At 36.5% G+C, this 259346-nt stretch overlaps 66 protein-coding genes and 5 non-coding genes across 102 annotated transcripts; 37 read left to right on the top strand and 34 right to left on the bottom strand.

The window, feature by feature from the left end:
- The first annotated feature begins 8612 nt into the window (after positions 1-8612).
- On the top strand, positions 8613-12347 carry LOC18027936 (BEL1-like homeodomain protein 1). Of its 3 annotated transcripts, XM_006410702.2 has the most exons (7): positions 8613-8724; positions 8846-8920; positions 9030-9078; positions 9371-10260; positions 10664-11052; positions 11135-11195; positions 11294-12046. In XM_006410702.2, the coding sequence occupies exons 4-7, from the start codon at positions 9430-9432 to the stop codon at positions 12044-12046; spliced, it is 2034 nt and encodes a 677-aa protein (XP_006410765.1). In that variant the 5' UTR covers positions 8613-8724; positions 8846-8920; positions 9030-9078; positions 9371-9429. The 3 variants fall into 3 exon arrangements, with proteins under 3 accessions (XP_006410765.1, XP_024004303.1, XP_006410766.1); XM_024148535.1 differs by lacking the exon at positions 8613-8724 and having other exon boundaries at positions 8763-8920; XM_006410703.2 differs by lacking the exons at positions 8613-8724; positions 8846-8920; positions 9030-9078 and having other exon boundaries at positions 9430-10260; positions 11294-12347.
- Positions 12348-20467: 8120 nt separating this feature from the next.
- LOC18027935 (E3 ubiquitin-protein ligase PUB23) lies at positions 20468-22170 on the top strand. Its single transcript, XM_006410700.2, has one exon. It carries the CDS (start codon positions 20685-20687, stop codon positions 21921-21923), a length of 1239 nt encoding a protein of 412 aa, XP_006410763.1. The 5' UTR covers positions 20468-20684; the 3' UTR covers positions 21924-22170.
- Positions 22171-25305: 3135 nt separating this feature from the next.
- Positions 25306-30812, bottom strand: LOC18027934 (DExH-box ATP-dependent RNA helicase DExH1). Of its 2 annotated transcripts, XM_006410699.2 has the most exons (16): positions 30516-30812; positions 29906-30051; positions 29696-29795; positions 29402-29620; positions 29229-29324; positions 28821-29096; positions 28500-28703; positions 28267-28425; positions 27728-27820; positions 27420-27634; positions 27178-27337; positions 26778-27051; positions 26497-26689; positions 26203-26389; positions 25732-26100; positions 25306-25646 (listed from the first exon to the last, which is right to left on the bottom strand). In XM_006410699.2, exons 1-16 carry the CDS (start codon positions 30810-30812, stop codon positions 25515-25517), a joined length of 3120 nt encoding a protein of 1039 aa, XP_006410762.2. In that variant the 3' UTR covers positions 25306-25514. The 2 variants fall into 2 exon arrangements, with proteins under 2 accessions (XP_006410762.2, XP_024016692.1); XM_024160924.1 differs by lacking the exon at positions 30516-30812 and having other exon boundaries at positions 29696-29799.
- A 2834-nt stretch (positions 30813-33646) lies between these two features.
- LOC18027933 (RING-H2 finger protein ATL70) lies at positions 33647-34427 on the top strand. The gene has a single exon (XM_006410698.2). The coding sequence runs from the start codon at positions 33675-33677 to the stop codon at positions 34227-34229; it is 555 nt and encodes a 184-aa protein (XP_006410761.2). The 5' UTR covers positions 33647-33674; the 3' UTR covers positions 34230-34427.
- A 1370-nt stretch (positions 34428-35797) lies between these two features.
- Positions 35798-37532, top strand: LOC18027412. Its single transcript, XM_006410697.2, has 2 exons — positions 35798-36182; positions 37013-37532. Exons 1-2 carry the CDS (start codon positions 35977-35979, stop codon positions 37374-37376), a joined length of 570 nt encoding a protein of 189 aa, XP_006410760.1. The 5' UTR covers positions 35798-35976; the 3' UTR covers positions 37377-37532.
- A 2618-nt stretch (positions 37533-40150) lies between these two features.
- On the top strand, positions 40151-42511 carry LOC18027411 (calcium-dependent protein kinase 25). The gene is made up of 8 exons (XM_024160925.1): positions 40151-40381; positions 40412-41054; positions 41134-41277; positions 41378-41530; positions 41613-41728; positions 41803-41973; positions 42083-42275; positions 42434-42511. The coding sequence occupies exons 1-7, from the start codon at positions 40151-40153 to the stop codon at positions 42200-42202; spliced, it is 1578 nt and encodes a 525-aa protein (XP_024016693.1). The 3' UTR covers positions 42203-42275; positions 42434-42511.
- Positions 42512-43732: 1221 nt separating this feature from the next.
- Positions 43733-46815, top strand: LOC18027410 (protein WVD2-like 4). 3 transcript variants are annotated; one of them, XM_024148116.1, is made up of 10 exons: positions 43733-43869; positions 44327-44644; positions 44732-45028; positions 45123-45169; positions 45278-45358; positions 45469-45549; positions 45630-45720; positions 45835-45906; positions 46000-46107; positions 46191-46815. In XM_024148116.1, the coding sequence occupies exons 2-10, from the start codon at positions 44474-44476 to the stop codon at positions 46602-46604; spliced, it is 1362 nt and encodes a 453-aa protein (XP_024003884.1). In that variant the 5' UTR covers positions 43733-43869; positions 44327-44473; the 3' UTR covers positions 46605-46815. The 3 variants fall into 3 exon arrangements, with proteins under 3 accessions (XP_024003884.1, XP_024003883.1, XP_006410758.1); XM_024148115.1 differs by having other exon boundaries at positions 45275-45358; XM_006410695.2 differs by having other exon boundaries at positions 45266-45358.
- Positions 46816-48059: 1244 nt separating this feature from the next.
- On the bottom strand, positions 48060-50158 carry LOC18027409 (fasciclin-like arabinogalactan protein 16). Its single transcript, XM_006410693.2, has 2 exons — positions 48804-50158; positions 48060-48224 (listed from the first exon to the last, which is right to left on the bottom strand). Exons 1-2 carry the CDS (start codon positions 50083-50085, stop codon positions 48166-48168), a joined length of 1341 nt encoding a protein of 446 aa, XP_006410756.1. The 5' UTR covers positions 50086-50158; the 3' UTR covers positions 48060-48165.
- A 2417-nt stretch (positions 50159-52575) lies between these two features.
- Positions 52576-53459, bottom strand: LOC18027408. Its single transcript, XM_006410692.2, has 2 exons — positions 53180-53459; positions 52576-53102 (listed from the first exon to the last, which is right to left on the bottom strand). Exons 1-2 carry the CDS (start codon positions 53298-53300, stop codon positions 52942-52944), a joined length of 282 nt encoding a protein of 93 aa, XP_006410755.2. The 5' UTR covers positions 53301-53459; the 3' UTR covers positions 52576-52941.
- A 915-nt stretch (positions 53460-54374) lies between these two features.
- LOC18027407 (probable sucrose-phosphatase 2) lies at positions 54375-56908 on the bottom strand. Of its 2 annotated transcripts, XM_006410691.2 has the most exons (9): positions 56809-56908; positions 56366-56445; positions 55962-56261; positions 55774-55875; positions 55482-55676; positions 55107-55397; positions 54831-55017; positions 54696-54742; positions 54375-54626 (listed from the first exon to the last, which is right to left on the bottom strand). In XM_006410691.2, the coding sequence occupies exons 2-9, from the start codon at positions 56423-56425 to the stop codon at positions 54540-54542; spliced, it is 1269 nt and encodes a 422-aa protein (XP_006410754.1). In that variant the 5' UTR covers positions 56426-56445; positions 56809-56908; the 3' UTR covers positions 54375-54539. The 2 variants fall into 2 exon arrangements, with proteins under 2 accessions (XP_006410754.1, XP_024003863.1); XM_024148095.1 differs by having other exon boundaries at positions 54396-54626; positions 54696-55017.
- Positions 56909-57153: 245 nt separating this feature from the next.
- On the bottom strand, positions 57154-58425 carry LOC18027406. Its single transcript, XM_006410690.2, has 3 exons — positions 58204-58425; positions 57474-57810; positions 57154-57394 (listed from the first exon to the last, which is right to left on the bottom strand). The coding sequence occupies exons 1-3, from the start codon at positions 58353-58355 to the stop codon at positions 57308-57310; spliced, it is 576 nt and encodes a 191-aa protein (XP_006410753.1). The 5' UTR covers positions 58356-58425; the 3' UTR covers positions 57154-57307.
- A 94-nt stretch (positions 58426-58519) lies between these two features.
- Positions 58520-60283, top strand: LOC18027405 (ATP synthase subunit d, mitochondrial). Its single transcript, XM_006410689.2, has 5 exons — positions 58520-58772; positions 59222-59303; positions 59648-59712; positions 59808-59894; positions 59989-60283. The coding sequence occupies exons 1-5, from the start codon at positions 58602-58604 to the stop codon at positions 60088-60090; spliced, it is 507 nt and encodes a 168-aa protein (XP_006410752.1). The 5' UTR covers positions 58520-58601; the 3' UTR covers positions 60091-60283.
- Positions 60284-60547: 264 nt separating this feature from the next.
- LOC18027404 (G-type lectin S-receptor-like serine/threonine-protein kinase At1g11300) lies at positions 60548-63705 on the bottom strand. Of its 5 annotated transcripts, none has more exons than XM_006410688.2 (7): positions 62375-63705; positions 62172-62279; positions 61911-62089; positions 61621-61831; positions 61299-61536; positions 61092-61221; positions 60548-61020 (listed from the first exon to the last, which is right to left on the bottom strand). In XM_006410688.2, the coding sequence occupies exons 1-7, from the start codon at positions 63666-63668 to the stop codon at positions 60712-60714; spliced, it is 2469 nt and encodes an 822-aa protein (XP_006410751.2). In that variant the 5' UTR covers positions 63669-63705; the 3' UTR covers positions 60548-60711. The 5 variants fall into 5 exon arrangements, 3 of the variants coding, with proteins under 3 accessions (XP_006410751.2, XP_024016765.1, XP_024016766.1); XM_024160997.1 differs by having other exon boundaries at positions 61092-61158; XR_002901555.1 differs by having other exon boundaries at positions 60707-61020; positions 61092-61204.
- A 569-nt stretch (positions 63706-64274) lies between these two features.
- Positions 64275-68819, bottom strand: LOC18027403 (mitochondrial substrate carrier family protein C). The gene is made up of 7 exons (XM_006410687.2): positions 67288-68819; positions 66467-66884; positions 66119-66263; positions 65792-65907; positions 65630-65708; positions 64915-65148; positions 64275-64828 (listed from the first exon to the last, which is right to left on the bottom strand). Exons 1-7 carry the CDS (start codon positions 68399-68401, stop codon positions 64484-64486), a joined length of 2451 nt encoding a protein of 816 aa, XP_006410750.1. The 5' UTR covers positions 68402-68819; the 3' UTR covers positions 64275-64483.
- Positions 68820-69309: 490 nt separating this feature from the next.
- On the bottom strand, positions 69310-70779 carry LOC18027402 (mitochondrial import inner membrane translocase subunit TIM14-1). The gene is made up of 3 exons (XM_006410686.2): positions 70617-70779; positions 69708-69886; positions 69310-69618 (listed from the first exon to the last, which is right to left on the bottom strand). The coding sequence occupies exons 1-3, from the start codon at positions 70617-70619 to the stop codon at positions 69462-69464; spliced, it is 339 nt and encodes a 112-aa protein (XP_006410749.1). The 5' UTR covers positions 70620-70779; the 3' UTR covers positions 69310-69461.
- Positions 70780-70992: 213 nt separating this feature from the next.
- Positions 70993-72502, bottom strand: LOC18027401. Its single transcript, XM_006410685.2, has 2 exons — positions 72376-72502; positions 70993-71774 (listed from the first exon to the last, which is right to left on the bottom strand). The coding sequence occupies exons 1-2, from the start codon at positions 72446-72448 to the stop codon at positions 71116-71118; spliced, it is 732 nt and encodes a 243-aa protein (XP_006410748.1). The 5' UTR covers positions 72449-72502; the 3' UTR covers positions 70993-71115.
- A 425-nt stretch (positions 72503-72927) lies between these two features.
- LOC18027400 (serine carboxypeptidase-like 26) lies at positions 72928-75511 on the top strand. The gene is made up of 9 exons (XM_006410684.2): positions 72928-73296; positions 73387-73482; positions 73570-73662; positions 73752-73825; positions 73912-74178; positions 74607-74734; positions 74818-74913; positions 75004-75109; positions 75211-75511. Exons 1-9 carry the CDS (start codon positions 72942-72944, stop codon positions 75343-75345), a joined length of 1350 nt encoding a protein of 449 aa, XP_006410747.1. The 5' UTR covers positions 72928-72941; the 3' UTR covers positions 75346-75511.
- Positions 75512-76629: 1118 nt separating this feature from the next.
- LOC18027399 (serine carboxypeptidase-like 28) lies at positions 76630-79019 on the top strand. The gene is made up of 6 exons (XM_006410683.2): positions 76630-77023; positions 77122-77217; positions 77336-77428; positions 77926-78011; positions 78109-78578; positions 78761-79019. Exons 1-6 carry the CDS (start codon positions 76630-76632, stop codon positions 79017-79019), a joined length of 1398 nt encoding a protein of 465 aa, XP_006410746.1.
- Positions 79020-79290: 271 nt separating this feature from the next.
- Positions 79291-79885, bottom strand: LOC18027398. Its single transcript, XM_006410682.2, has 2 exons — positions 79652-79885; positions 79291-79437 (listed from the first exon to the last, which is right to left on the bottom strand). Exons 1-2 carry the CDS (start codon positions 79855-79857, stop codon positions 79422-79424), a joined length of 222 nt encoding a protein of 73 aa, XP_006410745.1. The 5' UTR covers positions 79858-79885; the 3' UTR covers positions 79291-79421.
- Positions 79886-80494: 609 nt separating this feature from the next.
- On the bottom strand, positions 80495-81891 carry LOC18027397 (CASP-like protein 2B1). Its single transcript, XM_006410681.2, has 3 exons — positions 81548-81891; positions 81316-81448; positions 80495-80896 (listed from the first exon to the last, which is right to left on the bottom strand). Exons 1-3 carry the CDS (start codon positions 81760-81762, stop codon positions 80645-80647), a joined length of 600 nt encoding a protein of 199 aa, XP_006410744.1. The 5' UTR covers positions 81763-81891; the 3' UTR covers positions 80495-80644.
- Positions 81892-84062: 2171 nt separating this feature from the next.
- LOC112081661 lies at positions 84063-84148 on the top strand. Its single transcript, XR_002896583.1, has one exon. It is a non-coding gene; the product is annotated as a small nucleolar RNA SNORD96 family (small nucleolar RNA).
- A 40-nt stretch (positions 84149-84188) lies between these two features.
- Positions 84189-84268, top strand: LOC112081755. The gene has a single exon (XR_002896676.1). It is a non-coding gene; the product is annotated as a small nucleolar RNA Z221/R21b (small nucleolar RNA).
- A 995-nt stretch (positions 84269-85263) lies between these two features.
- On the top strand, positions 85264-87223 carry LOC18027396 (probable inositol transporter 3). The gene is given in 3 exon segments (XM_006410680.2): positions 85264-85851; positions 85944-86669; positions 86747-87223. Coding segments are annotated over 3 exon segments (1779 nt in total). The 5' UTR covers positions 85264-85275.
- A 927-nt stretch (positions 87224-88150) lies between these two features.
- Positions 88151-89027, top strand: LOC112081476. Of its 2 annotated transcripts, none has more exons than XM_024148196.1 (2): positions 88151-88364; positions 88731-89027. In XM_024148196.1, the coding sequence occupies exon 1, from the start codon at positions 88190-88192 to the stop codon at positions 88358-88360; it is 171 nt and encodes a 56-aa protein (XP_024003964.1). In that variant the 5' UTR covers positions 88151-88189; the 3' UTR covers positions 88361-88364; positions 88731-89027. The 2 variants fall into 2 exon arrangements, with proteins under 2 accessions (XP_024003964.1, XP_024003965.1); XM_024148197.1 differs by having other exon boundaries at positions 88705-89027.
- A 722-nt stretch (positions 89028-89749) lies between these two features.
- Positions 89750-91325, top strand: LOC18027395. The gene is made up of 3 exons (XM_006410679.2): positions 89750-90012; positions 90637-90718; positions 91039-91325. The coding sequence occupies exons 1-3, from the start codon at positions 89950-89952 to the stop codon at positions 91239-91241; spliced, it is 348 nt and encodes a 115-aa protein (XP_006410742.1). The 5' UTR covers positions 89750-89949; the 3' UTR covers positions 91242-91325.
- Positions 91326-92035: 710 nt separating this feature from the next.
- Positions 92036-95109, bottom strand: LOC18027394 (chaperone protein dnaJ 13). Its single transcript, XM_006410678.2, has 11 exons — positions 94957-95109; positions 94513-94799; positions 94056-94253; positions 93856-93970; positions 93681-93767; positions 93507-93595; positions 93284-93368; positions 93145-93198; positions 92813-92893; positions 92647-92724; positions 92036-92556 (listed from the first exon to the last, which is right to left on the bottom strand). Exons 1-11 carry the CDS (start codon positions 95107-95109, stop codon positions 92161-92163), a joined length of 1623 nt encoding a protein of 540 aa, XP_006410741.1. The 3' UTR covers positions 92036-92160.
- Positions 95110-98153: 3044 nt separating this feature from the next.
- Positions 98154-101391, top strand: LOC18027393 (putative glucuronosyltransferase PGSIP8). Its single transcript, XM_006410677.2, has 3 exons — positions 98154-98724; positions 100060-100520; positions 100603-101391. The coding sequence occupies exons 1-3, from the start codon at positions 98393-98395 to the stop codon at positions 101289-101291; spliced, it is 1482 nt and encodes a 493-aa protein (XP_006410740.1). The 5' UTR covers positions 98154-98392; the 3' UTR covers positions 101292-101391.
- Positions 101392-111885: 10494 nt separating this feature from the next.
- Positions 111886-112941, bottom strand: LOC18027392 (ethylene-responsive transcription factor ERF038). Its single transcript, XM_006410676.2, has one exon. The coding sequence runs from the start codon at positions 112775-112777 to the stop codon at positions 112178-112180; it is 600 nt and encodes a 199-aa protein (XP_006410739.1). The 5' UTR covers positions 112778-112941; the 3' UTR covers positions 111886-112177.
- Positions 112942-115404: 2463 nt separating this feature from the next.
- On the bottom strand, positions 115405-118865 carry LOC18027391 (putative peroxisomal acyl-coenzyme A oxidase 1.2). The gene is made up of 11 exons (XM_006410675.2): positions 118639-118865; positions 118372-118542; positions 118072-118281; positions 117792-117879; positions 117534-117696; positions 117231-117429; positions 116940-117137; positions 116719-116850; positions 116409-116529; positions 116141-116321; positions 115405-115939 (listed from the first exon to the last, which is right to left on the bottom strand). Exons 1-11 carry the CDS (start codon positions 118774-118776, stop codon positions 115546-115548), a joined length of 1995 nt encoding a protein of 664 aa, XP_006410738.1. The 5' UTR covers positions 118777-118865; the 3' UTR covers positions 115405-115545.
- Positions 118866-121861: 2996 nt separating this feature from the next.
- On the top strand, positions 121862-124264 carry LOC18027390 (putative dual specificity protein phosphatase DSP8). Its single transcript, XM_006410674.2, has 6 exons — positions 121862-122604; positions 122838-122960; positions 123079-123172; positions 123284-123366; positions 123448-123537; positions 123613-124264. Exons 1-6 carry the CDS (start codon positions 122368-122370, stop codon positions 123988-123990), a joined length of 1005 nt encoding a protein of 334 aa, XP_006410737.1. The 5' UTR covers positions 121862-122367; the 3' UTR covers positions 123991-124264.
- Positions 124265-129063: 4799 nt separating this feature from the next.
- Positions 129064-129685, top strand: LOC18027119. Of its 3 annotated transcripts, none has more exons than XM_024160919.1 (2): positions 129064-129336; positions 129474-129676. In XM_024160919.1, the coding sequence occupies exons 1-2, from the start codon at positions 129081-129083 to the stop codon at positions 129515-129517; spliced, it is 300 nt and encodes a 99-aa protein (XP_024016687.1). In that variant the 5' UTR covers positions 129064-129080; the 3' UTR covers positions 129518-129676. The 3 variants fall into 3 exon arrangements, 2 of the variants coding, with proteins under 2 accessions (XP_024016687.1, XP_006410735.1); XR_002901552.1 differs by having other exon boundaries at positions 129068-129540; positions 129648-129685; XM_006410672.2 differs by having other exon boundaries at positions 129068-129336; positions 129448-129510.
- On the bottom strand, positions 129609-131804 carry LOC18027118 (monooxygenase 2). Of its 2 annotated transcripts, none has more exons than XM_006410670.2 (6): positions 131516-131804; positions 131282-131428; positions 131035-131100; positions 130779-130941; positions 130388-130616; positions 129609-130300 (listed from the first exon to the last, which is right to left on the bottom strand). In XM_006410670.2, the coding sequence occupies exons 1-6, from the start codon at positions 131728-131730 to the stop codon at positions 129780-129782; spliced, it is 1341 nt and encodes a 446-aa protein (XP_006410733.1). In that variant the 5' UTR covers positions 131731-131804; the 3' UTR covers positions 129609-129779. The 2 variants fall into 2 exon arrangements, with proteins under 2 accessions (XP_006410733.1, XP_006410734.1); XM_006410671.2 differs by having other exon boundaries at positions 131035-131108; positions 131516-131653.
- Positions 131805-132003: 199 nt separating this feature from the next.
- Positions 132004-135007, bottom strand: LOC18027117 (probable mannan synthase 7). 4 transcript variants are annotated; one of them, XM_024160915.1, is made up of 9 exons: positions 134843-135007; positions 134036-134365; positions 133847-133945; positions 133458-133710; positions 133247-133357; positions 133027-133163; positions 132639-132952; positions 132355-132549; positions 132004-132280 (listed from the first exon to the last, which is right to left on the bottom strand). In XM_024160915.1, the coding sequence occupies exons 1-9, from the start codon at positions 134906-134908 to the stop codon at positions 132115-132117; spliced, it is 1671 nt and encodes a 556-aa protein (XP_024016683.1). In that variant the 5' UTR covers positions 134909-135007; the 3' UTR covers positions 132004-132114. The 4 variants fall into 4 exon arrangements, with proteins under 4 accessions (XP_024016683.1, XP_024016684.1, XP_024016685.1 ...); XM_024160916.1 differs by lacking the exon at positions 134843-135007 and adding an exon at positions 134649-134831; XM_024160917.1 differs by lacking the exon at positions 134843-135007 and adding an exon at positions 134649-134830 and having other exon boundaries at positions 133458-133717.
- Positions 135008-136545: 1538 nt separating this feature from the next.
- On the bottom strand, positions 136546-138236 carry LOC18027116. Its single transcript, XM_006410667.2, has 3 exons — positions 138226-138236; positions 137384-138057; positions 136546-136998 (listed from the first exon to the last, which is right to left on the bottom strand). The coding sequence occupies exons 1-3, from the start codon at positions 138234-138236 to the stop codon at positions 136655-136657; spliced, it is 1029 nt and encodes a 342-aa protein (XP_006410730.2). The 3' UTR covers positions 136546-136654.
- Positions 138237-138386: 150 nt separating this feature from the next.
- On the bottom strand, positions 138387-139759 carry LOC18027115 (ubiquitin-NEDD8-like protein RUB1). Its single transcript, XM_006410666.2, has 3 exons — positions 139556-139759; positions 138935-139194; positions 138387-138675 (listed from the first exon to the last, which is right to left on the bottom strand). The coding sequence occupies exons 1-3, from the start codon at positions 139646-139648 to the stop codon at positions 138549-138551; spliced, it is 480 nt and encodes a 159-aa protein (XP_006410729.1). The 5' UTR covers positions 139649-139759; the 3' UTR covers positions 138387-138548.
- A 640-nt stretch (positions 139760-140399) lies between these two features.
- On the bottom strand, positions 140400-140708 carry LOC18027114. Its single transcript, XM_006410665.1, has one exon. The coding sequence runs from the start codon at positions 140706-140708 to the stop codon at positions 140400-140402; it is 309 nt and encodes a 102-aa protein (XP_006410728.1).
- A 2057-nt stretch (positions 140709-142765) lies between these two features.
- LOC18027113 (protein MOR1) lies at positions 142766-157183 on the bottom strand. 2 transcript variants are annotated; one of them, XM_006410664.2, is made up of 52 exons: positions 156858-157183; positions 156569-156674; positions 156350-156473; positions 155581-155660; positions 155315-155492; positions 154954-155018; positions 154559-154641; positions 154378-154463; positions 154122-154235; positions 153701-153820; positions 153455-153557; positions 153157-153293; positions 152828-152893; positions 152567-152684; positions 152422-152459; positions 152065-152136; positions 151783-151887; positions 151582-151687; positions 151193-151305; positions 151008-151095; positions 150782-150882; positions 150595-150702; positions 150359-150464; positions 150180-150259; positions 149964-150107; positions 149813-149888; positions 149578-149702; positions 149376-149486; positions 149133-149282; positions 148957-149031; positions 148579-148657; positions 148391-148494; positions 148212-148313; positions 148047-148121; positions 147878-147973; positions 147663-147764; positions 147468-147569; positions 147156-147338; positions 146976-147087; positions 146768-146844; positions 146610-146689; positions 146329-146391; positions 146102-146228; positions 145646-145768; positions 145456-145533; positions 145210-145368; positions 144940-145098; positions 144437-144534; positions 144151-144307; positions 143671-143883; positions 143491-143562; positions 142766-143397 (listed from the first exon to the last, which is right to left on the bottom strand). In XM_006410664.2, the coding sequence occupies exons 1-52, from the start codon at positions 157015-157017 to the stop codon at positions 142957-142959; spliced, it is 5940 nt and encodes a 1979-aa protein (XP_006410727.1). In that variant the 5' UTR covers positions 157018-157183; the 3' UTR covers positions 142766-142956. The 2 variants fall into 2 exon arrangements, with proteins under 2 accessions (XP_006410727.1, XP_024016718.1); XM_024160950.1 differs by having other exon boundaries at positions 152422-152453.
- A 1555-nt stretch (positions 157184-158738) lies between these two features.
- On the top strand, positions 158739-161045 carry LOC112081597. Its single transcript, XM_024148374.1, has one exon. The coding sequence runs from the start codon at positions 158739-158741 to the stop codon at positions 161043-161045; it is 2307 nt and encodes a 768-aa protein (XP_024004142.1).
- Positions 161046-165859: 4814 nt separating this feature from the next.
- Positions 165860-170519, top strand: LOC18027112 (LRR receptor-like serine/threonine-protein kinase FEI 2). Of its 6 annotated transcripts, none has more exons than XM_006410662.2 (14): positions 165860-166002; positions 166672-166900; positions 167010-167145; positions 167234-167305; positions 167390-167461; positions 167697-167768; positions 168195-168266; positions 168363-168434; positions 168634-168725; positions 168844-168996; positions 169108-169440; positions 169524-169769; positions 169850-169983; positions 170065-170519. In XM_006410662.2, exons 2-14 carry the CDS (start codon positions 166804-166806, stop codon positions 170281-170283), a joined length of 1770 nt encoding a protein of 589 aa, XP_006410725.1. In that variant the 5' UTR covers positions 165860-166002; positions 166672-166803; the 3' UTR covers positions 170284-170519. The 6 variants fall into 6 exon arrangements, with proteins under 6 accessions (XP_006410725.1, XP_024003767.1, XP_006410726.1 ...); XM_006410663.2 differs by having other exon boundaries at positions 165868-166002; positions 166695-166900; XM_024147995.1 differs by lacking the exon at positions 165860-166002 and adding an exon at positions 166058-166333.
- A 198-nt stretch (positions 170520-170717) lies between these two features.
- Positions 170718-172067, bottom strand: LOC18027111 (probable aspartic protease At2g35615). The gene has a single exon (XM_006410660.1). The coding sequence runs from the start codon at positions 172065-172067 to the stop codon at positions 170718-170720; it is 1350 nt and encodes a 449-aa protein (XP_006410723.1).
- Positions 172068-172388: 321 nt separating this feature from the next.
- On the bottom strand, positions 172389-176011 carry LOC18027110 (rop guanine nucleotide exchange factor 14). Of its 2 annotated transcripts, XM_024160893.1 has the most exons (7): positions 175700-176011; positions 174169-174534; positions 173927-174081; positions 173765-173839; positions 173413-173682; positions 172956-173306; positions 172389-172842 (listed from the first exon to the last, which is right to left on the bottom strand). In XM_024160893.1, exons 1-7 carry the CDS (start codon positions 175776-175778, stop codon positions 172561-172563), a joined length of 1578 nt encoding a protein of 525 aa, XP_024016661.1. In that variant the 5' UTR covers positions 175779-176011; the 3' UTR covers positions 172389-172560. The 2 variants fall into 2 exon arrangements, with proteins under 2 accessions (XP_024016661.1, XP_024016660.1); XM_024160892.1 differs by lacking the exon at positions 175700-176011 and having other exon boundaries at positions 174169-174656.
- Positions 176012-180691: 4680 nt separating this feature from the next.
- On the top strand, positions 180692-180943 carry LOC18027108 (precursor of CEP4). The gene has a single exon (XM_006410658.2). It carries the CDS (start codon positions 180692-180694, stop codon positions 180941-180943), a length of 252 nt encoding a protein of 83 aa, XP_006410721.1.
- A 2858-nt stretch (positions 180944-183801) lies between these two features.
- LOC18027109 (arabinosyltransferase XEG113) lies at positions 183802-187761 on the top strand. The gene is made up of 13 exons (XM_006410656.2): positions 183802-184145; positions 184773-185093; positions 185183-185388; positions 185474-185579; positions 185659-185915; positions 186006-186141; positions 186235-186329; positions 186423-186476; positions 186571-186684; positions 186769-186867; positions 186954-187073; positions 187172-187258; positions 187344-187761. Exons 1-13 carry the CDS (start codon positions 183971-183973, stop codon positions 187509-187511), a joined length of 1938 nt encoding a protein of 645 aa, XP_006410719.1. The 5' UTR covers positions 183802-183970; the 3' UTR covers positions 187512-187761.
- A 27-nt stretch (positions 187762-187788) lies between these two features.
- LOC18027107 (upstream activation factor subunit UAF30) lies at positions 187789-188909 on the bottom strand. Its single transcript, XM_006410657.2, has 2 exons — positions 188571-188909; positions 187789-188117 (listed from the first exon to the last, which is right to left on the bottom strand). Exons 1-2 carry the CDS (start codon positions 188781-188783, stop codon positions 187992-187994), a joined length of 339 nt encoding a protein of 112 aa, XP_006410720.1. The 5' UTR covers positions 188784-188909; the 3' UTR covers positions 187789-187991.
- Positions 188910-190267: 1358 nt separating this feature from the next.
- Positions 190268-194268, top strand: LOC18027106 (protein Brevis radix-like 1). The gene is made up of 6 exons (XM_006410655.2): positions 190268-190339; positions 191663-191816; positions 192844-193238; positions 193498-193627; positions 193785-194068; positions 194190-194268. Exons 2-6 carry the CDS (start codon positions 191700-191702, stop codon positions 194266-194268), a joined length of 1005 nt encoding a protein of 334 aa, XP_006410718.1. The 5' UTR covers positions 190268-190339; positions 191663-191699.
- Positions 194269-194908: 640 nt separating this feature from the next.
- Positions 194909-196457, bottom strand: LOC18027105. Its single transcript, XM_006410654.2, has 3 exons — positions 196004-196457; positions 195318-195494; positions 194909-195241 (listed from the first exon to the last, which is right to left on the bottom strand). Exons 1-3 carry the CDS (start codon positions 196067-196069, stop codon positions 195017-195019), a joined length of 468 nt encoding a protein of 155 aa, XP_006410717.1. The 5' UTR covers positions 196070-196457; the 3' UTR covers positions 194909-195016.
- A 3679-nt stretch (positions 196458-200136) lies between these two features.
- On the top strand, positions 200137-201679 carry LOC18027104 (serpin-ZX). The gene is given in 3 exon segments (XM_006410653.2): positions 200137-200174; positions 200176-200527; positions 200883-201679. Coding segments are annotated over 3 exon segments (1137 nt in total). The 3' UTR covers positions 201630-201679.
- A 482-nt stretch (positions 201680-202161) lies between these two features.
- On the top strand, positions 202162-204969 carry LOC18027103 (secretory carrier-associated membrane protein 4). Its single transcript, XM_006410652.2, has 12 exons — positions 202162-202322; positions 202917-203018; positions 203097-203159; positions 203297-203330; positions 203431-203553; positions 203651-203713; positions 203821-203914; positions 204001-204046; positions 204151-204218; positions 204380-204428; positions 204546-204611; positions 204713-204969. Exons 1-12 carry the CDS (start codon positions 202257-202259, stop codon positions 204743-204745), a joined length of 807 nt encoding a protein of 268 aa, XP_006410715.1. The 5' UTR covers positions 202162-202256; the 3' UTR covers positions 204746-204969.
- Positions 204970-205187: 218 nt separating this feature from the next.
- Positions 205188-206844, bottom strand: LOC18027102 (protein BASIC PENTACYSTEINE7). Its single transcript, XM_006410651.2, has 2 exons — positions 206641-206844; positions 205188-206090 (listed from the first exon to the last, which is right to left on the bottom strand). The coding sequence occupies exon 2, from the start codon at positions 206039-206041 to the stop codon at positions 205346-205348; it is 696 nt and encodes a 231-aa protein (XP_006410714.1). The 5' UTR covers positions 206042-206090; positions 206641-206844; the 3' UTR covers positions 205188-205345.
- Positions 206845-212540: 5696 nt separating this feature from the next.
- On the top strand, positions 212541-215133 carry LOC18027101. Its single transcript, XM_006410650.2, has 2 exons — positions 212541-214472; positions 214563-215133. Exons 1-2 carry the CDS (start codon positions 212648-212650, stop codon positions 215072-215074), a joined length of 2337 nt encoding a protein of 778 aa, XP_006410713.2. The 5' UTR covers positions 212541-212647; the 3' UTR covers positions 215075-215133.
- Positions 215134-215481: 348 nt separating this feature from the next.
- On the bottom strand, positions 215482-217391 carry LOC18027100. The gene has a single exon (XM_006410649.2). The coding sequence runs from the start codon at positions 217358-217360 to the stop codon at positions 215597-215599; it is 1764 nt and encodes a 587-aa protein (XP_006410712.1). The 5' UTR covers positions 217361-217391; the 3' UTR covers positions 215482-215596.
- A 733-nt stretch (positions 217392-218124) lies between these two features.
- LOC18027099 (bZIP transcription factor 16) lies at positions 218125-222071 on the top strand. Of its 3 annotated transcripts, none has more exons than XM_024148502.1 (13): positions 218125-218274; positions 218620-218747; positions 218944-219000; positions 219107-219181; positions 219472-219561; positions 219654-219713; positions 219814-219983; positions 220162-220216; positions 220650-220680; positions 220801-221066; positions 221151-221228; positions 221312-221437; positions 221581-222071. In XM_024148502.1, the coding sequence occupies exons 2-13, from the start codon at positions 218661-218663 to the stop codon at positions 221701-221703; spliced, it is 1218 nt and encodes a 405-aa protein (XP_024004270.1). In that variant the 5' UTR covers positions 218125-218274; positions 218620-218660; the 3' UTR covers positions 221704-222071. The 3 variants fall into 3 exon arrangements, with proteins under 3 accessions (XP_024004270.1, XP_006410711.1, XP_024004269.1); XM_006410648.2 differs by having other exon boundaries at positions 220798-221066; XM_024148501.1 differs by lacking the exon at positions 218125-218274 and adding an exon at positions 218275-218384 and having other exon boundaries at positions 220798-221066.
- Positions 222072-222143: 72 nt separating this feature from the next.
- Positions 222144-223642, bottom strand: LOC18027098 (dolichyl-diphosphooligosaccharide--protein glycosyltransferase subunit DAD2). Its single transcript, XM_006410647.2, has 5 exons — positions 223437-223642; positions 223265-223312; positions 222727-222814; positions 222566-222609; positions 222144-222431 (listed from the first exon to the last, which is right to left on the bottom strand). Exons 1-5 carry the CDS (start codon positions 223518-223520, stop codon positions 222348-222350), a joined length of 348 nt encoding a protein of 115 aa, XP_006410710.1. The 5' UTR covers positions 223521-223642; the 3' UTR covers positions 222144-222347.
- A 178-nt stretch (positions 223643-223820) lies between these two features.
- LOC18027097 (probable inactive poly [ADP-ribose] polymerase SRO1) lies at positions 223821-227754 on the top strand. 4 transcript variants are annotated; one of them, XM_024161033.1, is made up of 7 exons: positions 223821-223971; positions 224410-224511; positions 225130-226318; positions 226449-226693; positions 226968-227014; positions 227117-227305; positions 227378-227754. In XM_024161033.1, the coding sequence occupies exons 3-7, from the start codon at positions 225243-225245 to the stop codon at positions 227537-227539; spliced, it is 1719 nt and encodes a 572-aa protein (XP_024016801.1). In that variant the 5' UTR covers positions 223821-223971; positions 224410-224511; positions 225130-225242; the 3' UTR covers positions 227540-227754. The 4 variants fall into 4 exon arrangements, with proteins under 4 accessions (XP_024016801.1, XP_006410709.1, XP_024016800.1 ...); XM_006410646.2 differs by having other exon boundaries at positions 223827-223976; positions 227120-227305; XM_024161032.1 differs by having other exon boundaries at positions 223827-223976.
- Positions 227755-227882: 128 nt separating this feature from the next.
- Positions 227883-229964, bottom strand: LOC18027096 (probable inactive shikimate kinase like 2, chloroplastic). Of its 2 annotated transcripts, XM_006410645.2 has the most exons (8): positions 229700-229964; positions 229229-229419; positions 228943-229137; positions 228811-228872; positions 228658-228724; positions 228458-228576; positions 228185-228361; positions 227883-228102 (listed from the first exon to the last, which is right to left on the bottom strand). In XM_006410645.2, exons 1-8 carry the CDS (start codon positions 229955-229957, stop codon positions 227993-227995), a joined length of 1179 nt encoding a protein of 392 aa, XP_006410708.1. In that variant the 5' UTR covers positions 229958-229964; the 3' UTR covers positions 227883-227992. The 2 variants fall into 2 exon arrangements, with proteins under 2 accessions (XP_006410708.1, XP_024016803.1); XM_024161035.1 differs by having other exon boundaries at positions 228185-228576.
- Positions 229965-230763: 799 nt separating this feature from the next.
- Positions 230764-232510, top strand: LOC18027095 (probable plastid-lipid-associated protein 3, chloroplastic). The gene is made up of 3 exons (XM_006410644.2): positions 230764-231496; positions 231713-231908; positions 232071-232510. Exons 1-3 carry the CDS (start codon positions 230862-230864, stop codon positions 232380-232382), a joined length of 1143 nt encoding a protein of 380 aa, XP_006410707.1. The 5' UTR covers positions 230764-230861; the 3' UTR covers positions 232383-232510.
- Positions 232511-232602: 92 nt separating this feature from the next.
- LOC18027094 lies at positions 232603-234351 on the bottom strand. The gene is made up of 2 exons (XM_006410643.2): positions 234047-234351; positions 232603-233365 (listed from the first exon to the last, which is right to left on the bottom strand). The coding sequence occupies exons 1-2, from the start codon at positions 234175-234177 to the stop codon at positions 232912-232914; spliced, it is 585 nt and encodes a 194-aa protein (XP_006410706.1). The 5' UTR covers positions 234178-234351; the 3' UTR covers positions 232603-232911.
- Positions 234352-234936: 585 nt separating this feature from the next.
- On the top strand, positions 234937-236091 carry LOC18027093. Its single transcript, XM_006410642.2, has 3 exons — positions 234937-235338; positions 235441-235485; positions 235609-236091. Exons 1-3 carry the CDS (start codon positions 235032-235034, stop codon positions 235758-235760), a joined length of 504 nt encoding a protein of 167 aa, XP_006410705.1. The 5' UTR covers positions 234937-235031; the 3' UTR covers positions 235761-236091.
- Positions 236092-238480: 2389 nt separating this feature from the next.
- Positions 238481-239065, top strand: LOC18027092 (dirigent protein 15). The gene has a single exon (XM_006410641.2). It carries the CDS (start codon positions 238481-238483, stop codon positions 239063-239065), a length of 585 nt encoding a protein of 194 aa, XP_006410704.2.
- A 605-nt stretch (positions 239066-239670) lies between these two features.
- LOC18027091 (NDR1/HIN1-like protein 3) lies at positions 239671-240424 on the bottom strand. Its single transcript, XM_006410640.2, has one exon. It carries the CDS (start codon positions 240385-240387, stop codon positions 239671-239673), a length of 717 nt encoding a protein of 238 aa, XP_006410703.1. The 5' UTR covers positions 240388-240424.
- A 178-nt stretch (positions 240425-240602) lies between these two features.
- LOC18027090 (4-sulfomuconolactone hydrolase) lies at positions 240603-243134 on the top strand. Of its 2 annotated transcripts, XM_024147911.1 has the most exons (11): positions 240603-240633; positions 240825-240964; positions 241141-241209; positions 241347-241426; positions 241760-241859; positions 241932-241985; positions 242066-242143; positions 242246-242343; positions 242438-242495; positions 242588-242709; positions 242828-243134. In XM_024147911.1, the coding sequence occupies exons 1-11, from the start codon at positions 240618-240620 to the stop codon at positions 242982-242984; spliced, it is 972 nt and encodes a 323-aa protein (XP_024003679.1). In that variant the 5' UTR covers positions 240603-240617; the 3' UTR covers positions 242985-243134. The 2 variants fall into 2 exon arrangements, with proteins under 2 accessions (XP_024003679.1, XP_006410702.2); XM_006410639.2 differs by lacking the exon at positions 240603-240633 and having other exon boundaries at positions 240742-240964.
- Positions 243135-243293: 159 nt separating this feature from the next.
- Positions 243294-245223, bottom strand: LOC18027089 (aminoacylase-1). The gene is made up of 5 exons (XM_006410638.2): positions 244635-245223; positions 244263-244525; positions 244016-244153; positions 243704-243937; positions 243294-243573 (listed from the first exon to the last, which is right to left on the bottom strand). Exons 1-5 carry the CDS (start codon positions 245221-245223, stop codon positions 243487-243489), a joined length of 1311 nt encoding a protein of 436 aa, XP_006410701.2. The 3' UTR covers positions 243294-243486.
- A 533-nt stretch (positions 245224-245756) lies between these two features.
- Positions 245757-247638, top strand: LOC18027087 (zinc finger CCCH domain-containing protein 12). The gene is made up of 2 exons (XM_006410637.2): positions 245757-246612; positions 247186-247638. The coding sequence occupies exons 1-2, from the start codon at positions 245946-245948 to the stop codon at positions 247428-247430; spliced, it is 912 nt and encodes a 303-aa protein (XP_006410700.1). The 5' UTR covers positions 245757-245945; the 3' UTR covers positions 247431-247638.
- Positions 247639-247874: 236 nt separating this feature from the next.
- On the top strand, positions 247875-248890 carry LOC18027088 (RING-H2 finger protein ATL28). Its single transcript, XM_024147965.1, has one exon. The coding sequence runs from the start codon at positions 248018-248020 to the stop codon at positions 248876-248878; it is 861 nt and encodes a 286-aa protein (XP_024003733.1). The 5' UTR covers positions 247875-248017; the 3' UTR covers positions 248879-248890.
- Positions 248891-248931: 41 nt separating this feature from the next.
- Positions 248932-250400, bottom strand: LOC18027086 (28 kDa ribonucleoprotein, chloroplastic). The gene is made up of 4 exons (XM_006410636.2): positions 250023-250400; positions 249842-249940; positions 249295-249597; positions 248932-249216 (listed from the first exon to the last, which is right to left on the bottom strand). The coding sequence occupies exons 1-4, from the start codon at positions 250377-250379 to the stop codon at positions 249055-249057; spliced, it is 921 nt and encodes a 306-aa protein (XP_006410699.1). The 5' UTR covers positions 250380-250400; the 3' UTR covers positions 248932-249054.
- Positions 250401-251050: 650 nt separating this feature from the next.
- LOC18027085 (ribose-phosphate pyrophosphokinase 1, chloroplastic) lies at positions 251051-253726 on the top strand. The gene is made up of 7 exons (XM_006410634.2): positions 251051-251389; positions 251852-252274; positions 252391-252534; positions 252637-252804; positions 252900-252969; positions 253147-253228; positions 253320-253726. Exons 1-7 carry the CDS (start codon positions 251243-251245, stop codon positions 253498-253500), a joined length of 1215 nt encoding a protein of 404 aa, XP_006410697.1. The 5' UTR covers positions 251051-251242; the 3' UTR covers positions 253501-253726.
- A 407-nt stretch (positions 253727-254133) lies between these two features.
- On the top strand, positions 254134-254221 carry LOC112081765. Its single transcript, XR_002896686.1, has one exon. It is a non-coding gene; the product is annotated as a small nucleolar RNA snoR14 (small nucleolar RNA).
- Positions 254222-254290: 69 nt separating this feature from the next.
- On the top strand, positions 254291-254383 carry LOC112081761. The gene has a single exon (XR_002896682.1). It is a non-coding gene; the product is annotated as a small nucleolar RNA Z101 (small nucleolar RNA).
- A 95-nt stretch (positions 254384-254478) lies between these two features.
- LOC112081762 lies at positions 254479-254564 on the top strand. Its single transcript, XR_002896683.1, has one exon. It is a non-coding gene; the product is annotated as a small nucleolar RNA Z101 (small nucleolar RNA).
- A 229-nt stretch (positions 254565-254793) lies between these two features.
- LOC18027084 (peroxidase 20) lies at positions 254794-256169 on the bottom strand. Its single transcript, XM_006410633.2, has 3 exons — positions 255922-256169; positions 255606-255797; positions 254794-255523 (listed from the first exon to the last, which is right to left on the bottom strand). The coding sequence occupies exons 1-3, from the start codon at positions 256144-256146 to the stop codon at positions 254930-254932; spliced, it is 1011 nt and encodes a 336-aa protein (XP_006410696.1). The 5' UTR covers positions 256147-256169; the 3' UTR covers positions 254794-254929.
- Positions 256170-257913: 1744 nt separating this feature from the next.
- Positions 257914-259033, bottom strand: LOC18027083 (glycine cleavage system H protein 3, mitochondrial). The gene is made up of 4 exons (XM_006410632.2): positions 258814-259033; positions 258629-258717; positions 258229-258399; positions 257914-258125 (listed from the first exon to the last, which is right to left on the bottom strand). The coding sequence occupies exons 1-4, from the start codon at positions 258923-258925 to the stop codon at positions 257997-257999; spliced, it is 501 nt and encodes a 166-aa protein (XP_006410695.1). The 5' UTR covers positions 258926-259033; the 3' UTR covers positions 257914-257996.
- Positions 259034-259346: the final 313 nt, after the last annotated feature.

Raw genomic sequence — 259346 nt, 5'->3', positions numbered from 1 at the left:
GTGTAGCCTTTTTTGAGGTCTTCAGTCTTGACCTATTTATTAAAGGACCATTGGTAGCCTTGTCTTTCACCCAAATTTCTGCTTCTTGAAATTCAATGCTGTCCCTATGAAACTATGATCTTAAAAAAAAAAAAAAAACTACGAACAAGCATTTCTTCAATGATAATATACGAAAGTTAACTTTATTTTTACAAAGTTAAACGTATTACTAATTCAATATGAAATAATATGCCTGAAAACGCAGATATAGAGTTATAATAAATACTGTTGATGTTAACTGATCAGTTATATGTTTAGATATAAAATGTATAGTAATTAGGGAGATCGATAAAATATGTAAACACATTCATATTTTTTTCTTAATGTTCTGAGTATATATGGTGTTTATGGTAGACCTCGGTTTTCCTAAGGAATTTTGGTGGTCATGGGTTTGAGTGGAAGGGTTCTTTGCTAGAGACTTGAATACATGATAAAGTGGTACGCTACAACCCTTTTTCCTACGATATGTTTCTTCGTTCAAATTTAATTTGACAACAACAAGTGATGGGGGCATTTCTTTTTTCGTTCATAAACTTTGAATTGTAGTTATTATCCTTCGTGATATTTGCTAATTTGGAGATTATGATGTTTGACCGTGATACATTAATATTCATATCATATGTCAAAAGGACATATATATAAGGGAAATGGAAGGGCGGTTCTAAAAAATGATATATAAGTATTATACCATTCATCGCCGATATATGCAATTTTTTATATATGAAAAAACGTTTATTTGTGATTTTCATTTTCATTTTCATATAGAATAGAATTCTAATTTCCATGGGGTTTCACAACATTGTTTGATATCCGAGCGCTAATTTTGTCTTTTTTTCCTAACACAAAATAAAAAAAAATCATTATTTACAGTCACTTTCAAATAATGAACAACCTAGTGCAGTTCCTTTTTCTTTAAACTTCTTACATTGCCCCGATGCGGGTAGGCCTTGAAAAATCGATTGGATTGCGTTAAAATGGAAGTCAATAATCAAAAGTCAGGCTTTGCCTACCCTTTGACCGCACAATTATACAAATGTGATCATATCTCTTTTTCTTTTAAAATCAAAGCTTCGTTTGCCATATACAGCCGCCGAAATAATGACTGATTCTTCAGAACTCTTTTCCACTTTGTGACAACGTATAAGTTCATAGACTGATGTAGGTGGTATTGCTTTTTTAATGCTATAATTCTCACATCAGAATACTCCTCTTTTACTTTTTTGTAAGCATGCAAATTTCCAATCTCGTAGAACTACTCTTATATTATGAAAAGCTCTACCAAAACAAAAACAAAAAAGGAAGATCTCACGAGCTAAAATATCCAACCACTCCTTTTGGGTTTATATTTCTTAATAACTATATTAGATATGATATATATTTTTATAATATATGGTTTGCGGATAGACCTACCAGTATATTTAATCTTTAATGCTAAATATAATAAATCTAGAGAGGTTGCCACTTGCTCGTACACCCTCCAAGCTCCTCCTTCTCTATGATTGGGGTTTTCACAACATTATCTCAGCATGGTTCATGTGACTGTGAACGTGTCGTATTTTTATTGGTTACCTGATGACAGCAAATTTGGACTGTTCCTGTAATGTTTGAATAGTGTACTGGCTCTTTGGTCGGGTTATGGGCTTGTTCTAATTTTGCATGTTTTTGGAATACACACTTATTATGATGTTAGGCACACTTTTGTGAAAAGTCTTTCTAGTCTTTAAAAAAACTTAATCCTCATCACAACTAATGCAGATCATTAATTTTTTTTGGTTCGTTTGTCGTGATACACACGCGCGAGAGAAGAACGCGTGAGATAAGCCAACATATTGGGACTTTTTTTGTCATTGCCCTGTGATGTCACAGTGATCACTCTAATGTTTTTTGTCCTCTATGAAACTGCGTAGGACTTACGTCACGCGCCACTTCCCTCTCCGAACACGCAACTTCGAAAATAATATTCCACGCGCGAGTGTCGGGACGAATCTCGGCCTTCCGATCAAAACCAACCAACGGTCTACAGAAGAAAGGGTGCAAGCGTAATTTAACAGGATGGGTCCAGGTGATCTTCGACCATTGGTTTATAAAATGCGGGACAGCGTCGAGTGGTACTAAGAATTGACACGTGTATATATAAAACCAAACCGACAAAGACAAAAGTCGGAGATACACGCATATCTCTGGCATTAAAGGACCAAACCCGATCGCCTAATCAATGTTACTTATTATTAAACTATCGTGATTAATTAATTATTTTGACAAACTCTGCTTAATTAATTGATCATTTTTATTCATTTAAAATTGATAGTATGTTTTTTCCTTTGTTGCGAAACAGAAGATTTTTTTTATCTAAAATTACATAGTATCATCAGTACAGTTTTTCACTCAAAAATCTTTATTTTATCAATTATCAATACACTAGATAAAATATCTTTATTATTAATAGAATTTCAGTCTGTAGATTTAAGTTTTGATTGAATTCTACGATATAATTTTTTAGTCACTATGATAATTTTATTTATATAAAAAAAAAATCTAAAGATTAGTCCAGATTTCTGTTAAACATCTACTAAAAAATGTAATACTTCTAAACGATAAAGACTCAAAAATCTTTATTTTATTACATTTAACATCATTTTTTTAGAGGGAGAAAAAACGATATTCCCTCTGGTTCATTATAGTTGATTTTTTAGGTTTTTTTTGTTTCAAAATATTTAATTTCTTACATCTAATTAATGCATGTCTTTTCTTTAAATTGAATGAATAATATTAATGTATGTTGTTTTATTCCATTAATGCACAGTTAAAAAAGAAAAAATAATAATAAAAATAATGAAATTAGTTGAAAAAGTAATTTAATTAACAAAAATAAACAGTAAATAGTTGAGCATTTATAGTTTTCTTGTAAATATTTAGAAAATCAAGCATAATGAAACAAAGAGAGTATTACAGTGAAAAACGGAGTTGATGGAATAAATGGAGAAAATAAATGTATAAAGGTGTGAGGAGAGAAAGAGCCGTGGAAAATTGTAACAAGAGTAGGATTGGCTGCTTTCTTGACTTAAAGGGGACACGTGGGACCCTGCTATTTGTGGAACTACACGGCCCCTATAAAAGGATTTTTTGAAAAAGCGGGAAGAGTTTTTGATTGGGATGCAGGGCCCACTCTCGAGGACGAATCTTCTTCTTCGCGGAAAGTATTTTAATATATATGTATGAAAAAAAAAAGTTTTTTGGAAATATAGGAGGAGAAAGAGCCAGCGAGTGTGGGGTCCATGTAAACACTGTACACGCGTCAACGCCACAGCTTCCATCTTTTCTTTCTTTCATTAAGAGAGGAGGAGGTTTTCGTGCGGGTTTGGCACGTGGGAACAAAAACGTATGGGTCGGAGTCTAGGAGGAGTAAATAAAATCGATAAGAATAAAAAAGTGTATTCGTCTGTTTTTTTAGCGTGTAAACATGTTGGGTTTTTACTAGATACTTTTCGTTGGCTGCATATTCTGTAATCAAATTTTGATTATTCTCCAAAGAAAATGTTGAGAGTGTTAACAAACTAAATAAAATGTTGAGAGTCTTGTCTCAATTTGTTTATAATTAAAAGAAATTGATTAGGGGTGTCTCAATGGTTTCCATGAATCATGAATTCTAATCCAAATCTAATTTAATTAAAGATAATTATATTCACTGTTTAAGAACTGGATAAACCACACCGAGATATGAATTTTTCAATTTTAGTGATGTTTTTCTTTATAACCAAAAGTGTATATCTGTCGAAATCGAGACTATCCATAATTTTTGGTTCATATGTTGTTATTAGTAAAAAAAAAAGGACAATTTGAAACCTAGTAAAAAGTAGAATGGTGGTGACTCCTACATAAATCCTATATAATTCTTTTTTTTTTATTAATTGGAGTTAGTTCGAATATAAAGTTTCAAGCTAATATCACAATTTGATGAATTAAATTTTGCTACTTCAATGGTCGTCGGAACAATAATTTCGCATAAATTTGGGTTGCATATTTATTCTTAACTATTAGTAACATAAAATTTGGGTTGCTCAATTATTGCTTATTAAGGAATCATTAAAAGGTAATTACGTGATTGATATAACACCTTATCTATTTTACAGCCCCCATCAACCCAGAGGCTAAAGTGTCGATTAGGTTAAACTGACTCGTCTAATTAAAACTCACTATCAAATCAACTTTATTGGTCACTTAATTAATATTTGCTTCTATTAAGAAAAATCGAAATGATTAAATTAAATCGTGGCTTAGTTTAAATAATTAGGATGGTATCACATGATCTCCTATTTATTTCCTCCATGGATCTTCGAATTTTTAATTATATTTTTTTGATAGTCTCCTCATATTTGAAAAAGTTACTTTTAATATTACTAACATCGTACGTACACATCTGGATGTGACTACAGTTTTGCAGTCCTTTGAGAGACACCCCTATATAATATAGTGACAAGTACATAAACTGAATAATTTTCAATAATTTATTAGAGAATCGCCGGAGCCAGATCTCTTCCTAGAATCGCCGGAGCCTAAACCCTAACCAATTAAATTTATTGCAAAAAGTTAGCTAAACGATCAAACGAATGGTTTTAATCACAAAAAAACGAATGGTTTATACTTTATATATATATATATATATATATATATGTGTGTGTCAGTGTGTGTTTGAGAGAGAGAGAATAGTGAATATTTTTTTATTAAATTACTTACTCACAATAAAAAATACATCTTAATTGTAAGTTAACATTAATAATAATTTTTCATTCGTGATGGTAATTATGTGACTATAGCAAATGGATGGTTGAGATATATTCGTGATAATTCGAGACAACTTTTTACATATATTATATTTGACCAAAAAATTCTGTTAAAAATTTGTTAAAATTTGCAACTAAGTTCTTTTAGAGATAGTCGCATTTGGTGATGTCTTCAATCTATTTACAATACTAACATAGTTATGGTTTATTTTTCATTACAATTCTAACGCGGAAAACAGTTTTGCTAGATAAATTTTGTTATAGCAATGAAAAATCTTAGGGCTTCACATCGAATATTAGAAAACACTTAAAGTTATGTATAAGACTTAAATCAATTTATTTATTCAACTGATTTTAAGTTGAAATTTTTTTGGAGTAATTAGTGTGTTAGAATACTACATAAAAGTTAAAGGATATCCAAAATAAAATATAATTTTTTATGAATTGAAATTCATTGTCAATTAATTTTGAGTTGAAAAAAACTTTGTGTAGTGAAAGGATCTATTTTGTCATCAAAGAAAGACAAAAAAAAACTAATTATGTGGTTGACAAAAACGTTAAATATGTTTTAATTTTTAATGTTAAATATGTTACTAACTATGAGTCATATAGTTTTTTTTTTTTTTTTGCTAAAAAGAGTCAGATAGTTAGTAGGCATTATATTACAATACTATAGTTGTTGATTATTGGTATATAAATGTGGAACACTTTGCTCGTGTGTTTTATTTTGTCAATAGTTACAACATTGCCCCAATAAAAGTAATTATTTATATGCGACATGGTCACATTTCACATCATTAGACCGAAACTTAAAAGGCCAGACAAAGTCATCTCTATATAAATAATTTTACTGATTGTAAATTTAATTTGTGATGTTATGTAATATGGTTTCTGAACTTTATTTTTACTGGAAAATTTTCGCGATAAGAGGAGTTTAAAATTTAGCTTTCATATAATCAGTTTGGTCATTTCATTGTTTCATATGAAGTGCCCCAAGGACAGAACGCAAAATCTTCCAAAAAAAAAGTTTCCTTAATAATCTGCATTACAATCCATTTTCTTTAGTATCAAAATTCAACAGTAGGTGTATCAACACAACATTTTTGTCAACCACACAATTGGTTTTTCGTGGCAAAAATGGCAAATACTTCTTCCTTTTTTGTTAAATGGCAAATACAGTATTCTTTGGCAAATTTTCTTACAATCAATTATTTACACGGCTGTGACATTACAGTTACATTGTTATTCACAATGGATTAAATTATTTATTTTCTATTTTGAAGTGGTTTATTAGATAATAGTTACATTCAAAACATTTACGTATAATTAGTATATATAATTAAATTTTAAAATACTGTTTCATAGCAAACGAGGTTTGTGGACGATAGATGAATTTACAGATAACATACCGTTTTTGTGGACATGAGTAGACTCTTGGTGCGGACAGTGGCCAAATTTTAGTGGACGTTTAAATTTATTTACATACAAATGTTACGTAATCACTGCTTAAGTAAAATCTTGACTATCTTTTTTTTGACGTTGTAAATTATTTCTACCATTAATCAACATCTCAACGAAATGGTCAAAATGATGAGTTAACTTTCTCATGAACCCAAATAGTACTTAAAACATAAATTTATCACTTGAAAGTTGAAACTACGATATTCCTATATATTTAAGATTCAATACTATGCTAATATTTTATTAAAATAAAAAGAAATACGTGGTAACCCACAAAAATACATATACATATATATATTTATATATGTGTGTGTAAAAAAAGAAGTCATCAAAATTAAATCTCCTCTTATAACGGGACCCATTCTTTCCCATCATGCTTCATTATCATTATCGTTATCATCTTCTTTCTTCCCCTCTTTCTCAGTTATTTAGATTTTTGTGTAATTTAATATTTTAGGTTTTCCGCAGAAGGAGACGTTTCCTCGTTTTTGTGCTGTTTGGATCCTCTGACACACTTCACTTTTTCGTATAATTTTTCATTTCTCTAATATATATTTAAACTACTAATACATTCCTGATGTATATATATATTCTTAGGGTATGGCGGGTAACTCTCAGAATAGTTTAAATAGATCAAGACAGAGAGAAAAAAGATGGAATAGAAGAAAAAGTATAAGGAAAAGGAAAAACCAGGTTAATTTTTACACCTCATCCAAAAAATCCATTTAAAAGAAAAAAACATTATCCTTTCTCATGCACGTTAAAGAACAAAATTTCGTTCGTTGGTTTTCCTCGCTATTAGACATACCCTTAAACTATTTGTTTCTATAAAAGCATATAAATTGCGTTTTTTTTTTGTTCTATAGGTACTACTACGCACCAAAGTAAAACGGTGGGACTTTTGAAAACAAATCTATTCAAGCACTAGAATAGCAAAGTGTTGACGCGTTTTTATACTTAGCATCAATAAACAAATAGTTTTATGTATATATGCTTTAAAATATACTTTGGTAAACCGAATTATATTAGTTGATTTGCCAAGAAAATTATGATATGATTTTAGTAACATAAAAAATACATTAAAACATAAGCATTACTAGTTTTGGTCTTCTTCTCAAAAAAATCCTTATCACTTCAAATTCTTTGCCGTCTTCAGTGTACAGTCTGAACTTAAATAGATGATAAAATTCAGCAAGTATAGTAATCTCAAGAATACTTTATGTTCAGGATTGTAGTTCTATCAATAAAGAAAGATTTGGATTGAGATGCGTGTGGGAATTCTTTTTATTAAAATAAACATAAATTAATCTTAAAATAAGAAAATGATGTGATTCTAAATTGGACACGACATACATATCACTATGTCTTGATGTGATAACATTTATTTCCTCTATAAAATCATAAAGTGTAAATAACTAAATAAGAGTGTTTGGTTGTTAGGATATGTGGGTTCATAACCTGGTCAATACATAAAAAGGCCAAAGTCATATCATACAAGTTCCTCTGTTTTTCGATCCGTTCGCAAGTACACGAACTCTAAAATCCTTATAAGACACACACAGACACACACACACACATACATATATATATATATAAATTTTAAATATTTGAATTCACATATTATTATCTTAGTATGCTATATATACCAAGTAGTTATTATGAATTCCTTTTATTTATCAATGTGCTAATCATAATACATAGTAATTAATCTTTATTGTTACTAAAACATAGATTAGGCCAGGGTACATCCAGATTTTTGAAATAAATCAAGTAAAGGTTTTTTAAAAATATATATGATGGAAGAATGAAGAATGCTATGTAATTTATCAATTATTTTATTATCTACTTTGAAACGAGGAAACCAATGTTTTCTCGTCTTTTAGAGTATAATAGTTTGAAATTAAGCATAAGGCATTTTCATATTCAAATATTTTAAATTAATAATATTTAGCATATTTGAGTTTATAAATTCTGAAATATTTCTAACAGTCAATATATTCTGTATAAGTGTAAGGAAACTCGTATATTATACTTATAAATTACTTTTGATTTCTAAAAGAAATTCCAACATGGTTGGAATGTCCATGTAGTATACTAAATAAAAACATAATAGAATATTAGCTAATGGTAAGCCATAATTCAAAATATATTAGCTGGTGGTGAACGTAAACACACAAATAAAGAGAGTTAATTTTTCGGATATACAAGTAACAATATAAAACGGAGTTCAAGTTTCGACTAGACTACAGTGTAAACTAAGACATAGTGAGTTCATGTCTTAAACAAAGTAGTTATTGTCAAGAAATGGAAGAAAAAAATAAAATTCCGCTTTGGTTATAAGATATACCGACCTAAACACAAAAGAAGAAAAATAGAGAGAAAGTGAGGGAAAATGGTGGCGTACTAAGACTGTGGGAAGATTAATGAGTGAAGGAAAAGACGGGTATCTTTTTATCTCTCCTTTTTTCTCTAAATATAATATATTATATTCATCTCTTTTTGTTATATATATTTATCTCAGCTTTTTAAATGTATTTTTATATTTCCCCTTTGAGCGAGAAAAGAGTTGCAGAGATCTTTGAGTCTGACACAGAGACCAAACTCACATAGCAATCACACACACATCTCCACAAACATAGGTATGTATATATATATATATATACAAGTGTATATTCGTGTGTGAGAGTCTGTCTCTCTCTCCCTCTTTCTCTTTGATAGAAATTCTCTAATGTAACTTTCCTTTTGCAGCTTGAGATGATCATGATACACGTGCATCCTCAGATCTCTATCAATCCAGGTTCTTCATCTTTCTTTTCTTTTATAATATTCATTTTTCTTTCAATTTCTTCTTAACTCTAATATTTTATTATTTTATTTTCAATCATGATTATTGTCTTAATTTCCATACCCTTCGATCTCTCTTTCTCATAATCCATAATTCGTCTCTTCTTCTTCTTGATGTGATCACAATTCTTTCTTTCTTTCTTTCTTTCTTTTAATCAACTGTATAGATATATGCATACAGATCTATATGCGCTTATACTTCTTTTTGTTTTTCCTCTTTTTGTTTATTTTATTTGATCAATCAGCTCGGTGAAAAGACGATCAAGAATCAAAGATAGCGACACCATTTCATATACTAATTTAAATGGCTGCTTACTTCCACGGAAACCCACCGGAGATCTCCGCCGGATCCGACGGTGGTTTACAGACGTTAATCCTCATGAATCCAACGACCTACGTTCAATACACTCAACAAGACAACGACTCAAACAACAACATCAACAACAACAGCAACAACAACACAAACAACAACAACAGTTTCGTTTTTCTCGACTCTCACGCGCCGCCGCAAAACACGAGCCAACAGTTCGTCGGGATACCACTCTCCGGCCACGAAGCAGCTTCCATTACAGCCGCCGACAACATCTCCGTACTTCACGGATACCCTCCGCGCGTGCAGTACAGTCTCTACAATAGTCATCAAGTGGATCCTACTCACCAGCAAGCCGCGTGTGAGACGCCACGCGCGCAACAAGGCCTATCTTTGACCCTCTCGTCTCAACAACAGCAGCAGCAGCAGCATCACAACCAAAACCGGCCTCTCCATCACGTCGGGTTCGGGTCAGGACCCGGAGAGGATATACGGGTCGGGTCAGGGTCTACAGGATCGGGAGTAACAAACGGGATAGCGAATCTCGTGAGCTCCAAGTACTTGAAGGCAGCACAAGAGCTTCTAGACGAAGTAGTCAACGCTGATTCTAATGACATCAACACTACTAAATCCCAACTATTCTCGTCGAAGAAAGGGAGTAGCGGAAACGATAAAGCCGTCGGAGAATCCTCGGCCGGTGGAGCGACCGGAGAAGGTTCCGGTGGCGGAGGAGAAGCATCCGGGAAACGTACGGTGGAGCTAGGAACGGCGGAGAGGCAGGAAATACAGATGAAGAAAGCAAAGCTTAGTAGTATGCTTCACGAGGTAACAACAACGACAACACTCCATATATATACGTATTATATACTATCTACCTATATACTGAGTGCTTTCTTATATCACACATGAAGTGGACTTCAAAAAAAAAAAAAAAGCTATCGTTAAGATTTTCAGTCATTTTCACTTCATCCTAGCTATATTTATACTATTTCGTTTCTCTTTTTTTTTTTTTTATGTTTGCTCTTCTGATTTCTCAAGTCACTAATCTTATAGAGTTTCTCTCGTCTAATAAATTTCGTCACATAGGTAATGAATATAATTAAAGACTCACAAATTCTTATAGATAACATATATATAGACCGTCAGTTATATATACAAGGAGCATAAGCCCTCTTCGTTTCCAACTCATAAGCCTCATCTTACGTTGTTGCTTGGTAAATGAAAAAAGGTGGAGCAGAGATACAGACAGTACCACCAGCAGATGCAAATGGTGATCTCATCCTTCGAGCAAGCGGCAGGGATAGGTTCTGCCAAGTCATACACGTCGCTTGCACTGAAGACCATATCGAGACAGTTCAGGTGCTTGAAAGAGGCGATTGCTGGTCAGATAAAAGCGGCCAACAAGAGTCTTGGGGAGGAAGATTCTGTCTCCGGTGTTGGGAGGTTTGAAGGGTCGAGGCTCAAGTTCGTAGATCATCACTTGAGACAACAAAGAGCTCTTCAGCAGCTTGGAATGATTCAACATCCTTCCAATAATGCTTGGAGACCTCAACGTGGTCTCCCCGAAAGAGCCGTCTCAGTCCTCCGTGCTTGGCTCTTCGAACACTTTCTTCACCCGTACGTAACCCCCACAAACATCTATCCACATCCATTACTTTTCACTTGATCACAAACTAAGCCTTGTATTTGTTTTCATTAGATACCCTAAGGATTCGGACAAGCACATGCTAGCCAAGCAAACAGGTCTAACTCGGAGCCAGGTACGTTTCAAATGATTCTTTGTATTATAATGGGTTTAATTAAGGGAGCGTATGTATAATTTTTATATATGTGTGGATTATTTATTATCTTTATTTAGGTGTCGAACTGGTTTATAAACGCGAGAGTTCGACTATGGAAACCAATGGTGGAAGAGATGTACATGGAGGAGATGAAGGAGCAGGGGAAAAACATGGGATCCATGGAGAAGACACCTTTGGATCAAAACAATGAAGATTCTGCTTCTAAATCAACGAGTAATCAAGAGAAGAGCCCCATGGGAGGCGGCGCAGACAATTACCATCTGAATCCCAATCATGAAGGTGATCTAGAAGGCGTCACGGGAATGCAAGGAAGTCCAAAGAGGCTAAGAACTAGCGAAGACACGATGATGCAGCCTATAAATGCGGATTTCAGCTCGAACGAGAAGCTCACGATGAAGATTCTAGAAGAACGGCAAGGGATAAGATCAGACGGTGGATACCCTTTCATGGGGAATTTCGGACAATACCAAATGGATGAGATGTCAAGATTTGATGTAGCTGTCTCGGATCAGGAGCTCTTAGCACAGAGGTACTCAGGAAATAACAATGGCGTATCGCTCACGTTAGGGTTACCTCATTGCGATAGCTTGTCGTCTACGCACCATCAGGGCTTCATGCAGACCCACCATGGGATTCCGATAGGGAGAAGAGTGAAAATAGGAGAAACAGAGGAATATGGAGCTGCCGCCTTAAATGGTGGTGGCGGCTCGGCCGCAACCGCGCATTCATCAGCCGCGGTTTACAATGGGATGAACATACAAAACCAGAAGAGATACGTGGCTCAGTTATTGCCTGACTTCGTTGCTTAAACCCATAGCAACCAAAAAAAAGGTTATTATACAGTTTTAGTATTTAAATTAGTATATAGTTTTCCTTATACCATTGAACCAAAACAAAGAACAAAATTTAATTTTAGTCTTTGGTTATATATATGGCCGACGGTTGTATATCGATTTTTGTAATTTTTCTTTTTCGTTTTTATTGGGGGATGGATAGGATAATATGTATATGGATTAGTTACGTGTAATAGATTGCTTTTGGGTGTATACCAAGATATATTTTTACTTTTTATTTCATTGTAATAATAAGATAGTGATCTGAGTTATATCCATTATGCTATGGACCTATGGTGAATACAGAATTTGTCTTCTTCTTTTTGTCAGAGATATACATAGAATAGATCTAAGATGCATATATAAATTCAGAAAATGTATGCAGAAGCTCGGTTGGAAACTTGATATTTTTAGAAGTGGATATGTACTTACTGTTGGAGGCTTTAAATAAAATTCATACACATTCACAATTCAAATTAAAAATACTTATCAAAATCAAATGTTTAAATTATAGATAATTCAATTAATTTTTTACTAAAAATAACCTAAAACTTAACTTTGAATACAAAAGTAGACCCCTGAAAAAACATTTAGCAGAAATAACCTAAAGGAGTAGTGAAAAGACCATTTAAACCTGTATGAGTAAACAAAAAACGGATGTCCTAATTACCGTTTACACCCTAACGAAGTCTACTAAAGTGAAAAAGAAGTCTAATAGTAGACTTCATTTTATCGAAATGAAGTCTACTAAATAACTAAATCTGTAAATTTAATTTTAAAATTTTTAAAAAATTATTTTGGTATCAAATTTACATTCATAAATTCCGTAACCGTAACTCAAATGTACATAAATTATTTTTTCATATTGCTAAATGGAAATGTATGTTTTTAAATTAAGTAGAAGTAAATTTATTATTTAGGTTTTAAAAGTTGTAAACTTCTATATTGAAGTCTGCTAAACCGAATAAAATAACCTAACCAAAATTTAAACCGAAATTAAACCCATATTAAACCAAAAATATCTATTTTAACCAGAAATTTTATCCTACTATATAAACCAACGAATCCTCGTAAAACCCTAATTTTTTCAAAGAGACTCTCTAATTCGGCGCTTTCCTCTGGCCTCTATCGCCTCTCTCACGATTTTTTTCGAAGCTCAGAGATCTGGTGTCCTCCCTTGTAACCAGAGGGTAACTTAGCGCTTTCAATCCGGTCTCAACAACTCAACAACGGCAAATCAAGCAGCTTCTGTGGGTTCAGATTCAACGAGAACATCGATTTTTTTAGATCTGCTTGCGAACGAGCTGTACACGAGGTCTTTTTCTATGCTGTTTCAGGTTAGAAATCTCTCTTTAGATTATACTCTGCTTTTTGTTTTTAGGAAAACGTTTGTTTGATCTTCACTGTAGGTGACCTCAACATAGTGAGCAACAAAAGAGGTCCGACTTCCTCACCGCCGTGCAGCTTTGTCTGGGTATGGCTTTGATGTCTGGTTCAAATTGTTAGCTTTTTCAAGTTTCTTCTTTTTACTTATTAGCTGATGTTTTGTCCAGAAATTTTGGTTTTATTTAATTGGGATCCACTTTGAATTTTTTTTTTAATTCATAATTTGATTTAGTTTAGTAATCAGATCTGTGATTATGTGTTTCTCGGAAACCTCCTCTTCCTCTTCTTTATTAGATTTGTTACTTGGGTTGATGTTTAATTTTTACTCCTTTCATTTGCAGTATCTCACAAATCTCAACAATTCATCACTGTCATCTCCGAAAGCAGACTTCTTGAGTTGATTTCGAAAGCAGACTTCTTAAGTTGACTTCTTTCATTTGCAGTATCTCACAAATCTCAAAAATTCGTCACCGTCATCTCCATTTTCTCCACCATCCACATCGAGACGGGTAGGGAGTTTTGTCCTAACAGGCCCAAGTGCCCAACACAACAATTAAGCTCATTTACAAAACAGAACCCAATAAGTAAATAATTGATCTTCTGTTTGCTCATGATCTTTTTTTGTGTAATGATTATCAATTTTGTCTGTAATGGTCATTAATTGTAATAATCATCAACTGTAGTAGTCTTTTAATTGTCATCAACCATTATTTTTATGTATCTTTATCAAATATGTAACATAATCAAATTATTCTATATAGACAAAATATAATGGTTCAGAGTATGGTGCAAAGAAAAGTTCCATAAACTAATTCTAAATAAAAATTTTAAGTGACTGATTTTGCACCAGTTTTAAAACCACAAAATAGAAGAAGAATGGATTGGTGTTACATGTTTATTCAATGTCACAATTTTTTTGAAGTAACCGAATGTTGCATCAGTTTTAAAATCACAAAGTATGTCAAATCCAAAAAAAAGAAAAAAAAAACAGAAGAATGAGGTTAATGTTAATAACAAGAGAACTTAAAAATGACTCTACAATCTTTTAGAATTTTTGAAGATTTATTTTTATGGAGTTGATCATTATCTGTAATAAAACACAAAAAACCATATTAGCAAATGAAATTACAAACTACAATATTGCAAAAATGTAAGTAACAAATTTTCTATATAGGAGACTTCGTCTGCAGACTTCATCTGTAGACTGGAGATGAAGTCTATTCTTCCAAGCTAACTAGCTATCAAATCAACAAATTCGATTCTATAATAAATATCGACATAAAACAAATGAAACTCATTGAGTAATTAGACCAGTTGGTAACACACATTCCAAAACCTAAAAATACAAAAAATAATTTATATATATTCTGTAATTTTGTTTTTAAAATAATGATACCGAGCAGACTTCGTGTGCAGACTTCATCCGTAGACTGCTGGAGAAGTCTACTTTAATAAGCTAACTAGCTTAAAAATCAAAACTTCTGATTCAACAATAAATATCGAATGAAATGAAATGAAATTCACTGGGTAGTTCAATCACTTCATAAAAAGCATTTCTAATCCAAAAAATAAAAAAAAAATACTTTATAAATTTGCCTAAAACGCGTTTTAAAAAAAACTACAATAAGTAGACTTCTAAAGTAGACTTCAAACGTAGACTGGCCAAAAAGTCTACTTTTTCATAGTGAAGTCTACTAAAAAAGTCTACTAAAAAACAGGTTATTTTTGCAATTGACCATTTCGTTGACTTTTCTTTCAGTAGACTTCAGAAGTAGACTTCCGGCCAAAAAGGTTACTTTAGCATTTGACCGATGCATTGACTAACAAAGTAGACTTCTATTGTAGACTTCGTGTACGAGTAGACTTCTCTGACAGTCTATTTTTGAAGTCTACTTTTTCTATAGAAGTCTACGGAAAAAAATAGGTTATTTTTGCAATTGAATTTTTGAGTAGACTTCACTGTGAAGTCTACTTAAAAAAAGATTCCTTCTAAGTTTGACCAAAAAATATAAGTAGACTTCCCAAAGAAGTCTACAGTTTTAGACTTCTTTCTGAAGTCTACTGCAGCTTTCCGAAGTTTTATGAATTTTTTAATTTTTAAAAAACTTTAGTCAAACACTAAAATGACCTATACGTTTTTGGTCAAACTACAAAAGTAACTCAAAAGTAGACTTCTTGTGCAGACGTAAACAGTAGACTTTAGAAAGAAGTCTACATTAAAAAGTCAAAATACGGTCAACTACAAAAATAACCTCTTTTCTTTCGTAGACTTCTTAAGCCTTCAAATGAAGTCTACTATGCTTTTTTTTGTTTTCAAAGGATATCGAGTAGACTTCTCGTGAGGTTTAATGAAGTCTACTTTTAAAAGTCAATTGCAAAAATAAATTATGTTGACTAATAGACTTCAGTATACTTCACGAGAAGTCTACTTTCGCAATATGAAAACTGAAATATGGAGAAATTGAAGTGCGATGATTACCTTTAACAAAATTGAGCTCGGCTACAGTTTTTTTTAAGCACCCAGAACTCAGGATTTTACCAAAAATAAGCAACCCAGATGTTAAGTAACCAGAAATCACCAAAAATGCATGACTTTTGGCATTGTAACTTAGCCCAGATGTTTTTGAGAAGAAATTATGAAAGAATGAGGAAGGTTATGAGTGAATGAGCTCAAATCTTTACTTATTACAGCTTTAAAATTGGTTGAGAAGCATTTATTTCATTTTCATGGTTGTTCATGGTGGTTGAAGAAATTGAAGAAGATGACATTCTCGTAATAAAAAGATTTTTAGAAGGTCCAAGGAGACTTTAGCCAAATTAAAGAAAAATCGAAATAATAGATGTATAATGGCATTTTCGTTAATAGTTTAAGTGGGAAGGATAAAATTGTGAGGAAATGGCAAAAGTTAGAAAGAGAAAAAAAAGAGGTTAGTTTAGTGTTTGACTCTGAAATATGGGTTAAATCTCAAATTCTCCCTAAAAATAAATGACAATATGAGTAAAATCCAAAGTATTGCTCCCCTATCGATAACAAATAAAACAATGTCGAAAAGCTCTGAGAAATAAGACTTTTACGAACTGTTACTTTTAATGCAGATGATAAACCTCATGTATATAGTAAGAAAATTATCAATTTCAGAAAAAATGTTTCTAAACTTGTTATAAATGATCGATGTTGATGGACGAGATATGGATGAGTGTAATATTTAGTTTATTTCCTTCCATACATGGAGTAAATAAAACATGAATTCGTTCAAATAATCTGATAAATGTCAAAAATATTTCCGTTGTTCCTCCAACTAATCTACATAACCATACTTTCAAATCAGAGCAACACGGTCATGTTCAGAGGCGAATTCAGTTAATTTAATATGGGGCACATATTTTTTTTAGTAACTGATTTTCAGACTTCATGAATTTTACATAGATTTCACATACCTCCACCACGATCTTGAGCGTTTTTTATTTTCTCAGCTTTGGTGCTAATATCTTTTTTTTGGGTGTTAATATCTTTGCAGAGGCTTCTTCCTGACTTCTCAGAAGAATTTGTTGTCTCTTGCTTTCGATGTGCGCTGAATACTCGATCATTCTGTAACTCTCGTTTTCTTGTTTCTGATTGCATTCAGATCCTTATCATCATTGGATTGAAGATAGACATGTTGTTTACCATCAGCCCCACGCAGGCCTCGAACTCAACCAAGAAACTGATGGCTGGAAAGGATTTTACATCGAGAGAATCATGAAGCTCTAGCCTATCGAGACTTGTAAAAACTCTTTAAAATGATTCTTGATTGAGTTACGAGTAATGCACATGAAGCCATGAAATGGGTTACGAGTTACGACTAGTGAGCCCAATTCATCATGTCAGATGCATACAAAATTACAAATACAAAGAATATGTCAGACGACCCATTACGAAAAAAACACAACGGCGTATAGTCTATAGATTGAGTCAGCACAATCATTACTCCTTTGAGTTTCCCATTACCATTTTGATTAGGCCCAACTCAATAATTTCTACAACATTATCTCAAACAGCGACTTTCCTTTTTTAAATGAGATTTTTCTTTTTACCTTTTGGGCCCTTCGGCTACCCTACGATGTTGCATCCTACAATCATTTCAGTTTTACCATATAGTTTTCACATCTACATATTAATATATTATTTATTTGATTCAGATCTCATAAATAGTACATATATATACGGCATGAAATACTGGTGACGTTTACTGGAAATCTTGAAACATTTTTTAACAAAAAAATGAAACTTCTAAACTATTAAAACTATAAAAATCTCGACGAAGATCTTCAAATGCATTGTACCTAGCAATTGCGGTGTTTAGTCGTAAAGTAAGATTATATTATTTAATTTGCTGAAAGAGTGTGGTCAAATCAATTAGTGAGCTAATTTGCATGAATATAGAATATGCTATTTGTATATTAAGAAAGTTTCATACACACATGCACATTTTTTTCTTTCTTTTAAACTTTATTTCTCCTATATTCTTCCTCCCAAATGGGATACGATTTTGAGTTACAACGAGAAGCAAAGAGAATACAACAAGAAAATTACATCAAAACAAGGGTAGAATAATAGCGAGAGCAAATGAAGCAGATGAGAAGTGGAGCCAACCGACATCACGGTCCAATTTCATACACGCATGCACATTCATGCAGTAGTGGTATCTTTTAAACCGTGTTATATTCTTGCGAGGGTGGCATAATTAAGTTGTTGAAGCTCCACACTCCTGACTTGAATCCAGCCCTAATAATATACGTTTTGAGCCACCTTACCTATAGGATTTGATTGAACTTCTACTTAACCGATTATTACTTTATACAATTTTATCCCAATATTTATCATCTCATGATCCTTTCTAATTATAAAAAAAAAAAACGATTTCCTACTAAGAGAAATCCATTTTGCAAAGTTTTATTTTATGATGATCTATTTTTAGTTTTTTTTTTTACAAATATATTCTATTAAGATGTAGACATTGTAATTTTGAAATTTGGATTCGAAATTTTGAGTGGGAGGATTAATTGTTTTATATGATTTATCATTTAATCATACCATTAATTTTACTAAAGCATGTGTAAATTCCTGTCAAAAGCTCAATAGTACGGCACACTTTAACATGATCGATGCCCACAGCCCCATATTTTTTTTTTAACTCACATATTTAAAGTGGTTGTTTCTCATTACAATCAAATATTGTCTATTTATCAGACTTTGACTTCTAGATAGACAGCCAGTATCACGATCTACGTCACAAAATTGTCAAAGTAATTAAGTATGAAATATTACGAAAACGAAATATTGTAGAAGATCGTAGAAAAAGGTAGAACATAACTTTGTATGGGTCCAACTTATTGGCACTTATTTAGGTTTTGTCGGTAACAAAAAAGAAACAATCAAATGAAAACAACTTTTTTTTTATTAGAAGTAAAAGGGTTACCCATAACATATAACTGCAAGTCTGCAATCGTGGAACATGTTAACCACGATGACGAAATTAATTGGATCACCGAAAAATAATTTTACAATTACTTTCGTTTTGTAGTAATTAATGCATACTTTCTATTTTAGTATTTCCACATTTTCCAACTTTTCCCTATTAATATTTTTTTCAAAAAAAAATTACGTAAACAATATTTTACGACTAAACACCACTAATTCTTTACTCGATTAGTAAGGGGACAGAGAGATACTCTCGAGTCTCGAACAACGATTTTAAACCTCAAGTCGTTTCTAACAAATAACTTTCAATTGTATGGTCACTGGCCAATTTTTAAAATTATGTCTTGAAGCTCTGATAAGATACTAAGGAATGGTCCTAGCTATAAGCACGCAAGTGGCCATGTTGGATATGTTTGTGGTTAGAGTCGTCAAAATGTACATATAGAACACTTTCTAGCTTTTGTTCGTGTTCATAAATAAACCATACTTGAATATAATATTCTTTGTTAAATGGCTTGCTACTTGAATATAATGTAGTCTAAATAATGCAATCGTGCTGTTTTTCTTCCTCTGACTCCGCAGACTATTATAAGAATTCAAATAAAAACAAATTCTCAATAAACAACAAATGTACAGTTTTGGAATACATATAGATCATATGTTAGAGTTTTGACACATATATGAGGATATTCCAAAGAGTTTGCACATATTAGCTTGATCATACTCGCCACTTTCTAGCTTTAGTTCATGTTCATAAAACTATATCATCTTTTAAAATAGTTGAAAATTCAAGAATTTTTTTTCCTCTTTTGATTCATCAAGTTCGCATATTTGATGCTTAAATCGTACAATGAGGTATTTTTCATTATGTCGGGAGATTGACCAAAAGTACAAGACAAGATCAAAATTCAGTTATGAAAAAGTCATAATATTTATCAAAATTATAGTTTATGAATCTTACATGTATTTATGAATGTATCATTTTCTATGTGCTACAAATAAAAGTGATATATTTGACTAACTAACTCAAACGAAAAGAGTAGTAGTAAATTTGTATAGTTGCTATTTCTTTTCTAAGACCAAAAACAAATATCAAAAGTCAAAAGGGATGGCAAAAGAACTGCGTAAAAAAAAAAAAATTGGAGGAAGAAGGAATCAATCAATTATGGCATGTGAGTGAAAAAGCAGTCACTATTCTCTCCTTTTTTACCACAAAGTAGATACTATTCTCTTCACCACCGCCACGACCGAATGACTCTATTTAATTATTTATCACCATTTTCTTATCCGTTTAGTTACAATTTCCTTTTGAAAAGTCCAACATCTTAATACGTCTCACGTGTTTTTTTAGCTATTTATTTTCGTACACCACCCAACTCAAAAGAAAAAAACAAAAGTCAAATCTATGTTCCTCGCTCGTTCCATAAGAAAATAATACTAATAAAACACTTAAATAGGGGCAGGTTTTTTTTTTGCCATATATATGGACAGCTTTACAAAGAGTATACAATAGTATTTGTATTGTCCGTGTTTTGAATTTTTAATAACTGTGAATTTCTGGCATTTCCTTTATATTTAAAGCCCCAACGCCTCCTCTCTCTTCTTCCTAACTTATTCAAACCAATTCACATCTTCCCAAACCCAACTACTACACCTTGTAGCTACGAATATACAATTTCTTTTGTTTCCTCAGCTTCTTTGATCAATATATTCATTTGGGTTCTCGTCAAATTCACAACCTCTTCATTCTTTTTTTCCGGAGGATTTATGGACGAAGAGATCCAGATTCCACCATTCTTCCTTTGCCCAATATCTCTAGAGATCATGAAAGATCCGGTGATAGTCTCTACCGGAATCACTTACGACAGAGACAGCATCGAGAAATGGCTCTTTTCCGGCAAGAAGAACTCGTGTCCGGTCACCAAACAAGACATATCCGACGCAGATCTCACCCCTAACCACACTCTTCGCCGTCTCATCCAATCTTGGTGCACATTAAACGCCTCTTACGGCGTCGAGAGGATCCCAACACCGAGACCTCCGATCTGTAAGTCTGAGATCGAAAAGCTCATTAAAGAATCAGCATCTTCTCATCAAAACCAGGTCAAATGTCTCAAACGACTTCGTCAGATTGTGTCGGAGAACGCGACCAACAAGCGGTGTTTGGAGGCGGCAGGAGTACCGGAGTTCTTGGCCACCATCGTAAGCAACAACGACTTGGAAAATGGGTTTGACTCTTCGAATAGTTTGACCGACGAAGCCCTCAGCTTACTCTACCATCTTGAGACCTCAGAAACAGTCCTCAAGAATCTTTTTAACAACAACAAAGAAAACGATATCGTAAATTCTTTAATCAAGATCATGGAGCGAGGGATCTACGAGTCCAGAGCCTATGCAACTTTGCTTCTCAAGAACATTCTTGAAGTAGCGGATCCAATGCAGATTATGACGCTGAAGCCAACGGTTTTCACTGAGGTCGTCCAGATCTTGGACGACCAGATCTCTCACAAGGCGACGAAAGCCGCGATGCATATATTGGTGAACATATGTCCATGGGGAAGAAACAGACACAAGGCTGTGGAAGCTGGAGCGATCTCTGTGATAATCGAGCTTCTCATGGACGATAGCTTCTCATCAGATAGGAGAGGTCCAGAGATGGCGATGGTGGTTCTTGATCTGTTGTGTCAGTGTGCGGAGGGACGAGCCGAGTTCTTGAACCACGGAGCCGCTATAGCGGTGGTTTGCAAGAAAATATTGAGGGTTTCGCAGACGGCAAGCGATAGAGCTGTTAGGGTTTTGTTATCGGTGGGAAAGTTCTGCGCGACGCCGGCTTTGCTAAACGAGATGTTACAGTTGGGGGTTGTAACGAAGTTGTGTCTTGTGCTTCAGGTTAGTTGTGGAAGCAAGACTAAAGAGAAGGCAAAGGAGTTGCTTAAGTTGCACGCTAGGGTTTGGAGGGACTCTCCTTGTCTCTCAAGAAACATGATTCTTGCATATCCCTCCTGATGAAACCAAGAAAACAACGTACAGACATACAAAGGAGTTCAATTTTCAATGAGTGCAAACACTTTTTAGAATTATTCTTCGCAAATTGTTAAAAAGACTAGTGGTTTACTCCAGTGTAATGATTCAATTTTTTTAGTTTACTTTTTATACTTTTGATGTTCACAATATTAATGTAGATAATAGGGGAAACTGTTCATGAAATTATTTTTCATAAGAAATAAAAACTGGAAAGAAATCAATGAAATCACATGTTACATGGCTATTCTCACTTGAATGTTCATTATTGTGAAAGCGATGTTATATTATCCTTTTCTATAATTTTCCAGAAACAAAGGAGCATGTCATTTTCATCCTTTCCTTTTTTTCTTGAACGAGTAAGTGATTTGTATGTATAAGTTTTTTCAATCAGTTTCTTATGAGTGATAAGTACAATACATATATCAGTTTTAGCATTCAAATTTAGATCAGATTGTTGTAATGTTGTATTTTATAAACCAATCCAACGTACGTTACCGTGTTTTCAATTACAAAGATATCTATGTTTGGTTTTTCACAATCAGAGCACATGGTGTTGGTACATGAATACAAAGGAAAAACAATATATAATATGGTACCAAAAGATAACATAAGAATAATAAAATTATAATAAAAAATTCTTTTTCAGATCGCATCTGGTTGAAATTTTGATTCTTACAGTCATATTAATGTATTTCTTAGAAGAAAAAAGATCGAGATCAGTGTGCTATACTTTTGAGTCGATCGAATCTAATGACTATAATTCTCATTGACCAACGAAATTAAATATAAGAAACGGCTAATTACCACAGGACGGAGTCGAGATCAAGACAAAAATGTATACGTGAAATATATAGAATACTACAGAAAGAGCCACCCAAAACGAAATAGAAACAAAGAAATTGACACCTAAAAATCTGAGTAGCAGGCCAATATTGAACCATACCACCCACCCATATCACATAAAATATAGTTAAAAACAAGTAAAAAATATGCCCGTTATTTTTAAATGGGTGTATCATGTATATAATGAAAAGGAAATAGTGGTCACTTTTTATTTTGAACAAAACATAAAAGTAGTCATATATTGCGAGCAGGTCACAAAATCTAGATGAGTTTAAAAGTACAAAAGTGGGTCCAGACTGGACCACAACTTGTAGCTGTATTTGAACAGTACACAGACAGAATTAAAACTCATAAAAATTCTTCGAGTTGATATATAAATAAAACAGTTGTAATTGTGCTGTCTCTCAACCGTCTCAATTACCTTCTCAACAGTTTTATTTTTTCATAACCGGGATGATCCAATTTCTACCATCCAATAAATTTCTCAAAATGAGTATCATATATATATATATATATTTAGTAGATTGTAAACATAACACCATTACGATTGACCAAATTAAAATGAATAGATAATTTACGCTTAAAAAAATTGATATCTGACCTAATTCTACATGAAAACTTCTTGAGATAAGAATTATTAGCCACTGCCACTTAGTTTACCTTAAGTTCTTCTCCTTCATTCTTATCATTGTTGTTGTCAACTTGTTATTACTAGTAATAAATTGGTGGTAGTTTTTTATTGGTTAGAATTACTCGACGTATTATATTTTTAAATCGAAAGAGCGGTTAAAGTTGTGTAGGAAGAAATTGATAAAAGTAAATGAGTTTGTCCAATAATAAATTCAAAGATAGATATGGTGGGTTCGAACTTCCCCCTCTTGTCTTTGATGAATTTAATTGCGCCATAAAAAATTCACTCAACTCATATTTTTAAATGTATATATTTTTTTTTTTTCAACAATTTTTAAATGTATATATATGTATGGAGTATATTGCTAATTCGTTATTCCCTTTCCATGGGACTTGAGTAATTGTGAATACCGAATTTATTGGTATTTTACCGTCTAGTCTCGTGAACAATACTTTTCGACTTTTCGTATGTATACATTTTGGTGGATGAGGAGAATCAACATATTTGTATTTATTTTCTTATCTAGCTTATAACTGTATATCCATGCCTTAATGTTTTGATCCACATACTCTTTGACGGCATATTTTTATCCATATAAACACTCCAATGACCAATATTGAGGGTTCTTCTATTGTTTGTTTGTGCATGCGTTATATACGCATACATATATCATAAATGTGTGGACCGGACGTGAAGGACCAAACAATTTTGACGCCGCAATTGAAGACTTGTTTCTATTCGATCGTTGTTACGTATTTAACGAGAGATAGAGAGACTTAATTTCACTGCAACGTATGGTTTAAACTTAACACGAAATAAATTCCATGCGATTTTAAAATTAGGTAAATATACAAGGACGTAACAGAGACACGTAAAACCCCCACTCTACGAATATGGTTTAACCTCTGACCCGCTCATGATCCTCGACTATTCATAATAATTTTCTTAAATTCAACTTGTGAGTTTGACAAATCACCAAACTATCGTACGTAGTTTCTAAACCAATCAATAAATTTGCAGATAAAACTGAAATCATTTCTGTCAACCTGTGTCCATATAAATTTACGGACACTGGAAACATTTATTGAAAAACCTAAACTTGGCAGTTTTTGACAATAATAGACAATTGGACATTTTGGCTAGAAATTGGAACGACGGGATCGTCTTGAAAATGAAATCCCAGTGTCATTGGCTCATGCATTTCAGTTGAGCTAAACTTAAGGACTTTTGATATTCACCTTTCAATAGAAATCTGTGCAGGTAATTAAAAATAATTCCGTAAATACAATCCTAGTAAGATATCTCATATCCATCAAACTTAAGTTTGTATACAAAATGACTCTATCACATACATCACCTCCTCTTAACATCGTATAAATTAACCTAACCCTGCTTTTCTATTTTTTCATTTAGTAGGGTTTGTAACGAGTTAAGTCCTATAAATATAACCTGATTGCTTGTTCAGAGAATCTCCAGGGCTTGGCAGATCTTTATTCTTGTAGATGTAGCTCACTTTCATGTGAGTCTGATATATAAATTATTAATCTCGAATCAGTTCTCAAATGTAACTTGTTGTTGTTACCCACCATTTCAGCGGTTGCTAAGATAAATTCATGGGCAAAGAAGAGTCTTGTCCGATTGAAGAGAGTAAGGATGGTATTTGTAGTCAGAGCTGTCTAGACGATGAATAGAAGCAGCTTGAAGAGTTAGATGACATGAGTATATCACTGTTTACTTTACAGCTCTGGCTATGAAGACGGAGCTGTTTACCTTTTTCACTATTACTAATGTCACGTTTGAAATTATAAGCTAACAATGGCTCAGTCGAAAAATCGACCTCTGTACACGATTTCATGAGACCAGAAGAAATCACTAGGCAGCAACAAGGTAAATGGGAAATGAGATGACACTACAAAACTCGTCCTAATAGGAAACAAGTAACGCATAACTCTCAGCTATAACTTTTATTGTAAATCCACACTAATCAACAGCGTAAAATTACAAGTTTAGAGTTCCAACTAATGAATTCGTTTTTGATAAAACAAGGATTTTACAATCCCTCCTACACACAAAAAAAAGTAAGACTCATTGGTCCCTTCTTAATACCTGATGTTTCGGCTACGCAGCAACTCCACCACAGCTGAAACCACTCCTTTCCCCTCCACAGTTATGTCCAAACTTGGATCTTCTATCTTCCTATTCAGCAATTTGTCCACCTCTCCCCGCAATCTCTGCACAATCAATTTATCATCCTCTTCACATCACAAAAACAAATGAAGAACATGAAAGATTTGACAGAGATAATCCAATTTTTACCTGTATCAGTTCCAATACGTTCTTCGAGGCTGAGAAATGGAGATACCCTCCCAACATCTCTATACCATCCCCTGCTTGGCTTGGGGTAAGACTGCCACCAAACATAAGCAGTGCGTAATCTGATATGTTTGTTGAGTCCCGGATATAAACACTTGTCGTCTTCACCTTTTCGCTGTACACCAAGTACGGCAACGAGAAGAGATGCACTCTTGCGTTGACAGATCCAGGGTGAATATCAACTTTACCCAACTCTTTAGTGTAGAACGCAGTGCGCTTCCCTCTTCTTTTGCATTGCACAACATTTGGGTACAGCCCCGCACACAGCACCGCGCTTATCATCTCCATATCGTGGCTGTATTGGTTGTATGGCTGTTTAGCACCATGTGCATGTTAAAAAAAGTCATTAGTTTTATATTATATCACCGTTCCAAAATATCATAGGCTTTATTAGGAATGGTTCTTGACGCTTACATTTGGCCCCCTTGATTTGTCTACGAATCCTATATCTGAAAGAAGATCAAGAAACTGGTTTCTCATATCCTCCATCATCTTTAGGGTTACAGGGGAAAGGAAGTTGTGCCAACAAAAATCTCTTTCGTTTCCACCACGCTTTGCATCCCGATATCCCTCAAATGCCTTAACAAGAGCAATGTGATCACTGCACAACACAGAAATGAAAATCTTTTCTGTAAGAAACAGAACTCAGTGACCTGATTGATTGAGAATGGGTGAAAAGTAAAGTAGTAATTCGCCTCTAGGTCATACCTGCAGGAATCACCAGCAAAAGATCTTTTGGCTTCATCAGCTTCCTCTTTTCTGTTTAACGGTAAGACAAATGGGCTCCGATATGCAAGAGCCGCGGCGATTGTCAGGGCAGGATTGACGCACTGGAAGATAGCTCCAATCAAAAGCATCTTTCCTATATTTGGATCTACGGGTAAAGTGCAAAGATGGCGACCTGTAACATGATGGTTTCACGTATGGCATATATTAGAAACTATAACATAAAATTGCAAAATGATAAAGACCAACGAGGTTATGCTCACCAAGGGGTGTAAGCGTTTCCATGTCATCTAAAGCCCCAATTGTTTTGAGAAGTTCAATAGCATTCTCAACAGCAAGAGCATCTGGCGGCTGAAGTGCCTTGGCCAAGAATGATCCTATGGATCCAACCTGCAAACTTTTGATGTGCAGGCATAACTCTTGCAATGGAGTCCGTATGATTTCTGGTAACTGATACTGTGGGAAAGCATCATAGATAACTTTTGGATACAACCTATAACAAACTCCAGCTTGGACACGTCCTGCACGACCTCGTCTCTACATTTGTACCAAAGCCCCAGAAAAAAAGCGCGGGGTTTAGAATCTTACAAGTATAACTATGATTTGGGCACGGTACTTAGTCGTTGATTGCTGATTAGAAATGTGGGTGTTAGTTGGGAATACCTGGTGAGCTGAAGCCTTTGAAATCCATGATGGCAATAGACATGCCACCTTGTTCAAAGCATCATAGCTAGTTTCCTTCGCTTTACCGCAATCCACAACATACACAACATCATCAATTGTAATACTACTCTCAGCAATGTTTGTAGCCAAAACTATTTTCCTACAAAAGCAAATCATTTGCTTAGAAAACATGCTACAAAAGCACTATGATAAAAGGAGAATCAACAGCTTATAAGGCTAACCGCTTGCTAGGAGGTGGACGGTCAAAAATTTCACGTTGGTTAACCGTCGGCATTGAACCATGTAGAGGAAGAACTAAGAACTTGCTAGAATCTCCAAGCAAGCTGTTCCCTTTAATTTTTTCAAGCAGATTCGAAATCTCATCCCAGCCAGTGAGAAAGACAAGAATCGCCCCACCACCTTCACGACGGCATATATGTTCGATTGTTGCCTCAACCTACGACCAAGTTTCAACAATAAATTCATAATGAGATTCTCCACTAACAGATTATATGAACTAAATATTAGCTGGATAGAACAACACTCATACCAGATCCAAATCAATCTGTGCACCAGACCATGCTTCAAGAGAAACTCTTGTGGCCGAGCTATAACTTTTATAGTGAGCATTGACGTCAACATCCTAAACATATAAGATCAGAATTGGTAAGGCAGATTTCAAGCTTTCAAGGTAAAACATATTCAAGCCTTTGAAGATTAAAAAAAAAGCTAAAAGATCACTCCTGCTGCGTTTTCTTTAATATCTTCTATAAGAGTATAGAGACAGCTTTAGTCACTGAACCCATAAACTTTAATTACTTCATGGATTTAGCATAATAGCATAAATCTCACGATTTAACTATAATATTTTAGTCTTGAGGATTAATCTTTCCACGTACATGGACATCTAATGTCTGTATCAGCGTGATATAAAAGAAAAATAAAATTCTTCAGGCTAGTAAATTCAGACGGATGAACCAAACTTGAATGCCCTACTTGAGTTTAAGAACTAGAATTATAACGCAATTCGGTATACACATCGTTCTTGGAGGTACCTACAACATTGGATTCCATGGGATATAGTCATACCTCAAACAGTGTAGTTAGGTCGTCTTTCTTGGATTCTGAGTCTCTTCTTCTACCTCTCGAATTACCTTGATAATTCCCTGAGTCAGACGACTTAATGCTATAGCGACTTTTCTCCAGTACATCTTCTAGGAATAGCTCTGCAACAGGGAATGTGAACCCCTGGCAATAAGTTGAAAAGATGAGTCACAAATATCAGATGATAAACAAGACAATGGATATATGACTAATCATACCGGAATATGCATGGTTGGAGCGTTCCCAAAATATGTTGAGAACATGTCAGCATTAATCGTAGCACTCATGAGAATAAGGCGTAAATCTGGGCGCCGAGGAAGAAGATCCCGTAGTATGATTAGTAGGAAATCCTCATTCATGCCTCTCTCGTGTATTTCATCCACAAGCAAATGGCTTATGCTAGTTAGATTAGGATCCTCAATCTGCATTTCAACAATTGATTCGACACCGCAGCATTTCGAATTTACTTTTTTTTTTAAATATCATAGTTCAGCGAAAATGTTGATGAGTGAATAAGTAGTAGAATAGCTATATCTTACCAGCCGCCGGAGTAAAACACCAGTAGTGCAAAATAGCAATCTTGTTTGATCAGAACGCTTTGATTCTAGACGAATCTGATAACCCACAGATTCACCAAGGGATTCACCCCTTTCAGCAGATATACGAGAAGCAACAGATATGGCAGATATACGTCGAGGTTGTGTGCAGATTATGTTGCAATCAGCACCTCTTAGGGATGATATCTCTTCTTCCAAAATAAATTGAGGAAGTTGTGTTGTTTTGCCACACCCGGTCTCTCCTGAAACTACCAATACCTGAAAAATAAATACAGGACACAACTATCAGTGCAAGATCAACACTGCTCAAAGAAATAGCTTGAGAATATTTAAGGAGAGGGGAGAAGATAGCTGATGGACATAAAGAAGAGAAACATACTAAAAGATTACCTGATTTTCTGAAACAGAGTTAAGAAACCCCTTTTTCATTTTGAAAGCAGGTAGCTTTTCTCTGAAAGCTTGAAGTGCCTTTACACTGTCAGTTGCCTGAGTTAAAACAGTTCATGTTATATCCAGACTCTACAGACCCTCTAATGCATACAGTTTGATAGAGCCATATATACCTTTAGTTTTTCCTGCCTTTCCTTGAGTGCAACACTAAATTTTTCTTTCTCATGAGAATCCAAAGATTTGGAAGCAGAATCAGGTCTTTTAAGGCCAAGAGTCGCTGTGCGATCCTGTTGGTCATTAAATGCTGAAGTAGAGACACTTGAAGACCCTGACTCTTGTGTTGTTTTCAAAAGAGTTCCAAGCTTTTTCTCTGTCTCTGTAGACATTTGAATCTACAAGAAAAGAGTTTAAGCTTTTAATCATCCAACTCTGAATATAAATTTGCTTACGAGTGTCATTCCTGTTACCTCTTTCTGAGTGGATCCATGCCGTTCATCAAGATCCGCCCGATAATCTGGCAACGGAACTTTGCTAACTACAAGAGCCTTCCCTTTACAGTACGCATGGCTTCCTTTCCAAAAAGGAGAAAAGAAAAATTCATGACATAGTCTAACCATGAAAACTAAAGAAGTACAAAAGCATGGTTTATGAAGAAGTTATCGATAAGATAGACTAACAAGTAAAGTCCCATCTGATAAGCCATATCAGAGAGTGTTTGCTGATCTGCCCGGCTAAAGTTACGCTTTATTACCAACTCTTGTTCTCCTCCTGCTTTCATTTGCTCAATCTTGTTCCACCATTCATTCTCATCAAGAACTTCCATCTGAAATGAACTGATTCCCATTAGCCTTCTTAAATTCACCCACACAACTCCTAATTAACATCTCCAACTAAATCTAATAACTTTCATGGACTTTTACTAATACTTTTTTTATCCGTTCCTTATCCAGGACTGCCACACAGCCAAAAAATCAATCTTACAGACTTTACCGCAGAGCTGAATTGCACAGAGAATGCAAGGGAACTCTAAAACTAAGCTTATGCTGGAGCTAAAATTTCACCGACACAATCAAATCCACTATAGTAAACCTAAGTACCGATGCTTAAGCTTCCCAGGATTGCGAGAGCAGAGCTCCGGAATTCAATTTGATTTGTTCAACTCCGGATTCTAAAACTAATAGGCCTTCATCTTCCTAATAGAATCTTATTGTCGATTTCTAACAAGCGAGGAGCTAAAACAAAATGGAGAAAGTGAGTGAGTAAAGTAGAACAATGCAACCAATATACCTCAGCCTGTTGCTGGCGCAAACGCTCAGCTCTCCACACCGGATCCCACCATCGCTGTTCCCCACGTCCGCCTCCGCCGCGTCCACCACCACCACCACCTCCGCCGCGTCCGCCACGGCGACCTCCACCGCGACCGGAGGAAAAACCTCCGCCTCGACGACCACCCTGAGAATTAGGACCGTGAGGGGGCATGGAAGCGATCTGGAAGAGAGGACGAAGCGGAATGAGTTTGGAAGAAAATGGAAGAAGGGAGCCAAGTGTGGAGAAAGGAGAGTGGCGGAGAGATGACAATTGCATTCGAGTAAGTTTCTCAAAGTAAATTTTTAAAAGTTGCAATGGCACTGACTTTTTTTTATTTTTTGTATTGTGTGTCACACTGTACAAGATACACAATTGAAACTAAACCTAATTTGTTTCAACTTTCAACCAAACAAATGATTAGAATCAACACAAGAACAAAAACAAATCTACAAAAAATCATCACCCGAAGATGCCACTTATTTCCACTGATCTTTTCTTTGGCTAAATTACTAAAAGTCAATATTGATTACTTTGATAGCATATTAGTAATGATGGAATTGAAAAATTAATAGAGTGATTGAGCCATCTCAAGCTCTCAACTATATGACAACTTCTTCTAACCGTGACATAACAATCAAACAAATATGTAAATCTAACAATGTTTCAAAAGAGTGCCAGATACATGGCCAAATTTTTGTTTCTTGTTACCTTCTCAATCTTTTCACACCATCCTAGTAAATACTTTATGTTGTATCCGACATATATCATTCAAAGAAAAACTATATTTCAACATCTCGAATTGCAGTCTCGGCTCTTGGACCCGAAAAAAAAAGTAGATTAGCTTACCCTAACGTACTTGACAGGTTTGTAGTTCACTAATTTGTTGATGTTATGGTTAAATTGTATTCGTGATTGTCTGTTGCTGAGCAACTAGCTAGCTTACAAGCTCCGAATGATCTTCAGACAAATTATAAAGCATATATAATTTATATGTACGTACAAGTATGATATACTCGTTTATGTACGTTTTGTCTCTGTACTTATTATATAGCTCTTACATGTATTCAAATAGACCTGTCTATATATTGTCATATCATAGTGTGCATTAAAATAAAGATCATGCAGGCATACAATGACGCATTAGGTTCATTATAACAACTGTCCAACAGATTCTTTTCCACTATCAAAGATTCCTTGTGAAGTAACTAACTTTGGCCGTGAAGTGAAAAAGAAAAAAAAAAGATGATATATTATGATTTTAGCTAGTTTTCTTATCTATTTAGGCATCTCCAATTCTACCCTATTTCTTCTTCCAAATGTTATTTTGGAGGAAATTATTTTCCAATCCTACTCTATCTTCACCTGCAAAATTGAGAAATGCCATTTTTTCCTCCAAATATGGAATAATCCCATTTTCAACTCTATTTTGCAGGTAAAATTTTTTATTTACAAAATAATCATTTACTTTTCATTAATTCTTAAAACTATATTTTTTATTTATAATTCAATCCTTTATATTATATATATTCAATTTAAAACTAAAGATAAATAGATTTAAAATTTGAGAATAGAAATTAAAAAATAAAAGAAAATTAACTGAAACTGGAAATAACATAAAATTAAAAATACATAAGAAATACATAAACTTAAAATGTATTTTGTTTTATTATTTTAAATGGTGTATAGTATTATTTGTATATTATAATAATTGAATTTAAAATAATATTAGAATTTTTAACTGAAAAAACTAAATGGATTTATTTATAATTTTTATAAATAAAATGCATTATTAGTAATTAACAATAAAATAAAAATGAAGAATAGACTTAAAATATTCTTTTTGGAGTTATAAGTACTTTTTTCTTATCAATATCTAATTTTATATTATTTCTAACAAGATAAATATTGTGTTTACGGTGTATTGGCATCTTTAGCCATATATTAGAAAAAAATCTATATAGATGATGAAAAGTTTACAATGTTTCAAGATTGTGGATAGATTTCAAAATTTTGGATCCGGAGAAACTATAAGATAATATTGCGACCTTGCTTAGGTGACAAAATTAGTGAATGGACTTAAATAATCCTACATAAAGGATAATTAACGTATGTAAACAACAAGATTAATTTGCGTAGCGACGAAGACGTTGACTTCAAACTAAATCCGCGTCAAACTTTTGTGATCTTACCCACTGGCACCTCCCTACATTCCTTAATCAAATCTAATTACTTGGCTTGTCAATATTGTAAAGACGTTCACCATACTTTACCATATAATTTCTGACAAATATAAACGGATATAGTGTAGATTTATGACCAATTATGGTATATTGGCCACAAACAAATGAAAAAGGTTGATATTTATCATATTGTATATGGGATTATGGGAAATCTTTTCTTTGTTTAAAATATGAAAAATCATACTTTGATATGCCAAATTATGTTCTATATCTACAACATCTGAGTTTTTTTTTTTTAATTTACATTTAAGTTATAATAGATAGATTTGAAAAATATCTCATTTGGGTCAAAATCTTATCGATCGTGACGTAAAATAACGATTCTATACATACTTATACAATTACTATTACAACATTAGCAGTGTCATATACTCCCTCTGTTCAGAATTATTTGATGTTTAAGGTTTTTCCACACAGTTTAAGGATTCATTTAATTTTTATTTTCCCTATACTAAAAATATTATTTATAATTCATTTAAATATCATTCAGCCAATAAGAAGACAATCTGCAGAATATAAAAGGTCAAAAACTATAAAAATTTATTAAATTTTGCATTGAAAAGTGAGAACATCAAATAATTCTGAACAAAAAAAACCTTCTAAAACATTAAATAATACATCAAATAATTCTAAACAGAAAGAGTATGAATTAATTACTAAAAATAAAATGTCACACCATGCTTGCTTTGACAAGCTTTCTTATCCTCATTCACATGCATCTCCTCCCTCCTCTTCCCTCTCTCTCAGCGTTGACTTTTTGATAATCCCAACATGCTTCAATTTCCATGCCTTATAATCAAATAAGTAACCAAAACTCTCCATTATTTCCTCCTCTTCTTCCTCCTCCTCCTCCTCTAAAACCCACTAAACAAAACCATCAAATTAAACCGTAGCCGCCATGAACACCTTCCAACCGCCGCCACCGCCGCCACCGCCACCACTGCCGGAATACAACGGCCTCCTCGGCACGGACGACATAGGAGGATTCAGGTACGGTGTCGGAGTCTCCATCGGAGTGCTCCTCCTCATCACAACCATCACCCTCACCTCCTACTACTGCACACGTAACCAGCTCTCTTCTTCTTCACCTTCACAGACCAATCTTGATTCCACACGTGTGCATCACCATCACCACCACGTCATCATCGACGTCGTCCCCGGTCTTGACGAGGACACTATTCAGAGCTACCCGAAGATCCTCTACTCGGAAGCCAAGGGAGACTCAACGGCGTCGTGTTGTCCCATTTGCTTAGGAGACTACAAGAGGAATCATCTCCTGCGGCAACTACCAGATTGTAACCACCTCTTTCACCTCAAATGTATCGACACGTGGCTTAGACTCAATCCTACGTGTCCTGTCTGCCGGACTTCGCCGCTTCCTACTCCCCTCCCTACTCCCCTCGCCGAGGTTGTCCCCTTAGCCTCCTCCGTTGCCGCCACCAGGATGTCCTAATTATTTGCTTATCTAATTAAGCGGAGAATCCTGAATCAAAGTCAAGACTAATCTTTGTTGGGACATTTCTCTTCTTGAATTCTTCTTTATTTCCTTGTAAAGTTTTCATTTTTTGGTCACTGACTGATCACTGTATATATTCTTGAAGCCGAAGATTTGTAAAAGAAAAGGAAAGAAAGGGTAGATTTCACAATTTTGTTGGATAAGTTGCTTTGATTCTTGTTTTTTTCATAGTCAAATGTTAGCAAGTTGAATCCTACATATGTATAAACGTACCAAGAAAGAATAATTAAAGTCGTTTTGAATATCGCCGAGAGGGACTTGAAATACATTTCCTGGCTTGTATTGAACTGGTGGGCTTTGACAGATCATTTAAATATAAATAGATATTCTAGACGTCAAAACCAAATAAAGAAGAAGGCGAGAAAAAGTTGGAACTTCGTTTAATTAGGTGTTTGATCAAAACTAGCAACCTTATTCTCAAACCATTAAAAGTAATTTTGTAGCAAGCACTTATTTAAGAGCGTCTTTGTCTTAGTTGGTTAACCATCAGCAAACATGTATGATATATGATCATAAAACTCTCAGAGGACGTAAAACACAGATATAAAAAACGTTGACCAAGAGAAAAACAAAATTCCAAAACCATTTTTGTATCTAATTCCAACTGGCTGAAGCCAAGTAGGTGAGATGTGTAAAATGAGTTGACCACCAAACTGCCCTTTATATATTAAGTATTCGACAAATAAAAATATCACACCAAATTCATTTTATATACATTATGTATCTTTATTTATCAATTTGAATTGTGTATTTTATCTATGAACATAAATAGAGTTCAAAACACTTTGTAAGAGTTATAGTTTACATTTCACACCTAATCACACACCTCAGCAATTCAGCATTCGGAAAATGCATGTAGAGTCTCCCATTATATCGTTCTAAAAGTTAATAGAATTTTTCCATTTGCAACAACAAATAGGATTTAATATATATTTGTTTTTACTTTTCAGTATTTATTGGTTTTGGAACGGAATGAATCTGTCTATCCATTTCTCTCTAACCTTTATCGAACTGTTCCACATTCAGATTTTGATTTTTCCCAAAGTTTTTTGGGCTTTAAATCCGTAGTCTCTTCGAAACAGAAAACAGAAGGTTAATGAGCCTCTCCTTTCCAACAATAGAACTCGATCTTGAGGTGCCATATGTATTTATAACTTCCCAAACTCCCCAATCGGTTGAAAAATATAATAATGAGAATTGCCTATAATAATTTGATACAAAGACAAATATTGGACGAATGGGATAAGGTCGGACTTAGTCGTTGCTACTCTATGGTCTCGAAAATATACATAGTTTATAAGTACCAAAAAAAAAACAGGAAGAGATATTACACTATGGGGGAAGAAAGTATATTAAAGCACCCACAAGAAGTCCAATATTATGCTTATGACAAGTTCAAAAACTCATGTAATTAAAGGATCTGTGTTTTAGCTGGGCCTACAAATCCAGTATGGATCATGTAATTTGACGGGCTTAAAAGAAGAAATTTGTCATAATATTATACTATTTTAGTCATGAATTAATTGGATGTCCAAAGAAAAGAAAAATCCGTACGTCTGGTTCGGTATGTCGGTTTCATGAACAGAAAGGCATTAAGAGTATAAAAACGATAAAAGCACACCCCGGAGTTTTTGCTTGAGGAAGGATCCACACACACACAGAAGAATCTCATCAACAATTAGTCATGGGTTGGGTTTGGAGAGACGATTCTTCCGCTTCCGACGCCGGTTACGATGTCACCGATCAGCCACTCGGAAATTCCGCCGCCGACGGCAATTGCTCCACCTCCACGGTGGTAAGATCCAAGTGCAAGACGGAGGAGGTCGAGCCTGGAAAATTCGTAAGGAAGTGCGACAAAACCGAGGAGATCCTCCGCCACTGTTTTGGGAAGTGAGTGATTTCGGAATTTCTCTCGCCTTGAATTTAATCGAAAAGGATAGCATTGAGTGATGATATTGAAACTACGATTCGCGGAATTGAAATTTCTAGGGTATAGAGTCATATGCTATGGTGTTAATTTTGGATGTGGAAATCTGATTATATTGGATTAAGTAATTAACCCTACGTACTAGAATCTAAAGATCAAATAGATTTTAGATTTCTTCACGAGAGTGTGTTGTTTCTTTTGGCTCTTAAGGTAAATTGAAGTTGAGCTGGTTTTCTAAATCAAGATTGAATCTCTATTTACAGAGAACTAAGAATAGATGTGTCTTTGTGATATTTGGATTACTAATATGAGTTTCATTTGTAGAATAGATGCAAAGGAATGGTGATATTGCTTAGTGATGGTTTCCCCTTGTGGTTGATGTTGTTTTTCCTTATCTGAGAGGACTTGGTATCACAAGTAATAATATGGTACAACAGTTTTCTTATCAGAGCCCCGTGTAGCTCGGGAAATGAATCCAGCTATAGTTTAACCACCAAAATGTTATGATATCTGTAAAATTTTGTTGTCATCTTTGTAGTCTTCTCTAGATAAGTAAGTGGAGTAACTTCTGATTGGTCTTTTGTTTTCTTCTTAAGAAACCTGTATGGTCTATGAGTAGTTTAATTAGATGATCAAGTCTGTTAGTTCATTACAGTATCACATCACAAGCCAGATCTTTGAGTTCCTACCATTTAGATCTCTTGTTTTCTGTCTCTCTTTTTGTCATTGTCCCCATCCAACTGCTCAAGCCTTGTCTTATTTCCGCTGCGTTCTTCTTCTATGTTTGTGTCAGGCCCTCTGAAGTTGTTCAATCCACAACAGAGCACACAGAAGAGGATGTGACTGACCAGATGGTGAGAAGATCCGCTCTCCCGAATCAGTTTGAGGAAAATCCGCTAAACTTCCCGGGACTCCGCAGCGATGTAGACGCCATAGAACGCCATTTCTTTAGCGGAATGAAGAGTTTCTTCGAAGCAGCGGAAGAGATGAAAAGCAGCTTGTTCGATATCATGGGAGACCATCACTCAAGCACCAGGAGAGGGATACCCTTTGAAGACCGTCCCAAGTTAGAGGACCATCGCAATGACGAGAAAGCCCCTAGACAGTCCTATTCCTCGGGAGAAATTGATCTCTCGGGCTTGGCCAAGGACGTTTGAGAAAGCGCTTTTGTCATTTTCTTTTTGTTTGTTTCGTTAACATGTCTAATCTTATTAACAGGTCTTATGTTATGGATTGGAAAACATTGGCTTAGAGCCTAATTTTAATAAAGTACTTATAAAAACTTATAAAATCTAATCAATATTGCTTGTAAATTGATATTTTGTTATACAATTTTTTTAGCCATTTAGTGGTCATTTTGTACTAATACTGATTGTATAAAATGTTTATGGAGAATTTGTATGTTGTTATTTGTTAATAATCATAATCATATTTTTCATCCTTTAGTTTTAATTAAATATTATATAACTTTTTCGTTTTAAAATATATGTCATTTTAAAATTAGTTTTTTCATTTCAAAATATAAGTTTTTCAGGTTTTTTTTACACAGATTAAGAAAACTATTCAATTTTTAATTTTATCCTTTTAATCTATTATTTATAAAATTAGCTTTTCAAAAAAAAAAACTAACAAGCTGAAAAAAACAAACGAAACAAAAATTACATCGTCTAAAATTTACTACTAAATCGTAAAAAAAAAATCTATTACCAAATTTATTCAAAATAAAAGAAAAACTGATATATTCTAAATTACAATTTGAAATCACATATATATATATATATATATATTGACTAGTTCATATTCAAATCTTAAAACAAACCTAGTTTTGGTGGTTTAATACAATAAAAAATTATATTTAGGCAAAATGAATTTGACCGATTTTTGATATTTGTTACTTTATTAATAATTAATATTCAGTAAATTTTGATAAGCATAGGACAAAAAATAAAAAGTGGTTTATAAAATATATATTTGTGAAACTTTCAAAAGTTATTAAGTTTTTCATCCAACAACGCATATTAAAATTTAATTTACTACAAAGATTTATTAGAGTTTATTTATAGATGAATTTTTTTACATACCTAAACTAAAAACTAGATAAACCAAATTAAAAATCACACATTAGACTATATTGTGTGTTGATTTGGATATAAACTTATTTAGCATATGTTTGAGTATTTGAGTTTATATATTTTGGAAGGTCAATATTTTCATATATTTATTGTTTTATATTTTTGTTTCCACATTGTAAAAATTATAAAAGTTTTTTGTTTTTTTTTTTAAGCAGAATCAGTAAGAAGGAACTTAATATACATATGTTTTGTTACATACAAACAACGTCAAACAAACACAATAAAAACTAAAGCTTTTCTATCTTTATTCTTTTTCTTTCCCGCGTTAATTTCCTCAATTAGGGGGCAGTAGAACCTCAAGGGTAGCCAGCCGCATAATGTTGCATGAGTCTCATGAGGACACTTGCTTTCCCAGTGACATCTGTCTTCACCATCAAATATTTCCATGAAAGAATGCTGAGGAAGATAATCCAATGTGGCTGATGGAGAAGTAATATGTATGTACCGTGGATCGTAATCTATAAGAAACCCCTCTCATGTTCTTCCATTCGCGACTTCAAAACCTCGAGTACGCACTATGTTCATCAGTCATAGTATCTTGTCTATATCCCATGCGGTGAGAACGGCCTCAATAACAATCTTGACAGAATCTCACGGCGGTTCTCTGAATTTTTAGTGGTTCCTGGATTGAGCTATTAGTTTAGTAAAATTGGACAAATGATCAAAATTTCATGACCAATACTTACACAACTACTTTGTTTTATTTCTAATCTTTTAAAACTTACGGTTGCTCCTGCTTAGTTTTTGTATTAGTCTATGCACAGCTCTGCTTATTAACTATGTAAATATGACTTTAGTAGAAGCGTGGGGATTGTCGTCTAATGTTAGCGGCATGCACGTTTTGCCTTAGCCGTTATCTTTATCCTCATACTATATTACTATGTTTGTCTTTTTTAAATCATAACGACCAAACATATATCACATTCACTTTGTCTGAAAAGTTTTTTTTTTTTTTTAAGTTTGTCTGAAAAGTTATCTTCATTGTTTATTTGTCTTGACTATATTTTGTAATTTTCATTAAATGGTAATATAATAAAATTGGTCAAAGTATGGGTTATGGAGTAGAATTAAAGATTTGAAATCTAACCTTACGTTTTCTGAAAGATTAGTTACCATTTTGTGGCATGGAGTAATTTAGAAAAAAACAATAAATAATATTTATCGTTCTTCGATTGAATCGACGACCTGTTTAACAATTTCGGAATGTGAAAGGACCGAACTTGTTAATCGATGTATGCACACAGACACTAAATAAATCTTTTAACACAGGCAGACAGAGTCATATGTTAGATTTTTGTTGGGAAAGAGAGAATCAATTAAGTAAATTAATTGAGGAAAATCCAAAAACCCTAATAAATCCCTCCCAAAAGAAATTCAGTCACGACGTGAGTCCCAATCCCTTTTTGTAAAATCACCTTCCTTCTCAACGCTCATTTCTTCATCTTTTTCGTCTTCTTCGTTTTTCATTTTGTGTATTGTGTGTGTATCTTATGAAATGAGATGATTCATAGAATTTTTTGATAATCTGATCTCGAATTCTCTGTCTCTCTCTCTCTCTCTCTCTCTTAGGATCAGAATTAATTGGGAGATTTCTCTGTGTTTGCTTCATGGAAGTGGTTATGGTGTTAGAAAGGAGAGATCTATGTCTCCAGAATATCAAATTAAGATTGTTTTCTCTTGCGTGAAACGGAAGGAAATTAAAAGTAAAGAAAAGGGACTCTCTTCTCTATCATTTCGCGTTTCCTTTTAGATTATTTGTATACCGTAACGTTGATCAGGAAACAGAGATTTTGTAGAAAATGGGGAATGTATGTGTTCATATGGTCAACAATTGTGTGGATTCGAAATCGAATTCATGGGTTCGTCCCACAGATCTCATCATGGATCATCCATTGAAGCCGCAGCTTGCAGACAAGCCTCCTCAGCAAATGTTGATGCTCAAAGATGATGATAAACCCAAGCTTGACACTCACGGAGACCCTAAATTACCTGAGGAGAAGGCAAAAGCTGAGGCACAGAAGCAAACGAGTGTTACAAACTCATATCACAATTCTCTTCAGGAAAAAGAAGGAATCAAGAGTGAAATGAGGAAGTGCAGTGAAGAAGAAGAGAAGAGGAAGCGAGCGATCGCGTGTGGGAACAGCAAAAGAAAAGCTCACAACGTGAGGAGACTGATGAGCGCAGGGTTACAGGCAGAGTCAGTGTTGAAGACGAAGACAGGGCATTTGAAGGAATATTATAACTTGGGAAGCAAGTTAGGTCACGGGCAGTTTGGGACGACGTTTGTGTGCACAGAGAAAGGAACAGGGGTGGAATACGCGTGCAAGTCTATCCCGAAGAGGAAGCTAGAGAACGAAGAAGACGTGGAAGATGTGAGAAGAGAGATTGAGATAATGAAACATCTGTTGGGACAACCAAATGTGATTTCGATCAAAGGAGCTTATGAGGATGCAGTGGCTGTTCACATGGTGATGGAGCTGTGCAGAGGAGGTGAGCTATTCGATAGGATAGTGGAGAGAGGGCATTACTCTGAGAGAAAAGCTGCTAATTTGGCTAAGGTCATACTTGGTGTGGTCCAGACTTGTCATTCTTTAGGTGTGATGCATAGAGATCTTAAACCTGAGAACTTTCTCTTCGTCAATGATGACGAGGATTCGCCTCTTAAAGCTATTGATTTCGGGTTATCTATGTTTCTCAAGCCTGGTATGTGTTCATTACAAAAACATATATGTTTTGTTTTGCTTTGCTCTGTTTTCCTGAGATAGAAAATGTTTGTTTATAGGAGAAAACTTTACTGATGTCGTTGGAAGTCCGTATTACATTGCGCCTGAAGTTCTGAACAAGGATTACGGTCCAGAAGCAGATATTTGGAGCGCTGGTGTGATGATTTACGTGCTACTCTCTGGTTCAGCTCCGTTTTGGGGAGGTGAGATTGTTACTTTGATCACAAGCTTATTGTTACTTTGATTACAAGCTCTTATATGTTATTGGAGGTGTGTTCTCATGCGTGTTATTAATTTAAACAGAAACGGAAGAAGAAATCTTCAATGAGGTTCTTGAGGGTGAGCTTGATTTGTCATCAGATCCTTGGCCACATGTCTCTGAAAGCGCAAAAGATTTAATCAGGAAGATGCTTGAAAGAAATCCCAACAAAAGACTGACTGCTCAACAAGTATTGTGTAAGTCTCAAGAATCATGAAACTTCATAATTTAAGCAGAAATAGAATTTAATCTTAGTTGTTTTTTTTTTTCTTTTTTCAGGCCATCCATGGATTAGGGATGAAGGAAATGCACCAGATACACCGCTTGACACAACAGTGTTGAGTCGCTTGAAGAGGTTTTCAGCAACAGACAAGCTTAAGAAAATGGCTTTAAGGGTACCAAGATATAATAGAAGCTTTTGATATTGTTTTGATGATAAAATCTCTGACAAGTACTGTTTAATTGGCAGGTGATTGCAGAAAGGCTTTCTGATGAAGAGATTCACGGGCTTAGAGAAACCATCAAGATTATAGACAGTGAGAAGAGCGGGAGAGTAACTTATAAAGAACTCAAAAGCGTTCTTGAAAAATTCAACGCAAATCTTGACAACTCTGATATCAATGGTCTTATGCAAACGCCAGTAAGCAGACAACCAACGTCTCAATATATAAATTTAGTGATTAGGAAATTAAGTTTGCTTCATAGTCTTTCTAACACATGTATGGATTTTTTTTTGTGATCACTTATAGACAGAAGTGCATTCGGAAGACACAGTAGACTATGAGGAATTCATAGGCGCGATTATAAAACTGAAACAACTACAAGACGAGGAAGCAAATGATAGTTTAGACTCATCAGCAAAAGTGTAATGAAGTTGGCGTATATGATGTTGTTGTCTGAAGTGTAATGAGTACTCAGAAGTCTGAACTGATGATGAAGAATGTAAGTAAATGTGAATGCATTGACTCATTATCATATTCTTAACCTGTAATATCTTAAATCTGTTGCGAATTTTGTGACAATTACCTCCCTAAAAATAAGATCTCTAGTCTTTTCAATATTTCAAATATATAGTATATAATCTTTGCTTTTTAATATAGATTATATGATGCAACAAAAGGGCTGTAACAAAATGAAATAGGAGAGGCAGAACAAGGAGAAGAGGGACACAAAGAGGCCACAAGAAAGAACGTAAGTAAATGGATGGAACGACAAATAATTTGGATATGTAGGCTCTTTTTTGTTTGTTTACTATATGTTCAACCAAAAAAATAGAGCAAAAAATGAAAGCTGTGTGTTGTATATAGACAAGTTGTAGTAGAAGGATAAGGAGACACCAATTAAATTCAGGTGATGTTGATGCTTTGAATACCACATATTAGACTTTTGCCTTTGTGACTTGAGAGGGTCATATTAGGAATATACAAGGATGAAACTGTACCCAAAGAAAATCCAATTTTGAAGTATTAACCCATACTTTTAAGATGTTATTTGAAACACCCCTCTATTTCAATGAGCTAATAATGTCTTTAGGCTATTTTAAAAAAAATCGAAGTTTCTACGTATGTTAAAAAGTATACCTTTTTTTTTTGTGATCAAAGTTAAAAAGTATATTATCAGTCAAAAAAGTAGGAAAGAAAGTGTTCCACCGTAAAACGTTTGGACAAATCCTGAATGATTGCAACGTGTAGTAATAGTGTAATACACATGAAAACACTGTGGGACCCGTATTGTAGAGAAAGAAAATCTTGAAAGATTGGCCCCACAAGATCTGACGGTGGAAATCACACAGCTCACAATCCTACGTGGAATCAGTCTTTTTTGGTAGTAAGAGAAAACTCGTCGAGAGACAGCTCACGTCGTGGCTGGATGGGGCCCAAACTTGAGAAACCAATCATGTGAAACGGTCGTGACACGTCAGCTATAACGGACGAAGAAGTGGGGTCCACACGCGGCGGGTATGTCGTGGGGGCTCTAAATTGTAGTTATGGTTCGCTGTAACGGAGACCTCCTTCTTCCTCTCCCCACGTTCTCCAAACACTGTGCTCTTTGATTAATCTCAATCATTTGCTCACTTTCTATCTTCTATTTACTATTATACCCCTCACTCACTCTTTGACCATTTTGTTGACCTTGTTTTCTTTCTTCTTAATATTGTTCATTGCAAAAGATATTGAGCACCTAACTACATTGTTCAAATCTCTGATGCATCATACAAACAACACTACTAATTAGCTGTCTTATAATAAATTTTAATTACTACTAAGTACTTTGTGAGTCTTAAAAAGGTCAAAGACCTAACAAAAGACGAGGGGCGTTTCCGTCATTTAGTCATCGATTTGTCTACATCCTCTCTCCTTTGACGTTGAAAAAGCCATCTTTTCTCTCTCTCTCTTTTGCTCATTCCACACAGATACAATACAAGCAAGACTCGATCTTTCTTCTCTCTTTCTTTTGGCCAGTGTCTTTCAACCATACGAAGCTTTTAGAAGAAAAGCATATACGCTTTGTATTTCATTCTTAATCGATTAACGAGGTATATATGGCCTCGACTTTTGCTCTTTTATTCATTCATTCACTGTGTTTCACCTTTTTTTTCTTCTTAGGAACTTGTATGACTGATTCTTCATACTTTTGTTGGGTAATTGTAAGTTTCAGATTTAGATTTCGATTTCGACTAGTGAGAATATTTAGTTGTCCAAATCTCTTGGAAAATGTTTTTTTTTTGTTGAATCTCTTCTGAAAATCAGTGCCTTCGAATTTGATTGAATTAACGTTGACAAAGATTCGTCTTTTCCTGAATTTGAAGGATAGTTGATGATCATAGTTAAGCGTTTCGGTGCAAATAATGTAGATGAATTTTGTGACAGGCTTTAGAGTCGGTGTGGTACTTATGTGTTGCAAGGATTAAAGGAAAAACAGTTTTTGAGTGTTGCAAAGATTTTTCTTTTTATTGATTGTTGACAATTGCATTGCTATGTACCAATGTTTAGTTCTTAGGATCAGATGGAAGAACAATGGGTGGCTCCTTTTGAGAGAAAGATCCGTCTTTAGCCGGGATTTGGATCTGAGCTGAGTTCTCTTTCATCATCTTTGTGGAATACACATTTTCTTTGTGTGGATTCGGAAGTTGTTGCTGAATGGCGTCCGAGGATGTGAGTGTTGTTGCGGAATCAAAGAAAGAGGAAGAGAAGGTCGATGTTGAGAATTTCAGGGACAAGAACAGACCCGAGACTCTTGACTTAGTTACCGAGAAAACTGACAATGTCAATGAAAATGCTCCAAAAGATGAAGCCTTGAAACCTGTAAAGGTATAATGATTCTTACAAGACTCATATCTTGAACCATTTTGTTTTGCTAGTCTAACATCTATCTCTCTTCTGTGTCATTCTCTGCAGGAAGCAGAACTCCCTGAGTCTGGTACTTCAGTGAAGAGCAAAACCGCCAAGGATAATAGAACTGTTAAGAGAAAGTCAGGGACCTTTTCTCGGAGCCCGAGGTTCCTCTCTCAGAGCTCTTCATTTCCAACTAGAGGAGCTCAAACCCAAAGCAAGAGCATTGATGCAACACCAAAGGCTAGTCCTAAACCCGTCGTTGCAAGTGGATCCAAACCAAGAGCAACTCCATCTCCAAGCAGCGGTGTTTCCACCAAGCGTACCAGTTTAGTATCTGCTCCCCTCAAAAAGCAAACTATGGTAACTACTGATTCTCTTCAAGAAGCCATCTGCTTTGTTACTTGTTTAACGCTTTACTGTTCTCAACTTATCGACTTTTTCTCTGTTGTATCAGCCTGTGAAACCCATTTCTAAGGATGCAGCTTCAGTCCCTACTTCCAAGTGAGTCTAAATGTTTTCTCCTTCAAAATAAGTATACATAAGCCAGCTAAGTAAATATGCGAAATTGAAACAGTCAACTAAACTGTTCTCCCGCAGCAATGGCAGCAGATTGGTGGATGAAGGTTCTAAATCCATTAAAGATGAAATGGCAGGCAAGGACAATGAGGATGCCCCATCAACCAACGTTGTGTAAGTCCTCTTTCTTTACATTGTTGCGCCATATATGTTTCCGTAGTTTCGAATGTGGAAACATTAAAGAAGACAGTAAAATATGTATAATTGCATCTGTAATTTTACAGGGTGGCAGATAAAGTAGCTAAACCGATGAAAGGTGAAATGGCAAGCAAGGAAGATGAGGACACTCGTTCAACTACCACTTCGTATGCCATTTCTTCATCTTCTTCCTATGTTTTCATTAATGACATTTGTATCTCTTTATGTAATGTTTTATGTTCAACAGAACTTCTACACCTCGTGGCCGGAGAAGCAGCGTTGGTTCTGCGTCTGGATTTTCATTCAGGTTGGAGGAACGGGCTGAAAAACGGAAGGAGGTTGGTGCTGCTAAATGCACTTTCTCTAAGCTTACAAGCTTTTCATTTTAACTTTTCTAGAGAAGGTTTTAGTTTCTCTTAACTTGTGTCTCCTTTTTTGTGTTGACCTTTCAGTTCTATATGAAACTAGAAGAGAAGATCCATGCTAAGGAAGTGGAGAAGACAACTTTGCAGGCGAAATCAAAGGTCAACATTTTTGCAGACTCTTCTATAACGGAAGAAGAAGTTTATTGATCTGACAATTCTCTTTTTTTTGTCAAATGGAATGTGTTTGTTTAGGAGAGTCAGGAGGAAGAGATCAAAAGGTTGAGAAAAAGCTTGACTTTCAAGGCTGGTCCCATGCCCAGTTTCTACAAAGAGCCCCCACCTAAGGTTGAATTGAAGAAGGTTTGCTTCTTTACTCTGTGTGACCACACTTGTCCTAAATCGTAGTTGCTATATCTGATGTGTGGTCCATGTAAATGTTGCAGATACCAACTACTCGTCCTAAATCTCCAAAGCTAGGACGCAGAAAGAGTAGCAGCGATGCAACAGGAGGTGAAGCTGGTCCACGTGTGACAAAACCAAAAGACTCATCATTATCTACATTGAAGAAACCCATAACAAAGTCTCAGCCAAAGCTTGAAACTCAAGAGAAGTCAGGGAAGGCCAAAGAAAAGAAAAGAGAAGGGAAGAAAGAAGAAGCAGAGAAAAGAGGAGAGGAACAGAAAGCTTCTTCTGTGACTGCTTCTAAACCCGAAGAGAAGAAAGAAGAAGCAGAGAAAAGAGGAGAGGAAGAGAAGGCTTCTTCCATGGCTGCTAAATCCGAAGATAAGAAACCGAACTCAAGCAACATCCAAGTGAAGGCTGAGATTATGGCAAGTGAAGTTGCAGTGGGAGGCTGATCAAAGCAGAGAAAGCGTTTGGCAACGATCTCTTATGTCTTCTTCTTCTTCTTTTTCAAAAGCATTAATGTGAATAGAGTTGTTGCATTGCGTCTACTTTGAGAGTTACTCTCCATTTCTTCAGTCTTTTTTTTATTTATTTAAATTAAGCCTCAGATTGTTTCTTATGATATGGTCTCTAATATTTGTTGAATTCAAAATTGTAAACCTATATGTATTATGAGGACAAGATATGTGTGAATTTGAAGAGTAGAAAAAAGAAAAATAACAATGGTGAGTTGTGCAAATGTGTAACGTCAAAGGAGGCTGGTGGGGTCTTTAATCTTTAGTTGCTGAGCTTATTAAGGTCAGATACAAATTTATATCCTCGTGGGGTATTCCTATTTTAATTATGAGTATTCATAATTCTTAAAATGTTTTATATGAACTTTGTGGATCAATGAATATAAAACGAGATGAAGTTACCAAACAAAAGTTATCGAAATGTTCGTATGTGTTTACAGTAATATTGCATTATAATGTATATATTAAAAACCTTGATAACGTTTGACTTTGACTCTAGAAGCCTATTGCAAATTTTGTGAATTTTCAACTTTCAAGTGAAAAAAATAAGAAGTTAGTGATATTAATTTGCTAAAGACCAGAAAGAATCAGGCTTTCATTGCATGAGGACAAAATCCCCACACAGCTCACCTGCTCTCGTGGCCAGTGCCCACTTTCTCCTAATATCTTCACCGTTTTAATAGTATCATTAAAGATTCGTGTCCCAAGCTGTCAAAAACTAAAATTTTGTTGTAAACAATGCAAGTAAAACCCTTTTGGCAAAAAAAAAAGAACAAGGCAAGTTTTTTTTTTTTTTAATTTCTGGTTAGCATTTTTGTTAAGCTTTATAAAAGCAAATTTATTCCTAATTAATCATGTGATATTTAGAGCGAGATAGCTGTAAAACGTAATATGTCCAATAAATTACTCTATATATGGATACTCGATTCTTCTTTTCTAAATTTCTTTTTCTGTGACGACAGAAAAAGAGTTCTTGTTATTGCAATAAACCATAAACAAAGAAGCTGACTTTAGGACCAGGTGAATGCAGTATAATATTAGAGATATGTTTATTGATGTATTACATTATGTACATTGCAACAACCATGTCCAATCACACATTTTAATTTTTAAAAATTGACAGACATTTTATGTTTTATTCCATACAAATGATAACAATGTTTTAACTGATAGGAGAGATTGGAAGAATAGACATACTCACACACAAATGGATTCTCCCTTTTATTATTCCATATAGTTGTATAACTTGTATTACATTGATTTCTCTAACTCCTACTACTCTTTTACGCACCCCAAATAACAAACTTCATCAAAACCTACTGTCCACGTATTTATATATATAAAAAAATTACAAATAGAACATGAAAACCGCAATGAACCAAAAATCACAGCATTTACATATTCAACTCTTTCTTCTTTTTTTTTTTCTTTTTCTTTTCCAGATGTTTACAGAATCAAGAATTTGGAAGTTCGTGTTTTATTTTGATAACGTATAAAATCATTGACACGGGATAAACCGTGACCCCATCAGTTTACAAGCTACCTCCATCAATTTACCTGCACATATTATCATATCATCAGTAACTTTTTAAAAATGATTAAGTGCAATGAATATATGATTAGAAAACAAATCCAAAATACCGAAAGACAAAATGGTTTGATTTGGGTTTTTAGTAAAAATAAAGACAAGCTGTCGCTAACGACCAATGCCTCACAGCTTGTCTTTAAGAAATAAAGGAAAAAAAAAACATTTTTCTTCAATTAATGATTAATTGATTATACGGGATTATTCGTCGGTGGGCTATTAAAAAAAAAAAGCTACTATATGGAATTAAAAAACAAAAAATTTTTAAGAGAGTTTTGTCTCCATTGTTTTACACGTCTCTACTTTATTCCAAATCCCACATGTTTACTAACTTCTACTATCATTTAGCGACCAAACTCATGGCTGCTTATCTATTTGATTAATGTTTCATTCTAAAAGTGTTAGAATAAGATTTTTTTGACAGTCGATGACACAAAACAAAATGATGAATTTTGGGTTTAGATGTCACAATCCAAATATTTAAGGACCGAAAAGTCAGATTCCAAAACATAACTGTTAAGAGAAGAGTAAAGATTGAAAAATAACTTTACCTCTTCTTGATTTAGCAACTTTCTTAACGACCGGAGCAGCGGGTTTAATCTCCTTCGCCGGAGTCTCCTCCACCGGAAACAAGACACCGTCAATACCCTGAACTGAAATCCGACCGTCGGTGTAGATATCAGGGTCGAACAAATAAGCCGAGCCTTCACCGTGTCCGAATTTAACAGAGCCATCAGCTTCTTGAGCCAAGACTTTGTGTGGGAATCTAAGCGAATCATATTTCACTTTCCCGAATCTCCGTACGGCGTTGTACATACTCTCCTCTGTCTGATATTCCGGTATGATATGGTAATACACAATCTGCTCAGGAGCACCTGGCTCGCTTAGCTGATCCGTCGTGAGCTTAGCCATAGCTTCATCATTAGGAGCCAAGACCGTCAAAACGTAGCCTTCAGAGACAAGTCGACCCATCTCGGTGGCTAAAGATGTCAAATTTACGAGAATATCAGCCATCTCGTTGTAACCACCGTAATGCAGGAGAGTGTGGATGAAATCTTTGACCTGAGCCTCGCCGTTGAAGTGGTGACGTGGACCTCCGGGTCCTGGAGCTGGAGCCGGAGCTAGAGAAGGACCTGGTGACATAGCGTCGTAAACCGGGAGAACCGGAGGCGAACCGGCGGGGACTGGAGGAGCTGGTTTCTTTAATCGGTGGGTTCTTGGGTCAACCTCCGGAGCTCCTTCTGGTAAGACGGCTGAGATTGAACGGAGACTCCGGCGACGGTTGAAATCTTCTTGAACGGAGCGAGGGATGAGAAGACGTTCGATTCCGTGGATGATTCCGTCGGGTCTGATGACGTCATCAGGACGGATTATTTCGGCGGAATCGACTTTTAACCGGAGAGTTGGAGAATCGACGGTGAGGTGGAGATGGTCGTTGGAGAGAGTACGGTGGTGATGGGAGAGAGAAGGCCATTGAGGAGAAGTGATTCGACGAGGGAGAATGTGAAAGAGCAAGAGAGATTGCAGAGATTTGAGGTTTCTTGGTTCGAGCAAGAACGATTTGAAGAGAGGGTCGAGGTTTCGTTCAAGTGCGTCGTTGCGTGGTGCGAAGATTGTGATGTTGTGACGACCAACTGCTTCTTCGAGGGTTTGGAGGAGGAGGGCTTTCTCGACCAGCTCGGCTAGCTCTGTGTAGTGAGAGTCGAGGAGAGCTACGAGGACTGAATTGGAGTTTATTTGACCCGACCCGGGTTTAGTTTCGGGTAATGCGGTGGCAATGGAGGCGGCTAGGAGGAGGAGAAGGAGCTTTGAGACGCCGTAGGAGGAATCCATGGCGGTGGAGAGAGAGAGAGAGAGGAGAGAGGAAGGGAAGTGTCGGCAAAGTGAAGAATGGTGTTGGAGTTTTTTTTTTGCTTGTGAAGAAGGAGAGAGATAGAGAGAGAGATTCTGATGCTGATGTGAAGTTTCTTCTTTTTTTTCTTTTTTTTTGTGGGTGGGTGGGTTTTTTTGCTTTTTTTAATTTTTGTAGTATTTTTTTGGTGAGGGTTAAAAGTGGGGTCTACACGTGTCCCATGGTTTCAGATTTATGCTTAACTTGGAGCCTCTCCTTCGGACAGAGGCTTCAACTTGCTTCTGTTCAACAACTCAGCTTTGTGTTTCTGTCTTGGAGGCTTTCGTGTCGGTTTCTGACTCGGTCCGATATCTGAACTTCACTTCAAAATAAAAACTTTCCATCTTTGTATTATTTTAATATAAAGAAATCTATTGTTTTGGCTTGCAAATCATTACGTAGTACTCAAACCATTGTAAATCCAATAACTAGCTGACAGTCACTTTTGATTTATGATTAAATATGATCACCGATGTGTGCTTTAGCCTTTAGCCTTTCGATTATGGCTAATTAACTATTGGCAACATATGTTGTCGATTTTCATTTTGATGATTTGACCTGCATCTCGAATATTATAATATGATACTACTAATTAAGCTTCATCGATACCCAAATTACATGCTTCTCGACACTGTATTTGTCTTACAACGTCCATTAGGTCTAATTGTTGATATAGATCGTTTAATTAAATTGTTCAAATTATTCACACCAGACTAATAAATATTGTTATTTCTCCAACATTGTGAGTTCATAAAGCTCTACACTCGTATATGCTAGGCTCTACCATTTGTAGTTCATTGCCATTCGTGGGCTTCCATGATTTGTCTTTGCTTATTTCTCTATAGAGGTGAAGTTCTCTTCCGATTCATTATGAGAATGTTAAGTGTACACTTTAGTGATATGCATAAGCAGATGTATTATATAGCTGACTGTCCGTGAACATATATGTCACTATGTCAAGAATTAAAGATATCATACTTTTCTCTTAATTCATTGAATGAATTTAGCATGACAAATACATCACCAAATGAATTAGTATATTAATTACTGACTGAAAGGGTTTATGAAGTTCGATTGTAAATGTAATCCATTTTGAGCTACTGGCTAATTTTTATAGGACGGAATTATAGAAGAAAAATAATCTATCCAAATGATTTTTGATCTCGAGGATAATTAGTCACATATAGCAAGAAAAATATGTTATTAGTATATAAATCGTAAAACGAAAAAATCAGTGAAGGAAGGTAAGATGTCTTTCGTCCAAATGTATCGATTTAAACTTTTGATTATAATAAGAATCTTTGCTTATAAGATATTAAGACTTCAGACCAATGCATGCAACATTAATATAATTTAATATTGTTAAAGATTTACTGCATAAATATGTCGTGATTGTGAAATAACATCTCGAGAGAAGGATCTACTTGATTAAAAAAAACAAATATGGAGATCATTTGTGAGAGATATAAAAGAAGGGGGGCTCAAGGAAATGTGGAGACTATATAGTGAAAGTCAAAGGGTTTAGGGTTTGGTTATCGAACGTGCGGTGGAAAAGCGCGTGAAGAGTCTTAAACGTCTGAATTATGATTTGATATAATATCGCTTTCGCCGTTAATAATGAACTGAAACGGCGACGTTTCTCCTGCCGTTAGATTTTCCGTCGCCTTCGAACCGACACTGTCTTGGTAGTTGGCTTTTCTCCTTTGATTGGAAGCTCCGTTCCCAGTCCCACATAACATTATACAAAAGGAGAAAACATTATAAGAAAGTTAATAAAGGAAACAACTTTCGAATTCATTTTCTGGTTATCATATTTCGCCAAGGAGCTCCGACTTGTTAACTTTTGAGTTTTATATATATATATCATTTTACCAAGTGCCAATGTACCCGGGAAAACACATGTTTATGAATATTTTTGTGTATATAAAAGACTATTGGAGTGAAAAAAGAACAAGATTGAGATTAATATTTCAAAACGAAAAGTCAATGATTTTTTAAGGATTTTTATATTATAGACAACATAACATTTATTAGACAATAATTGAAAAAAAAAAATGCATTGTACATATAAACTTTTCGGCCTTTCGGTTAGATGCGAGATGTATGGCCATAAAATATATTCTGAAGATCTTATAGTATGGCATTATAAATAATATTAAGATTAAATCATTGATTTGGTTCTTACAAGATTAAGATTGATAAGACAATTATTTGATTCTCTTGTCTTTTACGAAATCACTCTTTTTTTTGTTGTTGTTTTTTTTTTTTTTTTTTTGCTAAAGACGAAATAATCTTGTCTCTCTTAGAAAAACAATCTTACTAAAATTCGTTACAAAACGTATATAAATCATAAGAAAATTGACATAAGGATTAAAGGGCGAGAAAACGATGAACAAATAAGCACTAAGCAAACAGTATAGTGATAGGCTTATAAAAGTCTTGGGCTTATCCTGAAAGCCCAATTATTTTGTTCAACAATCATATCCTTCTTTTTTTGTTCAACAACAATCATAGCTGATCCTAATCTTGAATATTTGGTTGGATCTAATTAATAGGTTAATCTTATTCTTATTTGGCTGGTCCTAATAAATAGGGTAGTTGATACGACTCAGAACATTAACAACAGACATTCTGTATCCACTGACATTAATAACAACATGGAATTGGGTATGTAGTCCGGTTTAGCTCCTATTTTTGGAAAGAGCGGTGTATAAATTAATATTACCAAATTAAGAAGAGAACAACTTATGATAGTAACTAACATTAAAGGTCTGCTAATACCGTTGAGTGTTGACTTGTTATAAAAGTTGACTCTTTTGTGGTTGTGGACTTCTTCTTCTTCTTCTTCCTTCATCCTCTTTCCGATTTTTCCGGCGATACTCTTCGTTGTTCCTTGACGGCTCCATCACATCATCTGCAAAACTCACCTTTTTCTTCTTCTTCTTCTTACTCTTCATATCTACAAAGAAGTATAATTCAATAAGAAAAAATTAAAACTTTGATGGAATTCGAAAAATCGCGGAGAAGATTAAGTACCAAAGTGAGGTTGGAGCTTATCCATGTAATCGGAGAGGAGACGTTTGTGTAACTGAGCTGCAAGGAGCACCACGCTTCCGGAGACGGCGAAGACTGTCATGAACCCAATTGAGCTCTCCATCTTCTTCTTATTTATATATTCGGTTTGTGTTAGTTTGCATGAGAGATTAAAGCAAATATAAGATAATATGGTGGAGACATGATCCGAGTTTTTAGGATGGGAAGCATTGTAATGAAGATAAGTATATGGTATTCTTCTTCATTAATACCACTCTTCTTTTCCAACTACTAATTAACTTTTTTTTTTTCTCTTTTTTTTTTTGTTATAGAGGAGAGTTGAAATTTGAAAAACAACAAAATAATAAAGGCGTGGAAGTGGAAGAATGTTTGGAAAAATAAAGGGTAGGTGAACTTTGTAGACACAAACGTGTAAAGATATCAAAAATTGTTTGGATTAATAAAAAAAAAACACTATGAACCCTTCTAATTAATTGGATGAAAACTTCAATTAAATTTTAATTGTTGGACCTGTAACATACCTAATATTCTGAAGTGAAACTGAAACGATTTGAGGTTTTCAAGTGTTGTGCTTTCACATAAATTGGATCGGATGCAGATTGCTAGTGCTCGCCGAAGATTCCTTCCAAATACTTGCACAAATTTCTTTCTTTTAGAGTTTGGGATTTCTTATCACACAAGCAATCTTGCGATCTTAGGGATTTGCAGTTTTTGTTCTTCTTATCAGACCCACACGCTGACTTTTTTTTTTGTTTTGTTCTGGCTACATCTCTTTTATCACGTGAATAACTTGATTACCATGATTCCTAGCCCAGTTAGGAATCAACCTTTCTTAATTCCAAGTCGATTAGGAGGACCCTTTCAATTTTTCAAACTTGATATTTCTACGTAAAAAGAAAACAAATATTTAAATACCAACATATAAATATTAGGTCTAATTCTGTTATCATAAAATTATTTTCAAAACGTGTGGTTACTAATGGTAAGTGGAAAGAAAATATTGCTTTTTTTTTATGGGAAAAAAAATTGTTGTGTCAAGAAGGAAAAAGACCAACTCAACACAACAAATAATCACAAACCATATATTCCAAGAGACCCGTTCAAAACCTCATCATGTAAACCAATACTAATGAAGTGACTTTATATATTCAACAATTAGTCCCAAAGGAGATGTAGATGTAAAAGACTCAGTAAGATGAGTTTTGAGATCCAAGTTTTATAAAATCAATGGTGTGTTTATACCGAAGTTCCAATGATTTATTGCAGAGATTATAATATGAGAAAGAGAAGAATTCTTAATATGCAGAGAGAGAGAGAGAGAGAGAAAGAGAGATAAGGTGATTCAGATGATCCAGCTGCTATCATCCTTCACCTTTGAATCCACGGACCAAGTTTGCTGTACATGTTCCCACACCAACCCTTCCCCTTCCTGCATATTCCACAATATACAATCATCAACAAAACTCCAGGAGCTACTCGTATTAAACCAATCTCATACCTTTGAGGTGAATTTGACAGTCGTTGTGCAGCCACTGCATTCGTCCCCTGCAAAGAGAAATTGGTATTAGTATTGCATTAGATTCTGATGGATATAGAGCTATAGATGATGCAGTTTTAGGCAGTAAGGCTTTACCAGTCTGCTCCCATTTATCAAGCTTTACTATCCAAGTCCCAGGAGTTGTGTCTGTTGCCAAGACTTGATCTGCCCAAACCCGAAACTTCTTCCCTTGTTTGTCTCCATGGTACTTGCGCAGCTCATCAATGGTATCTATCAGAGATTTTTCAGTACCAGATGGATGTACAAATACACCACTGGGATGCTGAAAGCAGTCGACACAAGAAGGCATTTATATAGTCAGATATACTATCCCACTGCAATACATCATCTAAATTAAGTGTACATACTCACACATGAAGATTTGAGGCTCGCTGTGTACGCCTCACAGTTTTCAACCTCACCCCGTCTCCATCTCTCGTAGAACAAGAAAAACTTTACAACCTCGTGACCGGGGTTCACATTCTCAGCCTTGCATTCTAAGAAGTCAGAGACATCTCTTGGAGAAAGGTTTGGACCAAGCTTGAACTCACCAATGGCTTGTATGATCCCACCCGCACACCTCTCCTTTGCATGGATTACCTTTGGGTTGTCCTTCGCATTTTCAGCATGCCACTTCAACAGCTCTTCTTGAGCATTGCTTACCTGGAAACGAAACAACAGATTCCAACATCGTCATGAAATGAAACTCAGAGAGATGGTGTGAAGCATGATTGAACAGAAACCAACCATGACACCATAAACATCGGGAATGCTAAACAGTTCAGCATCGTTCCCAGAGTCTCCACAAGCAAGAGTATTAACAGGTAGTTTTCCTTCAGTCTTCAGCTTCTTTAGCAGATACGCAAGCGCTTGTCCCTTCCCGGCACCTTGTGGTAAGATATCCAAGTCCATGCCTCCACTGTAAATTATTTTGACATCCAACTGAAACAACCACCATACACAATCTCTTAAGTAATAAAATCTCAACAAAAACTCTAAATTTCAGTTGCTACAACAACATTATGAAAGCAAATCTTACTCCACGTTTCTCCAACCGCTGTGATAACTCCTTGGTCACTTCTTGAGCCTTACTCTTGTCAACGTAAAAGCTAACCTTGTGCGGCCTCTGCTCAGTTTCTGCCTGCATGCAGTGATGACACTCTTGTCATTGTACCAATTGAAGAGTAGATTGCTGAGATAAAGACTTTTTGTTGAAGCAGTGAGTACCTGAAGAGTTAACTCAGAGAACTTGCTGGTTTCTTCTTTGACGATTCCCAAGTCCCATTTATTGTTCAAAGTTTCAACCCAACCATGATCAGGAACCATGGAATTACCATAAGTAATCTCGGTTCCTACAGACATAATGGTAATATCAGGGGTCAACAAAGGTTTCTCTTTTCTGAGTTCTTTGTACAGCGTTGGTGATCTTCCCGTTGAGAAAACAAGGAGTGAGTCATGGCGATAAGCGTGTTCCCACAATGAATTGAATCTCAACAGAGAGAGGTTCTCAGGATCATGATGATCAACCTGTACTAAAACGTGTTACACATCAATCAAACAAACCTTCACTTTTTAATTATCAAAAGCAAAAAACTGGAAAAGATAAAAGCCGTAAATGACGAAGGCTTTACCATAGTATGATCAAGATCCGAGACTATCATCAGACGAGGAGGAGAAGTTAGCCGCTCCATGATTACTAACTATCGCCGTCCTGAAGTGTCAATCATGAGATTTCGTAAATTCAATCCAAGAAAAGTGGATCACCACTAACTACGACAGATTATACAATCGAGAGATTTTGATATCACTAGCTTATCAAATCCTGTAAATGACCCGAAATTCTCAGGTTTTTTTCTCTCTGATAAAGCTATTATACATAATGATTCAACACATGAGTTCGAAAACATTAACCAGGCATAAATACGTCGATTTAGAATCAGACGCAAAGACAAATCACAATCACAGGAGAGGATGCTTAAACAAAATTTCGCGTGCGATTCATGGGAAGAGCAGAAAGGTAAAATGAAGAGGAAGAAGAAGATGAATGCGAATAACAGAGGAAGAGAGAGTGTACCCAGGAGATTCAGATTTCACCACAAAATTGGGATCGACCTCCTCTGTCCTTTCGATTGCTTTTTTTACGATAAAAATCGGATGACGATGCTACTAAAAACAAACAGAATCAAATTTTATTAAGAAATCGAATCGAAAAGATGCTTGCACGTGTAAGCATATCGAACGGCTATCATTACACGAATATTCTTTCTTGTACTGGCAACAGAGCATTCAAGATTTCTTGTTTTCTTAAAAAAAAAAACAAATCAAGAGAGTTTTAGACTCTGAAATGTAAAGTTCAAGAATTTTTAAGATGGCTTTTCGGATAGAGATGCAAAAAAGGAGCAGTGGAAAAAATGGTTGGTTAACTTAAAGGCCAGTATTTTTTTTTTGCATATAAAATATACAAATTTATACATACACACTATTTTTGGCACTTGAATACAACAAAAGGTTTTAACTTCTATTTGCTTACAAGACAATGGAAACTGAACCACACTGATATAAGGATTTTTGACCTAGGACGATGTGTTGTCCTCTTTGGGTTCAAACTGGAAGATGACCCCATTACTCTTCACGAAATCATGTGTCGTGTGATCCACCTCCTGACCATCATCAATCAAGACCAACAATGTCAATAACACAAGTCACTAACTACATATTTCTCACAAAAACCTCACTCACGTTTGTGTTGCTGAGCTCTAAGTTGTAGAAGTCCATGGAGCTGTCTCTGAACAACGGTCCAGCATGCCACGTACCACGGTTCAGTTTAACAAACTTCGGTCCCGAGACCTTGAAGACGCGCACTTCTTCAACCGCAGGAGGAGCGTACAAGTGACCACCTGACCCTGATTCTACATTATCACCTCTTCTTCCTCCATCGTCTTCAATAAGAGATGGCTTAGCCACTCCAAGATACCAGACATGGCCTCCTATTGATCCCAGACACTGTGTCACGTTTGCGTGATGAGTTATCTTGGAGAAGCCAAAGGATCGATCTTGGAGCCGCATTATATAGAAACTACGAGTAACAAGGAACTCTCATTATAAAACAAGAACACAAAATTTCTGAAACTAGAGCATGTAGTTGTACTAATCTCAGGACTTGTGATTACGCTCCCACAAAATGTTTTAAACCTAGTCTTATTTGGAACTGATCAACACAACCACTTGGTACTAACATCGCATAATAATCAAAACATAGATTGATACATTACCAAGCATCAAAGATGAGAGCTTTAAACAAATTAGAAAGCATCAAAGATGAGAACTTTAAACACATTAGCAAGCATCAAAGATGAGAACTTTAAACAAAAAGTAAGGAGATTAACAACGAATCGGATTAGTAGAAGAATATATTTGATCAATAATCTTAGGAATTAGCGAATTTTCAAGGAAAAATCGGAAAAGGTACCGAGGGGTTCCTCTGGAGAGATCCAATTGAGCGTCGTTGGGACCGAAATGATCACCATCACCAGAAGCTTCTATGACTTGACCATAATTAGCGAAACTCTCACTTGTAGCTTCGATCGGGATCAGATTCACTTTCACCGGAGATTCCGCCATTTTTGTTCCCACCACAAGAAAATGGAAGTGAAGATAAACGTATAGGGGGAAATTCCATTCGCTATCAGAAACACACAATTTTTAAGTTTGGGTTTTTTCATTAATTTGAAAAGTATAGGATTAATACGAAAATGAATGAGAAAATAAGGGGTCCTTATGCCTGTTCGGGATTTTCAGGGCTTCATCGGACAACGTCTCCTTGTCTCCTTCGTCTTCATCATTACAGCATTTGAGAGAAGAGAGAAAATGAGCGGAGCCGGGAAGAAAATCGCGGATGTAGCATTCAAAGCATCGAGGACAATAGACTGGGATGGTATGGCTAAGGTCCTTGTCTCCGATGAGGCTCGCAAAGAGTTCTCCAGTCTCCGTCGTGCATTCGATGAGGTTAATACACAGCTCCAGACCAAATTCAGCCAGGTCTCTTCTTCGCATCTCATTTTACCTATTTTCGTGAAATTTTACTCATTTCGATACGACAATAAGGTTCACGATTAGTGATGGAAACAGGAATCTCGTTTTTATTTTCTTCAATAGTGGGTTGCTGTTCTTGTGCTCACTCTCACCTCAATCTAGCCAAAAAAATGAGACTTTTAGAATATTCGATCGAGAGAAAGATGAACCTTTTTGAGGATCGATTTTGATATGTTGTGAAGAAAATTTTAGTCAAGGAAAGCACCAATGCCTGACGATGCTCGACTGATGTTGAATCTTGATCCTAGTTCTGCTTGTTCACTGATACTTAGTATTCCATCTTATTGCAGTGATTTGCAAATACTAAATTATCCCTTCATGAGTCATTCCCCACATAGCTTTTGTTTTGATGCCTGTGTCATGAAATGATTTATAGATGTTTTTTATCTGTTCAGGAACCTGAACCCATTGACTGGGAGTTGTATAGAAAAAATATTGGGTCTGGCATAGTGGACATGTACAAGGAAGCTTATGACAGTAAGTAAAGTTATTCTGCTTCTCTTGCACATCTAATTATATTCCCTTACGCTAATTTGTGTTTGATTGTTAGGTAGAAGTATTCTGTGTGGTTTGTATTCTCTTAAACCTGATTATTCAGTACTTTAGAGAGATCTGCTTGACCCGGCAATGAAAATCTGAATTTCCTGCAGTCATGTGTCTCCTTTTTGATTCTTAGACATTGTGAGTATAGACAGACGTATAAGCCAGTAAGCCTTTTTTTTTTCACAGTCTCCGATTGTTTTTTTGATTGCTGAAGCTGTGAGGATAGAGAGAAAGAAACCTATAAGAACCCAAGTTAAAAATCTCTTATTGCTCTGCAGGCATTGAAATCCCCAAGTTTGTGGACACTGTAACTCCTGAATACAAGCCCAAGTTTGATGCTTTGGTGAGGAACACCATAGAAACTAGATTGCTATAACAAGTGAAATCTTTAAGTTTCTCATGTTATGTTTACAGTGGCTTGTCTCATTGTATGATTAGTTGGTGGAACTGAAAGAAGCAGAGGCGAAATCCCTAAAGGAATCTGAGCGGCTGGAGAAAGAAATCGTTGATGTCCAAGAGATCAGCGTAAGTAATTTGGAACAAATTTATGAGATACAATTAAAGATCAACAAGGAGGTAATCTGATTAATGTTATATGGTTGTGTTTTGGGGGTTACAGAAAAAGCTAAGCACAATGACGGCAGATGAGTACTTTGAGAAGCATCCAGAACTGAAAAAGAAGTTTGATGATGAAATCCGCAACGACTACTGGGGATACTGACCATTACTTCCAAAACACATTCTTGCTTTTAAGCTGCAGCTATGAAGTTTTTTTTTTGGGGGCAGCTTAAGCTGGAGACTCTACTCTGTTGTTAAATGCTACTTTGCCCTCTTTGTTTTCTCTTTCTAAATAGCCATGGTTTTGGAATACAATCAACGCCTCACAATAAAAGCTCTTGCATGTTTTTCTCGCGCATGAACGTTTTATGAGTTGATATGCAATTGAAATTATACAAAAGGTTCACGAAGGCTCATGATTCTAAGTTTTGACCTACCTACAACTACTTAATTGTATACACAAAACAAGCGAACAAGCTATACACCAAGAAGCTGGATCATTTTAGCAAAAGCTCGGAAAAGAAGCCTATTCTTGCATCTGAGGAACTTCCTTCCTCCTACATGGACTAGCAAAAGCTTAAGAGATTTTACGTTGTTAAGACATGATGATTCTTCGTTTTACGTATTTTGATTTCTTACAGTGGGAGTTTGTTACATGAAAAGAAGTACTTGTACATTACTACATGTATGAGACCTAAACCATCTATCAGGATAGATAAAATATTCTCTGGCCACGCTTTTAAGAGCTTCAGAAATTACACATACATTTTTGATTCTGCAGGTTCTAACGTCCGGAGACATCGGTGATGGTGACATCGTTGATAGAGGCATTAAAGTCAATGTTCTCAGAGGACTCAGCTTCTGAAACACCGTCTCTTAATGTAAATGCAGGGTGTTTCGGTTTTGGAAGAACTGCAATCTCGCTGCTCAGCATGGAACATACTGTAGCAACACTTGGCCTTCTATTAGCAGCTTCTTGCACGCACAGAAGTCCGATGTGAACGCATTTGCATATTTCTTTTTCAAAGAGTGGGTCAAATATCTCAGGATCTACTAGACCACTAATCTCCCCTTCGTTCCAGATTGACCATGCCTATAAAACAGAGAAACTTTTTGAGCTTGACAATTAAGTTAAGTCACTTAGTAGAGTGAGGAGACACTCACATAAGCTAAAAGAGTCGAGTTTGAGTTTCTTCTTCCACTGACAAACTCTAACAGTATCACACCCAAGCTGAAAACATCAGATTTCTCTGAAAACTGTCCTCGCATTGCATATTCTGGTGACATATAGCCACTAGAAAATAAAATATATGTTTCCTCAGTTTATGGGAAAAGAAGGTGTAACATATGGTTAGAATGGAGCTTACTTACTATGTTCCAACGACCCGTCTGGTGTTTGCTTCATCTTCATTCCCTGGGAAAATCTTGGCCAACCCGAAATCAGATATTTTCGGAATCAGATTCTCATCTAACAAGATGTTGCTAGCTTTTAGATCTCTGTGAATGATTCTCAGCCTAGAATCTCTGTGAAGGTACAGAAGTCCTCTACATATTCCATTGATAATGTTAAACCGTGTCTTCCAATCAAGAAGTCTTGCCTTCACTGGGTCTGAACATTTGAACAATACATTAGCTTCTGTTAATAGACATTGGAGCAGAGTGTTGAAAACAAAAAATAGGAGTGATAAGTTACCAAATAGATAATAGTCTAAGCTTTTATTGGGCATGAACTCATAGACTAACATCCTTTCTTCTCCTTCAATGCAGCAGCCGAGTAATTTCACCAGATTTCTGTGTTGCAACTTAGAGATCACAACCACTTCATTAACAAGTTCCTCAAGCCCTTGTCCAGATGCTCTTGACAGTCTCTTCACTGCAATCTCTTGCCCTTCTTGCAACTTCCCCTGCAACAAAAAAAAAAAAATATCAAGAGTTATTGGAGTCGACATAAATTCTTGTGCCATAACTAAGAGTCATACTTACTTTGTAAACAGGACCAAACCCGCCTTGTCCGAGCTTATTGCTCAGAGAGAAATTATCAGTCGCTGCAGCTAACACTTGAAACTCAAACAGTGGTAGCTCTTTCAACTTTCCTTTACTACCACCAGCTAAAGCTTCTACTCTCTCAAAAATTTGCTCTGTATCTGTACCTTTCTTTCTCGCTGAGAACGAATCCAAAACATTATCAAAACAAAACTGTCGAATGCTTATAAGATGAAAACAGAGTTTAGTCAAAACTCTGACCTCTTCTCTTCTTGACAATATGTCGTGCCAAAAGACCAAAAGCTGCCACAACAAAAATACCGCCTGCCAATGATGTACCGATGATAACCGGTCGTCTGTCCGGCATTTCTAATAGAGAGTTGGCAAGAAATAACAAAATTGGTAATGCTGTAATCAGTAAAGTAATATATAGGAGAGAAGTTTAAGGAATAATAATACTTAACTGATTTCTGAATGTGCAAGACGGATATAAAGATCCATTCCACTAGCAGACATCTCCTGCGAATCAACTAAACTTCCATTCCAAACCATGCAGCCATAACCTAAGCCATGAGCACAAGCTACACAAGAACATGTCTGCAAACAAGTCCTTAAGCATTCTTGTTCACTAGCTTCGGATCTTCTTGCCAAGTCAGGCAATTTCATTCGCTTAAGCCTTAGAAATCCATCAGCAATCCCATTATTGTTCTGTCTTTCACACTGCAAAGGAACCTTTCTTATGCATCCACCACTATAGTTTCCATTGTTCCACTCTATGAGGTCCCTTGGCCTAAACCCTCTAATGCAAGAACAAGGCGGGGTTTTCAGGGAATTGCAGGTAGCGAACTGGCCACATCTTCTGTAAATATCACACTCGGTTGCTGGAACCTGGTCACCGACCGTCCAGCCTCTCCTAGCCTCACTCCAATCTCTCCGGATCACAGATCCTCTGTAATCCATGTAGAAGTATCTTAAAGTCGAATCATTAGCATAGGACATGGTGACTGATCTATTGGTATCATCATTAACCATGAATCTGTAGAGAAAGACGCCTGTATACTTATCTGGTAAACCGTTAAACATCTGGCCATTCCAAGGGCCAGTGCGCCACACTGTAGCATTATTATTATCATTGCTCAAAATGTGGATCTCTGGATATGCAGCAAGAACGAGTGCAGCAGTGTAGCTCCCAGGGGAAGGATCTGAAGGGTTTTTCCAAGAAGTTATTGTGATGTTCCCTCCTCCGGTTCTTGCGTTTGTTCCAGCCAACATATTTGGCAACCAAGAATCAGTAGGATACTTGAAACTCTCCCAAAGATATGCATTGGTGTTAGCATCTTTTAACACGAGGTTCCCCGAATCCAAAAGCTCAGCGACAGTGGAATTGGCGCTAACTTGAGCAGAGACGTTAGTTGACCATAGAATACGCCTCTGGCCATCTGTGACTACGAGGTTTCCATCTTCAGATACTGAAATAACTCCAGAGGAGTCATTGATGGGCTTATCTTTGTTAGCAACCCATATCACAGTTTGTACAGGAATGCTGTTATACCATATACCTGCATACCGACTTGTGGAATTCACAGGGCTGAAGAAACCGAACCTGAACGTGCGAAAGCTGGAGACTATCGACTCAGAATCACTGAGGTTGCCAGAAAAGAAAGCTCTGTCCTGAGCCAGACAGACATTTAGTAAGAAGCAAGGAAGTGAAAGAAGAAGAACAAGAACAAATGGACTCATGCTCTTATGAAGTCCCATAGATTCTGTCCCAGCCTTTCAAGAACTGACAGAAACTTCCCAACTTTGGATATAGCTTTGTTTTCTTGATATTTTTTCCTAAAAAGAAACCAAACACAATGATCTAAATATAGCAATGTAGCATTTAAGAATCGTAGGGTCTGGAGTTAGGTGATGCTGTGATGGTGTGGTGACTGGTGAGGATTAAATTCTCTAGAGAAAAGTCCAAATATTGTTACTGTCCAGGGTCAAGTCAAGTGTCTCTGTTTAAAGAAAATGCAAGATGCATCATTTTTCTATCAATGGCGGTCTCTGTAATATTGATTGACCAAATTGGCCCATCTAATTTTTACACTTTTTTTTTATCTTATACGACTTGGTTTTATTCACCTGTGAGTCACTTCATCTTCTTCTACGGAATCAACTCACGTCACCGTCCATCAATAAATCCAGACATTGACGTTAATGTCTACTCTGTTGTTATAACAGATGTTCGTTCGTTTGTTTGCTATACTAAGAAAAGTGTCCGCCATTCCTCAACGTTTAAATCAAGAATCTGTGCATAATGGTTAGGCTCAAAGAGCATCCTCAAATTTTTGCGTATTATGAGTCGTTGTAACAGTCGAAGCACCACCAAAAATCAACTTTCTTTTTGGAACCAGAGTTTTATAATGAGTAGATGAAATTGTCTTGGATACACAACAAAACAATTAACCCTTCTTTTCTTTTTTTTTTTGTCAAAATTTGCAAATGTAGCATTTAACAAAAGAGGAGTCTCTCCGGCTTAAGCTGCCCCCAAAAAAACTTCATCGCAGCAAAGCAAAGTAAATAGCCCATTAGCAAAGTTTCTTCTGACCAAGCTGATCAGCCACCACGACTTCCTCGTTCTTCTGCATAGCTTTTTTGGCTAGTTCATAGCCAGCAAAGTTCATGGCACCAAGAGGAGCCACCCAGAAGAACCTCGGGACTGCTCCTTTGAATAAACCAAGCGGTCCCTCGTGACGCAGAATCGAGAAAGCAACCATTGACATTGAGATCGGTCTCCCTGGTGTTGCAGTCATCATTCTCGTCTTCATCACATCAAATGGCGTTGTTACAACTGCTGCTATACCTCCTGACACTGCCCCAACTGCTATTGTCTCCCATGCCTCAAGTTCTCTTCCCAGCGCTTGCGCCACCATCTACAATAACCCACACAAACCGCAACCAATATATCACATTACAGTCCTGACCCTTTTTGATTATCTCATCATTTCGGTTTTGTTACCTTTTTGGACTCTGCGTACAGTCCCATGCCAACAACGTATAGTGGAACTTCACGGCAAAGAGTTGCTCCTGTCCCACGGAAAAATCCCCGTGGACCATCTTGCTTCCACGTCCCTACAATGGCTTCCCCTACATTGTTAAACATGCCCGCCTGCAACCGTTGCTTCAGCACCTCACATGGAATCCGCACAGCTGTGCCTAATAGCGTGCTGCAGAATGATGCAATCGATTGAACCTGCATCAAATGCTCAACATTGGTTACTGAGTACAAAAACACGAAGATCAAAAAGAACAAATGCGGATGATGCAACTGTTAACCGAAAGTTGTTGGGTTAATCTTCATACCAAGCAACTACGAGACCCCATAGTTCCGACAGCAGCAAGTATATAGTACTGTAGCCATAAACTTTAGATAACTACTAGTACTTTATCATAACATAGGGAGATACCACTAATAGTGAGTATACAGTGTCTACCATGTGACAAAAAGCATTAAGAAAACTACGTACTGCAATGAAATAACCTTGATAGTGGATTTTGCAGAATAAAACTGTGGAGGACAAAAACAGTGCTGAGGTTTCTAGGAAAATAATGTGACGATGGGGTGTCCAGAGGACAAGTGCGGTTTAAAATTCTTTATCACTAATTTCGTCAGTAACGCGACATCAAAGAAACTCATACTGAGACAAACACTTGAGGCACAAAATCATAATCACCTGAATTTCTGGGAGATTGGGAGCAAAATTGATCAACACAAGTTTGCTTGCTTCAAATATTCCTGTCCGCAGGCCATGGCTACAACGATGAAAGAGATTAAGCCACATTGGAAATGAAATTCACAAGTAAAAACATTTTTGATTTGAAACAACTGAAAAGACCTTGAAAATTGTCCAAGAATTGCCGGAATAGAACCCCTATATACTCCCCGGACACCAATCTCCGGAAGCTTTGCTATTACTTCAGGAAATGATAAGGTTGATGCTTGCACACGTGTCTGGCAATGAAAGTGATAATGAATCCGTCAAACCAACAGTACGCCACACGAAACCATGAGGAGTTATTTGCATAATACATCTATCTAATATGCGGACATTGTAGAAGCATATATCAAATATGTCCCTGATGTATGGTATTAGTTCTTACCTAAACTAGTCCAAATCGAGCATGTACTTATATTCATCTGCAAAAGCAACAAGAGGACTCACCTTAATTGTGTCAATCGGATGCATTAGAGAAGTGGAGAGAGCGGAGGCAAGCCCTCCCGCTAATGCAGACTTTAGAACATCTCCAGCAGGTAAGGCAACAGGAGGTGCAACAGCAACAACAGTCGCAGCTTCAAACCAGATGTTACTACACGAGCAAAAATAACACCAGTCACCATAGGTAGGACAACAACAATTACAGGTTTAAAGTGCTCTAAGGAAATCATCATGAAATAGTAAAATTGGCATTTTACTCAAACTAATGGGGAACTGGTCTGGTTCACTCCAAACAGTTCTACTATTCAAATTGGCATTTTACTCAGACTTCTTAGCGCAAAGAATTATACTTACCGAGGATCATCTTGTAACCGTTCATATGGCAGCAAAACCATGAAATTACGAAAATGTCCATATGAGATAGACTCCTCCGTATCAGCCTTCAAAAATCTCATCATCGCTATAGCATTCTCTTCATTAGCAGGAAGTCCTGCGTTATTTAGTGATGCCAATATCTGACTCTTCTGAAGAGTACCAGACTTGGACAAACAGAGAGAGGTATATGCACGGAGGATGGTCGGCTCCTTCTGTTCCATCAAGGACAAAAATTGCTTCCAACCAAACGATTTCGAGAAAAGGTGACTCCTAGCTCGCCGCATAAATTCCTTGGCATATCTTCTGGGCAGTTTCCTTCTCCTCATTGCAATTTCCAAATCTTCCAAAGTTACCTTACCATCACCATCTCTATCTAATTCTTCGAAGAACCTCCTGCCTGGAAGCCACAGAGAGTTATATTGGAAGAAATGGAGTAAATTATAATACAAGGACGTAAAACACCCAATGTCGGCCCAATGTCCATCCATTTTCAAAAGCAAATAAAAAATGTGTTCCTTATAGCAGCATACAATCTAGTCTTGAGAAACTACAACACCCATTACTTAGTTTATAATAGTTGAGACATTAGTTTAGGGTGATGGCTAGAGATATGATATAATAGTTCTGTAGCCATAGCAACAAGAGGCATTCCTATTCAATGATTTCAAACACACAAGATTTTCCCAACAGTCAACTCCAGGTTTTGGCAAGATGAGAAATAGATATGCAAGGCTAACCAAGTAGTCAAGAATAGGCATTAGGCAAGGTTCTTATCTTAAGATAAACTGGAGGATTCATACCTTCAGACTCGGTGTATCTGAAAAAGTCCTGAACAGATATTAGTTTTTTCTTGTCTGGATGGTCTCCTGAAGGTCGTCCTAATTGCGGTAAGAGCTCAATAAGTTCAGTCAACGAAATCGTGGACAATGTGGATTTCAAGCGCTCTACATTTGACAAAGGTATACTCAGCAGACCACTTGCCAGGTTCTGTGGAGAATCAACGGCATTTTCCTCCTTAGTACTAACATTACTTTCATCACCATCTTCACTCATGGGAGATGTCAGGCCAACTATACCTGACGCCACATCTCCAACTCTGGCAAACATCAGGTTCCCGAGGAATCCATTAACGTCGAGTTTTCTAGCCTCCCATATGTTGAAGATAAGTGGAATATCATTTGGACTAGCTTCCTTGGAACAACAAGATTCAGTCTGTGAACTGTCCTGCATGAATTGGTCCAGCTTCTGGAGATTCTGAGTCAACATTTCAATAACAAAACCCATGGCACATTCAATCGAAAAATGGTTCCCTTCCTTTTCTGTAGATTTAGCTGACTGATTCTTCATTTCTTTCCGATTTGCAAATGAAGCCTTTGATTTAAGGTTCTGTTTACGTGAATGAGAAAGACTGTTCTCATCATCCCCCGTTTTGTGAATCCTCTTCTTGCCTATCTTAAAGGGAATGGGAAAAGCATGGACAAAGCCACCAACCAACAAAGACCAAGTCATCGCAAACTTGAAGCAATTCGTACAAGAATCATCCTCTTTCTCAAAACACTTGTCTTTCTTCACCACCTCATTTCTACGACTCAACTTCTCGCTCGCTAGATTCGGAGAGAACATCCCAAAGAGTGACTTCACAGGGATTTTGATTGACAAGCCTTTCTTTCTCTCTTCACTCACAATACACTGAACATCAACATTTTCCTCCGAGTCGGGACTAGCACAAATCCGCTTCTTCCTGTTTCTTCCATGTGATCTCAAAGCAAGAGCCAGATCCTTTTCTTTGCTTATCCAACAACTCTCGATGTCTCTTGCCGCCTTTTTCACTCCCAGCTCGATCGGGAGAAGAACATCCTTAACTACTTGAATTGAATTGAATATAGTCTCGATAGGATCATTCGCGGACACCATTGCGTCACTGAACCATTCAATGGATACTAAACAAAGCACAAGATCGAACCTTTTAGTCGACTGGTTAACCCTAAAACACAAAACGGACGAATCGAAGTTCTCAAAGAAACACACAAAGTCCCAACGAAAATAAACCCTGAAAAACAGCAAGAAAGTGATATCGAGCGAGGGCTTCTCGGAAATGGAACAAGATGAAATCAGAAGAAAAGGAATGGGAGCAAAAGGCGATTCAAAATATCAATCTGGCCATTAAGCGAAAGCTGAGAGAGAATCCGAGGAAAATGAAATGGAGAAAAATGAGAAGCTGAGCTTTTATGGATTGAAACTGAGAGAGCAGATGTGGTGGGAGTGGGAAGAAGAAGAGGAGGCAACCATGAAAGGATGATGACCCCGCTTTGTGTTTAGCATTTTGTTTCCTTCTTTCTTTCTTCTTCTTTGTTTTTTCAATTTTTTTATGAAAAAAAAAACTAAAATAAAAATCGGAAGAAGATAAAGACATGGATAATTTAATATATAATATCTTCGAATTTTTTTATGTAGATGGATAAATGATAAATCATGACCGGGTCTCCATAATCCAGTTTTAGGCTTTTTACCAAATTAATAACAAAATTTTATGTAAATGATGTATTTTTTTTTTAACCAGAGCTTATGTTATATTATTGAAGAAAAAAACCAGCTAATAGTTTATTCTATGTTTTTTTAAAGAAAAAAATTAGGCTATAGAAAATTTACAAAATGGATAAATAATAGTTTTGTGGAGGGAAGGAAATGAATGGATAGAGGCTGACATAAGACGTTGCTGGACCTCATGACACGCGGGAGTGGATTCCATTAATGGATATTTTATATATAAAATAATAAAACGCTCTGTTGTTTTGCGTTTTATCATCTGTTGCTTTCACAAGTGAAGAAAAGATTCGAGTCTTTAATGTCAGTATGTCACAAAGAGACCACAAAGCTTATTAAATTTTCACTATAACAATGCAATTCTATAACAACAATTAAAAAAGACAGAGATGATAGATGATTCTAACGGAGTCTTTGATATAAATATGCATCAAAATACGGATCCGCTGCCTTTAGTTTTGCCGAGCATCACGTCTTTAGCTTCATTGATCTTAGAGGCAAGGAAATGGCTACCACCAGCATCTGGATGGTTTGCAACCATCACTTTCCTGTGTGCTTCCTTCACCTTCTCAGGAGGAACGTTCTCCCTGTGTTTCCAATCCCAAACACAAATTTTTAAACACTGTACAGTTTTGGTCTTTAGCAAACTGATCACAAATTAGTATGTAAACTTCACCTGATGCCAAGAATGAGAGCAGCTTCTCTTTTTGTCATCGTAGGCTGGAAACCACCGTCGTAGAATTTCTTAATCTTGGGCCTTGGTGGTCTTGCCTTGAATGCTTGCCACGCTTGGATTCCATATCTACCCGCAAGTGCAGTCGCAGCTACTGCAAGTCCAGTCAAAAATGGGGTCGCCTGATGCACCAAAACACATTACCACATTATACATTTTTTGTATGCTTAATTCTTCTTTACGTCATCGTCCATTGTTCTTTCAGTTTTCAAGATCCATAAGAGCCAGAGATAAGCAAAGAAGGGAAACTAAATGGAACTAGGACACACGCATATGCATTCATGAAACAAGTTTTAACAGCAGACTTTTAACAGGGATAGATCTTAAATCGTAGCTTGACTCAAACCAAACACAGACTCTTCAAGAAGGACTCTCATTACCTTATTATTTTTTAACATGTTTTGAGATTCCAAACTCAGACTCTTCAAAGATCTAATGACAAGAGCCAGGGTGGGTATTAATAGAATTATCGATTTAGCTTAAGAATATCCTGCAAAATCATGATCTCTCTTGACTAATTAAAATGTAACGCCGATTGATTTCACAAATCTAGTGTAAACATGATTTGAGATTCCAAACGTAGGCATATAAAGAAATCCAAAAAAAAAAAAAAAAAACCAAGACTTGAGCAGACCCATAAGCAGCAACTAGATTGGCTCAATTGTAAACAAGGGTGGATTTTGAAAAATGCAGATGACTCATGACTTCTATAGTTCTCCAACATCGAATCGCAGGATAAGTTTGAAACAAACGGTTGACCTGTACTAAACAGAGCCTAATTCATGAAACGAAAGCAGATGGCGAATCTGAATTTAAACCTAATTTCTGGAAGAGAGTATTGCTCCAAATTACCATTCAGAAATCTGTGATTATTCGTTTCATCCACAGATTTGTTTGGAGTCGATTCCTCCAAAATTGGATCTGCGAAGGCTTCAGTGGTGGTGAGTCACCGGTGCCGTCAGAGCTCTCCGATCGCCGTAACCAATATGGAACTAGACTGTAATCGATCAAAAGCCTTAGAGTTGGAGGATAACCGGTTTTTAACGCCAGCCGGTTAACCTCTGACCGGTTATGTAATTTTTCTTTTTTTTAATAACACTCATGTTATTCTCATCTTTCAAAGCAAACATCTTCACCAAATAAGGTAAACTTGCTGATTTTTCAGGATACATATGTAATAAAGCCCTGAGAATTAACATCTTTTCTACATCAAAAGAGCTTACTAAGCATTTTAAAACTCTTTTCTTATTTGGCAATTTCGGGTACTAGCGACGAGTAAGAGAGGTCCAAGGATCCAAAAGAGCTACAAACCCAGTAAAGTATGATAAAGAACAGGAAAATGGAAGTTAAATCACAAGTTCTTGAAAGCAGAGTCATGTGCATCCTTTGGAGGAGTAAGCCTGGCCAACAATGCCTTGTTGGGACAATGATCTGCATCCACAAAGTAGTAATTCCCATCAGCCTTGAAGCTCACATAAGGCCTTTGCGTGTCTGGATAACGTATGTCAGAGAATTTCAGTGTCTTTGGTGTGAATGTGGCAAGCCAAGTCATCATCTCGACCTCAAAGGTGTCTGAACCAGGCTGCCACCTCAGCTTGTGCACGTAGGGGCTAACGAACCAGTGGAGAGCAGCGGTTGTGAATGCGCTGAGGAAGATCACCGTGGAGGCAACAGCACCTTTCATGATCACGTTCAAACCCGGTGAAGTCATGAAAGTGATGACTGGGCCAAGGGAAACAGAGAGACAGCAAGTGGAGAGTGAGAGGAGTTTCACATTCTTTATGGTTGATGAGATTGGGCCATAGTAAACCACACCTCCTCCTTCTCCTCCTTCTTCTTTCTTCTCTTGGGGACCGATGCTGATCTTGTGCTCATCATCATCTTCTCTAGTCTTTGCTCCAGATGATGCCCAGCTTCTCTGGTTAAGGGATGGAAACTTAGGGAAACTGGCCTTAGGGATCACTGATGATGATGATGATGACCATGTCCCTGCTATCGACCGATGATATCCTGAAAAAAGATGTAAGAATTCTGATGCTTGATGAGTCTCAGTCATTCATCTAAATACTTTAATTGTAAGACACTAACAAACATGGAATTCGACCAAATAGTTAGACTCAATATCGGTAAAGTAGATAGCTTTGGAGACTGATAGAATAAAAGATCTGATCTTGTGACCATTTTTGACCTTTTAAGAATAATACAACAGCAAGCTCGCAAAAACAATATCAATGAGATCTAGATATATTGCCTTAACGACTGCTAAGACTCAAAGATACTTTAACGGAGCTGAAAAAAAATCCTAGCTTTCTATTTCTCATCCAAATGAAGCTATGGTGGATCATGCTCAAGTCAATTTCAAATCCATTGCAGTTTACTGAATCAGGTCAGATCAAGCAAATTACTTTGACCATATAATCGGAAAAGGGGAGAACAGAATCAAGAGAGAGGTTTTTTGCATTTGAACAGAAAACCCATAAAGCCAATAGCTGCCATTTCTACTCTAGAACCGTACGAACGGGTGCTTCCCGTAAAAATATCTAACAAAACCATGATCGAGCTTTCTTCCGGCGAAGAAAACAAATCTTGTTTACTGGAGAGATAAAGAAACCTGTATTGAAGGTCGAGGAAGAGAGACGCCGAGATTGGGAGCGAATCAAGTGAATCAAAGCTGATCTTCCCATCGCCGTTCTGTTGCTCGTCTGCAGAAGTCAAATTCCCCTCCAAATGAATGTTTTAGGGTTTTAGAGGTTTATGAGTAATCTTTCATATATTTTGGAAAATTAGGATAATTTTCAGTGGTCCAGTGGCGAGAGAGTTGCTCGTCTTAAAGCTAATGTATCGAGTTCGAATCTTTGTTTTACTACATTTCCTTCACATCTGTCATTTTCTGTTGTACTGTGAATATAAAAGTATACAGTAAAAAAACACTCTTCTTTTTTTGGTCATTTCATCATAGTAAAAGTATCAACTATACAACTAATTTAGAATGGAAAGAAGAAAATGCAATTTTGTAACAAACATGCAAGTTTCATGAAGATAGGAATCGGTTGATGATACGTATATTGGCACTGGCATGGTTAAAAAAAAAAAGAAGTCAATGCTGTTATTATCACTCAGTTATTAAATAATAAATACTCTATGATTTTGTTGTAATCAGACGTTGAGATCTTCACCATGTCTGGACGATTCCTTGTCGTCTTCTTCCTTGTTCTACTCCCTTTCGCGTCTTGTTGCAGAGACGAACAAGAAAAGGATCGAATCTCGCACCTTCCAGGCGAACCCAACGATGTCTCCTTCTCTCACTTCTCTGGTTACATTACGGTCAACGAGTCAGCAGGAAGAGCGCTCTTTTATTGGCTCACCGAGTCACCACCGAGTCAACACCCCGAGTCGAAGCCACTTGTCCTCTGGCTCAACGGTGGCCCTGGCTGCTCCTCCATCGCTTTTGGCGCTGCTGAGGAAATCGGTCCCTTTAGGATCAATCCTGATGGCAAAACCCTTTACCACAATCCCTACGCTTGGAACCAATGTATCTCTCTCTCTCTCTATCTCTCCATTTCTATTCATTTTCTCACTCTGAAATTTTCTAATTTAGCTCTCTCTGTTTCTTCTTCCTCAGTGGCGAATTTGCTATTCCTTGAATCTCCAGCTGGTGTTGGTTTCTCGTATTCGAATACCACCTCCGATTTGTACACTGCCGGAGATCAGAGAACCGGTAAAAAAGCTCTTGACTTTGACCTCTATCTCTTCTCTTGATTCGAATTCATCATTCATCTCACTGTGTTTCTGGTTAATTTCGCAGCTGAAGATGCGTATGTGTTTCTTGTGAAATGGTTTGAGAGGTTTCCGCAATACAAGCATAGAGAATTCTACATAGCTGGAGAAAGCTATGCAGGTCGTTATGATCGAAATTTATTCAATTAGAAACCTTTTTTTTCTTTCATCAAGCTAGCTTGACAATGGAATTCTTGATTTCCTCTCTAGGTCATTATGTTCCTCAGTTGTCACAAATTGTTTATCAGAAACGCAATCCGGCTATCAACTTCAAAGGCTTCATTGTAAGCAAAGAAAAAAAAATAGCACAAAAATCTAATCAAACAAAAAAAAAACATGATTTTTTAGTGTGAGTTTCTTCATATTTTAGGTGGGGAATGCTGTGATTGATGATTACCATGATTTCGTGGGTTTATTTGAATATTGGTGGACTCATGGTTTGATATCTGATCTCACTTACCACAACTTACGGATCACATGTGAATTTGTATCATCCGAACACCCATCCCCTGAATGCAGCAAGGCCATGGAAGCTGCAGACAAGGAGCAAGGTGGTATTGATCCCTATAGCATTTACACTATCACTTGTAAGAAGGAGGCTGCAGCTCTTAGGTCCCGCTTCTTGAGAGTTCGTCATGTGAGTTTTCTCATCATTGCCCATCATTTTAACCCCTTCAGCTACTATTCCCATCATTTTAGCTTTTTTTTTATGTCCAAACAGCTCTGAGTGGTGTAGCTTTTACAGGGACATGACATGCAGAATTGGCTTTGTAGCCTGATTATAGCCTCCCTTATGTGATTCCAGATACAAAATGACCAATATATGAGCCTCACATGAAACCTTGTTTCTCATTTCAACAAATAGATAATGATACATACATAGATTAGTCCAATCAGGTAGATATTTGGACTGCAAACAGATTCTCTTTCTCTGTCACTTAAATCTAGTTCATTGTCCGAGCATGCTAAATGCCCTGTTTCATTGCCGACCATGTTCAAGGCACAGTCCATATGTAACGGATTTGACAAATTTCTAATCTTGCTAGCTTTGTTTTCTCAACTCAGCCATGGATGTGGAGAGCATATGACCCTTGCACAGAGAGATACTCCAGCACGTATTTCAATTCTCCGGAGGTTCAAAAGGCTATGCATGCTAATACAACCGGACTTGCTTATCAATGGAAAACGTGCAGGTAACAACACATTAATGGCTTATCAAATTTACAAGAGATTTTCTCTTGTTTCCATGTGCAGTAACATAGTTGTGTTGTTTTAGTGACATAGTAGGAGAAAAATGGTCAGACTCTCCTCTATCTATGCTTCCAATCTACAAAGAACTCATTGCCGCAGGTATCAGAATATGGGTTTTCAGGTATATCTAATTCTCTTTCTTATCAAACTGTCTTGTATCTTTCCCGGTTTGGTATTATGATGATATATTGGTCCATAAATTTGGATGCAGTGGAGACACTGATTCAGTGGTTCCCGTGACTGGAACTCGATATTCCATTAGAGCCCTCAAGTTACCACCAGTCTCCAAATGGTACCCTTGGTACGACAATGGACAGGTATAGAAGAAGCAACAATACCAAATAAAAAATAAGAGTTTTAATTCTCTGTTTCTTTTCCTTCTTCTGCGAGATCAACTAATGTATGACTGAAACAACAGGTTGGTGGGTGGAGCCAAGTTTACAAAGGGCTGACTCTGGTGACAATACATGGAGCAGGGCACGAGGTACCTCTTCACCGTCCTCGTCGAGGTTTCCTTCTTTTTAAATCGTTTCTAGCCAATAAGCCAATGTAAGTTCAAGACACTGCATGGGTGTGATAGGACCAGAGTTTCTGTTCATTGGCACTGCTAGCACAGAAACCTTCAGGTTCTGAGAGTCTTTGTCCTATGCAAATGCTAAGAAATTCGCACTCTCATGTGTTCTTCTTCTCTTATTCATTGTTTAATTTAAAAGCTTTGAGTAAATATTAATTTAATTTGATCTGATATTATAAGTAGAGAGATAATAATAATGAGTGTTGTCTGTCGGTGTGTGTATTGCTTAACTGCTACCATTAAACCAAGGCTTTCCGTTGCTTTTCTTGGTACACAAGAAAACGAGTAAGACACACGGTTTTGTATTCTACTTAATACATAATCGGATGTCTAATTTTAGGGAATGCATTTAATCAGGCACATGATCATCTTTGGGATTAATGAACACCTCTTTATGTTTTTTTTGTTTTTTTTTAAACTAACTAATATCCAAAACTAGATAATAGAATTGTTAAGAAAATAAAAAAAAATAGAAAACAGAAACAAAAGGGTAGGACAAAGGGAACACAAAATAAAGGTTATGGTCCAACAAGATCGGCCGTTAGGTGAAACTAAAGTGAAAATTATGATCGGACAAACCATTAAATGTCAAACAAAATCGGCTTACCAATTAAACCAACTCAATTAACTAATTCTTGTGATATACGCATTTTAAATGGTTATCGTTGTTTATAGATTAAGGACTGGAAAAATCCTACTTTATATTAAAAAGTTCATCCCTGCAGAGACGATATACATCTCTCCATGTGAAATACATGACTAAATTACGGTGTAAGCAAGCAATGCCTAGCTTTTAAGTCAAAGTCAAGCAATATAATGATATTAGCAAATTACGAAACTTCTAAAATTGAACAGAGCAGTTTACTATTATGACAATGACTATGCAACGATAAAAATGAATAAGATTCACATAATTTTATTATCAAGATGAGATAGGCATACAAGATACCAAAGAATAACAATCACAATAATGTGTAGAAACTAGAGATATATACAAGTGGTCAAAATACTCAATCTACAAGTAAGCTAATTTGACTGTATGCATTATATTATCAACAGTTTACTGATAAATCATATTAAAATACACCACATGATCCCTAAAAATGGCATAAGTTGACAACGACCCTCACTTTTAAAAAATTGACAAATTATTCTATAAAAATCATCGAGGTGGAGAAATGACAGACTCCCAAGAAACTAACAACCGAAGATACTATACACACAAAAGAAAAAGGAAAACAAAAAAATCACTTTCTTTGTTTGATGTTGATGCTGATGATGAGCAGAAAGTGGAAACTATATCAATGTATGTGTTTGTTATGCATGGTCATTGCATTATTAGACGTAGTGACTAGTAGTGATGATGCTAAGGAGCAAAAGATGAAGGACAAGATCATCTCTTTGCCAGGCCAACCTCCTCAACTCAATTTCTCTCAATTCTCTGGCTACGTCACTGTTGATTCCGCTGCTGGACGTGCTCTCTTTTATTGGCTAACCGAAGCCCCTAGGCCCAGCGGCACCAAACCGCTAGTCCTATGGCTCAATGGTGGTCCTGGATGCTCCTCCATCGCCTACGGTGCATCTGAGGAGGTTGGTCCCTTTAGAGTTAATCCAGACGGAAAGACTCTTCGTCTAAATATCTATGCTTGGAACAAAGGTACTTTTTAATTTTATTTGTAGTTATATATGAATACACATCAACTATCTGATTAGTGATCATAGTTAGTTAATTCAATCAATAATAATGGTTTGCAGTGGCAAATGTATTGTTTCTGGATTCACCTGCGGGAGTTGGTTTCTCTTACACAAACACTTCGTCAGACGAACTAACAGTGGGAGACAAGAGGACAGGTCTTGTAATATATATAACAGACTTTTTACGTAGTTTCATAATTATAAGAAAGTGCTAATTAATTATTGTACATTATTAACTAATATATGTGATATGAACAATGAAATGTGAGCACAGGGGAGGATACTTACAAATTCTTGGTGAGATGGATTGAGAGGTTCCCTGAGTATAAAGAAAGGCCTTTTTACATCGCCGGCGAGAGCTACGCCGGTACTCTCTTTCTTCCTTCATTTAATTATTACATTTTTTATTCTTTGTTTATTTAATTTATTTAGATAAAATATTTGTTAAAACTACTCAAAATATTTGTCATGTGAGATATACATATGCAATCCAACCAATTATAAGCAGTTGAACCAAATGATGGTGATATTTAGTACCATGGAACGTTTATGTACAAAAATTAAGAAAAATACTAATTCAGAGGAATAGTGGTTTTTTGTAAAACATGGTTCCAAAAGAAAAGAAGGCAGATCAATCAACAACAACCTAGTTGACTTTTCTTTTATGACCAAATTAAGTCTTTACTACTGACACCATATTCATATGAATGAATACGAAGATTCTAGTGTTAATTATGACGTTGCTGCTGGAACTACCATATACTTACCACTTGCCCATAGGAACTAGGAAGGATAAGCTTGATGGTCAATAATGGCAATGTGATCTTATTACATTGGGTTTTGTTGTATTTGGTGATTAATTAGGACATTATATTCCGGAGTTAGCTCAATTAATCGTCAGCCGTAACAAGGGTGCCAAAAAACCCATTATCAATCTAAAAGGGATCCTGGTATGAATCAATAAGTATACTCATTAATCAACTAATATAATACTATTTTGAATACTAAAGTGAATGTTTACATAAATATGAAAAAAAAAAATGAAAGATGGGAAATCCTCTAGTGGATGATCACAACGACAACAAAGGGATGCGTGAGTATTGGTGGAACCATGGGCTCATATCAGACGAAAGCTACAAGGAACTGACCAAATGGTGCCTCAACGACTCCATCCTCTTCCCTAAACCCAACTGCGACGCTGCATTAAACCAAGCCTACTCTGATTTTGGTGACATCGATCCTTACAACATAAACCGCCCTGCCTGCACTAAAGGTTCATCGTCAAATGAATGGAGGCAAGCATGGAGATATAGAGGGAATGATGAGTGTGTTGTGGGATATACACGCAAGTATATGAACGATCCCAATGTTCACAAAGCCTTCCATGCCCGCCTTAACCGCACTTCTTGGACTCCTTGTAGTCGCGTGATAAGAAAGAACTGGAAAGACTCACCCAAGTCCATGCTTCCCATCCTCAAGGATCTTCTTCAATCTCATCTCCCCATTTGGATCTTCAGGTATAATACTTTAATTATGTATACGTTAATACGTGTTGTGGTTTAGTATAGGACAAAAATATTAAATTTCATGAGCTTCTAACTCAAAATCAATTGATTCATGTGTCTTATACATTACTATAGGTCTTATCTTTAAAAAAAAAAAATTTTAAATTTGTGTGGATTGGTATGTATATATATAGCGGAGACTCGGACGCAGTGTTGCCGCTAAGTGGGACGAGGCATTCGATAAATGCAATGAAATTGAGGACAAGCAAAAGATGGTATCCATGGTACCATTCACAAGGCCTAGTGGGAGGGTGGAGCCAGGTTTACGAGGGTGGCTTGCTAACTTATGCCACGGTTAGAGCCGCCGGGCATGAGGTGCCATTGTCACAGCCTCGTCTCGCTTTTTTCCTCTTCTCTCATTTCCTCGCTAACCACTCACTTCCCTCTTCTTGATTACTTTTTTTCTCCCTCTACTTTTCACTGTCTTCTTTTTTTTTTCCTTACCTTTCACTTTGAATTTTGTAAACATCATTTGTTCTACTCATTATATTGTACCTAAAGAGATATATAAATGGGTATTGTTATAGTAATTGGCCTCATCGCTATTGTTGGACCTTGTGTTTTAGTGTTCCCACGTTGATCCATCTTTCATTAGATGGTATTTCAACAAATTAGCAAATGAATCTGTTTGTATGCATGAGTTGTAATAACTTAGAAGACAAACATAGAATTTTGACTCTCTTTCTTATAATTTTAATTTAAAATAAAGTAATATATAGAGATCAAATTCTTATTCAATTAAGAAAAATGTTTCCAATCCCAAGTCCCCAACTCCTTCGCTCATAAACAGATATTTTAGAGGCCCCATTCCCTACAAAAGAAACCAAAAATGAATTATTCATATATACATAGATAAAGGAGTAAGTAGTTATGGAAATGTTATTTTCGTTCTAATGCTTATAGTTTCATAATCATGAGCTTGTTAAAAACGTAACAACGATCACAAAATGTTCTATGTATTACAGAATCTTGAATCATGATTAGAAGGTAGTTTAGAGAGCTAAAACCGAATTGAAAAAACATACTTGGCTTTACCACCGAACCAGTTGTAGACGGATTTGGCGGTGGAGGAGACGGAATCGACGGCAGGACCAGCATGTTTATTGAAGAAGTTGGTAACGTCGTTGGTGGCTGTGTCTAGCCTTTGTCCGATCGTTGGTGTTTCCTCAGCGGAAGACAACACCGACACAAGCAGCATCATCGACAACACCAAAGCCACCTTCTTCTCCATCCGGTCCGATTGAAAACGTAGATTCTTTCTTATTCTTTTTTTATTAAAAGGAAAAAATGATTCTTAAATAACTTTACTTGATGGATTTTTTTTTTCCTTTTTAGAAAAAAAACTACATGCCCTTATTGTGTCTATATATAACTTGCTTTTTCTGGTCACGTCTTACGTCTATATATAACTATTAGTTTTTGGGAGTTTTGTTGAGTTTTGGCGAGGTAATTATTTTGATGAGAAGGAGATGAATGAAGTTAAGTTAAAACTTAAAAAGTTGGATGGTTATTAAGTAAATGAACCTAAATTAGATGAAACAAATCAATTTTTCCTTTTTGTTTTGGGTGGTTGGAAACCACAGTTATTTTGTTTGGTTTCAATTTCATACGAAACCTAAAAAAAAATTGTCAACGGATTCTTTCGAGCAATATACACACTGGAAACTAAACCAGCACATAACGTAAAGAGACGAGTGGAATGTCCCAAGACACATGGGTATGTGTGATCTTCATAATCCTCTTGATTGACTAAGTCCTGCAATCTTTGCTTTGCAAAAGCTCTGTTTTAACTGAAAGATTATGGTTTTGAACAATCTATCTCCAACTTTTCTCTTTTCACATTAGCATATATATAGAGACTCGTTATCAAACTACAATTCTGATGATTATAGTGCAAATGAGATCATGACAGTAGAGTAATGGACGGTATACACATTGAGAAAGGGTACACAAGACCACAATATTTAACACAAGTTCCACTAACAAGATTAGTCCAAGACCAGTATTGGCCTTGATCTTCACCACCGTGAGCCTTGCTGAGCTTTGTTACCGCCATACAAACGAAAGAGAGCAAAAGCAGAAATGGAAGAGATCAAAACCATTCCGATGCTAGCAAGCAAGGCGGTCGCAATTCCTTCACCAACTTGGTTACAGAACTTCCCATAGATTGTGCATATCTTCATCCATTGGAGCTCTGGCTCACCCAGCTTCGCAAATGCCGCAGACTGCGCCGCTGCTGCAACTCCCGCTACGGTCAAGTATGCTATAGCCTGCTTATACGTACATAACAAAAGTTCATTGGCAAAGCCGCTTATACAAGCTACATTTTTTTGTCTCAAAAAGGGGTTATTTGTTTGTCTTCAAAAACAAAGACCAATTCAATTTTCTTGCTTTGATTTAGAATTAGAAGGACCATCTGAGATCATCAACATTCTATGCAGGGAGCTTAAATACATTGTTTGCTCCCTTAAATGGACCCTCTTTGTATCTTTAGTTATTTAAGACCAAATCTGGAAGATTGAAACCTAAATTCTGTAAAACTCTTGTGCCCTACTAAACATATGAAACTCATGATACACCAAGGTAGACTTCTAAATAGCTCAAGCAACGAACTTTTCAAATCGTCCTGAGCATAACAAGCAAGAACAGAGCAACATATTGATTGAGCAAAAAAAAACAAGAGACTCACCTGATCTCCAGAGAAAATGGCCCAAGCCAGAGGCTTACTGAACAAAACGCTTCCTTTCATCATACCCACCACGCAACGAACCATGTGCAACAAAGAATAAGCCGCGGCTATACCATTGACCACCACCAAAAACCTGAGCTCGTCGGAGAAAGAAAGAAAGATCGTCGCTTTAAAAAAAAAAAAAAACGCAAGCTTTATGCAAATTTTGGAATCGATTGATTGAGGAGCTTACACAAGGGCCTTCATGTCGGTGTATTTGGCCTTCTTCTGGATGGTGAAAATCTCCTTAACTTGGGTGTCTGTAGCAATGAGAATCGCAGCGACGAGAGCAAGGGCACAAACGGAACACCTCAGGATCAGCTCCGTGAGTCTCACTTTTCGATCCATCAGCTTCATTTTGGTTCCGGCGACGTTTACGGGACTGAGTCCGACTCCTAAATAACTCATCTTTATCACTAATCTTGATTACTTATATAGAGAAAGATGGAGATTTAGTGAGAAGAGGCACTGTAGATACATTGATTTGTTGTTGGCTCCTTTGTTGCTTTTAAAAGCACTGTTTCAGTACAGAGCACCGTGTGGCTCACAAATAAAATACTAAAATTACATTAATTGCAAATTAGAGACTATGATATAAAGGTAGTAGAGTTGACAATTTATTTAGAGATTAATGAAATCCGTGACTATCTCCTACCCCTAAAACTAAGGGTGCTAATCATTCCAGTTTTTTCCTTTTTGGGGTCAGTTTCAACTTCACACTCATCCAATAGTGATCATCACACAATAGGTTTATCACCTCAAACTAATTTGTTTTCACCCATTTTGGCACAATAATATAAAGCCTATATGTACATAATTCATATAAATGAAAGATATACTTCTAGCAACTCTATCGGCCATTCCGTCTCTTGAATATCTTGAATCGTTTGCATTATTTATTCGATGGTTTCCTTTTCACTAATTTTATTTGATTGCTTTTTCAAAAGTTAAATAAACAGAATCACAAGTAACTCTATAAACAAATATGAATGATTTTGGAATTTGATTATGGATGAAACGGAGGTCCCAAAAGGTGCCAAGTGGCGTGGAAGAGAGATGTTCGTGGAACCAAAACCATGTGCCCATCCCTAGTCACTACACGTTTTTTCTAAGTTTTTAAAATTACTAGAAAGATTTGGGATATTATTATATGATGAAAACGAAACGAAAAGAAAATAAAATAGGAAGAGTGAAAACGAAATATTGGGAGGTTAGCAGTTAGAGCATTTAAGGGCACATAATTTATAGATGGAGACGGAGTTATGAAAGTGAAATATGAGAGTGAGGTGCTTTGTTTTTTTCTAGGAACGTCGAACGTGGAAAAGAGTTATGTCCAATGAATTTAGTACTATTATTTATGAAGATTCCTCCACCGGCTAGCTCTTTTGATGTAACAACACCATTTGAATTTTGCGTATTTATAGAGATCTCATGCAGAATATTAGGATATTTTGGAATGAACAACTACGATTATATTATTCAGCGGATAAAGAGAAAGAAAGAGACAAACGATCTCGGATCTCGACCCACAAAATGATGATCATTATTTGAGGAAAATAGTTATTTCGAAAACTGTTCAAAACCACGGAAAAAAATAATTTTAGAAAAAAAAAATATACAAAAAATAGGTGTGAAATGAGTACTGAGACAAATGCATCGAATTGTGGGGTTGGTGGACTATGGAAGTGCTTGGGGTTGGTTAAAAGTTAATTCTTGTGTAATCATGGTTTTCTCCTTCACCACCATAGTCCATATGACCCTAATTACTAATGGTGGCAAACACGACTTATAAGATGGTTATCTCCTTCACCACCAACATTAATTATTTGTTATTACCATGAACATCATTTGTCATCTTTCAATCAGTTCAAGGCGCAGAGGAAGAAAAAATCAATTATCTTATGAGATGCGAGATAAAGAGTCTCATTCGCATATATAATCCCGTTACTTTTCATAAAATATCTTCTTTTCAGATTTCTGGTGAACGTGGAATTGATTATAAACGCCAAAGTTGCCAAGAAAAATAAAGTTTGATTAAATTCCTCAAAATTTATAAAGTCAAGGCCACCTTCCTCCTCCAAAAATACAACTTATCCCATGCAATCCCCTCGTGTAATTTGAATGGCTCTCTCTAAAAAAACAAATAAATAAGAAAAATATTGGGCTACAATTGGGCTTTTTTAGCAAGATAAACATGGGCCAACTAACATAAGGCGTGTAATATATTGGCGGTGTGAATCTCTCTCTAGGGCTTCCGATGCCCTAACATGTCTGGTATATATACGCGTCACGAAACTTCTTTCCCCTCATCTCCTCTTCTTTCTCCTAAATCAGTAGTTCATTGTCTTGTTAGCTTCTTTTTTCTTTTCTGTCTTTCGTTTGATCTTTTTATGCAGTTTATTAATATGATCTTGCTTGCTAGTGACGTGATTTCTCTCCAAGAAATCTTTTACTTGAAAAAGTTTGGGGCAATCTGAAACTGTGGTTGCATAACCCAAAAGTAAACGTCAAAAAGAAAAAAGTGTAAGCCGAGGACGTAGAAGGAGCCTTATGGCTTCTCCGTCTAAAGTATCAACACTGGCTCTCATATTCCATTGCTTTGCGGAGCGGCGTCGCTGCGTTTACCGTTTGGGCCGGCCATGAGAGCTACATTCCCTTTTCTCTTCTTTTTTTCTTTTTTTGAAATTATGTTTTTTGAATTTGTGTTTAAGCCTATGAGGACATCAGATTTTAAAAGAACACCATCTTTCGGGACTGATCAACTTTTGATGATATTTCTGCAATTCTGAGGCTAATTTTGATTTTTAGATTTGTTTTGTTTCATTAGAATAAGAAGGCAGTGATGATTGAGTTTGTCATGCACCACTCTGATTCGTGCTGATAACCATCTCTAACCCATATTTTATCTGAGCCTTTTATGTTAGTTAGATTTTTGATTTTGATAGATGGAATGGGAAACATAACCAAATGATGGTCAATTTATTGACTTGACCTTGATGCGGACTGTATAGCTTTATTGCTTTTTGATGAAACTATTTGGTTCCTGATGGTTTTTACCCATTTCCTGATCTTGTTTTTATATAATTCTGGTTTTTATATGATATGATTAATTGGATTGTGAATGTGCGGTGTTGCGATTATTGGTCGTTGCAGGCGTTTTGGTGGTTACGAAGTACCCGCGGAGGAGTCATCAATTCGCAGCATATAGATTAGATTGTTTTTATAATTTTGTATCTTTGGATTAGTATAGCAGCATATATATATATAGATATATATGTTGTATGAATTGTATGAAGATAATAAAGACTTGCAGTTTATCACTTTCGTATGATCTTACGAGTGAGTCCAATAATCGGTGACTTTTGTACTATAATATACGATGACAACTCATTAAACTGAGACTGTTGAAATTTCAAATTTGAAAACTTTGTTTTCAGTATTATGCTACTGAATTGGCCAAATTTATTCTCTGAGATCGTTAATTTCTGAATTACTTCATTTTAAGTGTTCTCAAATCAAAATTTCTCACATTAGCATCAATTTGTCCGAAAAGGGTGCAAATGTTTTGACTATATATGTTCCAAAAATAGTACTAAAGAGATAAAGTTTTGACCTGTTGAATTCAGAAGATACATCTAAACAAAAATTTTACTCTACCAGTCAGCAAACGGTTTTCAGTTAAACTGGTGATAGAACCTGATGTGTTGTCTTCAAACTGTCCCATTGTTCTATAAATAATTAATTATACCTTTTTCGATGCCAATCACTTTCTCTTCCTAACCTCATTCTTTAGGAATCTTGACATCTTTTCTGAACTAAACATTCACGATCGTTGCAAGGTTTAGAGAAAACTTAATTTGAGTTTTTATCAACCAGGTAATGCTTTCTTATTTGCCTATGTGAGCAAGTTTATTAGTAAAAATGAATAATGTGCGTTCTACTAAGTTGATGATTGTGGACAGACAGAGAATGGCGAAGACAGAGGAGATACATTTCATGGAAATGTGGAGGACGACATGGGAGACACCTTACATTATGCGGCTAGCTCTCTCGGCCGGTATTGGAGGTCTTCTCTTCGGTTACGACACTGGAGTCATCTCGGGAGCTCTTCTCTACATCAAAGAGGAGTTTAATGAGGTAGACAACAAGAGATGGCTCCAGGAGTTGATTGTGAGCATGACCGTGGCTGGAGCCATTGTTGGAGCGGCTATAGGAGGATGGTACAACGACATGTTTGGAAGAAAGATGTCCATTCTCATCGCAGACGTGCTCTTCTTGGTCGGTGCAGCTGTGATGGCGTCTGCTCCTACGCCTTGGTTCATCATCCTAGGCAGACTCTTGGTTGGTTTTGGGGTTGGTATGGCTTCAATGACCTCACCGCTTTACATATCAGAGATGTCTCCAGCGAGAATCAGAGGTGCGTTGGTCAGCACCAATGGACTTCTCATCACCGGAGGACAGTTTCTTTCTTATCTCATCAACCTCGCCTTCGTCCATGTAACCAATCCAAACTCCAAAACCAAAACTAACTCATTGAAAAATGCCATTTTTCAAGATTTACTGATCAGTCTTGGAATTTTGAAACGCAGACACCAGGGACATGGAGGTGGATGTTGAGAGTCTCGGCTATTCCTGCAATCATTCAGTTCTGCTTGATGCTGACTCTGCCTGAGTCTCCTCGGTGGCTTTACAGAAACGAGAGGAAAAGTGAGTCTAGAGACATCCTCGAGCGGATATACCCTGCGGAGGAAGTTGAAGCGGAGATTTCTGCACTCAAAGAGTCTGTCATGGCAGAGACGGCTGATGAAGATATCATTGGCTACACCTTCTCCGCTAAACTCAGAGGAGCTCTCTCCAACCCTGTCGTCCGTCAAGGTCTAGCAGCAGGTATCACCGTCCAGGTCGCACAGCAGTTTGTGGGAATCAACACAGTCATGTACTACAGTCCTACAATTCTGCAGTTTGCAGGTTACGCCTCGAACAAGACAGCCATGGCTTTGTCACTCATAACTTCAGGTCTCAATGCGGTAGGCTCGGTAGTGAGCATGATGTTCGTTGACCGTTACGGTCGGCGCAAGCTTATGATCATTTCCATGTTCGGTATCATATCTTGTCTTGTCATTTTGGCTGCCGTCTTCTCTGATACCTCAACCCACTCTCCCAAGATCGATAGCAGAGACTCTAGAATGTTCGCTTTAAACGCTACTTGTCCTGCGTTTGCTCCTTACACAGCCTCCAACGCTCCTCCCTCTAACTGGAACTGTATGAAGTGTCTTAGATCCCATTGTGGATTCTGCTCAAACAGAGCACAAGAGGTAAAACATTAGCCTCTTTAATCAAAACACACATAAAGAGATAGTAGTAGCTAAGATTCATGAGTTTGTTGTAACAGTACGCACCTGGAGCATGCGTTGTTCTGTCAGCTGAGATGAAGGCATTATGCCACACTAAAGGCCGAACATACTTCAAAGACGGATGTCCCAGCAAGAACGGGTACTTGGCCATCGTCTTCCTCGGTCTCTACATCATTGTGTATGCGCCTGGTATGGGGACAGTCCCATGGATTGTCAACTCTGAGATCTATCCTCTTCGCTACAGAGGGCTCGCGGGAGGGATCGCTGCAGTCTCAAACTGGTCGTCAAATCTCGTCGTGAGTGAGACGTTCCTGACACTGACACACGCGGTCGGGTCATCAGGAACATTCCTTCTCTTTGCAGTGTCATCGGCAATAGGGCTGTTCTTCATCTGGCTTCTTGTGCCTGAGACCAAAGGGCTTTAGTTTGAGGAGGTGGAGAAGTTGCTAGAAGACGGGATAAGGCCTAGTTTGTTTCGAGCCAGGACTATGGCTATGCAAGTGGATACGCCTTAGCCGCTTCGTCTGGCTGCAAAGGCAAACAACAACACTTATAGATGTGCTCATTACAGCTGAGAATCGAAATGACCTAACACCAAAGATAGACCAGCATAGAGTTGAAAGATCCGACGATGGCTGCAAATCAAAAACAAATCCAATTCTGCAAAAGAGTGAAAAACACTTAAGCTTCAGTTGAGCCACATTTGATATGAAGCTAATGGAGCAAACAAGAAAACGTAGCAAGCCGTTGATTCTGTTTATGATTTGTGTAATGCAGGTTTATCTCGTTTAGTACCAATAGCCTGTTCAATTGGCCTCAAGCGATGAATGAGACTCATCATGTGAACAATAAAGCCTATTGACACAAGTAGACATATGCATTTTTTACTTACCTATGTTGCCAGCAAAGAAGTTAAAAGCTCACACTTTTGCAACTCAAGGACATTTCTTAGCTGGAAAAACGTGCACAGAAGAGCAGAACCCAAGTCACTAGAACAGAAGTAGCCGTTTCTTGATGTCATAAATACAGATCAACAGATCATCTTCCACGCTAACCTAGGCTAATCAGAGAAATAAAATTAAAAAAATCTTCACTTGAATTGGAGTGATAGAAAGTTTAAAGTGTAACCTTTATGTTGGTTCATGTCGAGGGAATTATCAATTCTAATTAGGAAAAAACAAACCCAGGAAATTAAATTAAAGAAGAGAGGGAGGCATATGAATCTTCACCAAAGAAACCAAAAATGAGGAAGAGCCAGAGACCGGTGTGTTTGAGGGTGTAAGAGAGATATATTTATGTTGGGGGGCAATTCTGAGAAGAAAATAAAAGTCCGGCTTCTTTAGTTATTTAAATTTTAGTGCAAATCCAAGAAGAAAAACGGCGTCGTACGATAAACCCTGCGAATTCGTCTCTTTTTTTTTTTTTTTTTTTTGTTGACCTGAAACTTGCGGAGAAGAAGAAGTTGCAGAGAGAGAGATCGGATGGGAATAATCAAGAGCTGCTTCTCCCTCCTTGTGGGTACAGCTTTCGGCGTTTACTTGGCCCAGAACTACAACGTCCCCAATATCAGAAAGCTCACCAACACCAGTCTCGTCGTCGCCAAGCACATCGAGGAGAACTATCGCAAGCCCAAAAAGGACGACGCCGAATGATTCGGTACATACCAATCTCTTGTAGAATCTTCATTTCTCCTTTTAAACTTCTTAAAAATTTGAACTTTTAGGGTTTCTCAGATCACTTGGTTTGGGAATTGAGAAAATTGGATCGTGATCATTCATTTTGCATATTGAATTTAGTGTTTCTCTGTTGATTTAGGAGTGAATTAGAGTGAGACTAATAATGTTAATGTTGCGGGATTTCAAGGTTTGCTCATTATGCTCTCTGATCAGGAATCTCGTTGTAGGCTAAAAATTAGAAATGCAAGAGCTTTGGTTTAACAATGTTCTCTCTCTCTCTGTAACCCAATCAGTTTCATTTTTTTATTTGGAAGTGTCAGTGTTTTAATGTGTTGTAGTTCTCCAGTGTGAAGGTGATCTGTAGAGAGGGAAGAATGGAGGTGGTGCAAGGCATAGTTGGCTTTCTCTCTCAACACATATTACAGAGATTTGATTTCACTAGGAAGTTAATTGATTAACTAAGAAGGTTTTGATGTATTTTGACATGTTCTGGATCCAATGAAGTAAATCAGTTTGGCCTGGTGGATTTTTGCTTGTATTTCTGTAATCACTGACACTAAACTGACTAAACAGAGCTCTGTAATAAGCATTACTCATTGTTTCTTTGTCAAGATATGTATAATAAGAGTATCTACACTTGATATACCGAAAAAGCATTCGTATCTCCTTGTGAAGCTCTTCTTCTTCTGCTGAGAGAATCAAGAATTTTGATTTCGTAGTCCGTTTATAGACAAGAATTTCCGATGGCCATGGTGGATCAGAAGAGGACTTTGCAAAGGATGTCAAATTTCTATAGAGAGATGTACCTCCTCTACGCTTGCTATGTTCATTACAATCTCTCATGATACAGTGCCATGTCTTTCTTAGAGAAAAGAATACTACTTGTTCATTTGTAGGGTTTGTTGTCAATAGATAATATTGAAGTAATTAGTATACCAAAAAAAGTAAGGTATACAATGCAACCCGCATGATCATTTCAATGGTGGCCTGAACATGTTTTGACCTTTTCTCTTCTCGTTCAAATTGAAATTAATACTATCATTACCAACTAATGGTGGCTTTAACATGTTATAATACTCACATCTGACTCGGTCCATCTGCTCATTGGCAACTGCTATTTCTTATCTCAATTTTCTTCTTTAAATTATTATTTTTTAAAAACAAAAATTAAAGTCGTTTCACCTCGACGTGAATGTTTGTTATGTAAGCAAATAGTTATTTACCCACTACTTGTTACTGTTTAAAAACAACCATTTGTTTCCATGGTTTGTTCACTTTGGTTTAATCATAAATTTTTAGTTTATTGCATATTATTATATACGGATTATGGCCTTATGGGTGAAACGTGTAAGGATGGGAGTTCTCAATAAAATAGTGTACAACAAATTGAATCTCTTCTCGCATACGTACAAAACATACATTCCTTTCTCAAAGCCTCCATGTCTAATCAACCATAAACCCAAAAAATATATATAAAAAAAAAAACAGAACTCTACATACACAAATTATATATAGATATATACATTTACAGCAACCCGGCGTCGTGGCTCTGTCGTCCGACGGAAATGAAGGAGCCGATGATGCGGCGGCGCACCCTCATGCTCTGTGAGGAACTCTCACTTCCATCGGTACGTTTTTATATTTACTCTTCAATTCTTTCTTTCTTTTTTTTTTTAGTTATATTTGTATCAAATCATTTCATGCATCTTCAATCTTGTTTTCTTTTTTCCAATTTCAAAGTTCTCTTGTTTTTTTTTTTTTCTTTTTAAATTGAACGATTGTCTTAATAAAGGAAAACAGTTTGAGTGCTTGAGTCATAGAAATTTTGTTGAGAAAAACCATGGGTTGTTGTTCGATCATCTACATTAACTACAATAAAAATGCTAACGGTGTTGCACACTCATACATTTTATGTTTTTTTGTCCCATTCTATATAGCTCTCCCTTTTTGTTTTTTTGTTTTAATTCTTCTTATTATAAATCCTCTCTGTTTGTCAATAAATGTGTGGTTTTAAGGTAGTTTTTGACAATTTCAATATAATTAAACAATATCTAACTATCAATACTTAAAATGCAAGCTTGAAAATAATTTTTGGAGTCAACTTCTGTTTGAGAAGTATAATGAGTTACTTTGCACCCGAAAATCCCAATGAGACATTTATTTATTGTTTCTTTTTAATTTAATCATAAAGTCGTAAGACATCATGAAATGTATATGCGAAGCAAAATATTAACATGGAGAACAAAAAACAGTTTCAAATCATAGTGATAAACGCAGATGTGGGATGTGTCCGTTGTCAAGACAGAGTCTCTAAGATTGTCTCCAAGATGACCGGTGAGCTCTCTCTACTTACCACCACAATATGTTTTCATGTATTAATGTGTTTATAAAACGGGATATACAAACTAATTATTGACTAAACCCGCAAAGCAACTTGCTATATAAATATTTTTTTTTTATTATGCTAATTTCTTGGCTGCTACCTACCGCTTACCATCGTCCTTATTCGCCCTTAAGATGTAATAAACATCCACGATCTTTTGTTTAATCCTATTTGTCATGATCGATTCTTTATGATCAAGTTTATTGATTTAAATAATGAGAGAGAAAGTATAACTAAGTACGTATTTGACCAGATAAATGGGATTTGACAGGGATAGAAGAATACGTGGTTGATGTAAAGAAGAAGCTGGTCATGGCACGAGGTGACTTTAAACCGCGTTTGATTTCTCATCAGCAACAAGTCAAGGGCGTCGTCTCTCAAACTCTGTTCCAAGACGCCAAACGCTTTTTTCGGTCTCTAAACCTCTTCCTTCGCTCAATTTTCTCCCTTTGTTTATGTCCAAGTACATTTTAAATTCTATCACTTACTACAAAACTCATTACAGTGATTAATATTGGGACAAAGTAACTAATATCCAAGGTGATTATTTTTGTGGTATGTCCTAAGCTAGTAAGTACAGTACAACCTCTATAAATTAATACTCGATAAATTAATAATCACTATAAATTAATAAATTTTGCTGATCCCAAGTCGGATCAATGTAAAAATCCATCAAATTCGATAAGATAATAAGATAATAATTTTTTTAAAAACCCTTATGTAAATATATGGTCCCAACAAAAATATAAATTAATAATTATATAAATTTATGCAAATGTATGTAAATATAATATTCTAAAATATGACTTATATGTTTGTTTTTACTTAAAGTTGAAATGTCATTGGTTCTCATCTCTCTAATTATTATATCAGTAGCTCTTATTGCTGTTTTACTATATACAATCAAAATTTATGATAATATTTTATGTGATAATTGATTTTCTTACCTGTAAATATTACTGGTAATAATCATGGTTTTTTTATAAATTTTAAACTTATAAACATGTATATTTTTATATGGAAAATATAATATGGTGTTCAAAACTATTTTATTATGATAGTTATGATTTTTAATTATAATTTATATTATGAGATTTGTTAAAATTTTAAAATATAACATTATTCCAAAAAAAAGTTTTAAAAAATTATATGAGAAAAAAAAATTTTTGCTATAAATTAATATCACGATAAATTAATAAAATATCATAGTCTCAACATTACTAATTTATAGAGGTTTTACTGTATGTCTCATAAATTCTAATGGCCAATTTTTTTAAAAATGTTTCTTTTAAACTTCAACAATAAACATGTGACCTTCAAATTATAGTACGAAATATTTTTTTGTAAAATAAACTTTAAAGCGTATTTTATTAAAATAACACAGCCCTGATCACTAGCCTTCTTGTGGTATAATCAGCTCTTCAGAGTCACCAACATTGACCTCAAATGTATGAGAATGGTAAGTATACGCAACGTATAACTGCTTAGGTTGGCCGGGACATGGATCGCAAAAGCCCATGATCCCTGATTTCTTCACTCCTTCATGGAGCTTGAGCTCCCCAGAGTCACTCACAAGGAAGTTCATGGGTACTGTCACGTCAATGATTCCCGAATCCACTTCTTCTTCTTCGTGTTCGTTTTCGTGTCTTTTCTCTATGGCTTTTGGGTCACCATACAACGCTTTCGTTACAATGAGCCCGCCTATTTCAGCTTGCCGGTTTCTCTTCCTCGTAGCTACGTTTTGCAGCAATTGCTGGGCTTTCTCAGCAGCTGCCCTTGCTTCCCGAACCTAGGCCCACATATAAACTTCATATTAAGATGTCTACCATAAAACCAAAAGGAATCTCGCTTGGCTACCAAACTCGTAAGCAATCATCACCTGGCCATAAGTTTTCTCCATATTCTCCAATGCCTTTCGTTTTTCTCTTTTATGCAAATATGGTTTCACCACAAATTTCTGGGTGGAAAATTCAAAAATTCTAAATAAGGCAAACGCTTTATAACTATGGAGTAATAGAAGATATTTAGAGGGTCCAATCACTCACCTTTAACAAAAAGTAAAGGGATGTTGGAACAACGAATGCTCCAGTTGCAAGTACTGGACTTAAATATGAGGAGAGCAGAATCTGCACGTTTTTAAAGATAATCATCATGGATTTGTTAAGGTGTCAAAAGAGAAAGACTTCCTCAGGGGAACAGTGTAACACAGATGGTTTTTTTCCAGAATTTCATTGGGCAAGGGTTTGGGAGAGTTCTGGATGATGCTAGCTCTAGTACCATCCGTAGGTTCTTTTGATTGTGTTTTATTCATCATATATTCTACTCAAAATCTCACAGATGACACCACACGAAAAAGAAGAAAAAAGGGAACACTCACAGGAACAATCAGCTTTTGACCACCACGGTGTAGCTCTAGTTTCCAAAAAACACCCTACAACAAAAAAATATTAAGTACCAGAAATCAGCAAATTTCATGATAACTAAAATGGCTCTGAAAGTTTTAAAGATAAGTTTACCTTGAGTCCTATTGTATACATCATTCTAACGGTACTGAACTCAGAAATCTTCCTTCCTCCACCGACCTCAATCTCAAGAGCATTGCTGAAAAGGTTAAAAAGATTTATCCAAATTCAAATGAGAACATAAACTGAGCCATTCATGTAAATATATTTATCAAAAGGTTTCCATCCTCTTGCACATCACCCAATAGGTTACTCAGGATTATCTGTCAATACATACCTTCCAATTCTACCTACAACGCGACCATGAGATTTGGATGAAAGTCTACGAGTATAACGCGCTGATGCTCCGAGTCCACCAGTCTCAATCTGGTAATACCAAAATCATAACTAGAGAAAGTAAGAGCGATGGTCAAGGTGGAACAGTAAGAATGAAAGTTGGCAGTCAGCGTACCTTCAGGTCAGCACCAGCAGATACATTCTCGTCTTTCTTTTTCCATCCGACTGTAATCCCTGATCGTATACCCAGTGCCAGTTCAATCTGGAAGAAAGAAACTATTTAAAAGTCGAGAAAACTGCTTTCTCTCCCTCTTAGAAGATCAATCAAAACCATTACAGAGAGAACTTACATTTCCGCTTGAAGTTTCTGAAAGCTGTCGAGTCCACGTGTTGGTAAGATTAATGGAACCATCACTCAAAGACTTTGCAATATTGATAGTGGCAGTTGAATGTATGGACAACTGACTGCCCCGACAAGGAACCCATAAAGCGTCAGCTAAACCATTACATATGTCCAGAAATATATTAACCGGAAAACTCATGAGCTTACCGTGTTGTCTGTATTCCAATAAGGGACTGCAAACCCGTTGAAGCGACAAACTCTATGGATGACACTGGAGAAAGCTGACGTCTCAGAATGGCAGTAGCAATTCCGCCACCAGACTTTTCATTGGCCTCCAAATTTCCGCCAATGGCAAGAGCATCATCTTTTGATAACTGAGACTGCACTTGACTAGCCATAACCATTCTGACAGTTCCAGAAGCAAGTACAAAAAAAAGGGCAACCAAAAATCACTTCTATGGAAAGAAATGAAATGTTAAAATGAGATTCACGAGGGTCAAGGTTAGTGTAGAGCACCCAAAGATCGTATCTTTTCTCAATAACCATTTCCTAAAGAGATAATCTAGGCTAGCAAGTATCTCCTAGGTCGATTTGAGCACCCAAATCAAGAACAATGCTACCAAAATGACATTAAGAACTTGGGAAGAACAGGAAAATAAAGTACCCTCGCATGATGCCATCACCGTCTAAGAAATCTGGCAGAGACAGATTGCAGAGAATTGAACCGGTGGGTAGAAGATGTGCCATCTTCTTAGCTTCTTCGTTTCTCCTCTTAATCCTTTCAAGCTCTTCTTTGATCTCATCGGCCTTACTCAGCCTGGGACCAAGCTCCAATCCTGAAGTCAAGCCTTCCATGCCATATAAGTCATATATTAGCCTCTTCGTTTCATCAGACAATATCTCGTAAGCTTCACATATGCGCTGGAAGTTCTCAGTAGCAACTTCCTTCATCTGAACCAGAAATTTGAAATCAGCCCACAAAAAAAAAGTTAATCTTTTTCGTAAATTAGCCAAATTGATATCAACAACACACGAAGAGGATGATCAGAAGCGAGTGGTTGATCAAAGAATAACGATAAGCATAAATCGATAAAAGTGTACACAAAACCTGAGGAGATTGATACTTATCGGGGTGATACACTTGAGCCCATTGACGATAAGATTTCCTAATTTCTTCGTCGGAGGCCTCTGGAGACAAATTCAGCAGCGCGTAGAGTTCTCTGTTCTGCGGCCCGGTCGGTGATGATTCCTCGCCCCTCATTGCATAAAATCAATCGCTAGTGGCGCTTGAATCTCGATAGCGACAATCAAATCAACACTTGGAAGGGATAAGAAAATAGAAATTCCGGCGTGTGGGAGCTCGAATTCGCCGGAGGGTTTTAGGGGTTTTGCGGCGGGGATTTGGGAGGGGGTTTTGACGCCGCTGCTCTCGGCTAAGCTTGCTTTGACCTTTGCTTGAATCCCAAGTCCATTCTCTTTCTATTTTCATCCCCAATATCTCGTAGTATTTTACTTTCAACATCTTATTTTATAAATTGCTCGATTGAACCCTAATAGTCGAGTAGGCCAACTGGCTCATATGTTAAATGGGCCTTTAGGTTGAAATATCACAACATTAGACGTTAATATTGTTGAGAGAAAAACATTTCTAAGAAACATTGTGGTTAACTTGGTTACTATTTATTGCTAGTCATCATGTGGAACCTTTAAATTACAAAATTTGTAGGTCACTCACATCCATTTTTTGTTCGCACCTCTTTACCTTATATTGTCCTAATTCTGGAGTGAACAAACATATTTTCCCAACTATACTAACAGAGCATTTTTTTTTTCATAATTATCAAAAGCTCTTTCTGTTTAATGCTTTTATAATAGCCAAAATTGATCTATGGCCTAAACTCCGATTAATCTCCAAAATATGTGCAAACCAAATATATAGTAATTAAAAAAAAAAAAAACTTGATCATTGATGTTGACCGACATGTTGAATCCTCTCTATCTACTCGAACAAGCCATTTTGAATAAGTCGATAACTTGTTTTTTGTGTTTATTACTTGGCCTCCACAATCAGTCGATAACCCTTATTTAAATTTCTAAGTATGTCATTAAAATTTATAAGAAAAAACGATTATTTTCAATATACTATATTATCTTCCAGTTTGTAGGTTAAAATATTACATACTACCCTTCAAGTTTATATTTTGATTAACAAATTTTGAAAAATAGATATGTGAATCCGAACGTAAATAAAACTGTGATTTGGGTTAATCATTTCAATTTAATAATAGAGTCATTATCTTATCATATGTAGCTTGGTAAACAAATTTTCAACGTATGCTATAATTTATATTCGGTCAGCTGAAATGTAAATACCTATGTATAAGTCAACACACGACGAGGCACTTGGTGGGTGTAACTTGTAAGCATCTCAGAGACCATTTCAGACATTATGGAATGGAACTGACACGGTTTCACACAAAAGAGGAGTCGTATGATTGATTGTTGATCAGTCAACGTTCCTGCCTTTCCCTCTTTCCTTCCTTTCCTTCCTCTTTCCCCTTTTATCCATTTTCCTCCGATATTTTTGTGATAGTAGTATATCAAATTCAAAATACGTGTGCTTTAAGTAAGTGGTTATTATGTATTAAAAATTTAAAATGCATCTTTACAAATACTAGTTAGTCAATGATAGATACCCACAATTGGAAGTCTAATACAGTCTTTTTAGAACAATCTTATTTGGCTCGGAATGGACTCTGCTTTCCGTTTATCTTTCGCAATAGTCATTTTTGTAACCTTTTATTTTGAGGTTATTATTAAAATCCGTAGTATTTTTTTCCCTGTTAACTTTTTTACGGTAACAACAAGATCAAAGTATATCGTTTTGATAGTTGTTACTTAAAGTGATCATATTACTTCTACCAAAATATTATCTTCATTTATTTTTGTACCTTTTTATTTTATTTTTATTATTTCCATATCGCTCACAGCTCTTTTTTCATTTAACATATTGCTTTGTGTTATCTTTTTTTTTTTTGGATCAGAACACAACCAAACAAACAATTAGTTGCAAGCCTTCAATACAATCCACTCTTACACTGAATGAAGTCACAAATACTGTTTTTTGTTAACTCAAACATACTGAATTTTATTTCAAAGACTTCTAGAACATTAATATTTCTCGCTTTCCACCATATGTGTCTCCAATACTGTTTTTTTTTTAAAAAAAGTTTCCAACAGAGAGAACTCTCATATTTTTTCAAAATGTTTTTTTCCCATCCTTCACAAAGAGAGAACTCATATCCATCAAAGCAATTAATATTTTTCTGTATCGTCATATCAAACAAATTCTTTTTGACCCTTTAAAGCAACAAGCATATTTGACTTTTTTTGTTGTACATAAACAAAGATTGGTTGTGACTTATTACCCCAAATGAACAAGCTTTGGTTGTCATTTTGGTTCTGCGGCTTTTGCTTTGCTCAAGCACCGAACACCTAATGTGTTACATTTACGTGCCCAGACACACCATACGAACTACAAGAGGCAGACCAATTCAGAAACCTTGTTAAAAAAAATAATAAACATACATTTGTAAATAATATCTACACAGTATTAATGAAATGTAGAGCTTTAAGGACATATATAGGAGGAAAATCAATAATTTTTTTGTTTGTTCTAAAAATACAAAACATCACGTTCAAAGGTAAAAATATCTTTTGTGGTAGTACAAAGAAAGTAGTAATAGAAACCATTTTCTACATATATACGTAGGAGAAACAAATAAATATTGAACCAGGATGAGATTGCACACCACTTGCCATTTGCCAAGAGGACGAAGGCTCAGCCCACATGGTCCAAAATTGACCATTTCCATATAACATTAGCTGCCAACAAAAATATATAGATTAAAAACACGGTTACTTGCATGACTCACCTTTTATTTTATTAGAAAAAATTAAGCAAATCTTAACTCACCATCTTCTTGTGCGTTACAGACTAAATAGCGTTACACATCTCTCTAGTCCAAAAAATGTGACTAAAGACATATGCGAGGTGTATTTCTTTTGACCTTTATAATCTGGAATAAAAAGAATTCAAACTAGATTTCAATTTTCAGTTACAAGAAAAGTTTTTAAATTTCCATTGGAAAATGTAGAATTCGATCAATGTGGAAGTAAATCAACGGTGTACGGATTTGCATCGGAAAATGGAAAGCATCATAAATTCCTTGGTGTAAATTAAAGTTGGAGTTTACAGTGATTAATAGCTAATGGTAATTAACACAGGTAATAGCACAACATTTTTCTTCTTATAATTTAAGAAAATAAAAGTATCATTATAATAATTTTCTCATTGGCCACTCGCCTTTATACCTTTTTAACCCTTCACAGTCTCCCAGAAACCTTCCTCTCTCTCTCTTTGATACATTGTTTGTGTATATATACGCGTATGCGTTTACAAATTCCCTTCATAAAATTCAGATTCTTGATTATTCTTTATATTTATTTGTTCCGAGTTCGGACATTGTACAGAGAAATCAGAAATGGATTTGCAGAGAGGTTTATTAGTGTTACTCTGTTTTGTTCTATCCCTTTTGATAATCGAAACGACGGCGTATCGAGAAAGACAGCTGCTGCAACCGCAGGAAACGGCGATAGAGACCGCAAACGCGGCGGTGGCGGATCGGGGTTTAAAGACGAGGCGGCCGGAGCATAAGAACGCCTACGCAACGATGATGTACATGGGGACGCCAAGGGACTACGAGTTCTACGTGGCGACACGTGTCTTGATCAGATCGCTGAGAAGTCTAAACGTGGAAGCTGATCTTGTCGTCATCGCTTCTCTCGACGTCCCTCTCCGATGGGTTCGAACCTTGTAAGTCTTTCTTCTTCTTCTTCTTCCTCTGTTTCTCGCGTCCACTACTTCTGCCGACCATTTTCAAACGTCGTCGTTTTCAATACGTAGACCAATATTACGCTGGAATAATATAAATTATATAAATTCATTTTAATGAAAATAGGGATATTTTATATGTCTTCGACAAAGGTTGGTCTCTTTCTTTCTTTCTTGGAAATTGAATTCAGCTTAGAAAATGTCCGAAAGAGACAACTTCAGACTTATTCATAGAATTGGACGTCAAAAAAAAGTTCATAGAAATTACCGAAACCAAAAACATAGGGTTTAGTAGGTTTTGATTCTTCATAAATACATTGAGAAACTGCTTTTTTGTTTTAAATTTTTCCGTTTTTGTTTTGTTTTGTTTTTTTCCGATTTTTTTGTTTTGTTTTTTTTTTCCGTCCTTGCTATGTAATGATAAAAGTCAAGTAAAAGTTGAGGAGAATTTTGACCCAAAAAAAAAAAAAAAGGTTGAGGAGAATCAAATGACGAGTAGATATATGTTGTTGACACAAATGACACTAATAAATAGACCCACGCATTTAAGTCCAATTTACGCCCTCTCCAATATTGACTAGACTACGCGCCTCTCTGTATAGAAATATCTACTACAGTATTATATACATTTTCTTAAATGTTAGCCATTGATATCAATTAAGCAATAATATCTAATTTCAAAAACTCGTTAGGTGTCGTCTCGTATAGGTTTATAATTCTTTTATTTTGTCATCTATCATATTCTTTATATTTCAGTATTATCATCCGTATTTTTATTGTATTACGTAGACACGTCGATTTCTTTATCAATTGCTTTTATTTCTTTCTTTTTTTTTTTGGTTGAAGTCAACTGCCTATTTGGTGGAAGTTAAGGGGTCCGGATGGTATTAACCTCATAAACAATCAATTTTTTTTTCAAATATTGAAAAAACCATAGTATCGTAGTAAGAACCTTGGTCAACAATTCACCCAAAAAAGTTGAAACAAGCGTAGAATTAGGAACTAAAAGCGATCGAAAACAATTACAACTTAGTTCTTTGAATGAAAGGATTGTTTGACTTTAGTGTCCTGATTGAAAAACCTTTTGGAAGCAAGAAAGAGCTGTACATGTTTTGGTCAAATTTGATATACATTATTAATTTATTGCCGGCCACTCTGCTGTATAGATCATGCAATAACGTCTACATGTCAAATCTCATGCAATAATGAAACAATAATTTTTTAACACTAAGACTTGACATGCATATACAAATACGAAAAATATACAAAATCATGCATGTGGTGTGGATACTAATGAGTGTTTATATGTGTGAACAGGGAAGAGGAAGATGGAGCTAAAGTGGTGAGAGTTGAAAATGTTGATAATCCTTATAGGAGACAGACCAACTTCAACAGTAGATTCAAGCTTACTCTGAACAAGCTTTACGCTTGGGCTTTGTCTGATTACGACCGTGTGGTCATGCTTGATGCTGACAATCTCTTCCTTAAGAAAACCGATGAGCTGTTCCAGTGTGGACGCTTCTGCGCCGTCTTCATAAACCCTTGCATCTTCCACACTGGCCTCTTCGTCTTGCAACCGTCGATGGAAGTGTTCAGTGACATGCTCCATGAGCTACAAGTTGGAAGAAAGAATCCAGATGGAGCTGATCAAGGCTTTCTTGTCAGTTACTTCTCTGATCTTCTTGACCAGCCTCTCTTTCGTCCTCCTGGTAATGGCTCTGTGCTCACTGGCCATTTGAGACTTCCCTTAGGCTACCAAATGGACGCTTCTTATTTCTGTAAGTCTCATTGTTTTTTGTCTCTTTCAAGTAATCGATCTTGTTTGGATAATGTAATAACATGATCATTATCTACTTTCAGATCTTAAACTACGTTGGAACATACCATGTGGACCAAACAGTGTGATTACATTCCCAGGAGCTGTTTGGTTAAAGCCATGGTACTGGTGGTCATGGCCTGTTCTTCCACTAGGTCTCTCATGGCACGAGCAGCGTCGTGTCACTATAGGGTACTCAGCAGAGATGCCTTTGGTCATAATCCAAGCAATGTTCTACCTAGGGATCATAGTGGTCACACGGCTAGCTCGTCCTAACGTAACCAAGCTATGTTATCGCCGCTCTGACCGCAACTTAACAGCGATCCAAACGGGTTTTAAGTTCATAGCTCTTCTCTCTGTAGTCGCAGCCTACGTGTTCCCATTCTTCACCATCCCTCACACCATACACCCACTCATTGGCTGGTCGCTCTACTTGGTGGCTTCTTTTGCTCTATCTTCCATACCAATCAACACTCTCCTCCTCCCAACGCTTCCTGTTCTCACTCCATGGGTCGGAATTCTTGGGACGCTTCTTGTCATGGCCTTCCCTTGGTACCCTGATGGAGTTGTGAGAGCCTTGTCGGTTTTTGGATACGCATTTTGTTGTGCACCCTTTGTGTGGGTTTCATTCCTCAAGATCACGAAGCATCTCCAGGTTTTGATTGAGAAAGAGGTGTTGTTTCCGAGATTGGGAGATTCAGGTGTCACTTCAGGCTTCAGCAAATTGTATTAGGAGTGTTCATTTGACGTATATTGGTTTTGTATATATAAAGGATTATTAATTATTATTGTTTCATTCACATTACATTTTATATCAACACACCCTAACCTTATTTCTTTTACTTAACTAAAATTATCAATTTTGCTGGTATAAATCTTGTTTGTTCTTGTCTCTTGAATTCAAATCACAAAGAAATGAAGATTTAGAAGTGAAAGTTCATGAAGACAAACGATTTACGAGATCGGAAAACCAGGGTGGTTTAGCCTACAACATCTTTCCCGAAAACATCCTAGAATCCATTAGAACTTGAGTTTACAACGATTGAGCAAGTACACTCTGTTCCTCTCTGTTCTTGTGTGTCCTGATTTCATATCTCTCGTTACAAAAAGCACACTTAAGCCATAGAAACCCACACTTTTAGTATCATACAGCTTCAGCTAAACGCTTAACTTATACTCTAGTTAAAGTCAAGCTAAAATGTTAAACTTCGCATTTTTTTTTTCCCAAGTTCCGCTGTTCCACGCACCCACCACCCTTATGGGTTTTCTTTAAGAATATAAATAGATACATCATACATACATAGGTTAGAATAGACCAAGACAGGCGTCGTTTTTCGTTTTTTGGGCCACTTAATCGCCTATTGGCCCAAACCACATCTATATCCATAAATAAGTTTTGTTTATCATATATGGTCAGTATCAATTTTGAAAAATTAGTACCAACCTAATACAACTTTCCTATTATGATTTTCAGTTTTTATCAACTCAAGAATCGAACCGGAAAAAAATCAAACGCATTCGTTAACATTTGAAAATTTCTTTCACTAAACGTTGAATCGCAACACCGTTTGGACCATGTGTTTATATATATAGATCATAAATCTACTTGGTCAAGTATTTTTTATGCTTTGCTTTTGAGTTTATGCTGGAACTAACATTGGCTTGTGTTTCTGTTTTAAACTTATTTATGTCCTTATGCTTGAATATCAACAACGACATCTTGATTTTTCCAGAGGAGCTTACTTTTGACAGAGGGCCTACGACGTTTGTTTTCATTCCACATATTAGTAGGTATGTGTTTCTCCTGATTTCAGGATCTTTTTTTTTAATGCCTACTTAGACATGATTCCATCTCAAGATTATACACATCTTTCGTATAGCATAGTCCAATGGTTTGTGACTATGCCTTTTTTCTAGTAAAGTGACTAGGTTCGAATCCATGAAAGGATGAGCTGCATTAGGTGCCCAAGATACACTATACTATACATATGTCCTTTTGTCCCATACTGAACAGTGTAGGTTAAATTTATACCCACGCCATTTTGTCTAATTAACGAACGTACGTAATAGGTTAAGTTTAATTCTTTTATATTATACATATGTCCTTTTGTCCCATACTGAACAGTGTAGGTTAACTTTATACCCACGCCATTTTGTCTAACGAACGTACGTAATAGGTTAAGTTTAATTCTTTGTTAACATTATAGGTTAATATCCCCATCATCTTGTAGGATTCATAATTTTTTATCATTTTTCTATCTAGACATCTTTATTGAATTAAGGATTTAGACAATTTTTCCTCTTATCATATAATTGTTATGGCATACGTTTTATATTTCATGTTATTTTTATGGACATCTAATTATCAAATAGACTTATGTTTCAGTCATATAACTATAAGCTTCTGAATAGCAAGTTATATATATATATATATATATATATATAAAGGTGCATCTAATAAAACCTCGAACTAAACTTCATCTAGACTTTTAGCACTGCCTTTTTTATAGTTTTTGAAGACAACTTTTCAGTATGTCATTTTCTGAAATAAATTTTCTCTATTGCCATTTATCAAATTAACTCTAAAATTAAACCCACTCATGTAAACTTATTTTCATCGATATATAAGATCAACACAATGAAACATCAATGCGTCCATGTTCATATCCTTTGCTCCACGTATTTTGTCATATAGCCTCAACCTCACTGATATTTTTTTTGGGGGCCTTACCTTTTATAGACCACATACTGGAATTATATAGATTTGTAATCAGTAATGTAGCTTCGCCACGTACTGGAATTGTATAGATTTGTAATATTTAAAGCCGCCACCAATATTATACAGAGTGAACTTATTACAAATTCCACTTTCGTCTCTTTCGTACAATGGCGATCGTACGTTGCTAACCTAGCACGTGCACCTCAGCCCACCAATTCTAACTTCTTCAGTAGATTCTCTGAAATTTTGGACGTTCCTTCTACTTTTTTTATTTATTTTTAGTTTAAATTATTTTTGCTGTAAAGAGAAACATTTCTAAGGACAGTGTCTAGATTTCCCCATGTTCTTTCATACCCCTTTAATTCTAAACTAATGATTATTGCTGCGCATCCAGAGATAGTCTCGTATGTTCATGGTTTTTTTTTTTTTTCTTTCAAGTTCTAGTAACCAATTAATGATGGCAATCATCAGAATCCTAGACCACTAGATGATTAGATTATAAGTTTCCGAACCAATTTATGAATTTCAGATAACATTGTTCATAAATCAGATACGTTTAACATAGGTATTTATAATTACTATCCAAAGTATATATCTAAAGACTATATAACTAAATGCCAGGTAATTATATTAGCACGGCTACCTCAGTTATTATTCAAATCCTGGATAGATATGATGGTTTGTAATTGTGTATCACTTGTGGCTTTGAAGATCTGCATGTCCGGTGTGTATGTGGAAATACAAATGTTGAATCACGGTGAGTTGTGGGTGCTGGAGTCGGGTTTATAACGGACTATAGAGCACGTGTGATTATGCGATGATGATTAAATATGCTTGCGTTATTGATTTTTGAGGTTTGAGTGATTGCTTGGTGTTTCATGATGACTCACTCTGTATTATTATTACTTTCTTTCTTTTCTTAAAGAAATTAAGATGGAAAAATGTTAACCAAGTCGTCTTAGCCCAGTGATAATTTGAAGAATCAAATGCTGCAATGCCATAAAACGCTAAAGAATGTGCCCATTTGCCATCACCACATAATTTAATTTCTTTTTGATTTTGTTTTAATACAGAAAATCATAGAAATTCCTTCATTCTCCTTATAAGTCTCTAAAATTACAACTTAACTACAATTCTACCCATCCAAACCCAATAACCCATGAATATCCACCCACCCAACTCACTTAAATATTTTTATTTATCCCAAATAATTAAATATTACACCCTAATTTCTTCATCTTCATCAACTAAATCGTGTTCTTATTCTCTTTCATTCGTTGCAGTCTGATAACTCTCTCCAAAATCTGGTTGAATCTTCTCTCTTCGAATTAGGGAGATTAATCACTCCATATCAACTTTCGTAAACTTTCTTCCTCTCTCAAAACTTTCGTTATCATCACGGTGAGATTTTTCATGTCCTGAATCCTCTTTTTTTTTCTTTCCTGGAAATATTTAAGTTTGTATAGCTTCGGTTGATGAATCATCTACCTGTTATGAGCTCTTCAGTTTCTTTTTGTTGGTGTTGGGTTTTCATTAAAGTCGAATTCCGACGGAATCATCGACACAACTTTGTTTTTTTTTCGACATTAAAAATCACATTTCGTAGTTTGTGGCGGCTCTTAGAAATTATACGACCCATGATTATGTGCTTTATGACTGCTCTTACTTCAATTCAGCAATTGTGAAATTGGTTTTGTTTGCTTCACTCAATTTGCTTTGATTTTGTGTCGCATGACAACGATAATGGCAAATGATTCGTTTACTTTGTTGGATCATTTGGGATGCGAGAGAGCTCAGTTATTGGACTCTATGGTTAACTTTGTTTGGCCAAATTGTTCTAGCGCAATGGTTTTGTTATAAAGATACTTTATTTCTTCCAACCGTCGGCAATGGAGGGAGTAGTCGCAGGAACGAAGATGGCTCTTGCAGCTTTCGAGTAGCTAAACTTTGAGGAACCTCCTCTGGTTTGGGGATCTCGCAGCGTTGATTCTTCGAGAAGTTCAACCAAATCGGCGAGAAACTAACGGGACTACTTCTCACATTCTTCCTTTTTTACTTGAATCCAATTTAGTTTTATTGGATGTACTCGGGATACTTGCGTTTCACGGGGTTTCATAATGGAATCATAAGCGATTTTTGAATGTAGGATTCAGCTTTTACAATCTATAGTTGTGCTTTGGGATGTTTATTGTTGTCGTTTTGCTCTTGCAGTCAAGTTTACATGGCTAAAAGATCAGAACTGGTGAAAATGGTGGCTCTGAAGAAGATCTGCATGGACAATAAAAGAGAAGTGGTATTTGTTTCTTTATCGTTATACCCACCGTGAGTTTTGTCATGCTTATTATGTTACAGCAAGCTTAGAACAGATGAGAGTTTTTGTTTCCAATAGGAATTGACAAATTGTAAGTTCTGTCTCTTAAAAGGTTGGGATATGGATGACTGAGGAAAGCCATGTTGGTGAAAAAGAAAATCTTTTATATTCTGTATCTTATCATTGCTGGTTCAGAAGAAGAATATTTGGGAATCAGCATTTCGATTCTTAAAGAGCATTTGATGTGGATAACTTATGGTCTTGTCACTTTGTAAAGTTTAGGAAATACTAACATTTCTTGATTTATTTGTTTTGACATTGCAATGTAACAAAAGTTTTTTTTGAAGATTAATAAGGTTTTTACGAAATTTATCTTTATTCATCAATTTTGTTCATAACTTATTTATTCAAATACAAGATTACTAAAACGAAAGAAAAAACTATAATGGATGAAAAAAAAAAACTATAATGATAAGGTGTAATTATCTCGTTTAGCTTAATGTACAACTAAGCAGTTAATTATAAATAATACTTTAAGTACAACTGACAAAATAGAACATGTACTTTAAGTACAACTGAGTACAACTGACAAAATGGAACATGTGCGTCGTCCATTTTATACACAGTTGTACTCTAAGAGTCCGGTTGTACAAAATTCTTAATAGTTGTACTTTTGTGAATTTATCATTTTTGCAGTTGTCCCTTGATATAGATTATTACTTTGTAGTTTTCCATATGATTTTTGAATATTAAGTAGCATTTATGATGTTTTATATTACAAATTGTGCAAAATCATATATTTTGCCTCTTTTGCATCATAAAGTGGATAATATTAACAAAGTCTTCCTTATACTATAAGATATGTTTGATGGAAAAACAAGAATATGTATTAAAAAATTATAAATATCTGATTTTTCATAACTTGTAATATGATAACCTCGTAAATGTTATTTAATGGTCAACAATTATGTGGACAATTACGATATAATAATCTATATCAAGGTACAATTGCAAAAACATTAAAAATCGCTAAAGTACAACTATTAATAATTTAGTACAATTGGACTATTAGGGTACAAATATATACAAAACGGCGCACATGTTCCATTTTTTCGGCGCACATGTCAAAATGTGCATAGTTGTACCTTACGAGTCCAGTTGTACGAAATTTTTAATAATTGTATTTTTGCGATTTGAGCATTTTTGCAGTTATCTTTTAGTATAGATTATTATTTTGTAGTTGTTCATATGAGTTTTGAATATTAAGTAGCATTTACGATGTTTTCATATTACAAGTTGTGCAAAATCATATATTTTGCCTCTTTTGCATCATAAAATGATTAACATTAAAAAAATCTTTCTTGCACTATCAGGTATGTTTGATAAGAAAACTAGAATATGTATTAAGAAAATTATAAATATCTGATTTATCATAATTTGTAATATGAGAACCTCGTAAATGATATTTAATGGTCGAAAATTATGTGGACAATTACAACATAATAATTTAAATTAAGGTACAACTGCAAAAACGCCATTTGTATTAATTTTACTATATCATTTAGTTGTACCATTTATATCAATTGTCCTATATCATTTAATTGTACCATTTGTACAAATTGTCTTATCATCATAGATTTGATGGACTCGGGTTCTAATTCTAATTTACCTAAAATTCACTACGATTCAAGAACTACACCGACAAATTACCAGTACAACAACCTAATTGTCCCATTAAACTTGGTTATCAATCCAATTTGTATATCAAAATAAGCAATTTTTGGAAATTAAATTTCTAAATTGTGAAAACCCTAAATCTCCAAATAAGAATAATTTACTCAATTTTGAAGCTTCAATAATGGCACATGATAGAAGAGTAAAGAATTAAAAATCGATTGCAGAAGAGGAGGAAGAGACAGAGGTGCAAGTCCACCATATTAAATTTCGTTTTCAAGATCGATCAAACCAAATGATAGGGAAGAGAAGAAGATGAGAGGGGGATATTTAATAAAATAAATAGAAATTAGAAAATCAGAAAATAATAAATAATTCAGTTCAATTTCATTAAGGTTAAAATCGACATTACACAATTATTTATGGCACTAGATTCATTTATGGTAGGGTAGATTATTTTTTTCTAGTTTATGGCATTTTAGCCTTGCGCTCTAATTTGAAGTAATGATCATTTGAAGTAGTGATAATTTGAAGTGGGAGATTTCTTTTTGTCCACCTAGCTGCGTTTTGAATTTCTGAATGTTTAATCGGATGCAAAATTTTGTGAGATTAGAGCATCATTATCCCTAAAACTCTTAATAGGTTCTTAAGTATTTTTTTAATATTAAATATGGGTTAAAAAACTTTATTAAGAAACTTAATAATTTTAGTGGTATATCGGTAAAGCTCCAATAGATTTCTTAAAAAAAAAATAATAATAATTTGTTCAATGCCTGTTTGACACGTGTGCGAGAAATTAGTTTGTTCATACTTATTTGACACCTGTGCGAGAAGAACCGATTCTCCCAGCTCCAAAATAAAAATCGATTTTTATTAATTTTAAACTTTAAACATTATTTTATTACCTTTTTGGGTTAAGAAACCCACTAAAACTACTGCGATAATGATGGTCTTTAGATCTAGACAGCCTTTAGGATTTCTACAGTTAAAACAAAAAAAATGAAAAAAATGTTTCTTACACCATACTTCACATAAAACCCATTTTTTATGTCACTTGTAAGGTAGAGTCGAACTCTAGACGATTCTAAAACTTTGAATAATCAGCCAGTAGGTCAAAATGGAATTGAAGGAAAAAAAATTATAGTTTTGGAAAATGGAATATTAGGATCTAGACATCTAATCACCTAGGATTCTCCAGCTTGTATACGCCATCGTTGGATATATCACATCAATATGTCTAATCATACTGTATATGTTTTCCAAACACATACAACAAAATTAAATAACTTTCTATGAAATCACTCGTCCTACTCCTAAGGTACTTTTCGTCCATCAGGTTTTGATTTGATTAGGAATATATATACCTTTATCTTACGATATATTCATATCAAAAGAAACTTTGAACGTAAATGTTGTCGAATATGATATGCTGTTTTTTTCGATCTTTTGTTCTAGATTACTCAAATATAATAAATTAAAAATCATAGACATTTACTTAACATAATAGCCAAAAACAAGAGTTGAATTTGTCCCAATGATTGTATGCGCAATCACTTTGATATTTTGTATTTTGAAACATGTTTTATGTGTTCCTGCTTTGAACAGAAGTTTTAGATTCACTTAAATTTTTAGTTTAACGTATCTAATATGCGATCTTATGTTTCTTTTATTTATTTAGTAATTTATTATGTCTGTGTAGAGTTCAAATATCCGAAGTCCGAACAACAACAGTACTGTACTAGTAACCCAAATTTTATCCCTATCCATGGAACAATCACTAGGACATTCTATCTTGGTTTAATAGTATAAACATATTTAGAAAAGTTGTACGCAAATGTTAAAAAGTGAATAATAAATATTATAAATAGCACTCTAATATTTCTCATTTTAAATTGATTCTTATACTACTTATTATAAACAAATGTAAATTGTGTAATGGTCTACTGAAATTATTCTAAAATTAATAGGAAATGAAACACAGCGTTGGCACTTGGCGGCCTGCGTAAATTACACGTATAGAAAGAAGAATCAAACCTCAATAATGTACTAAAAACAGTTGCCAATAATTGACAATGATGTTGATTTGGCTCCATGATGTCGATGCAACATAGGGCTCACATCCAAACAAGGCACGTACCCTTGTGGCCCTGTTCAGTATAGGTGAATTTGAAGAGAAACAACTATTTACATATTTTTTTTTTCAAATATAACGTAACTTTTAAAAATATTGCATTTTAACCATTTCTGTAACACAAAACTGTGTTATTTCAAATATTCTGATGATAGTTTTAGTCATATCAATATATATGTAACAATATGCTGTTAAAAATTAACCTATTTTAATTTCCCTGTTTTCCTTTTCTTGTTCGTTTTAAAGGAGAAAATATCTTACTGAAAGTAAAATCAAGTGAAACTGATTATTTGAATTCGATTTTAGCTCACTCTAATTTATCTTGATTATACACTTGAAGTCCTAACCACATAAGTAGCATCAAGAAAACTCCAAAATAGTCTATACTCTAGACCGAAAATATTATTTTACCCCCAAGTCCCCAACTATGGTGTACATTACAAAGATGACACTGAGTCAATGGATCAATTACAACCTTTTAATCCTTTAAATTTAAATGACTATTTGTTGATAAAAAACTACTTTTTGATTGCAAGATAAATAAAAAGGATATATATAATATATATAACCATTCAGGAGTTCTTTTTCGAATATCATTTCAATGATAGTTGTTTAGTATAAATGTTCTAAATGATAAAATTATCATGTTCTTTCACAATTCTCAGGAAATTAATCTGATTTTAGTCTAAAATTCTCCTATTTTTTTGTTTTAGAGTCCTAATAGCAACAAAAAAAGATTGCAATTCAATGAAAATCAGTCCCAACAAAAAGGACAATAAATACATCACACGCATTAAACATATTTTTTTTTGTCGTACGCATTAAATAAAATGGGCCAGTGGGTCATTTCATTTCCAACTTTATAAGGGCCAATAAGCTCACGGCAAAAAGGAGAATAGCGAATTAATTAGGAAACATGAAAATGACTGGAGAAAAACAAAAACAAAGTCAATAGAAAAGATAATAAAATTTGTCTCTCGTGATATTTTTACCCCTTCATCTCACTTTACTGTATCTTCGACTGCTACATTGTCTAAACCCGATTAAGCAAGGTAAGTTGTTTCATTCGTAATAGTTGAGGTTTTATAGTTGTGGTTGAGTTCTTCTAATTTGGAATGAGGGTTTTGTTAATTTGGAGAAAAATTGAGTTCTTTGGATTGTTAAAATTTAGGAGGGCTTTTTCACGAAATTGATTTTTGCGTTTGATTCAATAGCTGTGATGATTAATGGATTAGTTGGTCTGATTCAATGGCTGTGATGATTAATAGAAATTAGAAGACTAAAGTACACCTTTTTCTTCAGCACACCTTTTTTTCTTTGTGTGGAAAAACTCTAGACTAAAGTATTTTATTTTAGATTCATCTCTGCTTGTGGCCAGTAATCTAGTCTCCATTTTTTTCTTCTTCTTTCAGAGCAAGCTCTTTGATAAGACTGTCGAAGAATGTGACCAGAATCACGAGCACAGGCTTGAAAGCAATGAGAATCTTTACAAAGACTTTCGGCTAAGAGTTCATTGTAGAGGCATGGCAGATATACTATTTTCAGAGAACATGTGATCCGGCAACTTCTCTCTTTGAAAGATCTTCAGAAACTGGTGTGGGAAGGATTGATCCTGCAAAGGGTATGAGATCGAGCTTTCTTGTTCAGGTGATGTTCTTCTTTGCAATGGAGTCCCACTCATCTATCCAGACATGTATGCCAAGTAATGGGTTGCTGTTCATGGAGTTAACCAAATGATCGCAACACAAGCAATACAGCCTAAACTGGGAGAATCTGTCTCATTGCTGCAAGAAATACGGACCAGGAGAAGAAGTGTACTCTCACTGTGCCTCCTTTTACTGGTTCGATGATTTCCTCTACCTAAAGTCACCACCATATATGCATTTTGCACCATTGTTGTAAAAGCTCTGTTTTTTGAGGTTTTTCTTTTTAGTGGATGTGCCAGACGTTTGTGGTGATGATTTTGACGTGCTTGCTAATTAGAATGAACTTAGATTCTATGCTGAGGTTAAGAACGTGTATGACTTGGTATGTTATGTATCACTTGCACTTAAAAATGGGAATCAATTATACAGATTAGAGCAACTTGACGAACATAGTTCAAAACTACAAGATGCTATGAAAATTTCTGAAATAAATCCATTTTTTTCAAAAATAACAAAAATATTATTATGTTATTCTGGTGATACTCATATATAGGTTCAAGGTTGGAGGTCATATTTTGGATGAAGATGATTATTGTTCAAAAAAAAAAAATACTAATAAAAAATGTTTATGAACCCCAACCATGAGTATTATGGTTGGAGATGCTCTAAGTTATTTCTTCTTGATTACATAAAATAACGTATACATTAATGTTACAGTGATAAAAAAAAAATATCTACATACCTATTCCTAGCTCTGCCAGCTATATTGGAACCCAAAAAAATCTATAGCAGGCTAAATGGTAAATATAGGGGTCAGAAACATAAATCTGAAAAACTTTAGGGGAAATCTACAGTTGTAGGAAAAACAGGGCTACAAACAAACATAGGACTTTGTCAATTGTCACTGACTCACTGACGTTCATACTTTTACAAAAAAAAAAAAAAAAACATTTACTTACACATATCACACATTTTCCGACTTAAATGCATTAGAAAAAACAGAATACCAAAATCGATCATAAACCGTTGATAATAAATCATACAATTTGGATCAAACCCGTGATATTTTAACGTCAAAAAGTTTTTTTACATAACAAAAAAAAAAAAACACGTACAAAAAACGACGCCGTCTTGGTTTCTAGTAACTTTGAGAGAAGAAAGGTTCTTGGTAATGAAAAGAGTCCCAAAAGCCATCGATTGTGTGGTTCACGTCGAGCAAGAGATCGGGAAGATCGGAGAACGCGTCGTCGAAAATTTCCGTCATAGCCGGAGACGACGGTTCCGTGCTCGTAGGAGACGGCGATGAAGACGTCTCTACCTCCATATCAATCGGAACTGCCGCTACAGCGGCGGCGGCGGCGGCTGCTTGGATGTCTTTAGGGTCTGCACTAGCCGGTCTAGGGAAGTGGTATGCGAGCTCCGGGAAGTTTAGGTGTGCTGAACCGCCTTTTATGGCTAAAGCCGCCACGTCGTGAGCACGCGCCGCCATCTCCGCCGTGGAGAAGGTACCGAGCCAGATTCTTGATTTTTTCTTTGGCTCTCTGATTTCGGAGACCCATTTTCCCCATTGTCGCATTCTCACACCTCGAAAAGTTGGATGCTTTGAAACAACTTTTTCGTCATCGTCATCATATTTGGCTCTTTTCTTCCTCACTCTTCTCTCCGTCGCCTGCGCCGGTGGATCCTGAAATCTCCGGCAGTCTTCAGGTTGTGATTCCGAAGGAGATGAGTGTTCCATTAATTGGATGTTTTGTTTCTTCTAGATTTATTGAGGGGATTTAAAAATGTAACGAAGGAGTTAATTAATTTGGTGGGAAGATTTGTTTGGAGAAGGAAATAGAATTGTTTTTTTTTTTGTTTGCTTGCTTGAGTGTGTGTGAGAGAGAGTAGAACAGAGGTTTGAGAAGAAGAGGTCGGTGTGGTGGTTATTATATACATCCAAATTGGGAGGCAGATTGTTATATTGTAGGCTTTACCTAAAAAACATATGTATACGTATTCAATACATCTTATTATATTTATATAACCATTTGGGTTTTGAAGATATTTATACTCTCTCTAGCTGTGAACAAAAAAAACATATTCATATGTTTTGGAGCCATGATATTTTCATATTTTTTATAAATATAATATTGGTTAGTCTTTTTTTTTTTGGTCGGCCATTTAGTATTGGTTAGTCAATGAATTACTTACCAAAAAGAATACTTGAGGAATTAATATTCATCTATAATATATTTATAGCTTCGATTGGTGATACCAATATTATTTACTAGCGATAAGTTATAAACGCTAAGAGATACCTGTACATTTATAATCAATAATTAAGAGATTACCCTAATTAATACTCCATCTGTTCAGAATTATTTGATGTTTAAAGTTTTTGCACACAGTTTAAGGATTCATTTAATTTTTATTTTTTCTATACTAAAAATATTATTTATAATTCATTTAAATATCATTCAGCCAATAAAAAGACAATATATAAAAGGTCAAAAACTATAAAAATTCATTAAATTTTGCATTGAAAAGTGAAAACATCAAATAATTCTGAAAAAAAAACCTTCTAAAACATCAAATAATTCTGAACAGAAGGAGTAAATAACGATATGGTAAGAGATACTGGTTTATTTTTCAACAAAAAATTAGTACCACTAGTATCAAAAATTACAATGAGAAGTATTTTAGGATGAATTTATAGCTATCATTTTTTGGTGATTCCATTTAAGAACTGATTACTCCCCACAGCTCCACGTTTGACATTTATTGGGCACCAAAGTAAATAAGTAATGCATTTAGTCTTCTCAGTCTTGCATTAAAAAAAAAAGTCTTCTCAATATATCATACTGATTCACTCAAATGTTAATTACAAAGCATTCATTTTTAATCTTTTTCGGTTAAAGAGTTTTCATTGAAAAATAATGAAAGGCATAAAGCATTCATATTTGGTGTTTACTACTATTATATCAGACTTTGTCGAGTTTCTACAGTCAATCCATATTTTATACATTGATGGTGAATATAATAGTGAGCACATAGCCTAAGAGTTATTGAGGTTTTGTACGTAAATAATGCTACGTTAACGAATATATAAGCATTTACAACTGCAGGGATTGAAAACAGTAGACGATAACAACTGATCCACACAACGAGAAACAAACATAGAGCATTGAAAACAATTCGAGGTCCAAAAGTTATCTACTTTGATTTACTATCACGGATTTGTTGGTTTTGACCCGTGATAAAAGCTTTTTATTAGTATAAATCTTATGAAGCCTTTGTACATGTCTAGGATATACAGAAAGATGTCTGGTGAGTTGTGTTTGCAAATTTGCCGATCAAGATTTGAAGAATTAATGTGTTTAAGTGAACAATTTGACTACAACATTGATATAGACGCACGCATAAGCAACCGCATAAGCACACGTTTTTACAAGGTAGATAAGATGTTACAAACAATTAAAGCCAATTGGGGATAAGATACACTACAAATACAAAGTACACTGTACACAAGATGCAAAAGCCAACCTTAGGATCTCATCGGCTTGGTACATATGTACATAGTACATAGATACTCGTACTAAAGTCTACATACATGTATAGTTGTCACATGCATCTATCGAAAAAGTCAAGTCAAACTTCGTTTTTGTCTTTGGACTCTTGGGTTAAAAAAGATTAAAAATACATAAGCTGTCAAAAGTAATTTTAATTAGGGTGTTGTCGTAACTACTTTTTACTACTAACCAACTAACATTCTTTAATTAATACGAATGCATATTTGTTTAATTTTTCTTCAATGTTGGAGAATCTAGATATAAAAGACAACAGTTGGTTAATTACAATAATTAAAAGACCAAAGATAGATAGATATTCAACCACCCAATTCGGTTTGCTCCATTAATAATTATAAAATTTGGAATGGACTGAAAAAATAACTAGAAGTCAAAACAAAGGGCAATACATAAACTTCAAAATGAGTAAATTCAGTCATGTTTTAAAATTTCTGTCTAAAAAAATATAAGAAAATTATGTTTGGATATAAATTCGGAAAAAGAAACTAGAAAAAATCGAGATCGGTTCATTGAACTTGATGTATTTTTTTTATCTATTAATGCCTCTCTAGAGATATTGTTCCTTATCAATTTAAGAAATTTAATATCTGATTATTCAAATTCCAACCCGTTGTTTTGTGTTATTATTTTCCTATCATTTGTGTTTCACACACTTCATATAAAGAGCACATATACAACGTTTAAGGTTAAAAAAAAAACGCACACATACACAAATGAAAATAGTCCACACATCCGCAGAAAAAAAATCAAAAGATTTCACATCTTAAACAAACTTTGGAGATATTAATTTCTTCATTTTTTTTACAGCACTTAAGATACTTCTTTTATTTCACATATGTTAAAAAAAATGCCGATAAATATATAATAAAAATAAACGCCGCAAAAAGAAAAGGCATGAAACCTCCAAAAATTTCCAAATAACCTCATGGCTCAGAAGTTAGAGTCTAGCAGAGCGAAGCTGTTGCTTAATCAACGGCCTTATGTATTCTTGGTAGCCGTCAGGAACCACCGAGTCATTGAGTGGATCCTTCAATGCTTCTTCGAACAGTTTTGGATAAACGTTTCCATCATAGCGTCCAAGAACAGAGCCAAGATAGTGGTCGGTGTAATCGAAGGCGTCCACAAGAGCGACTGCGTTTGGTCGAACCAGGGAGTAGAGTGACCGAAGCTGGTGGCTAGCGAGTGAGGCTTGTTCGGGAGTGATGGAGCTTGTGCTGAGGAAATCACCAAGGTGTTTGTGAAGGAGATGGAGTGCGTAGATGTAGCACAAATTATTCAGCTGATTCTTCACTCCTTTCCCTTCAATCTCTCCTTCTATTTTGGCTATAAACCTGTAAGATTTTCAAGTAATTATGGTTTTCTTGCCACTAAAGGTATGCACAGTGGGGATGGAAATCACAATGAGAAGGCTAGAACTATGGTTTATTAATTCTCATGATGAACTTTTCGATCACTAAACCACCATGAATTGGTTTAGTTCAGATTATTTATCTTAATTAGTTTAAAATATGGTGAAGAAGCTTATTACTTACTTGGAAACAACAATCAGCTGGCAATGAGCAATGGCAGCCTCAACAAGATCAGCCAAAAGCTCAGAGAATCCTTGTTCTTGATTCTCAAACTTGCTTAGATTGTTAGCACAAGAAACAGCCATTCTCAAAGCCCTTGCTTCAAAAGCTTCCAACACCATACGAGGGTTTAACCAATCCTCAGCTGCATGCTCAGCCAAAGATTATTCAGAAAACAAATCAAGTAAAAAGATTATAATTTTGATTATGGTAAAAATCCGCGGAAACTCACCTTTTTGAACTCTAGAACGACATTGTAAAAGATGCTGTGCTCTGCCCATATATGCAGTTGTCCCAGCAGGAACCTTTCCCGAACCCAACTGTGAAACTGTCTTCATCAGAAATCTAGCAACCTGAAGACCCAATTTAAAAAAAAAACATAACGAATTTTTAATACAATTTTAATATGCTAGCATATGAACAGTTAAAACTTTTACAAACGCTTGAAAAAAATTCAGGGCTAATGATAGAATTTGGGATAAAAAGTCTAGTTGAATTGACAATGTAGTGTTATTTTTAGAAGACGAGTAAAAAAAGAAAACCTGTAGTTGCAAAACAACATTGTCTCCCTCGTATGTGCAGGCAGGAACATATACAGCAAACAACTCAGGGAGGCCACTGCACCACAAGTAGCCATGTCCACCACATAACTTACGACATTCTTCAATACCATCCTTTAACCAACAACAAAAAAAGTTTGTTTTCTTGTTGGTTTTCAACTCTATTTAATAATTTCAAAACGACATCAACTTTGAAAACATACTGAGGTTGCTGAGGTAGTCATAGACTTCAATCCTGCAGTGCAGGCATGAGCTTCTGGCAATGTTTCAAAATCACTAGCCTCTAGTCTTTGTGTTACATCAGTGTACAGCCATTTCAGCCACTCCCCTACAAACCGAAATGCATATGCTGATGCCAGCAGAGGAAACAACCTGTTCTGCTGAGTTTTATAATCAATTACCTGCCACAAATAACCATGAGCATCCTCCAGTATCATATTCATGTTAAACAGCTCTGTCCGATAGTTAACTATAGTGGCAAGACTCAAGAGTACCTGTGTCTCAATTCCACCATTCTGTGAGCCAAACTGCCTTCGAACTGCACTGTACCTTGTAGCAATGCAGACTGCCCGAGCCATCGCATTGGAAGCATTTGAGACAATAGTCTGTCTCACAAACACCATAGTACCATACATTAGTTGTCTTGGAATATCTGATGCTACATATTTTCCTTCTTTTGTAACTTTTGACAGCCTGAGAGAGTAAAAATGCAGAGCCATCAATCATATTAGTACATGGTGCAATGCTGATTCACATATAACCAAATGGGCAAAGAGAGGGAGAGAGAGAATGAGGACCTCATGAGCATTTGATCCCTAGGAATACGAAACTGATCAAACATAAGAAAACCATTGTCCATTGAGTTATATGCCCCGTTTCCAAACTTGACACCTATATCACCAACCGTTATACCCGGAAGAGGAGAATGATCATCCAAACTGCGCAGTTGCACGATGAATCCTGGAAAAAAAAAGGAGAAAACATTTGACAATTAATACCGAATCACCTATAAAAAGAAAAAGAAAAGTGAACCAAGAGATCCTCGTGGTGCTTACCATGGATACCATGGTCTTTGCCATTGGTTATGAGACGAGCATAAACCACAGCATGAGTAGAAACTTTTCCCAAACCACCAGGCCACCACTATTTCGAACAAAACAAAAATTAAGACATAGCAGAAAGATTCAGTGATCTAAAAGATACATTTTTGACAAGGACATGTAGCCTAGTAATTTTTACTAGCGTCGTCATTGTATCTCTTTCCGGGTTTAAATTCACAAAATTCATGACTTTGACGAAATAGAAAAAAAACTCAATTTTTATTGGTATTCTCACTTTGGATGATGTCTGAGTTGGACTGTGAATGATAAACTGGTCAGTGTGGGGATCGAAAGTGGCGGTTGTCTCAAGGCCTTGAACGTTAGAGCCATGACCAAGCTCAGTTTGAGCATAACATCCGATTATCTGCAACTTATACGCTAAAGGCAACCACTTTTGTTTCTGTTCCTCTGTGCCCTGTCCTTTGATTGCAGGCACAAACATTCCCTGTCCACCACACAACCTTTTCAACAATCAACCAAACCCAGAAAATTTCCAAGCACTCAAAAATAAAAGTTGGAAATTTTATAATTGTACCCAGTGAAGATCCATGAAACCCGGTTGATCCATGAAAGACCTGAATCTGATCGATTCCTCATCAGAGAGACGAAGCTCGTTGATCATTTTCCAAGCATGAGCGCTTTTTCTCAGTGTGTTCTTGAACAACTCTTTCCTACTCATTACAGCTCTATTGCTTTTCTTAAAGACCTAATTAACATGGACACAGAACACAATAAAAATGAAACTTTCATATCGGAATTTCACCGGAACGTAGAAAAAGAAAAGGTAGGTAGAGAAATTCACCGGATCACTAGCGACGAGGCGGGAAATTCGATTAGAAACCTCGAAAGCGTGGCGGGAACCGGCCCACACGATCTTCATGTCGTCGACGTCGAACTCTGCTTTCTTCCTCTCATCGGCAAGGTGATCAACTCCCTCCATGATTTTCAGTTCTCAGATTCGACTGTGAAAAAAAAAAAAAAACGATATTCAAAGAGAAGCCATATTTTAAGAGAAGTACACTTTGGGCGTTTCAATAGGAAAATCCCTTATTTAATAAAACAGAGGATTTTTTTTTTCTCTATTTTAGGCAGAAAGTGATGTAATAAAGTAAAGAAATTGTTTCAAAATTTTCACCATCAATTAGATCCGGTCTTCTCTGCACAGTCACTCTCCTGAATTATAGAACATCAAACATTCAAACCGTTAATGTGCAAATATATAAACCATCAACTTGGATTGGAAGTTCTAATTTGGTTTCATTATATATGTATATATATATATTGTTGTATGTAGCAGCTTCTTTACATGTACGGATTTGTGAAAGATGGTCGAATTTCCCCTTTCCAAAGTTCCACACTTTTCAACCAATGATGTATTATGAGTCTTGAGGATATCATCCCTTTGGGGTAAAGAAATTCTGTCAAATATCATCCGTTTATAGGCTTTCAATTTAAACAATACTCCTTCCGTTTTTTATTAATTGTCGTTTTAGAGAATTTTGTTTGTTTTAAATTAGTTGTCGTTTTCAGTTTTCAATACAATATTTATTAATTTTTTATTTTTTTATAGTTATTTTTATTATGCAATTTATTTTATTATTGGTTGAATTGTATTTAAATAGATAATTAATGATGTTTTTATATTGAAAAACTAATACAATTAATATTTTCTTAATCTGTGTGCATAATCTTAAAACGACAACTAAATAAATCCGGAGGGAGTAAATGAATTAGTCTTTAATCTTTATATACTAGTTTCACAACATTTCTTTTTACGCTCAAAACAATCTATAAAAATTTATAGGAATAAATATCCACCCGAAGCCCAATAGAATATGACCCAAAAATCGAATGACTCTAATACCATGTCAAATAAACTAATTTGACGTCAATATACTTCTAAAACCAAAAGCCAATAAAAAAAACATCATTAAAAGAAAAAATTAGCAGTTCGTTACTTTTCACAAAACAATTGGGTACAAAGTTAACAACTAGTTTTGGGTTTCACGAACAGAGAAAATTACTGTAGAACAATAATCATGAGGCAGACATATACAGTACTAATATGATACTGCTAAGTAGTGTTAGCATGTTCTTGTAAACACATTATTGTCTTGGAAAATGAGTTTGAGATCAAAGTTGAGGTAAGGGCTATATTGTTTGAATTATAGTTGAAATATTATGCAAAGTAATAAGGTTTTATAGACTACATCTTATCTAGTTGTTTTTTAGGAACTAGTTTAGCAAAAAAAAATTTGATGAGTTTATATATATATGACCACTAAGATCATTGATGATTAGAGAGTCATCACCTCTTAGTAACTTTCTGTTTGGTTTTCTCCTTTGTCTTTCTAGTTGGCTATTAGCCATACTTTTTGCATGATGCAAGAGTCTAGAGCTCATCGGTTTTATTTTGTTTATGAACTGGTTTTTGTACATTTTTTTCTAGAATTTTTAGATTTTACCTTGTTTGAGGCGAAAAAAATACTGTCATAACAAAAGAGAAGCAAATCCAAAATCCAGAAACCAACTAGAGTGAAGCGATCATGATTAGCATGGTGCGGATGGTTAGATTTCCAAGGGTGACACAAACGGCTCCGAAAATTATGGTAACAGATGTTTTTGTCAGATTATCATTGACTGATTCCTTCTCTTGTTTTATCCATACTTAGAGTGTATGTTATCTGTTGTTTGTTATGTTCTTATTTTGATTTTTGCATATCAAGTCTCATGCATTTCATTTATATGCATAGAAAAACAAAAAAAAAAATTTGAAAAATTTTCCACAAAAAATTTATATAGTTGCATTCACATACTAGGATTGAGTCTGATTGCATTTCATATAGGTTGTATTAGCATTTGCATAGGGAGTAATGATATATTTTTCTAAGAGAAAACATAATTTTAAGAGTTTAGTTTGCACTTGTTGTTAATTCTCTAATTCATTCAAGAAGTGAAATGTGAATCACTGTTTGAACTTTGTTTGAAGTAGATTGTGAATTGAACTCAACCTAAGATAAGTAAAACTTAATCTAAAATACAATTATCATGTGATGCATATTTGAATGAACTTGTGGATAACATATATACATATATTTGAAATATCTTTCGTTTTTACTACATTAGTTATATCTTTTAGTCTTATTTCTTCTTCTCATTTTTGTCTTCTTTTTTATCTTTAAATATGCTGCCAATGCATTGCTTTAAATTCTTTGTTTTCTCTGTTGCACAAAATTTGTTCTTTTTTCTTACTTTGGCTCACCAATTGTATCTTATATACATGTCCATTAAGTATTAACTATGTATCTTGACTCTTATATAAAAGTATTTCAAAAAAAAAGTTTAAATATTTAGTTACAATAATTAGACTCAAATCATTTACAGATCATAGTGCCATCATTACTCTCGTAGGATGTTGATAATTTGGTGAGCTATTTTTGAGTTTTTGTTGACTTTAAATCACTCAAAATAGTCTATTTGTAATTGCTTTTTTAAAATAAAGTACATATTCTATTGTTTGTTTAATATAATATTTTAGATGACTTGATTTTCGTTTGCGAATGGAGAACTTGAATTTAACTATTTAAGCATATACAGATATACTAGATAATTAGTTAAATTATTTGTTTTTTATAACAACTGTCCACATATGTGAACACCGACTTCTTCCATTTCTAAGGGCGTTTTCAATTGATTTTTGTTTTTAATTTTGTATTGAAAAATTAATAAGGTTTTCAATTGATTTTTGTTTTTAATTTTGTATTGAAAAATTAAAAACTTATCAAAAGTCTTTGTTTGTTCAATTTTCCGAAAATATTTGTTTGAGAGAATTAAAGAAAGAAATAATCCTTAATGTTATCCGGCCTTGTGCGATGCATGACTCTTACTCCATAAATCGTAATGACACGTGTCAATATATAATTGACTTTCATCTAAGCTATTAAGCCAGGTGAAATCGCTGTAAGTTTAGCAAAACCTTCTTCAAACACTCAGATCCTTCTTTTAATTTTTGGTTCTCCTCTCTTTAAGAGAAACCTGAGGTTGAGTAGAGATTAGGCAAATTCTCGATCCCCAAATTTGAAAAAGCTGAAAGTTGTTCTTAGGGTTCTTTTGTTCACTTTGCGATTCTTCTCAATTTCTCTTCGATCCTAGGAGAATCGATTATTCATCAGTTAGTCGCTGATCTGTTTTCAGAGTCCTCTCCGTCTCGTCGTAGCCGGCGCCTGATCGGATCAAATTGTTCAGGCGAAATATGGTGGTGATCTCCCTGAAGATTTTGAATTCAACTTTTCTCCGATCGCTTCCGCTTGAATTTCTCAGGATTTCGATTTCGTGTAGACTTTCTTCTTGGCTTTGTCTGCGAATCCTGTAATACCATTAGGGTTTTCATTTGTGTTTGATGATCACTCTGTTCAGCCGATCGTTATTGTGAATAATCTTTTCTGTGTATATAAGACTGGTGATTAGAGGGTATCGGTTGGGAGGATTAGATTGCTTGTGTGTTTTGATCTCTAGATCTTTGACTGAGGATATGTATATCGAAGAACTGACGGAAAAGGAAGACAAGGTGGAGAGACTGGTGGTGGAGGATAGCGTCGCTGATGGAGATAAAGCGATATTGGTGAGCAGAGGAAACGTGATTGTGTTGACGACAAAGAGGGCACTGGTTGGTGTTGGTGCTCGTGCGTTGTTCTACCCAACCCTGATCTACAACGTTGTTAGGAATAAGCTCGAGGCTGAGTTTCATTGGTGGGATAGGGTCGCGGAGGTAAAATTTCGTCCTTTTAGCTGGTTTATGTCAATTTAATGGAGATTTTAATATTATAGAAATTGTGCTGCTAATGGAGATCGTCGAAAATCTGCTACTTTTCTTACAAACTGTGCTTTCACCTCCAATCGTTTGTTTCGGAATTCTGTTGATACTCCTCCAAGTATGTTAATTGGATTTGGTTCTGTCTTTTTGCTAATCATTCTTTCTATCTATTGATTTTGTTTCTCCAGTTTATATTGCTGGGAGCCGTTCCATTCCAATCTGATGTTCCACGGCTGAAAGAGCTTGGTGTTTGTGGAGTGATCACTCTGAATGAGCCATATGAAACTTTGGTTCCATCATCCCTCTACAAAGTCTGTTCTTTTTTCTCCATCTTTTAATCTCGCTATCGTGAAAACTATACTAGTTCCCCCTTTCTTTTGGTTTCCTTCTATTTACTAACCTCGTTTGATTTTCTTGCTCTTATGGAAGTCTTACTGCATTGACCACCTGGTGATTGCCACGAGAGATTATTGTTTTGCTCCTTCCATGGAAGCAATATGCCGAGCTGTAGATTTTATCCATCGTAAGTGTACCTTCTCATCTTACTTTCTGTCGTTGTTGCAAGTGCTAAGATTCTTATGGTTGTTGGAAGCAGTGTTCATCTGATTTTGAATTCTGAAATATCTCGTTGAAGGAAATGCTTCGCTTGGGAAGACGACCTATGTACACTGCAAGGCGGGTCGGGGCCGCAGCACAACTATTGTCATATGCTACTTGGTTTGTATTGCAGTTAATCCCATAAACAGTTTGATCAAAGACACCTTTTTTTCTCTCTCTGATCACATCTTTGCAACACAGGTGCAACACAAAAACATGACACCCGAAGCAGCATATGCATACGTGAGGTCAATCAGGCCTAGAGTTCTTTTAGCTGCCACCCAATGGAAGGTATTAGACAGGGGAACGTTCTTTGTTTTGTTTTGTTGTTCTTCTTCATAGTCTGATTCCTAATTGTGTCTGCAGGCCGTTCTTGAGTACTACCATGTCAGGGTGCTGAATACTCAACGTGCCTTAACTGATGCAACTTCAGCTTTGATCCCGAGAGATGTGAAGCAGGTTTGCTCTGGCAATGTTGTTGTGTTCGATGATGGGTCGATGGTGGTAGTGACCCACTCGGATGTAGAGGGGTATGATGATAACTCACAGAGGTCAATGAATGTTGCGGGAAGCGAGTTATGGGCGGCAGCTGCAGATCTGAGCATGGTGTATCGGGTGAAAGTTGTGGGACAGGCTGCATTGGCGAGAATCTCGTGCCTGTGGCTTGGCTTGCGTGAGGACCACAAGCTTTCTGGGAAAAACCTCTCCATGGGAGGAATAAGCGTCGACATTTCTGTCTACTGATGATGATGACGAAAGATGCAGGTGAGTCTGTTGGCGAGCGAGCGAGTGAATATGCCTTTTTTCACTCTTTCTCCCCAGTCAAAAAGAAGTCTATAAATAAAAAAAGAAAGGGTCAAATTAGATAATAGAAGAAAGCAAGGTTTGTAAATTCTGAAGAAAAAAAAAAAGACTTGGTTTTGTCGTCTGGGTATTGTAATTAAATACTACCTCATGCCTCATTTGCCTTTTGATGAGGTAAAAGGTGAATTAATCTCATTTACAAGTATCCAGATTAGCCTTTTGAGTTTCTCTTACAAGTCATGAATTAAGAATTCTGGCAATAAAACAATTTGGTTAATTTATCGAGGGCTATAGTCATAGCGATCCTCCAAATTCTAATAGAATTCCATTTTTGAAATGAATTGAAGTTAAATTTAATTACCTTGAGATTATTATCAGAGAGCGATCTCAGACAAGATCAGAGTACTGGAAATCTAAAAATATGTTATGATCAATACATTTTGAAAAGAAAATCTTAACGATCCACATGTTTACTGTTTATCTTCATCAACTTCCATAGGTTGTTTCTCGTTGCAATTAGTAGTAGCTTGAGAGGTGGAAGATGATGCTGCTGCTGCTTGTGCGTTCTGTAGGAGTGTATTGCATTCGTCGATGGTCTTGCCGCAGACGAGACCATGCTTCCACAGTTTAACCATAAATAGTCTCCACTGCCTGCGAAACAAATTTTGGTGATGATTCCAACGCATTTTAGTATCATATATGAAGAGTACGTAGATGGAAGATTATTACCAGAAAGCTTGAGTACCGATTAGCTCTTTCTCATGAAGTTTTGTGAACTCTTCACATGCCCAAGGAACATGTCCATACGCAATCACCCTGCCCCCAAAGTAATCAACACAACAACAACAACGTTTTCACAAAGGTGATTCTAGTGTTGGATCACTCTTTATCTCAAAAATCTCTTTTTAAACTTTAAATCCTTTTGTCCGAGTTCGACATGACCAAAACAATTTCCGGACCAATATTGTCCAAAAGTTCATGCAACGTCCGGTCCAAAGCATAGGCAAAAGAAGTCCTAACTAGATGACGTAGTAAACTCTAGGATGCAAGTAGAATAAAAAAAAATATAGATACCTTTGCTTTCTCACAAATGAGTTCCAAAGGAACATAAATCCTTTTCCTCGTCGCTCACCTTCGTCAACTGATTAAGCCTCTGGGACATTTTGGGGGACAAAAAGAACAAAGGCCTTTAGGGTTGAGTTATGATCTTTCATAACAACAATTCAATGAACATAAAAAGAAAAGGAAAAAAATGAAATACCATGCGTTCTTCAATGTCTGCAAATTCATCATCAACTTCAGTTTCGCTATCCGCATCAGACATTACTTGTTCAAAAGACATTGGCTTCCACATACAACTTTGGTTAGTGAAAAAAAAAGAAAAAAAAAAGACAGCATTGTTACATAAATCAAGACATGAAGAAGGAAACTAAAACAACCTGAAATGTTTTAGAGTGATAGAACTGCCGTTTCTTAAGACGCTCAATCCTGGAAAAAATTAATATAATCTTGGTTAAGTATTATGAATATTTTTTTTTTGGTCTAAGTATTATGGATATTTATTAAGTAAAAAGAAGATTATGTAAAGTTAGAAATTAAAATATCAAAAGAACGAACCCTCTAGCCTCGGACCGCGCTGCCAATAACATTTTCCTCCTAGAAGCAAGAGGCACCTTAGGTTCAGAGGACTGACCTATCTCTGGTTGAATAGTTTCGCTGGACTTTTCCGAAGACTGGGCTCTTGCTTAGTTGCTGGGGATGAAAAGTTATCATCGTTTTCATCAGAATCAAGCTTTCTAATGATATATTTCATTGGGGATGAAAAATTATCATCGGGTCTTATACCGATGCAGGCCGTGAAACTTGAATGACGTCATCACATGTGAGGAACAAAACAAAGATGTCATGTGATGACGTCAATTGAAGTTTCACGGCCTGCATCGATATAAGACTTTTGTATATTTGCAAGATATATGTTGGAGTAAATGATCATAAAATATTTGAATACATATTATTTAAAAATGAAAGATATCATTAGAAAGCTTGATTCTGATTAATGCCTACCTCGGGGGCTCCACATTTCTTTGAGCAAAATGAAAAATTATCATCGAACTCGGGTCTTATATCGATGCAGGCCGTGAAATTTCAATGACGTCATCACATGTGAGGAAAAAAAAAGATGTCATGTGATGACGTCAATTGAAGTTTTAGGGCTTGCATTGATATAAGAACTTTGTATATTTGCAAGATATATATTGGAGTAAATGATCATAAAATATTTGAATACATATTGTTTAAAAATGAAAGATATCATTAGAAAGCTTGATTCTGATTAGTGCTTACCTCGGGGGCTCCACATTTCTTTGAGCAAAATGAAAAAATTATCATCGAACTCGGGTCTTATATTGATGCAGGCCGTGAAACTTCGATAACGTCATCACATGTGAGAAAAAAAAAAGATGTCATGTGATGACGTCAATTGAAGTTTCACGGCTTGTATCGATATAAGAACTTTGTATATTTGTAAGATATATGTTGGAGTAAATGATCATAAAATATTTGAATACATATTGTTTAAAAATGAAAGATATCATTAGAAAGCTTGATTCTGATTAGTGCCTACCTCGGGGGCTCCACATTTCTTTGAGCAAAATGGGCAAGAAAAATCCTCCACAACTGCATTTTAAAATGTATGTAGATAATCATAAAATTTTCAGCAAAAACACAGCGGGAGACAATATATTCTGAAAGGAAATAACCATGTTAAAGACTCACCTTCAGATTTTAGAAATTTGTTATTACTATCCATATAGTTGAAAATTAATTTCCCACCTGAATTTTTCCTATTCAAAATACAAGTGTGGGTGTGGTATGAGCAGATAAGAAGCCATTTATATGTATTAGAAATAGAAGAAGAAGATTTCCTAAAATACCACGAACCAAGTTTTAGTTCCAAAACTACCATAAGTTTTGTGTTTACGAAGAGTTCATAAATTAAATGATTTTGATTGTAGTTTTAAAAAAAAAGAAAAAGTATTTAGAATTTTCTAAGATAGTATCACTCTCTGAAAACATAAGAAAATGATAAACCAACATCAAAGAAGAGAGATTCATACTTCTTCTTTTTCTTTGCTTGGATTTTGTAGCTCAAACCTCTTAAAAGGAAATATGGCTGCATAGCAAAGGAAAAATAACCAATAATTGTTTTTCAACAAACAGACTTCCTTGATTAAACTATAAATTTTCTAGTTACTAAAATGGAAACAAACAATTTATACAGAAAAGACGAAGAAAAATTCAATAAAGTGGTTCTGAGCTAGTAATAATAAAAAAATGTTTGAGGAAAGAGAGAGAGAGAGAGAGAGAGAGAGAGAGAGAGAGAGAGAGAGAGAGAGAGAGAGAGAGAGAGAGAGAGAGAGAGAGAGAGAGAGAGAGAGAGAGAGAGCATACGTTGTGCTGTGAGCGAGTTTGAAGAATGTTGTAAAGCATAAGAGGTTTGCAATATATCATGAGTTTTTCATCAACGTCAGAAACAACGTACTTTTCATTCTCCGTTAAGGACCTAACGCTAATATTCTTCCTAGCCATCTGCTTGATCAACTACAAGCTGCCACGACATGCATAAACATTGAATTAGACTCTGCGATCCTCGCAAATTAGCAGAAATAACCAGAAATCAATCTTAAATATATGTAGAGTAAAGTTATATGGACAATTGTCTTACCAGATTTTGGGTTGTACAAAATCTTATCGTTTTTATACTGCAAAAGAAAAAAAAGCTTAAAAAGAGGAATTTTCTTACAAAGTTTGATAATGAAAACAATAGACTGCATATTGTTGATTCGTACATGTCTATAAACCTAATCATACAACCATTCACGGTTCTGTTACCATTTTGTAGGTTTGTATTTCTCCATGAATATAGCTGTTGATGGTTTTTTCATTAAATTAATATAGAAAAATTGGCGATAAAATTTTTTCATGCGAATTTAATCTATAAATATACTGAAACAAATCTAGAAATAGAGATTTCGATTTACTTCTTGATCTTGTTGCGCGCAATCGAGATCCTCTCTTGTTAGCTATAAACTTCATTTCTAGCGTTGGTGCGGCGGATTTCTGTGATAGTCACATCATATTTATAGGGAATAATGACATACATGAAACCCTAAAATACATAAGATATTGGATTTTAATTATTGTTAAATTCAAAACTTATATATTAATTTTGGCCCAATTAAAATCCAATAAAATCACATAAAACCGGCCCTGAATCCAAATTAAAATTTGAAAATTTTAATTTTTTATTAGTTTCATGGACTAAATTTTTTTTTTAAAAAATTTTAAATGAATATTAAATTTATTCAAATCTAAAAAAAATAACATTTTTCTACATATGCAAGCATTAAAATAAATATAACATTAGTAAACAGAGTTCAGAAACAATATCTTCAAGAGTTTTAAGAGGATGTTAGTGCAACATATGTTGAGGATTCTAACTTTTTTGTTTGGAGCCATCAAAAATTATGAGCCATCAATAAAAATACACTTGGGAGTGAGGATAGAAACAATGATAAAAGTTACAAAACTTAGGACGTGGGTAGACTTTGAGACTCGGCCAAGTAATTACTTACGAAGATTCTAAGTTAAACGTCTAAATTATTAAGAAATCAAATGATACGGCTGGATAGAAAGATGTATCGAGAACACACAAATTGTAGAAGGGATATCAATCTATTATATAGAGATATAGTGCATGGATATTCTCCTAAGATGATATTGAATGGAATGTAAAATTTAGTTTTGATTTTGGCTCATGAAATACTAAAAAAGACACAAAATATTAAAAAGTGGATGTTAAGTGTGTTTCTCGGTACTCGAAAATAACACATACACACTCAACAGACACTGATTTGCCGGGAAGAGCGCGTGAGCTTGACTTTCAAGGGGTAAAATAGTCAATTCGCATTCACTATATAAAGATTTCTCCTTGTGAACCCGAGAAGCGCGTAAAAAGTAGAGCAAAGAGAATGCGTCGATCGGCGAGCGCCTCCATAGTTTCCGACCAATTATCAGCCAACACTCCGTCTCCATCACCGTCTCCGCCGCGAATTCACAGCGTCACATCTTCGGAAGATGCCCTTCTTCTTCTGCCTCGCTACGACCCTAACTCTTACCCCGGAAAAAAGGACAAATCGCGACTCAGATCCGCCGAGAACGCTATCCATTTCATTCCTCTCGTTCTCATTCTCTGCGCCGTTATACTTTGGATGTTTTCGAATCCAGGTAAAATTGTTTCCTCTGAGATCTCCTCTGTTTCGCTGATTGTTGTCTGTTTATTTGTGATGGTCCTCGAATCCGATTGATTGAGAATGATTTCTATCTTGTTGTGATAAGACTTGTGTTTATCAATGAGCAAACAGTGACGATTGGCTTACATGGTGGAAACTGGAAAGACAGAGTTTGATGACTTGAACGGACGATTATTAGGTGCCTTCTTTAGTTCAAAGCTTACTCTTTTCTTGTCAAGACAATTTTTTTCAGAAATTTTACCTCTGTAGAATCTAACGATATGTATTGTATTTATTCTTTTACAGAGATTATTTAATAAAAGGATCTGTTTTTACATACATTTTCTTTAATTATACGTTGTTCAAGTCCCTCTCTATATCCAATGGAGCGTATGCTTGTATATCTCGCTATACAGACAGATCAATGCGTAAGAAAATTCAGGTTTTTGAACCATAGAGAGGCTCACACTCGAAGTTTGTGTGTTCAAGCATTGGTCCGAGCCTCACTAACTTTGGTATGACAAACTTGTCTCTAACGGAACACACAAGTGGATTGTCCCATTGCAGAAGTGATCCAACTAGATTTGCACGTACTGTCAACGGAAAAGCCCGAGACCATCTCTCACTCCCATATGACTCCATTGCCTCTTCCACTGATTCACTCCCTCCATTGATTGCACCGGCGAGTTTGTTCGCCAGAACAACCGAATCTTCCAAGGCACAACAAGCACCTTGCCCAAGATTTGGAGTCATTGGGTGCCAAGCATCTCCAACAAGAACAACTCTTCCTTTTGATGCAGGAGGAGCTATTCCAGGCCATAGCCACCGGTCTACAAGTGGAGTCCTGCTGATTGTTTCATCAGGTGTTAGATCAATGAGGTCTTGCAGATCTTCAGGCCATGTACTAACCAGTTCTTTGGCTTGTTTTTTGAGGATAGCTGGATCCGTAATCTTTGGCCCTGCATAGATATCTCAAGATCTATAATATAGGAATTGAAAGAAGAAGTTATCTTTGTGGAATGTCTTGAGGAGTGTTGAAAACCTACCTAGAGATGGGCTATTGAAACAGATGAACCAGTAGACTTTTGTTGCAGATACTGGTACATATCCAGCTCGAAGCCCTCTTCCGTATATGTAGTTCACCTTTCTCTGAAATGGCTGTCCATTTGGATAGAAACCGAGGCCACGGAAAGCGCAATGACCAGCATATTTCGGCTCACTGAATCCCATCCAACTCGCGACCTTAGACCGAATACCGTCACAACCAATAACAATCTGTCAAAGACATGCATAAAAAAACTCAGCTAAGTCACATTTCTTCTTCTGGTCATAGGTTGATGCATCCTGATGTCTAATAAGCAAAAGATGCTTGAAGGAAAGGTAAATCATCCATGTAACCACAGTAACCATAGGCCCAGTGCCTGAGAGAACAAATACATTTGCAAGCAATTGGCTTCCATCTTCAAGTTCAAGGAGAGTGTCACCATTGGCATTGCTTTGTATTGTTTTCAGTTTTGAGGAAAACCGAATGGTTTGTGGAGGCAGCTGGCTAGCAAGTGTTTCCAACAGTACTCGCCTCTCCACCGCCCGAACTTCTTGGCTATATAAAATATAAAAGACATGCTTTGATTACACAAAGTAATCAAATCAAATGCTTTGAACCACCCTCGTGAGCAAGTTATAAAGTGCTTACCTTTGATCTTCATCTTTGAATTTGAAAGAACGAAGCTCTCTTCCATCTTCCTGCTTCACTACCATCCTGCTCAGCTGATCATACCAACACACTCAGGTAAAACCAACAAGTAAAAAGTCTCTGTTTTTAGATCATAGCTCCTAACATAAGTGTGATCTGTCACTGTCGGGATCATTGCCCATGTTTTTATCTATGATCTCTGATTTTTCTTTTTTCCTAATTGATGGGCAAAAAAAAGAAACTGTACCCTTCAATTTCGAGGAACTGCGTTCGGAGTTGAGGCCCGACGGAGATGGCGTCCAGAACGCGCCAACCGTTCTTGAATAGCGTCAGCGATGTTCCTCCGGTCCGAAGCGACTCTGCTTGCTCCAGCACCACCGACCGGATTCCGAGCCTAAAACCGTCAACCAAAATCTCCGGTTTAGTGGCTCTTGAGTTTCAAGTAAAAATTCAAAGAACCGGTTTTGTAACTCGTACTTACCGGTGGAGAGAAACGGCGGTGGCGAGTCCGCCAATCCCGGCGCCAACGATTACTACGCTCTCCTCGAGGTCACCACCGCTTGTTTGTGCTCTGGTCATCGCTAAACAGACCGGTTTTGAACCGGTTCGAACCGAGAACCATCTGTAGCTTCTGGCTGAGGAATGGAGAGGTGACTGTGTCGGAGGATAGATCGGAAGCAGAAAAGACATTGCCATGGCCACGCTTGTGAATTTTTTTTTCAGGGGAGGACAAGTGGATAATGCTTATTCATTTGATTTTCATCCATAAAAAGTGCAGACTTTTAAAACTTTTTTCTGTAGTTAATGTGAAGCCACGAGTTCAACAAAGACACAATCAAGACCATGGTGCTTTCGTCACTTTGGTTATGTTGCCTCACCATGTCACTTGCTACTTGGCGTGTCCGGGTCAAGAGGAGTTTGTATTAGTCATATTTTGAGATTCTTTGTGTTACAAACACTCAAGTGGTATATATATAGCATTTTTCATAGACATCCCCCCCCCAAAAAAGGGTATTCTCAATATTGTATCATCTAAAACACTTTTGAAACATATTGAGACTCTTTGATCTATTATCTATGTTAGGAGGAAGCAGGAACATATTTGCCTACAAAACCAAAACCAACAACGAAGAAGGCCGTTGACTGTAACAGAAGGTACACATAGAGTGTGTTCTTCCCGAAGATGATGTCGTAGCATCCGCAGAACAACAGGTACGCTCCAACCAATAACTCCAGCAAATGCACCCTGCAACAACAATAATAATAAAGCTCAAACTCGGTCAAGGACTCAACCAAAACCAGTATGACATGTCTACTTACCTCTCCCTGAATCTGACATGATTTTCTCTAGGCACTTGTGCAATCAGCTTCGTCTTGAGACCGTCACCTAATTTCTCAGTCACAACCCATTCTTGTACTCGTCCTGTTTCTAACAACCCCATGACCAGAGCCTTTGTTCGAAGCAGGGACATAGCATTCTCAAACAGAACCCAGAAAGCCAAAAGGTGGATTGATCTGTTAACAAAGAGGACAAAATGTAAGAAGACATAAAAACGATAATTTATATATATGCACTTTGTTTTGAAAGAGTAAGAGAGGGAGACCTTAGTCTACCGATTGCGATAAAGAGAGTGATCAAAGAAGGGAGATAAAATGCAGCCCATTTTGGAACTGTGACTTCTGGGAACATAACAGTTGCTGGCAAGATAACACAGTAGAATCCGAAGGTGAGGACGTGAGCCACGATCTTGCGCATAAAGAAGAAGCTGTAGATCATATACAACTTCTTCCCTACAGAAACATTCTCGCTCCTTATTATTTGCCCAGCCATTTTTCTGAATAGATTGGCAGGGCCACAAGTCCAACGATGCTGCTGGCTACGGAGGGCGTTGAAGGAACAAGGTAACTCACTTTTCACCTACAGATAACAGACTCAAAATTGCTTAAAATGCACAACCCAAGATGCCAAGAAAAGAGAGTAATCTTCTATACCTTGAGATCATCGATATATAGAAACTTCCATCCTCTGAGTGTGGCTCGTACAGCTAAGTCCATGTCTTCTACTGTTGTCTGGTCATTCCATCCCCCAGATTCATTCAGCGCTGAGATTCTCCATACGCCAGCTGTTCCTGTAATAGTTTCAGACAATAAGAAAAATCTTATACTGCGAAAAGTAAAGTAAATAAAAAAAATGAAGCAAAGAGAACTATACCGTTGAAACCAAAGAAGGCAAATGTTGAAGATCCAACTTGCTGCTCTACTGTGAAGTGGTAACTTAGAGACATCTCCTGCAATCTCGTCATCATGCATTGATCCGCGTTCACTGTGATGCCATGAGATTGTTAGCAAAAGCATGGCATTATTATGTACCAATTTTAAATTTGTGATTAGAACAGAAGAGAAAGGTGTCTAAGGAACATTACCAAACTCCCACCGGCCTTGGACAAGTGCTAGCTTTGGATTGTGGATTAGGAAAGGAACAGTGCGAAGTAGGAAGTCAGGATCAGGCTGGAAATCAGCATCAAAGATAGCAACATAGTCACACTGTTTCACATAGCTATGCTTCATTCCTTCTCTCAGAGCACCAGCTTTGTATCCGTTCCTGTTATCCCTTATCTCAAAGGTTACGTTGACGCCTTCTTTCGACCATCTCTCACATTCTTTTTCCACTAACTCCTGTTTCCTTCCCATAATTTCCACATTACCAAAATGTTAAGGGACTCACTTGAACACAATAAAAATTCATGAGTCCATCCAAAACACAGGGCTTGAGATGAGGAAGGAGAAGTGGTCTATAGAGGTTAACAAGGACCTTACTGGCTGGATCAGTGGAGTCATCAAGCACTTGAATTATTATACGATTCGATGGCCAAGAGATTTTGCAAGCAGCTGCAATTGATTGCTCACAAACCTATAAAATACAGTAATCCCAACCAAAACAGTTCACTAAATACCAATCACTGTGATGATACAGAAAATTAGTTGCTTAGGTTGTTGTTACCTCTTTTTCATTGTACATAGGTATTTGCACAAGAACCATAGGGAAGCTTTCACTGCCACACTCAACATCATCCTCCATAGCTTCCCATTTGTAAACTTTCTCAGGTTTTCTCTTGAACAACTTGACATACGCTACCACAATTCCCATGTACATCATCTCTACGAAGAGCATGACAGACATGATCAAGCATAGAGCCACCATGAACTTGAAGACAGGTACAACTACTACAGCCCTTGTTTGACCCAACCAGAGTCTGATTCGGGCAAAGATGTCTTCCGATGTAGGGATGGCATTGCGGAATGTTGATGCTTTAGAACTTCCAGCTTGAGACTTCAATGAGAAGTAAACAAAGAGAAGACGATTAAGTAAACCAGAAATTGGCTCTCGAGTTTAATACATTCAAAGACATCTGCAACTATTCTTGAATCCGGAAACGAACCACGTCTTGATTATAAAGATGTAGAGAACGTAGACACACCAAGTTTTAATACACTAAATTACAAAACTGACAGAAAGGATAAAGATTGGGTATTTTTTAACAGATCTTCTTAGTATCTCAGATCTAAAGCAATGTAGCACGCAAGAAATGAGCAATGACGAAATGGGTTCTTACGATTTAGTGAAATCAACAAAAAAAGTTCCATCCTTTCCAGAGAAAATGTTGACGAGAAGTCCAAATTGAAGAAGCATTAAAGTCGTTGCAAGAAACCCAGATTAAAAAAAAAAAAGGAAAAGGAATCAAAAGCAGTCGTAGATAGCAAGCAAAATGCAACATTCGTCAATGGAGTAGAGAGAAAGAAAGCGAACCAGTGAGAGAAGAAAAGAAGAGAAGGTGTCGTGAGCAAGACGGTGGAAGATTGCGAGAGGAGACATTGAAAATTCTCCAGTCTCTCCCACAAATCGCCGACTGCTCCGTGGCCGATAATGTCTCGCCTCTGTTTCTCTCTCTCTCTCTCTAGTCTTTTGGAGTCAACTTGGGATTTTCATCGGCCAAGTGGGCCAATTCAATTCCTTTGCTGTCATTTAAAAGATTACTAGATTTTACCCGTGCATTCGCCCGAGAATTTTATCAAAATTTTTAATATATTTTATGATTTTTTGTAGGTATAATTTTTAATAAGTGTTAAAGATTCATTTTTTGTTTATATATATAATTTATATTTAATTTTTCTGTTAGTATCATTATGATCACGAACATAAAAACATAATTATAATTCGATCATTCTAATAATCGAAAAAAGACAGTTATTATAAAAACATAATTCTAATTCATTATTTTATCGATGCGAAAAAAGACTATGGTTATAAAAACATAATGCTAACCCATCTTTTCATATTACTATATAATAACATATTTACTAATTTTGAAATATTTTTAGCTTAATACCTTGCATTATTTGATAACTTAGTCCGCATAAGACCATAATTATAAAAAAAACTTAACCCGTCCCATCAAATTATCATATAATATAAATATTTATCAATTTTTATTATGTAAAATTTTGACTGATTGATTATGATTAAAAAAACACAATAACATATTCGTTAATCATATATTTATTATAAAAATATTATTTAAATTTCAAATGTTAAATTAAATCTAAACTATATTTAAAGAAGTATAAAGTAATTTAAATTAATATCTAACTTTTTAGACTTAAACTTAATTGTAAATTTTTAAAATATTTTAATTTTTAAATTAAATATAATTTATATTAAAACAATCTTTAATTATCTAAATTGATATCTAATTTTCAGAATTATTTTTTTATATAAAAAAATATTTTTTGAAATAATATTGCAACATAATAGAATAATCTTAAAACAGTTTTCAAATAATTATTTTTAAAAAAATTTTAGGAGTGTTTGGATAAAGTACTAAAAGTGCTTCTGTTTTAATATAATAGATTTGTTTTTTTTCTCTCTTCTTCTTAACAATATTGGTGGTATGAATCTAATAATGGTGACAAACTGATAACTACCCTCTCTCTTTTTTTTTGTCGTCAAATTGATAGTGATAACTACTTAATTATGGACCACGTTGGAAACGGCATTTAGTAATGAATAATGTCAAAAGTTAAAACAGATACATCTATGTACATTTATTAAAGAAAAATCTTCTAAATTGAAAAGAAAAAAATGATGCCCAAAAAAACAAGAAGAGAAAGAATCTTCTCAAAACTATCATGTATACACAATAGAAACGTGGTGGAGCAATATAGAAAATATTGGATTCATTGTAATCTGTAACCACATTCTATTCTAATTGAAACATATTCTACCAATAAGAGAGGGTCCTTGTGAGTTGTGACAGTGTCTTTTTGTATTGATGCAGTAAAAGGTCAAGAATAGATATGAAATCACATAACCCACCAATAATACTCTTCCCTAGCGCGTGCTCTTACACGCTCCACACTTCAACAACAAAGAAAACACAAAACTTTTTAAGTGTATGATAGTGATTAATTACTTACTCCATATGACAAGGCGTCTATAGTAGGAACATTTTGCATGGTTGATAGGAGTAGGACTACATATATATATTTTGAAGGTTACAAATCAAGAATCATATATCTACATATCCTAACTAAGCAAATACTTATAATCTAGTCAATAATATCATTGTGGACCTCCTTGGTGATTTTGATTGTTATGGCACGAAGAAGAAGAAGAAGCCAAAGTAAAAATGGAGGTTGCGAGTTTGTTGATGGCGTCCACCACGCCACTCATACCTTTTCTGTTTATCTCAGCTTTGGATTCCTCAATCTCCAGTCTCCTCTCTTGCAACCTCACCACTTCCTTATGGCTCCTTTCTTGTCTCTCGTCACTCTCTCTTATCACTTGTGCGATCAGAGACGCGCTTCTTGATAACGCCGCTCCAACCGCAATATCCTCTGACTCTCTCTCTTCTCCAATCGTGCTTTCTCTCTGCTTTGTTCTCCTTCGCTTTGCCGGATATGTGTCTGAAGAGTGAAGACTCAGTCGTATCAGAATCTGAGCTACTAGCCCTCTTCTAAGAGAATAATTAGAGAGATTATACTGAACAATATTGAGTATATATTTTGTATTAATTTCTTCATCGATCAAAATTCAAAATATGGGTTCACTACTTTAAATCTTAACATAATGTTACTCATTTTTTGTTTTTTGTTTTTTTTTTTGTTTTCATGGTATAATTGTAAAGTTTGGATTTTTAATGCATCATTTGGATTTTGGACTGATTAAGACAAGCTGAGAAGTAGCTATTTATTACACAGCTGAACTTTAATTACTAATCTTAAACTAAAAATCCAGTTTTTGGGGTCATTTAGTTTAGGAGTTAAAGAAGAGGGATAAAACGGAAGGTACCTACTATGGGCTGTAAAGGCTCAGCTTGAAATGTTGACGGTGGAAGTTTTGGCGGCGGAGGATGTGATAAGGCTAGAGATAACTGTGTTGGAAGAGGTAATACAATAGTAGCCGGAAAGATTTGATGCAACGGCTGAGCCATCACCGGAGCTTCAAATCCTAAACTGTGTTGGCACATTCTTAGGATCTGGCCACCGGAAGAGCCACCGTTACCGACGGCAACGGTGGCGGAAGAGGAAGACGAAGGTAGACCCTTCTTCTCAACAAGTTCAGCCAACGCCTCGTATATCTGAGGCAGCATATTACTCGGCAAGTTCTTCTCTTTCCTCTCAACCTTCTCCATCTTCGAGTAGGAAGAGGAGCCGGTGTTAGGAGACGATTCTACCCTCCATCTCTCGTACTCTCTGATCTTCTTGTAGCTCCTCATGAGATTGTCCCACTTATCGTTGCACTGATTCTGGTTCCTCAGACATCCTTTCCTCCAACAATACTCCTCTATCCATTTCCACCGGAGCTCCGTCACGGAGCTGTGAGGGCCGATAGATCGCTGCACACGCCTCTCTTCGTCCATCTTCTTGGCTTCTATGAGCACCAAAGTCTCACTCACCGTCCAATTCCCTTTCCTATACTCTCTCATAACCACCACCTGATCAGTCTTATGTGTATCTCTGAATCTTTTGAATTCAAGAAGTAGAGAGAGAGAAATAAGTGTTGGTGAATGAGCGAAGACCGGTCAAAATCTGTACTAAGATTGTCACCAAGTGCGAAAAGACAGTGCTTCCAATAATGAGAAAAAGAAAAAACAATATAGACAGATGGTTCCCATTAAAATCAATTACCACATTTTCTGCATTTTTCTTTTATTATCATCTCTGTACTGTAATGTTCCATGAAAAGTTTATGTGAATATAAAGGAGGCGGATGACGCTATCCCGAACATGATGATGATTTCAGGGAGTAAGCATCGGTTAATGAGTCATACAGACAAACCAAATCTCAAATATTTAATGTAAGAGAGACTGAATGAATAATATAATAAGTAATATGATGATCCAAAAACACAATCAAAGAGAACATCATAATATTCCAATTTCCATGAATTCCACCACCATAGGAGAATAATACAGAAACAAAGAAGATGTTCGTTCAATCTTATTTATTCAGATCAGAGAAAAGAAGCAGGAGCAAAACCACCCCTAAGAGCAAGAACCAAATGAAGAACAGAGCCACCCTCAATGTTGTAATCTTTGGCCGTTTTGTCATCAGCAAGCTGTTTCCCGGCGTAGATAAGCCTGAAAACAATAAACCACAATGAGTTAGAATCCAACAAGTAGTGCACATGAGACCCCCAAGTTATATAATGGTTTGAGAAAGACGCAAACAAAAGAGTTTTTGCTGTTCCATATATGCAGAACATTGCAAACAATTTCATCCAGGGCCAAAGTAGAAAACCATAATCAGGGCCTTAAATAGACTTGTTGTGGTGTGAGCACAACGAGTCAGGGGAAGAGTTAATGTTTGCTCAATAAGAGAAAGAAGTGATTTTTAAACCTTTGTTGTACAGGAGGGATGCCTTCTTTCTCTTCAACACGTTCCTTGATCCGATCAATTGTATCGGTTGGTTCGATATCAATCTCGATTTCCTTTCCTGTGAGTGTCTTCACTTTTATCATGGTTCCACCTCTGAGCCTTAACACCAGATGAAGAGTAGACTCTTTCTGGATGTTGTAATCCGCTAGGGTTCTTCCATCTTCCAGTTGCTTACCGGCAAATATCAGCCTTTGCTGATCAGGTGGTATACCTTCTTTGTCCTGTTCAAAATTGAAAGTGAAAGAATCAATTACCAAAAGATCAAACCATAGCTTTAGCACAATAAAGCGTAACTCTTTGAGCTGAGCTGAGCTATTTCTAGATGAATATATCGTGAATCTATGGGTTTTAGCTATTACTCAAGCAATTCGATCAAATCGCATACAAGATCCTTCAAAATCAAACAACAGATATCTGCTCGAATCAACTCTTAATCATATAGTATAAGGGTTTTACTTCGATTAGCAGGAGATTACATCAGATCGTTTCTCAAATCAACAGCTACATGATCTCAATTAACCCAGAAACAAGTAGAAATTAAAGGCAACAAAACAAGAAGACCTAATTGAGCGAAAAGAAAACCTGAATTTTGGCTTTGACATTGTCGATGGTGTCGCTGCTCTCGACCTCAAGGGTTATTGTTTTTCCGGTGAGGGTTTTGACGAAGATCTGCATCTCTACACTTGTCGCCAATAATTGAATTTTTCCTTCTCCTTTGGCTCTCTCTCTCGGATGCTTAGGGCGGGTCTATCGAATGTGTATATGTGTGTATATATATTCACTGGTTAAAAGGGTCGGTCACTTTGGTATACAAGCGTTATGACTACGCCAATTTTTATCATTTTTCATTCTGACTTTGTAGGCCCAATTATGTTTTCTTCTCTTAAAACTCTTTTTTTTTTTTTTGGTTTCTATTAACCGGGACTAACAGTTAATGTGGAATTTGCTAGACGACAAAAAAACGTGGAACTTTTTATTAGAATATGATGGAGTGACGAAAGTCTGACTTTTTTTTTTTTGTCTGACTATATAGTTGATATACGGATGGACATGAGAGAAAAATAATAGCCTTTACAAAAGAAATTAGATAAACATGAGACTTTAAACAAAGCAAAGCCCATGAAACATTATAAGATCCATGTACAAAAGTTAAAAAAGTAAAATTTGAAATATATATCATTAAAGATATAAAATAGATCTGGGGAACTTTCGAATGCAAATGCTTTTAAAGAAACTAGTATTGTACATGACTGATGAATTTTTAATTTTGTTGAATTCAAATTATTATTATTGTCTTCTTCAGAATTCTTCATTTGCATAGTTAACATATGAAACAATACTAAATGGAAATAAGTAAAAGGGAAAAATTAAAAACTAAATATTATTGATTTTTATTATATCGTGAAAAGTACACGAAAATTGATCATTAATTTGATCCAGGAAATTTAGAAGAACAAATGTCTTGAAAGATATTAATAGGATATGATTTGCCAGGATAACAAACTAAGAAGCAAGGATCAAGAAATGTGCTCACTGCTTGGCAACAATCTTTTGATAGCCATCTGTAATCTGAATCTGACGCTAATCTCAGTGCATCGTAACATCCCGGCACCTTATCTATGGCGGTTGTATCACAATTTTCATGCCCCACTAATTCCGCTCCAGATTGTCTTAAAATCAATGCTGAGATTAAGGCTAACAAGAAAAAAATCACTGTAGTTTGTTTTTGATTCATTGTTGAGGATATGAAAAAAAAAGAAAAAACTGTTTTGTGGATTTTGATTGTGTAGAGCTAATGAGAACTTATAAACAGAAAAAACCATATATATATATATATAGAAGATGTGTGAATTTTGACTATAGAAAAATCAAAAAAATTGGAAAGTTTAAAATATTTGTTTGACCCATACGCAAATCTACAATCAATTTTGTATTAATTACGTCATACTATCAAGGAAAGTGTACATTAACTCTTTCCATTGAGCGGGTTTCATAGAATATGCGTGAATTCATAATATAAAAAACACACAAAAATTGGAAAGTTTATAGATTTGTTTGACACATGTATATCGACAATCAATTTGTATATCAATTATGTGATACTATCAAGGAAAATATACAATTGCTGGTTCATATATTCTCGCCTTTCTTTTCTCATACAAAAAAAAATCATTCTATATCAAAAGTCTTCCATAATGACTATTGAGGAGGGTAAACAAATATGGTATTTGAAATACCGACACTTTCAGTTTTGGTACGTAGCCTTTGTAGTTAAATACAACATTATGTCTGGAGCCAGTATAGTGATAAATTGGAGATAAATTAAAAAAAACCAATATTGCATTTTACATTTTTAACGACTCTTTCAATAGTTTACTTGTGACACAAGGTGCAAAGCTAACCATTGAGAGATAGATTTCGTTTTACGAAAGACAATTTCTCTTTTAGACCAAAGTCACTCGGCAAAAAAATACATGGATTTTTCTTTTGGTGTGAGTTTTTTAACAATAACAATACTTTGATTCTTGATCAAGGGAAAGGCTCCGAAATGTTTATTTTCCGATCAAGCTCTGCATACCATACTTTCCAAGCCTCCTTGTAATGACCAAAAAGACCAGTTAAATCTCTGTTTAATCTCACAGAAGCCAAACAGAATCAAAGAATGCAGGATTTTATATAACACGCTTCAGTTAAGATTTGAGTGTGGTTGTTACCTTAATTACAATACTGTGGTCTGTAGGTAGAAGCAAGGGCCTCGAGATCTTGTAACCTAAAGTTATTTTTTTGGTTCCGACATCGTTCTTCCTCTTAGATGCACCTGTTGGTGAGAATGGGCCAAACACATAGCTCTTTGCAGCTGGTTTCGTTTCTTGCTCAGTGCATCATATTTCTTATATCCAATTTGCTTGTGTGGTTTGATGAACAATTAATCTGTTTTGTTTCTCTTTGTTGTCAAGTTCAAGTTTGTGAAATCTCTTCCAAATACCCGCTTCTTCGGTTCATAGGGTTTAAAGAAGCCAAAGAGAGACAGTAAGTCAAGATATTCACTTACCCCAGAGCAAAGAAACATCTTCACAAAGTTCTGCGAGAGAAGCCAGAGACATTTCTCCTTCTTGTGGTCTTAGAAAAAAGATAGCAAAGTGAGTTAGCTTGCGCAATTTAGAATCATTTGCAACAACAAATCATGTCGTGGATTGAAATCCCAGTAGTCATTAACAATTACAAGACATGTGGTTTTTATCTGGTAGAAAGAAGATGCAGATTGATAATAATCCAACATAACAAAGCACTAGCTAGAAAGAGAAGATTACCCATTTTAGAAAGTGATGAATCGTTAGGTGTTAAACTGAAAGATTCTTCTCTTTCATCATCGTTTGAGACCTATTACGAAGAATTGCGTTAGATCAGAAGAACTATAAGGGCCAAGATGAGCACGAAATTATTGAGAACGACCACAGAGTCACAGGTAACCAATCCAATGATTCACATCAAATGAAAATAAAATGTTAACATAGAAGGAATCATATTTTGTCTTGTTTAAAAAAAAACTCAAAACTAATTTTATGTAGAAATACGATTATGATCACTAACAAATTAACAATATACAAATTCTCCTTAAGCATATTATACAATTAATCTTAATACAAACAACCACTAAATCAGAAATGGCTATTGCCATAATCAATTTGTTGAAAGCAAATTTGTATAACAAAACATAAATTTACAAGCAATATTAATTAGATTTTTTTTTAATGTTTTTATGAATAAAAAAAATTAAAAGTGAACTTCAAATTACAGTATAATATATTTTGTAAGAAAATAAGCTTTTATAAGTATTTTATACTAATATTAGGCACTGGGCCAATGTTTTCCAATCAATCATAACATACACAGAGCCCTGGAGAGAAGTAACAAAAATGGCGAATAGGTTTTTCATCGAATTTAGTTCAGAACTTTGGACTCCAAAAGATTTGAAGTTTCTTCTACATATGTTCCAGTGAGCCACCTTTGAGCCTCTCCATTCGGGCCTGGAGACCGGACAATGCTTTCTCATCCATTGGGAGAACCACTGGATGTGGAGTCTCTGGTCCCATTTGGCTCGGGGGAACGGTCTGTTGTTGGTTCATTGATATGTTCTCCATTGATATGTTTTCGTTTGTTTGCATCAGCGGTTTGCTTACTGGCTCAAGGGTTCCTGATGATGCCAGTTGCATGGTCCTCATCCTCTCTCTGATTGCGTCTAGCGTCCCAGGATTGATGTTACTGGCTCGGAGGTCGTCGGTGTATGAATCAGATTTAGGGTTCATCAGAGGCTTTGCGTCTAAGGAAGGAATATCAGGAGATGGAAGAGCTAATGAAGAAGGGGGAGGAGTTGATAACGGTAGGCTTGAAGGCGTTCTCCCCGCAGCTGCGTTCTTCTCCACCTTAAAAAAAAAAACCGATTGCAAATTTTCAAGACAAAACACTCAAAGAATTACAGGAAATGATTGTAGAAGCTAGGTGGATTTGTTACAAACCTGGGCTAAACCGTCTCTTATGTAAGTACGAAACGCTTCGCTAGCGTTTTGAAGTTGGGAAAAGATATCAACCTACAGGCATTGAAATGAGTTTGCATTTATGCAATTTGGCTTGAATAGTCGTGTGGTGATGAAGAATAGGAGAAAGAGAGACTTGTAGTCCAAAGACATATTAATTACCTTTGGATACGACTTAGTGATGTGGTAGAGGTCGTAAAGACCAATGGTGGAAGTTTGTTTATCACCGATTTTCTTGAAAATCGCCCCAAGTTCTTGCTTCAACTGAACATCAGCAGAATTAGCGGGAGGTGAGGGATTGTTGGCTGTTGAATCTGTCCAATGGGTTTGGCCTACAGGTCCTGTTGCCGTTAACATTCTTGCTGCAGCTAAAGTCTGTAAGATAAAAGCATTTAAATAGTTACTATAGATGACATCTGAATTTCTTGAAACCCATTAAAATCCACTTGCAATATGGAAATGCTTTTTTTGAGGATGTATTATTTCATTAAGCAATTTAGGATAGATGATATTTCAAGTTCACCATCTCGAATATATGATTTTTAGTGCAACAGATCGTCCAGATGTGCTATGTGAGAAACCATCGCTTCAGCACATTTGCTAAAAAATTCTGGACAGGAAGCTAAAAGACTGAGAATTTACCTCAAGGTTCAGATCGATATAAGCCAGAATGATGGGTTGTGGCCTCATGTCAATAGGGACAAGAGACAAGTGTCCCTTTATTGCAGCTCCCCGTAGCTTCACAAGTTCATGTAGAACAGTTTTCACCATCCTCAGTGGTTTATCATCTGCCCCAGCTCTTTGTGTTGGAAAATATATCAACAGAGAACAAAATATTAGTGAATTGATAACGTTGAGTACGAAACCTGCGCATAAAAAACAGACCAAGAGTTGCAAAAGATATAAGAGTTCATTTATGGAGATGTACCTCCTACGGATCTCTTCCATTCCCAGCTCTTGCAGATATACATGGATGCTCTGAAGAAGTCGATCAAGATCAACCTCATATATGGTGCTTTGGAGGAGCTGAACATGAACAAGCAATTATCAGATACCAAACTTTATGACGAATATCTCATGATCAAATTCTACGGAACGGACTAATTTCGCGTCCTCCTAAGGATCCACATTCCAACACTTCTCTCCTAGAATTTTACTTTGCAACAAGTGTAACATATGTATCTGTCTCACAAAAGTTCCTATTTTGATTTCTCTCTTACTAAAACCAGAACAAGTAGTTTAGATTGTAACCAATTTTGTTGATATAATAAAGCTTAACATTAAAAAACAAAAAAAAGTTATATGACACTGTGATCGGAGCAAGGAGGAGCGGCGCGTAATGGAAAAATAAACAGCGGGGCTGGTACTTACAAGCTACGTAAGTTATGCCAACAACGATTGTCCTACAACAACCTTTCATAGAGATTTTACCTTTGTAAGTTTAATTAGGCATTTAACTACCAAATCAGAGAATTTCTGATTTCGGACAGCATAAACTTCAGCCGTGGCAGGTGAAGGCCATCTAGATGGATCTAGAGGACGTAGCAAGCTAATAAGGACAACGAACGATGATGTACGATCTGCATTATCCTGAATTTAATAACAAAAAATGAAGAGGATCAGAGAATTCCATAGTTACACATTAGAGAATTCCATACTCTCATATGAAGAAAACCCTTAGCATTGGGAGGAATATCTAACCAGGATCTTAAGCATCAAAACATTCAAAGCTTTCAGAAGTTGGCTGCCATCTTCCATACGTGGAACTCTTTCATCCAAAAGCCAAAGCAAGAGCTCTGTTATAAGGCTTTCTAGGGTCCCTTCTTTAACTGCATGGGCAAGCTTTTTATTTTGGAATGTCTGCAACAATACACACTAGTGAGCTTCACAGACAAACCTCAACGAGGAAGAGCAACATCACTAAAAGAATTAAATCACCCGTGTTACCTGCATAAGTGTGTTCAAAACATATTTACAAGACCTCGATGAAGCTCCCATTAAACTGACGTCAAATGTCTTGGCAACCTACCAGAAAATATATATATATATATATATATATATATATATATATATATATGTTTATATAAGTGGTTTGTTCATGACAAAAGTAAGTGTAAAGAAAGTTTATTAGGCAAACCTTATTTGCTAAGCATGAAACAAGCCCATCTGCATCTTTCACAAGTTCATCAATTGCACTCTCTTCTGGGTCATTAGAAGCCTGTGCCAACTCATGACACACAACTTTCATCCCTTCAACCGACTGCCACACAAAAAAAAATAAAAAAAAATAAAAGACCAAACAAACACTTGCAGAATCCCTTCAAATATGCATCATCTAGGTTTCCAAATGAAAAAAAAAATGTAGGTGGTAAGTATCATAAAACCTCCCATCGCAACCATATCAAACATATCACGTATACTAACTACTAAGAACCTTAAGTCAGGCTTTGTTACTGACTAGATAACTGAGCTACTATAATGGTAATAAAGCAAAACTTTTTTATTCCCTGAAACTGAAAAAACAAATTCCATAACAAACCAAACAATTTATACTAAGATCAAAATGATGTCCAAAGCCAGACAAGCCAGATACCTGCTCTGGAGAACCAAACATAATGATGTCCAAAGCCTCATTCCAGTCTGTAGGGCCATTAACTCCAGCTATTGTCCGAGGTACTGGGTTCCTCTCCAGATTTTGTTCAGAAATACCATAGCTTTGCCTGGGCGGTCAAATAGATTAAGTTGTGTATAGAGGCCGCATGAACACCAGAAACTTGTATATGTTCAAAGAACTTTCAGATACCAATAGAAAAAATTTACCTTGAAAATAAAGGACCAGGGACTATTTGAGAAAGGTCACCACTTTGCTCTGCCACTTCAGGTCTGGAGACAAACAGAAAGTGATATATAATAGAGATACTAAACCCTTAATTCTTGAATCCTTGATGTTCCTAATTACTAAACAACCAACATAAAAACACTTGTGACTCTACAATGCATCATTAGGCTTTGGATTTATGCGATATCTTACCAGAACCCCTTGATGCTGGTAAGGCAATGAAATGCAAAGTGATATCAAGATTTTCAATAAAATTACGCACCCGTTTTCTCTAACAGAACGTCTTAATGCTGCTCGTGCCTCCCCAGGTTTTCCTTCTCTTCTTTTCTCCATTTCTTTGATCTGATTCAGGGAAATTGATGAAAACTAACTCTCAAATACAAGACTAAGGCAGAAAAGTAGTTCATGTTTTGGACTTACTTTCCACTTAAATCTATCATCAAGCATACTCTTTTGAGCATCTGTGAGCTTCCCAACATACCGCCAGATATCCTCACCTGCAATGACAAGCCAAACAGTGAGAAAAGGGCAACAACAACCAAGAGCGTAATTCATTTCGGAATTATGATTTTGTTCCCGACTTTTTATAAAACATAGACGCCAAAAGAAGTATGAATTTGATGCCTACCAAGAATCTTATAACCCGTAGCCATGGTGTTCAGAGCAGCTTTTCTGAGTTCACCATCTCTTTCTGCCGTCAAGCTTGCAACCATATTCAAGTATTTCAGTAGACCACTTATCTGCTTACAAAGACATATTAGAATTCAAACAGAAGAGAAATGTCAAATAATTTGTCAAGTCCTACTACCTCAGTTCCACAAGTCTCAAGTAGATATCCGATGAGATCAGTACACTCTATCCTTGTACGGTTGTTTTTGGAACGCAAACCTTCCAAAATATAGGGATATGTTTTCGCTACAGAATATGTATGGATGATCTGCTTCATCAGCTCACGCATTTTTTCCCTTACTTTTTCAATGTTATGCCCCAACTGCTCCAAGGATAGGAAATTAAATATAAAGACACTGAAGCACCAAACTTTTTTCTAAGAGACAAGATAAAAGGTAATGGATAGACAGGCCAACGCCATAGAAAAGTGGACTAATATCAGATGCCTAACCTTCTCCGCCAAACAAGGCAAAAATATAGCAGCTTCTGCTTCTGTCAAGCAGTATTCCTCATCCTTCAATGTGTTGAAAAGTTCTGGCAGAAACTCAAGCACCTATTCTCCCAAGGCAAATGAAAGTCCATTAATATTGCATAAAAACAGTGTCAAACGTGAACAACAATAGCAGAAGAAACAATTACAAATTACCTTTAGCAGACAGGTCGTGTTGGATTTACAAAATTGCAACACAAACCACCTGAGCAGTATATCTAATACTTCTATAATGTCCTTCGAAAGAGATGGAAGTGCCTGCATTGAGAAAGAAAGAAAGAAGAACACATTAAAGAAAAATAAATAAGAAGATCTATCAGATTAACAAGGTTCCATCACAAGATGTCCGCATTCTAACATAAGATAGATACCTTCTGTAGGATTTCCAACCCATCTACTTGCTTCTTAAAGTCTGGACTCAACAACCGTTTTTGCAAGTCTTCCCTAAAAAATTTCATCATATCATTCTGCACAACCACCCATCATTAGTTATAACATGGTCGTAAGGCAGAAGTCATTTAAATCCTCTAGAAAACTAACCTCAAGATCCTGAATCTGTTCTGGTCGCAGCTCCTCAAATTTAGTTCTACGAACCACTACTCTCTCCCTGTCCTCCTGCAGATTAAACAAAAAAATTCAATCTTTTACCATCCTGCATAATACCTGTGGAAAATATTTTAAAAACCATCGGAAAACACGTCCCACCTTATTGGAGTCCTTAGTATTTAGCAAAGCCTGTGACTGGATAGCTATATCATGGACAGATGTAATTTGATCTGGCCTTGAGCCCTTGGTTGGTAAGGCTCTCTTCAGAAACAAAAAAAACTAGTCAGACAATTACAAATTGTACATAAAAACAAATATGTTAAGAGACAGAAACTTACTGATCTGGTTCCTTGCTTCATGGTACCATTAGAAGTCGATTTTGAAACCTTTGAAACACCTTTCGACGCTGGCCCCCCCATAGCTTTTGATGATTCAAATGGTTCTGAAAACATGACGTTAGTATGAACAGAAAAGGAACGGAGAGTAGAACATATGTTAACCAGACAACCAGGTCATGGAGAGGTACCTTGAACAAATCCTGGTCTTACTTTTTCAAGCACAATAGCTAATGCTGGGCCTTGAATATCTTTGAGATTCTTTTCAATCTGAGAAAAAATGCACACAACTATTCAGATATTGGGTTCAAGTCGTGGATAAAACAACTAATCAGATATTGGGTTCTAGTCATGAATAGAATAACTACTCAGATACTGGATATCTGTAAGATTTTTCTATATCTGAGAAACATGCGCACAGAAAATCAGATATTGGGTTCAAGTCATGAATAGAACAACTAATCCAGACTTTGGATACCATTACGATTCTTTTTAAGTCTGAGAAAAATGCACACTTCTAATCAGATTTTGGATTCTAGTCATGAATAAAACAAGCTTATGACACCAACCGTTTCTTGTCCACTGACTCTCAAGACCTCAGAAATGCATCCTTCGGCTGCTTTTCGCACATCTGCTGATTTGTCCTGGAAAGATTCACAGAAGCATAACAGATTACAATCATTGCAAAAAGACGTAATCACTGTTTGAAGCTGATGAGGCGGTATAACAATTTTAGATGAGTTACCATCATTGCGGTGCTTGCAGGTTTCAGTAAATGTATTGCATCAGCAAAGTCACTTAAACCAGCAAGTTGTTTTGTCAACCAATCAAAAAGATCTTTACGTCCTTCTGCTCCCATTTTTCCATCTGTTAGGACTATTATAATGTAAGGAATCTGCATTAAAAGAATAAAAATAAATAAAGATTTAAGTTGACGATATTAAATTACCAAGCAAAAGGCATGCAAAAGGAAATAATTATAACCAACCATTTTGTCGAGATGCACAGCACCAAGCCACAAATCAAGAGAAGCCAAGGTGCACTCTCTCATGTGCTTCTTGTTGTCACCAAGACATTTCAAAACATCAGATAGAATCCCCTGAAGTAAATCACTCAAGTATTTGGTAAAACTGGCAGGCAATGATTTATTAGTGTAAAATTATTTTCAATGTTTGACATGTATCACCAACCTTGCTTGCCTTCTCGACAGCTGGTCCCATAGCTGATGCAACACCTCCAATGGTAGTCAGTGTTTGCATAACAAGATTTTTGTTACTATCCAACAGTCGTCCTCGTAGACCACCAAATAGGTCTCCTATGGAACGTGACATAAATGGTACAGACAAAAATAAGGATTCACGACTAATTGTTGGAATGACAAATCGAAACTATAGGAGAATTATGGAAAGAATCATGACTTTATACCAGTTCCAGTTGGTTGAATACGTTTATTAGATTCTTCCAGAATTTTATTGACGGCTTCAATCGACTCCAAACGCATCTACAAAAGTTTTAAAACACCCATATTCAGCTCTATAGCTTAAAATAAATTTCCACAGAAGAATTTTTAGAGCACCTTCCAATCAGGACTCTCAAAGCCCTTAAGAAGATTAGGGGTAATCTTGCTACTGATATCTTCTCTAGGTAAGCTATCCAGCCCTCCAGCAGAAGTTGATGTTGAAACTGACGTCTTAACAGCTCTCTTTGGAGCAGCAGTCCCCTGATGAACAGAATATAAGTACAACAAGAAAAACAAGAGTTCCAACAATCAAGGCAATCCACGCAAATGTACCTCAAAAGGGTTTTTCTCATACTCGGTGTCAAGTGCACTTAGAAGTGCAGGTTTGACATCATTAAGAAACCCCTTGATGTCTGCAAACAAAAATAACAGCGTTTCATTCGATTATCAAGAGATGTTCTTCTAACAAACACAAGTTACACAAAGCAGCAGTGTAATGGATTAGTAGCCACCTGGACCAACAAACTTGTGTAAAGCACCCAAAAGTTTGATTGTCGCATTTCGGGTGGCAGCTGCACTAGATTGCAGCCCGACATCCTTACAAAAATCTATCAAATCCTGTGAAATGGACAGAAAAAAAACTCTCCTTTGTCAAGAATCTGACTGACACCCATTAGATCTCGGGTTCTATCAGTAATTATTAGGGAAAGCAGGACCTAGAAATGTCAAATAGAAAAAAAATCAAAACCTTTAGTTTCAAAAGTGAGACGCCAAAGTCATCAACTGCCGAAACCATCCATAACAAGCCTTCACTAAGAACCTTGGGGTTCTTGTGCTCTTTCATGATTTTGTAAAGCTACAAACAAAATCCCTAGATCATCATTCTGATCTAATCAAAGTGAACGTCAAAAGAGATTGACCAAAGCAGCACTTACCCTATCGAAAACAAATCCAGGACCAACAGCTTCGCAGAAAGCAGTAAGACATTTCATAGCAGAGGCTCGCGTCTTTATATCCGCAACTCGTTCACTAGTGCCTGCAAATTAACATAGAAAACTTAGGCAAATGAGCATGGAACTAATTATTAAGAAAAATAGAACTGACATCAGAGTACCGCATTCATCAAATGTGAAAGTAGCATTTTCTTCACATGATACTAACCCGTAATGCAAAGTACGACACATTTCTTAGGAAATTTCACCGCAGTCGAAGTAATGTAAGTGATGATTTCAATGACCTGTTGCTGAACCTGATATTCCAAGTAATATGGTCATGTACTTTAAATTTTGAGGGGATTATAATATAAAATACAAACAAAAAATATTTAGATCGAATAACAAACATACCTGCACATTTTTCTCATTCCAACCAGGAACTGCACACAACAACCGGACCAAGATTTCCACCGACTTGTCTAACTCTTGTAGACCTTCTATCTCTTCTTTCAAAGACAAAGTTGCTGCATGGCAAAATAATGAAAAAAAAAATCACCAAACTGATAAATACTTAAAAGCAAATAAACGATTTGCTAAACAGAGCTACTGTGACACGTGCTAGTACAGCTTTAATATAAGGAAATACAAGGCAGAAGAAAATATAGCTTCGATATCAAAATCAGGAACCTTGTAAAATAGATTTATCCTATACGTAGTGCAAATAAACATAAAAGGAGGTAACCGCTAATGATAGAAGAAAAACATTAAGATCAAAATAGTCCTCTAGGCCTTCAACAAACCTTCAAGTCTTTCTTTCCATACAGAGCTCTTTAACTGAGCAATAGTTTCTGGCTTTACAAGAGAACCTAATCTGCTTTCAATCTCTTCAAGACCCATCTCAGCAGGCTAAAAATGAAAAGAAGAATAAGAAGTTAACACAATAAAAATCTGACAAAAGGACAGTCAATCACATAACCATTTCTAAGTATATTTTTATGTACCTCGACATCTTCAGGTGGTTCAACAGATTTTGAACTTTCATTCCGAACAGCGCCATCTTTTTTGCTTCCACCTGATTTGGCACCCCCAGCCTTTTTGTTTGCAGGCTATAAAGAAGTCAGTGACCACATGTATTTAGACAACTAAATAAAAAATTATCACCCGTCACCATCTTTTCATAATGCTATTGACCAGGGGTTAAAGTCCGAGTGCTGGTGGAATTGAGAAAAAGAAAAGGTTTGCAAGTAACTGAAAACACCAAATAATGGCAAAATAAAACTCACAGCAGAAACAGCAGGTCTTTTCCCGCTCAACATGCTTGCTGCTGATTTCCTTACAAGGGAAGCTTCTGAGTTCTGCATAAAATTATGGAGTGGTATAGCTATTACGTGGACAGTCCATATTACCGAAATTAAATTAATAAAAAAAAAGGAATTACTACATGAACAGATACAAGACGTATAACTCCATTCAACCTAATACCAAGATGGGGAAAGGCAAGACATCTAATACCAACTACGTCACATATCTCGTCTCCACATCCGAGATGGCCTACCCTTCTCCCATCAAAAGGAAAAAAAAAATATATACTTATATATATATATATAAATGTAACACTGGAGATCTGAATAGGAGCGTACCCCTGTGGCAGTGCTCCCAACTGAAGACTGAACTGTCACTTTCATATGAAAATAGCATCAAATTAGAATGGGAAAAACCCGGCAAAAAAAAAAAAAAAAATTGATGTTCAGCATAAAGGCTGTGTAGAAAAGAAAGTCCGCAAACCTGAGCTTGTGCCAGCTGATTCACCACCACCAGAGCTTGCAATCATTTCTGAAAGTTTCTTTCTTCTAACATCATCAAGTTTTTCCAACGACCTTTCCAAAGGTCTCATACCTACAGACTGACATCACCAAAAGATAATAACCATACGAGGAATAGTAAAACATGAAGAAAAAAAGTAATTTATCCAGCATCAACGTACAACAGTCAACAGACGAGAATGAGAATAGGTTGCCGTTATAAAGCACAATATAAAATTAATACCTTCGCTATTGCAGCCAAAGCCGAAAATGCTGCATCCCTCACATCAGGAGTTCCATCATTGAGACACTACATTCCAGGCATCAATTAAAATAAGTTCAAATAATTTATTGTTTTCAAACTTAGAAATGATAACTGCGATCAAATTTAGCTCCGCTACCACCAACAAATAATAATACTGCAACCATACATACGTTATTTTTCCTCTTAGCACTAAGTTGTTGCATTTAGCTATGCTTGCATGATTCAGCAACTACTTGCTTCTATCTAATAGTACCATGCCTGTTCAGTTAAATAGAATTAAGGAGCAAATTAGGAACAGAAATACTAACCTCCATACATAAAGGGACATATTCTTTCTGCGCCTTTAGAATAAGAGCCTTATTACTTGTTTCAAGGCAGAATGTCAACCAGTTCAAAGTTAAAGAACGCACAAGTGGAACTTTGTTTTTCACTGCCGTCTTTACATCTGCAAAAGAGAGCAAAGATAATTGGATAACAGAAGAAAGCCATAGACGTTTAAACAAATCGGTCGCCAAACATCTGACTAATGATAAAAATATCAAACAAAATAATCTTAAGAAACCGATAGAGCTTCATAAAACAATATAAGATTAAACAGACTCTTGCCTTCTAAAATGTCAACAAGATTCAAACACCCAGCTTTGTACATTGCTTGTAGCGTTTGTGTAAGTGCCTCTGCGACTGTTGGCTTTTTCTCTTTCAGTTTTTCCTGTTCAAGGGATAAAAAGCCATCAAGTTTGTATCAAATGCTGGATTAAAAATTTAAAACCCATTCAGCTTATTTATACTCAAAAGACTAAATGTCTCTTCCTGTAATAATAATTGTGGATAAACGGATTCTACAAGACTCACAAGTAAAACAGGTAGCATAAACCGTGAACTAGCGGAGAAATGTGTCCTTAAACCACGTGCAAGATTTCCAATAGCTTGAATAGCTTCCACTGCTACGGCTAAGTTCACATCCGTGATAAGCTGCGAATGGAATGATTTACAAATACAATCAAGTCGCAATTATAAATAGTTAAGCAGGATTAAATCTTAGCAGCAGCAGCATCTACACACTAAACTGCAATTAGAAAACATTTTGCCGATTTGAAGGTTGAAAAAAAAAAAATGAACTTCAAACTTCAGATTATCCATAGAACATATGTTTGTAGGCTGCATCAGCACCAATTAGATATATTCTAAGGGAGCTAAAGTAAAACATACAAAGAGATTATAACATATAAATAATAATCAATGCTGCCTAAACTTCTTGTGGATAGTTGACTACCTTCTTTAAGGTCCGACAAATTTCTGAAAAATCACCAGGAGCAATTTTTTTAGTGGAAGCAAGCTTTGTTAGCTCTGCAACAGCTTCCTTACGTTCTGACCACTTTGTAGCTTTCTAAAAGAGAGAAAAAGGTAGTTTGTGTAACGTGTCACATGCAATCAAAATGGGAAGTAAGTAATATCTTATAAAAAGCTCTTTTAGTAAAGAACAACCGATAATATAAATGACAATGGGGCATTAAAAATCCACAACTCACCACTCCGTCCCAGAACCCAGACTTTTCCAAAGGTGTCAAAATGTCCACAGGATCCATAAGATCATACTCATCTATTTCCTGAGGCGCTGATAGTAGTGGGTAGATAAAGACGAGTTAAAGTAAGCAGCTTTCTCAACATCACTTATTAAAGAAACAAGTCACTGAAGTACAAGCTACTTACCATCAGCAACAGGTTCTTCACTGGGCCCAACACCCACGGCATCAGAACTAGCTTCTGCCTCTGGTTCTTTGTCTTGCTCAGACCTTTAAAGCCAAATACAGAGAAATAATTTAATTGCAGCTTTTCAAGATACATGCTAGTAGTTTTAACTTATAAAATAGGCATACAAAAAGATCATGAAACGAAGAAGACTCCTAATGCACATAGATTTAATAATCCAGAAGCTTGACAAAAGCAAATTGAATATTCACAAATCATAAGCTGCATAAAGGTGAAACTGGATCTGGTTTTACCTTCAAAGTCTTAAATGCATGTGCCAACAAAAACAATGCAAGATATGCAAAAAAGGATTAAAAAGGATTAAAAAAATATTTGTTATAGTTTATGGTAGTTACCTTATCTTTCGACTAGGCTTGGCACCCGCTGAAACATTGGCAAGCTCAGCCTCCAGCTCTTTTTTCTTACATTAACAGTAAAATCAAACATTAGCGTTTGCAAAAGAGCACAAGAGTATCTAGAACTTCTTCCATAGAATTTCGTGCATAACTTCAAGAAAACAATCTCAAATAAATTTTTAAATGACGGGCAGTATAACAGCCAAGGGCGTGGTTCTGATTTGCAATGGGGTCTATCTTCTATCTGTTATGACAAGAAACATGGTTTCCAACTCTAAACAAAAAAATGCAATTTTAATCCAGTTCATATCATCTTGGCAGCATCGCAACGGTACAAATCTACGGATCAACATAATCTTACCATTGTATCCCTCATTTTCTCAAACAATATAGACTTTACAGGGTCTTTCCCAATCCAACGGCACAGCTCAAGAGTCACCCCTTTAGCAGATGCACGGACATTCTGATCTTGATGGTCGAAAAGTTCAGGAAGCATCTTTAAAATCCTTTTGGGTGGAATAACCTTTGATCCAAATTCACTACGAAAGAAAACAAAATAGTGTGGTTAATTCAGACAAAAGCTTCCAAGAACCAATGGAGAAAACTAACTAGGACTTCAAAACAGACCTGAGAGCTTGAAACATAACGTCTACTGCAGGTACCACAGCCTTCGCAACTTTATTCTTTATAGCTTTCTCCAATGTATCCTACAATAATGCCAAATCTGTTAACTTGTATACGGATGATGTTCTCCTATAAATGACACAACTCCCACTAAATATCTTCTTGACAGTTGAAAATCAGAATGACTGAAACGATATCAAGTGGAGTTATCACCTTAAACTGGGGTCTTATTACTAGGGCAGTAAATTTAAAATTGCTGTGTGAAAGGGTATTTAAAACAAAAAAATTAAAGTAGACGTCTTCAAAACAACGGTAAAAGATGATATACAGATTCCTATCTCCTTCAGCAAAAAAGAGGTACCATCTATGGCAAACGGAGTCAAAATGACCATAACAGATCAAGACACCGTAACAACAACTCAAAACTAGAAAGTTAATTACTGGAACAGACCAGAGAAGATTCCATTTCTTGACCTTAAATACAGAATGGTCAAGAGAAATGTCAATTATTTAAAATGCCCCTTTCCTATTCTCTCAAATTAGACACCTAGCATAACACAAAACTGGCAACAGAGTCACATGCTATATCCTACATCACTCCGTATATGGTTGCATTCGGGGTTATAAAGCACTTTCATTTCTATGTCAGCTTCACCTATCCAGTTTTTAATACACCAGACCAGTCTATGCATCAGATAAGAGTGAAGGGGTTTAAGACTTAAGCGTACGTATCTAGATAGGCCTTACAGAGTTGCAAGAATGAATGGCATACCAGAAAAACATCAACGGCTTCTAGTTCTACCCAAAGCAAGAAAGCATCCTGCGCCTTCTGCACAGTCTTCGGCCGACCCGTGAGACATTTGGCAGCAATAGCATCGCAAACTTCCTTAGCGTACCTTCAAAAGCAGAAACAAGTTAACTAACTATTCACATGCAAAGAACGACTCGCGAAGCACATTATATAGAGCATTAAAAATAAACAGCAACATACCTTCCAGCGTCTGAGTCAGCTGCCTTCAAAAACGCAATCAAAGCATCGAGCCCCTTCTCTTGCACCGGCGCATTGGAATCCGCCACTGTCTTCCTAAACAAGTGACCTGCAAAAAAAAAAAAAAAATCAGAAATCCAACCAAAAGTAAAGCTTGATAGAACCCTAGACACATCACATTCCCGCTCCGAAATCCAAATTCAAAGCAGATCCGCAGCGAGATAGACCGCCCCAATCAGATCTGAGCTTCAAAATTAAAAACCCTAAAACACGAGGTGAGAAAAAAACCCACCAAAATCGCGGAGACGAGGGTCCTTAGGATCGGTAATAGAATCACAGACGGAAGCTAGGTCGACGTTGGCCTCGTTCCTAACCTTCCAATTCTTGTGCGCAAGCCGATCCTCCCATGGAAGTTTCTTCGCCTCCTTCAATAACTTCTCTTCCTCCGACATTTTCACAAATCAATCTCTCCGACGAAATCGATCTTATCGATCTATACCAGCCTTGTTCGTATGGTCTCCCTCAGCTTTCTCTCTCTTTTCAAATTTTTTTTGTTCGTGTTTTTAGTGCCGGCAAGAGAGAGAAGGAGAGAAAGGACAAAAGGAGAGTAGGGTGGAGCGTTATCAGAGAGAGAGAGAGAGTGGAGGAATTTTGGTTTCTACGTTTAAATCAGTGATGTAATTTTCTTCTTAAATTACTTCACGCGCCCTGCTATTGGAATGTGAACGCACGCGCGATAATTTTCAAACTTAACGAGCGTTTTCTTTCTCAATTCCACGTGGAAAGATCGGCATTTTCAAACTATTTTAGGGAACAAAAACAGAATTGTCCTATTTTTTGTGCCATAAAATTCATTAAATACAATCGCCTTAAACACATAAAACACATAGTATACGAAACCTAAAAAAAATTTATGTTAATCGATCACTGAATTTAAAATCTGTAATTTATAATCATCAATTAATAAGATGCTAAAAAAACTATTTAGTGTATCCAGGATAAATTTGGAAAGATTTTAATTTAAAATCTCAAAAACACTATTTATTCGGTTTGTAAGTTGCCACTAAAACCGGTTTATTAGAGTTATGGGCTTTATCAGGCCCATATATTGACTCGTTTTCTCCATTATATGTTACTGCCATCAACACTAACTCTTTTTCTCGATTTTGACTCGTTTTCTTGATTATCAGGCCCATATTTTGACACGTTTTAGCAAACACTCTACTTCCACCGCCATCATCATCTTGACTCGTCTGAAAGAATGGCCAATATGCCATAAAACGAAGGGAGAAAATCTTCAGTGCCACAACAGAGTCTCAGTGCCATAAATGAAGTGAAAACCCTATTATGTCCTTAATGAAAAGTAATTGTGGCATTGCTGAATTTTTGTTTTTGGTTTATTGGTTTAATTAAAAAAAAAAGAAAAACAAAACTCTCTCTCTCTTCCTCTCTCTTCCTCTCTCTTCCTCTCTCTTCCTCTCTCTCTCTTCGAATTGGACATTTCTGAGAAATTGGATTTGTCCGATCCGAGCTGAATCTTGCGCTAGACTCGTGACCCAGCTCGTCGGGACGTATTAGCCACCGCGTCGTCCTCCTGTACAGCACGACTTCGTTTTCTGAACTCGAGTGAGCTCCTTGCGAAGCATCAGGTATGATTTTGGGGTTTTATAATTTTGTGGGTCGATTTGTGAAATTTGTTAGTTTTAGCATGCACATTGGATATTTAAGACAACTATATGGGTCGATTAGTGGATGGTTGTTGGTGAATCGAGCTAAATCGTAGTCTTCTAGGTTGTGAATGATGAATCCGTCAGATTTGCGAGAATTGGGACAAGTGGTATAACTAAGAGTGTCGGGATAATTGGTACAACTGGTACAACTTAGATAGATTGGACAAGTGGTACAAATGGGACAACTTTAGAAACTGAGACAACTGGTACAATTGGTAGAACTTTAGAAAGTGGGACAACTGGTACAACTGGTACAGGTATAAATTGAGAGAAAGCTGACAATTGGCAATATTTTTATTTTGTTTTTTTTGTATTTGCAGGAGAGAATGAGTAGGCCCACAAACATATATTTTGAGTATGGAGGATATTATTCACCGAAAGGAGAAGAGTTTAAATGGAATTCTAAAAATTCCATATATGCTATATCATTTAGAAACTTATCTATGGAGGAGTTAACCTATTCGGTGCTTGTAGATGGTATATGCAAGAAGATTGGGTTGAATGACAGTATGAGGAATCTGAAATTGAGCTATATTCCGTTGGTAGCTAAGCCTTTTAGAGAGTCATGTATTGTTGATGATGGTGATGTTTATGTGTATCTTACGACAGTGGATAAAGAGGGACTTAGAGCCATTTTGAATGTGGAGCTAATGGAAGATATAGAGAGTGAAGAGCTTCCCAGAGCAGAAGACGCCCCTGATATTGAGGGACAACAGGGACAACAAAGAGACCAGTTGATTGTTTACAACCCGGAAGAAGCAGAGGGACAACAGGGACAACCAGAGAGGATGGACAATGTTGATTTAAAGGTAAGCTGTGAAATTGAGGGACAACAGGGACAAACTGAGAGGATGGAGAATGTTGATTTACGGGTAAGCTGTGAAATTGCGTTACCAGAGGAGAATGCGGAGTGTGGCATGCATGAAGATGTAGATGAACATGATCATGTTGAGCCTCTACGGCCTGTGGAACAAACTCGGTTTGTTCTAGAATGGGAGGATGGAGCTGGGTTTGAAAAAGGTCAAGAATTTCGATCCAAGGAGGCTTTGCGCGTTTTGGTCGACAGAGCTTCACATAAGGGCTGTTTTGAGGTAAAAACGGTAAAGTCAGATACAGGGCGACTCATACTAAGATGCCGGCAAGCTGAACTTGGTTGTACATGGTATCTACACGCCGTACGAATTGTGGATTCTACGTATTTCAGTATTAGGGTGTATAGGAATATCCATACCTGCTCTCGGGTTGTTTCGAGCACAATTCGGAATAAAAGGAAAGGCACACCACAAGTAGTAGCAGATGTTTTGCGTGGGTGCTATCCAGGAGAAGTAGACACCCCTGCGCCCAAAGCTTTGATTAAAGTTGTTCAAAATGAAGCTCACGTGAATGTGTCATACTCTACAGCCTTGAGAGGGAAAAAACTAGCTATTAGTGAAGTGAGGGGCAGTCCAGAAGAAAGCTATCGAAAGTTGTATTGTTATCTTTACATGTTACAGCTTGTTAATCCTGGGACAATAACCAGTGTGAAACTGGATGCCAAAAATAAGTTTAAGTATCTCTTTGTCGCTTTGGGCGCTAGTATTGAAGGCTTTAGAGCAATGAGGAAAGTCATAGTTGTGGATGCGACCTTTCTTAAGAGTGTGTACGGTGGTATGCTAGTATTTGCCACAGCGCAGGATCCTAATCATCACCATTATCCAATTGCAATGGGTGTTATTGATAGTGAGAAAGATGCTAGTTGGAAGTGGTTTTTTGAAACACTCAAAACTGTTATACCTGATGATAAGGAACTGGTTTTTATGAGTGACAGACATAAGAGCATCATTGGAGCAGTGAAGGAGGTGTACCCTCAGTCTCAGCATGGATATTGCATTTGGCATTTGTCGCAAAACATGAGAGGGAAAGCTGGGATTGGCTGCAAAGATTTGTGTGCAGTAAAATTCAGAGAATGCGCTCACAAATACACTGAAAATGAGTTCCTATGTGCGTACACTGATTTTAGGATATGGTTTCCAAAAGCTGCTGAGTATTTAGATGAGCATGTTGCGGTTGATAAATGGGCAAGGTGCTTCTTTAAAGGAGACAAGTACAACTTGGACACAAACAATGCATGTGAGTCTATGAATAGTGTCTTCAAGAAGGCAAGGAAGTATGCCTTATTACCGTTGATTGATGCATATGTTGAAAAAATCTCTGAATGGTTCAACAAGCATAGGAAAGACACTGCATATGCATCAGATTCGAAGACATTGGTGCCCTATGTTGAGAACCAATTGCATAGTCTATGTGCAATTGGTACAAGATTATTTGTCACTGAGCTTAACGCTACTCATCTGGAATACAGTGTGATTGGAGATGATGGGAAGAGTTATCTGGTCGATTTGTTAAGTAAATGTTGTAGCTGTAGGCGTTTTGATATAGACAAGATTCCCTGTGTTCATGCAATAGCCGCTGACATTGCAATGATGCGTTCGGCTGAGAGAAGAAGAGAAATCCACTTACATGAATTGTGCTCAAAATATTACCACATTGATACTTGGGCCCTGGCTTATTACAGGACTATTTATATGGTGCCACATCAGTCTACATGGATTATCCCTGATGAAATCCAGAAGTTAGTCGTTTTACCACCGGACTACACTAAGAAACGTGGAAGAAAGCGAGATAAGCGCTATCCCTCTACCGGAGAAGCTCGCCGTAAAGGATGTAACAAGTCACAACCGGGAATACATCTCGGACATTGGTACAACTAAGTTAGGTTTAGAGTTTTTTTGGATTTTGCATTTTTTGGGACAACTGGACAAGTTGGTACAACTACGTTATGTTTTTTTGTATTTTGATGTAGTTTAACTCTCAGGTGCAACCGGACAAGTTGGTACAACTAAGTTATGTTTAGAGTTTTTTTGGATTTTGCATTTTTTGGGACAACTGGACAAGTTGGTACAACTATGTTATGTTTTTTTGTATTTTGATGTAGTTTAACTCTCAGGTGCAACCGGACAAGTTGGTACAACTAAGTTAGGTTTAGAGTTTTTTTGGATTTTGCATTTTTTGGGACAACTGGACAAGTTGGTACAACTACGTTATGTTTTTTTGTATTTTGATGTAGTTTAACTCTCAGGTGCAACCGGACAAGTTGGTACAACTAAGTTATGTTTAGAGTTTTTTTGGATTTTGCATTTTTTGGGACAACTGGACAAGTTGGTACAACTACGTTATGTTTTTTTGTATTTCTTATATGTACTGAATTTCTGGACAAGTTGGTACAACTACGTAAGGTTTCTTGTTAACCTAACAAATTAAACCAAATGATACATGTAACTCTTTGATATTATCGGTTTGTTGAAACAATGTATGGGTTTCACATCAACATCCTCATATGATACATGTAACTCTTTCATAATGGAGCATCTTACAAAGGGCAAAACGAAATTTATATGATTTTGATCAAATTATCTTGCAATGTAATAGTAAATAGTAACCATGAGTCTATCGTCCCCTGGACAACTATTTAATACAGATTTATGTTACCGGACAAGTAGAATAATCAAAATGGACAACTATGACCAATTTTGGACAACAGGACGTATCGGTACAACTATGTGTTATTTTCGGTATTGAGCGCGTTAAGCACGTGTTAAATTAATATTTGCGGCGCCGGCAAATATTAGAATGAAACTCAGCGTTTTGATCAGTAGGCTCCTTTATAAGGAAATTCTTAGAGAAGAAAAAACAGAATTTCCCCCAAATCGAAAGCTCAATCTAGGGTTTAGCGGCCGCCGCTGGACAACAAGATGCCAAGCTATAGTTCGGGTTCTTCTTCTTCTAGGCACTCATGGGATAGTTCATATTACCGAGCTGATGGAGAAGATGGTATGAGAGAATCGTGTTGGTGTGGTCTCCTGATGGTTATCAGGGATTCGAAGTCAGAAGCCACCCGAGGAAGAAAGATGTACACTTGCCCAGATTGGACATTTGAGATAAAAACTTTTGGATTTTAGGTTATTTATACAATTTTAGATTTAGATGAATTTTATTTTAATTATTTTACACGCCTTGCTATATTCGCTTGGACCAAAATAAAGCTTCTCAGGCCCCATTGGCATCATTTCATCATCGGCATCCTGAATTTCAGAAGAGTAATATAAATTAGTTAAACTTGTTGTCCCAATTGTCCATAGTAACCTATATATATTAGTCCGACAAGTTGTCCCAGTTGTCCAATAAATACTGTAAACGAGTAATTGTCCCAGTTGTCCACACACGTTCAATAATTCTAAGTTGTCCCAGTTGTCCTATACACTATAACTATATGTTGTCCCAGTTGTCCTAATACCAAAAAAATCTTAAGCCACAAAATTGTCCTATTTGTCCGCAGCCCAAACATACATGTTACTACATAGTTGTCCTAGTTGTCTACATACCAAACAGACAATAATCTACAAGATTACGAAGGATGGGAGTCTAAAACGTACCTCTTGCATTCCTCCTTCCTCCTCTAGCATTTCTCCTTCCTCTTCGTTGACATTGGCTGGCGCTTCATCCTTCTCTTCTTGGTTCTCTTCCGCTTCCTCTTCCTCTTGCGCAGGCGCAGTACCATCTTCCTCTTCACCTCCTATCGCCTCTTCCTCTTGGTTGGGTTCCTCTTCGTTCTCTTCCTCTTTCTCTTCCTCATTGTTCTCTTCCTCTTCCTCCTCTTTCTCTTCCTCATTGTTCTCTTCCTCATTGTTCTCTTCCTCTTCCTCATTGTTCTCTTCCTTTTCCTCTTGGTTCTCTTCCACTTCCTCTTCGTTTTCCTTATCATTTTCCTTCTCCTCTGCTACATCTTCTCCTGCTAATTCCCCATCACCATCGTTTGCCGTTGGTGTGGCCATGCTCACTTCGGCGTTCTCAATTTCAGGATGATTCTCGATTTGTGGGTCTGCGATTTCCTCCGCAGCCCTTCCTTCCCGCCGGGGTTCCTCAATTTCCGTCGGAGTCGGGTTCCCTTCCGCCGGATTGTTAGGGTTCCCGTTTTCTGGGTTTTCAATTTCAGCCGCATTTCCTTCCGGCCCACTTTCAGGTCTCTCTTTTTCGTTTTCTGGCGGGTTTTGGACTTCCGCCGCTGAAGAAGAAGACTCATACACTTGACCTTTGTTTCTCACCTTCGCCATAAATCGGAGATTCGGGAATCACCCTTTTCGCGATTTTCGCCAGAAGAAAACGATTCTACAAGTTTATAAAGTCCTAGTGCTTTAACGGTTTTGCTGTGTTTTCGCGAATCGGTTTCTCGAAGAAGTGTGAATGAAGAAGTGAGAATGAAGAAGACGGTTTTCAGACGAGTTCTTTTCAGACGGGTTCGTTCCAAATAAATGAAAAGAAAAGGAAGAGAAAAGAGGAAAGAAACCTAGAAAATAAAAAGAAAAAACGGTTTTCAATAATATTTAATTTAAATAATTAAAATAATTTTGAATGGGTCGGGTTAATGGATTAACCGAAACTAGATGGGTTTGATCCTGGTTTTACTGTAAATAAATCGAAATATCAAGGAGAGTGTAGGTTTTTCCAGGGTTTTGAATTTAAACAAAAATCAAAATTAAATTAATTATTACAATTATGGCATTTTGGCCCTTTTTTTTTCTACATTATGGCATTTTAGCCATCTGCTCGACTCGTCTTCTCGATTTGGCTTCCACATTTTTCATAACCAAAACTTCTTCCTCATTTTTTTCGTTTTCTCGTTTTCTCCACCTCCAAACCCTAGAAACCAACATTGAAGAGAAAAAGCTATGCTCGCCTCTCATCTTTTACATGACCATCCTCCGATCAATCGCAGAAAACCCAAAGATGCAATGTCATTAGTTCCCTCTAGTCTTGAAAAAAACCTATTCGACAGAATTCGTAATGGATCATGGAAAGCCACCAGACAATACACTCTGAAGCTCAAAAATCATGAATTATCAGCCTCTTTAGAATTTTGAATTATTATGGTTTAATATTTTTTATTTTTAATTAAACCGTTTTTAAATTATATAAAACTAATATTAGTCAAATCTAACAAAAAGTAAAAATTAATAAATAGACTATCTAATAGAATGATGGTATTTGTGATGTATAGATTAGAGTATTCGACTTTAAATATTTTAATATAAAATTATATCTAAAATACATAGAACAATGATCAAAAGATCTCAAAACTATTTAAACTAAATTATTTGAATACTAATATGTTTTTATCTTAGTCTCTTCTACACTGTTTTCACGATCATGTATTCAAACATTAAAATACCAAAAAATCTAACAAACAAATATAATCACCAACGGATAATAAAAATAAATGAATCCAAACTACTATTAGATTTTCAAACAATCAAATGCAAAATTATATCAGTCCGTGCAAAGCGTGGGCAAGTTCACTAGTCACTTATTAAAATGCTAAAAAAACACTATTTAGGGGTGTTATTCAATCATTAATTTAAAATGAATATTCTAGGTTTTATAATCTTTTAGATTTAAAATTTGATATCAGGGGGTGTTATTCAATCATGAATTTAAAATGAATTTTCTATGTTTTATAATCTTCTAGATTTAAAAATTGATATCAGTTTGATGGATTCATTTGTTTAGATTCTAAAATCTCTGCAATATACACTGGATTTTGATTCTAATAATTTACTCATAAAACTCTATTAGAATTGATTTGAAATGACTTAATGTACAAAGATTTTAAAAATTATTTAGTTTTGAATAACACTGGATTTTAATGAAAGATTTGAAATCTTTAATGAATAACACCAAACTTTAAAACCTCTTAAATATAATTTACAATAAAAAAACTAATAACACTTGATTTTAAAACATTATTTAGAATCATTAGTTGAATAATAGTGGATTGTGGTTGGATTTAAATTCTATTAAAAACCATGATTGAATAACACCCCCTCAGTTTTATGGATTCATTTATTTAGATTCCAAAATTTTTGTAATATACATTAGATTTTGATTCGAATAATTTACTCATCAAAATTTATTGGAATTGATTTGAAATGACTTAATATATAAAAATTTTAAAAGTCATTTAGTTTTGAATAACATTGAATTTTTGTGAAAGATTTGAAATCTTCATTAAATAACACTAAACTTTAAAATCTTCAAAACATGATTTACAATGAAGAGATCCAATAACATTGATTTTTAAAATAACATTAGATTATAGTTGGATTTAAATTCTATTAAAAAACACCCCTTTAGTGTATCCAGCATAGATTTGGAAAGATTTTAAATTAAAATCCCACAAAACACTATTTATTCGTTGCTAGTTGCCATTAAAACAGGTTTATTAGAATTATGGGCTTTATCAGGCTCATATTTATGCCTAACAGACCCAAAAGCCCTTGCCCGTTCTGGTACAATATTGGGTTTCCATACTTTCATTGTAGTTTTGGTAAGATAAAGAAAGCGTCGGTCGACACGTGCGAGAAGTCCTGATAAGGCACGTGTGATCTCCACTTCGCCTCTCTCATTGGTCGTAACTAGCCGATTCCTTCTCCAAAGTAACTCACATTTTTTTCGTTAGTGAACACTCTTACTTTCTCTCTCTTCACTCTCTCATCTCATAAATCACAACCAAAAAAGTCTGATTTTTTTAGTTAGACTTGCTTTACAGCTCAATTGCGTCTTCTTCCTCTGTCCTATTCTTCTTCATCTTCCTCCTCGCGGATCCATTTTGAGGTTCGTGTAAATTCTATTTCCTTTTATTCTCTTTCGCATTTTATATTTTTGGGGAGAAGTGGGATTTTGGAATATCGGCGAATCGCGTTTTTCGTTTCCTTTTTTTCGTTTCGGATTATTGAACGGTTTGACTCTTCAGCTCATTCTTGTGCTGAGACTGCAATGATGTCCCGGAATTTCGTGATTTTAGTTAGACTTTAGCTGCCTGAGGTGCTCGTTAAAGAGGGGTTATGGTTTATTGGAAGGGGATTTCGATTTCGCTTTCTGATTTTGGAAACAGGGAGGTGGATTTGATCTGGGTGCTGTAAATGTAGATGAGAGCATGCAGAAGGTTGTGCATCGATTTATTGGAAAGCTTGTATGTAATTGAGGATTTGTTAATCTGGTTTTGGCTTATGTACGAGGTATTATTGTTAAGAATGAGGAAAATGTTCTTGAATTCATATGATTCTGGGCTCACTTTAAACAAGAGAACTTTAGTGTATTTTCGGAATCTTGGTAGATGGTTGTTGTATGGGCAAGAGAGGATGTCAATCAAAGATTCCGAAATCTGGAAGTTCATAGTGCAGTGTAGTTTCATACAAATTATTTGCCTTGATTGAGTTTGACTGAGTGGGTCTGTTGCTCTTGTTATACAGACTAATGATATAAAAAACAAAAAAATTACAGGAGCCTCTTTTTGTTTCTTGAAGATAGACAGGAGAACACCGAGCAGCCGATTATATGCTACGAGGAGAACATTCAGGAGGCTGTTCTCTCAGATGATTGGCAGTAACTATAGTATGCTTGTACGGTGCCATAATGGGCATCTGTCTGATGAAATGCTGCTGCTCATGGCTTCTTTTGATCTCATTGCTTTGTGCACTAACGAATGATAATGAAGCGATTAGTCCTGATGGTACAGCGATATGTTTCCTTAATCTCTTAACGTATTTTGTGTTATGATCACCATTTACTGCACCCAGTCCGCTGTGGGGTTTCAATCCTTTTTGTTCCTTTTTCTCCAGGTGAGGCGCTTCTTAGCTTTAGAAGTGCAATTTCTAGTTCTGATGGTGTCATCGGTCAGTGGAGACCAGAGGATCCTGATCCATGTAACTGGAAGGGAGTGACCTGTGATCCGAAATCAAAAAGAGTTGTAGCCTTGTAAGCTTGAAACTTGTTTGGTTTAACCTCCTTTTTTCTTCAATATGTGGTGCATCCTTTGTTGGTTCCTAAAGTTTCTTGTGCGCAGGAGTCTTACGCATCACAAACTAAGGGGACCTTTACCCACTGAGCTTGGAAAGCTGGATCAGTTGAGGCTTTTGTATGTAACTAACCTTATTATATTTTATTGCTTATTAGAGTCTCCTCTCCTGCTCAACGTTTGTGTATTCCCTTGGTATCGCAGAATTCTTCACAACAATGATTTATATGACTCAATACCTACAGCATTGGGAAATTGCACGGCGCTGGAGGAAGTGTAAGTGCTTTCCCAATATACTTATGCTGATTACACTTCATGGCTAAGAGAATTTTTATTTTTCTTCTAAAATTTATAGTATCTACCTAACAAGAAACAGTATAAGTTTTCTACATTTGCTTTTTTAGTTGCTGTATAAGATTGTTGTGTCTTGTGAGCGACGCTAAACTACGGCTTTTGTCAATCAAAAGTGAAGCTGGTTTACAAGAATCTGTGTGAAATTGTTTTCTTGCAGATACTTGCAGAATAATTACTTCACTGGGCCAATCCCAAGTGAAATGGGAAACCTGTTCGGGCTTAAAAATCTGTACGCGGTCTTTCTCCCTGTTTTCTCTAAAATTGTTTTCTTGGCCTCTGCATGATCTGCTATTTGTTGCCCGTTAGCTACTTTAGTATCCCCTAATACCCTATAATTATATACTGAACCACAAGAGGTTCTTCTCACCTTCCATGAAGTAACTACAATAGTGAAAGTACTTAACCTCTAGTCGTGGTAAACCTCAAAAAGTAAAGGGAATCTGACAGACTGATGGTATTCTTAGCGGTTGAGAATCTGGTAGAAACATAATTAACATCCAACATACGTATTGTGAACTTTTTTATTGGTTGAAAACTCTTGAACATGTGTATGAGGTGTTGTCAACTTATGCTAGGGCTTCACTCATATCAAAATGACATATTATTTGAATTCTTCCGAACTACTAAAATGATTTTTTACGCTCATTTTATAAAGGGACATCTCAAGCAACGATCTCAGTGGAGCTATCCCTGCCTCACTTGGGCAGTTGAAAAAGCTTACTAATTTGTGAGTGGCTAGTCTCTAACTCACGTATTTTATTTTTGCAGCCCTCTGTGTATCTGAGTGTCATTGTTGCTAACTATGTTAATTCTTCTTTTGAAGCAATGTCTCAAATAATTTTTTGGTGGGGAAAATACCTTCTGACGGCCTTCTCGCTCGATTTCCGAGAGAATCGTAAGTATACTTCATCTAGCTCCTTTCTCCAACCCGAGATCTGGTAATAGAGTTGGATAAATCTATCTACTGTTGATCTGGCAAAACAGTTATATTTTGTGACTTTGTGCACAATAGCACCATGTTGTTAGCTTTGTACCAGTGTGTTGTGTGTATCTGAATATAACGGAGCCTTGAACTGATGCATTACTCTCTGCAGATTCCTCGGAAATCTTAAATTGTGTGGAAAGCAAATCGATGTGGTGTGCCAAGATGACAGTGGAAACTCTACTGGTTCTGGGTCTTTAACAGGTAAAGCAGCTGTGGCTTAATTTGCTGGTCAGTGTTTATGGATTGTAGCTTAAATTTTGACTAGTCTGTAGAATTCGTTGTGACATGAGTTTTCTTTTTGGTGTCGCCCATATTGTAGGCCAAGGAGGTAAGACTGGTAGGCTGCTTATAAGTGCATCGGCTACTGTGGGTGGGCTGCTCTTAGTGGCCCTCATGTGTTTCTGGGGATGCTTTCTCTATAAAAAGCTTGGCAGAGTTGAGAGTAAAAGCCTTGCGATAGATGTCAGTGGAGGTGAGCCATACTGACTCTTTTGGTGGATATCATCTGTAAAAAAAAACTGGAACTTCAATTTAATATTACTCTCAAAACTTGACACCACAAGAGACGGTTTTATTAATCCAGGTGCGTCTATCGTGATGTTCCATGGAGATTTGCCCTATGCCTCTAAAGACATTATCAAGAAACTGGAAACTCTTAACGAAGAGCATATAATAGGCTGTGGAGGTTTTGGAACAGTTTACAAGTTGGCCATGGAAGATGGCAATGTATTTGCACTGAAAAGAATCGTAAAGTTAAACGAAGGGTTTGATCGGTTTTTTGAAAGGGAGCTTGAGATTCTTGGAAGCATCAAACATCGTTACCTCGTGAATCTACGTGGATACTGCAATTCACCCACATCAAAGCTTCTTTTATATGATTACCTTCCTGGTGGTAGCCTTGATGAAGCTCTGCATCGTAAATCTTCAACTTAATCTTTACTGGTTTTTCCTAACTGAGAATTATATGATTATATTGAAGTGAAATCTTTGAATGTGTAGAGAGAGGCGAGCAACTGGATTGGGATACGCGAGTAAATATCATAATAGGAGCAGCAAAAGGGTTAGCATACTTGCATCATGATTGTTCTCCTAGGATTATACACCGTGATATAAAGTCGAGCAACATTTTACTCGATGGAAATCTCGAGGCTCGGGTATCAGATTTTGGGCTTGCCAAGCTGCTAGAGGACGAGGAAACTCATATTACAACCATTGTTGCAGGCACATTCGGTTACTTGGCTCCAGGTACTAAATTGCACTAAGCATTTTACTTGTTACTCTCTGTCATAGGACCTAAACTGTGAAATCATGAGTTCTTATTGCAGAATATATGCAAAGCGGTAGAGCGACTGAGAAAACCGATGTTTACAGTTTCGGGGTTTTGGTTCTTGAAGTCTTGAGTGGTAAACTTCCCACGGATGCCTCCTTCATCGAGAGAGGCTATAACATTGTTGGTTGGGTAAGCATTAATGAGGTCAAGCTTTGTTAAACAATATTTTGACTAGTAAAAGCTTTAATTTGCTGTCATAAATCTTTGCAGCTAAACTTCTTAATCAGCGAAAACCGGGCACGGGAGATTGTTGATACAAGCTGTGAAGGAGTAGAGAGAGAGAGTCTTGATGCTCTTCTATCAATAGCAACCAAGTGTGTGTCTTCAAATCCAGAAGAGAGGCCCACAATGCACAGAGTCGTCCAGTTGCTTGAATCCGAAGTTATGACTCCTTGCCCTAGCGACTTCTACGATTCCGGCTCCGATTGATCACATTCACACAAGTGTCTTCCCTATTCGATTTCGATTTCTGTTTTACAAATTACTAGGTTCGAGCCATTCATTTTCGGTATTTCTTTTTTGTATTTTTTGGCTTTGAATTGTTTTGTAGAATGTTTCTGTGATTGGTGAAACCCTTTCATTTAATCTGAATATGAAACTAAAATGTACATGATCATTGTAGAAACAAGAATCTGAATAATTTATATAATTTCCATGTTGTACTGTGGAGCTATTTTCGATCATAACCAAAAAAATAAATCAAAGAGAAATCATAGGAAAGGTGTTAACTTTATTTCTACTCGTAGTAACAGTCTTAAACTTAGATTATGATTTTATATCTCTCCATGATGAACATACTGGTAAATAGTAGGTAATTATGGATAATATAAAATTAAGCTCGTAGTTATAAGGGCGTAGCAAAATCACAAATTCGCAGAGCAATCCATTCGCTGAAACGACACCGTTCTGGTCTCCAAGTCATACCCAACGAGAAAATCCATCTGAGCAAAGTTCCCGTAGATGGCAACGTCGGTGGTCGGAATCATACTCAGGCAAACCATCTCTTCACTAACCTTCACGAACGCATTCATCGGACTCAGCCTCAAATCGGCGCCGGTGAAATGCACAGTTATCTCCGGCAAACCAATCTCCGCATTTCCGGATCTAAAACAGTGCGACAAAAGCCCCTGTGGATCACTCACACGCTTGGCTCCGGTCACCGATTCCTCCACCGCCGCGCCAAATCTGTCGTAAAACCCAGATTCGAGTAGCGTCAACGTTGTTCCAGAGTCGATTATGATGTTTCCCGACGTCCCGGAGAATAATCCGTCGTCGTTTGGGTAATATGAGTTTCCGGTGTACGGAATCTTCTTTCTCCCGACGGATATGGCTTCGAGCGTCAAGTAATAGTAAGTCAGAGGCTCTTTATCGACCAACGGTGTCGTATTGACTCCGGAATCTTTACTTAGACCGGAAGGAATCGAGTTGGTTCCTAGGTTTATAACGCTTGTGCCATTCGTTGTAGATGACTTGTGTGACAAGCAATAAGAGAATCTCTTCGAAATCGAAGAACCGAGCTGTGATATTAATGATAAGTGACCTCCACCGAGACCGATGATCCCAGAGCCAGTCTCGTCGAAGGTACCACCATTGTTGTAACCGCAACCAAAGACAGTACCAGGGAAAGAGACAGAGGAACCTGAATCAGAGTCAATGGAGATAGTTTCTGTAGCAACGTCTCCTTTGGTAAACGATTCGTCTCCGTAACTGTAACGATACTTGCATACGTTTTGGGACTCGTCGCATCCACGTTCGTTGGTCGATAAGGCGTGGCAGTTACGTGAGTCGCAAGTCTCGCTTTTGTAAGAAGAGGATTTCTTCTTGTCGAAGATTGGACCGTTTTCTTTGTAACATTGTTGACAGGGTTTGCATTGGACCCAAGTTAGGTCACTTCCTGTGTCAGCTATCGCGAGTACTTTCGTTGGTGGAGTACCGATGGTGATACTCATGAAGAACTCACCGCCTGCTCCGATTAAACCGGATTGGAGATCGGTTTGGGATTGGTGGTTGAAGCGGCGGGAACGAGAGATGGAGCGGAGTAAAGCGGCGTTGAGGCGGTCGGTGTCGGTTTTTAGTGGGTTGTAGAGTGGGGAATGAGGAGAGTCACGGTGGATCAGCTCGATGGTTAAGTTTTTTGGGTGAGCCATGGAAGAGAGAGTCACCGAGAAGAGGAAGACGAAGAATATAGAGAAAAGGAGAATTAGGTTTGCCATTGTTGATTTCAGAGAGTTTTGTGGTGGAAAGTGTGAAGTTGAGAAGAGTTTTTATACACAACCAAATTGGGGAAGCGAAGAGATTCAAAACGGTAAGGAGTTTTAGTTACTTGAGCGGGAGGTGAAAGTCTGGAAGGCAATTGATTAGCTTTTAATTTCTAATTAAGGCTCATAACGTGAGATTAGTGGGGGTGTGGGGGGAATTAATATCATGATACTATCAACGTTTTTAAATTAGGGCTTGGGAGATTAGATATTTATACACCACACTATAGTACAAGAAAAGCTCTCCCTGGGATACTGTTAGCGTAGAATCTCATTATATAATCATGATGGTAAGATTTAGACTATGAACAAAATGGCCTACTTCATAGTTATATACCTATATATGATTTCAAAATGGTATCATGTTTTAATACACATACAAAATAGGAGGTAACCTCTGAACAAAGGAGAAGCTTCAGGTGGCACGCATCTAAACTATGGAACCCTCTTACATTAAACTGCTGCCTTTAGGATCTGTGCTACCATTGCATGTCCCATCATCGGCTTTGTTCATGTCGTGAATGAGAGAATGCTTTAGCCGGGACGAGGCCAGGACCCTCTCCGTGGTTCTGAAGAGGTTGTTGGAGCCAGAGAAGCAGCTTGCTGTTGCAGGAGAACTTGGGTTGCTCAGAGCATCTTCTTGCAAGATTTCTCGAATCCTGGACAAAATGCGGAACGCCAAGCTCGCAAGGATCCGGGAATATGCTTCAAGAACTGCATGGCCAATATCCTGAAAAACAAAGAAAAAAAATTTCCTTCATGAAACCATGTTCGAACCTGAGATTTGCAAGTATTATGAAGTTATGGTAACACCACCAGCACCAGTTATGATGTTTGCCTCACCTTGCCATATTGAATCTTTGTGGCATCAAGAAATGACTGAGGGAGATTAGAGTATTTGGATTTGATCCGATCATTAAGCCTCTCTGCTCGGTTTATGAGCGACTCAATGCGAGTAATCTCAGACGATGAATCTCTAACTAATGACCACGATGCTCGCACAGGGGATTTACCACATCTTCCTTGTTCTGTAATCCTCTCTTTCCATGCATAGATAGCTGCTTCTACCCTATTAACTGTCTCTAGAGCAGCATGTTCGGTTACAAGCCTAAGAGACACAAAGATTTCATCAACCGAGACAGACTCTGAAACCAACATCTTGAACAGTTCATCCCCGAGGCTTGTCTTTCCAGACTGTAAGAACCAATGGAAAACAAATGACATATTACTTCTTTATTACATGAAAAATTAGCTTATGGAATATGTAAGAGATAACATTCCAAGAAAACCAAGCTTTTACCTTGGGTAATGCATCCTTGATAGTGGTAGGTACTGGAATTTCAAGAAGCACATGCTCGTTTATTGACTTTGCAGCTTTGAAGATTTGATAAACAACATTGCCTATCTCAAGCAATTTCTTTCTTCCTGAATTGGAGAGGCCCGGTTTGGGAACCTTAGCCGATGGAAGCCACCATCTTTTGCTCTCTCTTGTAATCTTGCTCTTTCCTTCTACCCTACGACCCACTTCGGAATACCAAAACTCTGTGTCTACCATAGTGTCCAGTGTCTCCTGTGCATTCATCAAATCAGGAGAAAAGAAAAAAAAAAAAAGAAGTTGAAAATGTTTTTGATCAAAGAAAAGGATCATATACAATTAGCATGGAGTCCAATTTCCGGAGAGCTGGGAGATTTATATGAATGTCTGCACGGGCTTTCGGAGTCATTATCTGATCAAACAGGAAATCAAGTTCAGTTTCTTATAGTGGAATGTTATATGATTAAAAAAAAAAAAAAGAAACAGCTTAGCAATGTACCTCAAGTGATGTTCCGTTTTCGCCATCTTGCTTAGATGGGACTAGCTCAATCATGTGGTTAGTTGGAGAGAGTAACCAATCCATTTCTCTTCTCCATCTCTGCTTTTTATCTTTAGACAAAGGTTCCAACTTCCAGAGCTCGCCGAAAATGGTGGCTGCGAAATCCAAGTTATACAGTGGTCAAGACAGAAGTCTTTGATACCAAAATCCTCGTATTGTAATATTGTTAAACTGAAACATACTGGCAAGTTGTGTTATAGAGTTTGATAAAGCCAAAGCGGTTTGCACACCCTTGCATCCTCCTGTGACATCTTCACCGAGCAATAGCTTTGAAAACTTCTCCTTCATGGCTTCAACCTCAGAATAGCAGAGTGCATAACCAGGTTTCTCCTCTCTATAGAAATGTTTCTCATCATCAGAACTGTGTTTCATCGGTAACCATTTGGACGAAAATGACTCAGACGCATCTTTGCTAGATGAACAGCTTGAAAATGCATCATCATCGAATGAATCAGTCGGGCACTCATCTCCTCGGCTTGTTCCACTTTCTTCTTCTAAAGATTGATTGTTGACGATGCAAGTTTCTAAGCCACCATACGCCATCGAACCTGGAAAAAAAAATGGGGAATATATTGTCACTTGAACAGATTTACAAGCTTCCTGAATCAAAACTGCTGAAGTGTAAGCTGTATGTTCTTTCAGATATTTAAACATATAAAGAATGAATGATCAGAACTATCACACACACACCTATTATGATTGCAGATATGAACAAATGTTATAAAAGGTATATAAGCTTCTTCTAGCAAAATTTTATCTTATAAACCCTCGAGTGTAAAAACCATTTTTCTTTTGCAAAATCATAAGGTGGACCACAAACAGTAAAAAAATATCATGAAAGAATAATGTTTCATCAGAGAGGACCCATTTAGACTGTGACCATGAAGAAACTCCACCACCTCGGACAACCCTCTTATTGTCTCTTTTACCAAGTGGGGTGAGAGAAAGAGACTTCACAAAAAGATTTTATATGCAGATTAAGGTAGCTACCATTATTCATAAAAAAACAAATGACAGAAACCAACAAAAGTCGCTGTGTTCCACGAATCTTTGACTTTTTGATAAATAAGCCAAGTTTTTAAGCTAGAATGCTTCCATTCTCTAAAAACCACAAAAAGGATATGTTTTTATAAAATGAGATAGCTCCTCTGTGTGCTGGAACTTGGAATTGGACCCACCATTAAGACTTATCAAGTGTTTCTGAATAACATTTTTTCTCCAAACCTTTACAAACATATGGCATTGTTTTATACTATTAATCAGTTTTAGGGATATAAATCTAACTCACAGACCAAAGTCAAAACTGGTGAATCAGGTGGACTTTGGTCCAGTGGTCGTAGACCATGGGTGGGGCCTGTTACATCCGGGTTCAAACCCGGCTTCTATCTTAATGTCATTTGAAAAAGGAAGAAAAGAAACAGATCAGAGATCAATAAGAAAAAGGGTTTCTTCTTCCTAGTGAATATATGATGTCTTCAAAGAAGCAATCCACTGATTATTCTTATCCGTGACAACACTATATTTCGGACTTCAAAAATTACACCTTTCATAAAAGTAACCACTTGAGCTAACTACCAAAGCCCTTATCCCTTTAGGAAACAAGACTAACTTGGGCTTGACATTGCATCACAATACTGCCTCTTAGAACCACATTGATGTCAGGTGGAATGCAACAGACTTATGACCGTAGTACTTGAGATTAGAGTTACTTACTCTCTTGTTCGTCGAAATCGTTGCTCATCTCCCTCTTGTCCCTGCTACAGCAGCCTATCCTTCTTCTCATTAGTATCATCCTTTGCTTATTTCAATATGGTGTTGTGATTCTTAGCTAAACCAGAAAAGCCAGCTTGCGTTTTACACCAACCATTTAATCTCTACATAAGTAGGCACTATAAGGATTAGTCAAAGGAAAAAGAAAATGTAGCAAACCACCAAAAGGTTTGCCCTTTGCATAGTATTTCCATGTGTCAAACATTTGCTGTTTTAAATAATACTAAAACAAAAACCTTTGTTGTTATTTCCAACCAAGAATCTGACATGAAAAGGCAAAACAATAAAACATAACTCTGCTTTGCCCAAAAAAACAGGGAAGAGGAGAAAACGTAGCAATGCCATTTATTCAGATTAATTCAAGAGCTTTTGGAAGTTTGGAACCGTAAATTTGTGAATTTTATAACACTACAATTCGGTTCGAAAACCCAGAGAGCTCCGTTATACAAAAGGTCATGACATGATTATTACCCACACAAAAAAAAAAAAAACTAACAGAATTTATTTTCAATGGATGGTGAGATATTTGTGTGAAGCTTTTCACGAAGTCTTTTTCTGCAACACCTTATATTTTTCAATTTGATAACCAATAAAAAAAATTAAAACAGATCTTACCGTAGATTTGACTTTGTAAAAATTGGGAAAATATCAAAATCTTGTAACTAGTTAAGTGAGCTGAAATCGAAATCATGCTCCGACAGATGCAAAGTTCTTCAATTTACATTACAAATTTGCTGATATATCGACCTAAAGAATTAAGATCCGACTGAGAGAAAGCATGATACAGAGCAAAGTGGAAGATATGTAAAAGCTTTAAAACAATGAGGACAAGCGAGAAAATGCGGGAAAACTTCTACGAAGAGCTGAACTTACCTGAAGATGAAGAATTTAACCCCAAAAAAAAACTTACCTGAAGAAAGACGATACTAGAGTAAAAATCTGAAGCTTTCAGATACACATTTTACACGAGAGTTAATATTTTTTGTATAATTAACAAAATAAATTTAAAAAAAGAAAAACGAATTTGAGAGACATATTTTTAGTGAGCGAGGGAGAATCCCAAATTTTTTTAACTCGAAAAAATCAGTAATTTATATGAGCCGTTGGATCTAAAGAAGATGATTAGTGTTTAGGAACTTTTTGATGGTCAGGATAACTGGCAGAGTATTGATTTGACAAATCGGAGAATAAAGTGGGCACATTTTTACAAATTTTCAAAAGCTATATGATCAGAACTCAGAACTCAGAAGGTTCGGCGGCCAAGTAGCGCCGCTGGTGAGAGAAAAAAAAATATGGGAAAAAAATAAAGACAATAAGGCTGATAGATTTTCATGATTGGGCTTTCATGACAATCAAATTTCTTTAAATACCCATAATAATTGGCCCATTGTTCGCTCTTTTTCTTCAGACCACTGCTTTTCTTTTTCATGTGACAGCTTATTTTGTAGTGAAAAATATTAAATTCTTTTAAATCAGTTTATTTTTTGGACATATGATCCAACCCCTATATATATATATAAATAAATATGTTAAAAATATTAACTATTATTTAGGGAATTTAGTAGTTGAACAAAACAAAAAAAACGTTTTAGCATTTCTAAGTACCTTTTAATAAAAGATTTTGCTAAATCGAATGTAAAATATAATAGAATTTTTAAGGGTTAGTTTTTGTAGGGATATATAGGGCTTGAGCTAAAAAATAATTTTTAAGACTTGGGCAAATTACTTAGCGATACGTATACTTCAGACTTTTACTTTAGACGAAATTTTATAGCGCTGTATATTTTAGAGCGTAAAGTATTACTTTAAGCTTTGAATATTTCGGCTGACTATAAAAATATCTGGTACGTATGTTCCTATAAAAGTCAGAACAACACGATAACACCACTTTCCACTAGAATCACTAACACACAGTATTATAACTACTTTACCTAGTATAAGGATCAGTAATGAAAACAGTATTATAACAAAATACAAAAAGAAAACATGCAAATATAGACTCCGTAAACAACAGTCTACATATCCACATCGCGCGTCTAACAAATCTACTGTTGACCAAATGGAAAAACGTCAACAAAAGTAAGAGAAGAAAATGATTTCATTAGGTTTTTCTTTCTAACCAAAAAAAAAAAAATCGTCTTTTTACGAAATATCCATCTTTCTCTATTTTACCCAAAAAAAGGGCTTGCAAATAATTGGACCTTGTGGAGAAAATGTTTGAACAGGTTACACAAGTAACACAACCCTAGCTTTCCGGAAAGAAAAAAGGCGTACGAATATGAATTTTTGTTATCATTATTTTTGCAAAAGGGAAAATTACGGTCTGATTTTGTAAGATTCGAAATAAAGTAAAAGTAGTGTGTTCCTGAATGTATACAGAATATAAACGCAGCAACGTACATGAAATCGAATATATGGTCGATATGTAATGCGACTTAGTTATTAGCTTGTATCTGATGATTCCTTGGATAAACCATTTGAGGTAAGGGTTTCCTTAACAGAAAAAGAATTAATCTTAGTTGATTGTGACTGCTTTTGAATTCCTTTTTGTTCTGACTGGCTGGAATTCAAAGTTCGCATGATGTTGTTTATATATATAATTATATATGTCTTTAAGTCATTTCTTTTCGATCGCCTTTTTCTTTTATATACTACTACTACCGACAAAGAAAAAACAAATCACTTTCAAATCTCGAAGTGAAATCTAGCTTATGTACAACTCTATGCATCTTTGGCAAAACAATAAATTGTGATTCTTGGAAAATTACCGGACATGCTTGCACTTGGTCTCTTATTTAATCCAAAGTTTTATTTAGTGGTGAATTAATTTAGATAAATAAGTTTCGACGCCGAATTCAGAACTATCTGCATGCCTACATGTATATATTTTTGTAGGCAATATAATTAAAAATTCGGATAAATAGGAGCGGAAATTATTTCAACAAAAAAGAAGGAGGAATAGGAGTGAATTTCATGCATTATGCACGCAACATGCATGTCCAACGAATCTATTCATGACGAGTTTGCAATTATTTCCCCTATTTTTTTGGTCTGTGTGACAAGTTTAATTCTTCACACTCAACCTAACTTAAGTTAACCTCCACTATTATTGGCTCAATGATTTCAAAAGCAATTTTACATGTTTTGTAATCTTAGATATCTAATTTTTCGAAATCTGTTATAAGAATTCACATGTGTGAATTGTAGAATCTGGATTATACCATAAATTGTGATTTCTATACCTGGAAGTCTATTGAACTTTACTTTAAATCATTCTATATACAAAGCTGTTTACCAAAAATATATATAAACGATTACTTGAATTACACCTAATTTTTATGAAAGTTTGAAACTAAACTTTTTTAAAACCTTTAACTTTCTTTTATATTTTTTTTAACCTATAATCTTAGTTCTATATAAACTTGAAATCTCAGACTCGATTTTCAAATGTCAAATCCAATAACATGTGGTTTACGTTGATTATTTAAATCAATAAGTGAATAAAAATGCGTTGTTATATTATTAGTTTTTTCATTGTCTGAATTACTATATATTATAAAATTAGAAAAATTACATAGATAATATTGCAACGAATAATTCTACTTACTTACAATGATCAATGACAAACTGTTCTTAATTTATCACGCTTACAATGGACTATTTTATCTTCGACACACGAAATCATGACAAAAGGCTCTAATTGCTCTACTTATATTATATTTAAAGCCATATATAGCAAATAGTTTAATCATGGAGAGAAGCGAGATGCTATAACAAAAAAGCGCTTGGATCAGAGAATGTTGAACGGAGAAATAAATCATTTAATTGACTAAATAAATATAAACATATACACATAACGCACAAACCTAATTAACATTAGGAAAAAAGTATATATATGTCTTATCAAGAATAGTGCCTGCCAAAACCCAAAAAAAAAAAGAACAATAATGCCTGCATTTCTTTTGATGAATGGCTAAAAAAGATGCGATCAAGGAACATAGAACTTTCCATTTTTGGTAAATATTCGCTGGCGAATACTCTTCCTCTTTTATATTTCAAGCCTTAAAAACTAAAGCGCGAACAAAGTATAATACGACGGACAATGTTCCATGTGTAAATAATACAGAGGATCAGCTTAATTCAATTGTATTACGGACTATGTGTCTTAATCTCAAATACATACATAGAGATTTTAGAGTCTGTTACGAATATTTAAACCAGTTTGACTCTTCTCTTTTTTATTAAAGGGATATGTATGTTCTCTTTTTTAGAATTATAGTTGTTGCATATGATGTAAAAACCGATTTTTTCTGTTTTGAATATTTTATTACATTCAATTTAAAAAAAACATTATAGAAATCCGCATGCTATAGTAAGTTTTAGGGTGAAAACCGCAAATTAAACTGGTTTATCGTCACATGTTTGGTTTCATTGTATGTACATTCTATATGTAGACCATTTGGTCATTTGGACTTGGCAATTTTGGTGCTTTACCGGTGGTGTGATTGCCAGAAACTCTCCTTACTAAAAGGCATGTTCACCTCCAAAACTTGTGGTTGTTTTCACTGAAACATGGAGACCGCTGCTAATTGATCCATGTAAAAGTAAATAATATAAATTGTTGAGAGATCTATGTGGCTATGTAAACAATATATATATAAGGATCAAGTTTTCAGTGCATTTACACCTCTTGCGCACCTTCAAAAGAGCCTTTAAGTATAAACTCTTGCTTTATGAACTAGCTAGCTATAAGCCTATAAGTGTCCATGTTTTAACACTAGTCTTGAGCATCGAGTCACACGGTTTTGTGGGGTCCTCTACCCTTCGATCCTTCTTAAATTGCACACTTCTCTCTTGTTGTTGTAAGAAGAAAGCAGCCACTTAAGCATACGCTTTAAAGGGTTTTGAAAGTCCTAACCAAAACCCAAAGTAGTGATGGTGAATCGTGGAACGGTTTTGTCTAGTTTTCTTATGATTCTCCTGGTGATACAACTACACTTTGAGACTACAACAGCAGCTCGACATGCGCCGGTTGTTTCCTGGTCACCACCTGAGCCACCTAAAGATGATTTTGTGTGGTACCACAAGATCAACCGCTTCAAGAACATAGAACAAGATGCGTTCCGACCAACTCACCAAGGTCCTAGTCAAGGTATCGGACACAAGAACCCTCCTGGTGCTTCTTAAAATACCATTTGGTTTTGGAGAAATTTACCGCTTTGTCGCTCAGAGTTCGTCTGTCTTTGATCTCTTGTGTGCCGTTTTTACTTTGGTTAAAAAGAAAGAAGAAGAAGATCAAGAAGAAGAGAAGAAGTTGCATGATAGTTTCTTGTGGAGAGGACATGAACGTGAGTCAATCAAGAAAACGATCTCAATGTTTTTTTTTCCTAAAATGATACTTCGTCCTTTACGAAAGGCCATGAAGCTTCTCTTTGGTTGCTTTAAGTTTTTTTGTTTTTTTCGTGTTTTTCGTTCTACGTTGATCACTTGATATGTCCATTCTTTTTTTTATTAGATGTAGTTTTCCCTTGGCTAAAATAAAGTCATTGATTGATGGCATTTTTTTTTGAACTATCAGACAGTTGAATATTTTCGTAATTTTAACTCAATTTAACTTGAATTTAATTTAATAGCTACAAGGAAATGACTATGAAAAATATTAAATATTTATTTAATCGCTTGGAGGTTTTATCGAAATCTAAAGAAAGCATAAAACAGAGTTTGGACTGGAAAAAAAAAAAACACAGCAAAAACTAAGCAGAAAAAAAATAAGCATCAATCGCCAAATGATGGGATACAAAGTTTAACCAAAAAAGAAAAGAAAAGATGAGATACAAAAGATACTCCAACTCCGACTCTACAAAAACATCAAACCGTTTTGTTTTGATAAACTCCTTCATGTATGTAGTGGATAAACTTTTTGAAATAAGATAATCATTATTTTATCATCGTAATTCCAAGTTGCTCTTGTTAAATTTTTTGAGTTACTTTAATGTTATTCGATCGAATTTCAAGTTAACGTTGTCTTGGAAAAAGTTTTTTACCTGAACATGTTTTATTAGAAAAGGTAATATTCTCGACAAAATTGAGCTGTATCCATTAATATAGTATTTGTGTTAATGTTTGTTTGGTAGCTACTTGTATATATAAATATTAAATCTGTAGTTATACAACAAACACATAAGAAAAAATATATAAATAAATGTATGCGAATGTATCATCATTAATCCGCCAAGAGAAAAAGAACACTAGTCGTCCGCTCAACAATTTTTATTTTTATCATCAGTTTTGTGTCACTTGATATTTAAAATTTTAACCTCTTTAGTACCATTGGTACCTTCTGTCAAATACAAGAAAACTGAAAATATTTTAGAGTTGAAAAGAAAGAAAAGATATTTTAGATTAATGATCGTGGAGGTGGATGTTAGACCTAACCCCTTTTCTTTGAAGTTGGATTTAGGAAAAGGTTAGTAAATGATGTGATACATAAATGGTACTTGTACTAGGTTATTAACAAGTTGGTACCAATTTTATAATATTTTAATTAGCATTATATATTTAAAAGATTATCAAATATAAGATTCCGACAAACTTTTTAGTTTTTTATGATATGAGACATGTGGGGTGTGCGTTTTTGGCTTTACAATGGAAGACTATACATCATCTATCAAAAAATTAAGGAAATAACGGCCGCGAATTGAACATGGGTTCAAATGAAAAAAAAATGTTCTATTAAAAAATTATGCAAATAAATAATGCTAGAAAATATTTTAAAAACGAGTTATACAACCTATTTATTTGGTGTAAAATAGAATCACTCAAATTTTAATTTGTGCCCCTAAATGTTACAAAAAAGACCAGCTTATTTATTGATATCTAAAGCGATTACAAGAGTTTCCTAAACTTCAAATTATTCGTCTCCATCACAAATAATCTCACAACTCACATTCCGGCATAATTTTTTAGTAGAAACGTACTCCGATACAAGGTCTTTACACTTACAATGTAACCATGTCAGGACTTGATTGCGTTTTTTTATACAAAAAACAACCGAGTTGGAGTACACCAAACTAAAAAAAATTATACAGATTTTGTTAATCGGATTGACATCCATCGCATTATTAAGGACGAGTATTTGACATAATCATTTTTGCGATAATCCTTCAAATACCATCACGAATTTTACCTTAGTGTCATTTGGCTCGAAGTTGTAAATTTGAACATTTATTTGATCTACATTTTTTGTTGGTCGAAATGATGTACATCTTTTTGATTATAATCCAAATATAGGAAAATTATAAACAAGATTTCTGCGGTAAATTATATATAAACCAGATTGCTGTCGGACCACCTAATTTAGCACAAATGGGCCGTAAATTAACTACGGTAGATGTGTCCATCGCCCAAATCATCCTCTGGACTCTATATGAAGCCTGATTGCTCACCTTCTTCTTCTCTAGACTAAGTCAAAAGCCCGTTTAGGTCCCTTTTTTTTTACTACATCATGTGGGATAATCTGCAATAGAACTGCTAAATACAAAGAAAACATGATGGATTTGGTTATGGGTAATCAATGAATTCATTTTAACCTAACTCATTTCAACACATCACATTAAACTCATTAAACCATTTAATTCATTAAGACTCAGATTTATGGATTAGATTGACTCATTGATTTTTAATCATTTTGATGGGTTAGGCATGGCGATCCTTTGCTATTCGAATTTGACCTTATATGAAATGAAATAACTATGGTAACCAACGTTAATAAAAATAATGTACCATCTTTGGCAAACTTTTAGAAATTTAGTCCGGCTTCGATTTATGATCAAACGGAAAAAAAAAAAAGCTACTGATTTCAATTGATACACAAAGAAATGACGATTTATTAACAAATTATTATTTTTCTTTATTTATTTTCTATGTTTTTAAATGCCACTATTTTGCACTACTTGGGTAAATGCATGATCTGTCTATAATAGAGACAATAAACTACTAATTAAACCCACAAATTTAATAATTTTTTCAAAGTACAATATTGATTATGAGCGACGCTGTAGAGAGGACGCCGAAAACGAAGTTGACCAGACTACCTAACGATCGAAGAAGAGGAAGAAGAAGACAATTGGTCAAGGAATAAAGCTTCTGTAATGGAGATTTGAGGAGGAAGAAGAAGAAGAAGAAGAGATTGAAATTGAGATTTTCAGGAAAAGAATGGTGGAGGGTTGGCGAAATGGGTTTCGCGAGGCGACGAATTCGAAGCCTCTGTTCGTGACGATCTACGCGACGGTGATCATCGGCGTTCTCGTCTCCTCCTTCTACGTCTTCTCCGCCATTTACTCTCCCACCAATGGCTCCACATCCTGGCTCTCTTCTCCTCCTCTTTCCAGTAACCACTCTCTCTCTCTCTCTCTCTCTCTCTCTCTCTCTCCTTCTATGCATGTATTCGGTGGCAAATTGCTATTTCTGCCTCGCATCGCTTGAAAGTTGGGATTTTTGTATGAGTTTGATTGTTGGGTTGATTCCATGATCGAGTTGATGTGTGATCATTAGGTGAGATTTCTTGAGGTTAGGCTCACTAATCCGTTGATTCTGACTCTAATCCGAGCTCACCGTTGACCTTAAATCTCAATGTTCGTTTGAAATTAGTTCTTATCATAGACAGGGAAACAATAGATTTGCTTTAAATTGAAATGGGTTTTGACTTCCGATCACTTTTAGTTGATTTACATCGCAGTTTTTGTATTCGATCAAGTGATTAATTATTGTACTTGGATCTCCATTTGATTGTTCGATTAGTCTACAAAAGTTTTGTTTTTTTCTTTAGAGTCACTCTCAGACACTATATTACAGTTCAGTCTTTTGTATTTTCTTGTTTTCAATAGATCATTTTCGCCAATTAAATATTCATGGTTTCAGGCTTGCTTGAGTTTACACCAATCTCAGTAAGCAGTAGAAATTTAAATGTTTTTGTTTTGTTCGATATGTACGATGTATTGATGAGTTTTATTCGTAGCTGCTGGCCGAATTCACGACCTTCCACAAGAAAATGTAACGTTTCAGTTACCAGTTGCACAACCACCACCACCACCACAGACACTTCCACCGCCAGCTCCGGAGATAGCTCAAGTCAAATCCTTGGGTAAAATATGGGTGTCTCCTCCACGAGACAAGAAGATGCCACCGCTTGAGTCCTTTAAACTGACGAAAGAATTGTTTGGGGAAAGAGTTAAGGATAATGTCATAATAGTCACCTTTGGGAACTATGCTTTTATGGATTTCATCTTGACTTGGGTTAAACACCTGACTGATTTAGATCTCTCCAATATTCTAGTTGGTGAGTTCTCACTCCTAGTACATATGTATTATTGTCCGAAACAATGTCTTTCTGAAAGTTAGTAACTTCATGTTATGGCGCCTTTGTAGGTGCAATGGATACAAAGTTATTAGAGGCTTTGTACTGGAAAGGCGTTCCAGTTTTTGACATGGGAAGTCATATGAGCACAGTGGATGTCGGGTGGGGTACCCCGACATTTCACAAAATGGGAAGAGAAAAAGTTATTCTCATAGATTCTGTCTTGCCTTATGGTTACGAGCTTCTAATGTGCGACACTGACATGGTGTGGCTTAAGGTGCTGATTCAAGATATATGCAATACTGTTATTTTTCATGTTATCTTCCTCGATAGACTTTCTTCTGATGGTATTTGTATGACAGAACCCTCTGCCTTATTTGGCTCGATACCCGGATGCTGATGTTTTGACATCAAGCGATCAAGTTGTGCCTACAGTCGTGGATGACAGTTTGGATATATGGCAACAAGGTATGATATTATCTAGAGACATACATTGCCCTCTTTTTTAGCAGCTAGTCTGATTACTCTTTTTCTTGAAAATTGGAAGTTGGTGCCGCCTACAATATAGGAATCTTCCATTGGCGGCCAACAGAATCTGCCAAAAAGTTGGCAAAAGAGTGGAAAGAAATCCTCTTAGCGGACGATAAGGTTTGGGATCAAAATGGGTTCAATGAGATTGTTAGGAGACAGCTAGGCCCATCTGTTGATGGTGATAGTGGACTTTTCTACGCTTATGATGGAAATCTTAAGGTTGGAATCTTACCGGCTAGCATATTCTGCAGTGGTCACACTTATTTTGTTCAGGTACCATTTTACATGCCGTTTCCTGTTTTGGTGGTTTTTGTTTTGGTCTTTTGTGGGCACTCTGATAGTTACTTCCCTTTTCTTCTGTAGGCTATGTATCAACAGCTCAGACTAGAACCATATGCCTTGCATACAACATTCCAGTATGCAGGTACTGAAGGAAAACGCCACAGGCTTCGAGAGGGGATGGTTTTCTATGACCCACCAGAATATTATGATGCACCAGGTGAAATTTCATTTTTTTGTGAATATTCTTTAACATAAATCTTGTTGATGGGGAAAGCCAAAACCAATGTTGTAATACTCCAACACAACGCAGGAGGTTTCATTTCGTTTAAACCATCTATTCCAAAGAGCTTGTTACTAGACGGGAAGCATACCATTGTATCGCACTTTGCGCTCGTTAATCACCAAGTACGCATCTATTAACTTAACATTGTCCCTAGGAAATTATGTTTAACTTGACTAGCTTCTAATTTTACATCTACCTTTTGACCATTTTGACAGATGAAACAGATCAGATCAGCTCTGGCCATTGCTTCTCTACTAAATCGTACACTGGTGAGTCTAGTCAACAGCTTATAATTATATGCATATGTCCTGGTGATAGGGATTAATTTGTACGATATCTGGTTGGTCTCTACAATGTTTTTAGGTGATGCCACCAATATGGTGTAGGTTAGATAGGCTTTGGTTTGGGCATCCCGGTACTCTTGTGGGATCTATGACCCGGCAACCTTTCATTTGCCCTCTTGATCATGTCTTTGAGGTAATAATGTTGAAGCATGTCAATATATCTTCTGATTCTTTCTCTGCAAGTGCCTCGTAACACCCTGACAAATTTCAATTTCAGGTCAATATCATGCTGAAGGAGCTACCAGAGGATGAGTTTGGCCCTGGGATCGGTATCAGAGAATATTCTTTCCTAGATAACCCATCATTGCCAAAACAAGTAATATAAGCCGCCCTAGTATTGTTGTTTTTCTAATTAGTCATTTCATAAGAATGTCACAGGAATGAAACTATTAATTATTTCAGGTAAAAGAGTCATGGCTTGATGTTCAGCTTTGTCAAGAAGGAAAAGAAGGATGTGAGGCATCAAACAGGACAAGCCCCTCTCGGGTTCTTAAGTTCCCAAAGAGGAGCAATGAAGATACGGTAACTAAAATTTCTTTAACTGTGTCTATCACTCTTTACTATATATGTCACAAAAATCGCTGGCTTACCCTCATTGCGTTGTTTCGTGCTCACCTCAGTTCAAGGCGATATTTTCTACCTTCCACGATGTCAAAGTGATAAAGTTTTCTTCAGTTGAAGATGCTTTCATCGGATTCTCAGACAAGGCAAGTAGATTTTTGAACCGTGAAACATTCAGACATGTTGATAGAACTTGTAAATCTGATCTGACCTAATCTGGTTTGTGCGCAGGGGCGAGAAGAGAGATTCAGAAGACGGGTAAAGAGATATGTGGGAATATGGTGTTGTGAGGAGAACAAGACTCCAGGACACATTTACTACGATATGTACTGGGACGAGAAACCCGGTTGGAAACCGGTTCCTCCTCAGACACCAGAAGAAGATCATCCTCCTCTCTGATGCCTTGACCCGCAAGAGAAGACTCCAAAAAGAAGAAGTTTTCTATTCATACGATTTCTTGGGTCACAAGGAGGCTCACATAGTTTTTTTTTGTCTTTCTTTCTTACGGCTTTATACTACTGTAAAACTCTCTTCCTTCTATATCGGATAGTGTTTCCACTAATGTATAATCATGTTTTATCGATAGGTTTGGATACAGAGAAAATCATTTTTTTTCTTTCAAATATAAGTTATCTCTATTTTATGTCAATAGATGGATTATAGTAGCCGAGTTAGATAAGTTCCAAGACAAACCATAATCAACTTTAAACCATCATCGATACATAAACTTCTAAGACCTGGTCGAAAGTCTATATATGACCGGCAAAGATCACCCAAAAAGAAGATAGAGAGAGAAAGGAAAAAACGTTTCTTGGATGATAAAGCAAAAGATACCGAATGATAAGCTAAAGCGTCTTAAGGATTATGCAAAAGCGACAATCAAGCAGACTTGGGAAAATGCTGAGACAGAAGTTTCGCAATCTCCAGGAACCCGACCGTGTCTTTCCCATTGAATATCGTCTTCAGTTTCCCATCGCATAGTATCTCCTTCTTGTTTTCCGGATTCTACATTAAAGCCAACACATATTTGTTATCAATCAGGATCTCTCAACATAGGTGTGAGAAAAGAAAAAACGAATGCAATCAATGAAGACAAGTTAAGGCTAAGACGATCAGTGTAAATTTCACTGTTCATGATGCATTGTCCAACACAAGTGTTTTCTTCACTTAACAAGAACAGGAAAATAAAGGGTATATAGCTAAAAAGGTTAGGCATTGAAATTTTCACTCAGGAACATGAAATCAAGATCATAAGCAGATAGTTCTAGCTGCAGTCACAGAGACAAGACTCAACGAGTACGACTTCTCCAAAAACCAAACAAATGCGTTAGCAGATATAAGCAATCCCAAGTTTTTGGTAGCAGTCAACAATCTCTAGATCAATAAATCCCCAAATGCATATTCATGTTATACCAAGATACGACCAAACTCAAAGTAACAAGTAAGAAAAATCCTAACCTGGAGGTTGTGAAGCTTGATGTATTCCCAGATTTTCTTCACGGCGGTTGTTCGAGCGACTTCGTTGGCCCCGATGAAGTTAGCGAGCGGCTGCGAAACGGGCATCACCTTGAGTATGCCTTTACCTTCTCTACCGCTGCTAACGGCGGAGGAAGTAGCAGCCTTCGCCATCAATACCCTGCAAGCTCCGAAAACCCTAGAAACTGTCGACATTTCTTCTTCTTCTTCTTCGAACCGATTTGAATTTGGAAGGAGAGCTCAGTCGTCTAAAACCCTAGATCAAACGGAATTAGATTTACAGAGACTTTAGAGAGTTAAATGTTTCAGTGACTCTCTCTACTCCTTGTGATTGATTAATGGAGGTGTAGGTTAGGCTCTTAGTTTGGGCCTTCCAAACCCAGATTAAAGATTCTGGGCCTATTTGGGATTTTATTCCCTCGAAAGTGCCTTCTCGTCATATTTGTGCAAGTTCGATTGCTATCAAGCATTCCGATCAGATCAAAAGTCAAAACATACAAATTTTTCTTAACAATGTACACATTCTATCAAAACACAAGAGAAAACAATGGAAAAAAATTATGAATGAATAGACGAACCAAAAAGAAAGAAAAAAAAAAAAAAACAATGTGATGCGACGGTTCCATGGGCCTGTCAAATACATTTCGTAACCCGACCCGTTTGAGCTAGCTTCAACCAATCAGAGAACACTACGTAACCTACTTCCTGCACACGTAAGCGATCCTCTCTCTCTCTTTCTCTTTCTCCGTCACCGGCAAACACCATGGGCCCTCGTTGCCGTCTCTTCTCGAGACCAAATTTCATCGTTACTCAAAAGGTATCTCCGTTAACTCACAGCGTAAGAATCTAACTCGAACGTTGTAACGCCGTTTAATATTAATTTTTTCCTCCCTCTTATAAATTACTCACGGTTCTCCAAATGTCTTCTTCTCTCTTGTCTCTCCGTCATCTTTCTTTAATAAAAAACAAAACGTGGAGCTTCGTACAAACCGGGTGACCCGGCTACCCGGATTCTTGCCCCGAGACTTTTGAAAGTTTTTTAGCCATTCTCGTTTTTAAAGAGAGGGAAGTGGATATTGGTTCTGCTTCTTCCATTTTTTGATATTCTCATCGTGGAATTTTCTGTTCGGAGTAAATTTTGCTCCGAGAGAGTGGAGTTTTCTTTGTTCTCCAAATTCTGGTTTTTCATTTCACTCTAAGAAGCAGTTTTGTGATCAGGTACGTCTCAGAAATTCCTCCATTCAAAATTTTTCTCGAATCCATTCCAGTGAGCGTAGTGGAATTTTGTTTTTCATTTTTTGCTCTTGAAATTTTCGTTAACTGTTGCATTCTTCTTCATTATCTCTGATTGATTACGTAAATCACCACTTTAACTGACCAGAACACTTCTGGCGAGTAGGAGAATCAGATTTTCATGGAGAAAATATTGATTACTAACCTCTGCATTTTCATTCAAAAGTTTTTCATTGGCATTGACTACTGTTCATACTTTACTTTTGCTTTTACTCGACAGAGAAAAAAAAAAGAAAAGAGAGAAATTTGTTGATTTTCTCCAATAGAAAATCAAAAGACATTCATCATCAATTACCTCGTCCTTTTTTGCTCCCGCATTTACTATTGTGCCTGTAACGCTGCTAAATCTCTGTAGCCTTTGATGGTCTATTTATAGGAACAGAGCTCAATATCAATTTAAAGTAAACCTTCACCTTTCAGATATAAACACGCTTAACCTGCAGACATCGATACAAAAGGTAAATTTTCCCATACTTCAATTTAATAACTCCATTCAATACCTGAGATTTTTTTATTTATTATTATTCTTAAATATCTCAGTTGGGTATGGTATGAAAAAAACAAATTAAAGAAGAGGTTTTGTTCTTCGATTTTTATAACAAAATTTTTTATTTTTGTTTACCGTCTCTGTTTCTATCGATTCGATTCATTTATCTCGACATGCATTAGATTGGTCCATCATCACTCGAACTCAACTCTTTCTTTCTTCGTCTCGTTATTTTACAAACACGTGACTGGTAAAGATTCCATTTTGTTGCAGATATATTTAAATTTCTTTACTTCTGGTAGTAAGAAATTTCGAGTGTCTTTTTCTTATAGTATTTTCAGTTTTAGATGGACACGAGGGATCAGGAGAAAACATATCATTTGTTTTTTTTCTTACTTATAGAATTGTATATATTTTTCTTATGCTCTCTAAATATATATATTTAAATGTCAGAAACTTCGGCTTCGCAGGAGAAAATAAATATTCTTTGAAACTTTTGATTTGTGTGTGACGAAGGATGGGGTCTTTACTTGGTATTGCTGCTCAACAAAGCATTTACACACTCAGTTTGGCCTCTTTATATAGACCACTTTCTTATAAGAAAACTAAATAATTATACATTTTTTTTTAATACCATCCTTGTCTCATGTCTCTATCATGTTCATATTTCAAACTTTTTTTTATTATTCAGACTATAATTTGATCTACTCAGGTGCTTAGAAAATCCTTCTTTTTTTTTTGGCGTTGGGGTCCAATCCTCTGATCCCCAGGTTAATCTATGGACACTTTTGCCTTTATCAAGATTATTGCCCCTAATAATGAACCTTCACAGCTTGCTTTTATTTTATTTTATTTATATTGTAAACTTGTATCCTTTGAGTTCCTGAATTTCTTGAATTACTTTCAGGGATATGGTTTTTTATTCTTTATGATTCTAAAATACTTGGAAAATTTTAAAGTCGTTGTGTGACTTGTGTCGAGTGGTAGTGATCTTTCATAATTTTATGTATTCATGGTCCTGTCTATTCAATTCAAATGCTAACTACATCTAATTGTAAGATAACTACATGTTTCCTAAGAAAAAAAATCATCCTTTTATTATTGGGTATTCACCAGCTTTCCATTAGTTGAGTTGCTTATCTAATGAATAAATTAAGCCCTATTCTTATTCATATCGACTATAGGTAACTACTGTCTAGCATTACTTAGCAGCTAACATTTCATTGCTTTGTTTTATAACCATCTTCATTTATGAGTAGTGGTTTAATTATACACTCTGTTTATGGTTTCATAGGATTTAAAAGGCAGAGAAAAGAAAGAAAAGTGCAAAGATGTTTACTTGCATAAATTGTACGAAAATGGCAGACGGGGGTGATGAAGAAGAAGATGGAGCGCGTGGGAGCACAACTCCCAACACTAAAGAAGCTGTTAAAAGCCTAACTACACAGGTCTCTTCTCTCTTTAAAGATCTGTTCTTTCCTTGTTAATCCTTACTCTTTTTCACTTTATTATTGCTGCTTTTCCTAATTGCCTTGGTAAAACAAACAAACAAATCCACAGACCCCAAATTTTATAAAATGGTCCTTAAACTGTTTAGCAATTGTGGTGAAAAAGTAGAAGGTTGAAAAATCCTTTTTTTAATTTTGTTTGAAAAAATATGAAAGAATTCAAATTAGGCTATCAAGTAGAAAAGTATAGAGTTGAGTTCACAAGATAGTTAGAGGTTACTGTTGTTAAGGCTGCAGGTTACAGACGAAATTCGGATCTTTAGACAAGATCTAATGGTGATGCAACATCACTTCCCTGAAATCTTTTACCAATCTCTCTTTAATAGGCTCTGTCAGTGTTTTTTCCCCCCTCTGTATGTGACTAGACATAAAATGGAAATACAATAATTAAAAACATCTAGCAAAATCTCAAAATTATGTTTCACATTCATTTTTAGGATTACGGCTGATGATTTTTGTGGATAATATTGTTTTAAGATTTAGTTTGAAGAAGGCTTATGGAGTCACGCCTTGTTGAACATGATGTTTGCTTGTTATTGAAGATTGATCTATGTATACTTTCCTAGAATAAGCTCTAGTGGATTCTTCTTATCTAGACAAGAGAAAAAAATAAAGAAAGAAATTTGTGGTGGGGCAAGTATATAGTATAAATCAAAAGAAACAAAGAAAAGAAAAAAACAGAGAGTGTTATGATTATGTTCTATTCACGGAGAAGACAAGATGAACTATATTTTATGTTTCAAATTATTAGCAGATCCCCTAGCTTTATTGATGCTCTTTTTATGAATGATGATAGTGGACTCCTTTTTCCTTAGGTGGGTTAAAAAAAAAAACAACAAATCATCCAAAATTTGACGCATTTTTTTCATGGCAGAAGACTTTACTAGTTACTTACTGTTTGTGAACTGTTCTATCCAACACTATTGTTGTTGAATGTCCAATGATCACCTGGTACTATGCCATGCAGATCAAAGATATGGCGTCTAAATTCTCCGGTTCTCATAAACAATCCAAGCCAACGGCTGGCTCGTCAAGCAGCACGTTGAGGAAAGAACAGAGAAAGTTTCCGGATTTCGACACTGCATCGGAGAGTGTTCCATACCCTTATATGGGTGGTGGAAGCACGAGTTCCACACCTGCTTGGGACTTCACAAGCTCGTCTCACCATCAAGCTGGACGAGCAGACTCAAGATTCACATCAATGTATGGTGGTGAACGCGAATCTGTCTCTGCTCAGTCGTGTGATGTGGTACTAGAGGATGACGAGCCAAAGGAGTGGATGGCTCAGGTAGAGCCTGGTGTTCATATCACATTCGTCTCACTTCCCAATGGAGGAAATGATCTTAAACGGATACGTTTCAGGTATTTGAATTCCGTTCACTTTCTCTGAAAACAAAGCAGAACTGGTGACTAGAATGTTTCTTGAAACTATGTTAGCTGTATTCTTGTAACTTGTAAATGGCTAGGTTCTTTCTCTAAACGTCGTATGAACTGTTCCAAACCAGTTTAGTTAGTTTTTGTCTGTAACTACTGTCAGAGGTTGGTCACTAGTGTCACTTCATGACATACAATGATTCAACAGGAGAATGAAACTAAGATTTTATTTATGTCTTTGTTGAAGCCGGGAGGTATTCGACAAGTGGCAGGCTCAGAGGTGGTGGGGTGAGAACTACGACAGAATTGTTGAGCTTTACAATGTTCAGAGATTCAATCGGCAAGCCCTTCAAACCCCTGGTAGATCAGAGGACCAGGTAAAAAACATCACTCTTTGAAAGCTATAGAGTATGTAAGAAACATAAGTTGTTCTTTGGACAAGAATCTTGATGTGTGGATGCTCTGTCTTGATACCCACAAAAGGAAAGGTTTAGGAGTAATACAACTTTTGACTTGTGTTTGTTTCTTCTTCAGTCACAGAGAGATTCAACATACACAAGAATCGAATCAGCAAGAGAAAGCAGAGACTGGACCCCGAGGAACAACTTCAGACCTCCAGGAGGTAGCGTCCCACATCACTTCTATGGACCTCAAATGGACGCAGCAAGAACCACCACATCGTCTAGAGACGAACCGCCATCTGTCAGCAATGCGAGTGAAATGCAAGCAGAGTGGGTCGAAGAAGACGAGCCTGGAGTTTACATTACCATCAGACAGCTACCAGACGGAACCAGAGAATTACGCCGCGTTAGATTCAGGTAACACAATCGGTTAGAATTAGTTATCCAAGACAAAATCAATCCACACTTGTTGCATTTCCCTTTTTATTTTCCGTATTTCAATCTAAACCGTTACCCAAATCGAACCGGGTGTTTGCAGTCGGGAACGGTTTGGGGAAGTGCATGCCAAGACATGGTGGGAGCAGAACAGAGACAGGATACAAACACAATACCTCTAAGGGAAAAAAAAGGAGCAAAATATTTAATCTTCTTTAACACAACACAGGTATACACCAAATCAGAGTTTTGTTCGTCTTCTTGGAGATTTAAAAGAAAATTTAATCTTGGAAGAAAATCAGAATGTGATATGAACACAACATGAATATTGGAGGAAAATTTGAATTTCTTTTTTAGAGATTTGTAGTTAGCTAGTTCGCGGCGTGTTGACAGCTATGTAATTTTCTTGACGATGAGATGAGCTTTATTTATTGATTCATTTTTATCCATGTGTTTTGTTTGATTTTTAATTTTCTTAATGCTTCAAAATGGATGGATTATTATAAAACTAGCATAGTCTCATGCGAATTTAGCTGTCAAAAAATGCGATTGATCACGACGAGCCCTAGAGTTTCAGCAGATAGCTCTGAACCTGTGGTAGAACCCTACTGTTTCATTGTCTGCTTCAAGTCTTCAACCAAAGATCTGCTCGTAAATCTTGCTAGACCAAAATGGGAGATTTGAAATGTAATCGATGCAGTTAAGGGAACTAGGAAATTGAAGGAAACTTGCGTGACGTGTGATGCAAGGTACTGTGGGGACTGCATCATCAGTCTACTTAACAAACGAAACAATGTATCATTCATGATTCACATAACATGAGCTCTATGAATTGAGTTAACAATAAAGTATTATAACATTGACTATGGTTTGGTTTTGTTCTTACACACAAAAGGAAAAGAAAAAAAGAGCATAAACCACCTTTGGTTCTTAGATACTGCCGGATGCTTTGCAATCATCTAGTAGATTAAGCAAGTTGTTTTCAGGTGCACTGAGCGAAGGCAAAATCAGACGGTCAGGATTAGATTGGCTAGTCCGTATTGGTTTTGTCAAAGAGCCATCAGATTCTTCACCCATTCCATCTTTAACAATGGCCAAATCGCTTCGTCTCCTCATCGAAGAAGCCGACACTCTCTCCTTCCAGATTCTCCCCTCCTGCCAAAAAAGAGAGAGTAAATCTTTCTCCTAATTAATACTCATATCTTTTCATTTGTCACAACAAAGATCATACATTGAGAATGGATGGCTCGGGGAGTGGACATTGGATCGGTTGATCGTTGTCCAAAGGCTCGAAAGGGTGTTCCACGGGTTTAAACTCTGTTGTTACTTCGATCCCATGAGTTGAAGTGGGTGCTGTGTTAGGTGAAGCAACAATATCAGAACTTGGAGGCAATGCTCCCCTCTCAGCCTGATCATATGACAAGATTCATATCAAATGTAGCTTGAAAAAAGAAGAAGCAAACACTGTAACAGAGAAATAAAGGATCTCAGATTCAAGTATAACTTAAAATCTATCAAAGGAAGTAATATTCCAGAAAGCATATTATGAACAAAGAGAATGTGTTGGCTTGAACTAATGAAAGGACCTCAAAAGATTCAACTGGAAATATACAAGACAAGCAATTTTAAGCATGTGATCAATTTTCCCATAGATTGTGAGCACAAATTGTTGGCGTATGAAGAAGATCAGAGTAAAAACGGAAAAAACAAACCTTAAAGAGAGCTTATCCAAGAAAACACTGTGAACATAACGCTCAAGTACAAATATAAAAATCCCCTGTTTCATATAAGTTGAACTTCAAGAGAAAAAATAGATGGAAGAAAAAACTAAAGCTTTAAATTTTCTTTGAACCTTAGAGCCCATGAAAGTTGAAACCTCTACAGGAGTAAGACAAGCAAGTTGAAAAGAGAGCTTACGATGGCACTCTGTGTTCGTCTATGGCCGCCTCTACCAACAGAAAATCTGGAGAAAATTCCAACCATGCTATTGAATTCCTTTTTCTTCCTAGAACTCTGTCTGGTTACGCAATTTCTTGGAGAAGATGAATCCTCCTTCCTTGATCTTGACTTTGAATTATTCCAACGAAAACAGACAAAAGAAGCAGTAGAAGAAAGAAACTTGTCCGAAGAGAATTAGATTCTCCAAAGCACCAAAGGAGAATAACAAAAGCAGCCACAAAGATCGCTTCTCTAAGTCTCCAGAATATTGCAGTGGACTGTTGATGATAAACAATTTCTTAGCTGTAAGCTTTGCTTGGCTTCAACAGATTCTCGGTTATGGACCTATGGTTTCTTTCTGCCTCCTCTAGTTTTCTGCTTCTACTTTTCTTTGGTTTTGAAAATTAATTAATTGTATTATTGATGATTCATTGCCTTGCAAAAAATGACATAATGCCCTTATAGGCTTATAAAAATAATGCGATATGTTTTCTGGTTCAGCTACATTGTATTTTACAGAATAAAGTAATCATTCAATTAATCAATTCACATCGAGAAAGCTGTAAATCAAACTAGTAGTTGGATTATACTATTTGTTTTTTTTGTGAGTCTGTGACAAATGACAATAATCATAATTAACTTATATTTTTAAACCAGCTCAAGACCTCTGTTGTATTCTTTTTCAGGAACGTTTCTGAACTTACGTATGTCACTAATTTGTCGTTTTTCCTTTCTTGATAGCAATTAGAATATGTAAATAATTCAGATCTGAAGAAGAGAGAATGATTCAGAGAATGATTCATAAAAAGGGTATTATACAGAATATTCTAAATGTATACGTGGTCAAATCCCAAATATTTTGATTATCTTATCCAAAAAATATTAAACCAAAATTTTCTACACCAAAAATCTCTCAAAAATCTGTTTCAAAACTATTTACTATGTTCAACCCAAATCTTCTTTCAAGGTAATACTCCATCCCTTTCACAAAGAATGTCATTCTTCACACAAATCTTATACTAATAAAATTTGAAGCTAAATACTTTTAAGAGTGTCCACATATGATTTAAGAAATTAATTTAATTGGTCCACATCAACATTTAAAAATAAGAAAAATTTACAAATTGTAATATCATTGCTGAAAAAAGGAAATTAAGAATGTATCCACATATGATTTAAAAAATCAATTTTATTGGTCCACATCAACATTCAATATTAAAGAAAATTTACAAATTGTAATATTATTGCTGAAAAAGGAAATTAAAAAAGTTTATTGGTCTTATAAAAAAATTTATTGGTCCACCTCAACATTGAAAATTGAAAAATTTCCAAATTCTATTATTGTTTTTAAAATTATTAAAAGTAAAAAAAAATTATATATAAAATTGATATTAATAATAAAAACTAAAATAAACAATATTAAAATAGGAAATTTTAAATTTAAATTAGATATATACACACATATTTAGAGACTCTTATATGAACATCCAATTTTTTTGTCACATAATTATAATAATTTTTAAGTTTTTTTTCTTGTGTGTGCAACCATGTAAAATAAACTAAGACAAAAGATAGAGTAAGGTTTCACTAAAAAATGAGTTATTACAACGTAAAAGAACTAACTTGACTAAATTATATGTTTAACTATTAGCTAAACTACAAACAATATAATGAAGATATAAATAAAGCCACTACAAGAACAAACTTGACTAAACTATATGTTTAATTATTAGCTAAATTATAAAGAATATAATGAAAAAAGATATAAACAAAGACACTATAAGCCGTTTTAATATTGAAAAAGATATCATAAAATCTCCAAAGCTTTGCCACCAAATTTGAAAACAATGATAAATTTCAAGCAATCCGAGAAACATATCAAGTGATTGATACTCGACACTTTTGAAAAACCAAACACTGAAAATAGAGAAAAAAAACATAGCGGAGGAGATTGAGGTATCTGAGGAAATGTTTTGAAATAACATAGCATCTGAATGGGTTTTAACAACCCAACATGAACCACAAAAGTAACAATTAGCTGACCAAGCAGTATCTGAATACATTCGAGAAGCCTCATAATAAAGAGGAGAGGCTAAAATCATTTGTCGCAACGAGCCTCGTGTGAGATTTTTTAGTTTTGATTTCTAAATCTATTATTAATAAAAGTTATAGCTATATGCCTTTAAAAATGTCCATATAAGATTTAAAAGTTCAATTATCTTGGTTAACATCAATATTTAAAATTAAGAATATTTCTAAATTTTAAAATTATATTGTTAACAAACAAATATATTTAAAGAAAAATAAAAGTTAAAGCTATATGCCTCAAAGGACATCTACGTAAAATATAAAAGGTCAACTTTATTATTTCACATCAATAACTAAAATTAAAATTTTCTCTAAATTATAAAATCTTGTTTATACAAAATAATATAGGAAAATTTGTTAATTAAAATTATTCTATTATTAATGATAGTTAAAGCTATATTATTTTCAAAGCATCCACATCACTATTTAAATTCTTATTTTTATTCGTATATATCAAAATTATAAATTAAAAAAAAGTTTCATAATTCTAATATTTATGATTAAAAATATATTAAAAAATAAAAAAATCTTTATTAACCAAGAAAAAAATCAACATGATATTAAATCTCCATTATCACTGTTTAAATCACAAATTTAATTTATTATCTATAAAAAATATAACTACTTATACCAGTTTAAGTTACTTGATTTTAAAACTTTTCATGTAGAATTTTAAATAACTAATATTTATGATTTATATTCATCTTTTTTTTAACATTTGCAAAACAATTTCATCGAAATATGTAATATATTATGCGAAAGTATGTAATATTTTTTTCCTCATGTAATATATTATGCAAAATTGATCAAAAAATTTACATTTTATATATTCAATTTGGAATTCAAAATATTAATGTAGAAGTTCTTAGTTTTGAGTTGTTCAATTTGTTATTCATTTTTTATAAATTTGTATGTATTAAATTGTACTGATTTTATCTACTTAATTACAATTAGAAGTGAGAATGAATATGATGAAACTGAATATAATCATACATAAATTATTAAAATAAATAAATATAATAGATTCAATTGAAAAAACAGATATAACAAGAATAAAAATGAAGAAGATGAAAAGAAAATTTCATTCTTATTAGAAGAGATGACATATAATCATTTAAAATTATTTAAATACACTATAAATTGACAAAAATATATTTATTCACAAATTTGTGTGATTTTATTCATTTCATATTCAACTATTGTTTTAGTTTCAAATTTAAAGTTGTTATTAATCTCAAAGCAAATATTTTAATTATTAGTTTGTTTTTTAAATTAATTTTATCAAAATAAAAATTTGTATTTGCTAAACAAACTAATCAAAAAAGATTAACTTATAAGTAAAAATGATGGAAAAAATTACATTTTTGATTTAAATAAGTGAATGTATAATATTTTATTATCATGTTAATACTATGTTTAAAAAGTAACATTTTATTAAGTTGTAAAAATTTTATTTGGTTTTGGTATATTAACTTATAAGTGTTTGACTAAATAATATATTTTTGAAATATGATATATTGTATATAGATTCAAAACAAAACCGTTAAAATATCACAATGTACATAAAAATTATTAGATCAACACTATAATATTTTAATATATTATTAAAACTCTAATATATAAAATTTATATATTAATAAATATAATTAATTACATATTATTTTAATCAACAAAATATCCACGTGTAGCGTGGATGCAAAATCTAGTTAAGAAATAAGATAAAAGGTTTTTTATACCCTTATTAATTTGCAGAAAATGACTCTTGTAATTATATTTATAATTAATTTTTTGAATTTTTTGAGGTTAAAAATAGTATTTTATGTTAAAAATTACATTGGAATTCTAAAACGACATTTTTTTAAACAAAAGAAGAGTGTCAGAACGACAATCTTTGTGAAACGGAGGGAATAGTGATTAATAGGAAACTTGTTTCTAAACTAAACTGATTTAGCTTATCTTGTTGTTTACCCTAGCCCACCCAATCTTTTGGCTTAGGTAGTTACGGTCTCACCCGGCCGGTAAAAATGGACCTGGAAAAATCAATAAGGAAGCAAAGCGACATGTTTCACGTTGGCTAAGCACGTGATCGCCACCACCGCCGGTAAAATCTCGAACCTCGTCTTCTCGCCGGCTTTAATCAACGTCATCCTCAGCTTCATCGCCGTCAAATATCCCGGCGCCATTGAAGACCAGATTCTCTCTTTATTACAGGCTACTTCGACCGAGGAGCTTAACGCCGTCTCCTCCGAGATCGTAACCGCCGTCCTCGCTGACAGCACCGCAAGTGGCGGCCCAACGATCTCGGCCGCGAATGGCGTCTGGATCGATAAGTCTCTCCCTCTCGATCCTTCTCTCAAAGATCTATTGGAGACTTCGTATAAGGCTTCTTTCAATCAAGTCGATTTTCGCACCAAGGTAACCCTAAACTCTTTTCAATCTTTTCCCAATTATTTCCTTCAATTCTCCCCGATTTGTTCGAAATTCTGCAGAATCTAATGAACAGTTCGAAATTCTGCAGAATCTAATGAACAATTTAGCGAAAAAATCGGCTTATATATATATGCTTAGATGTGTGCTTAAGTTGGATACGCTAAGTTATTGATAGATTTTCTGTGTCCAATTATTTCCTTCAATTTTCCCCGATTCGTTCGAAATTCTGCAGAATCTAATGAACAGTTTAGCGAAAAATCGGCTTATATGCTTAGATGTGTGCTTAAGTTGGATAGGCTAAGTTATTGATAGATTTTTCTGTGTTTCTTTGTTTTGAAAGGCTGATGAAGTGACTGAAGAGGTGAATTCATGGGTTGAAAAGCAGACAAAAGGACTCATCACTGATCTACTTTCATCTGTTTCTCCTATGACTGATGTCCTATTCGCTAATGCCTTGTTCTTCAACGGAAGATGGGATGAAGAATTCGATCCATCGCTGACAAAAGATTCCGAGTTTCACCTTCTTGATGGAACCAAAGCGCGTGTGCCCTTCATGACCGGTGGTTACTCTTACAGATACAGTCTCGAAGCTTACCAAGGTTTCAAAGTCCTTGATCTACCTTACAGAGAAGGACGTGATGATTACAAGGAAGACTGGCGTTGTTTCTCAATGCAGATCTATCTCCCTGATGAGATAGATGGTTTGCCTGTAATGCTGGAGAGGTTAGCTTCTTGTCCTGGATTCTTGAGTGGCGAAGGAGACATTCTTGGCCAACGTGCACGTATTGGAAAAATCAAGATTCCAAGGTTTAAATTTGCGTTTGATTTCGAAGCCTCGGAAGCTATCAAGGGTTTGGGTTTGAATCTGCCGCCATTGGAGACGATCATTCACAAGTCTTGCATCGATGTCGATGAAGTTGGATCGAAAGCTGCTGCTGCTGCTGCTGTAATCGGTGTTGGTGCTGCTATGCCTCCGAAAAAAAAGTATGACTTCGTGGCTGATCATCCGTTTCTCTTCCTCGTCAAAGAATACGGAAGCGGACTTGTTCTGTTCCTTGGTCAAGTTCTTGATCCTTCTATGCATTAATTTGTGTCCAAAGTCTCGGGACTACTGAGTTTTTTTTTTTGTGGCCACTCTTAGACGAAAATTTATGAAACTAATAACTTCACTTAGTACTCGGTCTTTTTAATTTATCTTTTTTTGCCCATGATTTATCTTTTTTTGCCCATAATTTGTGTGCAAAGGCTCGGGACTATTGAGTTTTTTTTGACGAATTTTTTTCAAACTAATAACTTTCCTTAGTCCTCGGTCTTTTTTATTTACCTTTTGAAGATTTTTTTTTCTTTTTTAGCCATAGTTTATGTTCCAGCATAAGTTGAAATGTCTCTCGTTGTCCAATTTGCGCTACAATTTACAAACCTAAATATATTTTTGAAAAAGTAACTCCTATACAAAACAATTGACAAAATAAGCCGCGCGCGCGCGTAAAGCAAGTTGGGCTCTAATTTTATTTGGTTGGGCTTAACGAACTTGAACACTCGAAAAGCTTTTGGGGGCAATTTCGTAAATACAGTGGTTTGAAATCCCGCGTGAGAGAAAGGAAGAGTAAAGGAGGAAAGGAGTCTTATCTCGGTCGGTGGATTTAGTTTCATTTTTACGCTCCCCGGAAGATCTCAGTTCATCTTCTACGCACCCTCCGCTGAGAAGTGAATAATGAATCGCCAACACGATCCCAATCCCTTCGACGAAGAAGAAGAAGAAATCGTCAATCCGTTCTCAGTAATTTCTTATTCTCTGTACTCTTCCCTAGTCTCTCGCCTTTCTCTTTCTGTATGAGCTTTCCTCTCAGATTCATGACTGACGCGCGGGTTTGAGATGGAATTTATTGGTGATTTTGAGTTTTCATGTGTTCTCGAGAGTCTTAAGAATCTTAGATCTCGCAGCACTTGTTTCATTAGTTCCTGGAAAGTGAACATTAGCAGAAACGGAAGTCTCTACAACCGCAACACTCATTTCTGATTGAACTTTCCCTAGGAAAGGTGTTTATGGACATGCAAAGGTTTTGAATTGATGGATCTTCGGATTTTTCGTCTGGATTTACCTATAAGCTTGCTTATCTAGGTCAAGGTATCGAAACTGTGTCTTCGCAGCTGCCAATCATGCTCGAATTTGCCAGAAAGTTTATCCGGTCCAAATTTATTGGAACTGCTTTATAGTGTAGTCTTTAAATATGGTAGAATGTTGGGATTCAATCCTTGCTAAATAAGTAGTATAACCTCGTTTTTTTTTAGCTGTATCAATTTTTCTGTTGAAGTTTCTCGCAGGCTATGAGTATGTGTGGTTTTAATATATATATTTATATTGTTATTTTAGAAAGGAGCTGGTGGCGCTGGAAGGGTTCCTGTGGCATCTAGGCCAGTTGGGTTTGGCAATAACCTTGATGCTACGGTCGATATTCCGTTGGATACGGTGAATGTAAGAACATTAGTACCGTAACACTCATGCACATTCTCACTTGAATTTCTCTATAAATTTGTGTTTAAATTGGTGCAGGAATCTTCAAAGAAACAGAGAGAGCTTTCTGATTGGGAAGCAGAACTTAGGAATAGAGAAAGGGTTAGTATCACTGATCTGGATCGGTTAACATTATTAGTGTGACTGAGAGTCTAGTACACCTGATATCACTAGTTCGTTGTCATCTGTTTCTTGGCTTTTTGCTGGTTTGATTTTTTTCATTTAACTCCTTAACTCAGGATATTAAACGAAGAGAAGACGCTATTGCTAAATGTAAGTCAACAGGGTTCATGACCTACTATGTTTTCACTTTTTTTTTGTTTTTTAATTTTGTTCTGGTTAGTTGCTAATGAAACACATAAAATTGTCACAGCTGGTGTGCAGATAAACAATAAAAACTGGCCACCCTTTTTCCCAATTATACACCACGACATTGCTAACGAGATACCAGTTCATGCACAAAAACTGCAATATCTGGCATTTGCTAGTTGGTTGGGTAGGTTTTATTAATCGTATCTATCCTGCTCACGAACTGCATATAGTCTGCAACGGTGAACTGATGGGCTTGTTACTGTTCGAGTCTGATTTTTCAGGTATAGTTCTGTGTCTCGTATTCAATGTCATTGCAGTGATAGTCTGCTGGATTAAAGGCGGAGGTGAGCTTTTTTATACTATAACAAAATCACCCTATGCAGGGAACTATATTATGAAATTTGTGATTGGATTTGGTTGAGCTAATGCGGGTTTTAAATCCGAATGGCAGGAGTCAAAATCTTTTTTCTAGCCACAATCTATGCACTGCTTGGATGTCCAATTTCATATGTATTATGGTACAGGCCTCTCTACCGAGCAATGAGGTGATGCCCCGTTTATCTGACTACCCTTACACTGGGTCATATTGGCACTTTGCCTATAGCTGAATTGTTTTCTTATCATCTTGCAGGACTGACAGCGCTTTCAAGTTCGGTTGGTTTTTCTTCTTCTACCTGGTGAGTTTATTGAAAAGAATTCTCTACTCTAGTTTAACATTTTATCTTCACTCTATGCTGGTATACTTTCTAGTTTCTGTATAATTGAACTTTGCTCTTGACAGATTCACATTGGCTTTTGCATATTTGCTGCCATTGCTCCTCCGATCATTTTCCGTGGACAATCATTAACGTAAGTTTCAATCATTGCTCCTTTAGTTCTTCTCCTTCTCAAGCTTTGCAATCGTTGAACTAAACCTTTTGGCGCATGAAGCCTCGTCCATAATGATGTGTCTCTGTATCTACTTAACTGCCTGAGTTGTGACAAGTGATCCTTACTCTTCCAATCTACAGGGGTGTGCTGGCAGCAATTGATGTTATCTCAGCCAGTTTATTAGCCGGGGTACGAACCATGACCTCCTTTCTATATTCATTGCGGATCAAACGTTTGTTGCCAAGTCAGTTCCTACTAACCATGAAACCTGGTTGCTAACTAGCTTGACTTTGATTATTACTGCAGATCTTCTACTTTGTCGGCTTCGGTCTCTTCTGCTTGGAGTCGCTTCTGAGTCTTTGGGTTCTCCAGGTAAAATGATACAAGTCTACCCTTTTTTTTCTGCGAATCCCAACATATATTAGCTAAATTCCTGCCTTGATGTGTTTCCACCATTGTTGGGAATTCTGCAGAAAATATACCTCTACTTCAGGGGAAACAAGTAAGAGGATACAATACATATACTAGAGCAAATACCTTCCACGATACCGCGCTCTTAGAAGGTTTGATTATAGTATTAGACTATCTTACTAGTTACTACTAGTGTAAGTACCATTGTGCCATTGTCTGCGATAATGCTATGTTGTGTTTTTTTTGTGTTGTGTTTTGTTGTATGCCTTCAACATTTTTAATAAGATGATCGAAATTCTAACAAGGCTTCATATAGCAATGCAGTCCAAAAGAAACAGATGAAAACACCAATTGCTTCTGATTATTGTTTTCACGGAAAACCGAAATATTGAAACAGCAGAGAAACAACTATTCGTTCAATAGAAAGAACCATCCATAAAGTCTCCTCCTTTACGGCACCCGAAAGACATTCAAGTCCAGATTCAACCAAACATTGTTAATACCAATTGTTCTAAGAAACATTTCTTCTGAAAGATTAAAAAAAAAAAGTCTTCTCCTATTTGATCAACTAAATCTCCTTTATGATTTTAAAGCCACTACGACATATATGTACAGAAAGGTAATAATACTAAAACGAAGATACGAGGACACCACAAAAGCTAAAAACCTAAAACCGAACCTAATTGATAAAACGGCTACTTGATGGTTACAAACTTGTTAGTACCGTGCCTGGCCCAATGGTTCCTGAGGTCAACCGGGAGGGTAAGGTCATAGCCTTCACCGGCAAGCCTCATAAGGAGCTTAACATAAGCACCATTGCTCATTTTTCTTCCAGCAAGACGAACTCCAGGTCTTGTGGTGCTCATGGGTAGTGGATATGTCGATATGCTAATGGTACAGCACGAGGATTGCCAACCGCCCATACCCCATTTGTAGCAAACCCTTGGAACTCCTGTACATGAACAAACCGGAGGAGGAACCCCTGAAACATCGAAGCTTGAGATGTCAATGTTGATGTCTGGATTCTTTTTCTCGCGCTTTGTTTCGGGAACGCTCGGTGCTGTTTTCTTTGGATTTTTGGATGCAGAGCGTTTCTTCTTTTGTGGTTTTGGCTTCAAAGCTTCTGAAGGAGACAGTTTCGAGGACTTGTGTTTCACAGTTTCCATGTCGCTTCTGGAATCTCTTGTAGGAGGGGGAAACAAACGAGCTTGAGGCACCATGACAACTTCAGAAGGATTTTCTTGAGAGAGTTGAGAAAGATCAATGCCTGTGGTCCTTGGAACAGGGAAATAGGAATGGAACCAATGAGCATTAGACGTAGGCAAGCCTGTGTCCTTGCTTGCGCTTGTGGCAGATTGAATATGGTTTCGTGACGGATACGAATTATTCATCTTGATAGCTAGCTTCAGTGGTAAGATCGCACCCTCACGTAGCAGCTTTCTACATTGATTTCAAGAGCAGACAAGATTAGCCAGCATGTCTAATCAATAACTGAAACTAAGCTGAAGCAACACACGGATCCGGAAGCAAGAAAACTATCAAAGAGACATTCTACATGCTCTAATTAATGCCTTGATTGGGATATCACGGAGGAACGATGAGCATAATCTATAGTTTTTCTTCCAGTAATAGTTTTCAATCAAGGTTTAAAAGACAGAATCAGAAATATGCCTAATTATGCACACAAACATATATATATATATATATATATATATTCAAGAAGTAGCCGAACCAATCAATATAGCGGAGGTACTTCAGCTTAATGCTCAAAACTTGACGCAAGACAGATATTAGTAGGAACACATCTAAAGTGTACAATACTCTAGATGTAGAGGAGAAGCTTTTATCTTTTTGAATTGTTTGAGTGAAAATTGGCAAACCCAAAAGAGTTTGCGAAAGAAGAACCAAGACCCATGAGCGGAAAATCTGAACTAGCAGCCATCAACCATGCAAAATCAAATCTTCTGCTAGGGTTTCAAAGCAATCATACCTGTCAAATTCAAGAACAACTGATCTTTCGGCAGACGCAAAACAAGAGAAAACTTCAGTCACCAATGGCGTCACTTCGCCGCTATGCTCGTTTCACTCCGCCCAGTATCTCTCTCTCTGAAGCGTGACCTTGGGTGGATGAATTAATTATTCGTTGGCTTTGAGAATTCTAGGGTTCACCGAATTTCAAAACAATCCGCTTCTTATTGCCCCACGCGACTTTTATGCTTATAAAACATTGGGGATATGAAATTATGAAAAAAGCATAAAAATATCGATTATTTTCGACGAACCATAAATTTTATGGGCCTAGATCGGGCTATTTCTTTAGGCCTTTTAATGGCTTTTCTACTGCTTCATGTTTCTAGATGTATCATTCAACCAAACTAGGTGTTTAGCCCGCATCTTGTACGGGCGGAAATGTTTCATTAAAAATACTTACTCAAAATCGCTAATTTACTTGAAAAACTTACTCAAAATCGCGTTGCACGGATGGAAACATCATCTTTTCTTTCAATTTTTTTTTTGTCTTGTTCTTTCAATTTTTTTCTTCCTATTATTTTTTATATAGTCTATATTTTACAATTTCTTATTGTTTTACATAAAATATTAAATAAACAAACTTCTTCTTTGTGTGTTTTCTTCTTCTTTTTAGTTTTATTCCTTCTTCGTGTTATCTTCTACTATTTATTTTTGGAAGTTTTCAGATGTATATTTTCACATATTTTATAGGCTTGATTATCTTTGTATAAACTATCAATTTCAAAAAATCTTGCGAAGTGAAGCACAAAGATAACATAGACACATATTATCCGAGTATTCTAATATGAACTCTCCTCTTAAAACAAAGTTGAAATATAGTTTGGAAGCTGAAACCAAGTCACTCTTAAAGTTGTTATTCTTTATTGCCTAAAAAGTAATTCCAAAATTATATATAAATCCAAACAACTAAAGCATGTTTTAATTTTTAATCATAAAAATTAGAACTGTATTCACTTCTTATATTTTGTAGAAAGAATAATCTTCACATAATAAATTATTTATTATTTGAGACATATATTCTTCCAATTATTTTTTAAAAAAATATTAGATTCTTAAACAATTATAAATAAGATGACTCTCTCATAGGAGAGTTTACACCTACCTTCTCGCAGGAATTTCCAACCTTGCGGACAGTAAGCGAGCCAGCTACTCCCAAGCAAGCCAGGAAGGCAGCGCTGCGCGCCTACGGTCCTTTGCTGTGTTAAGCATGTGTTGCTGAGCTAACCATGTCAACAGTATGGAACCCCGCTCGTAGAGACCTGAAAAAGAATACAAGCAAGTGTAGCTCACTCTCCCGAAGGGAGCTTAGCAACAGTAATTAGTTAGAAACAGCAGCCGCGGATCAGTCGGAGAAGGTCTGCTGCATCGAATGCTAGTGTTTGTGAAAGCTCCATACCAACTCTTAGCTCAGACATGTGATGAGCCATGAGAACGAAAAAAAGGCAAGGGGAATTGCTGCCGAGAAGGAGACTGTCCAACTTAGCTGCCCCCTTAGTCAGTCTTTTCCATACTCTATAGTAAAGAGTTTCTCATTTTCCCTTTGATCGTTATGTAAGGTACCTACTGGTATTGTCTTGACTATTTCCTGGTTTTTAAAACTTTACCAATGTACTCTGTTATTGAGATTTACATAATGAGATTATTTTTTCTAAAAGGCATTGAAAGAAGTAAAAATCTTTTAATTAGCGGAGTGATGCTATAAGTTTTTTTTAGGGGAAAAAATATATTCTTTATTTATCTTAACCAATAGCTTCTCAATTCTATAAACTTACAATTTTTCATATGTCCCTCCGAATTGTAAACCAAATACTTGGTATGATCCTTAATTTGGAAAATACCACTTGCAATAAACCATACGGTTTTTTGCACCAATAATATAAATCTGAAGCTGAAATATCTCTCACTTACCACTTGGATCTTTCTTAGACCTTTGTCAACCTTTGTCATTTGAAAGAAGATCTAGAGTCTGTTGTTGATTTGTGCTCTCATTGTGTTCCACATCAGCAAGACCATTCTCCAAAGCTTTCACGTGTTTTTCAAAGTAGGTTTGGTTACTTTAGTCAAACGAAATCATTGAAACTTTTGGATGATTCATTAGTTCCGGAGACAAACTGTTCCAACTACATCTCTGCACAATGATGAAGCCTCTTTCAAATACTCGAAAAAATTGTGTCTTTGCATGTTCATTATGAGCAAGGTAGTATCCATATGCAAATTTCCAATTCAAGACCCTCCTACATTCCATTATCCAATCGTAAAATCAACCACATAAATACTTTGGTCCGTTTAAGAAAAATGTTGTAACAAAAGTTCACTGAAAGTGTCATTACTAATATTCCTAAATTAGCATGATTGCAAGATTTTACCAATAACAGTCTTTAGTGAAATCACACTTTCTGTTCAACGATTCCACAAGATTTAACATGAAAATTATAATTTTAAAACCCTGATTGGTCTAGTTTTTTTAAATTTAATCAATAATTTCCCATTTATATTCCATTATGCATCATCCTGGTTCACCTTGAATAACCATGTATTTCGCACGGCCAAAAAAGTCTGGTTGGGGCAAGAGTCTCGGGCTCATCGAAATCTTTATTCCAACGATTTCTTCAGTCTTTACTATAATTAGAGTGAAGAAGCAGAGCGATCAATTCGACTTGGCTTAGAGAACAGTAGAAACTCGTTCAATATGATCTTTTTTATGCTTGTGAATTTTTTTTTTTGTTTTGCTACGATTTTATGCTTGTGAATATATTCTTCACTATAACTGGACATCACAATAAACAACGCTAAATCAGTATGATTAACATCACTTTGATTCCTCAAAATTTAACTGAGATGAATACACCTTAAACATGAAATCCAAATAGAATCTCAAGTCCGAAGCAAAATTATTTTTGGATAAACCAGACACATTCCGAAAACAGAAACAAAGTTGAGATGGAGGAGCATAAACAGTATGGGATCCGATTGGTCATAAACTTATAGAGCAATATCGATGGAAATTAATCGCAAAGCTTAAATACTCAATCGTCCTCATTCATCATGAACACAAACCGAAAGCTTTTAAACCAAAAACCTTAATTCAAAAATTTTAATAAAGCAATACAACTCAAACGTCAAAACACAGAAACCACCAGTTGAAGAAGAAGCTCTGACTAATCGGAGATTATGGCTAAAGTGAGAGCCTTGGGGCTTTCATATACAAAACCATACAATTTTATAGCATTTAAAGATCCAATATTAACTTCATGGTAACAAAATTTGGTATAGTTAATTATAAATAAAACTTAATTTTAACCAATTAAAGGATATTAATGACCTTTTAGAAAGGGACAAAAAAATAATTAACCACGCTGAGATTGAATGAGAAGTCTTTAAAGCTAAAATTCACTTCGTTTTTAATATATACTATGATGATTAGTCACCTAAATTGAATAAGAGAACTTATAGCGAAAAATTTACTTCGCATATAGTATATATGATATCATTTTAATGTTTTTTTTTATCAAATTCCAATTTTTAATAAATTTTTAAAATTTCAATGTTTTTTGATTAAATTTTGATTTATATAATTTTTATTAATTTACAATTTTTAATATTTTTTAAAATTTAAATATTTTTTTATTAAATTCCGATTTTAATAATTTTTTTTATTAATTTACGATTTTTAATAATATATATGATATCATTTTAATGTTTTTTTTATCAAATTCCAATTTTTAATAAATTTTTAAAATTTAAATGTTTTTTATTAAATTCTGATTTATATAATTTTTATTAATTTACAATTTTTAATATTTTTCAAAATTTAAATATTTTTTATTAAATTCCGATTTTAATAATTTTTTATTAATTTACGATTTTTAATAATAAATTTTATTAATTTTCGATTTTTAATAATTTTTTTTATTAAATTTTATTTTAGAAAAATATAAGAAGGGGTAAAGGGTAATTAACCACTTTGAAATTGAATGAGAGGGCTTTAACTCTTTACGATTTTTAATAATAAATTTTATTAATTTTCGATTTTTAATAATTTTTTTTTATTAAATTTTATTTTAGAAAGATATAAGGAGGGATAAAGAGTAATTAACCACTCTGAAATTAAATGAGAAGGTTTTAATTCAAAATTTTACTTTGCTTATAATATATATGATAGATGTGGGTTTAACTACGTCTGTCCATTTCGGGAATCGGAAGATTAAGTAGTGGGTGACGATTAGAAATGGTAATTTGGATATTGAAAAATATTAACCCGATGTATTACTGATAAAATACTGGATGGGAATTTCGGATAATGCAATATATCCTATAATTACAAAGCAATAATCTATAAACCGATGGAGTAACTTTACTGATATCGTCTTTACATGGAGTGAATCTGAAAAATTTTTAATCAAGAGAATTTATGAACAACTAACTGATTCAGGCTGAAAAATAGGACTTATGGCGTAATAAGTACATGTAGCTGACCCTCAAAGATTTTCAAGTTTGATTTTTGCATTTTTATCTTGCATTTTTATCTTGCATTTTCTATACTATGGGTGGCTAAACTAAAGTTGTACGGATGCAGCTATTTCTAGGTAACTTTTTAATTTATCTATTTATTTATTTTTTAAACAAAGGTTAACTTTTTTTATAGAGACTCGAGGAGAGACCAAAATGCTACAATGCATGAATATCTGTAAAAGTACATATTACATTCCTTATAAATGTATATTGATGGAATTAAGAAGACAATGCGAACATATTTTACATAAAATATGGTGTAATGGAGATTAACAACCGCTATGAATATATAGATTTATGAATGTAAGTTCTCATCAGTCAAAGTTTTGTCGAAAAAATTCTGAAACTAGATATTTTTATTGGAAGTGTTCTCGTCGTCTTATCTGTTTTTGTACTTTTTTTATTAGAATTGCAAACAGAAAAGCACCGAAGCCAAAGACAACGATTATGCACAACCATCATTGCTTGTTTCGTCCAAAAATCGCACATGTTACAAAGAAAAAAAATTCTATGGAATATTCTTCTACTAACCGTTTTCGATGTCGCAACATGTGAAAGCATCGGATCATGGTTGCAGGGATCATAGTGCATGGTTATACACAGGAAAAACTGAAGCTTCAGACAATATTATTCTACTGATCGATTTGCACCCTCAAGAAAATCCGTTGCCAACTAGACATGTCGTGTAAGTGTAAATGTCTGTGTGCGTCTGTCTACAATGGTTAAGGCCAAACTTAGCGTTTTTGAGAAAAACAATAGAAAAAATTGAAAACTAGCGTTTTATATCTAGGGTTTCAATCGACAATATTTTTAATTTTTTGGGTTTGGCAAAAAAAAAAAATTGAAATCGTAATTTCAGAATATGGTTGATATTTATTAGTATTTTAGTAGAGATAGTTTACTTTTGTATTCCTTTTTCCATTTATTTAAATAGTTGAGAGATAGCGTTTTTCATAAAGGGAAATATCTTAATATGTTATATTTTAGTTTAGTGAGAGTATCTTTGTATTCTTTCCATTTATGTATTTTTATATCTTAGTTTAGGAAATTCAGGTATATTCTATATAGAGTATACGTATTTTCATGTCTTTATAAACTTCAAAAGTATCACAATCAAAAAGTTTGTTTCAGAATAAAATTTCACATATAAGCTGAAAACTCCTTTTGTGGTTTTTGTAGCCATTGGATGAACGTAGACAAGTTTTATAGCCCTTTGAGATATGAACGCGTGTTATAAAACTTGAACTGAATTTCTATAAATAACAGTTTTAGCGGGAAAGTCAGAGGTGGATCTGCCGGGAAAATCGAGACCGCCGTCGTTAGCCATGACGGAGATCCCAAATTAGCAATTCTAGCTGTTCCACCTCTCTCTCTCTCTCTCTTTCTCTTTTCCTTTGTCCCCTCCTGATATACTGAAAATCGATCCAAAACCCGTACAAGTTTTCTCCGATCAGATGGATTCTCGAGCTTCTTCTGATCTGGAGGATGAACGGATCGTCCAAGTTAGACAAGCTCTGATGTGTCCCGACGGCGGAAGATTCGAAGGTCTTCGAACCGCGAGGTTCCTTAATTACACAACCACCTCCATAGACGACGACGTTTTCGAGCTTCCGCTCGATGCGTTCGTGTCACGCCCAGAGACGTCAGATCCAGAGAAACCGCCCGCGAAATTCTCCTTTTCCGGCTGGGGTTCGCCGTCGGTGAATTGGATCGAGTGGGTAAACGCGATGGCGGAGTCAAACGCGGTGGTGTGGCGGAAATCCGGCGTCTACGACGCGATTATGGCGTCGCGGTATCAGATAACGAAGCAGGACGATTTGATGATGGCGTTGGTGGAGAGATGGTGCATCGAGACTAACTCATTTGTGTTCCCTTGGGGTGAATCGACGGTGACGCTAGAGGATATGATCGTTCTCGGAGGATTCTCGGCCATCGGGAACAACGTTCTGGCTTCGATCAAACGCGAATCGATGAAATCCGTAGAGGAGAAATTGAAGAGAGCGAAACGCGAGATCGAGGCGAGTTCGATGAAGAAATGTTGCGTTAGTTTGTGGATGAGGGAGATGATGAACTCCGGGAATGAAATTGAGCATGAAGCGTTCATGGTTTCATGGCTCTCACGTTTCGTCTTCCCAAATTCAGCTGATCTCGTGAGAGATAAGCTATTTGCAGCTGCGGTTCAGCTCGCTAGAGGCATTAGGCTTGCTCTGGCTCCAGCCGTTCTTGCCGGGATTTACAGCAATCTCGGAGTTTTGAAGAAGCAGCTGTTCGGTTCCGGCGAGGAAGAGAACGCGGTGATGACGGCTACTTCACCGTTTCAGTTTGTGCAGGTTTGGGCTTGGGAGAGAATCAGTGAGCTGCGTCCACATGGCCAGCCTAGCCAGTTAAAGCCTTATGAGCCAAGAATGGCACTGTGGCACCAGCACGGTGGTGGTCATGAGTCGAACCAGAGCCGAGAGAGTATCGGATCGGTTCTTGATTCGGCTAAGGAGAGTTTCGATTACCGTCCATATACCAAACCTTTGAAAAACTACAAATTCCCTAAGTTTTACTTGGAAGATGACTGTTGGGTGTCATTGGAGGATGAAGACATTGTAGCTTTTGGTCGATGTTTGAGATGTTCTAAGCTGGTGGGTTTGAATTGCATTGAACCTTATTATCCTCACCGTGTGGCGTTGCAGTTTGGTTATGATCAGGATGTTCCTGGCGTAGTACCGGTGCTTATTGAGACGCCGGAGTTGGCTTGGAAAGATTATATCCGACCAATTACAGATGAAATGATGTATATTCCTTCTAGGCTTCGTCAAGCTGATGTTACGGTTAAGTACATAAGATGGTGGAAACAGTCTGTTACAACTTTACAGTCCATGGCTGATAGAAGTACCCATAAGGTTCTCAAAGAGAAACCCACAGGGACAACAACAACAACGACAAGGGTTGAATCTTCTCCTCCAAGAAACTCTAAAACATTAGGAGCAAAAGCAGAGCTGAAAGGAGAGGCTTTAAAGAGTGTGAATGGTAGAAGCAGTGGAAGTAGCTCTTCGAGGAGTCTCACAGGTTCAGAGAAAGCGGATAAGCAATCAAAGCCTTTGAAGAAGACTGAATGGGTCAAGAAACCATTACCAGGAAGAGGAGTAGATGAAGTCAAAGAACGTAGAGGAGGTCTAAGGGGCTCGCAGGAGATAAAAAATCATGGCCATGTAAAGTTTCTGCTTCCCGGTTCGCCTGCTAGCTCACCTAAGACTCATCAGTCACTCCCTCAAAAGCAAAACTCTAAAAGTAATCAAAATGATATGTTAACAGGTTTTGATCTCATATTGTTTCCTGATTTCGTTTATTTCTCATTTAACTTGTTACTACCTTGTGCAGGTACTCCTATCATAAAACCAAAAGCATCACCTGTTGTTCCTAAGGAAGAGAAAAAATATAATAAGAAAGCTAACCCCACAAGACAAAAAGTTTCAAGATTAGGACCAAATGATTCGTCATCTTCATCTTCTCCTTCTCCTTGTTTAACAAGCAAGAAGTCCCCAAAAAGATCCCCAGAAGCTATTACCTCGAATCGGATTTCACCATCTAGAGCCACTCCTGCAGCTGTTAAGAGAAATGTTGCTGATCACCGACTCAAAGCTCATCCGAAACAAGAATCTTCAAAAGAAACTCGGGCTGGCAGCAAAGGAGGAGGTGAAGGGATGATGAATGCATTGAAGCTTCTGAGTGAGATAGTGAAAATGGAGGAGCACGTAGGTGAAGGAGGTGAAGTGATGTATCAAATACCAAAACAACAATTCGAGCTTTTGAGCCAAGGTGTGCAAGATGTTCTACACGAGTTGCAGTCTATTAAATCCGCACTGAACATCGATACATCATCATTACTCTAAGAATGTATTTACAAGATCACGATTATTACGACACTAAAGGTTTTTTATTGATATGAGAGTCACACATGATTTAGATCTGAACCCCTTTCTTCAATTGTTTTTTTACTTCACAGATCTCACAATCTGCATTCTCTATCTTTTATGCAATGAAGAAAAAAAAAATGGTCTAAACGCGTAACCTAACCAAGAAACATGCATCCTCTTCTAAGATCTTTTTTACAAACCATAAAAATCCACCCTTAGAGAGAAATGCAGTGATTCACTGTATGTTTTTTTTTTTTTGGTAATAAAACTAGGTTTGGCACATAAACTATCAACATTCTGTATAAATATTTAAGTTAAGCAAGTGTATGTACAATTAAATCATTTTTGTGATAGTAAGATTTGGAGTTTTCGATTACTGTAGATCTAAATCAAAATTACTAAATTAGACAAATATTGACATGAAAATGTCTGTTTCTCTTGATCATGATGATGAGAAAAAAAAAGAGAAAGAAAGAAAGGAAGAACCATCTACGTTTACTAAGTGGCAGAAACCAAATCAGGAGGAACAGAAGCAAGATCAAGCACCCAAGACTCTTTCAGACCAGCTCCAGATTCATCTTCCGGCAGCTTCTTGGCCGGAATCTGGTGAGAGAGCAAGGCCGCAACATCCTCTTTCTCGATCCACCTGACCGCATTATACCCGTAATCCCGTCTCTTGAACAAATCGTTACACTCGTTAACCTTCTCCAAATAAGCCACACTCAAGCCATACACATCGCTATACATCGTCAAACACACAACAATCTCATAGCATCTGGTCTTTCTTCTCTGAAGACCTGGACTTTTCTCTGAGTAGACAGCCCAGACCGAGCCTTTCCTGGGATATATTTGGTATACTTCTCGTGCAGCCCTTTCGCAGTTGACAACGTGAGAGAACGGTTTCACTTGTTCGATCAAAACTTTCTCTGAAACGCGGAACCTCCCACAGGGCATATGAGAAGAACTCATCTTCATCCAAGAGATCAGTTTCTCGCTCTCAAAATCCAACCAGCTTATCCATACCTTAAAAGGGTTCAAAGAGACGACTTCACTTACCAAACAGTAACTCCGAGGCATTTTGTCATCACTACCATCGTATATCGCCCAAACCTGCCCTTTCTTGAAGCTCCTCGGCATTCTGTCCTTATCAAAATTATACAATTCGAAATCCTCGTCTTCCATGTACACTTCTTGGCTCAACTTACCACGATCCCCTTTCCTATCAACCCGTGGCAGATATTCTAAATCCACTATCTCAGCTACCTCCTTGTGATTCGTCGTCTTCTTCTTCTTTGTATTCTTCCTATTCTTTAAAGCTTCTAGCTTTTCATTCTCGTTGTTAGTAATCATCTCCATTAGAGTTTCAGTCATTGAGACATCACAGGAAGATATCTCCTGCGCTTCCCTTCCCATCTTTTCTTCTCTAGAGCTATTTTTCTCACTGATCTTCGACTTTACCTTCGGTTTATTTCTCTTTATCACTGATTGCATTTCTGCTAAAGTCATCATCCCTTCATCTTCTTCATCCAACCTCTCAGATGCATTTAAAGCTTCTGCTTCTTCCTCTCTCATCTCTCCCGTCTCACTCGCTCTTCTCAGAGTTTCACCATCCTCACCAACACGCTTCTTTCTCCTACTATATGTTATGATCTTGGAAGTACAAGCTCCATTTTCGCTTCCCTCTTCTTCCTTCTCAACTTCCTTTGCCTCAAAATTCTTCTTGCAACTAGGGCACATCAAATTGTGCCCCAAATACTTCCTATCAAACTTATGCACCGACCCGCAACACGAGCAAACCGTCGAAAACGTTTCATCATCACCACCACAAGCACCACTCTCTAACTCCCCCTGAATCCTTATCCTCAGCTTCATATCATACTCAGCCCTCCTAACCCTATCAGAGAAAACCTTAAAAGCCTCGTTCACAAGCTTGAATCCTTCCTCGCACCCGGCGTATGGATTCTTATCAGGATGCAACACCAAAGCTAGCTTCCTATACTGTTGTTTTATGGTATCTATGTGAGAGAAAGGCTCTACCTTTAGAATCTTATACCATTCCGGCGTATCTCCGGCGGCAAAGCTGATGATCTCGAAGGCGGTGACCATGGAAGATACACCTTCCGTGTTCGGAGACAAGCTGAGGGCTTTCCGCGCGTGATTAAGGGCCGACATCAAGTCACCGCAATTGAATCTCGATTCCGCTATGGTTTTGTGGTGTATTGCTTCATTTCCAGTATCTGGGTCTGATTCCGAAGCTGCCATTGCTGTGTAGACGAAGACACAAGACAGAGACGCCTTCAAAACTTCACCTTTGAAAGAGGGCCAAAGAGAGCTGCGTTTTCTTCTCTTCCTTTTCTCACCCTAAGTCTTTCATTATTTATATTTCTCACCCTCTTAGTTTTAAAATGTATCTCTTGTGCCTAATAGTTTTTATGAGAATTTACATACAACATTTTTTAGACTTTTACATTTCACATTGAGTTGACAATTTTTTAATCCAGATTTTATCTCCTAAAAATAGGAAATTAGATTAATCCAAGTACTTTCACTTACATGAAATAGAGTTTCCTAATTATTTTGGCATAAAATATCTTATAGTTATATATAGATTTATTGAAAAAACCCTTAAAATGGTTATGTGGATTTGTGATGAAAAAATAACATAAGCTTACATATTGGCTAATGGCTACCAATGAGTCATTGAATACCATTATATCAATCTATTTTCTAAGAATAAACTTATAGTTAAAAACAACTGAATTATATTTTGGATTTCAAGCTTATGTATTCATATACATATAACAAAGTCAACAACTATCAAAATTTGGTTGGAAAAAACTTCCTTTTCAACTGGGTAAAACGAAATTCCTCCTTTTTGAATAATGAATATTGGCAATTTGGGGTAGGCTATTGATAGGCTGTACATATTTACATGGGTACTCATAAATAAGTTCTAAGGAAGGGATTTTTATATAAATACTTAATTACAGGAAAGACACAATTTTTTTATTCCTCGTGAACTTCACGCCCCCTTCTTCTCCGTCAGAAAACACAAACAATCAGCCAATTTTTCTTGGTTAAGACATAGATTCCCTAAATCTCTGCAAACTTAAGTTTACAGATTCATACCTGCATCTCCAGTTGTGCTCAAAGTTTCAAACATAACCGGTCGTTTGGTATTGCAGTCCCATCTCCAGTTTGATTTTACGTTTCTGTTCTGAATTCAATTGAGTTTTCTAGGGCTTTTCGGGGGCTCTATGTTTATCCTTCTGGATTTTGTGTTATGGTATTTATCAGCTTCGACATTATTACATTCACACTGTTTTTCCTGCATCATCCGGAGAAAGAGACTAGATACCTTTTAGCTGTTGGATTGTCAATATAATAGTCTCTGGTTCTTAGGAGCTGTATTGGTCTCGAAATCTCTAATATCAATTTAGCTGGGATGCTTAATTGTTGGATGTTGTAGGGTTTATGCATCAAGTAGATCTTGTCGTGAATTAGCTAAGTTCGTCTTGTAGGAAGCTCTCGCGGGGTTGTTTAAAAATCGGTGAATGTGATAATGGCTAGCAGCGAGATGGACAAATCAAGTAAAGAGAAGGAACCTAAAACTCCGCCTTCTTCTTCTTCTGCTCCTCCCTCTTCACAGGTTTGCGTTTTCCCATCTCTACTTCCAATTTTTAGATAAAAGACCATAATTTGAAAAAGGAAACATATCCCATGACTTTAGCGACTAGAATTAAGATACTAAAAAGGAAATAGAAATATTTTCAAAAATCCTGCATTTCAGCTTATTTATGATTCTGTATCCCTGTTAGTGCTATATGAATATTATGTGTTTGCAGGAACCTTCATCGGCTGTGAGTGCTGGCATGGCTACTCCAGATTGGTCTGGTTTTCAGGTTTAAGAAAGATTCCTCCTTCTATGGATCTGTGGTCTGTTTTCTTTTCTTTTGTATTTGACGCCATGGGTTTCTTTCTTTCTTTTTTTTTCTTCTCCTTTGACAGGCATATTCTCCTATGCCGCCACATGGTTATGTGGCATCAAGTCCCCAACCTCACCCTTATATGTGGGGGGTACAGGTACACTGGCTTACATTACATTAATCGATTTTTATTGTCATGTGTGTATTGGTGTTCAGTGTGCTGGAAAGTTGCAAATGACTGATTGACTTTTCCTTTTTGTATTTCTTTGAGGTTGGGGGTTTAGTGTACATGAATGTTAGCGTTTGATATTGATATTCTGATTGTTTTGTGAATTGGTCTTGTTCGTAATCAAGATTAGCTCCCATTACAATAACGAATCCGTTCTGCTCTTTATCAATATCACCATAGGTTTGATTGATTGCTGAATGTGACATCAACTTTTGCAGCATATGATGCCTCCTTATGGAACTCCGCCTCATCCGTATGTTGCAATGTATCCCCCAGGTGGCATGTACGCGCATCCTTCAATGCCTCCGGTACAGTCATACTGTAGATATTCTATTGCAGTGGACATGTATTGAAATGGTGGCTGTTAATCATTTCCTTAACATGTCCCATTCTGTATCAGGGTTCTTATCCATATAGTCCGTATGCTATGCCTTCTCCAAATGGAATGACAGAAGCTTCTGTGAGTTTACGCCCCATCATTTTTTCATTGGACTCTTTTCCAATGGTATTTGCTACCTTTGTTTATCGTGGGATCGTAATCGAGAGATGCTTTTCTGCAGGGCAATACTACAGGCGGCACTGAAGGTGAAGCTAAGCAATCTGATGTTAAGGAAAAATTGCCTATCAAAAGATCAAGAGGAAGCTTGGGAAGTTTGAACATGATTACAGGAAAAAACAATGAGCCTGGAAAAAACTCGGGAGGATCAGCTAATGGAGCTTACTCTAAAAGGCATGTAACCTCTGCTATGACCTCTTGTGGACTTATGGATATGGCATACTGTATGTGAGGCTGTTATATAGGATGTTAATTATCTCTAGACTCTGACCTCTTTTGGACTTATGCTAGCTTCGTTAGATAATATACATTCTATTATTGCTCTGAGATTGTTGGAATTTTTTTGTTCCAGTGGGGAGAGTGCGTCTGATGGTTCAAGTGAAGGAAGTGATGCAAACTCTCAAAATGTAAGTTTCTGAAACTTATCATCAGGCTTGTCATTTTACTCGTAATTACGTTGGTATGCATTCTTTCTGGCAACCATGTTGGGATAGGGCACTGTTTCATGGGGATTACCTTTTTGGTCGACTCTGTAATCCTTCATTTGAGTTATTAATAAACTTATTTGCTAAGAACTTGCATGATCTGAATTTAGGGTCCTTTTATCCAGCAACCCCTTGGATTTCTCATGGATATTCCATGAATGTTGATTGTTGCTAGAACACTTGAATTGTACACATCGGCGCACAAAACTTTTCACTTGTATACCGTGCTCCATAAATGGTTCCTGTTAGATCATTGGGGTTGAAAAGTCTTTAAGATATTCTCTCTGCGTATGAGGGTGAGGAGTTCCTATAGTAATTATGATAGTGATTCTGATTTGCTTTGCAATCCTTGTAGGACTCTGGATCAGGACAAGACGGGAAGGATGGTTGGTTTATGAATCCTTTCATTTTCCTTCCATTTTTAATTCATTTCTATCATGTGACTAACCTTGTCAAAGCTTGCTTACCATAAAGTACTTCATTGTTTTGCAAATCACCTAAAGTAGCATCAGAGAATGGTGGTTCTGCTAATGGTCCCAGAAATGGAAGTGTTGGTACACCTCTTCTACCGGTGAGTCAGACCGTGCCAATCATGCCAATGACAGCTGCAGGTGTTCCAGGCCCACCAACAAATTTAAATATTGGAATGGATTATTGGGGTGCTCCTACTTCATCCGCTATTCCTGGAATGCATGGAAAAGTATCTACACCAGTTCCTGGAGTTGTTGCACCAGGCTCGCGAGATGGTGGCCATTCACAACCCTGGTTACAGGTATGCTTTTTATGCCCTAATCCTTCTCATAGATTCAAGGTTTTTTGGTCCCCAAACTCAAAATTTGCTTTGTCTTGCATTTAGGACGATAGAGAACTTAAGCGACAGAGACGGAAGCAGTCCAATAGAGAGTCTGCTCGAAGATCCAGGTTGCGTAAACAGGTACTAGTCAAGCCATTTAGATCGCCTCTAGCACGCCCATATGAGCAGTAACTATGGAAGCTGAAGAAGTTTTTGCGTTTCAGGCCGAATGTGATGAGCTGGCACAACGAGCTGAGGTGTTGAGTGAAGAAAATACTAGCCTAAGAGCAGAAATCAACAAGCTCAAGAGCCAGTGCGAAGAGCTCAGCGCTGAGAATACCTCTCTCAAGGTAAAAGAAGAAAACCTTTCCAGATTTTGTTTTAGAGCCAACTACCCAAGCTTAACGAGTACCAGGTCATGGACTCACTTGACATCAGACACAGACAGTGAAACTCTTCGTCTTCTGTTTTTTTCTTTTTTTTGTTCTTGCAGGACCAACTATTATCATTCCCTCCACTTGAAGGGATAAACATGGATAAGGACGACGGAGAACCAGACTCCAATCAAACAGGTGTCGCAGAGACAAAGGTTGATGCCTACAAAGAGTCAATGTGAAAAGAAATACAGCAAAACCAATTCCTAACACAGTTATAAAAAGTAGCAGCTACAACAACACTCCGCGGTTCTTTGCTAACAGTTGGTTGTAGGATTTTAGGTATCAGAGATCAATTGGTTCGGAGTAGTTCTTTAGCCCATCTTGAGGATGGTCGGTCCAAAGTGTGTGTGTAAGTTAAAAAGTAGCAATTGGGAGTAAAAATTCCTTTTAACGTTTTTATTGTAGTTGCAGAAGCGAATTTGAGGCTATTATGGCAATGTACCCTTTTTAATTTATCAGATTTTTCAGTTTTTTTTCTTCTCTTCGCTTCACTTGGTGAATGTGTAATCAGCGGTTGCTATTGAACTCAAGTGTCATATAAATTCAGAAAAGCAATCGCTAATTGTGTGTTTTGCTGATGTTGATATTTTGTAATCATATCTTTATCTCACTGTTGGTATAGAACCTTAAGTGGCCGTGTGGTTGGCTCCATCACTTGATAAAGTCTCATTACAAAAAGAAAAAAAACGAACATCTATGCATTAGGACAAAAGTTGCTGCTCTGATAAAAATCTTAAATATCTGTACTACAGGTGTTTGATGTATGAAAGCACTGTAGTAATTGTTGAGAGCAAGTTTATGAGGAGGTAGTAAGTTGAGAGGATTATCCGAGAAAGTTTATGATCACCAGGTGCAGGACCAAGTTGCAGAGAACAAAATCAGCAAAAGCTCGCTCTGGTGCTAAATCCTGCAACATTTGAAAGGAAAACAAAGATCAGTCGAGCTAGAATTCCAGATATTGAGATTAGATCGGAGAAGCGTAATGATTATTGATGAGTTAAAGAAACTTTGATTTGTTTTGTCTGAATAAGAGAATGTTACCTTAAATTCCTTGTTTTCTTTGTTCACTTGAATCCGGAGGCAGACTAAGTACACGAGACAAAAAGATTACCATTTTGGTATCCAAACATTCATAAGCTAATCTTTTAGAACAGGTAGACAGGTAGAGAAACTTGTATGTTCAAAAAACACACACTACTTACCAGCAAGAACTGCTGTTCCGATACACGAGAGAACTCCTGAGAGAAATGAGTTGAATGGAAACGATCCCACGAGAGCCATGTAAGCAACCTGGTTAATGAAAATTATCAAGAGATTAAAACTAATTAACCAGATTCTTAAAGCAACTGAGAATTCAAATCTGTTTATCCAGAAAATTCTGTATAATTTACATAAGGATGCAAAAGATGTTTCATTTCTTGATATAGACAATGCAATGACTTGTGTCTTTAATTGTGAAAACTTGGAGCAAACATACAACAGCAAAGTGATGAACTCCAATTGCAGAAACAAGTATATCTAACTTTAGTGTCTTTCTAGTTGACTACTGTAGAGTTCATCATTAGCTACATTTTTGGATCAACATATGAATTCAATCAATCTCCGAGCCGAAAATATATACAATCCAAAGATTCGGGATTTCAATCAAATACTCGCAGGCCATTAACATCAAAACTCATATCCCCATACATAATGAATCGAGAAACATAGTTGAAGCAGGAAATGGAGATTAGAGTATACCTGGATCAGAGCTGTGAAGACCGCAAAACAAACATACAGGTCGATGAGCTGCCAAAAACGATTCCGATAAAGAATACGAATGTGATTCTCAGTTTCGAAACAAATTGAAAAATCCGATGATCCATAAATGTAAGGCAAGATCAAGCACAAAAAGAAAATGAGAATGGTGGACCTTGAGATTCGTTGGTGTAGCGGCATAAGCAGAACGAAGAGAATGGAAGAGATCCTGAGCATCCTTACTAGTCGATCTCGCCATTTCTTCCAAGAGCAACAACACTTTGTCGTCTTCCTTCTGCTTCTGCTTCTTCTTCGCTCCTCAATTTTTCTTCTCACGAGTATGCTTACTTTCGGTGAAACGACGTTGTTTCACGAGTAATTGTTGTAAATAACCGCCGCGTAGGTCAAACCGGCATAGTTGATGAAAAAAATAATAATTGATTTGATGGGCACAGAAGGTAGGTCACGGTCCAATTAGATTTGAGCTTTGACGTAAAGAAAAATAACAGCACGTGACTTTTTCTTTCCTGAAGGATTAGCCTTTTGTCCACGCAAATTCCAAAGCATCGCCGACTAATAGCTTCTTCGCCGGAGAAACTTATAAAAGTGTCTTGTCTTCTTCGATTCGTCGTCGCCGGCTTAGGGTTTTCCTTGCTCTACCATTCTTCTATGCAGAATACCCTTACCTTTGCGATCTATCTGAGTGAAGCGTAAGGTTAATTTTCTTTTTGTCTAAATTTGTCTTTTTTTTTTTTTTTAATCTTGTTGATCCTCGAGTTTATCTCTGAGACTGTGAATTGGTGTTACTTTTTAGTCAACGTTTCAAAATTTGCTTTCGATTATTCGTGTTATTCTGAGGTCAATTTTATGGTTTACTGTGTTATAAGCAAATTATGGTGCTACTGCTATGCATGATTTTCTACATGTCTAATATTTAAACCCCAAAGAAAAAAATGTGTACTATTGAAAAGTGTTTTGTTTAATCTTTTGCAATGATTCTTATCTAAGCTGCATAATCATGTGGTTTTTGTTATGATTGATGGATTCACCTAAATGCAAGAGAGCTGCTTATCTTGACAGCTTTTGGTCAAATATGTTGGGCCTGTTTCTGCCATTGAAAGTTGGAATTTTTTTGGCTTGCCTTGCAGGGACACGTTTGTAAGAACCGAAGAAAGACTGTGACGTTTCTTATCTGATTACTTTTATTTTTCTAAGAGAGAAGGCACCCAAGATGAAGACAATTCAGCCGGGTTAGTCTACTCATGGGTTTACAACTCTGTCTACTATGGATTAGTGATTGTTGTTTTTTTTTTGTTTCTGGAGGCGTGTTGGTATGTTTTGTGCTTCAGTCTGTTTTAAGATCTCGCCTGTTAAGTCACTGTCCTATTTTTGTTTTACCTGTTTTTCACCCTCGAGTAGTTTTTTTGTAACTTCTTTCCTTTCTTGTAATCTCTCTGGTTCATGGATATATGAGCCTGAGATTGTAAGGGGATTTTGCCTGTCGAAGCAAGGATCATCCATGTTTTACCCAATATTGAATACTGAGTCTGTTCTCCTCCTGAAATCCTCGTTTATAATACAAACACCTGTAAGACATTTGTATCGACAGTGTTGTTTCTGTTTAGCTTGATCTTTTTGCAGAAAAAACTTGAGAATCACTGTTCATATAGTTGATATTTGATGGTGCTTTAAGCAAAGTCTTTTGGTGATATGGGTTATTGCATTATTGCATGATGATGAGTCATTCTATTTTATACTTCTTTATTGAACTTTGAAATTATTTCCATGTGAACCCTCATTCTGATATTTATATACTTTATATAAGTTCACTTCAGTTTTCTGACACATTCCCCTTTTTTCTCTTGCAGGTTTTTTCGATGCTGTTTGTGATTTGCTGCCATCTTTAGGACTGCTAGAGATTTAGAAGTGTTAGTTGATTTTCTGTTCAAGGTTTTAGGTTTAGAGTTGTTAGTAGATAGAAATGGAAGCCAAAATCGTCAAGGTATTGGATAGTAGTTTTAAAGATGAACTTGGCAAAAAGAGAAAGCATCCTGCGTACTATACTTCATATGATTCTGGAAGGTCATGTGCAAAGCTGCAATGTGTGCTCTCACCAAATAGTTCAAGCGAAAAGCTTGAGAAAAAGAGAAAATTGGATGGTGGAAACAAAGTTAATGTTTCTGAGAATCACTCTGGGATGTCTTTGGTCAGATACTACTCTTATTTCAAGAAGACGGGAGTGCCAAAGCGTGTAATGTTCTATGATAACGATGAATGGGTTGATTTGCCTGAGCATATTATTTGTGCCATTAGGAATGATCTTGAAGCAAAGAAGGCTGCAGTTGAGGTAAACTGGTGCGATCGCCATTTTGTTCTGGATTTCTTACACATGCATCGACTAGACTTGGAAACGGGTGTCAAAACCCAGCTTGCATGGATTGACATTGCTGGAAAATGCTTTTTCCCCGAAGTTTATGACAGTGTGGGAAAGGAAGATCCGGAACAGCATGATCAATGTGAGATCAAGCTGCACCTTGAAATTGATGTCAATGGTGGGAAAACACCGAGCCTGAACTTGAAGGGGTTCAGTGACGAAATGGATGATATTCAAGTTGTTCAGCAATCTTCGAATGGGCAATACGGTGAGGCATCAGAGGATAGCTCCAGTCGTGAGCTTAATGATGATGCTGCCGAGAAATGGGACGAAACAGGAACTATATTCTCTAGTGTCAAGCCTGATGAGAAAGAACTTGAGATAGATGCTGTGAAAGAAATGTTTCTTTTAGGTACAGCCACTCTAGGACATGTAGAGTTGCTTGATGCGTATCGGTTGTCAAGTGACATCGCCAAAGGCCGTCAGTCTCTTTTCCAGAAACAAGCTGATATCACTAAGAACCAGCGAGGAGATGCGAACATTAGATATGCATGGGTTCCTGCGAAGAAGGAATTGTTATCTGCAGTTATGAAGCATGGACTTGGAGTGGGTGGAGCATTCATTAGAAAGTCCATGTATGGTGTTGGGGTTCACTTATCTGCTGCGAACTGCCCTTATTTCAGGTTTTTCTTTCTCCCTCAATCTTTGTTGCTCTCTCATTTAACCTGTTTCCTGCTAATTTTTCTTTTCCACGGTTTAATTCATTTTGTTTTATGTTTCTCTCTAAGCACACGTGAAAGATATTGTTTACAGTGCTACACATTGTGATGTTGATGAAAATGGTGTACGTTACATGGTTTTGTGCCGTGTAATAATGGGGAGTATGGAGCTTCTTCGTGGTGATAAAGGGCAATTCTTTACTAGTGGAGAAGAGTATGATAATGGAGTTGATAATGTCTCGAGTCCAAAGCATTATATTGTCTGGAACATGAATATGAACACTCACATTTACCCAGAATTTGTAGTTAGCTTCAAGTTGTCTATCCCCAATGCTGAAGGTGATTTCTCCCTATTCTCCACAAAAGTTAACGTACAAGTATAATATCCATCAAAATCAACTGATGACGCATTGAATGGGAGACAGCATTTTGCTGAAGATTCAGCTATTTTGGAACCTGAATTTTTCTTCTCTAATTTAGTAAAGGATTAGCATGTGTCAACCTCTGGGGGTCCAGTGAGACATTCATGGCTAATGCATATGGTTATATCGACCATTCGCATTTCTGTTTTCTGCAGTATCCGAAACTAGATGACATTATACTGTTTTTTCAGGGAACTCTGGGATCACTTTGGAAGGACGCCAAGGCGCTCTCTCACATGTGAGTTTTATTGGACCTGAAGAACTTTCTCGTTCTCGAGTGGTTAGTGTGTATCTTTGACTGGTACTAAAACAAAAATGCGGCTTGTTTGTTTGTTTTTAGCAGGGGCCTGGAAGGTTATCAGATAAAGGTTTAGTAAGATCTAAAGGGAACGAAAACAACAGTGCTGGTTCTAGCAGTAGGAGGCCTGGTTCTCATTGGATGCCTTTCCCTCTACTGTTCAATGCAATCTCAAGCAAAATTGCCCAGAAAGACATGGATTTGATCTCTGCTGATTACCAACAGCTTAGGGTATAGTAGTTGAATCTTTGCTTTTTGATCCATTTGTCATATCGTTTTACTGAATCTTATGTGATGTTTCAGGAGAAGAAGATCTCAAGACAAGAATTCTCGAAGAAGCTGCGGATGATTGTAGGAGACGATGATCTGCTGAGAACCACCATAACAGCTCTTCAACGCTTGCCACACTCTGCCATGAAAATGAAACCGACCACACAGGTGGCTTGTGAAGATGATGATGAATGATGACGACGAAAGAGCGAGGTTCTTCTCTTTTGTTTTTATTGGTTGGGTCTAGAAAAATGTGTCGACTTCTTTGTGCTGTCGTGAAACTTTATAATTAGATTAGGACAAACGGCGGTTTTAGGAACGTATTAGTATTGTTTTAGTTACTACTCTTTATGAAACTAATCTCCATTGTCGTCATATTTCTTCAATTGATCAACAGCTTTTTTATTTTATTTTTTAACTTTCTTTTGTAGTGGTGAGATATGAAGTAGGATTCATCAGCTCTAGCTTATTCGATAGTCAAAACTCTAACCATCGAATATTAAACTAGTTCTACAGAAAAATTGTTAACGACTTTGAAAATAATAACAGCATAATATTAATAAGAACTCTTGAAGAACAATGCAAGTGGCTAGTTTTATAATTTATAGGAGGGAGAGACAAGAGAGCAAAAGAGCATTTTGAGACTGTTTATGTAAACTGTGGATGAGCTCCAGTGTCAGACGACGGATCCCATCCCGGCGGTTTGATATTTGGCCAATCGCCACGGCAGCCCAACCTTATGTACAGACTCTTCTTACCTTCAAAATCATAAACCACCCATTTAATGATATGATCAGATAAATCACAAAAATCTACAACTTGTTTCTTCTGTCTTATTACCTGGAAGCCCCTTGTCTGAGATAATCAGTTGCTTGAGTGCACTCAATGACGCCTGAGCCACGCTCTTGGCATGCGTCGGGTCCCAACCTTGGAGTTTCACCACCACGTCTGCGTTAGAATACCCAATCTCCCTCTCTTGCTTGTTTCGCCTTGCTTCTTCTTTCGCTGATTCCTCATCTGCATTCACAAACAATCTTGGATGTATAAGCAATGACACTTTGGTTTCTTTTTGTTGATAAGGGTCACTTTTAAACGGATGCTGAGAGAATCGACCTGTAGCTTCAGTCTGTGATACCCAGACAGTAAATCCAGAGTAAAGATGTCTCCACTTATCAGCTCTCCCCGCAGCTCCATGTTTACCTCCCAAAGTTGAGACAACAGTACGGACATGACTGCAAAAACCATGTGAATTGTTATCCAACCTTGACTAGCAACTGAAAAGAGAGTGGAACACTAGAGATGACTATATTTACCTGCTCAAGCTTTCCAACACCGAACTCTCTGCTTCAGCTACAGAATCCGGCCCTTCTGCAAGTATCCCTAAAAAATGGAGAAAAACAAAAGGTTCCTGAGAAGCGAGAAAGGTTACTTGATAGAGATGATCAATGTTCCAAAACCAGACTCACAAGAATCGATTGTTTGCTTTGAAAAGCTCTCCAGCAATTCCTTTGAATCTAGAGGACTATACCTGCAGATCATAGCAATCATATAAGACTCTGAACAAGTTTTCACTATTAAACGAAAAGCATCATGCATACCCAAGGCCAACCGCTAGCTCACGAGAAACTTTTTGGTTAATCTCCGTTGAATCTCCCACAATGTAGATAGATGCCCCTTTAAGAAGCTGCATCATTCCAGCAGTCAAAGATTCCCAGGACTCAACAATGTCAGGCCACTTCAATTCCCCATCCACTTTTTTCAAGTTTACAACCAACTGATCTTCGTCTATATACCTGTTCTGGATTGGAAAAAACCAAAACTTCAGCTCTTAAAATGAAATGTCACAGCACAACAACTAGCCAAAACACAATTGAAAGATTCTACCATATAGTTTCGGAAGGCATAATTTTCTCAAAGAGCTGGTTAGTCTCTAGAAGCGTAATCAGCAACCCGTTCCGCTTCTCTTTGACCGCTAACGATGTTCCATCTGCGTCTACGGATATATCCTTTGGAGAAAGTGTCTCACCTTTCCTCAACCTCAATCTTAATTCCACCTCTTTGCCACCATCCGTGAACTGCATCATACACTCAAACAATGATTCAATTTTTTACTTCTCTGATTAGCTTTATAGAAATGTACAACAAGCAGCAACATGATCATAGATTCATAGTATATAGACCTTGAAAACCAGCATTTTATACGCATTATTACTACATAATTTTCCATGAGCATCCATTTCACTGATACTATTAGTGTAGCAGTGGAAATGTAAAACTAAAATGCGATCTGATTGATTCAGAAACCACTTGAATCTGGATTACAAAGAATCCGAGACGTGAATACTAAAAACTCACCTCGTAATCGAGAGTGCTAGTGGATATGGCGGAAAAGAAGTTACACGAGAAGCTATTGGACCGGTCGGCGGTAACATTCTGAGAGAATCGCCGGAATCCGCGGCGTCGGAGGCTATGAATTCCCCTGAGAACGCGAGGCGAGGAGCGAATCCGAGACGAAGAAGAGAGGGTAGCTTGACCATTGATAGGGTTTAGGGAAGGAGAGTAGAAGAAGACTGTAGCCAAACCAGAAGCAGTTGAAGAAGAAAAAGCAGCCATTGATGGAGTGATTTCAAACTCCTCTGACATATTACGCGGATAAGGGAAGGAGACAAATACCGACTGTTGTAATGGGCCTAAACCAGAAATTTTGGGTCCAATTTTAGGCCCAATTGTTTAGGTTCAGCTACGGATCAATTTCATCATTCTCATTCTACTTCTACTGTTCTACATAACACAGAATCTTTACAGGTAATGAATACATCTCCAACATGAAGTGTGTATATCTAACAGAATTCTAGTCATGGGTTAGTGCAACAACAGAACCTGTGTTTAAGAAAAAAAGACTAGATCTTATGTAACCAATTAAATGGCATTGTAAATAAGACATGTCTTCAGACATAATAATGTTGTGTTTATTATGTGTATGTAGTATGTACACGTCCATAGCTCTACAATTCCAATGAAAGATAAATTTACAAAGGAGTGGGACTAGAGCCCAATGTCTTCTACTTGGGTGATATAGGCATGAGTAAGCAAAGGTCACTTAAATAGATGGACACTATTTTATTAAAAAAGTATGCATGATGATTATATCTAAGTCACCATATCCTGGTGATGCAGGAAAAATTTGGTTTCGGAGACTCTTCTTGATACTTTCCAACAACTAAATCTCATAATTATGTCAAAATATCCATTTTTTTACATACTTCGGGATTTATTTGGGTTTCAGGCCCGGGCTCAAAGATATTCTAGTTTGAAGTGCAGTCAACGTCATGTGGGGCCAGTGAGGTTTTCATAAGCCCATCAGACACGCCGTTGTTTATATATATATATTTTTTAATATAGTTTTAAATTCCGTTTTTTCTGGGGTCATCTAAATTTCGTGTGATTTTTGATACTTTAGTAATCTTCTTTTCCATTTTTCTCGCAGAGCGAGAAGAGAAGAACACAGAGATTGGCCATGGCTACGCTCTTCACCACCGCTCGTCCTTCACTCCTCTTTATTTCCTCCAGCAAGACCTTCTCTCCTTCTATTTCCCTAAAACCTAATTCTCTCTCTTTCTCATTTGGTCATCGTCCCAGGCCTCTCCGGTGTTCTGAAATCCGATCTTCTCGGCCCTCGGAATCAGACTCCGAACCGGAAGGTGCGTCTTCAGTTACAGATGAATTGGGTGAGAAACTGAGAACTGTGATCGAACCAGAATCTCAGCCTCCGGGAACTGAGAAAGGACCCGAATCTCAGCCAGATACTGCGTCTGCGATTACGGACGAGTGGGGAGAGAAATCTGAACCCGCACCTGAGGACTCCGGGACCCGGTTTCCGGAATCGGATCCTCCAAGGAACGAGGACGAGTGGGAGGAAAGAAATGACGGAGAAGCTGAAGTCGACGCCGGAAACGGAAATGCGGTGCCCGACCCGACTTGGGAGCTGAAAAGGTGTTTGGCCGATACGGTTTACGGAACTGAATTAGGGTTCCGAGCTAACTCGGAAGTTCGGGCGGAGGTGTTGGAGCTCGTGAATCAATTGGAAGCTCTCAATCCTACTCCGGCTCCGGTAGAGAATCCGGAGCTTCTCGACGGCAACTGGGTTTTGCTGTAAGTCCTTGGTGAATCCTTTCTACTGTATATCCAATGATCTTGCTTCGATTTAGTAGAAACGTAGATTGTGGCTGAGAATCGGAACACTGTGATGACTTATGATCTTATCCTCATAAATTAATTATTTTTTGAGAATGAGACATTGTGAAAGCATAATAACCCATTATAATGTAACATTACTGTTGTTTATTGTGATCTTGGGTTATGAAACAGGTACACTGCTTTCTCCGAGTTGCTTCCTCTTCTAGCTGCGGGTTCGACACCTTTGTTGAAAGTGAAAAGTATAAGTCAGTCTATAGACACAAAGAATCTCTGTATAGACAACTCGACTACACTCTCCAGCCCATTTGCAGATTTCTCATTCAGTGCTTCTGCTTCATTTGAAGTTCGAAGCCCTTCCAGAATTGAGGTAACTGAAGATCATTGAAGCATTAACAGTTTGCGCTTTAGATTACGTTCCTTTTATCGACAAGACTACACTATGTCCAAAAAAGAGTTTCTTTGTAGAATGGTAGTAGCCATATTGGGTATCATCATCTGTTTTTTCACTATGTATTTTGGTGAATGTCAGGTTTCTTTCAAAGAAGGTACGCTAAGACCTCCAGAGATCAAATCAACAGTGGATCTCCCAGAGAGTGTGGGTGTCTTTGGGCAGCAGATTAGCCTTTCGTTTCTGAAGCAATCTTTGGACCCTTTACAAGATGTGGCAGCAAACATTTCACGCGCAATCTCTGGTCAGCCTCCTCTCAAGCTTCCGTTTCCGGGGAACCGTGGCAGCTCTTGGCTCCTGACCACTTATCTCGACAAGGATCTCAGGATTTCAAGAGGAGACGGTGGGCTTTTCGTGCTTGGTAGAGAAGGAAGCTCTCTGCTTGAGCTCTAAAATATATATTTGAGAAGGTATATATAGCAGGCTTCGTGTAAAAACCATAATCACTAGACACAACAACATAATAATGCTTAATGCAGATTACTGGAGGAGACTGTTAAATTCGACTTGCTTGTTTGTCACAAATTAAGGATAAGTTCAGTTCTGGTCCAAAGAAGTTTTGAGGAATGATAATGAAACAGCCAACCTTTGGGCCAGTCGGATCCAGTTTTCCAAAGCATAATCGAGAGTGACCATACCATAGATTGAAACACCCAGAATCCAGAATCTCTCACTGGACATTTCTGGTTGTGACTTGTAAGAACAACAAATAAACGTATTTATCAAGAAAGTAATATTTGTCGAAAATTTTTTTAGTACTCCGGGCGAATTTCCGATCATTCAACCAATTATTTAAAAACTCGAATAAAGAGATAAACAGTTTATTAAGTGTTTCCTTTAGAGTGTATTTGTCAGCTGTTGTTATGTCAGAAACAGATAGAATGTCGGAAAACAAGCGGACCATTGATGAATTTTGACGGCTTCATCTCTGCACCATCCACTCCAAAATGTCCTTCCTGATAACACCATTAAACCCGCCTCTAGCATAAATCGGTTTAATAAGGCTGAATTCACTGTAATTCCTGTACTGAGTGGTACTTCCAGTGGGTCTTGGCAGCTTTAACATCATCATCTTCGAGACAGTCGGTGATAACTTGGGACGGAGGTTCCTCAAGGACAAGAACAAGTGCTTACCGGCTTCAGTGTTCTGAGGAGTCTGCGTGTTGGCATGTGGTTTGAGACGGGTTGATTCTAATAGTCTCTTCGCCTTGGCTATGCTAGGCTCCGTATGTTTTGGTAGTAGAACTTGAGCCGATGGCTTCATCCGGTTGAGCCAGCGGAGAATCCAGTTTCCTACGTTCCGACCAATTTCCATGTCTCTCTGTTGTATGTTCTTGTGGACCCTAAGTGCCACATCAAATATTTGATGAGTCCTCCTGCATCAACAGAAGGCAATAGAGAGCACCAATCCTATTAGTCGACAATGGATATTTCGGATACACAACTCATTACTGGTTAAACAATATCATTATCTAATGACGCTATGACCTTAGCATCAAGAAATCTTTTCCCAGCAACAAGAACAAATCAAAATCCCATACCGGCACAATATAGGGCTTCAATCAATCCAGCAAACATCAGAGGTTCTATCTAATTATCTCTATGAATAAAATGCACAAGCTTTGGTGTCACACAATTCTTGAATCTCACATCGAATGGGTCAAGCAATGTATTACGAGATCTAAATCCCCACAGTAAATTGATCTCCTGGGAAAAATGAGCTAGTTTCAACAAACCCATATCACCAAAATCAGACTAAGCTACCTCTTAATTCTACTTTGTAAATCCGAACTCGCTGATTGCAATGCTTAAACCATTACAGGATTATATTGAAACAAGAATCGGAACAACAAAACTTCCATGGGAACAAAAGCACCATAAATAGCCAGAAAGAAACGTCCATTAGAGGCATTTATCAACTTAAAAACTGATATCGCACACCGATTGTAGCTCAAACGCACTATCAAACCAACATCAGAGGCAACCAAATCCCAAACCGAGAATCGCGAAATCCCAAAAAAAAACAAAAGATGACGAATCTTCGAAAGAAAATTTACCGATGGAGAAATTTCCGGACCCTTGGATGCTTAGTGCTAACTACGCGACGCTGGATCTTCAATGCGAGCCGGTAAGTCCGCCTCAGTCCCAGAAAGTACGCTGTTCCCAGAGTTAGCTCCCACAACACCATTGCTTCCTGAAATTATCTTCTTCCTCCTTGTTACCTTCTTCTTCCTCGGCGTATAAATTCTACAACATTCCTTCGAGAGCCGCCAGAAATTTTCAGTCTCCTTCCCCTCGCATTCACAGATCGTCTTTCTAGTTTATAGTACTGGGTTGTTTGATCTGCGATGCAATCCTCGCCGTCTATTTTACTTGTTTGACAAGAATATTGTATTGCTTTCAGGTCTTAATGGGCTGGGCTTTTGTAGCCATGAAAATAACCGAAGTTGTGTACTCTGGGTCAGATCACTCGATTTTATCCGTACCCGGCTTAAATCATCTAAAATTATCCAGTAGCGATAATCAAAATTATCTGTTGATTTGGATCACGATAAGCTAATCGAACGAATAAAATATTAGTCGGATAATTATCTTGAATATCCAAATTATCCGTTTGGGAATCATAATTTTCAAAGTTATCTAAATACTCTTTCAAAAATTTTGTTTGTGTCTCTGTTATAATGTCTCGGTTAAATATTTGTGGTGAGAATTAGTCTGCAACAAATTGTTATTCCCTCTAAAAACAGAAACAAGGTTCAGCAAACAGATTAATCCGTTCCGTCACCGTTCGATTTCTACACTCCAGTGGCCGAATTTTTTAATATAAATCTCACAGTAAATGAGCAGTAGATACGACAATTCTCGTTATTGGAAATAAATATAATCTCACAGTAATTATTTCCTATTTAATACGAAAATCATGCGTATATTTTTGTTTGTTGTGTGGTACTCACTCACCAATATTTATTTGATACGAATCATATATACCTTCACTAAGATTTCTCTCTCTAGCCCTCTCCTTCCTTTCTCTCTCTGTCGGCGATGCAGAGGCTTTCGCTTGACTCTTCAGCTTCGAAGCTCTATAGCTATGGAGGACGGAAGGACGATACCTATGATATCGATGACTTAAAGCGGAAAGAGTCAGCTTCATCTCCTCCTTCTTCGTCGTCTTCACCGGCAGATTACGACGATCACGAGCTCAAGGACTTTAAGCCGAGGCGGTTATCGCTGCAATCGCCTTTCGCGGCGACGCATCAGAAGCAAGAGAAACTCGTCCACTTCATTCCTGTTCTCACTCTTATCTGTTTTATCATTCTCTACCTCTCTTCTCACGCTCCGTCGCAATCAGGTTCGTTCTCCCATCGAAATCCGTTGATTTACTGGTTTCGATCTTCTATATGTTTATCGTTTTTTGATCCGTTTCGTTTCTTCGTTTTCAAAATTTTCTCAGATTTGGCTCAGTTTAACGGATTCATGCGTCCTTCAAAGCATCTAGGTACAATGCAGATTCGATTCAATCTCTGCTCATATTTGAATCCCAGTGAAATTCATTTCTGTTACGCATTGGCTAATCCACCATTTACAATCTGGATCTGAATTTCTGATTGAATGTTTTTAGATTCCGACGAAAATGGCGATATCTCTGGATTCATCAGGTCAGACACTTTAGCAATCCGTAGTAGCATAAGGAACCTGCAAGAAACGGAAAGCTACGCGACGAAATCACTTCCCCGTCGCCGAACATCTCACCGGAAAACCGCTGACTTCTAGCTTTTCTTCACATCGTCCTGCTCTAAATATTTATTCGTCGTGTAGATTCATTTGCATGTCGATTTGTTCATTCAAATTAAAAAAAAATAAAAAAAATCGCGCTTCTGTTATTATTAATGGATAGAAAGATAAATCGAAATATCGCAAATCGCCGGTAAAACAACAAAAGCGACCGGCGGTGGAATAACTGTCATGCTAGAGTGCGCTATATAAGTAAGGCGTAGGTTAAAGTTGACTGAAGTGGATTAGGTTAGAGTGCGCCTAAGGGTAGTTATGCTATCCAGCTGGAATTTTGGACCGTTACAGAGCCTCGTGCTCCGGTTTAAGATTCCAGCTGGGATAAGTCGTCGTCGTTAGTATAAGCAAAAAAATTAGTAGAAGTTTAGTGCGACCAATCTCCTCTACTCAATTATATTATTTTTTCTTCTTATAGCATCTATGTATTCCATTATCTAATCAGCTACATAACTTGTTAACCACCTTTATTTCAGATATTACCTTTTTAATGAAACATACAGTAGTATGATATTAAATTCTATATATCTCAAATGATTATCCAAAATCTAAACTAATCCGAAATAAATGAGGGAACCTTGCTGAACTAATAAGTAAGATCAAAGAGGAATCGCTTTTTCCAGATTTTTTAAGATATTTGGTTACAATTGTTGCACAAAGTAACAAGCTGTTACAATAATCGGTTCAATGTATATCCAAATTCGAACAAATTATTGTTGAACTAAAGTCCAAATAAAGTGAAGGAGTCGAGCCTAAAACCTAATGCCAAGTTATAATAATTTGTCCCGGCTTCGACGTATCAACGTTATCATAAAAAAAGAAAGAAGAAGAGGCATTTGGTGAGAGAAGTGATGCCACGCGGTCCGTCATAATGACGACTGTCACTTTAGCCCACCATCATCACCGTGGTCCGTGACGCTTTCCCTGTATACGTGGCAAATTATCATTGGGTCATTTGGTTAGTTACCTTTAGCTTTTTTTTTAATCTTGGTGACACAGTTTCCTCTTATTATTTGTTGTTCTTCTTAAGTGGACTTATATTTATGACTTAAACGCTAAGTTTGCAAATAGTGTCTACCTTGTCATAGGATTCGATTCCATTAGAGATATATTTAAGTCATAATCTGTACTTATTTTGTTTAGATGCAAATGATGTTGACGTTTACTTTGACTAATTTATAGGAGATTGGTTGTACACTTGTACTGGAGTATGTCTCAGCTACCAATTGCGTTATAGTTCACATGATGAGAGACGTATTCAACTTATGGTTTGGAAAGTCTAAGATATTTTTCAAATACATTGTGTCCAATTTACTGACAATGTTTTAACTTTTTAGTGAATATAACAAGTACAACTCCCGATTTTTGAATTTGACGGAAAGAAAAAAATGAAAAGCAAGGCAGTGCCGCATGCTTGAAAGACACTAAGACAATAAAGACTGTTTGAAACGTCTAAAGCCAAAATTGAAGTAAGCAATTAAAGCAAACAGAAAAGTAAGTGGACGTTATAAGAGAAATCTAAAGCGAGGGAAAAGAGCTAAGGAATCAACGGAATACATGACATATGTATGTGCGCAAAACAACATATTAACATAAGCAACAGAAAAAACTCTGATACACTAACTGAGGATGAAATCTTGCTTTGCATACTTTGACTTAATGATTTTTGTCTTGTTTTTTGAAGGATTTTTTAAAATGCAAGAGCTGTAACTTGGAAACTAACACAGATCATAACACATCGATTTTCTCAACACAAAAATATATTACTAACAAATCTGTTTTGTAACTTACAAGTATACAGACCCTAATTTAAATCAAACTCAAGACATTCCTTGATTTGTTATTCTAACTTCACTTTGTTTTTGAATATATACGTGATTTAAGAGTCTCTCACCCAAATCTCTTAGCACTCTAGCTCACAATTTCTTACAAAATAATCGTTTATCCTTTGCTAAAAATTCTCTCAGTTGTGTTAAGAACCTTACAAAGTCCTAACATGCTTATTTATACATAATAGGACTTGCGACTAACCATAGCCGAGACTCCGCTTGTTGATTTCTCCAACTCTTCAAATGAATCTTCTATTTTCTTATCTTCTCCTAAAGTAAATGAAACATCACATATTTTCCGAAATAGTCTCAAGGTACTCCAAACTCTTTATCCAAGTCACCTTCTGAAAAATGCGATTTTTCTTGTCTAATAGAGCAAACACTAAGACCTTAATTGAGTCAGTCAAAATCAAATCTGTTTATCAAAGCGCTTCTCCGCTCAAAACATCTCTTTTCAACTGAAGAACAAAAGAAGATCATTTCATTTTTTTTTGACGATCATTTCATTCTATTTTTGCTAAAATAATGAAGGAGATTCCAAAAAAAGTTGAAAGAAATCCGTATATGTTTTTTCAGTCGATTAAAAAACGCAGCAGAAAAAGCTCAAACTAAATGCTATAAGCATAGAAAAACTTCTCGTAATGTATTTAACCAGAATCTTGAAATATTCAGCACGTCCTACAGCTCCAGCTCAACTTTAGACTTACTTCCACGTGTGTAGATTGTTACGCAAGTTTTCTCCGTGTCATCACTCAAACTGCTACACGTGCTGCTATATCTTTGTTTACAGCTTTTTTTTTTTTAGTGTTGCTTATGTTATGGTAAATCCCATTTTGCTTGGAAATTTTTAGTATCAGCCAAAAAAAAAAGATGATGATGAAAAGCGGGATAATAACATTATGCTTGGCGCTATGTTTAACCGTGGCCGTTACGGCGAGTAGCGATTCCAACAACTACTACTACGGGAAGACCAAGCCGGCTAATCTAAAGGAGGAGAAAGTGACACGCGTCTGCTTCTTCCTCCACGATATCCTGAGTGGGCAAAACCCTAGCGCCGTCAGAATCGCACACGCCAATCTCACCGGCAGCGAAGATTCGCCGGTGGGGTTCGGAAGCCTATTCGCGATTGACGATCCGCTCACCGTCGGGCCGGAGAAAGATTCGAAGGAGATCGGGAACGGTCGTGGGATGTACGTCTCCGGGAGCAAAAATATGGACAAATTCATGATCGTGATGTACGTCGATTTGGCGTTCACGACGGGAAAGTTTAACGGAAGCTCGATTAGCGTCTTCTCGAGGAATCCGGTGGCGGAAGAGCCCGGAGGGAGAGAGGTCTCGATAGTCGGCGGCCGAGGGAAATTCAGGATGGCGAGAGGTTTCATCAAAATCAAAACGCACCAGATCGACATGAAGACCGGCGATGCTGTACTCCGATATGACGCAACTGTTTACCATTATTAACGACGCAATGCATGCACAATGTTCGAATAATCAAATAATAATAAGGATTTTACTATTTGCTCAGTTTCAAATTCACTTTCGTTTTCGTATTGATCTGCATGCATAATAATATTATGAGCCAAAAAAATACGTAACTCCTTTTCGCTGAAAAATATCATAATTATGTTTTGGAGAGAAATTAACAAAACCATGTTTTGGTAGGAAATTAGTAAAACTACGTCGGATTGTTGTCATATCGTTTTATCTTTTCACGGTTAAAATCACGTAACGCTACCAACTTGCTTAGCAATTTGAGACCATTGTATTGTAATCTCCAGTATTCAGATTAGAGCGAGTTATTATTTGAATTACTGTTGACTTCTGAAGTTTAGTTGAGTTACGATTTTGGATGGCCACAAGTAACCCAAGAAAAGCTATATAGATTGTTAGTTAACCATATAGAATTTGATATTTGAATCAACTAAAACTAACGAATTTCAGAAGATAATAAATGTAGGTTCTCTATACCACATAGAGTCTAAAAAGAAGAAAAAAACACCACAAAATCTATGAAAACCTGAAAAGAAAAAGAAAAACAAGTAAAACAAAAAAAATCTGATTAGTCTTCAAAGGTCAACGTGACATTTGGTAGGATGAAACTGGAACCCTCCGGTAGAATTAGCGGAAGTCAACGGAACCTTGAGATGACACTTAACCTTAGGCCTAAAGGCCCATGAGTTCAAAAACCCAAACTTGAACCTAATCTTAAACCTCAGCTTCACGTCGATCCTGTAAATCCCCGACTTCTGATCCTCCCTGAGATCCTCCCGGCCACCGGCGCCTAACAAAACCAGCCTCTGTCCGTTAAACTCTGTTCCTATCTCCGTCGTGTTCTTATGTCCCTGGTAAAACGACAACATATTCACGGCGGCGAAACGCTGGTCACCGTAGTAACCACTCGCCTCTAACTGATCGTAGTGGATCCCGAGACGTCGGTTCGGGTTACGTATAGAGAAATTCAACGAGAGGTTGTAATGGAGGTTATTGCTTTGAGGGTCGAGATCGAACCGCGTTAGATTTGCGTCCGCGACTTGGAATTTCACGACGTTGGGTCGGAGTATAAACCAGAGGATTAAAGCGACGATTCCGAGGAAAACGGCTACGCCGATGAGGATGTTGCAGATGATGCTCAAGAGGCAACCTCCGCAGCAAGCGAGGCAATTGAAGCAGCAACGACAGATTCCGCAACCTACATCGGCGCCGCGTCGGCCGTAGGTTTTTGCCGGAGTATTGATCGGAAGCCCGTAATGGGCACCGTTTAGGTTGTATTTTCTGCCGGCCATGTGTTCGACAGAATGTCCCAGAGAAAATCTAAGAGAGAGAGGTAGATTGTTTTAGCTGGATCAACAAAGCAAAGCACTTAATTATGTGAAGAAGTAGAATCGATGGTATATATAGACGTATGTACAAACAATGTTTCTTGATTTTATAGAAATTCGAGTTAATCCTTGTTCGTTTAGGAAAAACTTATGGAAGAGATTAGAGGCGGTTAATACGTGGTTTTGATATTATCATGCAAGCACCAAAAAGTAATAATCTTTCTCTTTTTTTTTATTGGTCATACAATTTTATTTCATTATATTTTATAATTTTAATATTTTTAAAAATATGTGTTAATCATATTGACCGATATTCCTCGTGGATATGGCTGTGAGTATGAGATTAACGAGTCTTTTAGCGTTTCCCAGTCATCCTTTAACGTCTTCCTTACGCCTGCTAGGAAGCAAATCGAATAGTACCGAGATAACATCCTCCGGGACGGTGAAAATGGCGGCTATTGTTGGGTCTGACCCTGAAACGATGTCGTCTAGGTCCAGAGTAATCGATTCTCATCTCCACATCTGGGCTTCTCCTCAAGAGGTCAAAGTTCTTACTCTTTGTTAACTCGAATCTCCGATTGTGGAAAATTCGGATTTACTAGTAAGCAAATATCATATGGAATCCACTGAAGATGAAGATACTCATTGGAACTAACACTGATAATGACTAATCTGTTGTGTAAGTGATCTAATGGATCCTCGATTTGTAATTTTCAGGCCGCGACTTATCCTTATTTTCCGGGCCAGGAACCTACTTTGACTGGTGATGTCGATTTCTTGCTCAAGGTTTAAGTTGCGATTTGGCATTTAACTCAAAGTCTATCATGGGTTTTGGCAAAAGTTGGAAACTTTTCTCTTCTTTGATGCTATTTTGCATCATTCCTCTGTTGACTGTTTTGTTGTTGGTTGTCCTCTTAACTTAGAACATGGAAGAGGCAAGAGTAGATGGAGCTCTCATTGTGCAGCCCATCAATCACAAGTTTGATCATTCTTTAGTAACAAGGTCCCTTCCCTTAACTGAAGATATAGTTGTTCTTTCACAACTTAAGAATGACAAGTTAGCTCTTTTCGAACATTGGATGGAAATGAAATAACATACGCTAAATTAAACAATATGCTTCTCTCATATCGTTTTAGTTTAGGAGTATCTGTCGCACTGCCTTTTTTTGTGTGACTATGGGTTGCATTATTTATTGGGGCCTAGGTTGGTCTTGGTTCTGTGTCAAGATTCAAAGTTTTTGACTGATTCTCCAATAAGGCAGACCTTAGATTGCATGCCATGTCAGTGATTTAATTCAAGCTTATATTCAACATGATTTTAGTTTCGTATTGACAGTGTTCTGAAGAAATTCCCATCGAAATTTGTCGGCTGTTGCCTTGCAAATCCTGCAGAAGATGGCAGTGGGATTAAGGAGCTTGAGAATCTTGTTCTAGAGGTCTTTCCATTAGCTCTTTCTAAAATATCATATATGGATAACATTTCTCTGAGTTTTAATTTGTTATTGTAGAGTAATTATCGTGCTGTTCGGTTCAATCCTTATTTGTGGCCGTCAGGTCAGAAGGTACCAGTATAAATGATTCAATGACCTTGGATAAAGTCTCTACCGTACGGTTTTGATCGTCATTGATTTTCACAACACAGATGACAAATGCTGTTGGCAAAGCCATGTTCTCTAAAGCAGGGGATCTAGGTGTGCCTGTTGGCTTCATGTGCATGAAGGTCTGGTAGTAATTTGACCTTTGTGTGCTCCAAAATTGTGTGGTTTAGGTTAGGAGTTTAGGTGGAGGTCTTTATTTTAAAATTATTGTTTACTTTATTCAGGGTCTGCATCTTCACCTTGCTGAAATTGAGGAACTGTGCACGGAATTTCCAAAGACAACTGTTTTACTAGATCACGCTGGATTCTGCAAAGTACCAGAGTGAGATATTCTTTGCTATTCTTAGAAATAATCTAGTCCCCTGCAATTTCCTAAAGAACATATTACTAATATTCATGTTTTCATCATACTGCAGAAATGGTGAGGCAAAGCTTGCTTATACTCAACTTATGAAGCTCTCTAGATTCCCACAGGTGAAAAAAGGAAAAATGCTACTTGTAGATTTCAAATTATCACTAGCTCACATATCATGCGAGTCTGAGGGAAGAATATTCAAAACAAGCAGGTATATGTGAAATTCAGTGCTCTATTCAGGCTATCAAGAACCGGTTTCCCGTATCAGGATCTATCGCCTCTCCTATCTAAAGTTGTGTCCAATTTCGGAGCAAATCGTGTCATGTGGGGCAGGTAAACTTACTTATTTTACCTTGCTTTCCCAACCGAAACACCCAAAAAATAAAAAACTTTTATATGAACGAACAATGCATGACCTTATCTGGATTGGCTATGTCTCCGTCTGCTGCAGTGACTTCCCATTTGTTGTTCTCGAATGTGGATACAAAGAAGCCAAAGAAGCTGTGACCATTATTGCAAAACAAGCATCCTTGTCGAGTTCTGAGATGGACTGGATTCTGGGAAAGACAGTGATGCAGCTTTTCCCTGGACAATGGGTTCTTCCTTGAGAGGCTTGTCAGAAGTAGTAGGTTGCATGAGAATGAGAGAATCAAGCAAACAATGGAGTCATCTCATTAAAGACACACTACTCTTACCTTTGTATTACCAAGCTACACTAAATGTTGACCAATTTAGTAAATCAACAAAATTCTTCAGTGTTCAAAGTCTGAAACTTGCTTGCTGATTTCAAAATGCTTCACTTTGAAATTATGGAGGGCCTGGAAGCTGTCTATGTTAGTAGTGCTTTGATCGACAATGGGTGAGAGATGTGATAATTTAGAACCTGATCATTGGACTGGGACATTTATATGGGGAAGTTAAACATAAACCGTAAATGTAAAATAAAACCAGTTTGATTAAAACCACAACTTAACCAACTCATTAAAATGAAATTGATAAAGATAGATAAGGAGAATTCCTGTAACATCTGATAACAAATTTGATTACAAGAAGTTCACGTGATAACACAAGGCTGAAGAAGACCCTTATAACTCAGCTCTTGAAACACTCTCATTCAGGTGAAGCATATGATGTGTAAGCTTGGATGATCGAAACATACATATCAATGCCCTTTAAGTACTCAGATTGACTCAGATACTGCAAAAAAACGAGATGGAAGAATGGCATAAGAGAGATTGCTCTTGGGAGGTGGTGGTGAATCCACCAAATAATAGGCAAACTGAAGCGGAGATTCATTGTTTCAATCAAAATTACTGAAGGCAAATACCTCATTATGATCATGAAGCAAACTCGGGGTGTTTGATATAGGAGAGAACCCAATTGCAGGCAAGCCTGCTTTCCGGAAATACTTAGCATCTGTTGATGCAGGGAAGATCTCAGGCTCACTAGTCTGCCCTCCAGCTGCATTTACAGCATTTTCTAAGAGTCCCGTCCATGGATTTGAATCATCTTTTGCTGCAAGTAACTGCTTCCCTGAAGGATTCTGGTCGAACCGCCACAGCTGACATACCGAGAGAACTCTTCATCAAATACAACTTTCTTTAAGTTACTGGTCACACCACATTACTAAGAAAGTTACCTCGAAGGACATGTTCCGGGCACTTGGTGCCCATTCCTCAACCACGCGTCTTTCAAGTGCTTCTAAATCAGCAGTGGGTGGGATACGAATGTCGAAACCAGCTTCTGCCTCAGATGGTTGCAGATTCATCACAAAACCCTTAATCCAAAACAAAGGCCCCAAATTTATCAGGTTCAATCACAAAGCTCAGTTTTTTGTCATCTAAGTGTGAAGAAGAAGAAAAAAATGGGAAGAAGAAGAATAACACATCTGGAGTAGGAGTGCCAGCTTTGAGGAAAACCATGTTGACAGAGATTACTCCACCTTCAGGCTTCAAACCAGCTTTGAGCTGATCAAACTGAGAAGCTCTGAATCTCATTATACTCTCAATGCTTTTACTTAGATTCTCCGCTGCTGAGTCATCGTAGAGCTTTGATCCATGTCCAGGTTGTCCTACAGCTTTGATCTTAAGCGACCATGGAATCCTCTCTCCATTGAACACTCTGTATCTCTCCGCTGGAGTTGGCAAACCTGATTCATTTCATCACCATTAAAGATACATTTTTTATGTTCTCTTCTTCTCAAAGAAACATTTTTTATGTTCTCTTTTCATGAACAAAAGCGTACCAAGTGTGTTTACCTTCGTCGAGCACGATAGCAATATTCAAGCTCTTGAATATCTCCGATTCAACGAACTTCCCAGCCCCATCAGCGCCGCCGATCTCTTCATCGGGAACGAACGAGACGTAGACGGATCTACGTGGCACAAATCCAGAGGCTATGAGCTTACGAATAGCTTCTATGTACTGCATCCCAACGCTCTTCATGTCCTGAGTTCCCCTCGCGTAAATTTTGCCGTCTTCGTCGATTTCTGCTCCGAGCGGAGGATGATCCCACTTGTCTGCCTCAAAGGGGACGACATCGATGTGAGAGTTTAAGAGAATCGCAGGTAACGAAGGATCTGATCCAATCCATTTCAGGAGAACAATCGGCTTTCCCTCGACGAATTCGATCGATTGAGATTCGAGAGAGATGGATTGAGCCTGGGATTTGATGAAATCTGCGGCTGCGCGGTAATCGGGATTCGGATGTACGGTGTTGATTCGGAGGTAAGTCTGGAACCTGGAAACGATCGCGTTATCCTCCTCTGTTTTAGCTAAAGTCGTCGGAGAGAGTGCCATTGTTGATGACGAGCTAGCAAGAGTCAAAGTGGAGAAGAAAGCCGCCATTTAATAAGCAAGTTTGAAACTCGTGCTCCACGTGACCATCCACGTGCGCATCTCCACCCAAACCGGATCCGGTCCTGTTATTTTAATTCATGATTTGGAAATCATCGCTTAATTCTATGGTTAAATGTGTATTAATTAAAACTTCATTAATAGATGTGATTGAATTAACGGAAAAAAAAACGAAAGAAAGCAGATACTAGTTAACTAGATTTTTTATCTTGCTAAGTGACAAGGGTGAAACATGCATTTAAAATATTTGGTCAATTATAAGAGAACTTCCTTTTCATTCCTCCAAAATTAACACTTTAATTAAACGAATTTAACTTTAAATTAGACAGTAATGTTTCTTATCAGGTTACACAACCAAGCCAAATGACCAATATCTTACCAATTTCAGAACATTCTTTGTTTTATTTTTCTGAGACCACTAATTCCATTTAGATAATCACCTTCTGATCCTTATATAAATGCTACTATAAGATTTTGATTGGCTTACTTGTTTCTATTTTCTACTTCCCTCTTCATCTACAAAGAGTCTCTCTATCTTCGGTTTTTAATTTCCAACATTTCTTGCTCTCCCTCTTCTTTGAAACTCAAATGTGTTTCTAGATCATCCATCTCGTGGGTTCACGAAATTCCTCGGCTTTTCCTCTGATTTTTATACTCGAGAATCGAATATTTGAGCTCCTTAGCTACTAATTTAGGGTTTCTTGGTCGACGTGATGACTCATCGGCGGAATTCCGGCAGCGATGCAGTTCACGTGATACCCACCAACGACCCTCCGCCGGAGAATCGGTTTCCTTTTCCCGGAGACAGTTCCGTCTGGGCCAATGAGGATGATTACAGCCGTGTCTTAACGGTGAACACCGATGATACAGAGTCGCCGAGCAAGAAAACTCGCGGAGTTCCGCCTTCTTCTTCCTCCTCCTTCTCCGACATCGGGAAATCGTTCTTCAAGACGAAGCTCTGCTTCAAATTCCGCGCCGGAACTTGTCCGTACGCCGCGAACAGCTGCCATTTTGCTCACAGCGCAGAGGAGCTCCGTCGTCCGCCGCCGGATCGGCAGGAGACGACGGCTGAGACCCGAGATGAGTTTAAGATCCCGGCGGAGAGTGGAAGGTTGTATAAAGGAAGACATTGCAAGAAGTTTTACAGCGGAGAGGGATGTCCGTACGGAGAAAGCTGTACGTTTCTACACGACGAGGCTTTAAAAAATAGAGAAAGCTTTGTGATTAGTTTAGGCCCTCATGGTTCTGGTGCTGGGGATGGAGATAATGTTGCTCAGATTGTGAGACCTCCAAATTGGAAGACAAGGGTTTGCAATAAGTGGGAGATCACTGGGCATTGTCCATTTGGTGCTAACTGCCATTTTGCTCATGGAGCTGCAGGTAAAAGTTACGGCCTTTTCTCGTTTATTAATGAACCCCGATGTGCTTTAAAATGCTGAATAGAAATGAGTTTTAATCAGTGTTGCTTGATGAACTTTGAGATTAGAGTGTCACTGGAGTGTTACTTAATGGATGCTGTATTGCTGGACTGGGAGATAATGTTTGATCACTAGAACTAGCTTTGTTAGCTTGCCTCTGTCGAATTCTATATGTAATGGCATACACAGCATCCATTAACTAATCCCCCTGAAGAAAAGTTTGATCTTTTTTGAGTATTTTCAATGAGTATTTGAACATTTTTTAGTGTGTTCTTGAGTATTTTCAATGGACAATGGATGCCATTTGGTCAGTTTTTAAACTTGATCCCCCTGAAGAAAATGTGATCGATGGATCTTGGTGAATAGATTGGTTAAAGAAGGTTTAAGGACTGTGAGTGGATCGAGTGAGACGGTTAAAATGTTTCTATCAGTTTCTCATTGGAACAAGTTCTTGATCTTCTTGTTATCCATGGAATGCAGAAAGTTTCAACAGTCGGTAGCTAAAAATTTAAGTCTTTATGATGCTGTTTTGCAGAGTTGCATAGATTTGGTGGGGGACTCGTCGAAGAAGAAGGTAAGATCGGAACATCTGCCACTCCATGCACAAAGCAGACAGGACAAGCTGACACACTAACTAGCCTTGTTTCTCCTGGAGTCCCGCCCCAACGGTCATCTAGTGCCGTTACTCAGAAACCTAACGGGGTCAGAACTCAACGGAAATGGAAAGGACCGGATAAAATCAGTCGGGTTTATGGTGATTGGATCGACGATATTGAATAAAGTCGTTGCCTTTCAACAGATTGATGACAAAGCTATAGCTTTTTGGAGATGTAACTGTATGTTGTTGTAGATTGTGACTCCACAAAGAAAAATAACTCATCTTTTTTGTCGTTGTATCATCTGATTCTCCTCCTATGCCAATCATACATCTGATCTTGTACCAGACCAAACTGAACTAAAACATTTTCGAACTTGTAAACCGGTGATACCTGCCTTTTTTTCATATATGAAAAATTTTAAATTATTATCGTACTGTGTTTTTTTTTTTTTTCAGATTCCATACGTCAGAATTTTTTATTACATTTTTCGTATTTTGATTTGTTTCGTGCGACTTGTTAAGAGTTTAAGAGAGTATTTTTTTTTTAATTGTCACAAAAGACTCGCTCAAAAATGCTAAGTAAAGCCACTGATGTGACTATGGCATAGCCACTACCTTTCCCCACACTTCTCTCTACTAACATAGAACAATAGTTCCCTTCTTTTTCCGCAAGCAATTCTCAGAACAAACATTTCTTCTTTGCCAAGAAATTTGTGAAACTAGTTGGAATCTAGAGTGTTTCTGATCCAGCCGTATCATCAATCTTCAAATGGCGTCAACAACAACAATACCAGACACTGATGTTTTCCCTAGCGTTTCCATGCCCGTCACTGTAGTTTTAACCGGCGTACTTCTCTTTGTAATTGTCGCCGGATTCTTGTCTCTATTCTTCTGGCGATGTCTTCTGAATCGGTTGTTTTCAGCTTGGACCCTTCAGCGAACACCTTACAGTGACCTGATTCATGTGGCCACTCCGCCTGAAAACACCGGCCTCGACCCATTTATCATCAGATCCTTCCCTGTGTTCATCTATTCATCTGCCACAATGAAAAATCACGCGACAGAATGCGCTATCTGCTTGTCAGAGTTTTCAGATGAAGACACCATTAGGCTCATCACGGTTTGTCGTCATGGATTTCATTCAAGTTGCATTGATCTTTGGTTTGAGTTACACAAGACTTGCCCTGTTTGCCGTTGTGAGCTAGACCCAGGACTGGTCGGATCTGGAAGCCATAGATCTTTGCACAACACTGTCACAATTACTATTCAGGACTTAAACCATGACGAAGAAAATCCTCCTAGCATTAGTTCAAGCAAAAGGCTTATGGAAGCCCCGGCTTGGCGATTCTCGAGGTCACATTCTACAGGACATTTTATGGTTAAGACGAAGGATGTCAATTTGAAGATAAAAGGAAGACATTACCAACCAGGAAGCTGTGTCCCGTTCGAGGAATACCCTCCTACCGCTAGTTCAAGCAAAAGACTTATGGAAGCCTCGGCTTGGCGATTCTCAAGGTCACATTCTACCGGACATTTCATGGTTAAGACGGTGGATGTCAATGTGAAGATGAAAGGAAGACATTACCAAACAGGAAGCTGTGTCTCGTTCGATGAACTTTACTCGGTGTGAAGAAGCTGCAGAATACGGGAGAGGGCTTGGTGATTCATCATACAGTAGCAAGATTGAAGTCTAGTTTACCAATAAATTCCATTTTTTTGTGTGTTCTTTCAGCAGTAGATATACAAAACTGTAATAAAGATCTGTAGTCAGATCTCCCTGACGAATGAACTGAGAAACAATAAAAGTCACTCCACGGATTTTTCTTCAGAAGTATTGTTGTCTTCTATTGTGTTACCATCTACGGGTTTTTCTTCAGAAGTATTGTTGTCTCCTATCGTGTTACCATCTTCAGATTCACCGGCGCTTCTCAAGCTAAACTTAAGACTGATAGGTCTGCCCATTAGCTCCTATAGATGAACGACATAGTAATTAACTCTCTACAAGTTTAAGAGAAAGAAACAAACTTTCATATGCAAACTCTATACCTTCCCATTGAGTTTAGCGATTGCAGCCTCGGCTTCTTCTCTTGTAGGAAATGAGACAAAGCCATAGCCGGAAGCTCTTCCTTGAGGGTCTGCGAAAACAACCCGAGCTGAAACGAGGTTGAAATCTGCAGCAGTGAAAAACTCACGGAGATGGGTTGATCTTGCTTTCCAAGCGAGATTGGATACATAGAGTTTGTGACGGGTTTCTCCAGGGGAAGCATAAGGAAGAGCGTTAGGAGGTTTCGGGGTAGGCTTCTTGAACCTTTTTGCAAAGTTTACCCTTATGATCCTCCCTGAGACTTGCTGAAAACAGAGAGCATAGAAGCTTGTTTAGTATAGAGGATGGAGAAAAATAGCTAACAATTCAACACAATGGCAGTTAATCTGTTATGAAACTTCTCATTTCTTTAGTGTTTCCAGATTATCCGACTAAAATGACCAATCCACACTCAATCAGAGAAGAATCTTAAAGGATTTTGGATAAAGAACACACAACGGAAGAACATTGATAGAACAGTACAAAAAGGGGGACATGGTTTGAGCTTACAAAAGTATCCAACTTATCAATAGCAGCTTGAGCATCTTCTCCAGAAGCCATTGTTACAAAAGCAAACCCTCGATTCTTGCCATCTTTTTGCTTTATGATCTGAGAATTATTCAAAGTTTAGGTTACCCACCTCGCAATAACAAAAAAAATATCGATGAATCCAGAAATAATAGAAAAAGACCTCGACATTGTACACCATCCCGCATTGTCCAAAGAGTTCGGAGATGTCATTTACGCTCATAGACCAAGGGAGATTGAATACAAAAAGCTTCCTTTTCTGATTAGACTTCTGGGTTTCCTCAGTCTTCTCGTCCGGCGAAGTTTCTTCCTCTGTGACGGAACAGAGCACGGAGACGAGCCGCCGCGAGTTAAATCCGGCGGATCCGAGAGGGACATTGAGAGAGAAGACGGAAGAGAAATTACTGGGAATTCTAAGACTTAATGCGGCAGGTTTAGACTGTCTAGAAAAGAGATAAGGTTTTGAGGAAGAAGAAGAAGAGAAGGAGAGGATGGAGAGAGCAGCTTCGAGAAGCGCCATTGTTAGCTTCTAATTTTTTTTGCACAAGAGGATGGATTAGACCAAAACAATAAGATCATTTTTCTGGTCCGGTTTGGTTTTTTGAAAAACCCAATTGTGAACCGGAGCTACCAACCTCGGATCGGAAGAGTTTATGGGCACGAGGAATTAACCGCTAATTATTTATGCTTGTTGTACCAAGAAATTTCGTGACCAAAAAGAGAAAAAAAATCGAACCAAGAAATTCCAATTCCACTTTGTAGTCAATAAACAAAAGTGAGATCATTGTTCTTCTATTATATTTTTGTTGCCACCATTTTTGTTTTTGTTTTTACGATTATTATTTTCTTAAGTCAATACTCTGATTCGGCTAAAAGTGGATTGAATGTTAATATATTGCAGATACACATAGTAAATTCAAAAATTCTATGTTAATACAAAATCTATGTGACATAAGTAGATTTGGTCAATAGGAGCAAGGTTTTTAAATTGATTTGAATTGTATTGAAAGTTATTCCAAGAAAGTTCAGCCAGACGTCCATAATCCATTAATCGGACGACCACAATTTACTATTTACGCGATGCCTGTAAAACGACGTCGTTTATGAACGACTTCCACACACCAACCAAACCATTTCTTATTTGTTTTTATCAGAGATGAAAAAAAAATTGAAAAATCCAAATTCGAGAAAGAGTCTCACACAAACTCGGAGAGGAAGAAGAAGAAGAGAACCATAAAGCGTTTTTCTTAACTTCTTCCTTTCATTCTACTCTCATCAATCCTTAAACCCTAAACCTTAGTTTCCCGAATCTGTTCTGCGAGAGTTTAATACTCTGCTTCAGCCAGAGGTGGTTTAAAGTGAGGTATTGCTGACATATATTCAATGGTGTCGCTGGCTTTGTCGTTTCCTCCCGCCGCTAAGACGCCATCGTACTTAGCCTCGTCGTCTTCGACTTTCTTTTCCTCTTGCTCGTCTCTCTCTTTCACGACCTCTCAGTATCGCTCCCGGAACTCTGTCATCGCTTGTGTTGTAAGCAGTTCTCGTGTTAACATATGAATTGCTGTGCATTTTCCTTCTCATAGAATTGGAGTGTTGTTTATTCTGCTTTTTGATCCTTCTTCTTTAGTCTTCCTAGATTGAGTGGACCTTTGTTATTACCCATCTGGTCTAGTTTGAATCACTGAGGTTTTGATAGGTGCATCAGCTACAAGGGTTGTCTCTTTCCTCAGCATTTTGTTTGCTTCTGCGAATGTTGCTATATAATAAGGCCGTTTCTTCTGCCAATGGCATGTAGATAAGTGGATGGATTCGTTTGATGAATTTAGTTTACTATCAAGGAACATAAATTACTTTATGAACTCCTGGCTTGTGTGTTCTTGGTGGGGAGAAAAAAAAAAGAGATTTTTGGGGTGGTAGTGAAAGGTTTGTGTGATTTGAATAAACCACAATTCCAAAAAAAAATTTCTTTCTTTTTGTTGTTGTTATTGCTAGAAATGCGATCTGCACGAGTCATTGAATGTGGGGAATGGGAATCCCAGTATCCCAATTATTAACGAGAGGACACTTCCAAATTTCTTGGAATCTGCTCGGATGGAGAAATCGGTCAACAGAACCAATACCAGGCTGAAGTTGTTCTCTGGCACTGCAAATCCAGCACTTGCTCAGGAAATTGCTTGGTATATGGGCTTGGATCTTGGCAAGATTAACATCAAGAGATTCGCTGATGGAGAGATCTACGTTCAGCTACAAGAGAGCGTTAGGGGATGCGACGTCTATTTGGTGCAGCCTACTTGTACTCCAACAAATGAGAATCTCATGGAGCTTTTGATTATGATAGATGCTTGCCGGAGAGCATCAGCCAAGAAAGTAACAGCCGTGATTCCGTATTTTGGATATGCAAGAGCTGACAGGAAGGTCAATACATTACCTGCTTTGACCAGATATGGAGGGTTCTTGATATCTTGAAGCTCTATTCTGTAATCTTTGCTTATAAAAAAATCATCTTGTGTATCTTTTTTTTCTGCTTGCAGACACAAGGGCGTGAATCCATTGCTGCAAAATTGGTTGCTAACCTTATAACCGAAGCTGGTGCAGATCGAGTTCTTGCTTGTGATCTTCATTCAGGACAGTCAATGGGTTATTTTGACATTCCAGTCGACCATGTGTACTGCCAGGTACACCTCTAAAGCTACGTTCTTGATAGCTACGGTCTCTCCTCATTACGCACTGTTTGTGTATGAACCTATTAACACGTTACGCGTTCAATTTTTTTTCAGCCTGTGATACTTGATTATCTTGCTAGCAAGTCGATTTCCTCAGCGGATTTGGTAGTGGTTTCTCCTGATGTTGGTGGAGTAGCCAGAGCACGCGCTTTTGCAAAGAAATTATCAGATGCACCACTTGCCATTGTCGATAAAAGGCGCCATGGACACAATGTTGCTGAGGTAGTTCACCTCCTTCTCTTTCAAAGTCAGCGTTTGCTCAACAACAACACATGTTGCTTCCCCTCAAGTTCACATGTTATATACTTTCCTTTCAGGTCATGAACCTAATTGGTGATGTAAGAGGGAAGGTGGCAGTAATGGTTGATGATATGATTGATACCGCTGGTTAGTACAAAACAGCATGGAGGTTGCTTAATCTTACTCTTTCCAAGAAACATGTTACCGACAAATCAAGCTTCCAATTTTTCCTATTCCCATCAAGATCATATAAAACCCGTTCTCCTTTTTCATTTCTGAATCCTCTTTGAACTATTCTTCTTCTGTTTTTTTTTTTTAACTCAGGAACCATTGTGAAAGGAGCAGCTTTGTTACACCAGGAGGGTGCTCGTGAGGTCTATGCATGCTGCACGCACGCTGTTTTCAGGTAAAACAATACCCGATATGTTGTTCAAGAACAGTCTCAAAGTCATTATTTTCTGAAGCTTTTCTATTGTTTTGTAATGAATCAATGGAAGCCCGCCTGCGATAGAGCGATTATCAGGGGGTTTGCTTCAAGAAGTGATAGTGACAAACACATTACCAGTAGCTGAGAAGAATTACTTCCCGCAGTTGACAATTTTATCGGTGGCTAATCTTCTTGGTGAGACGATTTGGCGTGTCCATGATGATAGCTCCGTCAGTAGCATTTTCCTTTGACCTCAATCTCCGTCTCATTGCGTCTCATTTGAAACGTTTTCTTGATGTTCTTAGTCGGTTTAGAACCGGGTTTTATAATCCTGGTTTATGTTCTAACCTTGGGTCACCATATTTTCTTGCTCTTGTCTTCTGATAGCTTAGGTTTTTCTTATTTGGTCCACAACTCATTATGGATTTTACCAATTGATCTTGAGCCAATTTTGATTATGGTATACACAAGTTTCTAAGTCTGATATATCATCTCACTACCACTAGATCCATCACCTCAAAAGGGAGTCAATACAACGTTCCCTGCTTCACAAGCAAAAATCTGTTGTATGAAGCCCATACAAAACTAAATAAATCTGTGCATTTGTCCAGTCCAAAAAAGCCCAAGAAAATAATAAGAATAAAATTAGGGCTTCTTCTTTTAATACCGTCTCAACTAGTATATATATACATATACATAAACGCATTGGTCATAATTGAAAGAAACGCCGGTTGTGTTCCGTGTCGTAAACTTCTTTAACAGAGCAAATATCATCTTTTTCGATTGTGTTTTAGCTCTGTTATTGATTCGCAGCTCTGGTCTTTTTATTCTTTCTCAAAATTTTGCTATTGGTTTTCAATTCTAAAATTTTAGGAGAATTTGAGTCGAGGTGACGATAGAAATTTCACAAGTCTGTCAATCCACTGATACATTCTGTGATGTTATCGTGATATCTCGACAGGTTCTGATCGACTCTGAAACAAAATAAAAATCCCTTTTAATTTTGGTTTTTCGTTTATTTTAAAAAGTTCTTTCTATTGAATCTGTGAATATGATGAATCTCATATAACAAATGGGTAATTTGCGACTGACTTTATATTGATGTTTATTCACCTTGGAGAACTGATTCCAGATTCAAAGTTTTTTAATTTATGATTTTAAACAGGATTCGTGTTTTTTATTGTTGATTTTAACTTTTAAGATGCTGTTTTGTTAAAGTTTTTTAATCTATTGGGCAGATGATGAAATTATATTTCATGGGTAATTTGCGTCTGAATCATCTTGATGCTAACTTTATGATAAACTGATGCCCAGAAGAAATCCTTAAACTGAATTTTTGTGTCTTAAAGATAAGTTTATCAGAATTTTATTGTCTTAAAAAGATAATTTTAGCAGAACTTAAATGGACAAATTATGAAGTTCTCTTAATTTAGGCTATTTATAAACTTAATTACAGAATTGCGTTTATTTACAAGTTACCAAACTTTGGAAATTTGGCTTAGTTTAAGATCTTGTACTGATCCGGAACAAATAATTATCCCTCACTTCAATAAAAAAATCTGACAGAACATTTCATACTTGAGCGAAATTGCAATAACACAAGTTGTGTTGTGGCAGAAAAATCCTCTGAACATGTGCTTGACTATCCCAAATCAAGTTTAATGTTTTCACTCTTTAGATTCAGACATTGACGAATCTACAATTTTCTCTAATTTCACCTTCAATACCTGTAAGCACATTAATATTACCCATTTTCAACATTGATTCCACAAAATCTTGGAAGAAGAGATCTTGATCCACCGCATACTCCCAAACCTTCTTGAAGATCTCTCCTTCATGATCTTCACTGACCAAAACGTTATCAGAAATCAACAGCCCTCTTCCCTTTAAAAGATTAATGTAATAATGGTTATCAAAGTAAGCTGGTGTCTGTAAATCCAACGGTGACAGTTCGTTATTGCGGCTAGAGTCTTTGCACTGTGACCGTAGGATTCGTCGGAATGTGCTGTGTCTCTTGAACTCGTCGACGTAGAACGTTTGTTCCATGTTTGGTTGAGCAATGCGTTGCTTGAAGCTCAAGCATCTCGCTTTACCTATTGTATGAGCGCCCGAAAGAGCGATGAGATCTTGAATGTCGAGGCCTTGTTGCTTGAAGTTTACGATGAGACTGTCGAGGGAAGAGTTTGGTGCCGGAATGTATTGGTTTGCGCCGGAGAAGCTTGCCTTCAATGAGTCTCTTCTCCCTAGCAAAACTTCCCACCATGGTCCACCTCTCTGATATACCATTTTTAGAAATTAAAAAATTGACCACTTTAGGTATCTCTTAAAGCAGAAACATTCCTAAAGGGGAAATTACCAAGAAGACAGAGTCACGAGCGGCTATGGTGATGATATCGGAACAAGAGACTGTTAAAGGACAAGCTTCTTCAAGGAGATACTTTATGTAATCGATTACTTCAAACCCACGCAGTGAGTTAACGTTTGGAGTTGCTTGTTTCTCACTTAACATATCTCCATGTGTATCCAAGAGCACAGACGCATCACAACCCTAACACCAAAACACCAAACACGGTAAAACAATCTAGCTAGGCTAAAATTAGAGTCTGTAAAACAACTTGAAAATGTTATGGTCATAGAGAGAAAGAGTGTAAGATTAAGGGACGATTTCTTACCAAGACGAAGCAGTCGTGGAACTGAAGACGAAGAAGAGAAGCCGCCATACGAGGATCTCTAAGAATAGCAACCTCCACATTATGCTTCACGATTTCTTCAGCTAATGGGCAACTCTCTTTGTAGAATCTCTTTACTAATTGTCCTCCAAAGTCTCCCAAAGCCGAGGTCGTGATCATAGAAACCACAATTAAAGAGACCCATAGCTTCTTTAGCTTGATCTTCATTGGAAAGTTATGTCTTGTTTCTGTTCATTCATGTATGTGTGTGTGTGTGCATATATGTATGTGCTTTGTGTGTCAATTTTCTTTTGTATGTTACCATATGTCGTTATTTGTGTTTTCATGCCCAATTTTTATCAGATTGGATTATTACAGTTTAGTCAAAGGTAGATACAACCAATAGAGACCTAACTTGCCTTGTGGGCTATGATTTTTAAAAAAGGAGCAATTGGTCAAAAATTGTCTGTTTCACTAATACAATAACCTGAGGAAAAATATCAACAAATGGAGAACGCATTACAGCCGTAGACGAAGCCAACCTTCTTAATACCATATCTTTACTAATAAATCACATTCTTCGAAATATAATGAACCTTTTATCAACTATTGTGCTAAGGGAATTTCCATAATTCCTATATACTTTTATTAATAGACCGAACCTATCTTTTTTTCTTTGTGAAATGGTCAACCTTTTTCAATGAAGTAAATGTGGTGTCGCTAGAACTAAATTATCGGCCATAGCCAAATTCTCGGTTAATACAACATAGAATTATCTATAGATAGCAATTAAGATGGAGAAATATGTAGTCCATTGAATTTGTTTTTCTTTTTCCCTCCTATCTTTAACTATTTTAGAAGCATGGTTTACGGAATATTTTTCTTTCTTTTTTTAAAAAAAAAATTTGAAATCTATATATTTAGATGATTGGATACAATATTAAGTATTCCATCGAAAATTAAAGGGGAAGAAATTCAGAACAAAATATAGAAAGCAAAAATGGTTAACGGTGTAATTGTAGTTGGTTTCATCACATTTTTGATGACTTCCTTGTTGATTTCGCCAGGTAATGCATATTTCATAAGAGTCTCACAAAGGTCTCTCTGTATCGTTTAATTTATATTTTATTTTATTTTCTCAAATGAACTCAGATCCTTAAGAATTCTAGACAAAATTCACTTGGTAATTATAAACACCAAACACACACAAACTATTAACTTTTGTTTTTTTTTTTCAATTTGGAATTTTCTTTGCAAAGTTGTTTTCTTTAAAAAGAAAAAGTATCTCAATTTTTAAAATTTTGGTTTTTCTTTTTGTTTTCACTAGCAAAATTTACTGTAAGAAAACATTGAAAACCATATGATTTGTGTATATTTTAAGAAATGTTTCTCTCGAAGGAAAAAACCTAGATTATGCATTTTAATGAAAAGATATTACATAGTATTTCTTACTAATCAGTTATTAACTTCATTATAAATGACAGGGGAAACTCAGATAATTATCCCTGGACTTTGGCCTACGCCGGAGGATTGTCAAAAAAGTAATCGTCTGCGTGTAATTAGCAAAATGGACCCTCATAAAACTTGTGCTAAACGGGATGGTATTGCATTATGTACACGTGGATGCAAGGAGCAAAAATTTACTAGTGGAGAATGCGAGGCACAAAAAAAGCCAGGACACAAAGTCTGTTACTGTAGTATACCTCGAGCTGGGTGCCCGTAATACCTCGGTATCTAGAATATGCTGAAGCAGAGACGTCTTCTTCTATATAGACTTCAATAAAGTAAATTATGGTGACTGTTATAACGTCTTCTTCTATATGTTAAACAAAGAAGAGCTATAGACTCTCATGTATAAGAATATGTTTGTGATTGAAAAATCAATGAAACATTACATACATTCATCGGTGTGTTTGTTAGATCTCTCCATCATCTTCTTGAATTCTTATGTTGTGATGCTGGTCACAGTGTATGCGAATAGAGGAAATAAGCATGAGAATTGGTAGATTTGGACTGGTTTATTCACATTTTATGAACTTTTCAAGGCATTTTGGTAACATAGAGACAGAGAAACCCTCCTAGTGAGCGGCGTCTTCCTCCACGCAGAACTTGGTGTATTCCTTTGGACCCATCAAAGATTCCAACTCTGCTGGGCTGCTTGGCCTCACTTTGATCATCCAACCATCTTCATAAGGGCTTGAGTTGATCTACACAACATACCAGTTGGCAAATCAACTTGCTTTATATGTTGTAACCACCTGAGAGGTAAACTTACTACTCTATGATCCCTTAAGACTTTTAAAACCATACCAAGCCTGGTGATTCTGTGAGCTTCTTGTTAACCTCAATGACTTCACCAGAGATCGGTGATAAGATCTCACTTGTCGCCTTCACACTCTCCACTGCTCCAAAGCTTTTCTCTTTGCTCACTGAACCATTTTCCTCTGGCAGTTCCACAAACACCACTTCACCTAAATGGCCCTGCAACATCAGTCTCATCATGTCTCCTCTTATTCAGCCATTCATCATCTTACGAATCTATCATCTTTATAACATTGTCCAAAGTGTTAAACTCTTTTCAAGTTCTAAATGTATCAGTAACAGATATACTTTGATCTTAGCCGGGTTTATGGTTTAACACCAGAAGTTAGCATCGTTCTCATTTGGAACCGAAAATATCACAAGAAACACAAGGTAGTGCCTCTGTTACCTGAGCATGGTCAGTAATGCCAATGGTGGCAACAGAGCCTTCATGTTTAACCCACTCGTGTGAATTTGCATACTTCAATCCCTCCAACACTAAAGCAAAACAAAAAAATTTAAAAAGAAAGACACCAATCAACAATTTCAGACAAAAGCTATGTAACACAAAATTACAAACACTATTACAATAACCTGAGGATAAGCATCTACAGATAGAGAAAGCAGGAGAGAGATGGGACTTGGATACAGAAGAAGAAAGCTTGAGAATGTTTGCTGTAGAAGAAGCCCACATTCTCAGTGCCATATTTTCTTCTTTCTCACTTCTTTCTTGCTCTGTGGTTTGTCTTCCTCAGTAAAGAGGAGATTATCTGTCTTCTTTTTTTTACTGTGTTCTATTCTACCTATTATATGTAAGGCAGAAATTGTAGGCCTCATCCTATGTCTATGGTGTGAATGAAAAGTGTGACCCAGACCTTCTCTACTACTAAGATGTTCTTGCAATTACTTTTTTCCTTTTTTTTTAAGTTTGGGACTCTTCAAGAAAATTATTTGTCCTTATTAGTGTCTAGTTCCTATATACTCAAATAAAATTTGATAGAGCATACCTATCTTTTTTCCTTTTGTGAAATCGTCTAGCTTTCAGTGAAGTAAATGTGGTGTTCGTTAGAACGAAATGTAGTTTTTATTATGCACACTTTCTAGTATCATTTAAGCTTTTAATAATG

This window comes from Eutrema salsugineum, unplaced genomic scaffold (assembly GCF_000478725.1).
Source record: "Eutrema salsugineum unplaced genomic scaffold, Eutsalg1_0 scaffold_10, whole genome shotgun sequence".
Classification (NCBI taxonomy): domain Eukaryota; kingdom Viridiplantae; phylum Streptophyta; class Magnoliopsida; order Brassicales; family Brassicaceae; genus Eutrema; species Eutrema salsugineum.
The sequence above is the reverse complement of the archived record's forward strand: the minus strand, read 5'-3'. Positions and strand labels throughout refer to the sequence as shown.

What these genes read in the sequence shown, in the direction of transcription:
- LOC18027103 (XM_006410652.2), top strand. Translation starts at nt 202,257, where the DNA reads ATGAATCGCCAACACGATCCCAATCCCTTCGACGAAGAAGAAGAAGAA. An exon ending in TTCCGTTGGATACGGTGAAT is followed by an intron (nt 203,019 to 203,096) that starts GTAAGAACATTA and finishes AAATTGGTGCAG; the next exon opens with GAATCTTCAAAGAAACAGAG. An exon ending in AACTTAGGAATAGAGAAAGG is followed by an intron (nt 203,160 to 203,296) that starts GTTAGTATCACT and finishes TCCTTAACTCAG; the next exon opens with GATATTAAACGAAGAGAAGA.
- LOC18027936 (XM_006410703.2), top strand. Translation starts at nt 9,430, where the DNA reads ATGGCTGCTTACTTCCACGGAAACCCACCGGAGATCTCCGCCGGATCC. An exon ending in TTAGTAGTATGCTTCACGAG is followed by an intron (nt 10,261 to 10,663) that starts GTAACAACAACG and finishes AAATGAAAAAAG; the next exon opens with GTGGAGCAGAGATACAGACA. An exon ending in TTCGAACACTTTCTTCACCC is followed by an intron (nt 11,053 to 11,134) that starts GTACGTAACCCC and finishes TGTTTTCATTAG; the next exon opens with ATACCCTAAGGATTCGGACA.
- LOC18027400 (XM_006410684.2), top strand. Translation starts at nt 72,942, where the DNA reads ATGTCTGGACGATTCCTTGTCGTCTTCTTCCTTGTTCTACTCCCTTTC. An exon ending in TCCCTACGCTTGGAACCAAT is followed by an intron (nt 73,297 to 73,386) that starts GTATCTCTCTCT and finishes CTTCTTCCTCAG; the next exon opens with TGGCGAATTTGCTATTCCTT. An exon ending in ATCAGAATATGGGTTTTCAG is followed by an intron (nt 74,914 to 75,003) that starts GTATATCTAATT and finishes ATTTGGATGCAG; the next exon opens with TGGAGACACTGATTCAGTGG.
- LOC18027094 (XM_006410643.2), bottom strand. Translation starts at nt 234,177, where the DNA reads ATGGTGTTGTGGGAGCTAACTCTGGGAACAGCGTACTTTCTGGGACTG. An exon ending in GTCCGGAAATTTCTCCATCG is followed by an intron (nt 233,366 to 234,046) that starts GTAAATTTTCTT and finishes CTGTTGATGCAG; the next exon opens with GAGGACTCATCAAATATTTG.
- LOC18027088 (XM_024147965.1), top strand. Translation starts at nt 248,018, where the DNA reads ATGGCGTCAACAACAACAATACCAGACACTGATGTTTTCCCTAGCGTT.
- LOC18027395 (XM_006410679.2), top strand. Translation starts at nt 89,950, where the DNA reads ATGAAGGAGCCGATGATGCGGCGGCGCACCCTCATGCTCTGTGAGGAA. An exon ending in AGGAACTCTCACTTCCATCG is followed by an intron (nt 90,013 to 90,636) that starts GTACGTTTTTAT and finishes AACAAAAAACAG; the next exon opens with TTTCAAATCATAGTGATAAA. An exon ending in GATTGTCTCCAAGATGACCG is followed by an intron (nt 90,719 to 91,038) that starts GTGAGCTCTCTC and finishes GGGATTTGACAG; the next exon opens with GGATAGAAGAATACGTGGTT.
- LOC18027410 (XM_006410695.2), top strand. Translation starts at nt 44,474, where the DNA reads ATGGCGTCCGAGGATGTGAGTGTTGTTGCGGAATCAAAGAAAGAGGAA. An exon ending in AAGCCTTGAAACCTGTAAAG is followed by an intron (nt 44,645 to 44,731) that starts GTATAATGATTC and finishes CATTCTCTGCAG; the next exon opens with GAAGCAGAACTCCCTGAGTC. An exon ending in CCCTCAAAAAGCAAACTATG is followed by an intron (nt 45,029 to 45,122) that starts GTAACTACTGAT and finishes CTGTTGTATCAG; the next exon opens with CCTGTGAAACCCATTTCTAA.
- LOC18027092 (XM_006410641.2), top strand. Translation starts at nt 238,481, where the DNA reads ATGAAAAGCGGGATAATAACATTATGCTTGGCGCTATGTTTAACCGTG.
- LOC18027405 (XM_006410689.2), top strand. Translation starts at nt 58,602, where the DNA reads ATGAGCGGAGCCGGGAAGAAAATCGCGGATGTAGCATTCAAAGCATCG. An exon ending in TCCAGACCAAATTCAGCCAG is followed by an intron (nt 58,773 to 59,221) that starts GTCTCTTCTTCG and finishes TTATCTGTTCAG; the next exon opens with GAACCTGAACCCATTGACTG. An exon ending in GTACAAGGAAGCTTATGACA is followed by an intron (nt 59,304 to 59,647) that starts GTAAGTAAAGTT and finishes ATTGCTCTGCAG; the next exon opens with GCATTGAAATCCCCAAGTTT.
- LOC18027111 (XM_006410660.1), bottom strand. Translation starts at nt 172,067, where the DNA reads ATGGCAAACCTAATTCTCCTTTTCTCTATATTCTTCGTCTTCCTCTTC.
- LOC18027101 (XM_006410650.2), top strand. Translation starts at nt 212,648, where the DNA reads ATGGATTCTCGAGCTTCTTCTGATCTGGAGGATGAACGGATCGTCCAA. An exon ending in TCAAAAGCAAAACTCTAAAA is followed by an intron (nt 214,473 to 214,562) that starts GTAATCAAAATG and finishes TACCTTGTGCAG; the next exon opens with GTACTCCTATCATAAAACCA.
- LOC18027397 (XM_006410681.2), bottom strand. Translation starts at nt 81,762, where the DNA reads ATGAGTTATTTAGGAGTCGGACTCAGTCCCGTAAACGTCGCCGGAACC. An exon ending in ACCGACATGAAGGCCCTTGT is followed by an intron (nt 81,449 to 81,547) that starts GTAAGCTCCTCA and finishes CGACGAGCTCAG; the next exon opens with GTTTTTGGTGGTGGTCAATG. An exon ending in CCATTTTCTCTGGAGATCAG is followed by an intron (nt 80,897 to 81,315) that starts GTGAGTCTCTTG and finishes ACGTATAAGCAG; the next exon opens with GCTATAGCATACTTGACCGT.
- LOC18027394 (XM_006410678.2), bottom strand. Translation starts at nt 95,109, where the DNA reads ATGAGGGGCGAGGAATCATCACCGACCGGGCCGCAGAACAGAGAACTC. An exon ending in CTGCTGGTGCTGACCTGAAG is followed by an intron (nt 93,596 to 93,680) that starts GTACGCTGACTG and finishes TGGTATTACCAG; the next exon opens with ATTGAGACTGGTGGACTCGG. An exon ending in TGGAGAAAACTTATGGCCAG is followed by an intron (nt 92,557 to 92,646) that starts GTGATGATTGCT and finishes ATGTGGGCCTAG; the next exon opens with GTTCGGGAAGCAAGGGCAGC.
- LOC18027109 (XM_006410656.2), top strand. Translation starts at nt 183,971, where the DNA reads ATGGTGGAGGGTTGGCGAAATGGGTTTCGCGAGGCGACGAATTCGAAG. An exon ending in TTGCGCTCGTTAATCACCAA is followed by an intron (nt 186,330 to 186,422) that starts GTACGCATCTAT and finishes CCATTTTGACAG; the next exon opens with ATGAAACAGATCAGATCAGC. An exon ending in TCATCGGATTCTCAGACAAG is followed by an intron (nt 187,259 to 187,343) that starts GCAAGTAGATTT and finishes GTTTGTGCGCAG; the next exon opens with GGGCGAGAAGAGAGATTCAG.
- LOC18027083 (XM_006410632.2), bottom strand. Translation starts at nt 258,925, where the DNA reads ATGGCACTGAGAATGTGGGCTTCTTCTACAGCAAACATTCTCAAGCTT. An exon ending in CTGTAGATGCTTATCCTCAG is followed by an intron (nt 258,718 to 258,813) that starts GTTATTGTAATA and finishes GTTTTGCTTTAG; the next exon opens with TGTTGGAGGGATTGAAGTAT. An exon ending in TCACAGAATCACCAGGCTTG is followed by an intron (nt 258,126 to 258,228) that starts GTATGGTTTTAA and finishes TATGTTGTGTAG; the next exon opens with ATCAACTCAAGCCCTTATGA.
- LOC18027112 (XM_006410662.2), top strand. Translation starts at nt 166,804, where the DNA reads ATGGGCATCTGTCTGATGAAATGCTGCTGCTCATGGCTTCTTTTGATC. An exon ending in TCAAAAAGAGTTGTAGCCTT is followed by an intron (nt 167,146 to 167,233) that starts GTAAGCTTGAAA and finishes TCTTGTGCGCAG; the next exon opens with GAGTCTTACGCATCACAAAC. An exon ending in TGGTTCTGGGTCTTTAACAG is followed by an intron (nt 168,726 to 168,843) that starts GTAAAGCAGCTG and finishes CCCATATTGTAG; the next exon opens with GCCAAGGAGGTAAGACTGGT.
- LOC18027107 (XM_006410657.2), bottom strand. Translation starts at nt 188,783, where the DNA reads ATGTCGACAGTTTCTAGGGTTTTCGGAGCTTGCAGGGTATTGATGGCG. An exon ending in TCAAGCTTCACAACCTCCAG is followed by an intron (nt 188,118 to 188,570) that starts GTTAGGATTTTT and finishes GCTTTAATGTAG; the next exon opens with AATCCGGAAAACAAGAAGGA.
- LOC18027392 (XM_006410676.2), bottom strand. Translation starts at nt 112,777, where the DNA reads ATGGAACACTCATCTCCTTCGGAATCACAACCTGAAGACTGCCGGAGA.
- LOC18027114 (XM_006410665.1), bottom strand. Translation starts at nt 140,708, where the DNA reads ATGAATCAAAAACAAACTACAGTGATTTTTTTCTTGTTAGCCTTAATC.
- LOC18027390 (XM_006410674.2), top strand. Translation starts at nt 122,368, where the DNA reads ATGTATATCGAAGAACTGACGGAAAAGGAAGACAAGGTGGAGAGACTG. An exon ending in AGCTGTAGATTTTATCCATC is followed by an intron (nt 123,173 to 123,283) that starts GTAAGTGTACCT and finishes ATCTCGTTGAAG; the next exon opens with GAAATGCTTCGCTTGGGAAG. An exon ending in CTATTGTCATATGCTACTTG is followed by an intron (nt 123,367 to 123,447) that starts GTTTGTATTGCA and finishes TTTGCAACACAG; the next exon opens with GTGCAACACAAAAACATGAC.
- LOC18027085 (XM_006410634.2), top strand. Translation starts at nt 251,243, where the DNA reads ATGGTGTCGCTGGCTTTGTCGTTTCCTCCCGCCGCTAAGACGCCATCG. An exon ending in ACTCTGTCATCGCTTGTGTT is followed by an intron (nt 251,390 to 251,851) that starts GTAAGCAGTTCT and finishes TGTTATTGCTAG; the next exon opens with AAATGCGATCTGCACGAGTC. An exon ending in TGATATGATTGATACCGCTG is followed by an intron (nt 252,970 to 253,146) that starts GTTAGTACAAAA and finishes TTTTTAACTCAG; the next exon opens with GAACCATTGTGAAAGGAGCA.
- LOC18027399 (XM_006410683.2), top strand. Translation starts at nt 76,630, where the DNA reads ATGTTGATGCTGATGATGAGCAGAAAGTGGAAACTATATCAATGTATG. An exon ending in CGCCGGCGAGAGCTACGCCG is followed by an intron (nt 77,429 to 77,925) that starts GTACTCTCTTTC and finishes GTGATTAATTAG; the next exon opens with GACATTATATTCCGGAGTTA. An exon ending in TCAATCTAAAAGGGATCCTG is followed by an intron (nt 78,012 to 78,108) that starts GTATGAATCAAT and finishes AAAAAATGAAAG; the next exon opens with ATGGGAAATCCTCTAGTGGA.
- LOC18027406 (XM_006410690.2), bottom strand. Translation starts at nt 58,355, where the DNA reads ATGGCGGAATCTCCGGTGAAAGTGAATCTGATCCCGATCGAAGCTACA. An exon ending in CTCTCCAGAGGAACCCCTCG is followed by an intron (nt 57,811 to 58,203) that starts GTACCTTTTCCG and finishes TGTTACTCGTAG; the next exon opens with TTTCTATATAATGCGGCTCC. An exon ending in TAGAGCTCAGCAACACAAAC is followed by an intron (nt 57,395 to 57,473) that starts GTGAGTGAGGTT and finishes GATGATGGTCAG; the next exon opens with GAGGTGGATCACACGACACA.
- LOC18027100 (XM_006410649.2), bottom strand. Translation starts at nt 217,360, where the DNA reads ATGGCAGCTTCGGAATCAGACCCAGATACTGGAAATGAAGCAATACAC.
- LOC18027116 (XM_006410667.2), bottom strand. An exon ending in GCCTTTACAGCCCATAGTAG is followed by an intron (nt 136,999 to 137,383) that starts GTACCTTCCGTT and finishes TTCACTCTTCAG; the next exon opens with ACACATATCCGGCAAAGCGA.
- LOC18027401 (XM_006410685.2), bottom strand. Translation starts at nt 72,448, where the DNA reads ATGGGAAGATCAGCTTTGATTCACTTGATTCGCTCCCAATCTCGGCGT. An exon ending in TTCCTCGACCTTCAATACAG is followed by an intron (nt 71,775 to 72,375) that starts GTTTCTTTATCT and finishes ATCTTTTTTCAG; the next exon opens with GATATCATCGGTCGATAGCA.
- LOC18027117 (XM_024160915.1), bottom strand. Translation starts at nt 134,908, where the DNA reads ATGTCTCCTCTCGCAATCTTCCACCGTCTTGCTCACGACACCTTCTCT. An exon ending in CCACTGATCCAGCCAGTAAG is followed by an intron (nt 133,711 to 133,846) that starts GTCCTTGTTAAC and finishes GGAAGGAAACAG; the next exon opens with GAGTTAGTGGAAAAAGAATG. An exon ending in TGCCTTCTTTGGTTTCAACG is followed by an intron (nt 133,164 to 133,246) that starts GTATAGTTCTCT and finishes AAACTATTACAG; the next exon opens with GAACAGCTGGCGTATGGAGA.
- LOC18027398 (XM_006410682.2), bottom strand. Translation starts at nt 79,857, where the DNA reads ATGGAGAAGAAGGTGGCTTTGGTGTTGTCGATGATGCTGCTTGTGTCG.
- LOC112081476 (XM_024148196.1), top strand. Translation starts at nt 88,190, where the DNA reads ATGGGAATAATCAAGAGCTGCTTCTCCCTCCTTGTGGGTACAGCTTTC.
- LOC18027115 (XM_006410666.2), bottom strand. Translation starts at nt 139,648, where the DNA reads ATGCAGATCTTCGTCAAAACCCTCACCGGAAAAACAATAACCCTTGAG. An exon ending in ATGTCAAAGCCAAAATTCAG is followed by an intron (nt 139,195 to 139,555) that starts GTTTTCTTTTCG and finishes AATTTTGAACAG; the next exon opens with GACAAAGAAGGTATACCACC. An exon ending in ATCCCTCCTGTACAACAAAG is followed by an intron (nt 138,676 to 138,934) that starts GTTTAAAAATCA and finishes TATTGTTTTCAG; the next exon opens with GCTTATCTACGCCGGGAAAC.
- LOC18027402 (XM_006410686.2), bottom strand. An exon ending in GCTCTCATTCTTGGCATCAG is followed by an intron (nt 69,619 to 69,707) that starts GTGAAGTTTACA and finishes TTGGAAACACAG; the next exon opens with GGAGAACGTTCCTCCTGAGA.
- LOC18027933 (XM_006410698.2), top strand. Translation starts at nt 33,675, where the DNA reads ATGAACACCTTCCAACCGCCGCCACCGCCGCCACCGCCACCACTGCCG.
- LOC18027118 (XM_006410670.2), bottom strand. Translation starts at nt 131,730, where the DNA reads ATGGCAATGTCTTTTCTGCTTCCGATCTATCCTCCGACACAGTCACCT. An exon ending in TTCAAAGATGAAGATCAAAG is followed by an intron (nt 130,942 to 131,034) that starts GTAAGCACTTTA and finishes TATTTTATATAG; the next exon opens with CCAAGAAGTTCGGGCGGTGG. An exon ending in GAAGCCAATTGCTTGCAAAT is followed by an intron (nt 130,617 to 130,778) that starts GTATTTGTTCTC and finishes TGTCTTTGACAG; the next exon opens with ATTGTTATTGGTTGTGACGG.
- LOC18027095 (XM_006410644.2), top strand. Translation starts at nt 230,862, where the DNA reads ATGGCTACGCTCTTCACCACCGCTCGTCCTTCACTCCTCTTTATTTCC. An exon ending in GACGGCAACTGGGTTTTGCT is followed by an intron (nt 231,497 to 231,712) that starts GTAAGTCCTTGG and finishes GTTATGAAACAG; the next exon opens with GTACACTGCTTTCTCCGAGT. An exon ending in GAAGCCCTTCCAGAATTGAG is followed by an intron (nt 231,909 to 232,070) that starts GTAACTGAAGAT and finishes GGTGAATGTCAG; the next exon opens with GTTTCTTTCAAAGAAGGTAC.
- LOC18027102 (XM_006410651.2), bottom strand. Translation starts at nt 206,041, where the DNA reads ATGAATAATTCGTATCCGTCACGAAACCATATTCAATCTGCCACAAGC.
- LOC18027407 (XM_024148095.1), bottom strand. Translation starts at nt 56,425, where the DNA reads ATGGAGCGGCTAACTTCTCCTCCTCGTCTGATGATAGTCTCGGATCTT. An exon ending in CGGATCTTGATCATACTATG is followed by an intron (nt 56,262 to 56,365) that starts GTAAAGCCTTCG and finishes GTTTTAGTACAG; the next exon opens with GTTGATCATCATGATCCTGA. An exon ending in CTGTCAAATTCACCTCAAAG is followed by an intron (nt 54,627 to 54,695) that starts GTATGAGATTGG and finishes TGGAATATGCAG; the next exon opens with GAAGGGGAAGGGTTGGTGTG.
- LOC18027090 (XM_006410639.2), top strand. Translation starts at nt 240,749, where the DNA reads ATGGCTGTGAGTATGAGATTAACGAGTCTTTTAGCGTTTCCCAGTCAT. An exon ending in GGATTCTGCAAAGTACCAGA is followed by an intron (nt 242,344 to 242,437) that starts GTGAGATATTCT and finishes ATCATACTGCAG; the next exon opens with AAATGGTGAGGCAAAGCTTG. An exon ending in AGCTCTCTAGATTCCCACAG is followed by an intron (nt 242,496 to 242,587) that starts GTGAAAAAAGGA and finishes CAAAACAAGCAG; the next exon opens with GTATATGTGAAATTCAGTGC.
- LOC18027098 (XM_006410647.2), bottom strand. Translation starts at nt 223,520, where the DNA reads ATGGCGAGATCGACTAGTAAGGATGCTCAGGATCTCTTCCATTCTCTT. An exon ending in CGGAACAGCAGTTCTTGCTG is followed by an intron (nt 222,610 to 222,726) that starts GTAAGTAGTGTG and finishes TCGTGTACTTAG; the next exon opens with TCTGCCTCCGGATTCAAGTG. An exon ending in AAGAAAACAAGGAATTTAAG is followed by an intron (nt 222,432 to 222,565) that starts GTAACATTCTCT and finishes CAAATGTTGCAG; the next exon opens with GATTTAGCACCAGAGCGAGC.
- LOC18027393 (XM_006410677.2), top strand. Translation starts at nt 98,393, where the DNA reads ATGGATTTGCAGAGAGGTTTATTAGTGTTACTCTGTTTTGTTCTATCC. An exon ending in CTCCGATGGGTTCGAACCTT is followed by an intron (nt 98,725 to 100,059) that starts GTAAGTCTTTCT and finishes ATGTGTGAACAG; the next exon opens with GGAAGAGGAAGATGGAGCTA. An exon ending in AATGGACGCTTCTTATTTCT is followed by an intron (nt 100,521 to 100,602) that starts GTAAGTCTCATT and finishes ATCTACTTTCAG; the next exon opens with ATCTTAAACTACGTTGGAAC.
- LOC18027086 (XM_006410636.2), bottom strand. Translation starts at nt 250,379, where the DNA reads ATGGCGCTTCTCGAAGCTGCTCTCTCCATCCTCTCCTTCTCTTCTTCT. An exon ending in GGATGGTGTACAATGTCGAG is followed by an intron (nt 249,941 to 250,022) that starts GTCTTTTTCTAT and finishes AATAATTCTCAG; the next exon opens with ATCATAAAGCAAAAAGATGG. An exon ending in TTGATAAGTTGGATACTTTT is followed by an intron (nt 249,598 to 249,841) that starts GTAAGCTCAAAC and finishes CTCTGTTTTCAG; the next exon opens with CAAGTCTCAGGGAGGATCAT.
- LOC18027105 (XM_006410654.2), bottom strand. Translation starts at nt 196,069, where the DNA reads ATGGTTGGAATTTTCTCCAGATTTTCTGTTGGTAGAGGCGGCCATAGA. An exon ending in GACGAACACAGAGTGCCATC is followed by an intron (nt 195,495 to 196,003) that starts GTAAGCTCTCTT and finishes TCATATGATCAG; the next exon opens with GCTGAGAGGGGAGCATTGCC. An exon ending in CCGAGCCATCCATTCTCAAT is followed by an intron (nt 195,242 to 195,317) that starts GTATGATCTTTG and finishes CTTTTTTGGCAG; the next exon opens with GAGGGGAGAATCTGGAAGGA.
- LOC18027099 (XM_006410648.2), top strand. Translation starts at nt 218,661, where the DNA reads ATGGCTAGCAGCGAGATGGACAAATCAAGTAAAGAGAAGGAACCTAAA. An exon ending in CTTATATGTGGGGGGTACAG is followed by an intron (nt 219,182 to 219,471) that starts GTACACTGGCTT and finishes CAACTTTTGCAG; the next exon opens with CATATGATGCCTCCTTATGG. An exon ending in GTGATGCAAACTCTCAAAAT is followed by an intron (nt 220,217 to 220,649) that starts GTAAGTTTCTGA and finishes CAATCCTTGTAG; the next exon opens with GACTCTGGATCAGGACAAGA.
- LOC18027096 (XM_024161035.1), bottom strand. Translation starts at nt 229,957, where the DNA reads ATGGCTGCTTTTTCTTCTTCAACTGCTTCTGGTTTGGCTACAGTCTTC. An exon ending in CTAGCACTCTCGATTACGAG is followed by an intron (nt 229,420 to 229,699) that starts GTGAGTTTTTAG and finishes TGTATGATGCAG; the next exon opens with TTCACGGATGGTGGCAAAGA. An exon ending in AAAGCAAACAATCGATTCTT is followed by an intron (nt 228,725 to 228,810) that starts GTGAGTCTGGTT and finishes TCCATTTTTTAG; the next exon opens with GGATACTTGCAGAAGGGCCG.
- LOC18027404 (XM_006410688.2), bottom strand. Translation starts at nt 63,668, where the DNA reads ATGGGACTTCATAAGAGCATGAGTCCATTTGTTCTTGTTCTTCTTCTT. An exon ending in AGACGGGTCGTTGGAACATA is followed by an intron (nt 61,222 to 61,298) that starts GTAAGTAAGCTC and finishes TTTATTTTCTAG; the next exon opens with TGGCTATATGTCACCAGAAT. An exon ending in ACTCGACTCTTTTAGCTTAT is followed by an intron (nt 61,021 to 61,091) that starts GTGAGTGTCTCC and finishes TCTGTTTTATAG; the next exon opens with GCATGGTCAATCTGGAACGA.
- LOC18027089 (XM_006410638.2), bottom strand. Translation starts at nt 245,223, where the DNA reads ATGGCGGCTTTCTTCTCCACTTTGACTCTTGCTAGCTCGTCATCAACA. An exon ending in TGCTATCGTGCTCGACGAAG is followed by an intron (nt 244,526 to 244,634) that starts GTAAACACACTT and finishes GAAATGAATCAG; the next exon opens with GTTTGCCAACTCCAGCGGAG. An exon ending in CCCGGAACATGTCCTTCGAG is followed by an intron (nt 243,938 to 244,015) that starts GTAACTTTCTTA and finishes TCGGTATGTCAG; the next exon opens with CTGTGGCGGTTCGACCAGAA.
- LOC18027106 (XM_006410655.2), top strand. Translation starts at nt 191,700, where the DNA reads ATGTTTACTTGCATAAATTGTACGAAAATGGCAGACGGGGGTGATGAA. An exon ending in TTAAAAGCCTAACTACACAG is followed by an intron (nt 191,817 to 192,843) that starts GTCTCTTCTCTC and finishes TATGCCATGCAG; the next exon opens with ATCAAAGATATGGCGTCTAA. An exon ending in CTTAAACGGATACGTTTCAG is followed by an intron (nt 193,239 to 193,497) that starts GTATTTGAATTC and finishes TCTTTGTTGAAG; the next exon opens with CCGGGAGGTATTCGACAAGT.
- LOC18027408 (XM_006410692.2), bottom strand. Translation starts at nt 53,300, where the DNA reads ATGGAGAGCTCAATTGGGTTCATGACAGTCTTCGCCGTCTCCGGAAGC. An exon ending in TAAGCTCCAACCTCACTTTG is followed by an intron (nt 53,103 to 53,179) that starts GTACTTAATCTT and finishes ACTTCTTTGTAG; the next exon opens with ATATGAAGAGTAAGAAGAAG.
- LOC18027108 (XM_006410658.2), top strand. Translation starts at nt 180,692, where the DNA reads ATGGTGAATCGTGGAACGGTTTTGTCTAGTTTTCTTATGATTCTCCTG.
- LOC18027119 (XM_024160919.1), top strand. Translation starts at nt 129,081, where the DNA reads ATGCGTCGATCGGCGAGCGCCTCCATAGTTTCCGACCAATTATCAGCC. An exon ending in TTGGATGTTTTCGAATCCAG is followed by an intron (nt 129,337 to 129,473) that starts GTAAAATTGTTT and finishes ATGAGCAAACAG; the next exon opens with TGACGATTGGCTTACATGGT.
- LOC18027087 (XM_006410637.2), top strand. Translation starts at nt 245,946, where the DNA reads ATGACTCATCGGCGGAATTCCGGCAGCGATGCAGTTCACGTGATACCC. An exon ending in TTTTGCTCATGGAGCTGCAG is followed by an intron (nt 246,613 to 247,185) that starts GTAAAAGTTACG and finishes GCTGTTTTGCAG; the next exon opens with AGTTGCATAGATTTGGTGGG.
- LOC18027935 (XM_006410700.2), top strand. Translation starts at nt 20,685, where the DNA reads ATGGACGAAGAGATCCAGATTCCACCATTCTTCCTTTGCCCAATATCT.
- LOC18027093 (XM_006410642.2), top strand. Translation starts at nt 235,032, where the DNA reads ATGCAGAGGCTTTCGCTTGACTCTTCAGCTTCGAAGCTCTATAGCTAT. An exon ending in TCACGCTCCGTCGCAATCAG is followed by an intron (nt 235,339 to 235,440) that starts GTTCGTTCTCCC and finishes AAATTTTCTCAG; the next exon opens with ATTTGGCTCAGTTTAACGGA. An exon ending in GCGTCCTTCAAAGCATCTAG is followed by an intron (nt 235,486 to 235,608) that starts GTACAATGCAGA and finishes GAATGTTTTTAG; the next exon opens with ATTCCGACGAAAATGGCGAT.
- LOC18027411 (XM_024160925.1), top strand. Translation starts at nt 40,151, where the DNA reads ATGGGGAATGTATGTGTTCATATGGTCAACAATTGTGTGGATTCGAAA. An exon ending in TTAAGAAAATGGCTTTAAGG is followed by an intron (nt 41,729 to 41,802) that starts GTACCAAGATAT and finishes TTTAATTGGCAG; the next exon opens with GTGATTGCAGAAAGGCTTTC. An exon ending in ATGGTCTTATGCAAACGCCA is followed by an intron (nt 41,974 to 42,082) that starts GTAAGCAGACAA and finishes GATCACTTATAG; the next exon opens with ACAGAAGTGCATTCGGAAGA.
- LOC18027097 (XM_024161033.1), top strand. Translation starts at nt 225,243, where the DNA reads ATGGAAGCCAAAATCGTCAAGGTATTGGATAGTAGTTTTAAAGATGAA. An exon ending in GTCTATCCCCAATGCTGAAG is followed by an intron (nt 226,694 to 226,967) that starts GTGATTTCTCCC and finishes CTGTTTTTTCAG; the next exon opens with GGAACTCTGGGATCACTTTG. An exon ending in GCCAAGGCGCTCTCTCACAT is followed by an intron (nt 227,015 to 227,116) that starts GTGAGTTTTATT and finishes GTTTGTTTTTAG; the next exon opens with CAGGGGCCTGGAAGGTTATC.
- LOC18027113 (XM_006410664.2), bottom strand. Translation starts at nt 157,017, where the DNA reads ATGTCGGAGGAAGAGAAGTTATTGAAGGAGGCGAAGAAACTTCCATGG. An exon ending in CTGGATTTGTTTTCGATAGG is followed by an intron (nt 150,703 to 150,781) that starts GTAAGTGCTGCT and finishes TTTTGTTTGTAG; the next exon opens with CTTTACAAAATCATGAAAGA. An exon ending in GAGTCAGTGGACAAGAAACG is followed by an intron (nt 148,658 to 148,956) that starts GTTGGTGTCATA and finishes ATTTTTTCTCAG; the next exon opens with ATTGAAAAGAATCTCAAAGA.
- LOC18027409 (XM_006410693.2), bottom strand. Translation starts at nt 50,085, where the DNA reads ATGGATTCCTCCTACGGCGTCTCAAAGCTCCTTCTCCTCCTCCTAGCC. An exon ending in AGTTGCTAAATCAAGAAGAG is followed by an intron (nt 48,225 to 48,803) that starts GTAAAGTTATTT and finishes TAATATGTGCAG; the next exon opens with GTAAATTGATGGAGGTAGCT.
- LOC112081597 (XM_024148374.1), top strand. Translation starts at nt 158,739, where the DNA reads ATGGAGGAGTTAACCTATTCGGTGCTTGTAGATGGTATATGCAAGAAG.
- LOC18027110 (XM_024160892.1), bottom strand. Translation starts at nt 174,640, where the DNA reads ATGTTTAAATATCTGAAAGAACATACAGCTTACACTTCAGCAGTTTTG. An exon ending in TCAAGGATGCATTACCCAAG is followed by an intron (nt 173,307 to 173,412) that starts GTAAAAGCTTGG and finishes TGGTTCTTACAG; the next exon opens with TCTGGAAAGACAAGCCTCGG. An exon ending in CAAAGATTCAATATGGCAAG is followed by an intron (nt 172,843 to 172,955) that starts GTGAGGCAAACA and finishes TTTGTTTTTCAG; the next exon opens with GATATTGGCCATGCAGTTCT.
- LOC18027084 (XM_006410633.2), bottom strand. Translation starts at nt 256,146, where the DNA reads ATGAAGATCAAGCTAAAGAAGCTATGGGTCTCTTTAATTGTGGTTTCT. An exon ending in TCCACGACTGCTTCGTCTTG is followed by an intron (nt 255,798 to 255,921) that starts GTAAGAAATCGT and finishes TTTTGGTGTTAG; the next exon opens with GGTTGTGATGCGTCTGTGCT. An exon ending in CTCGTGACTCTGTCTTCTTG is followed by an intron (nt 255,524 to 255,605) that starts GTAATTTCCCCT and finishes ATGGTATATCAG; the next exon opens with AGAGGTGGACCATGGTGGGA.
- LOC18027403 (XM_006410687.2), bottom strand. Translation starts at nt 68,401, where the DNA reads ATGGTGTCCGCGAATGATCCTATCGAGACTATATTCAATTCAATTCAA. An exon ending in CAGATACACCGAGTCTGAAG is followed by an intron (nt 66,885 to 67,287) that starts GTATGAATCCTC and finishes TGTGGCTTCCAG; the next exon opens with GCAGGAGGTTCTTCGAAGAA. An exon ending in CGGTTACAAGATGATCCTCG is followed by an intron (nt 66,264 to 66,466) that starts GTAAGTATAATT and finishes TTGCTCGTGTAG; the next exon opens with TAACATCTGGTTTGAAGCTG.
- LOC18027091 (XM_006410640.2), bottom strand. Translation starts at nt 240,387, where the DNA reads ATGGCCGGCAGAAAATACAACCTAAACGGTGCCCATTACGGGCTTCCG.
- LOC18027412 (XM_006410697.2), top strand. Translation starts at nt 35,977, where the DNA reads ATGGGTTGGGTTTGGAGAGACGATTCTTCCGCTTCCGACGCCGGTTAC. An exon ending in CTCCGCCACTGTTTTGGGAA is followed by an intron (nt 36,183 to 37,012) that starts GTGAGTGATTTC and finishes TGTTTGTGTCAG; the next exon opens with GCCCTCTGAAGTTGTTCAAT.
- LOC18027391 (XM_006410675.2), bottom strand. Translation starts at nt 118,776, where the DNA reads ATGGAGGGAGTTGATCACCTTGCCGATGAGAGGAAGAAAGCAGAGTTC. An exon ending in CAAAGACCATGGTATCCATG is followed by an intron (nt 117,697 to 117,791) that starts GTAAGCACCACG and finishes TTTTTTTTCCAG; the next exon opens with GATTCATCGTGCAACTGCGC. An exon ending in ATGGTGGAATTGAGACACAG is followed by an intron (nt 117,138 to 117,230) that starts GTACTCTTGAGT and finishes TATTTGTGGCAG; the next exon opens with GTAATTGATTATAAAACTCA.
- LOC18027934 (XM_006410699.2), bottom strand. Translation starts at nt 30,812, where the DNA reads ATGCAATTGTCATCTCTCCGCCACTCTCCTTTCTCCACACTTGGCTCC. An exon ending in TATCAGATGGGACTTTACTT is followed by an intron (nt 29,796 to 29,905) that starts GTTAGTCTATCT and finishes TTGGAAAGGAAG; the next exon opens with CCATGCGTACTGTAAAGGGA. An exon ending in GGAAACGCTTACACCCCTTG is followed by an intron (nt 26,690 to 26,777) that starts GTGAGCATAACC and finishes ATCATGTTACAG; the next exon opens with GTCGCCATCTTTGCACTTTA.